This window comes from Echiichthys vipera, assembly GCF_963691815.1.
Source record: "Echiichthys vipera genome assembly, chromosome: 5".
Lineage (NCBI taxonomy): Eukaryota > Metazoa > Chordata > Actinopteri > Perciformes > Trachinidae > Echiichthys > Echiichthys vipera.
Window position 1 is genome coordinate 7857353 of NC_139830.1, and position 288358 is coordinate 8145710.

Below are 288358 nucleotides of genomic sequence, written 5' to 3' on the forward strand. Positions count from 1 at the left end.
TTTGGTCCAGTGTTCAGAAATAAGGTAAACAACAGGGATCATGTCATGTCATCATGCATTCTAGTAACATAACTTTTTTCCTGAATAGCATCTAAAATCTGGGTTAACATAAATCGGGGCTCTCCCTTTTGGTACAAAAAAATGCTGAATCTAAAAAAGGTACATGGACAAGGGTGACAGGAAAAAAACAAGCATTCCTTCAGCAACACCTTTAAGTATAAAAAGACATTCCCAAAATGCAACAGGGCAAACAAGCTGAATTTAACAAGAAACATGAAGCAAGACAGTGGTCCTGTTATTCAGAGGCCAATTATTTTGTTCCCGATCAGAAAGTCAGACCTCCTGCTTATAGCCTGTCCAGAATGAGAGCGAACAAAGACAGACACAATGGAGGCAAACAGCCAGTCCTGCAGCTCAGGAGGTGGCTGCTCTAAAAACACACTCTGAAAAACTGACACATGATGTTTTAATTTACTTTCCCCTGGAGGATCATTACTGTTTCATCTTATCTGTTTGACCACACTGAGAGGCCAAACATGGGCTCAATAGATTAAGAGAGACATCTAGTAAAACCGTTATATTAGTTTCCTTCTGCAGCAGTCAGAGTTTATGAATCATTCCCTTATCCAGCTGATGAACTATAATAGTATACTGTATAGTTTATAGTGCAAAAGGCGACCTTCTCTGTTTCTGAGAGTGTAAGATGAAATTGAATTTAGTTATTGTTCACATAAGCTGAGGCTCTTAGAGGCCACTCAGTTGTTCCATCAAAGTCATATGCTGCCTAAAGGTCATCTCGTAATCTGACACACACACACACGCGCGCACGCACACACGCACACACGCACGCACAGTAGTAATGACAAAGGGTATGTTGGATATTGTGATTTAAATTATGATTGAATTGATGAATTTTGTCGGTGACTTCAGCTCTGGTATAAAGAGAATGACATCATTCATTTAGAGTAATGCTCTTAATTGCTGCTGTGATGTGAATATCCATTGGGATTACACAGCTTCCATTAATATCCACTGCTCTATTCCAAGAATCTGTAGCATGATATATTATTTAATTACTGCAGCAATTTGACGGATTAATTTAACTGTTACCCTGTCCAGAAATTCACTATCGATTACAACAGTTGATGAATGAAACGTGTTTGACTTAATGAAAGATTCAGTAGAAATCCACTGAAAAGGTGCTTGATTCAGTTGCATCCTGATCTTGGAAAGAGGGAAAACCAGGTAGGGTGAAGAGTGATGCACACACACACAGCAGACTTCCAAACATTTAACTGACATTTTCTTTTTAAATTCAAGCAGTTAACAGCTCAAGAAAATATCTTACATTTGACACATTCATTTTGTTACTTTTTGAATTGAGCAGTCATTGAGCACCACAGCTCACTGAGGCTTCAGCTCGAGCAATGGAATGAGAGCACAATGGATATTCTTAATCAAATCAACATAGCAGGATGGTCAGGGCAGCGGCCATTATTCTATGTACTGCTGGTTGCTATTGCAAAGAAATGTGACTGTTGTAGCGGGCTAACACTCACACTTACAATGCAGTTTGACCATAACCTGTCATAAAATCTTCTTTACAATCATCCTGAGAAAAGAGACAAGATGAAGAGCTCCAGAGAGATCCATCACTGCATTATTTCACAGTGCATCATGTCACTATTGTCACTAATACATGTATACAGGGACATACAATTGTAGCACTAATGCTGTACAGAAATGAATTGAAAACATTCCTATAAGACAAGAGACTTATATTAAACGAGTCAAACATTTATTGAGTCAATGTCTCACGGACACAGAACATTATTAACACAAGTCTACGTTGATGCATTGTTTTTCCTGAAGAGGGGCTGATTCCACAAGACACACAAGTTATTTTCAACTCCTCACTCACTGGCAAACGCAGTGATTTGATCATGCGTGTCATCATGCACAACAGTGAAGAGAAACCTAGCTTCCACTGAGAATAGGTTCCTTCATCTCTCTGTTTGCCTCCCTCTCAGGGATTGTTTCATTCTCTTTTATATTTTCTCTGAGGTTTAATTATCATGAAACTAATGTAATATTGTATCTGTATCTTCTTCATTTATCCTGCATGCTGATTGATGTAGCTGTTAATCTGCCCTGTAATCTCAGCGTTTAGCTAGGAGCTCAGTTCACACTCAGACATTCAGCAGTTCAGCATGATGCTAATTCAAGATAAACAGCTGATGGTCTTCATGTTACTGAGTCACAGGGGAAGACATTACGTATCCAAAGAGATTCATCAAAATGCGAGTTACGTTTTGGTTATTGTACATTGACACAGTAAGAGGGATACGCTGAAATAATATGGAGGAGGAGAAAGCAGAAACAATGGATTTGGAAACACTTCAACACATTCAGAGACATTCTGCACAAAAGGACATGAATGCATAAAAAAACAAAATCACGTGGCCCACAGCCCAGCTCTTATCTGAGGAGCTGCTGATTATAAATGGACCATCAAAGCTGAAGAGAGGAGCCAAGTGGAGCAGCATTTCACACTGCAGTGTACACTCAAGAGGCTGATAGCAGACCTCTCTAGGTTTGTTTCTTCTTCTCCTGTGGAGTAACAGGCACACTGTGGCTGCCCTTGCTAAGAACTTTAAATGGAAATACTGCATGTATGAATTGATTGATGTTTGTGAGCAATAGTTTAGCATACACTGCAGCACAGCCTGAGTCTTCTTTAAAATCTGAGTTCAAAACTTGTCCCCCTTACAAGCAGAACTGCACTGTGTGTTGTTCAAACAGATTTAGTCACTGGGGGGATTTCAATGAGTAGATGTTTTAACGAATGCAGTGTCTACATGTTATCCAGTCACATCACTAATTATATTTATTCAAACTATTCTCTGTGCTTTCCCCATCAGAACAACTACCAAACTGCTCACTTTATCACAAAAATGACACATTCTGTATTTATCTGGAAAAGTGCAAGGCTTGCAGAACAGGAACAACTGGCAGCCGAAGACCTTTAAGGAATCTGCGGGAACGTACAACTAAGAAGAAAGAAACTCACAATGTTCAAAAAAAACAAAACACTGAGAAAACACTTTCTCCAATGCTTTTCATGCTCAGCATTTTTTATTGGCTTCGGTCACTGTGGCCCAAATCAGTGTTCATTTAGACCTATTTATAACCACAAGTCACTAACGTAATGCACTAGAATAGTACACATGTAACAGGTATATTTATCTAGGTGGAATTTTTGACAAAACGAAACATGCATGCACTCCTTTTCCATGCATTTAAGAAATGTGAAATATATCATTGTTAAATATAAAGCGGTGTTGTTTAGTTTTGAGGTATTCTATGCACTCATAACAAATTTTTCTTTCATGTCGTAAAACCTTTTTTGAAATCCTCTTTTTTTCTCCAATAAATCACTGAAAATTCCTGTGAGCTCAGGTATTTGTTAATATACAGTATATGCAACCAGTGTATTTTCATTGCTCAACTCAGCCTGGTTATTATCAACAGTAAAGATGGATTATAAATAAAATACTCTCCAATTACCAAAGTAATTTGATAGGTTGCTGCAGGAACTGGTCCTACCATAAGAAATGTTTGGATGGAATTAAAAAAGTATATCCCTAAACTGTTTACCTTGGTCTACCCTACCAGCTTTAGTTTGAAGGCACTTGCGGACACTCCACTATGGTTTTCTCCAAATAATGCATTGTCATAACAAAATCACATTATTTAAATGTCTTCATAAATATGTATTGGTGAGGTGTTAGGGAGGCCAGCACAGTTCCACTCCCGTGTTCCTGTTTGTGGAAATTATACTAAACAACAGTTGAATAACAAGTATTTTCTGAAAATGAAGGACATTGAAGTCTCCAAGGACAAACCAGCATCCAGTAAGTTTAGCAAATTCAGTTACATTCAAAACTTAAATATGTAAGTTATAAAAAGTCAATGAGGACTTTTTGTTTCACACAAGGCATGAACTGCGGTCTCCTGGATGAAAGTCCTGTGTTTGTTTGACACATCCATTCACCCTCATCTCCTCCCTACAAAGACTGTTTTGCTCTTCATACTATGTGACCTGACGTCCTCCTTTGTACCAGTCATAATAACCATGACTCATAGAGGTCATTGCCACTATCAATAAGATACTTTTTGGGGGAGTGCAGTCTGAAATCAATATAAAAAAGGCGTATGAATGTGTATGCTCAGCGCAAATCAAATTCATTCAATTCATTCATCTTCAACCGCTTGTCCCTGTCGGGGTCGCGGGGGGCTGGAGCCGATCCCAGCTGACATCGGGCGTGAGGCAGGGAACACCCTGGACAGGACGCCAGTCTATCGCAGGGCACATAGAGACGCACAGAGACAGACAATGATTCACACCTACGTGCAGTTTAGAGTCATCAATTAACCAAACACGTGCATGTCTTTGGACTGTGGGAGGAGAACGGAGAACCCGGAGAAAACCCACTCTGGCTCTGAATAAATAATAGAAGTTTGTTCTCTTCATCTCAACTGTTAGTGTGCACAAACTGACGACTGCTATTTCGAAAAATGTTTTACTGTGAGGTGCATCTCCTTATGTGGTAGCCAGCTGGACAAAGACTGACATTGAACTTAAATATAGAGGATTTAAAATAAAGATTTTATTGCTGATCCCAGATAAGAACTGTGGCGTGTGGCTTCATTGAATCAATGCATGAACTAAGCACTTACAGTTAAGAGAGCCGCACTGAACATTATAATTTCAGACATCAGATCATCTTCTCATTTTTGTCTATTTACCAAAGCTGTTTACTGTTTCACTAAAAATATAAGTGCAGGGTGCATGACATCATGCCATTATTAAAAGTGGAGTCAGTGAAAGTGTTACCTCCTGGAAGGCTCCAAGAGTGAAATGATGTACTGACTGAAAGGGATACACTTGTATCCATACAGAAACAGCTTGATGTCCTGATTAAGAGGAATCTACTTCTGTAGAAATGTGTCTTTGTTGCTGTCTGAGTCACTCAGTCGGCCAGAAAAAAACTATAAAATGAGAAGAAGAAAAAACAAAGTGCCAAGGACGTAGAACCCTGCTGGAGGTTCAGCATTTTTATTTTGTTTTTCTACATTTCCACCTTCCTCCTGTTAAATATTCATTAAAACCGCTGAGAATCCGATAAGAAAATAGCTTCCAATTACTGTAAACCCTACCAGAGGATGGTGATCATATTAAAGGTATCATGTAGCTGGAAATTTAAAAGGGCAAAGCCTGGATATATGTTTCTGAAGAAGTTGTACAAGTCTTGTCAATGGGAGTTTGTTAGTGTTCAGAGTAACACAATCCAAGTCAAATCAAGGCTTCGCAACATTAAAAACTAAGAGTAAACCAGTTTTCTCACACACACACACACACACACACACACACACACACACACACACACACACACACACACACACACACACACACACACACACACACACACACACACACACACACACACACACACACACACACACACACACACACACACACACACACACACACACACACACACACACACACACACACACACACACACACACACACACACACACACACACACACACACACACACACACACACACGTAACATTCAGGACTGACACTGTCTGTGTCAGTCCTGAATGTTACCTTTGGGACAGATAATGGCTCTTGCTCCCTCACTGTTCCCATCCTGGCCTATCCTGCTGCGCCAGGCTGCTCTGTGTCCTTTGCCATGTCTAGAGGCTGTTACTGCCAGTTGGTTGCATCAGTGGTGGAAATCTTTATCCTAGCCAGCTGAGTAACCTCTGGGCAGTGTGTGTATCTGGCAGTGGATTGTGTCATGTTCCTGTCTCTCCTGCCCCCTGCCTGTTGTGTCTCTCTTAACCTCTTTGTGGGTCACATCCACTCCTGGAGCCTCTCTTGACACTGTCAGCATGACACATGACATCAACGCAACAGACCCTGATGCCATAAAAGTTGTGAAGAGTGAGCCCTGAATCAGTGTGTCTACAGACCTGTCACTGTGTCTAATGTTGGCTTCAATCCACTGCAGTTAGTGACAACTGCAGCAGACTGAGAGGAAATATTCACTCTATATATTTATATAATATTCACTATACCACACAAAGAAAAAGGCAATAGCAAAAACCACAAAACACAGTTTCCTTTAACACACAAGGGTTAAGTATCATATTGGGACATATTGTAGAATTAAATGTGATGTGATGTGTTGAAATGTTAAAAAAAATCCCCTGTAGAGAATAAAATATAGCAAAAATTAGGTTACAAAAACCCATGCTACAGGCTACAGTGATCTAAAACTGAACCAGGAACAGTGCAGTGTTTGGTGTTTGTGTGTCAAATCCCTTCATCTCCTCCCACCTCCCATTCCCCATGTGTAAAGAATATAGATCGATGGCTACAGTAAATTGCATAGGTAGGAGTTGATGGTATTCGCAGGTCTTATGGGTAGCCACAATGTTCTGTCTCAGATAAGCATCAAACAGCAGAGATAAGTGTGCATGGCCAGCCCTCTGACATTATCTCTGTTAGGATGCTCCAGGATGTCCGTCAACTGGAGCATCCTAACAGAGATAATGTCGATAACTGGTGACAAGTGTGTGTTTTGGATTCACATTGATGTTACAATGCTGGCGTAAACTGTACTAGACTGGACCCACAGGCAAATGAGGAAACTGACTTTTAATCTCCCCATCACTCAGACCTGTCCACTTCAGGTGTTATTGTTTCCTTACGTCATCTATGTCATGATTAGGACAGAATTTAAGAACTAATAGACAGTGCAATTGGAGTGACTTGTCACTGGTAATATTCAAATCTGAGTCTAACTGCTGCTTAACATATTCAGTCTTTAAAACTGCCGATAGGAACATTTAAAGCTTCTCATCAGCTTCATGATTAGCTGTCGCAGAAATCAATAGGCAGTTCAAAACATACTGATTTATGCAGGACGCTCATCTTGACCGATACATAATATAAGGGCAAATGTATCAGTTTGATAAGTACCATGATAATCAACTGAGTACAAAACATAACTCTTTGGCAAAAATTGCTAAAAACCAAACTCCAACAAACGAAAGTGCTGCAGTCAATTAGTCGGCTGTGGTTGGACGTCAACCTTTTTATAACGAATTGTTGCTTTGATCAATTATTTGGTGACAATGTGGTGGGAGGGGGAGAAAGGATAGGAGTCACTGTCAAAACAAGACATTTTAAATATAAAACTCAAAGTAAAAACCTACTGCAGCAAAATAGATAAAAACTATTAAATGACTGTGGTGCAGCACCACGGACAGCTTCTCACATCACACAAGGAAAAGTTGCTTTAAGTGTGCACAGTTTTTAAGAAGCACCAAGAGGCTGTTCGGCTTTTATGACAAACAAATAAATGATGATATAAATGTTTTTTTTTTTTTTAAGTTAATCAAATGTTGATGGACTAATCAATTGACAAACTCATTAGTTTCAGCTCTACTCACATGATAATGAACGAATGCTGGGGCAGTGATACATTTATGCCTGGAAGACAGGGTATGGACACCTTATCATTGTCGAACTTAATGCACTAAGAAACACACACACTTCCAGGCAAATGTCATTTTGATTCGACTGAAATTCAGGAAATGCGTGATGTGTTTCTTTGCTGAATTACCATATAAATAACTTCCATTGCTTATCAGACTTTGTTTAAATAGCCTACGGTCAGAACAAGAAATAGATAATTTAATGTTTACTTTAGTCTGACTATAAGATACCAGAAAGCAGCCAAAAAATAAAGCATACAAAATCAAATAAATGTTTAACTTAACAATAACAATATCAGTGCAATAATGTACATTGCAATCTGTAACAATGAGGAATTACAAGATGAAACAACTGACAAGCTGTGAAATGGCACAAACACAAGCAGCCTATAGAGCCACACAGACACTGGAGAACTCTAACAGTATCACATGTTGTCTTCTGGTCTGGTCAGGTGCAGCAAGGGGTTATCTGGGCAGATACAGCATCAGGAGTGTATCAAAAGTTCTGCAGTATATTAGTGTCCAACTTTTGCATTTCACCGACGTGACCTGCCAAGCAATGATTCTCAATGTATTCAAACAGGTCTTGAGGAATCCCTGCTTTGCTCTGAAATACCGGCTGATTCTCCATTTGCTCACTATATTCTGCAGAAATGTGTTGCTACCGAAAAGGTGGAATAGGTCCTTACTTTATTGAAAGTAGACTGGAAGTATGTTAAATCTTGCCCAGTAAGAGTCGGCTTGTGACAGTGTCCCATTAAATGTCTAATATACAGCTGTGGGCCCGGAACAAAGGAGTTACGAGTCAGTACAATATCATGATTTAAAAATCGGACTGCTGTGTAGCTCTCAATGTGTCTGACACAAGGAACACGGAGCAGGAAAGGCATGAGAAAGAAAATCTAAAAGAGATATTTAACACTGTACCCTGCTTTTGACCCCAGAAAATAACACTTTAAGTTCAACGTGAAGCAAACACATTTATACAGATATAAAGACACACAGAATGTCTCATTCCCACTCTACTAAACTGTAGGTGTGATGAGTCTCTTTGGTAAATTACCATATAAATAACTGGCTCTGCTTATCAAGGTTCATTTTAAAAAGCCTGTGGTGAGAACCGAAGAGGGAAGGTGAAGGAAAGCTTTTGTTAGAGGGTGGCACTAAAATCTATTTCCCTTTATCTCATTAGACAACCTCTCTTTCTTTATCTGTCTTTGTCCCTCTGTCCTTCTCTCATAGAAACTCTAAATGCAAGAAAAAAGTCCAGGAGTGGGTCAGTGTTTTCTTCCATTTAGCTAAAGACCCTCAGCTCTGCTCTGAAGAGTCAGAGGTTGAAGTAACGGCAGGCGGAACTTTTTAATGTTAACGAGTATAAACTACATAGAAATATATTTTAATAAGAACGATCTATCCTTGAGAATATATCAAAAGAACACAACTCTACATGTTAAATGCAGCCAACATTTAGAGTCCTAGTGTTCATATAGTCTTCCTTTTAACAGAACAAGGATGCAACATGAGGTCCCATTCAATCCTCCTTGGCACACAACATACTAATGAAAGAAAACGCATCCTACGGTTGGGAACTGCATACTAAATTAAGGGCTCCATACTGCTCCACACACACACACAACTCTACCATCCCTTTCATCTGATTAATGTCAAGATGTAAACTCCACAATGAGCATTTTTAGTTGTAGTTAAAACAAAAAGAACACTTAAAGCTTCAGTCGGCAAGTCTGACAGATCGAGTTGACTCAGTCAAATCTGACCCTCTCCCACTACCATCGAGCTACTCCGCTCCCTCCCGTTGAGTGCTCGTCAGTGTCTGTGCACCAGTGTCCTGTGGAGACAACCGTCTCTTCTCTCATCAATAAACAGCATCAAGTACACGCTACACGGAGGTAGGTTGGCTAACTTACTCGACTCAATAGATAACAACTGCTAATGTCATTTAGCGTATGCCTAGCTTGGAGGCGTGTGCATGTAATATTGTAACATGCACAAGGAGGGAGGGGGGGTATGTGGCGTGTGCACGAACTATGCCTGCCAGTTAGCTCTCACACAGTCCTGCGCTGAGTCGACAGGACGATGCGGGCGTGGTGGATTTTTGCAAAACAAACAACAGGCTCTAGATGCACGTAGAGGCCCTTTTTTTTCTAAAACCGGATGATTTATGATGATTTATGTGGAGCATAGTCTCGGTTTCAATGAAAATGATCAAACAAATGTTGCAGACTGCAACTTTAAGTACTGACTGACACCAATATGTACTTCACTTACAATTTAATATGAGGCAGATTGGCATCGTTCCACATGAGCAGACTCAATGCTGCAGGTCTTTCTCATATGGAGATGTTGGCCTACAGCGTTGGTCCTGCTGCAATTTATCTCTACTGCTCTGTGAGCAACTGCTCCACTAAGACTTATTCTTCTCTTTTCACAGGTTTACAGCTACAGAACAGCTGCCAAAGTGTTTTATGGGTTCTTATCAGACACCCCCTTGGAGCAGGAGTCACACCACATCCCTCTGATCTGATGCAGTTTGCCCACAGAAGCTCAACACATGTATGTGATGAGCCTCAGTGCTGAGACACTACTCTCACACATAGATGAGATATGATATTACCTAGAGGCGGAATACTGCAATATTTGTACAAATAATAAAGCATTTTAGGGGCTGTTGGTTGTGCAGGAAGAAGAGCAAGCAGTCTATCAAAATATTATGTGGAGGAACTGCTTTTAACATACATCATTATATTATGATATATAAATGTGCCAATGAATACATGGAGGACATGCTGGTGCATATAATCTGGAGTTGAGTGCAGTTTTCTAAAAGCCAATGGAGTGCATCGGGATGAGCAGCTTGGAACTCCCAGCAAGCTGACACATCTTGCTCCAGCACTGAATCAAGGTGATTTATGTGTAAAGAGATTTCATATTCCCCTTAATCTTATTTGCTCTCTGAATATATTTTTGAAGTGCCTTGCATACCATTTTGATCTATGAACTGTGCTCTATGAAACAGATTGATTTGGTTGGCTTGAATTTCAAACTGGAGTGTGGATGAAAAGGGGTTGAGCAGAGGAGAAAAGATGAAGAGGAGAAGAAGGAGGAGGAGGAGGAGGAGGAGGAGGAGGAGGAGCTTTGCAGCGGATGATGTGATGCACCTGAAGCAAATTAGGCATCATCTCCGTCAAAATTTATATGCACGAAAACGCTTTGGTCTCAATGATCCTCTCTGTAAAGTCATTATTGTGCCCCGCTTCCATTTAAATATTAATCCCATCATCTTTGAATATTGGTATATTGGCAAATGAATAAACCTTTGCATCCCAGACCATTCAACATTTACTTGCAGTCATTAGATTAGATTAGTCCAAAACCCATTCACTATAAAGCCACATGCTCACTGAGCCATGGAGGCTCAATGGACTGAGCTGAGACAGCAATGATTTATAGTCGCAAGTTCAGCATAACGTTAGTGTGAGTAGAAAGACTGTTCCATTAGCAAACTGACAAAGGCAGCAAAGCTGTTATTTTCATTAAGATTAGATGGGGTTATTTATTCACGGTAATATGAGAACAGCATGAAAAACAACAATAACTTAAGAGAATAATAAAGTTTATATATATATATAAGACATCTATATGTATATATGGACAGGCCGACATAGATAAAGCAGTCTCTTTTTGTTGCCACCTGTGGACTGTGGACTATGTGCTTTCACTTTTGGCTCCAAAGCCATTGTAATCCATGGTGCATGGAGGGAAACCTAATGAGGAGACTGTGACATACACACACACACACACACACAAATATGGAGCATAACAGTCAGCACAATGGTGATGCTTACAAAGCCAGGAGAACCAGCTACAGGGGGAGGTACAGTGACATGTGTGAGGGGAGAAACCTCCTATTAACTTTCATTACCAGAAGAATCTGTAGAATCAGCTTCGCCCTAAACCCTCTTTCTGATTGGGTTGCATTTGAAGTACCTTTGATGGTGGTTGGTGGAAAACAACATCCAGAAAGAAGAGGACAACAAGACTAGAGCAACAATGTCTGCAGCGTATAAGAAGAAGGAAACAGAGTGTGACTGTGAGGGAGTGATTATTTTAAATCTCAAAGGCCTCCATCTTGTTGTAACCATGTGTGATCCCTGCAAGAAAGTCTGCCCGTATGTCTTAGCAATGTGGAGCATTTGGCTGAAGAGGAGCAAAACTTTAGTTTCCAATAACTGGGATTATCAGTGCCACACAAATCTATTTGCGGTGTTGTTTTGTGTGATGGGATGCTGCTGTGTCAAATATAGTTTCAATCAATTTGATTTGATGCTTTGTATACATTCATTCATCTTCAACCGCTTGTCCCTGTCAGGGTCGTGGGGGGCTGGAGCCGATCCCAGCAGACATTGGGCGTTAGGCGGGGTCCACCCTGGACAGGACGCCAGTCTATCACAGGGCACATAGAGACAAACAGAGACGGACAACCATTCACACCTATGGGCCACGTAGAGTCATCAATTAACACGTGCATGTCTTTGGACTGTGGGAGGAAACCGGAGAACCCGGAGAAAAACCCATGCACCAGGAACCCTCTCGCTGTGAGGCAACAGTGTTAACCACCACACCACCGTGAAGCCGCTTTGTATACAGTACAGAGGTATATATCAAAGAAAAATGAAACATTTTTGCTGACATAGTTTTTGTTTGCAGTTTGATGAAATGAAAATCAGCAGGAACTCACTTTTACAGCATAGACAACATCAGTGTTATGGTTTCCTTTAAAGTGGAAATAAAGAAAAGAAGTCCATTTGTTAAAAACTATGTCTGAGGGCCGGAACTTCATTACTGAAAATCATCTTAATTTGATGTATTCATTTAATGAACGTAATATACAGCACACTGTGTGTCTGCACAGATGATTATTAAGGTCCCACCACGAGCTCACAGTGTGGACATTACATCTTTGGTGGACACATGCCATGAAGAAAATGTGACAGTACCAATTACATGAATGGAAAACAGAAAGTCTCTTTGCATTGCTTTTCCATTTCAGACTGAAACTAAATGAAAACTCAGTACAGTAAGTCTACTTTACTGACTAGCCAACTAGTTTACCACAATCATCATTATCATCAAGGCCTCAGCATCTCGGCGAAAAACATCCTGTGATAGATTCAACACAAGGCACTATTTAGAGTTGCAATCCGTAAGAATTAAGATAGTTGTTTCTACCGGCCACTTTGAGTACAAGTGAACACAGCATAACCAGTCCCAACAGTGACAAGCTCCACCTGCGCAGACCAACAGCTGCTGACTAACGTATACAGCGTCACTAACCTTGTGGGCATTTGCATTTCGGGAGGGCACAAACACTGAGAATGCAATACTTGGCAAAAAGGCAAGTAGAACCAATCCCCATTGTTTTAACCCACTCTTTGATAGATAGTAATTTAAAAGACAATTAAATAGATGAAAATCTTATGGATTACAGCTTTATCTTTGGTGACTTCTGCCACACTGAGGCCGAGCAGCACGTGCAGATGTTAGACAGACACGGAGCTCTGCTCACTAAAATGCCAACACAGCAGACTTGTATTTGGCACTTGCATATATCTTGAGTATGGCACTTAAATGCGCTAAATGAGTTTTGTTTTTTGATAGATATTACTGTATGCAATTTAAGCAATAAAAGATTTTATCATTAGTTTACGTTAAGAGACTTTCTTTTATTTTCTGTTTTGTGTATTTGCTGTTTAATTAAGCAAAAGTATTTCTTGCCGAATAATCTGTGAAATGCTTGATAACTAAAATCATCGATAGCTACAGTTATTCGACAGCTGTGTTTATTCCAATTTCAAAATGTCTCCTTTGATTAATTCATTATGGTTTCATCTTCAAAGTAAGGAAGAAGTAAACAAGTTTTAGTCGTTAGTGAAAGCACAAAAGCACAAAAATGCAGACAAAGGTGTAACTGAATGTGTTTAAGATAAAATGTCACTGAGTTAAGGTCACTGAAATAAAAGCTGTAAAACAGAACAGCACTTCAGAATAAAAATTGCACTGAAACCCAGTGCGAAGTTGAAATGAGATAAAATAATATGTTCATGTAGATGAAAGACATAGCATTATCTAAATGCAGGTCACACTCATAACGTGTGCATTCAATCAGCATAATAATCCTGCGAGTACTTCACATGCTGAACCGCTCCACACGGCTCTCTTTATCTCTGCCTTCAGTGGGTGAGCTCAATGAGATCCAACTGTAAACACACTGAAAGACTAGACCCACAGTCATTGCTCTACTCACTCATCTCATGAACAGTACATTTATCATCTATGTTTCTGAGACAACTGTTCCTACTAAAGATTTGTATGACAACTCATCAGAGAAGACCATATAGACCTGGAAACCTAAGTTAAGATCTTCATCTTCAACCGCTTGTCCCTGTCGGGGTCGCGGGGGGCTGGAGCCGATCCCAGCTGACCACGGGCGTGAGGCGGGGTACACCCTGGACAGGACGCCAGTCTATCGCAGGACACATGAGGCGCACAGAGACAGACAACCATTCACACCTACAGGCAATTTTAGAGTCATCAATTAAACATTAACTATATTGCAAGTTGCCTTCTTTATGGATTACCATATTAATACATTCCTGCTGCACACTTCACAACTGATCCCTGATACTCTCTGTATTTACTGAACATTTCCTTTATCTTATTGCTAAAATGATTGCATAAGACCTTTTACATAAAGCTTAATGAGACGTTATAACTTTCAACAAAAGGTTTTCCGTTGCTGCTTCCCGCAGTCAGTTATCTGCCAGCTCACAACAAAACCCACATGTACATGGACAGCAGGGGAGCCGGCCGCCTGTGGAAACTACAAAATACATTTTGCTTGATAAGAAAAACTGTAGCAAATTGAGCAGATTTGGATCTCTGATGATCAAAATCGCAGCACCACTTTCATCTTTATCTGTTCCCTAAACTACATTTGAGCTTCTAAACCTGCGTAGTGTTTTCTGTTAGCCTGGCTGAGAGATGTACCTTATCTAAACAGGAACTTTGTGTGTCTTGTTATTATATGACACAGAAGTCAAATCATCCCATAAATGCTTTTGGATCGACTGATTCAATACAGGGGGTTGAAATAAGATAAAAGTTTCACAGGAAACAGGAAAATACTTCATCCCCTTGTCTTTATATTCCTCATTACGGTATACGTATATCTCTCACACTGTGAAGGTAATCTACAAAGTAGATATTAATGAAAATTACATTGCACAATTTCTCCTAATAAGTCAAATGTAACAATCATGGGAGTCTGTGGTACCCTGAAGAACAGGCACATATGAGGATCAGTGCATTCAGGCGGCTTTATGAGGAGTATAGTTCCAGTAAGCTAAATAAAAGGAGCTTGAGCTTGGCTTCAGTTGCTCAACAGATGCATATTTTAAAGAGTTAGGGTTTGGGCAATATTGAAATTATCCTAATAACCAATTCCTTTAAGAAAAACAATGATATTATGATATAAATATGCTACATAACTGAATGGTGTTGTTAAAGTTGGACACATGAGGACTATTATCATGGCCAACCAATATTGTCTTGAAAGATTATCTCCTCATATCGCCCAAGGCTAATCTGAGTCTTAGTGAAAAATAAAACAGGCCCACCTCACAGACATCTTTATATTGTCACAGGCTCTCTGAGGTTGAGGTTGAACCCCTGACAGCTAAAAGATGTTAGACTCAGTGAAGCGCAACCTATACAGCACTTCACCTGTTTAAAGCTGCAGCCAGAGAAAGGAAGACAAGGACACGTTGATCCTCCACCTTGGGACGTAAAAAATGAAACTGGCCATCAAATATCACTTAGCTCCTCACCTCAGAGGAACCTAGTGGATTAAATACATGCCTGTCTGACCTCTGACAAATACTGATACTGTTATGATATCTCAGTGTGTATTTATTGTCCTGAATCATATTTTTTTGCCCAATCCAGGGACGATCAATACAACTGGTGTTGGTTTATTCATATTAAGAGCTCTTTATTAGCGGTGTGTGTGTGCGTGCGTGCGTGCGTGCGTGCTTGCGTGCTTGCGTGCGTGTGCTGCAGAAGTAGCTGCTGAATCTCAGTTGTGATGAGGCTCTGAGAGACATAATCTCAAGCAATTATCCTCTCATCATCGTGGATGGATTTTCCCCATAATGAGACACATCACATTCTTAATGACTGCAGTCACCTGATGCAAAGATGACTGTGTGGTGATTTGATGGAAGTCTCACGGTCTAGAACTTTTTGTAATTACCAAGATCAGCATGGCCGAGAACTCAGTCAGATGAGAAATGTTGCAAATTTGCACATGTTAGGCAGTTATTTCTACCGTATGAAACACTGCAAAGTATTACTAAGTTAAAAAAGCTAAAGTTTCAGCTTTGAAAAGAAATGTCCCAAAGACACATTAAAATTCAGGACAGGAAACAAACTCTACATGAGCTGAATAAAGAGAAGATATGTGGGTGAGTAAAGAAGAGAGAGCGGGGTAAAGAGAGTTACTGTAACAGTGGAGGGAGACGGGTGATTTCTCATCGTCTGCTCTGTGACAAAACAATAGTGGTGTCCCAGTTAATTCCACAATGATACACTTAGTCATTGTCTTCAATCCCTTATTCATATTCAGGACACTGAAGTGTTCATTTGGAACAAGACAGTGAAATAGATTAATTTACAGAACAGACAACAGTAGAAGAACGCTGGAGACCATCATTTACTAATTACAAATGTAAAAGTAACACAGTATTCTCTCTTTCCATCCTTTGCCCTTATACTGTCTCCCACACTATGCCCCTCTCTCCCTCTCTGCCCCTTCCCATCTGGCACTTCAGACCATCCAGGCTGCATGCCAGCATCAGAACAGTGTTAAAGTGAATATAATTTGCTTGGTCAGGCTGTACACTGTTCTACGTAGTGGGTTCCTGTGGGAGACAGAAGAAGCTAATTGATTCAACCCTCAGCTCCCTGAGATGGGCCAAATCAGCTCCATTAGTACAGTCATGGTTGGGATGAAAAGAGATCTTTGAGGCCAGACAATGTAATTGGAAGAAGAAGATATTCAGTCTAGACTCAATAAGTCTAATAACAAAACAATTACTTGATTTTCTAGTTTTTTTCCTAAGGTAAATATATTGTGCTCTTTAACATATCCAGTCTACATCAGAGTCTGCTGTTGTGCAGAGTCACTGGTGCTTTTGGTGATCATGGTCTTTGAGCAGAGTAGCTGTTGGTTACCAGTATTTAAAAGCAGTCAGTAAGGTAAAACTTCAGCCGTAGTGTCCATGGCCAGTAGATGATTGGCACTTGACCAGCTTCAGTTAGCATCTCCAGCAACACAAAGCTGGCTGACCAGCAGCATATGGCAAAAACTAAAATGTCACTTTAGACCATCAAATATCAAGCAGCCAGCCTCCAAAGCTCTCTCCTTTACAGGAGAGGGGCTGCTGTTGCCTACTTAAAACGGTACTCACACAAAATGCAACAGATTATTGTCTGGCTGTCACTGTCACATTTTCACTTTATCTTTCTTAAGAACTCTGAGTGCCCTTACAAAACAAATGCAGACTTCAGTTGGACAGGCTGTGTCGCTCCTCCAGCCCTCCCACATAAGTGTGCAAATGAGTGCATCTCCACCTTGCTGAGCACCTGCAGTTTGTTTCACACAGGTCATTTTGACATTTCAAGCACGCACAAAAAAAAAAGCAGAAACAATATCCGAGATGTGCAACAGACAGAACTCAAAGAGCCAGGCATCATTAGCACGAGCCTGGTGAACCACCTAGGCACTAACAGGCAATCACCACTGGCACACATAATCCCCAAAGACTCCAAACTGCGCCACTACACATAAACTCTGATGCATATTTAATTGTACTGGTGATTACAATAGAAATAAACGAAACAGCAGAGTCTTGCCTTGAAATCCGAAGAGGAAAGCGACGCCGGGGATCCAAACGCTGTAAATCCAGAAGTAATGCATGTTGTCCTTTAATCAGGTCCCGCGTTCCTCCAGACGAACCTCGGTCACCTGACGGGGGATCGGCGTCCACGGGGAATATCTTGACCACGAAGGGGAAAAGAGGTGTCCTCAGGAAGTAATGCCTCAAAAGTGACACAGCTTCGGAGCAGCAGCCGACACGAGCCGCACAAGTGCTGGAGAACCAAACCCTGGACTTGCTCGGTCAGGCTGCTGTGCGCTGGGCCGTCACAGCTTGGCCTGCGCTGCCATCTAGCGCTTCCAGAGAAAAGGAGAACGGGCACAGGGGCAGAACTCAAGCTGCCGTTCATTATTAGCTGAGCTCAATGAGCCACTACACACATTATAGCAGTCTGTTGTCTCAGTAGGCTTTTCAGGAGCGTGTCTTGAATAAATCAAGGTTAATTGAGGTTGCCATGGAGATATCTTTCATGAAGCTGAATAATAGTGTACTAGTATGTACATAAAGTTGATAGCAGCAGTCTCCCTAGAAGTCAAAATATATTACCATAAATTTATTACCATATATATATTTATATATATGATAAATTATGCATTATCTTAATTAATTTAATTATGGACGACCAGGCTATTGGATGATTACTTAATTTGTATTGACATAAAAAAGATCATATGGATTACATCATTCATATAATTAAATGATGCATTGTTATTTATTAACATATGTCAAGCCTTGTAGATCAAGTCATTTGTCCTGGTTTGTTCTGAAAATTGAAATGTTTTGCATAACCCATGTTCAACATTTGGAAAAGGCCTCCATAATCAAATATTCATTAATGACGGCCAAATGATTTGTGACCCATAAATATTTAAAGTTGTTCAACAATGTTTACCATTTTGTGAGACAGTTTGGAGGGGTTGTCTAGACAACTTGTCAAGCACCAAAACAGCTTTCTCTGCTTCTCGCCAGTGATCTCTTGGGCTGAACATTGTAGATAGCAGCTCTACCATTGTCATGTACATGTTCAGCTCATGTAGAGGGATTATTTCATCACACCAAGGTTGGCATTAAATGTGTGGTGGTCCCACTGTTTTGGAGGTAGGAAGTCATTGACCCAAGGCACTGTGCCTCATTATCCATTCATGGAACATTCACATTAAAGTGAATCCTGTCAAATGTTAGGAATCCAATCAAGCATTTGTGAGCTTTTTCCAGGAGCTATCTATCTATGTCTATCCGCACTGTGTAGGTGTTTTTATGTTCTCATCCATTGATGGTAAGAAAGTCAAAGATTTTTTAAGGAAAAAATTCCAATTAATGTCTGCTGCAAGCTTACAAGCCAGATCAACATGACCTTGCTTTTACAAAGTAGAAATGTTGAAAGGTAATTACAAGAAGAAAGGAACATATTTTGACACACTTTGTACTTGAATCTCAGCTTCTGTCCCATGAGAAAGTACTTTCCGTAGGCTTTGGAACCTTAGCTTGTATAATCATCTTCTGAGTGATATCAAAGAAGGTCTTGAGGCATCTTCTCTGCCTCTTTCAACAACTCCACCATGAGGGACATTAATTTAAATCTGAGAATGAAGCAGGAATAAAGAAAACCTGAGAAAGAGAAATCATGGTTCAAGAGGCATGGTTTCCACATGTAATTTGACATTTGAATAAAGCGGAGTTCTCTAAAATATCTTCAAGTTTTTTCTTGTAATTTCAGTGATCTTCTGCTGCCATGTCATTGTCTATGCAGCTGAGGGACCCTGGAGCAAAACACTGCTACTGTATCAGCTGCAAGGGAGCTTTTGTGTAATTATGAGCTGTGACATTTCCAATATATTTTTCAGGGGCTTTGATCTGAATTTTACTATAGGCATCTGGAGTCTTTTTTTTGTAGACACAGCGATGGACACCTAAATTGGGGATAGAATTGATCATCACCTCAGGGGAATTACTGCAATCACTGTCTCTGCGGAGTCGAGGGATCTGCCTATGTTTGGTCCCAGAAGCTAATTATAAGTAATTTGTCAACTGGCGACAGCATTTTCTTTCGGTTTTAGTAAGGAAGACAAACACTCAGTCCCAAGCACAGAAATCGTTACATATTGTATGAGTTCTCCTGACCTCTTCTCTTGCTGAGAGGCAGTTCTGGCCTTATGGACCCACTTGCATTGCACTTTAACTCTGTTTGGATGTAATACAAGATTTCCCTGCAGAATAACTGTACTCACTTTCAATGACAGGGTGAGGACATGAAGCTGGGAGGATGGATGGATTTGGTGCTTCACAGATTTGACTGGCAGCGTGTCAATGTTTTGCTGCAGTATCTCTGCATTTTCATGAGTTTTGGACACCAATATGTTTCACTTGGAAAGGCACAAGTCTACGTATATTTGCATATAACACCCATTCCACTTTTTTTTGTGTTGGGGTGTCTCTTTCTTAGCTTACGGAGAATGCATTGTGGTTAAGAGATGGCAGAACATGGCAGTGAAATATATTTCCTAAGTGACAAACAGTTAATAATGCAGAGAGCATAAGAGAATGGCACAACACTTCTCCAAGAACACAGTGTACAGTCAAGCTGAACATTTGCCATCATTCAGTGTGCAAATGTTGGCGACTTATGAATTATTCAGCACAGATAAGGGCTGTGTCACTCTGCTGTGAGTAATATAACCAGCTGTAATAAAGGCAACTGTTGAGTTAGGGATTGTTTATGCATATACGTAAACTTTCTTTAATTATTTTATTCTCTTGCCTATTTTGTAGCAGATGCATGAAAAATCTTTGTACACAGTCTCACTATGGTATGCTATAGAAGCTATCATGTAGAACAACCCATCAAAATGCATTACTCTCTGTTAGGGTAATACAAAAGAGACAGAGGGAGTATATGCTCATGTTGTCAAACCTGCAACAACCACAGACCAGACAAATTACATCTAAATATCTCATTTAGCATACAAACTGCATGTTTTATACATTATTCATGACACTAACACCATTCTGTTTCTCTCTCTGTGTTTGTGTATACGCATGTGCATGCTATCTTTAAAGGACAGCAATAAAGAGGAAACATATGTCTCAAAGCAGGGCTTGTGTAACAACAAACTCTAAACCCATTTCATCCAGGCTGGATCCTTACTCTCACTTTTATGCCTCTTTTATTCACTGTTAACAATAAACAAAGATGCATTGTGACCGCGCGGTAACCTCGAGAAATTGAAGACTAGAAATGATTTCTTGGTGTGAAAAATATTTTTTTTACAAACCTATTAAGGATTAAGAAAGTAGTTATGCAGTTAACATGGTGAATTTTTCAGTCCATGTAATTTCACGATTGCCTACAAATCAAACCTTTTTGAGATATTTAATTGGTGAAGGAAATATTGCCTTATTGCTTTTTGTCAACAGGTAGAATGTGTAAAAAGTGCAATAGTGTGCATAAGTATTTTGTGTCAGTCCAAATTAATTATTATTCTTTGTGCATTTGCCACTTAGGTGAACTCCACTGAGATTTCTTTTTGTTGCTTATTCAGGGGGATGAAGCCAGTGTGTGAAGGCAATTGACATGCAGAACATCAAAATCTAAATATACTGTATAATGCATTAAGGTTGCTGCTAATTCAACACCAGTCATTGGATAGTGAATAGACAGCAACTGATACTCAGTACTGTTACACATCTGTTTAAATGCCAAGGGAAGTGATTTTCTACACCCTCCAGTTCAGCACCATGGATAGAGACAGTGCAGTGGCAGAGCTAAGCTCTCAGCTGCAGAGAACGCATCACAGTATGTTTTCTACCAGTATTAGCAGTTCATCAGTGTACACATTTATCCCCTCATGCTGATATATGATGTAGTCTCCAGGACATTTTAAAATGAAATAGGATTTTTTTTAAGAGTTACAGGATGTTAGGCAACACATTAATCATGTGTTTCTTTTTCTCCCTTGTTCTTCTATCGTCTTTTTTCCTTACTCCAACCTTTTCATTCATACAATCATTCATCTTCAACCGCTTGTCCCTGTCGGGGTCGCGGGGGGCTGGAGCCGAATCCAGCTGACATCGGGCGTGAGGCGGGGTACACCCTGGACAGGACGCCAGTCTATTGCAGGGCACATAGAGACACACAGAGACAGACAACCATTCACACCTACGGGCAATTTTTGGAGTCATCAATGAACCTAACATGTGCATGTCTTTTGCATTGTGGGAGGAAAACCGGAGAACCCGGGGAAAACCCACGCCCACCCACATGCAAACGCCACACAGAAAGGCCCCAGCCGGGATGCGAACCTGGAACCTTCTTGCTGTGAGGCGACAGTGCTAGCAACAACACCACCGCCTCCAACCTTTTCATCCTTTTCGAAACAGTCCCCTTGAATTGATTGTGTGTTATATTAACCCCAGAAAAGGGAAAGTCCTAAGTTGTATCTAGCAGACTATAGAGAGACTTTTTCAGCCATGCTGGACTCTTCGTTAGGTCACGTCCATTATTCCAAACTGGTGGCCATGCATTCTTCATACCCACAAAACCTTAAAGTGGTGTTATTTTGGGGGGATCTCAATCTTTCAAATAATGGCAATTTAAAAGTGAAAAGGATCATGTATAGTGATGAACCTTTTCACTTTAGTTGTGCATGATCCTGCGATGGGCCATGCAGTTCTCGGTGGGCAGGCACAAGTAACCCTAACACCTACGGCAGCTTTACTGTTATGGTTCACTCTCGCCGATCTCATAGATGCTGCATCCAATGAAAACCTTCTAAACCCACTATACATTACCTGCTAAGCACGCAATATAAGACCCAGTAAGTGAATAGCTGGGGAACATGATGGGGGATTAGGCACTTAAAAGAGACCTAAATTTCCCATGGGTATCTAGAAACAACTTAAAATTAATGGCAATGTTTCTTCCCAATTGCTGGGTGTGTAAATAAGCAACTGTTTGCTAACAAGTTCATCATATCAATTCAAAAGGTGAGGATAAATCAGTCCTGTTGCTGTAGCCCCTGAGTGGCTAAGTTTAGAACATAATGTCTGAAGTTCAGGAAATCAAAGAGGACTGGATACCTGTTGAAAGTTGGTCTCTTCTCCTCTACTCTCTATTATCAGTAATGCGATGAAAGCATTGTCTAGTTCCAGTCAAACATTTAACAGGTGGAGCAATTTTTACTGCATCAAATTCCAGCCAAATTCTGTTGGTTAATAACCGAAACCATTATTGCATATTCATGACAATCTGGCTTTCTACCACTTCCTCATCTCTTTACAAGGATAACAGTCAATTCATTCAAGTCCAGTCTACTGAGCAGGTAATGCCTGTCAGCTACCCTTCAATAAATAGTTTCACAGCGTCAAAAAGAAGAAAAGCCCAGGTTGAACTGCTGCATTCCCTGTTCACTCAGGCAACCAACACCTCCCTCTGGGATATGGAATCTCTGCATTCATGTCATGTTGATGCCCAGACCATATGCCGTCTCACACTCTGGCTCCCTATTTTCCATGTTTATGTGTGTTCAGTGTTTATTCAACAGGCTCACTAGTTCCAGAGAGCTTCTCTCCTCTCCTCTCCTCATTATGTGATCGACTATGTCACCTGCCACCTGCCAGCACAGCTGCCCTGCATTTGTTTGTCAATGCTCTCAGTACGGGAAGGTTTTTGTGGCACTTGGATGGTCTGAGATGCCAAAGTTGTCAGCTATTCTCTGCCCAGTTGTTCTCTTGACTGCCCGGGACTCTATTTGTAAAGCACATCAGATTAACTCCAGGGAATCATACTGAAATTGTTAAAATTGTCAAGCAAATTTTAGGTAAACTTTTAAAACTTTTGCAAAAAAGCTGTTTTGGAGGGAATAAACTAGGCTACATGGTAGGTTCATCAGAAGAAGAAGCTATAGGCTATGCAAATAATCTATCTCTTTCCATGGTAAAGAGTAGAAGAAGTGGAGGTTGCTAAGCAAGAAGCAACAAGACAAGTTGCCTTGGTCATCTTACAGTCCATGAGAGAAAAATGGAGAAAGGTCTCCAAGAATTTAGTTCAGTGGGGAAGTTTTGATTGTTCTTTTATGTCAGCTAGAATTGCTCATGTTCCATGATGTTCGGAGACAATGAAACGTTATGGGAATATCTGAGAAGAATCTGACAGCGTAAACAACTAATCATTTGAGTTACATGTTTGCTACCTCAAAACTTATTCCATCTCATTTAGCGCATCAACTTTTTTTCAACAATTGCAAAAACCAAATCAAGCAAGCATCTAGAAGGTTTTTAGAAGTTTTTATGAAGCTTCCACCATTAACTAAGAAAGACGACTTGGGAAGTATGACTCCAATCTGACTAATTACAACATGTATAACACATTTACTAATAAAGATTGTAGAATTAGCAAGATTTATTTGCAGTTCTAAGTAAAGTATTGGAACCTTGTTCTCAAAGAGAGGACTTGTATCCATGGAATTGGATGGACAACTAAATACTAATCCAAACAAGAACAGGTTGATAGTAAGTGTATAAAAATGAAGAGATTAAAGAATGATGAAGAAAAATACAAATACTCCCCTCTGTAGAGTGTCTGTATTCAGATGAAGTCAAAGAAGCACTAAAAAGACTTGAGTAGCCTGGAAGGAGGCGAATGAAAGAATAAGAGCTGCCTTTCCATCAGATGAGAGCAGCTGGAGGGAAATCAAGGCAGCTGATGGAGCTTAAAAACACACCAGGATGTATTTGTAAATCAGTATATTTTTTCTACCCTGTGCCAGTATACGAAGGACGGAAAGCTCCGGACCAGACTGCAGCGGCTCACTGCTCGGGTCCCAGCTGATGAGTCGACAGCCCCTGGGGCAGCAGATGCTAGAGCTCACCTTCCGCTTCCTGGGAGTCAACACCGCAACTCCGCTGCTAGAGGCAGAGTTTCCGTTTGACTGACTGATACTTACCTTTGAATCAGAAACTAAACAGTGTAGCATGAAAGCATAATGGAATCATAGATTATTATATTTATATATCTACAGTATCTGGTGGAATTAGCAAACTAGCTAGCTGAGAAGCTGGCACCTAGCCAGCCACTCTTGTCACAGCAATCTACCAATCACAGCCCAATAACGCTGTGTTGAGACTTGCGTCATAAGGAAGTGGGCGTGGTTTAATATAAACTGGGTTGGACGAATGATCCACGCGGCCGAGCACATCACTAGTATGAATATTTTCGCTGGTGAGTATTTTGCATTTTTGTGTTGTTTATTTGTCATTGCATTTGCAGACTTCAGTCCAAGGCAACGAAAGATAATGACAACGAATGAAACAACTGAAAACTGTTTTCTTTGGCTAGTCGCTACCAGTCAAGTGAATCTCAGCCGAGGGGAGCTGCAGATCTACAGATTAAATTATCTGTACGAGTGACCTTTTACTTTGTCACATTGTTTTCACATTGTCAGATGTAATAATATATTGTTGTTAGAAGAATATCAACCGATTTAAGTTGAAGCTTAAGAGAGAAAATACTTGGATATAGAAGGCAACAGACTGCTGATTGTTCAAAATGTTGTATGTACATTGTCTCTTCTGAACATTTTGCTTTGGAATAAACATACTGTCATTCCCTTGTTTAAAAAAATTTAATAATTATAAATCCTGATTAATATACAGTCATTGCTTCAGTCTGATTTTCAATGATACACTGTCACAATCAAGTATGTATTACTTATCTCACCTTCAATTCTAGTACCAGACAGACAAAGGACTATATTCAACAGTAGAACGCTATCTTGTCTTACTGTCAAACATGTGAAGTGTTAAATTGTTTGATGTTTATCACACTTTTTTTCTGTTCCTACTTCTGAGGACAAATGCAATATGGCTGCGAGTACACTGATAAGGTGGCAAAGAGAGGCGAAAGAGAAGATAAACATAGACGGAAAAGGCTAGAAAAGGATTGAGAACGGACACAGAAGGGGAGAGTGAATAGACCCTGCGAGCAACAAGGAAAGTGATTATGTGACAGGTGGCAAGGCCTTGACATAAGGCTTAAATTTGATTCCATCATGCCATTGCAATATCCTCCCTCAAATGCAATCATCCCTTTCTCTTTCTCTCAGGAGGTAACATGTAGTGAAAGAAAAGACTGAGGCTCCACCACTTCAACACTTATAAAGCGGATGAGATGGAGGCAGGAATGATCCCCCACTTCCTTTCAAATGTCTCCCAAAAAGTGTTTCATTAAAAAGCTCTTACTGTTCCAAGAGGGGATTTTCTCTCACACTTCATGGAGCTTTAAGTGTCTTACAGGAACACCAATGCCATCATACAAAATATAATATTTCTTTATGAATGGCCCTGTTTGAGGTATAATACTGTATTTTTCTTTATCCTGTGGATGCCCACCAGAACACTGATGTCAGCAGGTCGTGTTAAGATATGTTTCATAATTCTGGAGATGCATTGAGACTGGTCACCTCTTATGTAAAGTTAAGTCATTTGGGAGAAGAATCAAGAAGAATCAGACAATAAGAGAGGTTTAAACAAGTACAATCTATTCCAGTAACCCAATTATGAAAGTGAACACACCTGAAATTTCCCTTATGATCAGTGCATTGTTATATTGCATACACACAACATAACATAACTCTAGATTCTTGTCTTAAAGGCATTCACATTGTGCCCCATCTTCTCTGCATTGGTTTTATTGACTACAAAACCACAACGTCACACCAAAGCTTCGAGAATAAAATCACTTAAGGTAAATTAATTCTTGGTGTTTGACTCTAAAGTCATTTCATCTTATCACTCTCCACTTTACTATTTAATGTCAACAGTTAAATGCATATATTTTTGGCTTCAACGAGTTCATAAAAATCTAATTTATGAAATGGAAGTTCCATCTATTCTCCATCGCCAGGTTTATGTATAATACAGATACAAAACTCTAAATACCAGCTCCTTCCACGGCCAGAGTTTGGAATGAGACTTCAGTTTTCCCTCTCCTTCCAATGTTGTGCAGTATAACACACACCCACAGACATACACACAAAATGCCTTAATCCTTAGCGCTGTCGCTTTTTTGTATAGTGCCTCAAGCTAAGGCAGAAGCGGAGCACAGAACATCTTGAGAATTAGTGTTTGAATTTCAGTGTGCATGTGAGCATATACAGGCTATTTTGTCGCACATCCCACTTACAGCATGCACGATGTGCCTCCTGTTTGCAAATAAGTATTTAACATTCATACATTAACAAAACAAACACGAAAGCATGGAAATACAATAGGCAGATAACCATGTTAGGATATGAATGCTAAGGAGAATGTTTAATCTGTATGTAAAGTCACTTCACACATTGAGCTGGGTAAGAATCAAACACATGCAAAGTTATTTTTTAAATTGTTTTAAGGTGGGAAAAAAAATAATTGCAGGGCGGGACAGAAAAAAAGAAACAGTTAAGGACTTTAATGAAAGCTTGCAACTAATCCAATACAAACGTATGAATTGGATTATAATGTGTTATACCAGAGATAAAGTTCACAAATATGACAGTATACCTGTATGTCATGGTTGGTGAGTGTGAGGCAACTGGGAAAGATCCTAAATGCAGCCAAAGCAGGCAGACTGGTAGACTTATTGTCAAAGTTTATATTATTATATTTAGAAATATTTAAGTTTACAGACGTGTGCAGGAATCATGGCACAGGCAGGGGCCAAACAGGAAGACAAACCCAGAGGGCAAGGATCAGGAATAGGTTCATGCTGGGGTTTGGGTTCAGTTGGCTAGAAAGCAAAGGCATGAACAACATAGTGCTTAGGCGAACTGGGAATGAGTGGAAAAGGGCTGGATAAATATCTGTGTGGCTGAAAAAGTCATTAGACTGGGACTGAAGGGAAAGGGGATACTGACTTCATTCTCTGCTCAGGACACTATTACTCCACTTTATATTTATATGGAAAATATGTATGTAATAATACTCTGAATGGTGAGTAAAGCTGCTTTAAAGCAAACTTTCTTCTTTTAGCAAATGTGTGCGTTTACATGCACATCAGTTACCTGGAAATGGTCTTTTCCTGGTCAAGGGAATAACCGGATTATTGAAGTTCTCCAACCCCCATACATACATGAAAGGGGGTTGAATGGGAAAATGCTGAGAGTAACTCGACCTCCTATACAGTAGGTGGCGCTCCCCCAACATACAGCTGGTCGGAATATAGTTTTGTTTTGCGGTCCACCTTTGTCAATATCACAAGCGGACAACTTTTGGACAGAATCACAACAGAAACGGGTCTTCTTGGTAGTGATGTTACATGTAATAGCGAAGTCCTCCCTCGGTTTAAGGTGTAGGTGTAGGTAACACTCTATTATTGATGTTTTTTTTAACATTGTTTGTGGCGCCGTTGTTTCCTGATCTATTCGATTTCCGGGTCAAAGCCACTGCCGCAGAGTGGGGAGGGGGAATTATAACCCCCGGAGCATGTGCAGACCGGACATCCTATATTACTCCGGGTAAGATGTTTACATGCACGAATACCTGGTTACTAAAGGAGTTATCTAGTTCTTTAAACCGGGGTATGAAAACTTCAATTTTACCCAGGATACGATGTTAACATGATTTTTGAGAAACAAGAGTAAGCGCTTAACCTGAATATAATCAGGTTTTTAAATGCATGTCAGGTGCCCTTGAGAAGTCAGCACACAAACTAACAGCAGCACAGAATTAGATGTCAGAGGTTATAAATTCTCATTTAATTCATGCCACTTTGGTTTTTTGTCTCTTTCCTCTGACTGCATGTATATCACATAATTTATTTTAATTCCATTTACAATGTGCGTCATCTTATTGGTGACTTTTTCATTGGAAATTGACATTCAGTTAGGTGTCGCTGCGATATCTCCAAGAGTTAGTTTTTTATCCAACCCTATAATCTTGATCAAACATACAATTGTTTTTTCTGAGCCATTCTCTTCCTCTAAACTCTGAACCTTTCCATCACTGTGCTGAATCTGTTTTCATCACCTTATTTTTCTCTTTCCCATTCTCCATTAATTCTCTCCCAGATGGAGTGCTTTGACCTCTGACTGAGGGGGTTAACAACCTCTATAGAACTTCTGCAACTCTATCAGACTCAAGAACAACATTGCCCCCAAAGAAACTGCTGCTTCCTTTCCCCTTTTGTTCCGTTCTGTTCTTATCCATGTCTTCTAGCTTACAATTGTATCCATTGTGTAAATACAATTCCTTTCACTTTTTGCTCTGATGGATTTTGTAAATAAAATACAACTACCCTCTTTCTTTTCCATTTTTCCTTCGTTCCTTTATTGAAATTTGTTTAAACTGCTTAAAAAACAATGAAAATCTGCAAGCGGACTTGCAATTGAGCTGAGATTAATGTTCACAGTATATTATCACTCATAATGAGACCATGTTTTCCATGTGCATGCAAGTTTAGTGGCTGTGTGGAAGCATTCAAAAATGTAAAAACTATGGGGCACTTTGTGAACTGCCTGTCTATTCTAAAATTGTGTGGTTATGGCCTAACCATACTGCAGTTATAGTACAGCAGCTATTCAAGAGGAGTGCAGTCAGAAGCCAAGTACAACTGGAGACAAGAGTTTTGAGAAGTTTTGCTATCATGGCAAAGCAAAAAAAAACAAACACTGCTGCCAAAAGGACAAGCAAACCGTTTTTTGGTAGAGTCAGACTAGGGAGGCGAGGTTGAATCAAAGCAACTATGAAATACTGAATGGGCATATTTATGTGAATGAGATGAGGCCAGTGATAAAAAACGTGAAGTCGGTCATTGGAACTAAGTGGTACAGTAGCACCTAGGACAGCATGATCAGTATCTTGGAGAGTGGTGATTGCCATGTTGTCATGACATGACATGTTTTGGACATAAAAGAATAAGCAGTTGTCAAATTGGGTCAGTGACTCATTTGATGGCCTTATTTGGCAAAGGTTTTGGCACCCCAGTGCAAATTAATATATGGAGGTTAAATATGATGAATTGACTCCTCAGTTGGATTGGCTGTGGTTGTTTCATGCACATATGTTGGATATTACTGTGTTCAGCTCTCACTTTCATCACTGCATACATATATCTATGCAATACCATATTGTTGGCAATGTTGCTGATGCTTTAAATACATTTCCTTTATTCATTTATTTAGGCTCCTTTAGTGAACATATGAAAGGTACTAGCATCAACACAACAATGTGATCACGTCGGGCACAAATTAAACACATCATACAGGAGCTCATTGTTTATGTTTTCAGACAGAGGCACAAAGGTCTGAAAGAGACGGAAAGAAAGGCAGCGTGCCAGTTCCACAGTTAAGGGCTATTAAGAGATGGCTTGGCTTCTCTATAGACAACACTAGAGAGGAGAGAACATTTTAGATAGGGCCAGGTAATGGATGTCTAAAGTGATTTCTCAGAAACAGCAGTGTGCATTCAGCCTGCAAACTAGAGGGGCTGGATTGGCCGTATTTGGCTCCATAGTTGGCTACCTCTCTGCCCTGCTGAGAAATGGGTTTTCTCTTCTCTCTCTCTCTCTCTCTCTCTCTCTCTCTCTCTCTCTCTCTCTCTCTCTCTCTCTCTCTCTCTCTCTCTCTCTCTCTCTCTCTCTCTCACTCTGTCTGTCTGTCTTTCACTGTGTTCAATCAACATGAATAGGCACTCAGACATTCTGATATCACTTTCTGTGCCCATCTAAATGCATAACTCCTACCTGCTACTTAAGGTACCCATCAAGAGTCCATTAAGGCTTTTTAGGCTGTATTTGCACCAATTTTGAAAACCTTTATACGATAAGAAATGTGTTCTCATTTCAAAGCATGGAACATGATTTTGTATACGGATGCTCAACTATTGATTGTACTATTTTCCACAGAAACTTGAGGGCAGCATCTGTATCATCGGTCAAAAGGCCTTGATTGTAAAAGTGTGAATGTAAAAGTGTGTATGGAGGCAGCAATTTACAAATTATATTATCAAAATGAATGAGCAAGAAACAGACAAATAGGGAAAAAATGTTTCATGCAAATAGGAGTTACATAGTGTTACATTTGCTCTTGCAGCATTACCTGCTTCACCCTTTACTTCCCATACTGTGTCTACCTACATACCTGCTGCCACATCTCTCTCTCTCTCTCTTTCTCTCTCTCGCTCTGTCTGAGTCTGTACTTGGATTCACCTGTTCAGCCCAATGTAACAGTACAATCTAATGCTTCCCCCCTCCCCCGCCTGCAGTCCTGTGTGCTCTGAATCTGGCCTCTGTCTCCTATCCATCATGTCAGTCCTGGATTCCTGCCCTGGACCCCTGCCCAGAACTCTCCTTGCTCCCTCTGTTCTCCAGCCATGGCTTTGCTAACAGCCCAAGGCTCAGGTCCAAAATTTCCCATGCCTTTCAATAAATGTATTTTTTTCCTCATCCCTGTTCCCTTTCCTGGATCTGCACCTTGCTTCACAAAGTCTGAAGCTTCCTTTACTGTTAAATATATTTGCTTTTGGTTCTGAGCTTTTGTGGCCACCATTAAGCACATGGCAGCATTTTGACACTTCAGTTAGTTAACTAAAGGCTTTCTGCTGCAGTCAGCCTTAGCAGGGGGTAAACATGTTTTGTCTTAACTTGGCCATCCGTAAGACATCTGTCAGAGTTACAGAAGACCGAGAAATGTAACATGGAAATGACAGGTTGTTTATGGCAGCACGTTTCAAAAGGAATTGAAAGACACTGAAACGAAACAAGCAATAAAGTAAACTGTAATTTTCAATGTCTAACAAAATATGTTGTAACAGTGGACTAAGTTGGGATTTAAATGTATTATCAAGTTGTTTTGTCTGCTTTTACAGTATCTTACAGTGACTTCTTGCTAAGTACAAACCCTTAACTTTAGCGACCTACCTAGTAGCCACCCACATGTGTAATGGAGCACACTGTATTAAGAGGGGTAAAGAGTGCAAGTGATATTATAATGGGAGATTTATTTAATCCATCTTTATTCAGCTTCAGAAATAATATAACCCACAGCTCTACTGTGAAAACACACAGTGTGTGTTTGCGTCAACAAACACACAAACCCACAGACCAAGCTGAAGGCATCGTGTCAAGGTAATGAGCACAAGCATCCATTGCCCTTTTTGATCCTGCCTTTCTAAAGTTCACTCCTGTTGATTCTCACAGTTGAAGGTTAGAGGAAGAATAAAGGAATACTGATGGGAATCAAGATGAGAAATGAAACCACCATTAAGATTGCATTAAGATACGTTGTCTGTTAACTGCAAGTTATTTCCCCTCAGTTCAAATTCATTTAGATAAGTCCATTAACACTTCAACCACCACCATAAGATACCTTTGTGTATTCTAATGACGGTTCAGAATGTACTGTCTTGAACTCCTTGAAATTGAATAGAACAACATATTTCTGTCCTGGCTGCAATGACTGTATAAACACTGCCCCCAAGTGGTTGCTTAAAGGACAGCAGTTTCTGATCAATACTATCCAGATATTTCAGATTACCATTGCAGGAAGGTTGAAATGATATACCCATAAATAAATCAGCCAAATATACAATAGACACACCAATAGAGCAATACCATGCTCACATAAAAATACAAACTAAAACAAACTGAATAATTTGGAGCTTTAACGCAGTGCAAGAGATAATGCATGTTACCCCAAAATGCATGAGATATCACTATAACATGGCATACATGCAGTACACTTAGTCAATGTGCAGTAACAGGCATAGATAGTTATCGTTTATGCACACTAGCATGTACATCTTAAATCTCTATATTTACTGGGAAGTCATTTCATTATTGCAGTATTACACACTCTGTCTCGGGAATAGAAACCACAAAAGCATGAAGAAAATAACCCACTTGCAAATTCTTCATATTGTTCTGTACAGCTCTCATCTTTGTGGTTGTCTTAACAGCCTGCAGGTGCACCGACGGCTCAATGAATGGGTTCCATAGAAAGTTTGCTGAGCAAAGCCTGAAATGTGTTATTCATATCCTCCCGAAATCTACTGTACAGGAACCAATTTATGCAGAATCTGTACACATTATACTTGAATGTAGCTAAGATACAGCAGTGTTTCTGTTGATAATCCACTTCAAAACCTATAAAACTCCTATGACCATGTTTCCTCTTCTTTTTGAATATTGCTGTTCATTATTGAGTAATGCCAATGTTATCTGAAAAACATTAAGCAGGCAGGGAAATTGTACTGGAAGGCAAAAAAAAAAAACACACACGCACAAATAAATGAGCTGGAAGCCGATTAGAATGTATTAACAATATTTTATTCACTACAAGTGTTATTTTTCCTATTTCTTCTCAACCCAACAATAAGAACAAGATGTATTTTTATACATATTTACAGATTGGTTTTACTATTGGCAATATATCACATGTAATTATTGATCTATATGCACAACCCATAAACCACCGTATGTACCACACGCCAACCTATGGCCAGGGTAGAAGATGAGCTGCTTCTTTAATCTGGGTTAAATTCTCAGTAGTTTTCTACTGATTGTGCTCTCTTTCCTCCATTGCTCCTGCAAACAGAGGGCAGCATTAGTGAAATAATCTCAGTGTAGCTTTTCCAGCCTGAAATTTCCTCTGGGAAGAATGAAGCCAGAGATGTTTGAAGAAAGGTTATTCTTTAATGCTGTCAGCCAGTGCTCAGGGCAGGGACACTGGGTGAGATGAGTGAAATCTACACAGACAGAAGACTTCATTCTGAAAACACTGTCAAACAAAAAGGAAGAGGGGTGTTTTTAAAAATGAATGTGTGTGTGCTGCAGGTGGATTTAACCAAAGTACTGAAGCCAAACAGTAGCTGTGGTCGGACCGAGGCCAAGTGTACAAAGATGAATTTGTGATTGATCTGGACTGGTACATATTGTAGTAACTGATGGTTGTCACAAAATGTATTAAGTACAAGCCATTTATTACATGACTTCCAGGCAAAATAATAAATGCATGATTATTGTTTGAACCATGTCTGTGTAAACGGCAGGTCTAGATTACTGACAAACTGTGATGGGAAACCAGCAGGTCTATTTTGAGACTCCATCAATGTGGAACGATATCAATAACACAAAAGTGCATCTACTGCACTTGACAAGTACTGTATGTAGTGCTCATATTAACCAAATATTTGTTGAGCTTAAAGAGCATTTTATTTATTCATGTTTCCAGCCTAACATAGCTCATACCACTCTACAGTGGCTTTAAACTCTGCCATTTTTGTATTTATTTTCTCATTAAATTGACTGTAGTTGAGTCCATTTAAGACAACTGCATGAAGACATACATAAATTGAATAGTCCCCACATTAAAAAAAAAGTTAGTGCAGTCATTTGGAGTAAAAAAAAACAACTAAACAAACATGAATGAAAAAAAATATGTCAACCATAGAGAATGAGATTATATATGTTAAACCCAGAGCACTTGTTTTGTAATGTTAGCACATACATTTGTCTCAATAAAACTTTAAATGCCAAAACAGCACATATAATGGAAACTCATATCGGACGCAAAGAGGAATTGCTTTGACGAATAAAACACACTTCCCAATACTGCATGTAACACACAGATAATTGCTGTATCAAATATTGCATCATAGCTACAAAATATTAATAGTATTGTGCATTCATGTAAAGCACAATAAGAAATGAGGATTGCTAAATTTGGGAACACTTTGACAGTAAACAGACAGGTGAGATTTGGTTAGAATATAAATACAGCCGGTCAGAAACAGTGATGCTTTCCACCATATGTGTCTACGATTTATAGTTAAACATATGGCCAAATCATACTGTGTTTACCTCAGACCTTGCAGTGAAATGGCAATACTTAGAAAATGAAAACATATCCCTTCATTGAAACCAATAACACTGATTATTAAACCCAGTTTGTTGTCTCATGTAACAAAGAACTGTTTTAAAATTAAGACACAAGTTGTAGAATATGTATCAGTCAGACATGTAATGTATGTTCTTTGATTCACAATCTAGCCTACTGTTGTAGTTACAATATGTACAGTAGAAAAACATAGGTGTTAGCCTTTGTCAAGGGGAAGAAAAACAAAATCTCCTTTAAATCTATATTTGTTTCTTTATAAAGCATTTATGAAATAAGATATCCTCTTATCAACCTCTTCTCAAAGCAGCAGTGATGTGACATGAACCAGGTTAGGACAACAGCGAGGAAGAACACAGCAACAAAGACTTTAACAATCTGCAGGTTCAAGTGTAAATCAAGGGGACAGTAGCTTTCAGGTGTGAAAATCCAGTGTGTGTGCCATCTTCAAATATCACCAGTATTTTGAATGTGCAGAAGAGTTTTGATATAATTTGTATAGTTAAAGCATGTCATTAAAAAGGCTGAGTTATTGTTCATAAGAGAGTAGTTTTGATATAAAATTGCTCTGGAAAGTGCGAAAATGTAATTACAATGTTTGCATTCAACTAGGTAAATATGCAATGTATTGCACCCAATAAAACCCCTCTCCCTTAGCTTCTAAGGCCTTTTCCCCAACATCATTCCATTCTTATACTTTCATCTTTAAGGTTACTCCCAACAGATGTTTGAACATTCACTTTTTCAATGCATAATCCTCTTCACCACTGTCATTACTGTCAATCAAAAGAACAACAGTGAAAAGAAATTATTAGAAATATTATGGACTTCATTTGCTTCCCTAAATCAAGAGACACATGCATTTAAGTGGGAATCCGAGCTCACTTCTGTCTGACCATGCAGTATGGACACACTGAGATGAAAATGTCTTGTGTTGCTTTGAAAAACACAATCATCACAATGATCCAGCCCTGAAAAAGATCTGGGAATCCAGGTTATGTAGGAAAAAGTGGTTGAAAAATGTTTCCCACCACACCAACCGGGAAAATCCCTCCAATAAGGGGATGCTGAGATTCCATGCAGTGCTTGGCTACAAAAGGAATTGGCATTAAATGAACTCTGCACTGTAAAATCCCAGTTTGTTTTGAGACAAAGAGGTCAAGACATAGAGAAAGACACAGTTGTAATGGGCAGCGGGCTGCTTCAGCCCATTTTCAGTCTATTTTTCATCAGTGGGTTTAAAACGTCAGAACCAAAAACTCATTTAGTCTTGTTTTCAAAGCTAACAGTTTTCCAAATGAGATTTCACACCAGCGAGCCAGCTCTGCTCTGGGCGGGCACCATGACAGGCACTGCTCCCATCCGCTCCAGCGTGGCCTGACTCACTGCGTAGGAGTGTGTGTGCTGCCCGTGTGCCGAGGTCACCACTGGTTTGAGGCTCACAGAGCCGTTGCTGCGCACCATGGCGGGAGGAGACGGGGCAGAGTTTGTGGTTACCACCAGAGTCTTGGGTGGCGGGAGCGTGTGGCTGCCATTGGCAAACGAAGATGTTGTCGCCGTTGTGGGCTGCACATGGCGGGACAGAGGAGCTGAGCCTGGTGCTGTGACCACTGTACTGTGACCATGTCCTGCATTCTGAGCCTGTCCGTGTCCATGTGCACCCTGAGCAGCAGTGGAGAAGGTCTGGCGAGTGTCTCCATTGTAGCGTGTATAGGAGTTGGTGTCATAGTTGGGTTTGGGGTTGTGCCAGTAGCGGCTGTTGTAGGTGTTGGTAGACGTCAGTGTGTCGTTCTCTGAGGATGAGGCGTCTGCATGGAAAGCCTTCACTGATGATGACCTCTTGGGAGGAAGATCATCTTCTCTGTTCAGAAAATATAAGTGGAAATTGTGAAGATGTCAGTGATATTAAGAATGATGGCGGTAACGTAGCCAATTAGTTAACCTTGAAATATTTAGTGCAAAATCCTCTATTGGCACATTAAAAATTAAAAGAGTCCTTTATGCAGTCGAGGAGCAATACACTGAGAATCTTAGTACTACTTATCTATTCAGCTTTGCACTTGGATGTTTCTGGACTGCTAAATATACAGCGGGTTGTTAAAGTAACTGGAACACCTGTGCAAATAATGCAATCGCAACACAGGTGCCAAGTCTACATTACAAGTTCTTGTTGTCTGTTTAATACTTGCTCATAAAAATAATGTTATTTTTTATGCAGAGTAGTTTTTGTTAGATGAGTTTGGCTCCAGATAAAATTTGAGTGAGATAAAAGATACTCATTGGGATTTGCTGTTAGAAAAGCAGAGTGCAGGGTTTCAGTTGAGCTCCAAATGAGGCAGATGTTATCACAATCGGCCAAAACCTCAGATATATGAACAATGATACAACTTCCAAATGATTCATGGACTGATTTAAGGGAGAAATTGCAGCCCATTTAATCATCTGACATAGCTTCACAGACTGTTTGAACAGACAAATTAGCTTTTGATGATGGAAACATTTGCTGTCAGGAGATAAAACTAAGCTGAATTCCCCTAACTTTAAATCCAATTAACTGGTCCGGGTTTCTTTGGGCTGAATCTTTGTGATTGCCGTGCTGACATGCTAATCTACAGTTCTACAGTAGGAAATGTAAAGCTGCTGCTTTATCTTATTGCCTTTTGAATTACAGCAGAGGGGCCACAAATATAGTCTCCACCCTGCCAGTCTGGAATACATAGCAAGCAATCCCTTTTTTGAGACACTATATCCAATACATCCATTAATATTTTGTTGTCTATATGCACAGGAGACTACAACAGCGTCACCAAATCAAAGCCCTACCTGATCTCATTGGGGATCTCCTCCTCGTCGTATTTGTTTTTGTTCTTCCAGTAGAAAAGTGTGACCACCACTAACAGGGAACAGATGATGACAGCTAGAACTCCTGTAGCGATGGTGCCTGCTATCAGACCAACACTCTGAGGCTGGGCTGCAAGACAGAGAGACAGGAGGAGAAAGTTTCACCATAGTTTGCCAAAAAGAAATCTCAGTGAAGTTCAGTCTTAAGTCATCCAGGATCGACCTAAGCTGAAGAGAGAGCTGGATGGGCTGCAGAAAACTAACCAGCAAATAGAGTCACTTTCAAAGAATTTCGATTATGGCAGACACACACAGCAAACAAATCTTTTTGGGGATATATAACTCTAACTGTTAAAGGTCCCATATTTTAAAAAAGTAAGAATCCCTTGATTATAAAGCAGGTCGAGTCGGTATAATTATTGTGAAAGCATGAAAACAATCAAATCGCAGAGAAATGCACACAAGCCATATTCAGAAACTGCCTTTAAACAAGCTGTCAGGAGTTTTGTACGGTTATGATGTGACAACTATACATGAGAGGGGGGCTTATAGAGACAGGCACTAAGACTGAGCTTTTTCAGACAGGTGTATATTAGACGGACAGTAATAGAAAAACTGTGTTTATGAACATTAAAGTATGTAAACATGTTTCAGTAGAAAGCCAAACACAAATATGAACGTGAAAATGGGCATAATATATCCCATACAATTTCAGAACCGAAGGGATACACATATACCTAGCTATATAGCTGCACTGTATATCCTATGGTATGGGAAAGAAAGAAACAGAGAAATCCAGCATGGACTTTATGTATTCATTGTTCAAATAATACTCTAATAATAGAAACAGCAATGAAACCAAACAGTTTTTAAGAACACAGTCTTTCTGAGCATTTACATCTGCACCGTGTTGCAATGACTAAAACCCACTGTCACTGACAGTCAGACTCAGCACTCTGCTGTCTGCCTTTATTTTCTGACAGTGTCATCCTGTCAAACACTGTCAGATGAAAAAAGCCTATGTAAACATGTTACAGTCCTTCCTGTCAAGCTATCCAAACTGTCTGACCCCGTATATGACGAACAAAATCTGTATCTTTTTTTTATCAAATCGGTCCAGTTATAGGGGGAACTGTCATCTGCAAAATGTTCTGCTCTTGTCCTTTGTTTAGTTGTGTAGTTTGTTTGCCTGTGTTTCTGTCTGTGTCACTCAGGGAGAATTCTTCTAAATTTACTCCACATGTCAGAATTGGAGTGAGATGAGGCTTTAATTTCTATAAATGTGCATCCCAAAACACAGCCAGCTATATTTATATATGACAAGAACAGTGCCACGTGGATCCAGCGGTAAAGGAGCAATGCGTTTGAGAGTACTTACGTGCTATGACCTGCAAGTTGAGCAGACAAGTGCTCTTGCCAATAACATTGCTGGAGGTACACTGGTAGAGTCCTGAGGTACTGGTGCTGATGTTTCTCAGTGTTACAGTGCCCTGCATCTGGTCTGATGGATACACACAGAGCCAAATAGCAAATAAAGTGGCATCAAAAATACATGTCGACGCTTATGACGCAATGCACAAAAAAGTATTTTCACAAAGAGTTAATTTAAAAATCTGATACTAAGCATGTTTATAGTTTAACAATACATCAAACTGAACACTTCTACTATCTACCAATAGAGGGTGATATTTAGCTTTAATACAAGATACAAGGTGTGCATGAGAAGTATATACTGTGCAGTCAAAAAGTAAGGCAGATTCCTTTCATTCACAAATGATAAATGGGTTGAGTTTAGAATCATAGAGCTGTACACTACTGGATTCATGACAAAGGCCGCAGCATTTCCTGGATATCTGAGTTTTAGAGAGTGAGCCAGATTCGAACATGATCTCACGATCATGAGACAATGACATGACAGATGTCACAGCTGTCTGTGTCAAAACACACAAAGGGACGCTGACAAATCCTCATTTCAATATGAATTAAATGCAAACAGAAGAAGAAGGCAGAGTGAAACATTTTGAATGTTTGCGCTAAGATTTTCAATACAATATTAATAACTTGGTCTTGATATGGATTTCCTCATATTGCTTGAGTTGTAATATCTCAATAAACTCTCTCTAATGGTCAATATTAATTATTCATTTAATTTCCTGAATCAGGGTTTAGAGAAAATAATGCAAACAGCATAAGTGTAAGTGTAGTTAATGATAGACTCTATTGGTTAGTTTAATGTCATAACAGCTTTTTCCTAACCCATTTAAAGGCTTTTCCCACCCAAACGATTAAAGACTACTGTTGTGGAAATCTGCCATCTGCATTTAATGTTACATTTTGTAGCCTTCCACTGATCAGTAGTGTACAGACAAAGACAGTGACTGGTGATGAAGATTCTTTGATTGCGTAATGGGCACAGAAGAAAGGAGAGTCTACTACACCAGTGCTCTCTGATGCTGAAAACCAAGTGCAACTCCAATGAACCTGCTCTGGTTATTCTAAGACCTGGCTGGGTGTTAAAGTCACCGCTTAGGCCATTGTGATTGCACTAGCCCAGTAAACAAGAAAAAAGAAGTGTGCGTCAGAGTTGGTATTCAGCATGAGAATGAGGAAGAACATAACACCACAAATCATCTGGGTTAATAACATTCCTGACACACTCATTCACAAAATCACATGGTTTGAATCCCTCAATCCATTCATCATCACCCCTCAGCAGGATCAGTGGGGGCGGGCAGTAGTTTAGGTCTGGCACATAACAGGTGGCGATGATGATGGGATTGTTGCTGAGTCTGAGCTCCGCTATGTGTGAGAGATTTACCAGCAAAGGTGGGGCAAAAGGGAACTCCGACGGCCAGCTTGTTTGTAATACCTTGCATGGCGTTGTGCGGCAGCTTGGGTAGTGCGTCCAGCTTCTCCCAGGAGTAGGATGGTGTGGGAATGCCTTCATCTGAGCTGCAGATCAGCATTATGTCACTGCCTACATCCAGCGTGCCCTGGATTCGGCATGCTGGCAGTGAGGGGGGCACTAGCAGATGGAGATAGTGGGTGGTGGAAGCATGTTAGCCACTTTACAAAGCAAATCTAATGTTTTCCCTATTGCAGAGGAAATTTCATATTCAAAAAAAGCTGAAGACTAATTAATCCGACAGTGCTTGCATGCTTCTTTATTTCATATAGTTCTGTTATTCTGGATACTTACAAACTGAAAATAAAGTGTCAACCTCCTTCCAAGTTAAGGGCAAAAGCAAGAAAGTTTCAAACAACGAAATACTTGATAGTAGATATAGATAGAATATTCTGTGGTGACATGCGATTATTTACCCAGCACGGTGAGTCCAATGACGCCGATGTTGCGCCCTCCTCTGTCTGGGAGGTTGTTGACCAGGCACTGGTAGGTCCCAGTGTCGGAAAGCTGGGTGTTGTTGATGAAAATGGAGGCACTTGTACTTGGCATGGTTGCCACAAAGCCCACACGGCCATTGAGGTGGTTGGCGAGGCTAAAAACCTGGCCTCCCTGGTAAATTATAACCTATTTGGGATGTCATGGGGAGGGGATGGACAAGAGACAGAGAAGGTAATAGATGTAGAAAAGAGCAGAGTTGAAGTGAATTGGTAGATAGAAAAGTAAATGTGAAAGGGTGGAAAGCAGAGATCAGAGAAATAAATGAAGGGGAAAAGAAAATAGAAATAAAAATTGGGTATCAACAATCCAGAGAACAAAATCTGCTTCTGTTGTTCTATGAAGTATAGCAGATGATGCCAGTATATATTGTATTGTATAATCATAAGAACTAAACACTTTTTGTCACTGTGAGGATCGGGATACTTCATGAATGTGATTCTTGGACATGTACTCTAGTGGCCTGTTACATATATCTCTCACTAGAGGGAGACCTAGTTCTACTATGAGGCTTGACAGAGTTTGACAGTGGACAGAGTAGGTTCAGGAGTGAGCAGACTTTTATGTTCTAAGAAACAAACAGACAGACAGAGAAAAACATTTTATTTGTAAGTGGTTGTTTCTAGCTCAGTGGGTAGATTCCATGGTAAGGAGTACATACTAAAAATACGCTTACATGGTACTATAAGGCTCTTCAGATAAAAGCATCCACTAAATGCTATGCATAATTGAAAACATTTGAACTTGGACACATAAACTGCAATCTGACGAAGTCCTCTACACACGGAATCAGATCCCGTAACCTCTGAGAATAATCACTATGAGAACACAACCTTTGGGTTGAGGTAAGCTTGTCTCAGGTCCAAATTAAAGAGTGATGAAGGATCAGTTTGTTCAAAAGCTTCCTGCAGGCCTCAAACTTGTGACTGAACAGCTCGTTTGTGAGGCAGAGCCGCATGCAAAACAGCTCTCACCCCTCAGCTGGACCCACACAAAAGATGAAGAGGACACATGCAAACACATGGTATGGCGCGCGCACACGGGCATGCGCGCGCGCGCACACACACACACACACACACACACACACACACACACACACACACACACACACACACACACACACACACACACACACACACACACACACACACACACACACACACACACACACACACACACACACACACACACACACACACACACACACACACACACACACACACACACACACACACACACACACAGAGAGCGGAATCAGAGGGGCTATTCACTTTGGTGAAAAGAGCCCTCATTGAACTGTTCAAAGACCCAGGGAAACAACCAGCACCAGTGTGAGTGTGTGTGTGTGTGCATGCATGTGTGCGTGCGTGCGTGCGTGCGTGCGTGTGTGTGTGAGAAAGAGAGAATGATAGTTCTGATGAAAATGCAGGAGTGTGTATGTGACTCTGTCGTCCACCGGTTGTAAATTGCACGGCTGCAATTTCCTGAGTGCAGTACGCTCGCTTTGTCCTCTTATGTGCAGATGAATAAGCAGTTCCTCAGCTGTGATGAGACCCTGCATCTTATGTGTGTGTGTGTGGGTGTGTGTTTCAGTGTATATTCATATACTCATGGGGAGTGTATCAGTTTGAGCTGTCTGCAAGTGTGTGATTGTTCTGCCACAGAGTGTTTTTTAGTCTAATAACTGGGTGGTCTGTCCACTTTTTTCCCTATAAATCATTTTTCCTGTTATGTGTGTCTGTCGTTGTTTCCTTCTCTAACAGATGGCACCTGTATGACCTGGCTCTACACTCCTGATGACCTAACAATATAATCTGCATGCTCAATGAAAGTGATCCAATCAATCGGCCTTACAAACACTGTGCGTGCGCGTTTGTGGGTGTGAATGAGGGAGTGCAGGATTAAAGCGGGCCCAAACCTGTGGTGCATCTTATAGTTCCTGTCCCTGCAGTTTTTCTCTGTGGGTTTTAGTTTGACGTTGTTTTTTTTTGTTAAAAGCAACAAAAATGAATGAATCAGCAATACGGTTTGTCAAAAAACTGCACACAACTGTGTATTCTGTGACTATTTTCCAGCTTACAACATTTTCCACCTATTTTCTTGATGTTATGTCGCTGTCATACTGTGCTGAATCCATCCTATGTGTGTGTATAAATCACCTCATCCTCTCGCATGACCTGGTTGGCTTTGTTGCTGTGCGCAGGGAGAAAAGAGGTCATGGCTGGGACTCAAATGGCGGACGGCCCTAAGAACTCCAGCTGGACTCACTGGACATCCCGCTGCTGGCCCAGCGGTAAACCTCTACTACATAATTTCCCTCCCAAAACCCTACACACATACACTGCAGGCATTCACTCACTACATCCCATTCTCCTGCTCTACATCCAGCCTGTAAGTGTGAGCCACAAGTGGATGCACACAGTAAACCTTCATATATTATCTGGCACTGTGTCTCACAACCATAGCCTACTTCTGGCTGACACTGGAGGACCCTGTTGGCCCCAGAGATAAGGGACACTGCCATCCCCTCAATAAAGCCTGAATAAACCTCTAAAGCCCCGCAGCGTCCCGTCAATTTACTGACTGTAAGCTGCTACTGTTATCTCTTTCTATCCTCTGAGACATGGTCCGAACAATATGGGCCTAGATCCATGCCACAGTCTCTTCAAACTGCTGCTTATGCATGATTTAGCCCATAAAAGACATAATGTGTATACACTTAACTTTTTTGACAGTCATTTTCTAAAGCATACAGTACTGAAAGTATATGGAATGATCAGCCAGTTGCTTTGTTTCTATTTTCTTTGTGTAGTATTCAAGAACACAACAAATGGGTCTTTAGTTTTTGAAGTTATGTTTTAGTTACTATTGCTTAAAAGTGCTGATTTTAAAAAAGTGTGTAGCCCAGCTGAGCATCATGCCTCAATGGGCTTTTCATTCCTACATTAGCAACAAATTCCAACCAAACAAACTGTTATAGAACTTAAGGGGTAAACATTTTGGATTAAGACATAAATAAACTACAAGGGCACTGGGAGAGCACCGGCTTCCGTCAAGCCCATGCCCTATCTTGCATGTTGATGAAAGTGTTTGGTTCTTTAGCGGCCCATGCTACGCCTTTCCACCAAACCAACACACAAAAGAAAACGAACCAAAAACATAACTCTTTGGCAGAGGAAATGTCAGTGATATGTGTCCTTCAAATAAAGGTACAGGTCCAAGCAAGAATATACTCAAGTGTCCTGAAGAAATACACTTTAAACCCTGTTTAAATTATTGTCGCTGACTCTGCATACTGGTGTCCCTGGAGGTAGGCAAGCAAATAAAAAAACAATTTCATCTGCACGGATCAATAAAAGATATTACATTAGTGTATATGAGACTGCTGAGTGTATGAGTTAGATTATTATCTCTCCTCAGCCTCTCCAAAGGGACAGTGCGAGGGTCCCTGATCCCCTCCAGTAGGACCCACAGGAACAGTCTGAGAGCACATTGACGCAGAACTAAGCCCTTGGTTGGCACGCTACATGATGCTGATATACATGATAAAATATTGATCAACTAGTCAGTTAGTTGGTTTGGATTAATTCATATTCAAATCCCAGGGACCATAATCTGGCTGTTGAGTCAAAAGAAACTTTATTCTCGACTTCTCAGAGACCCCAGATATGTGGGATGTGTTTTAAATGTGCAAAAAGTTTTCAACATGAGCAAAAATGTTACTGAAACACAAACAAGTCATTACAGTCAAGGACTTTATAAATAACTTAAAATGAAACATGTATCATTGATGTGAACAGGTGCTACATGCACATTTAAAGAGGTTACTTCCTCAAACAGACAGAAAGGAGGACGGAGTAAATCATGCCTACATGTGTAACTCGGAAGGAATAACATTAAGGAAGAAATGTTTATCTACAGGAGAATTGATACTTCGAAAGCAACATGCCTTTGCAGGGGTGTCAAAGTGATCCAGTAAAGGGCCGCTGTGGCTGCAGGTTTTCATTCCAACCAAGCAAGAACACACTGATCCAACAAATCAACTGTGTGAAGACAATTCAGGTGATTGCATGACTCAAGTCAGGTCTGTTTTGCTTGGTTGGAATGAAAACCTGCAGTCACAGCGGCCCTTTACTGGATCACTCTGACACTCCTGCCTTAGAGCCTTACTGCATTACATCCCATTGTATTTTTACATATTGCCATAATTGTTACCTGCCGCCTGAATATTGAGTATCCTTTTACATGTTGAAAAGATGTGCCCTGTGCAGAAATTGTTTAGGTAGGATTGGAAGGAGACGACAAGGAGAGAAAAAAATACACATTTTCAGGTCATATGAATGCAGCTTTTATTTGATCTATCCCCTGGCAGATTGTTAGGTTCAAATAAGGATCAGAATTTGATCATCTAAAATACTGTGACAGATGTTCTCAATTACAGATTAACATCATTTCTGCACCACAGATTCTCTGTGACCTCAATTTCACCAGAGCCTCATTTCACCGAAAGTGCACAATTTTCACGGAATTTCAAAAATCAACACCGCCCCCTTTCCAGGAATTGAATAAAAACATACATTAAGCAGACTGAAATCCTTTAGAAATCGACTAAAATCAGGTACTGACATTATAAAGCTGTCAGGCTCACCACATCAAAGAAAGCTCTCCTAAAACTGCAAAATCAGTTTCAGGAATTAGTCTCACAGGTGTGAGAGGAGCGTTAACTTGGATCTTTTATTAGAGCATAAATAACATAAATATCCAGCAGTTTAGAGAGGATAAACAACGGCTCAGAAACATAAAACCATTGTCTACTTGTGTGCGTGTGTGTATTTATCTGGATTATCTCACACCTAGCGGCCAGAGGAAAGAGGTCAGGACGTTTGATCACAACAACGGAATGATAGGCAGATTACATGCACAGACATTTCATGAACACACATCGCACCCAAACACGCATGAGCTGCATGTCTACACGTTGTCATCTGGAGCTCAGCTTGTCAGGTACCCACTGTAAACAGTTTACTACGACCACAACAGGGCGGAAGTTTAGACAGATTCTAGTTTGATTGTTCCGGGCGTACAGCGTTCATATGAGACAGCTGTTAGCAGATTTCACACTACGCTTCCGTGTAGGTCCATTACTTCACTGATAAACCACAGTATTATATTCAGTCACTGATTACTTACAAGATAAGCCAAGTTTCAGTTTCACCTCTCCGTCTGTCCATATGCACGCTCCCTCTCTCTTGATTGCTGTAGGACGTGTGCAAACTTCCTACTGTACATCTCTCTTCTGTCTTTTTTCCTTGAGTTGATTATCATTAATATAGTGTACTTTACTCATTTTCCCCTTGGGCAGACCTTGGCCTGTGTCCAACCCTGGCTTTGACGAGAGTTGTGAAGGTGGGTTGACAGACATGTGTTGACCCATTTAGACCCCTGACATTGTTTTAACAGTCACGGAGCAACATTAGCATTAATTGGAATCATGTGTCTGTCTTTCTTTAGTTGCTACTGTAAATGTTCCACTACAGTCTCACCAGCTAGTCACTCAATCTGTGTCTCTGGCTGCTTGTTGCTGAGAAGGCAGTGTACAGTGGGTTATTAGAGTGTTTTCACTTAAAAAACGTTATGTTACGTTACGTTACGTTACGTTACGACAGCCGTGAGAGTCAACCAAACCAGTGAAAGAAAAATACGGGCTAAAAGATGCATTAAAACTCGGAGCTGAGGCGAACCTCAGAGTCCTGTGACTGAAATTGGTCCACTGCATAAAATTATTGATTGTAGATTTAAAAACAGGAGGAAAGAATTAGTTTTGTCTTTGCTCAATAATAATAACAATTATATGTCCTTTGTATTGAAGGTGAATGAATGAATGTATTAAGACTCCAGATTCACCAGACTGGCAAGCTTTCTCCACTCATAAACATAATAAATGGAGCTCACACTTGATTCACTAAGTTATATAGCCTATAATGTGGAGTCAACCATGTAGGCTTAAGGCTGTAAACCACAGGGTGAAGCATTTAACAACATGGCAAGTCAAAGCATCAAGCAAATATATTAAACAGGATTAATCTGGGCTCAAGTTTGCAAAGTCAGAGAAGCCAGCACATCTTGTGCTGTTGCCCTCTAACAGTGCTAAATAAGTTGCATTGTCTCTTGTTATCTGAACATGGTATTCAAATTTGAGCCGAGAGAGCTAAAGTGCTAACCCAGGTTGTTAGGGTGTGCAAGTGTACAGAATTCTGTTCAGTAATTCTTAATGGCTTTTAGCATCAACTGTAATCATTCATGACATTCTCTTCCTCTAAAATGACCTTGCACTTGTGCTGTCGCCCCACGCAGCACTTTATTCCATCACTCACTTTTTAGACAGCTCACCAAATTCATATGCACAACCTGATTGCAAAACTGTAGTTCACATAGTAATTGCTCCGTCTTGTGTGGGACTGCATGTGCGTCACTGTATATATAAATTTAAGGTTCAATTTGTAACAGTGCACACTTTAAAGCATGTGTGCATCACTGTGCTTGTACCCAATGATCCAAGGTACAAAGTACATTGAAAGGGTATGTCACATGTGATACTACACAGTGTGAAGCTATAGCGTGAGAATGTTATGCAGCCTTCTACATGTATCAGCTCCCGTCATCACTGGCCTGGCATCTAAAAGTCACATGCATTCAACCACGAATAAGTGCCTATACATGTTTATGTTACTTTTAATAAGCCCTTATCCACAGGTGTGCACATCAGAGCATCACTCTGTGATGTGTGCTTTTATGGATGTATAGAAACATGCATGCCATTTTTCACACTCCTATTGTGAACTGCGCCTGTATGTGTGAAGCCAGTAAATATATATAAGCTCTGCATGTGGATCTGCACTGCATTTGGACCAGCAGTCTGTATAATGCAAGTTTGTGTGTGTGCCGGTGTTTGTGTGTGTGGTGAGAACAGCTGCGATATAGAGCCTGTCGTGGGCGTGAGGTAATTAGTGCAGAAGATGATTGTATTATTTGGACGGCCGACCAGCATCGGGGTTCAAAGTGAAGGGAGGCAGGTGAGCTTGTACGGCCTGCAGCTGCATGTTAAACAACTCAAATGGAATCACAGAAGCCCCGCAAGGGGAGAGGAAAAGTGAGAGTGAGAGAGCGAAAGAGAGCGCGCAAGAGAGAGACGGAGAGAGGTAGAGAGCGAGAGAGATGGAGAGAGATAGAGAGTGAGAGAGACGGAGAGAGAGAAAGAGAGAGAGAGAGAGAGAGAGAGAGAGAGAGAGAGAGAGAGAGAGAGAGAGAGAGAGAGAGAGAGAGACGGAGAAAAGGGAAGGTGAGAGAAAAAACAAAGAAAATGAGAATAGCAAGCCAGGAAGGGATAATGGTGAGAAGCCAGTGGGACAAAATTAAGGCCAATAAGACAAAACTGAAGTGATTTCATGTGGGAATTTTACTGCTGCCAATGTTCCCAAACAAATACAAAACAGTAAAATGAGCTTTAGGGTGCGCTTTGCCGTACAGTTGATGCATTGTTAAAAAGGAAGAGCTACATGCTATCCTGCAGGCAACACTTAGAAAGTGGCAGAGTTATCTAGACTATGGACACACCTTAAGCGTACACCTACATCTACATCTATATTATTCTTACACAGCCATCTATCATCTATCCTAGAGCTTATATACTGTAACTAATATCCTAAAGGTGCGTTCAGATGCACCGGAAAGAGACATGTTGTATATTTGTGTTGTTCGCAAAATTGACAGTATTGACTGTATATATTTTGCCCTGTATATTCGGCATACATATGCAAATATATATATATATATATATATATATATATGAGGAGCTCTTTTCCAAAACACTATAAATCCATTTTAATAGTTTTCAGGAAAATTACATTTTTTTTCCTAGACCCACACATTTGGCAAATTTATCTTGTCAAAATGTTTTATGGCTCAGTCTGAACGTGTTGAACGGACGGACAAAACAAAAAACTCTCCCGCTTCAGAGCGCCGCCATGTTGGATCGCATAGAATGCTCCCTGAATTCTGATTGGTCGAGAGGACGTATCGCATTTAGGCTAAAAATAGGTTTGCCGCTGGTCGCAGTTTGGAAAGGAACTGCATCTTGCGGACCATTTTAAACAAGGAAATATAGAGATTTGGCATGAAACATCGATGAAGCAGTGAAAAGGTTCTGTTTACAGCAAAGTGGCATGACAAACTAATTTTTTTTAAATTTGGCTTTTATCTCGTTTTGGAAAAGAGCTCTTCATATACAGTACAACGCTATCTTTGATTTTCTTTGATGACCATCACTGTGAGTGAGAACCATCATGTAGCTGTGCTGAATGTCCCTCAAGCCCCCAAAAATGATCTTTCTGTGGATGCATTGTGAATATTTCTTAATTCTCAAGTATTTCAATTCTCTTTGCGCTGTATCTGAGCACACCTTTGTACAGATCAAGTCTTGTGTACCTGCTTTGACTGTAAGGTTGGTGTTGGGAAGCAGTACAGATTTCCACATGATGCGTATGGAGCAAGGTTGCATTAGAAGACATTAGTTACAGTACATGCATCTCAGTAAACTCCTCAAACAGTGCATTGCAGCTCTGTTTACCGCCTCTAACTGTTTAACATTTACATACATTTATAGTTACAGTAAATAAGAACCAAATTGATTTGAGAAACTCTGTCTGCTGGGTCCAAATATAAAAAATATGTGTTGCAACAGTCCTTTAGTCCAACACTGATTTTGAACGCTTCTTTGCTGAAGGTCAAGGAAATGCTGTGTCACTGTGATTGAGTGGGTGCATCAGTGATGTACACTGTACCTGTTCTGGCTGGTTGGCATTGGACAGTGGTATCACCATCCAGATGATGTTGAGGTTGTTGAGGGCAGCGCTGGTGGTGAAGGAGCAAGGTAGGACGGCTGCTTGGCCGCGGGCCACTTGGATACTGCTCTGGGACACCGTCACATCAAGCGCCCGCACACACACTGCAGGAGGAAGGAGACATTGATCAGTGTTTTGACACACACTAGATAAACACATACAGCACTGCAGCATTAACGAGTAAAACAAGAAAACAGAGAGCAAAGCAAACACCTGAAAGAAGCAAATAGAACTCCCACAACAACAGATGCATCTGAAAATGGAAAATGGAAAGTTTTTAAGGTCGGAGATAGAGAAAGAGAAAGAAAAGTCAGATACATAGAAAGATGAGGGGATGTCTACAAATACAAGTAATAATGAGCAGAACCTCTGCCGTGTAGATGTAAATGTACAATATTTTAAAAAGCAAAAAGTCATGTTTAATCTCAGTGCGCCTTACTGCCTTTTCATCTTTACAGTAAAGCAAACATGATTTCTGAACCAAGCTCCTCTTTTGAAATGCTTTAAGCAACTAAACAAACATCTAGACCACACTGTGAAGGATCACATGAAATATGTAATAGTTAAATGGGGAAACACGATAGGCTGTCTCTTGAGTTATTCATTTCCTAAAACAACTTGCTTCTCGCTGCTTTCATGGGAACACAGTCTGTATCAATACACACTAAATGAACATGACAAGTGGGGATAGTAATGGTTTTTTGGATGCTATTTGCTGCTTCCTGTGTACATGCAGCATACTAAGCAACTATGATAGCTTGTTGTCTTGTGAAACAAAGGTCTATCCTCTCAAACTAAGAAATTGAGGAGCCGGTTTCCACATCTGTCAGCTGCAACAGACCTAGAGAGACAAATATGTACATGCAGCGTCCTATTTCTAGACGAGCTAAAGACATTAAAGCCTAAATTAAGTTAGATCTTCCCCACAAGCATGTATCCCTGTCCAAAAACCCCAATGGGAAGTAATCTTATCTAAGCATGGTGAAGAGGAAGATGGCACTGATATGATTACAGATAATTGATCATGTCCTGTGAATCGTCCTTGTTAGTGATAATGTAAGATGATGATCTTGCCATAAGCCAAAAGTAGAAACCACCAGCATGTCATTTGTGTGTTACGTAGGAGTCAAGCCAGATGTCAAGTGCGAGCAATGATCACCTCACACAGGAAAATATACATGTCACAACCAACCATACATCCAGTTATTTTTATTATTTCTAGGTCTCAAAAAACACAGTAAGCCATCTGCTAAGCATTTTAGGATTTAAGTGTAATTTCTGCCGTATTTGGGTTTTGAATATCACCATCATATTCTAGCTGACAGACTGCCTGTTGCTCCCGCTCTGTCTGTCCGAAACTTGCAGACTTCCTACGCGTCCCTTCTGCTGGCAGACACCACACACCCTGCAGGCTCACTGCTGGCACGAGTAAGATAGGCAGCGCTCAAACTGCTCCGCTCAGTTATGGTTCATAAGAGATATATTCATGAAAAGACTTTCCATAAATTATGCAGCAATTTCACTTAAAGACATTATATTCCACTGGAATGTCAATATGCACTGTAACTCAATTGCTTAAATAATAAGACTGTACATGAAGCAGTGCAACAGCTTCCTCAGCGTGTATGTCACAATGCAGCTAATGAGCTGCCATCAACCCTTATGACATCTGCGATCAAAGGCCATCATTATAAATATAATGCATAACAAAGTCTTAGGTCACCACTCTAATCTGATCTTCTTATATCCTCTTTAGACAATGTTCATTTTGTGCAAACAATCAACCTATGTTCTTATTGGAGGATTAAAGGCAAAAGGGAAGTTCACACAAAAGGTTACGACCATAACGAGATGTGCGATCTACTGGCAGCATGGGATCAGTGTAGGCATTTATTCTCATGGCCACATAGATAATAAATGTGCTGGATTTAGGGAGGAAGAAGGACAGAGGGAGATTGAAGAAAAGAAAGAAAGAAGAAAATGAATGAAAGAGGAGGTCCTAGAGGAATGGAGACTGAAGCAGCATCTTATTATCCCTAAGCCTCCTCCAAGGCAGCGGTCTCTCAAGCCCACAACAGCTGGAGGGCTCATTTCAAAACACTGGATTAGGGAACCTCTGCGCACAGGGCCTGTAAGCTCCCACGACCAGAGAAGAAACACACATACTTACACACTCTCAAAACCACAAACATATGCACACATACCATACATACACTGTTCACATGTACACAAACGCCCTCCGACACAGACACACATTAAATACCACCCACTGCCATGCATACATATTAAAAAAAATATCAGTGTGTGTCATAAGTGACATGTACGGCAGCCCTTTGGGGACACATCTAAGAGACAGAGATAGGAATGGCTCGACAGCTCACCAACTAAACTACAAAGTTACTTGGCATTGCCTCATTCTTGCACACACTTCTGCCTAAGCTTTATGCCAGCTCTTCAGGACTTCTGTTGGAGCATGTCTGGTAGACAACTGCTCTTGGAGAACGCATACTGTAAGGGCTTTGATATGTGAGGGGTGAATGGTAAGCGGTTCATTGTCAAATATGGCCACCCTGATAAAAAAAAAAAAAAAAATGCATTCATTACAGTATGATGCATTTTGTGCTATTGTGGTACTACAAAAAATACAACTGTGCTGCAGAGGCTCTTCTCTTATTTGTGCTTTTCTTGCATGTTTCTTTGCTATTCTTGCCCAGGGCTGAGTGCAGCACAGAGTCCTGCAGTCGTCTTCATGTCTCCAGGCTGGTGTGCATATGTGATATAAATGAGCTGTCCATCTTGTGAGGTCTAACCATCCAAGACTCTTCATTTCTCTCTCGACAGACAACTTGTTCCCTCCTGCTCTTTCTGCAAGCCCTGAGCTGCCCTGAGGCACAGCTCAGCAGGACACAGACCAGCCTGGCTGACAGAAAAAAACAAAAACATGCCTGATGCTGACCATCCACTGCCCACAGTTATGTTTACCTGTAAAAGATGAGTGCTGCATTGTGACCTTTTTTAGGCCATTCATTCATTCTATTCTGACGAAAAGTAGTTTTGATTCAGTTCGGTCAACTGCCCTCTGACTAGAATGAGAAATGATTTAAATAAAAAATATATATATTGACGACAGCAGCTCCCTAAATGCAGATGAACAAAATTACTACTTCACAGTTGACTCAGTTTGCAAAATGCACATATTTGTCAATTGATCAGTTTATCTGTGAGCTGCAAACATTCACGTAAAGGAGCGGTGTCATGATGACATTGCCTGTCTCTCATAAACAAAGCTAAGGAAGGCATGCATTTGCTAATCTGCACAGGTAAATTGAAGGCTTTGTGCAAGTTTACCCTCTTATAAACAGTAATCTATCATCTCACGTTGTGAATTACACCTGCGATAGATGGACCATGTGGATCCTAATAAAATCTATTATTCTACACATTGAAAAAAGTAGATTTTTATAATTCTGTTGGCTTCTGATGTCATTTTTGTCAAAAGGCTTTGTACCTTAATGTTTTGTATAGAGTAAAAAGGACAAAGAGAATGAGGAAGGAAGAAACAAAGGACAAACTATTGAGGATTTAGAGAAGAGCAACAAGAAAGCACAATAGAAGAGAGGGACAGAAGTCAGACAGAGGTACAGAGAGGAGGAATAAATGAAAGAGAGAAAGAGGAGTGAAATAGAGGAGAATAGGAGGAAAAGAGGGAGGGTTACGTTGTACCCAGAGAGGTCTAATTGATAAAGTCACCCCAGGCAGCGCTAGCAGTGCTGGTGAAGTGAAGGAGAGAACGAACAACGTGGCTCTGTTAAAACAGCCCTCTTTCCTCATTCAGGAGCCAAGTGTCAAAACTGCTGTTGATTAATGCATGAGAAAACCATACACCTCAGAGAGCATGGAACTCCTGTGTGTGTGCTGCATGTGTGTGTGTGTGTGCTTAGTCAAACTAAGGTGCAGCTTTGATGGGATGGAGAACAAATGCAGGGTGAATAAAACACCTTCACGCTCTTACTCACTCAAACACACCTGCTTGGCAAGTAATTTGCATCCTGTGTTTTTATTCATGTGGCTCTTTTATTCATAGGCTTTACTTTTATTTCAGTTTCAAACAGATGCCCCTGATGCTGTGATGATCCTCTGGCACAGCTTCAGTGGGAGGGCACGAACACACACACACACACACACACACACACACACACACACACACACACACACACACACACACACACACACACACACACACACACACACACACACACACACACACACACACACACACACACACACACACACACACACACACACACACACACACACACACACACACACGTTTATGTGAGATGATTGATGATGGTGCTAAAAGTCTGACTAAAGAAAGGCAACACAGCAATAGACATGTAAAGGTGTCAAATATAATGTTTTTCTTTGACACTTAAGTATGTTCCTCTTTTCAGGCAACAGTGAATGACTGAATTCTCCAACTTCAACCTCAAATTTTCCGTGACATACCAATAGTATTCACATTTTTAAACCACAAAGCAACATTAATTTCGCAGTCCTCGTGCGTGATAGCCACCTTTTGTCAGCTGCGTTTTCTCCGAGCGTGAGACCTCTTAAGAAGTGAGAGGAGAACAGTAAGAGGCAGCAATGAGAGATCGAGCATAAAATCATGTATCTCCTGCTTCAGGCATGACAGTTGGCAGCTCTGATCACATTTCATGTTTAATCTGCATCCTTTAAGAATTTCTCCTTAGACTCAAACGCCATTTGCAATTGCCTTGGTGATTTAACCTCCACACAAAAAGTGAATATACTGCATGGACTGAAAAAAAAAAAAAGCAAAAGTATGAAATTAAACACAAGCATGAACACATCCACACAAGGATTCATGTGCACCAACACCTGTGCCCACACACAAACAAAGCTCTGTGTCCCGTTCTCTTGCAGTAGACCCAGGGGCTTCGTGATGAGTTGTGTTCATGTATGGCGGACCCTGTGATGTTGCCCCTGCCCGTGAGGCACCAGGGCGAACCAACAAGCGAGCAAAGACATCCGCATGAAACTCAGGTGGTATAGCTGTGTACCCAGCTGCTCGGTGGAAACTCATCAAGCACCATGCTCAAAGCACTGCTGAGGGTAAGAAAAGTCACAAACCAATTTAGTTTCCATCCTGAAAGGGTATTTATTTACTGTATACTGCTTGAACAACTCTTTGTCGGCTTCAATGACAGAAAAATTATATACATATTTTATTTACTTTCTGAATAGTTTGGCAAGTTTTAACATTTGAAAAGACTAATGGTTTAGAAATTTAGTTTTTTCATTTTCTTGCTGAGAATGAAGCCAGCCAATATGTGAATGCGTAAAGACTGGAAACTGTGGGGTGGCTAGTAAAGTCGCCAGCCTGGTTCTCCCCAAAGGTGAAAAAAATCTGTCAACCAGTGGCCATTGCTCTAAGACTGCAAGGGAAGCTCAACTTCCCCTAAAATGTCACAAAAAAGGTGGTGAAATATGTACTGCTGTGTGTACATTTGATGGACTTAATACACACTAGAAAGCCTTCATCTTTTGTTCAGAATCAGCTTCATATCCCAGGTAACCAGCGCAACTTCCTTCTCATTCAGTGCCACAGCTCTTTACAGAGTCAAAAGCTCAGCTTCGACTGACTACAATGGGGAAGTGTAGAGCTGTTCCACTGCAGCGAAACTAAGCGGTCATTGGATAAATGTTGGGCTTAGTCCCCCTAGACGGACACTCAGCTTCTCTAGGGGTTTATGGGACAGTGGGCTAGCCAAGACCCTCTGCTTCTGCATGATGATTGAATTAGCTGTCTGAGGCAGAATCCTTTTTTGATTGACAGCTAAATGAGCGAATCAGCAATCTTGAACAATAAACATCCAGCGGAGCAAAAAGCCTGTGAATGTTCTCATTTCTCTAGGTCATTGTTATCCCCAAAACAATTTCAGTCAAAAGCAACTGGACTTCGTTATTTGTCTAGCTAGACGCTTCACCTTTCATCCAAGAGGCTTCATCAGTTCATGTACGCATCTGACCAGGCTGGGACTGGTCCAACTATCTGGTGTAGACATACAGGTATTTAACCTTTGACAAGGCCGATGATCTCACTGGAACCCTTTGTGCTCCAAGTGCCAACGACTGTCGTTGGAGTGATAGTCGTTGGTGGGAAGTAGGTTTCAACTTCTTTAGTGCTCTATTGGGTCATAACGACAAGTTGTTGGAGTCACAGGAGGCCATTTGTGAAAAGCTGTTCTTTGAGGTTAGATTGTTGTATCTCCTGGGAAGCGATGAAAGGGCTGCATTGTAAATTGGAAATAAGTGGTGTCTCAGACCATCTCCTCTGTTTAGCGATGGTTTCTCTTCTTTTACATAGATAGCTTCTTTTACTCCTCTTTCAAACCACCTGTCCCCTCTGTCCAGAATGTGGACATTGTTTTGATCAAAGGAGTGGGCTTTCTCCTCTAGATGTAAGAGTCCAGGCCTGAAGAGTTAGCTCTCCTGTGTTGGGCCATGCGTTCATGCAGTGGTTGTTATTGTTTCTCCAATGTGGAGATCTTTGCATTCCTCGTTGCATTGGACAACATAAACCATATTGTGTTTGTGGGTGTGTCTGTTCTTGGTATGTACTAGTCTCTGTCTGAGTGTGTTACTGGGTTTGAAATACACAGGGATGCAGTGTTTGTTGAAGATCCTACTTAGTATCTCTGATACCCCAGCCACATACGGGATGACTATGTTGTTTCTCTTGTTTTCTTTTTCTTTTTCAATGACTTGGCTTTTCTTTCTTTTTTTAGCTAGGTTAACTAGCAGCTGGATGTAGCTTCATTATCAATGTAGAGACATTTGTGAGTCGTATCAATCTTCTCAACAAATGAACGGCAAGCACGTAAACGTATTTTCCAAAATGCCAATCTATTCCTTTGAGCTTCTGATGCAAACTATGCTGCCATTCTATCGGCCAAGCTCTTGATATCACATGGATTCTTATTTGTAATATTTTCAGTAACTATTTAAACTTTATCTGTTAGCAATCAACCTAATACTTTATATTTAGATAGGGCTGTAAGAGGATGTGTCACATCTGAGTAAACAAACTGAGCCTTTAGGACAGGCCTGTTTATAACCATAGTCCATAGGGACCACATCATGAAAGGTCCTCATTCATATTTAACAAAGAGGCAAATGTTGGTCCTATCTACTGTGTACAGAACACACAAATCGTGCTTACAACAGAACTGCATGAACTAAAGCTGAAAAAAACTCTTCAGCTTTTTACTGCATGCACTGTCCTAGTTCAAAGATTGTGTATATTTTATTAAAACTGCACAATTAGAATAGACTACAGTAAATGCAAAATGATGATGTGTATGCAGGAAGTTGGTACAGGAATTAGTATAGTAGGCTACTTCCTCAATTAAATTATCTGATTGTGAAATTGTTCTCTCTTATTTGTGAACATTAACACTTGGGTGAGGGATTTTGGTGGGTCACGGGAAACTCAGATGATCTGCCAGAGGTTTTGCTCACATGACTTTACCCTTTAATCCCTCCTTTCCTTCCTTTCCTTTCCACTCCTCTTGTCTCCTTCATGTCTCCCTTTCCTGTCAATCCGGCAAACCCCCACCCAATGAAAGAGCCTTAAAAATCTCTTGCTCATCCTGCCCCTCATCCCCTGCCCCGCCCCTCTTAGTTGACCTATTAGCCACAACAGCCAACTCCCTAACAGGGCTTGCTGACTAGCCTACATAGCTTAATACTGTCCTCTAAACTGTACTGAGTCTGACTAGCCTGGCTTACTGTGCTCCTAATGTGTTACTACTATAAACAAAAGACCCCATGGCCCACATACAAGCTATAGCATGTTGTCACACTATTTAGTTTACAACCCCAAGAGTCACATCGGTTCAATCATTTTTTAGCTTAAACACAACTAGATTATTCTGGAATGCATTAGACATATGTAACTTTTACAGTATAGCAAATGTGATTTGCTCTCATTGAAAGACTGTCAAAAAATAAATTTAGTTTTGACTTGTAATAATTACTCACCTCAAATGCTAAACACTTGTACAAATAAGCATATATAACATGAGTAGCAGAATGTCCCCACTTTTGACTCCTAAGAAGGTGTGTTTGAGACTTGAAGCTGAGTACTGTATGTTAATGTGTGTTTATCTGGAATGAGTCTACCACCCTTTGCTAATTTTTGAAACAATCAAAAGACTGATTGCAATTGCAAACTTAATGACAGAAAGTTATTGTGAACTGGTGATCAACCAAACTAGTGTGCCCGGCTGTGTGCAATGAGCGAGCAGAAGGTTAAAGTAGGCCACTGCCCTCGTGCACAGATAAGCCTGGGCATTGGAAGACTACTGCTAAAGCAGCAAACAGATGGCTCTGCACATGCAGCCCTGGACACACACACACACACACACACAAACACAATGTCCGAAAAAAAACAAAAAACGTACCAACTTCAGCAGAGTTCACTAATCACAAAGATACAGCTCCAATCAAAAACATCACTCCCCTGCTTGCTCATACAGCATAACGAAAAGCACAAAAAAACATGCCGTTTCTGAAATTGCCAGCACATGTTGCTCGGTATGTTGTTTCAAATGACAGCTGAGGAACCAGACCTGGATTTCCCCCAAACAAACAGACTCTTTTCCACCTCACAGCCTTTCATACCCTCTCTGTGTGTAGTAACTCCATTCCCTGTCAGACTTGCATGTTTGGCAAACCTGTCACAGTGTCTGCACGTAAATCTAACATCCTGGCAAGCATACTGAGCTGCCAGTAAGATGACATGATTGGCAAGAGGTTGTGTTTTGCTATTTGGCAGCTGCAGTCCTCCAGTCCGTTTAAAGTGGGTGACAACATCCTGGTCCTACCAAAGATGTCCGAATGAAGACATGTCTCCATGTCTATAAGTAGTATAGAGGTAGAAGTTAGCAGGACAACAGATCTTAATTAGCACTGCCAAGATGAAAATACCTTTAGTTCACTTGGACACACTACACAATCACTGTTAATATTGCATGAATTTTATCAGGTATTTTACCCTTAAATAAATCAAAGAAACCACCCACACAACTACTACAAAAGTATTATCTTACATTTTTCTATTCAGTGAAACCAATGGGCCCTGAAACTGTTGTGTTGTGAAAAGGCAGCAGTGTTTCCCTTTCTGTACTACACATCAGCAGGTAAGACTAGTCCACTGACACTCTCTCCACTGTCTGCACGACACAGGTTAAAGCGAATACAGTCTAAGCTCTTCAGTCAACCAGCCAGAGCCTCACAGTGCCAGCCAACAGATAATACTAGAGGACTATTCCTGGAGCCAGCATTTAGCCTAAGGTAACCTTGTCTGTTGCACTTAAGTTAGTAATTGGCTTGTAGGCAGAGCTTGCTCTCTTACTTCATTATCTTACTCCTCTTTGTTATTTTCTTTGGTTCTTTTCCTACTCCTTCTGCCAGCTTTGATCTGCCCAGCACTGTATTTTTGCTCTTTCTTCCTCTACTTCACTACAGTAGCTCTTGTACAAAAACAGTGATTTTAAGCCCACCAACACTGGCCGGGCCTCCTGGGAACAGCCGCTCTTCTGCAGGTGATTTGGTCAGTGCAGTTCTCCAGCAATAAAGGCCCGTAATGATTTATCATCCATTTGAGTCCCTGTGTGGCTCACCTTCAGGATGAACCCCTGCACAACTCTGTGCCACTGATGTGTATTATCGGAGGAAAGCAGCAGAGTGAGGCTTGAAGGTGCAGCTGAGGCTGTGGGGGTGCAAAGTCCTGTACCACAAACGATTTCATATATTGTACGGTTCAATTTAAGAATCAATTGTTTTATTGCTTAAGTGAGACTAATGTCGGGCTTGGGAAGCTGAGGGTCAGAGGAGTGTGGAATGACATCTGGAAAGGACAAAGTTCTTGTCCTGGGCAGTGCTGAGGAGCCCTTGAGCAAGACACAAAACCTTAAAACTGCTCCAGATTTTGCGTATCATGGTTGATATATTAAAAGTAACAATAGTAATGATATATGATGCATCTTCATTTCTTAATAACTACAAAGTCTAGAAAAATACAGACTACTGGAGTATAAAAGCTAAACCTTTACGATCATTGTTGTTATTGTCACTGAAAATGATACTCTTTGAACATCGTGCTCCACACTGGTCTTTCAGCCTTCATACTTTAACTGAACTAAGAACATCACAGGACTGTGGACCTGAGACAACACAAGCTGCATTTGAGATGAAATACATTGAAAAAGGAAGAAAGGAAGGACAATCTCATGGGTATCTCCTATACACCTCTTTAATTGCCTGAGCCAGATCTCAACACACACTTTATCTGTTACAAGCTATTTATTAGAACTTCAGTGTAGTTGAAAAATGATCTTTATCTGTCATACTTGATAAAGCTTTGATTTTTTTTTTGATTTTTTCTTTTTTTAGGAGGATCGGATTAGTGGAATTTGGGAAATTCTCTTGTACCAACATTGTATTTCAGCCTGTTAGCATGCCATCTGTCAACAGACACCAGATATTAATGCATCTCTAAAGCCATAGTGCAAGCAGAGGCAGCTTCTCAAATGGTGTCCTTCATGACCAGTCTTTCTCTCTTTCTTCGCATTGCTGTTTTCTGACCTTCCTCCGTTCCTAATGATTAAGTAAAAACAAAAACTAAGACATAAAATCTATTCTTACACACTCCATATGATCAGTCTTGTCAAACATGCACTACATTTACCCGAGGACTGCACTTCACCAGCTGTCTCTCTCACACACACACACACACACACACACACACACACACACACACACACACACACACACACACACACACACACACACACACACACACACACACACACACACACACACACACACACACACACACACACACACACACACACACACACACACACACACACACACACACACACACACACACTTACTTCCTGAACTTTCCAGTGTGTCATAAAGGTTTGCGATCTCCTTGTGGACAGCTGCTCTCTCACTCCACCATGACATATGATCAGCAAAATAATGTTGTTATTTAGAGAAGATATAACAAAACATATTGATTACCTTCAAAAAACTGTTTTAAACTAATTTAATTTCAACCCTGTCTCATTTGGTGACACCATTTACAGATCAGCGCAGTAATTATTGATTAATTGTTTAGTTTATACACTATATATATATTATATATAACAGACATTTCCAGTTACACTCTTGAAGAATACTGCACTGATGCATGATGCATAAGTGTAATACACACAAGCAAAGTGAGAACGTATATTTAATAACACAACTAAGCATTTCCAATAATAGCAAACCTCCACCTCCTATTAAATGTATAACTCTATTGATAGCCTTTGTTACAGGAAAAAAATATCTCAGTATAAGATGTCACGTCAGAGCTGTCCCAAATGGAAATACTCATCTACGAACATCAAACATCCATCAATCATAATTATAATACAAGTACTGGCACAATCACTGCCTCAGTCTTGTTTTTGATTTCTATCTCAACCAGTTCTGATCTTCTACTAATTGGATGTGAATAATACGCTTTAGTACATTTGAAACACTAATTTGGGGGAAAACTCAAAGAAACTGCTTCTGTGCTGGGAGTTTTGGCTATTTTTGCCCGAACCCTTTGATATGTGCTTGTGCCTAGGTGTTGACCAGAATGGTTGATGCTTTTGCTTTCTAACTAATTCTGCTTTTGGATGTTTGATGTAGGTCAAACGCAGACTCAGCAAACACTGGGAGCCAGCCTATATTCTCATTCTGCACACTGGTGAAATTTACATCCCGATTCATTCAGAGGAAACTTTACTGTAACACACACACACACACACACACACACACACACACACACACACACACACACACACACACACACACACACACACACACACACACACACACACACACACACACACACACACACACACACACACACACACACACACACACACACACACACACACCTCCATCATTCTTCTACTATTCAGCAAAAAACAGCTCTAGAAAAAAACCCAATGCAAACATGCTGAGTCGGTGCTCTTCAGGCAATGGCTCTTTCCCAGACAGCAAAGGAAACAAGAAGTCAAAAACACCAAAGTTTTCTTGCACTCTTATCACCAAACTATTTGAGCTGCTGACCTACCTTCAGTACACTCATGCATAAAAACTTATCTGACATTCTGTAATCCTGAAACTTAACTTTTGTGACAAACGGGCTATTCTGCTGGCCTGCAAGCATCACAAAATTAAGGTTTCTTGCAGCACGCTGTGTTAAAAAATCATCACATTGTACAAACGTTTTTATGCCATTTGAGTGTGTTTGTACATATTCGGTTGAATACTTATATGTTGCCAAATATGTATTAAATTAAGGTCAGAAACACAGCACATATACTGATTAAAGATAACTGAATGATAAAGGGAGATACTCATTGACTTTAATTTAATTTAAATTGCCATTAAGAACTGCAGGAGGTTGCTCAGTGGGTTTTATCACTCCTGCATCCAGCGTGGCTGCACTTTGGGAGTTAGATAATGCTGTTGTCAGTCAATGACCTCTTCCTCGGAAACAGGCGCTGCGTAAGCCTCCGCGTGTGTGTCTGAGTTTATATGTGTGTGTGTGTGTGTGTGTGTGTGTGTGTGTGTGTGTGCGTGCATGTGCGCTTGATGGAGCAGAGTCCCAATGCAGAGCACATCTGCTCCGGACGCCCCTGGCACTGCCATATGGCTGGCAAACACGCCTCCTATTCCTCCTCCACAAAGATAGAGTTTGCAATGAAAAGAAAAAATGGGTGAAAATAAGTGTGTGTGCATGATGAGAAAGGGCGTGTGAGAGACAGCACGAGGGAAGGAAGGCAGAAGAGAGTAACAGCTGATGAGTGAGGAGCCGCACGTGCTGTCCATTAGGCTCGGCGGACAGATCTGCTTCACCTCCAAATGCACTAATGTTTTAAACACCCTAACGTGACTACATTCTTCTCTCCACACCAGGCCCAGGTCAAATACTCATTACATAACTGCCTACATCTTAGTCAGTCTTAACTACAGTAGTTTCCTCCTCGGGGTAAATCAGAGGAGAAATGAATAGGTGTTACAATTTATTTTGAGATGGTGAGTGCAGTGAATTTTATCTGTCTCTCAGCGAGACACTGCATGTGTAGGGAGGTTTGTGTGGGTGATGGCTCCAGAAGCACAGGACTTTCACCTAGGGGAGCAGGGTTTGGTTCCTGGATGGTGGCCGTTCGTGTCATGGATGCAATAAACCAAACTTTGGCCTTTTTTCTAATCTTAATCAAGTGGTTTTCATGCCTAACCGTAACCGTTACCTTTTGTTTGCTAAAATCGGTCATGTAAGTTTTTTATGGCCCATTACTGTCACAACAATTTTCCGGCCCGGCAGCTTTTAGTGGCTGATTTATGGTGCACAGGCATATTTTTCCGTGCAGTGTTTTACGAATTTCTGTGCATAACTTTTCGTAAGAGCCTGTCCATGAGAATACGTTGACAGTGTAGGTTAAACACTGTAGCTCCTAAGCATCAACACATCTCTGTGTCTTGTCGACACAGAATCGGAGTGTGCTACTCTATGGCTTTGGAACCAGACACAGCATGCTCTGCTGAGCCCAGGTTGCAAAATTTATGCAAATATATTTATTCCGCATTTTTTTATGGTATCAACATCGCCTTTATGGTTGTGGAGAAAAATAGACTTGAAGCACAATTAAATGCATCAGGCTGCGTTTATTTTCAAAGAGAGACACGAGCCTGCATGGAGCAGGTACTGACATCTGAACAGATTAAAATGAGAGTGTTTCTGTTGCGTGAGACATGCAAGTGAAAAGCACATCTGATACCCTTGCAGTCCAGACACCGGGTTACAGGGCCTTTGACAATTGTGGCTTTGTGGTGGTTATAATTGATTCCAGTTGCCATTGAAGAAAAAAGTATCCAAACAGAAACTTCTCATCACTGCTTCAGTTCTGAAATAAATGACTAAAGTCCTGCATTCTGTCACAATTATCAACTCTTGTGCGAATGAAGAGTTCATTTTGTGCATCTTAGAGCATGCATTACATCGTTCCATCTTGCTCCTCGCTTACAGGTAAAAAGAAGCAGCCGGTGACTCCATCTGCATCAAAGAGGGACACATGGCTACACCTTTCGTTTGCCAAGGGAGTAAGCAACCTAGGCAAGTAGAATTATGGAGGAAATATTAGTTGGTAAGATGTGTGTCCATACTGTAAGCTTCACTACTACTTGCAACTACCATCCCCCATTTCCTCAGAAGCACATGTGATTCATGCATATCAAACATACTGAAGTTTAGGCCTCATTTATATCTGACATGTGAATCTTTTTGAGCATGATGTACAGTATCAGAGGAACCAGGCATTGCTTTATGCTCTCCATCTGCTTCAGCTCCCTCCTTTTCTTTCCATCTTTCTGTTCTTCATCCCCTCCTCTTCTCACTTTTCCTCTGCTGCCTAGGGCTTTTCAAGAAGGCTGAGTTAATATGAGGAAATCAATACCTTCACCGCATTGGCTGTCAAGGGGCAGGTCAGAGACTTGGTGGTGGGGATGGGGGGAGGGGGTGACAGGGTGGAGGTGTGTGCTTTTGTGTGGGAGGGAGGGGGGGATATGTTGCTCGATAAACGCAAGCCCATTGATCTTTTCTGCACGTCTTTGTGTGTGTGAGCGTCCACTGAGAATCCTCAGGGCCTAACTGACAGGCGGTTGGCTGGTTGTAGGCCTCAAAGGCCGACTAAATGTGTGTGTGTGTGTGTGTGTGTCCATGTTGGTGTGTAACTGTGGTTGTGTTAGTCATGTATACAACCTATATGAGAGCCTTATCATATTACCAGCAGTGAAGGGAGGCGTATTCAGGTCTTTGTTAAATTAACAATACAGTGTAAAATACTACAGTACAGATATGTTTCGTCTATGTCAATGCCTCCCATACTTGTCTGTAGGATGTAGGTATGTAAGTTAAAAGGAAGCAAAGACGGACAAAGATGACATTTGTAGGCATTGTGTGGATTGATGCCTGAATGTGTACAACATCACCATAGTCCAGCACACACACATATGGCCGATACAAGTCTCTTTTTGGCTTCAAAGGAAAAGCAATACTTGTTTCTAAAATAGAAACCCAATTTCAGCCTCAGTTTTTTTTGTTTGTTTTTTTAACCAGTTGCTTGAGTCATCAATTACTATTCCTAGATACTTGTACTGAGATACAGACTTAGTCTCAGAGCCCAGTAATGTGGTGATAGTTGGTGGCTTTGATTTTGCATCAAAGTTTTGTTTTTTCTGCATTAAAAACAAGTTCTGACTCACACAAGGTAAGTTGTACAGCAAGTTATAGCTGACATTCTGGTTCCGTGTATATACAGACCAGTATTTATTACAATGTCATCAGCATAAAAGTTTACATTTGCACTGAAAACATTTTGTTTATATATAATGAATAGTATAGGTCCGACTACCTATACCTGGGGCATGCCCTTTGAGCTGGAATTAAAAACTTCTGCCCGCACACACTGAGATCTGTATCAAAGATCATTTTCAAACCAACAGTTTGCTCTGACAGTCCTTTACGAATAAGTATCTGTTTCATGAATGAATGATTTACTATATCAGAGGCCTTAGACAGGTCAATAATAAGAGCTGCACATTAATGCTTGTTAACTATAGATTTGATAAAGTAATCTATGACTTTCAAGATGCTGTAGTTGTGCTGTTTTTGTTTTTTTTACCAAAACCCAATTGAAAATCGCTGAAAGAATTTGATGGTCTGGCTTTTTTTTAGTTGCAACAATGCATGCATTGTGCTGCTGTCTGAAATGCAGCCAGTCGAAGTCAAGACTATTTCTCCTGGCTTTTGCCCATGCCTCATTCTGCTCATGAAGAAAGTTAGCTAATTCTGAAGTGAACCATGCATTGTTTCGGCCTTTCACTCTGTACAGAATGGTGCTTGTCTGTGTCATAGTATCTCCTACAGCTGTCAGTTACAATAATGTAGTGGAACATAATTAGGGTAAAGGACTGCATTCATATATGCCGTATGCAGTATATGCTTTTAACAATGCTAGCACATAACAATACACCATGCTGCCCTGACCATTGTTACGACCTGTGGGCAGAAGGTTTGGGGACTGAACCAATAACCCTTGGATTTGGGAACAATTCGCTCTACCACCAGAGCAACAGAAACCTGTCCTGAAAAAAGTACAAAATGTAGTAAAAATTAAATAAATAAGTACTTGAGCAAAGTACACAAATCTTAAATATAAGTAAACTCAAGTATACCGTACCTGAGTAAATGTACTTAGATTTCAACTCTGTATATTACTACTGCACATTTAAGATAAGTAAAGATCATCTGGCACCCACAGCTGCATCTGAGACTAAAGCCCATTACCGTTTTTCCTACCTGTCAGGTCTTCCAAATACAATACAGATGTGTTTGCTAAAGTCCGGCCCTTGGAGGCTTACAGTTATGTAGTTCTATTCAGGGGCTAGATATGGGAGCCATTGTACATTATCCTTCTATGATCCTTCTTACACTCTCTCCACCTCTGACTCTCTAGCTCTGTCACTCAAACTATATACCGTCTATGAAGCAAAATCCATATGAGCTGGACAGCAAGACCGCAGTATTATTAATGGAGCTTAACATCCATCTAAGGGGGTTTAAAATGGTGAAGGATTGATGTGTTAGCCTTAATGTTTCACTCAAAGCGCAGAGAAAAAGTGTTGTCACAGAAAGAAACTGACAGCTGGCTCAATATTTCTGAATGTGTGGTGGTTAAAATGACACAGTAGGTAGGGTGTGGCACATTTGGCTAACAAGACTTTCACAAGGAGGGCCAGGTTACTTACAATTTTTGTATGAACCTGCTATGATTCATTCATTGATACATCAGATTTACAGCGGGGTCCCGGAGAGTTAATAACATGCACGCTGTCCTCTTTCTTTAAGAGTCTTTGTTTGAGCCTATCTTTTCTCATGTGCACGCACGCACGCACGCACGCACGCACGCACACACATCTCGATAATCAGTTGAGCTATTCACTGCTTGGGGCTACACACAGAATGAACACATTCATCACATAATTACTGTGGAGGCAGTCACACACTTCATCAGTCTATTCCTGTCTCAAAGAGCCCAGAAGAGAACAGTGAGTGCATGCGATTTCCAAAAGATATGAGATTCTTATACCTCTATCCAAGGAGAGTCAAAAGAGAGGAGCAGGATTTACAAAACATCAAAGTGACATCTTGACTGCTTCACATGTCTACGCCCAGGCCGTATAGTTGAAAGAGGAGGATTCAACGAAGGCGGATGCTCGCATCATCGGAGAGGCTGATAAATCTTTAAGAACGTCTTCCATCCTAAGAAATATCTTCAATAATATAACTGTCGTCCTCACAAGGGAAGTTAAGTGGTAATTCAGAGAGGCATCAGTTTGAAATCAGAAGGACTGAGCAAACCGTAAAGGCAATGTTGTCTGTAAGGGATATGATGATATAAGGGGAGAGATATAAAAGGTGAAGCCTTAATGTCGGGTGATGTATGATGCTGGGGTTGAACGGGCCGAATGTTCACATTGGGAGGATATTGGAAATCAATGGTGGTCCAAAAGACGTGGAATGGTAAATGTGGCCATGTTAGACCTCTGAACATGAAGGAGGCTGGAGCTGCCTAGTAAAACACAGTGATTAGTGTGAAAGGGGTCAAGTGCGGATGTTGGCAAATATAAATTGTAGCTCTATAGGATATTAAATGGGTCTAACGTGGACTGAGAAGGGGATAAATGTATGGATCTAATTATTGTGACCTAGAGTTTATTCTTTTTTTAACCTTTACTTAACTCACTTCTGGTTTTGACATTGTGTTTTTAAATATTTTGTACTTTTATGTTAACAAGGAACTATGTCTTTCATCTGTGTCTTACATCTTATCATTGTTGCATGTTCTGTGAAAACCATGCAACTCCCAAACGTGATTCCCCCCTTTTGGCAAAACTCTAAACACACATTTGGCACTGTGATGCACCTGTTGTAAAATGGTGAACAATGGCAGCAGAAGCTGATCAAAACTACAACAAAGTTGACATTGTTTTAACACAACTCTAAATTGTTCACACTTGTTGCTGGGATGGGATAAACCACTTGAATGAAATATAAGCCAGTGATTTTTTATGTTGACAGTGACACCATAGACTGTATGGATGGCATCCGAGAGCCAGAAGGAAAAGTACTGTATGTTTAAGAGGTGTTGGATGAGGAGAAAGAAGAGGAAGATGAGGAACAGTAATTTCAAATAAAACTTGAGCAACTGTGATAGACCATATTCTTGTTCATGGAATAACAATGAGGGACGCAGGACAAAGAGCAGCAGTGGAAGATCTATGACCAAAACCCCTTTACCAGGGTAAATCTCCTGCATGCAATGGACTTCACAAAAAAAAAAAATACTTTTTCCACATCCCTTGACAGACGACGGGAGAGAAACCCTCTGGTGTGCCAGATCAAGCCTTGACAAGACTCCACACTTACAGTATGTCACCTGAGCTGCGGTGACATATGCAAGTTAAAGATCTGACTTTGTATTGACAGTTTTGAGAAATGGGTGGAAGGTTTCAAGAAACGTGTCTTAACAATTGTGGAAAAACTGTAAGAAGTTAGATAACATCCTGCTTATCTGAACAAATCTGAATCACCAAATTTGTCTTTCACTGGACAGTGACTATGTTAATATTCTAATTCCAGTTATTAGTATTTGATAACTAAGGTGGGAAAATAGGGAAGGATTTGTGACAACGACATGAGGAGGAGAGGAAAGGAATTTTGTGGTTACTTTTTTTTATATACGAAAATGAACCTTGCAATACAAGGTTCCCCACTTACACTACATTAATGAAAACAGAGGGTCTCCCTACTGCAGGGGAAAAAATGTAACCTGGACTTGACCTGTACTAACACCCACGCTTAAATTGTTTATAATATCTGTCGTTGAGTTTGGTTTGTCAAAAATAATATAAGCCTATGAAAATTAAAAAGAAAAAAAAGAAAAATGAGATGCAGATAGGTGTGAAAAAGATGTGCCTCCAATTTATTTTTTTTAATCTATGGCACCTCCACATTGTGGGTCACTACTCCACCTGTAACATGACTTATTCAGAGACCTGCCATGATTGAGCAGATCCACACATCCACACATTTTTCCCTGTAACTACAGTTGTATTATTCTGATCTTAATGTTTTCTTTCAATCTTACAGCTTTTCTTGATGACTTCTTTTTCTCATATCTGTTAAATTATACATTTCCCTTCATAGTAAAATTCTACTGTGAAAAGATGTATGCTGCGTTGTCCATTAAGAGCCATAATGACACAAATGGCTCCACTGGTCAAGAGTAAAAATTACAAACAAGACATTAAGACATTTATTGATCAAATCATTGACTAAACCCACTGAGTGAATATGTAATTTCATTATGTACCGCAGCTGTTAATGAGAAAGTAATAGCTCCATACTGTTGAAGCGCTTTGTTGTTTTTCTCTCTCTGTCTGCGGACGGCTCAGACATCAGGGGGTAGCGCGGGTGGCATCGCTGTGTGAAATTTTGCACTGGGCCAATGAAAGCTTTTCCATCACAGCATAATTTACATTCAAATTAATTCCATCAAAAGCAAGGCTGAATGTTCAATGAGCGGAGAGTGGGGCTAGCTGTCATCTCACTCTCCTCTTGGGAAAGGGAGCGAAGGAGAGGAAGAGAGAGAAGAGGGTGATGCAGTGAAAGAAAGGTAAGTTGATGTGAGAGTTAGAGAGGGAGAACGGCATCTGATTTTAGCATTTGAATGAAATAATTGGAATAAAGAAGCCTATGAATGAACAAAGAACGATTCCTTTGGAGAGACTCTGTTCTAAAAATGAAACAATGCAAAGAATTTTCACGGCATATGATTAATCCATCGTTCATTGATCACTGTTATTATGCCTGAAACAGAACAATCATCACTATTGATCCGTTTAAATCAATATCAGAGCTTTAAATTCAACCAGTGCTGCTGCTGCCACGCACGCGCACACGCACACACACACACACACACACACACACAGCTTTGGGCAGGAGCAGCCCAACAGCCTGCCTGCAGTGGCATAATTGCATAGCATGTCAAAAACACTAATAAATAAATCAGTGATTACTTCCCTTTGTGAAGTGCTGCAGCCCCATTATTGAATATTCATGTAGGTAAATACATTCATGCAAGCTTCTCTCCTGGGTTTTACAGTTTTCTTTTTTTTTTGTAGTTTTAAGGCCATCTCCTCTCTCACTGCGGGGGGGGGGGGGGGGGGGGCACAACAGAAATGCTTTGAAATTACATGGGTGCTCTTTATGTTTGTTGTGTGTTTATGCATCATACATGTGCATATTTTAAATGCTCTTGCCGTATCATGTTTGCCCTCAGACTTCTTCTGAATGCATGAAAATCACTGGATATTACTTTGCGGATCTGATTTGATTTATTGGGTTCTCCATTAGCTGGGGCCCTTGCCACAGCTTTTCTACCTGGAGTCCAGACAAAACCTGTGCATCTAGACATTGCGTTGCATAATTACATTAAACCACAATCACCATAACAAAATATTGATAACAGAAATCCTAAAAATATTAACAAAAAACAACAACAGTCAAAAACTTAACAAAATGACAAAATGAATGATAGACATAAACATATATAAATAAACATGACATGTATCTATGATGGTCAGACCAAACCCTTCACGATCAATTGTATACAGAAATTCAAAGCTAGATTGCTATTGACAGAGGATTATTGATTCTTGATCCCCTGAGGCTCATATCCATGTAGCGTGACATACACACTGTCATTTCCGAGTCCATTGTTTGCGATATCTCATTGGCAATATCTCAAAGGACAAAATAATACCACCTTTTTGACCTGCTCGTCTCTATTATCTCTTAATGTTTAATTATCTCTTCCCACAGCACTAACACTCTCCACACTTGCAGCTCCGCTCTCCCACTCTCCTCTAATATCTTGATTGCGTGAGAATGTTTGCTCCATCTCTTAGTCATTCCTCTTTCTCTGATTTCAACGTTTGTATAAGCATGTCCAAGTTTAAAGCATGAGAGAAACTACACATGCACATCTACATGCATGCCACACACACACACACACACACACACACACACACACACACACACACACACACACACACACACACACACACACACACACACACACACACACACACACACACACACACACACACACACACACACACACACACACACACAAATATGCACATACACTATTGACGGCAACTTAGCCTGCGTGATTACTGTGACTCTAAGCTGCTTAGGGGTTCTGTCCCATCTGGCTCTGGTGTTTGCGGCATCATTCGACCCCCCTACCCCACCCCACAAGCTACACACATCGCCCCTTTCCCCCATCCTCCTCCCGTTTCATCTACTGTCATCCACTCTCCCCATACACCGACACACATACACAAAGACTCATACACACAGAGGGAGAACAGAGGCGGAGCAAAAGGGATGATAATCCTGCGTAATCTGGGTTTACCAACTATTAGGGCTCTGCAGTGTTTTCTTACGTAATCTAATCATCCGTAGAAACGTGCAGTCATCCACCGCAATGAGCTTGTGTGTCTCAGTGTGTTCAAAAGTGGAAGCCGGAAGGGATGCCTCCTGGTGCCACCTGGTCCATGTGGGAGGGAGGAAACACACACACAAACACACACACACAGACACAAACACACACGCACACCCAAGCCAAAGTTTCACAAACAAAGATACAGATTATAGCGTAATCTATAGTGTATCATAAATGCAGGTTAGGGCTCACATGTTCGTAATACACATGTGGCAGTGCATGCCATACCCCTTACCAAAGAGAGAGGAGAAAGAGGGTTAATTTGGCCCGAAAAGTCTGTAATTTAAAGTTTAGTGCCACATCAGAGGGCGTTCAGACTCCAGCTGCTCTAATAAACATCCTGCCTTCCAGTGATGGAGGGAGCACACACACATGAAAACACAGCGAACACAACAAACAAACAGAAGTTTCGACCTCAACTTAACAGTATCTGCAGACTTGGCCCTATCAGAGTACACGGATGTGGAAGACATTATCCATTGCGATGGAAGATGTGCTTTTATGGGTCCTGTTATAACTGATAGATCTCTGTGAGCACTGAACCTTTTGTGACCTTTTCACATCTTGCATCATTCACATTAATGGATTTAAATATGGAGAGAGCTTTTTTAATGTGATTTTGTTTTATTATTGATGAGACACAAATTGATATGTTAAAATTAACTCCACTAACATATAACTTATCAAGATTAAAATGTCACGCAAGTGTTGTAGCCTTAAGTTAAATACCTTCAGAGAAAATGAGCTGTGCTACACACTCGTACACCAAGAAAAGCTTTGAGAGATACAATAAATATTGTATGTGTAATCTCATTTATATAAGTCAATTTTATGTTGCACTATGCTCTGCAGCACACGCAGAAGATATGGGGTGAAACAGATTGAGAGGACAATATATAGTTTCATGCTGCAGCCTGACAACATATGGATAAAAGGGATTAAGTTGATACATATACTGAATCATGCAACACCGATCTGGGGCAGCGCACATGGCCTCTGAGGATATCTAGGGATGATACAGAGAGCAAGGGACAAATCCTCACAATACTTTTTGTCTGTTGCAGAAAACATCACCTCATTGCATTTCACACAGATGATCCGGAGAGGATTTCTTTTTTTTTTTCTACATCATGACTAAGAGAATAAGAAAATAAATACAAGGGTCACCACTAGTTCCTCTCAAAGAGAATATGAGAGTGACTTTGGCAGTGAAAGTGAAACATTTGCGTGCACTTGCAGCAATGTCACTTCTCAGTCAGCGTGCTCATAATACATAGCATTCCGCCTAGAGTTAGAGCTTTCTACACTTTTACTCTAAAAACCACAAGAGGATTTCCCAACATGACTATCACAGATTCTATTTCAGTGTGAGATGTCCCTTTTACGTTCTCTGTCTGCCTCACTGGCTATGCTGGCTTGCCTTTTCTACCAATCTCTGCCCGACACATCTTTCTCTCTCTCTCTCACATACACACATACACATACAAAGGACATACACAAGCAACAGGAACCACCTTACATACTCTAAAACAACTTCCATTCGCCTTTTGAAAAGAACTGCTGACCTGATAGGGGTGTTAATGACTCAGCTAGGGGTCCAATCAGTATTACTTCACTCTTTCATGCGTGACCGCAATGGTTCACCAGTCGGGGGCAAAATCGAAAATCACACATTTGATTTTTTTTTGTTGTTGCTTTAAGCTCGCGAATGGAATTTTTTCTCTTTCCACCAGTCAGAGGGGGGTTAAAAGTTAAGTAGAGGAGTTGAGGTAGGTATAAAACTAGATGTGGCCCTTCTAGTTCTGAGGGGCAGGGACTTAAACTGGCATCCTAAATTTGGGGTTTGTCTGCTAATTTGTCGGTCTGCATGTCGGACTAACCCGGGCATTTGTGCTCTATTCATATGGTGTGAAAAATTCACATTGTATTAACATTGTAAAATATGGCATGCCTTGGCAAATGTCTGCTCTCTCATAGTGCCCTTCATTGTATTTTCACTTCAATGGATACTTTCAACTTTAATATACTTTTAGTAGTTTATATGTAGAAGAAAATAAATAAATACGAATATATATATATATATGCCCTGTGATAGACAGATCTTGGACATGATCGAGTTGAGTTCATTCACATTCCCACATGTAATAATTTCTAGGTATCACGCCTTACATTCTGTCTTACATCAGCATTTTTATTATTGTCCCTAGCAGTGGTCCCTGCAGAGAACAGTCTGAGTCCCTGTATTTAACATTTCCTGGAAAATTTAATTCTAATGATTTAAAATACATTTTGAAAACGAAAATAAAGGAGAAAAATGAGATTGCATCCTACTAGTTGTGCAGACTTGAGAAAAAGAGGCAGAGGAAATGTGGGGGTAAAAAAGTGAATTAGTGGCAAAGAGATTGGGAGAGTGATGCAGCACCCATCATGCTCAGAGAGGCTCACAATATGAATGATTCATGCATTCATCTTTAACGATATTTGAAGAACCTTCGATTTCTCAAATGGAACCATCCACACCCCCCACTTCTGCAGAAATGAAAATGTATTAGGTTGGTATTTCTTATGAGGGGAGAGAGCATAGTGTATCTTGTCACATCCATATTTTAATATATGTTTAATTCACACTCTTTTTTTTCCCCGACACATATTGCACAGGGCACTGGCAGAGCTATAAGCTAATTTGACTAGCTAACCTTGTAATGAATAATGAAGAAAATGTCATATGGAGGACTTGATGGAAATATTTGCATAGACTCATCTGGATAAGATCATATTAGATTAAAGAGTGAACGAAAATGATAGTGGGGGGTTGCTGGATGACTTTTAAACCTGGGGTATGCAGTCTATTTTGGGTGTTGTTTGGCAAAAATAATAATGGCCCAATAATTGGCCTATAATAATCTTCCTCAACATTGTATTTCTAATAATCTAAGAGAAAACGAAACGTCTGCACCTCTTAATTCTGTTTTTAAGCGTTAAAATATAGCCTTTGAGGGGAGACTTTGTTCGATCACAAGTCATTTCAAAGACAGGACATTCCTATTGGCTTAGGACAAAAAGAGTAAAGGGAGAGGTTCAATGTCTGGTAATTTTTACTTACTGGAGCTTTAATAGCAGTGATAATATATTGTCATTAAACAAAGAACAGGATTCATTGTTGAAGGAAGACACAGGCTGGCAAAGGCACTGTCTATGCTGGCTATTGTACTGCATAGCCATCATACAGTAGGCTAAGTGAGACAATGGGAATGAAACCGGGACAGTACGTGTTTTGAGGGCCAACATTATCATCATTCATTACTCTCAGAGAAAGAATAAAGAAATCTTGCCTAAGATACTCCACTCTGTGGGAACCTTCAGTACAATATACAGATAGTTGACGTACATACTGTACAGTGTTTTGTGCTTTTTTATACTGAATGCTGTAAAGGGTGCATCTCTGCCCTGCTATTCTCTCATTTCTATTCACACTGGTCCCATGTGGGGACTGCGCCCATAATGAAGTTGTGATTACTTAGCTGTCTGCGTGCTAAACGAAGAACTAATGAGAAAACCAATCAATGTGGGTACTATGTGGCATCCTTCACCTGTGAAATACAGACTTGCGAGGGATGACAGTGATGCAGGGGAAATCTACTATCTTGGAGCGTGCTGTTGCTCCCGTTGCTGCCACCACGATCAATTTAATGGGCCTCCATATGGCGCTGCAGAATCAATGAAGGATCATTGCGGATTCCTCTCAGCACTTAATGTTGGTGGGGAGCAGGAGAGTCTAAATTTATACTGGAATTCCACTGAGACGTCTAAGGAGAAATGATGACTATATATGTACAATAACGTTGCCACCCCTTCCTCCTAAAGCACTTTAAGGGAGGGTCACAGAGAGAAAAAAGGCAATGGCTACGGTGGAGTTTTTGACCCACATATCTACCACAGAACTGTCACAGGCTGGAAAATGAATGGGTGACCTTGGTTGAAACTCGTACCCACATCTTGTCTTGGGGATAGTCCTAGAAAGACAGTGTTAGCTTTGGGCCCAGCCAAGGAGATGAAGGGAGGGATGGGGGTACTGAGGAGGAGGAGGAAGGAGGGGAGGGCGCAATGCTTAAGAGACAAGGTAATTTTATCCCCCCCTGCAGCATGTTATGTTTATTCGATGGCAATTAGAGTTTCTGTGGCTGGCATTTTCTTGCAAAGAGCATAGCTGGATAATGATACACTCAGGTAATCAGCATGCTAAGATGAAGCACATGAAGCTAAATGCAAGTGCTAAGTGAGAAATTTGACTCAAGACAGCAGTCCACACTATGCAGATATGATAAAAGTGGCTGTCTGTTGTCGCACCACTTTGAACGCAGATATGACATTGTGCCCATAATGTAATCTAAATGTAAAGGATCATGGGAAATGATGTTGGGTATAATGAGAAGAAGAAGAGCTTGCCCTTTTTATATTATGCATACACTAATGTGAACCAAGGTATAATACAGTTACAATATTACAGCAGGGAAACATCATCTAACAATGTTAAGCACATGCAGCAATTGTGAGTATTATCTCTTAATACCCTGCTGTCTCTGATAGAAAACAGCATAAAAGAGAAAAGTATTCTCTTATCTGGAGCTCGTCCTCTAGGAACTCCTCACTCCTTATAGTGGTGTGCTCAGACTTTTTGCTTAGATCGACAAGAAAAGAAGTTTTGTTGGTTGTCCTGTATCGTTTAATAAAGACGGGATTGCCTCAGGGGGGATAGGCAAGTTTAGAATATCAATTAGTATCAACTAATTCTCTGAAAATCTGCTCGGGGTGATGGAGATTTTTTTTCCTTCATAAAAAGTACAAGCTGCACTAAGATAAAAGGCATATATGGGGGATGGGAGGCACGACGAGATACAGTACAGTATCTTTCTTGCTTAACTTGAGCTAATGTCTAAGGGCTAACTGAGGTCTTTATTTGTTACAGTATAGAAAAGAAGCACCTTCATGGGTTGCGTTCATGACATTGTGCATTTTCATCATGAAAAAGTTCAAATGTCATGAACCTCAGAAGCCATAAGTGGGTTAAACAGAGAATACACATTAGATTTAATTCCTTAAAACATAGAGACCATTTGGCTTATTCCGCACTCCTTAGAAAAGTAAATGACAACCAAAACAAAAAGACACCTAGACAAGGGTGTACCTTTACCAACCTGAGTGTCTGGGGAAGCAGTTGGCTATTGTGTAACTAAAAACAGAAATGTGTAAGAAAAGCAGGGACTACTGAAGCCAAATAATAGGACACCCGTATCACAGTGTGTGAGAGTTTTTTCACATCTGACAGCAAATCAAAAACCCCTTTCCCATTGGACAAAAAAAAACCCCACATTTAACCCACACCCATTAATATCTGCTGTTTGTCTTTAGAAAGAAAAGTTACAATTGTTATTCATTCCCAAGACAAATGACTCGGCAATAGTTACAGGTATTAGTCGGCCCAGCTCCGAACGGCAGTAATGGAAACATGACAACCTGTTTAACACGCACATTTTTGCCCTTTTTACGACTCTTGTCATCTCAGACACAAATTCCATCCGTCTCTGTACAAGCAGCTCTTAAACATTGAGAGCTTTCTTGTGCTTACAAATCCTTTTTTCCAGTGCGTTTGTGACATGGACTGTGACACACCAGGAAAAAAAAAATATGAAAGAAATACTTGTCTACTGTCAATGGGAAAGTCATCTATTGCCTATTTTTATCAGGTTTTTCTGTGTTTAAAAAACCTGGATATACATACATTTGGGAGAAAAGGGGTACCTGTATCTAAGGGCATGCTTATGCTTTCTATTACAGCAGCTTTAGCATTCTAAACTGAAGCAGTCCCAACAGACTGTTGGAAAGTTAGAGATATCCAAAGACAGCTCCTTTAACTCAATTAACATCGAAGACAGAGAGGCCTTACATAGTGCTGGAGAGAGGGAGACATTTGCCCCGGGGACGGAGACAGGGGGATGATCAGCACATGATGCAGCCCTGTTTGACAAGGTTACGGCTTATAAACTCAGAGATACACACACACTCACAAGTGCACACAAAAATATAAAGATACACACATTATTGGGTTAGCAGACACAGCAGTCTAGACAATAACTCTGACATGGAAAATGTACACTCTCCAGATGAGCAGTATGTGTTCAAACAACACTGTTTTGAGCCGAATAGGTCATAATTTAAAAACAGAAATATATAAAAGGTACATTTTCACTTTTTATTAAAAAAGACAGAGCACTTTCTTATTCAGGCTGCACAAGGCTCAGCCCTTGTTTGGAGTTATTTTAACACTAGATTCTCTAAAGAAATAAAAGAGCAGGGCATTATCATTTTGGATGAAAACAGAAGCCTGTAAAATAAAAAGTGTCAGGTCCGTTTCTCTATTCCCCATGTAATGTCTCTGGTGGGACATAACGACTCTAAAACAGAGTAACCAAATAGGAGAGAGTGAGAGAGACAGAGGATTTTGTAAACACAATTACCATCTGAATCTAGAAAAAAATGACAGTCAGTCCCACTTTGCAGTTATCTCTCCATCACACACTCAGTTTCACACATGAAGACCAGAGAGGCTGCATGTGTTAAGCAGCCATAAGCCTACCCAAGGATCGTTTTCAACCCAGTGGAGGTTTAAATCATACAAAGCTTCCAACACATCCAAGGATAGCTCACAAGAAGGATCATAAACACCTTTGGTTTGATAACACAGGGTCAGATTCAAGGCCAAGTATGGAGGCATGAGAGGTCTGCCCAGAGACAAGCCCTTGGACACTGTAAGAATATACAGGGTGTGAGGGCTATCGTTTCCAAGCTATTTTGCCGTGTTACATTTACCTCAGAAGTTGGAGGTCAAAACTGGGAATGACGCCACACCCGAGTCGTCTGCGTTCAAGTCAGAAAACATTTATATTTGACAGGGTGTGGAGATTCTAGGCAGGTTAGCTACCGTTAACAATACCAGTTGATAATGCATGATGTAGTATTTTGTTCACAGACAGCTTCATGACATATGAGAGAGAACAAACAGTGTATTACAGCTTGAATCACTGTTGATGCTGGGTGCAGCCAAGTTGAATTGTGAGGTCGGGGAAGCTAGTTTGGACTTTTTTCTGACCAGTAGCCGACGCTCAATAACTGATCATTAACTGTTAATCGGCACCAGACGAGCAGGCAACTGAGTCCAATAGAGTTCACCTGTCTGGGAGGCTCAGACATACTTTTTGCATCAGGACAGCTGCCGACTTGTATCCGTTGTACAGCCACGATGTTGCATGCATTGTTGTGGAGCTGTCCTGAAACCTGTACAAGTCCGCAGCTGTAGGCAGAACGTTGTCCGAGCCTGTGTGGAATGGCCGTCATAACCCGCCAGTGATTGCTAGTGATTTATGTATTAATGTTTTGTAACTGTATAGGTATTAATCAAATGTCAAAATTCACATCGATGGTTAACGGTTAGTTATCAACACCTCTTGTCGAGGTTGTGAGCGGTTCAAAGCTGCTGGAATGCATCATTATATACTAGCAATAGGAGCATGTAGGAGAAAAACAGGCCAGTGGTTGTTAGTCTTTATAGTTGCGTTATTTCAATGAGGAATATGATGACTGCACTTCCCCAACATGGGCTGTTTACATGTTAAGATTGTGCCCCTTGAACTTTATTGTTCCAATCCTTCAATATTTAATCATTAATCAACTTAAACCAAAAAAAAAAGTTTTCTTCCACCTGAATATAACTGTTCAAACACAAATTTCAAGTAAGCTGAAATTGCTGGAATCAAAGCACATTCATTGGGCAGCTAATCTAGAGAGGCCAGAGAGTTTAGATGAGAGGATCTACTGTAGGAGTCTGGTTGAGTCTTTGTATATAGAGTTGGTGTAATTTCCATCCAATCCTTGAGATTTCACACTCACTCCTGTGAAAAATCACACTTAAAGGGGCTCCAGTAAGCAGGGGCTTAATTGGCTGTGACGTGACATGCATAAAATCACCTAATTCTCTATTTAAAACACACAGCACATAAAAACACACACACATAAAATGTATTCACACAAACACACAGCCAACCACAAATACCGATTATACAAAATTACTGTATGCACACACACACACACACACACACACACATGCTGGGAGACCAAATCGGATCTATTCATCTATATGCAGCGAGAAATGCAGTTAAGGCATTCGCAAATCATGCAGCTCACACCTATCACAGCTTGGAAAGAAGAGAAAGAATGAGAGACAGAGAAAGAGAGATTGTGTGTGTGTGTGTGTGTGTGTGTGTGTGTGTGTGTGTGTGTGTGTGTGTGTAAACTCGGTGGAACAGTAATGAGCAGGTCAACTTCTGTCATAAATCACATTGAACACATAGCACAAAGAAAACATGTTTGGCCCACAACATGAATACATTATAAAGGCTATTATCCTCTTACCATTGTGAGCAGCTCTGAACATTTGCAGTATGTGGAGTTGTTTACATGTATGCACAGATGCTTAACCTGTAAGATATTCACACAGTGTACAGTAAAGCCCTCATCAATCGTCAGTAACCCTGACTGCTCGTTAAACTTTCTGAAGCTTGAATAACGCTGATTTATTGCAGTCCCCTTTGATTGATTGCATTGAAGTGCTCTCGTGTTTCAGCATAAGCTACAGTATGATTGCAATGGAAATAGATTCCGACTTACAGCACGGTTAGTAACAACTAAAGACTATATATTCAGTGTAATCCAGCTGGTAATTACATACTTGTAATGTTCTGTGGATTTAGGACTAGTATGGAAGCTATTTATGTATTCACGGTTCACTCTAAGCTGATTAACGAGCGCGGTGATCGCTGGTGAAGACTAATTATTTTGGCCCGTTAGTTCCTTCAGCTCGTTAGGCATGCTCACAAGGAATGTGTCCTCTGGTGTTGATGTTTTGCATATTAAAAGGACATTTATAAAACATGTTGACTTCATTACTGTAAAAGAAAAAAAATGGGAGGTCTTTAAATTGTACTTGATTGTATTTGATTATCTACAGTATGTGTTATGCAAAATGCGCCTGGTGAAATGAGCCTTAAGGATGCAATTAGTAAATCATGCAGGATGCATGTCTCAAAGTAATGGCGTGCCAGTGGAAATGCAATTCAAGGGAGCGATAAGCAAGAATGATAAAAGGCGCATTGTTTGGCCCTGTGGCGCAGTAAATCTTTAGAGATATCAGGTAACGGACGCGGTTTACGCTATTAGAGGCTAATTACAGGCGGACCACCAGAGCAGCGAGATATAACGTATAACTGAAGTGATAATAATACACTCCACAATTAGGACGAGAGATCACCTTGACACATAATGGCTGATAAGTGCAATGTCCTGGTAGGGGATACGTGTGTATCACTCAATCTCACAACAAACACTCACTGTCTCTCCACACCTCGGCTAAGTCTGAGACGCAGAATGAGACTTCTCGACACATGAATCCAGCGGTATGTAGAGACGTCTGGGAAACAGTTCTGAATTAGCACAGGGTCTTTGAAAGACAGACAGACCAGGCTCAGTATTTCGACATGACAAAGATGAAATTGTACACTGCTTCTTGGAATAGCCGACTCACTTAGCGGCACCAGCAACTTGATCCCTTCCTCACTTTCTCTGGGGTTAAAGAAGCCTCTCTCTCACCTTCTCTTTCACACAGACACACACACACACACAGTTGGTTTATATGGCCCGGCTTGGTGCGTAAAACTCTGGAAATAACCGATGACAAAATTTCCTCCGCCATGCAAATGCCACAGCTGCTGTTGTGTAAAAATAGCACCGTCGTCTTGAGGTGCCTCACAAGAAATCATTAACTCAGATGTGAGGTGCTGATAGGTGGTAAGACTAAGTGCCATTGGAAATTGAATGGTGAATTATCTGCCGCTGAGTAGGAAAGACTTGCAAAGTAGGGACAAAATCCTGATAAAGCTGGTGTAATGTGGAAACTTTAAGATAAATGCCAAGCAGAGCTTATTTATGACCACATATTTCAGAATGTGTAGTTTCACCTAGCAACCTTTTTTTGATTTCTTGTGACACATGCTCTCATCAATTAAGCAAAACTAAAAATAATAAAAAGCATTTTCATTGAGTTCGAGCCAAATTTAAATGTACAAGGTCAAGAGTTCAACAACCATATATACAGTCTATGTGTAAGGATTTAAAACAGGGATGTCAGTATAAGTTCAGTATTGTCGTAAATCGAACGGTTAAATCGATAGGCCTAATCATAGAATTTACACTATGAAGATATGTTGTAATAATAAATACTGTTTTAATTAATCAGCATCTCAGTTTAATACATTGTACGCCATATTTTAAAAGCAGCCCACAAAATGTTTGAAAATAACGGCCTACTTGCACAGTATATCCATGCAGGCTACTGATATTTATTTGCTTATATTTATTTACCTCTTTCTGTTGAAAAAAATTTTTTTTTGACGGTGGGATAACGCGGATCTCTGTCTCCTCAATTACACCAACAAACCCACGGAAGCACTATCTCCATGAATGCCCTTTTGTGAGCCTGCAAGGTCTGAACAGACGTCTCAAATATGAGGCTGTGAGAGTGCTGTAATTGTGTGATCAGCATGTTGATGGAAGGTTGTGACAGACCCAAGTCATCACTGCTGCATTGTTGCATTTTTTCAGTTTCTAAATATTGTAGTGCTCTTTGTATTTGCGGCAATTTCTCCTCTGCTTAGGAAACTCTTAAAAGTCTCACTCCCTACCCCCCTTTTTCACCTCAGTAGCACTCGGCCTAAGATACTTTGTGAATAACTTTTATCTTTAACAGGATCTAGGTTGGACTGAAAGGGGAAATTCTTAGAAACGTTATGATTTGACACACACACACACACACACACACACACACACACACACACACACACACACACACACACACACACACACACACACACACACACACACACACACACACACACACACACACACACACACACACACACACACACACACACACACACGCGATACTAATAAAAGATAATATGCTGGGAAAGATATTTTTATTTTGGAGGCATCTTATCTTCTAGGAGTCCACACATAGCTGAGTTGTAGTCGATGTTGAAAAGGGTCAGATTAAGAGCTGTTGCCTCAGTTCCGTTCCTGAGAATGATTGTCCCCTCCTCCCCATATTATTTTCATCAGTTGAGCTGCCAGATTTACGCACCACATCCCACACCTTTTGGTATTGGAGCTTCAATTGCTTTAGCATCACACAACTTTGTACAGTTGTCCTGTTGAACAGACTCACATTGTCAAAATTGCAGCAGCAGTGGTCAAGACATCATAAGGGTTATTTTTCCTGACTGCAGAGCCACAGAAAAACCCATTTTCCCTTTTCTTTTAGTGAACCTTCAAAAAAAAATTCTGTAAAGTGTCTTTTTAAAGGAAGGTATCGAAACAAGTATCCATTTCGGAAGCGGTACCAGAGCCAGCCATACTGTTGATCAGTATGAACAATTGAACAGTATGCTTTTTAATGCAGTAAAATGCACATAATAGTTTGTAGTATTTTTAGAGTAGAGTATTTATAACTCTAAGCTGAGCCTTATCAGACCAAATCCTGGTTTTATTTGACATATCTTAAGTGCAGTAAAGACACTAGTAGACATAACAGAGAAACAGGAAGTGAAGGATAATATAGAAATGGTGTATTGTGATGAGGACTCAGTAGGTAGGAGGTGAAACAGGAGATGGCCGCAGAGATGTGGTCAGGTGTGATGTGAGCAGATCAGAGGGCCGAATGACCCACTACAAGAACAACATCACACTGTGCACGGCTGGCAGTAGGCTGCTCAACCAGGTCTACGCAGACACACAGAGTATGACAGAGCCGATGAACAGCTGGGTTAGGTCACAACCTGTAAAGCCACACTGCCAGAACATCCAAAAGGACGGGATAAAACACTGTAAAGCAGAGTATCAAAGTCACACTAAAGGACAGTCCAAACAAAGGGAGGCCGGCAGCAGGCCAGGACTCTTGCTCAGGTGGACAGACATGGGATTGATTTGTACTTATTAGCATGTTATTCTTACTATCATAACAATCATGACTTAATACAGTACAATATAATAGTAAGGTCACAAGGGACACATTGAAAGGTTAGTAAACCCTAGCCGAGGAACAGCTGCCAAAATAAATAAAAACGTGGAATATTGCCATGGACTTCTATGGACCTCCTTAAATTAACATAATTATATCATTAAAGCTAGGATGTTGTATATTGTGTGTATATTTGCATCATATGCCAGTTTAAGTTATAAAATGTTCCACATAGAATAGGGGTAAAATGAGATGAGTTGGGTTTACTGTACACGATGCACTAATGTTTATACTGCCCAATATGTGAAATCTTACAAACTGTTCAGTATAACATACAGTAAAATTGACAGCCCATAATCTAAATGCATTCTGCAAAATCCAAATACTTAATCAACATTGGGAATCAAAATCCAAAACCCTTTTCAGTCAGTTTTAGTTTTTAATTATGCAAAACAGATCCAAAATATTCTGAAAACAACCTCGTCCGCATTAAAATTCAATTACAGACATGCCTGATTAGTTAACCAATTACTCGTGACAAGCAGAGTCGACTTGCTTTCACCAACACATGAAATAGTGCGTGCAGTCAGTTTGAACCTCCTGTTTCTTCCTCCAGGCATCAAAAAACAACCCAAAGAAAGAGTGAAAGAGTGGTGAAATAAAAATATATAAACTTCATTGTTTATCTAACCTACCTTTGAAGTTGGTGCTTTATAATAATATACACTGCAACTGGGATTTTTATTCATGCATGGACCAAAAATGCTTGGCACTGAAGACTAGTTAAAAGCATTATTCACACGTCATTTCTGTTGTGTTGGGAGACGAAGCAAGGGACGGGCTACAAATAGACTCTAGCACCTGCTAGCTGTGAGACTAAAACTAAACGCATACAAAGTGATGACAACTCTCGGTTTAAAGTGCAAACGTTACAGCCTACGAGACTGTGCTCCGGATATATGGATTCAGGTGAAACCCAAGATGCAGATGCTGCAGCTGAGGAAGCTTGATCATCAGGTGTGACTTCCTTTGATGAAATTTCTTAACTGAAAAAAACAATATCACCCAGTCTGCATACAGGAGGTGTGTTTGCATATCTATGATTTTGTACTTTCGGTGCCACATTTCCGCGTATGTAAAGCTTCGTCTGCAAAGCAAAAGTGCACGAGAAATTGGCTGTAATGTTATTCGTCATCTTTAAATGAATACATTAATCAAGAAGAATTTAAGCGGTCTCACAGCCGAACAATAGAAGATGCCAATCTTTCTGAAGGGAGAGTTGAGTGTTTCTTTCATACTGCGAACTGGCGAGGTTACTCAGAGCCATTTAGCCAACAAGAGAACAAGCACTGCAAGCCAAGCAGAAGAACTGCCTGGAGCAAGAGAGACGACTGTCTGTAAGTGTGGGTTTATGTCTGTGTACATGTGTGTGATGTGTTTGTTGTGTAGCCCACTGACACCGCAGCATTGCTCTCTTTATGTATTTATCTAGAGTTCTGTGAGTGAGCAAACGTGGTATGAAAGGCCTGTGATGTGACAGACATTAACCTCAGACAGCACTGTACCAGAACTGTATATTAGTGATGCAGTTATAGTGGGGATGGGGGATATTTAGGACTCAATCGTAAGTTCTCCACCCTTGTCAAGTGATGTGTGAGGAGAAACTGGTGCATGAGTTGATGCTGAGCTGGCACTGACAAAAACAAAAGGTTCCCATATTCATCTCTTCCTCCATCCATCCAACCATCAATCCATCTGTCTATCTCTCTCTCTCTCTGTCCTCAGCTGTTTTTTTTGTAAACTTCAGACACTTTCATCAAAACACAGATGGTCCACACACACACACACACACACACACACACACACACACACACACACACACACACACACACACACACACACACACACACACACACACACACACACACACACACACACACACACACACACACACACACACACACACACACACACAGGAACAAAGCTCATTTTTGATCAGAAGTGAGGACATATGAGAAAAGGATAGCATCTATATAGACTTAGGAGGCGATTTCAATGGAAACAAAGTGAGGTGTCACTTGTCTCACACATGTCCTCACTTCCCAGAAAGGACCTCACTTTGTTGGTTAAAAACTACAGGCGGTCCTCACAATGTAGCAAGTACACAAAAAAACACACAAACACACACACACACACACACTTCTGCAGAAAAGTACGAAAGAGTTCAACGTCAGAGTTTAATGGGAGAATTTTATGGAAAAAGGTCAGTATTCTGAAAATAAAGTCAAGTCAGAGACTTTTAATCTCAGAATTCTGACCTCTATATCAAAATTCTGAATTTGAACTCAGACTTTTGACTTTAAACATATAATTTTGACTTTAAAAGACCTTGAACTCAGAATAAAAAAAAATGCTTAAGACGTAGCCCAAGTCTATGTCACAGCCATGAATAAACCAGAAATGAGCACTTTATACACTGTTTGTTTGGAACAATCCCTCTGATGTAGTTTAAAACCTGCACAACATAGTTTGGTTTCAGTGTAAACTTGGGCATTTTGTGTCAGACTCTGCATGGTCCCCCTAATGTAATATCTTCATTAATCTGGACTGACACAGGCCATCTGTAGCTGACATCAGGAAATCACTGCTCGCGTGGCGTCTGTGTGTCTGCGTTAGTCTGTGTCACAGAAATGCTGCAGGGGGGAAGGAAGCACCAACGGCTCTTTTTATTTTCTCCCTTGATGAAAAAAAATGAATAAAATCAACATGAGAGCAATTTGCATTCGAACCAGGGAAGCGTCGTGGTCCAACTCTCTCAGGAGGTATTTTAATTCCCTCCTCGGGGAGCCAATAATTGCGACGTCTTCACCCATAAATATGTCCAGATTTTTAATCTGGCCAGTTTACCTTATAGGAGTTTCTGCAAAATTAAAGTAAAAAATGAGTACTCTGAGTAATCAACAGTATTTTGTATTATTTACCAAAGGAACTCACATGAATCTGTTTAATATATACATAATGAGGACAAGCCATAACAGGGGGAGCATCTGCAGTACAGGATGTTTATATGATCTTTTGTTTGCCAAAATGAAACTACTGCTGTTAATAAAACTGTTTGTTTGTCTTTATTATCTCCATGCTATATACACTGGAGATCAAAATTACAGAAAAAAGTAATAATACGTAAAATCACCATCTTTCTCTACCTGTGACAACCTATATCTGCTATATCCATTACCGCTACATAGGAAGAATGTGATGGCAGTGGAGGAGCAGTCTATATTCTCTTCATCCTCCCGTTGTGCTTCTCTCATAACACTGCACAAGGGCAGCCTCATTACTATTGAGGGCTGATAAATGGCAGACTTCACCCTCCTCTGTGCTTCCCTTTCATAAACTGGTGGTACTGAACACTCCCCACTGAGCCTGCTGGGTCAATCTCATACCATCGCAGTACATTCAGCCTGCTTGCTTCATTTCAGTGCGGGAAGCGTTATGAGATTGTAAATTGCTTCGTCTGTGTTTGAGTGAGACAACGTGATGCAAGCAATCATGTGCTGTAACAGGAGTAACATTTGTTTCTCTGCTCTCTACTCCAATACACACAAGGGCCATAAACTTCAGCTTGTGATTAATTAAATTAAATTTGATTGTCTGTCTATACCATCTTGAATGAAATAAGACTCAGTGCAGTCCAGGTTAAGTGAGCCAGCTCTCTGTTAAGCTGCTATCATAACCTCCTGCACCCACTTGGATGAGCTCATTACATTTGAGAGCTGACTAATCAAGACAGTATAAATCATCTGTATCGTTACAATGACATAAAAAGCTGCTCCTCACAAGTATCTTGATGAAAGGAGATGTCCCTTGTGAAAGTATAAATTAAAAACAAGGTTGTATATGCCTAGTAGAGCAAAGTCTACAGTTAAAGGGGTGGACGGTGGTACAGTGGTTAGAGCAGTCACCCCATGTAAAGAGGCTGAAGGTCCTCGAGGCAGCGGCTGCAGGTTCAACCCCAACCTCCGGCCCTTTGTTGCATGTCTCCCTCTTTCACCCCATTTCCTGTCTGTCCTATATAATAAAGGCTTTAAAAACTGTAAAAAAAAATTATATTAAAAACGTCTACAGTAAAAGGACAGACCTGCTTTATAGTAGTGTACAGGCACAAATATACACTCCTCACACTTGTCTACATCAGTCCTTTTCTCTCACCCGTCATTGTTCTGCTCTACACGAAATTGAAAAGATTTAATAGAGGGATTCCTGAGCTTTCTTTTAGTTGTCAACACGTAGGTTAGGCGAGAGAATCCCTTTGAACAAAGCATGTCATGCATGTTTCAAATATCACCAAGTTTAGTGTACTGAAATGTCCAAAGAAGAAGTGACAGGGATTTTACTTAACATAAGAGTTTGACATTTTGGGAAAATGCTGAATTTTGAATACAAATTTTAGTCACTCTCTCGCAGGGAGTTGGATGAGAACATTCATACCACTCATGTCTGTATAGTAAATATAAAGCGTTTGGCTACTTTATAGAAACCTAAATAAAAGTTATTTAAACCATCCATCATTATCTGACTAGGTGTTTTCCAGTCTATGGTTGCATTTCATTACTCATTCAACATTCCCTCCTTGCCTTCCCCTCGGCACAAGCCCTCGGGGGATTCCCCCGTCTGCTGTCTGAAAAACTGAAGGGAACTTGGTCTGATCTACCCTCGGAGGGCTGAGAGAGCGGGTGAACAACGATGGTCACTCCAGAGGTGGATAAGAAAACACAACCATGGTATGTCCAGTAATGCAGTAAAACTATGGGTGCTGACCACAGAAGAAGATGAATACATTGAATAAATAAATTTAGTCTAGTTAGTAAAATAGTTTGAGAAAACCTCGTCGTCAGCTGGATTTGCACGTATTTACTTAGATTGTTGCACTGTTCAGTCATGTTGATTTCTTTATTTTCCAAATTATTTGTAAACTCATGGGGGAAAAAGGCTGGTTTTGCAAGATATTATAAACTTATAGCAATAATTATGATCATAATACAGAGCGCCTTTAGTCTGTGGCATGCGGCCACCTGCAGCCACATGGGCTCCCTCCTCATTGGGAACAATTGAAAAAACATGTCAGTGCTCAAAAAAACTCGCTTTGTGGACCCAGGACCTAAGATAGGTTGTTCACTGCAACATAAGGTCAAACTGCACACAGACATATGAAATCTTCTGACCTTGGGTGGGAGGAAAAAAAATTCCAGCCCGTTGGAACCAATCAATTTCTTCAAGGACCGTAGAAATAATATTTCCAGCGGGTAAAGGAAACATAATTCATATTGTTACTCCAGCTCTCTCATGTACAGAGCCTAGCAACTGCACATTTCTGAGCAGTGAGGTATCTATGTGTTTGAATTTCCAGCCAGGATCGACTCTTTCTGAGGTGCCGCGAACCATCTTGGGTTTCACTCAAGTCTGAGCTGTGTCTTTACACGCCAAATACTAATAGAGTTTACATCAAAGATTTCCCTCCCACTGTGACAGCCGAGTAGATAGATACACTCACACTCTACCACTCTCCCCCGTGCCTCCCTGTTCTCAACCTTCTGCCCTTTCCTCCTCCTTTTTCTCCTTTCCTCCTCTCTCCACTTCCCACCTCCAGCAGTGTTGGTAGCAGGGTAGAGTGTCACCTTGCTCAGCGCCCAGTGGCCTGTGGCTAGATGATGATTTATAGCTGAGGAAAGAGGGGGTTTGGGAGATGAAGTTGGTGGATGGCTGGGTTTAAAATCACTTGTGGCGGTGTATGAAAGCCATGATGAATGAATGTAGTCTCTGAATGTCAATCAAAATGATCTTCCTCCAGCCGGGAGTAGGTTTTAGATCCATCCAGAAGCTCTGGGCAGCTTTTTCTTCTTAAAATGATCTCGCTTTTTTTTTTTTTTTAATCCCTGTGTATTAGCATGAAGATGCAGAAGGTCTTTAGCTCACTCTCCTAAAAAAGCATAAAAAAGCCTGAAGATGCCCTGAAGATTGATTTTTTTTTAAAGCACCAGATCAGTTGGTAGTCTTTTGTAAGGTATAAATTGTGCAGTTTATTCACACTTTAAAGAGACCAGCTCAGACTAGTCTGGTAAACTCTAATGCATCTTTTTTTAATGCCTTTCAAGACACTGTGTATACGTCGTTTTTTTTCCCTCTTATATTATATGCTGTATTTCTTTGTAGGCTTCCATTAGCTATTCACTCGGTGTAAAATACAAGCAACGCCTCTTTTCCATTCCTGCACCAGTAAATCTGTGGTTGACCTTGTAGTGTATTGAAGAAAAGCCTTGAACGCGCATTAATCTGAATTACTTACACCTGGCTACTTCGTATCTCTTCAACCAGGTCAAGTCTAGCTTTATCTGCTATCCTGGATTACTTAATTTTGCTTTTGTGAAATAGCCTTCAGGACATCTCACATTCCTGCAATGGTAATGTACTTACTCATTTAAATGCATTTTTGCCGATATATTAGGGAGAGCCAGGGGTAGTTTTTATGTTTAGTATGCTAATATACATTTATTCTACATGCATAAAATTATGAAAATCAATGGCAGCAGGAACCCCTGTGATGTGTGGCTCTCAGTAAGGAGCCACTCCCTACGGCTCACTGAATAAGTGAGTTCTACACAGCATATAAAACAGCATGTGTCTCCTGGACAAGTATTCACAGTAAAGAAGTTTTTCAATTTTATGTTACACTAAAAAGTATCACTCTGAAGACACCTTATAGTGTGGTCTAACATTTAAGTATTTCCTCTAAACCTAAGCAGAACACATTTTGTCTGAGATATCAATAGTGTATATGAGTTTACATTTTTTCACATGATCCTTTTTTTGGAATAATATGAATCCGTCAGTACTCCATATGTATTTGAACCACAACAACATGAGTGAGCTTCTTGTAATGGCCAAAACCGCCCAGCGACCATTTGTCTGTACTGTATGCATAGTGTATGAGTCATACAACACAAAGTCACACAGACAGATTGTGCTTTGCTCTCCATTCGAGTCCATTCATATGTCAGTGATATCACAGCTACATATTTTTGGTCTGCCATCTCCCAGTGAACATATTGTCCATGGTGCAAAACTGGAAATCTGTTGATCGAGGTTCCAAAAGGACATTTGTTTCTCCGTCATTGCTAGACATCCAATCAGGAAAATGGCACCAGCATTGTTCTTGAGGGGTAAGTGTGGTGATATTAATTGTTTTCATTCTCAATAATTCCCAGGAAAACAATAAATTGATACTTCTATGTAGCCAAAGCCTGATTTATCTGACTCCTCTGTGCTATGGAGCTCCATTCTTATCCAATTAAAAAACACATCAATGAGTCACACTGTTGCACTGTCTGACATGTTCCTTCATTACCATAAACACACTAGTTTATTTTTAATAAATGCCACATACACCTTCCTGATGCCGTAAATATTTCCTTGAAAATCAACCCGCTGCTGAAAATAGTCCCCAACAAATGCATGTTGTTCCTGTTTGAGTAATATTCCCTAAAAAAAGTGTCCAACATGTTTTAGGACATCATTTGTTTATTTCTTTAGATTAGACTTTATAATTGTGCGCCACTGTGACAAAAATTTATAATTATGACTTTGTGTAACTTAAAAACAGTCAGCCTTGTGTTCTGATATTCTGCTGTAAACGTCATGCCAGCTTCTGTTTAAACTCTACAGAACCTGACCTTCCAGGCACTCTTCCTGACGGGAGCCGTTTGTGCAGGCATCTCAAAGAAAGCCAAGGAAATGATTTGGAAATAAACTCACATGGATAAAGACGATCTTATTGTCTCTTCATTTTTCGTCGTTTGATCCTCATTGACTGATCTCCCACAACACCACGTGTAAGGATTCAAGTCTTTTGTAGGAAATAATGGGTTTGAAGCTGTGTGTGACAGTTTAGAGGCTCAAAGAAGTCCATTGTATTGACAGACAAATTAATACACTGTTGGGTTTTGGTGTTTTTATGTAATTTATTGAAAATAAAAATACACCAGCCATATCCTTTAAAAGTAGGTATGTATTATAATGCTCCAGCAAATAGCCCATGCTGTTTTATAGGGGGACCTTGTGATGTTTGAATGTCATATTTGTTTCTCTATAGCACTTCACTAACCTATAATGTACTTCACAGCATCAGTCCATACTGTTGGCTGAGTTCAACTTGTATGAACCCCATGGGATTGGTTCTGGATAGACTGAATCTCCACTATCAATTTGTTTTCACAATTTCCTCTCACAATTGGTTCACAAATATGGTGAGAAATTGTGATGAGGCAATTTGCAGTTAAGGCTGGAGCCTGGAAAAAGCTATATCAGTTAATATTTTTTTTATATACTGTGTTTGCCACCCTCTCCATCAGGCTTTTTCAAAGCTACAACTGGCCCAGTTCCCTGCGTGAGGCGACAATAGCGTCACCACGCAGTAATGAATCAAATTAAGTGGAATGTCAGCTAGGCTAACGGAGCTCTCCTTCTCCTCTCAGCATGAAAAGGAATAGCTTCATGACTCCAATTTGTCTACCCTGCCCTCGCTGGCACATATTTTTGTGTTTCATCTAAAAAAATAAAAAAATAAATGAAAAAATGATGCTACTGGCAAAGACGTGAGAAGAAGAAGACAGGGAAATTCAATTGGAAATGTAAAATCTTTATTCATGTCTAGAGTCAGAGGTAGAGCTAAGGGGTTGACTTGTGTAGAGCTGGGCCTTACCTTTGGGTTTGATGTAATATATGCAATATCATAAATTATACCCCAAGGGGGTGGAGGGGCTGTACTTCTAACTCTCTTTCTTTCCCTCTCTGCTGCCTCTCTCCTGTGAAGATTAAAGTATGTAAAGGTGATACTGTGTGAAGGGAGAGTGATTCGTTACAGTGACAGAAAAAGGAGAACGACACAGCAATATGCTGATGATATGCTGATGAGCAAGACAGATGATGAAAGTGTACGAGAAGATAGAGAAAGAGAGGGAGGAATATTTTTGAATGAATAAATATACGGTGAGGATTGTATACAAGTGTGTAAGAGACTAATGTGCCTTTGGTATTCTGAAAAACAAAAGGTTTTACATTTAAAACAGCTGACTGTACTTAAGCCTCTGGGTGCATTGTTTAACCTTTAGCAGAATTTTCTTTTTTACAGTAAGTGTACCACATGTTTTCCCTGCGAGAGTTTGATAGATAGATGGTTCATCCAATCACCTGTCAGGTATGTTTTGAAAGCACATGCACAATTAGTTTCCAACAATGCCTCCTCAGATGGTTCTGTGTAACAAACCATTTGAAGGGTTAGATTACACTTCCTTCCGCACAGAATCAAAATTGATACCATTGTTTAATATTGTCCGCCCTTTTTTGTGTTGATGTCATTGATTATACCAACTTATCTTGGCTGACTTAATCTACATAGCAAGGGCTGCATTCACTACACTTAACAAAGGAACCCATTTGTTTTGGTTTAAGAAGAGCTTTATATCTTTAAATACTATGAAATAGTGCTTGTTTGGTTTTGTCCAAAATGACGATTTACCTTGATGATGTATGGTTAACAAAACATCTCAAATGTGTTTTTGTCAGTGTTAAAAAACCATATTGCTGCAGGTGTTTTTTTTCATATTGTGATGGGTTTTTTTATTTTTTTTTATTTTGTGCATTTAATATCTTTGCATTGTTATTAATTGAAACTTAAATACCATACAGGCATACACATACTTTGCTTTGAAAGTGTGGGAGATTTGTCTTTTCCACAAAAAAACATTTTTTAACTAATTCAAAATTAATAAAATTACACCTCCCTCAGAGAAAAATCCTATAACCATGAATATGCTGTTTTTTTCTGTCACAGAAAGCTTGCATATGAAGCATACTAGCAATGATACAATATACTAAATACTCACAATACATACAAGTATATTAATGCAATTGAGGTAAGAAGAGAACAGCTGTCTTTTGTAATTCAAATGCTCAACCTTCTAAGCAGATGCTAAATCCTGGATAAAAAAATCTTTGTTAATCTTAATCTAAGAGTGAGGTGGTATAGTGAGAGAGCAAAGAAGAGTGAGAAAGACAGAAAAAAGCAACAGAGTGAGATTATCCGTAGCCTTTCACTGTGGTTCTAATCCATACTTTACAATATTGTCACCCAGAGCAAGGAGAGCATAAATCTGCCGTATGACACAGTCTATAGGAACACTTAGCAGACAAATGAACAGGAGGGAAGAGAGGATATTACACTGTAGACCATGGTAATCTGTCTCTTTCTCAATAGATAAGTATGTTACTATGCTTCCATGGGTAACAAAGTGTAACAAACATGCATGAGCACACGTACCACTATTCTACTGCACCATAAAGCAAATGTGACTATTCTTCAATTGTGTGCGAAAATGAATGTCCTTTCAAGCTAAAATGATGCTAATTGACTTTCTTTTTGACTGGTTGAGCTGATAAGATCATGTCGTGTTTTTTAATTGAAGACAAAGAACTGTGGTTTAATATTGCAACAACAATTCCATTCCATTGAAAAGGCCATCTGCAATCAACCTCTCTGTGAAGCTTTGAATGTGTTCAGCCCCCTGCTATCACATCCTCACAGTTAGGCGCGATTACCATTTACGAAAACACGCGGAAACCAATGATTTTCGAGAGCGCTGTGACGAGAGAGAGGGTCTATTTGCATCGCCAGTCGCAAACCAAAAAGGTGTATCCAATGTCTTGGGGGCGTAGGGGATGATGAATAAGAGAAGCGGCATAAGACTGGCTCTATTTATAGCAGGTAATCTGTCATCTGATTTTTGTCATCTACCTTCCCTTCGTTTTTGCTTTGAGGAAAGAGGGATTGATGTTCCGAAGATCAGAAGGAAGTAAGCAGTGAATCTTGGAGAAAAGAGAATAGGGGAGATTGTCAAGATTGTGTGTGTGTGTTTGTGTGTGTGTGTGTGTGTGTGTGTGTGTGTGTGTGTGTGTGTGTGTGTGTGTGTGTGTGTGTGTGTGTGTGTGTGTGTGTTTTGGGAGGAGGAAGGAGGGAGCCTGTGCTGAGGGACTGATGACTGCCGTTTTATAGAGACCCAGTTGCAGTTGGCCAAAGTCCAATTTGAACAGTTCAAATCTTACAGCTACAAAAAAAAAGTTAAACTATACATCTAACACTTTAGTTTCAAAAGAGTTCTGCTGATTCCCATCCTACACTGCAAAAAAATAAGTTCCTGTCGACCGGCAACACCACTGCTGCCTGGAGTCAGATATTTCTAAAGTGGATATTGTTTGAACGTCCTGTCAGATCTGAAAGGTTGGATTCCCTGGCAGAGGGATCAGATGTTCACAAGCATGCGCGCACACACACGGGCACACACACACACACACACACACGAAAACACGAAAACACTCCTTATCAAGCACTCTTTGATAAGGTTCACTTTGTGGTCACTTCAAAGCAGTAATGTGGTTAAAGAAGGAGCAAATAGATGGGGCGGGGGGGGGGGGGGGCTATAGTGAAGAGAATGAAACAGGTGGAAGAGTGGGTAAACTTAAAGCAACAGAGATTCCTCAAAAAGACAAAATGAAAAGAGGGAAATCATTTGCATGGAGCATGTAGCATGACACACAACGAAAAAGGCGCAATTACAAGTTGCACTGAAGATGTCCATGCTCGCACACACATCACAGCAGGGGATATGAATCTGGAACATTGGTGAGAGGTTTGGGAATCGTAACTCTTTGTTCCAACTAAAGCAGCAACTTTTTGCTTTGAGAGAATCTTCCTGCTCTCAATCCAGAAACTCTCTGATGAGTAGCTACTGGATGGTAAAGCCTGCAGGCAGGCATGCACTTATACATAGGGGAGAGGGGGGGATCATTAGAATAACTTGTAGACAGTTAGCTAGCTAGCTCCATCTAGAAACACTTTCTATGAATTATTCACCAAGGTGTAAATAAAATATATCCAGTGGCCTTCACCTTAAAAAATATAGTAACAAGATAACTGCCATGCTGAGTAATGAGTTCTCTAGCAGATTAGTTCAGATATGACATAGAAGCAGATATGTGATGTAAAAAAAGACTGTACCTTAAAATTCAGTTATTCACATTGATATTCAAGGAGTGGGCTGTGTTGCATGCTTTAAAACAGAATGTTTCATTTATATAGCTGTCTTTGATATGGCAGTAAAATTTGCCATCTCTCCAAAACTGCAGGAAAATCATCATTGTAATGATGTTCAGAAGTTCTATTATCGACAAACAATAACTGGGAAACACTTATCCAGGGGTGCTGCTCCGCAGGCGCATTACTGTCCTTCAATTGTCCCAGAATAACAAATGATAGCAGAAACTTTATTACTTTTCTCTTGTAGTCAAGCAGCAATATTTTCTGCATAATGCATGAGCCTTACAGCATGGCCCAAATCCTCCCCAAAAGTCATAATGAATGAGGTGGCTAGCTATGTGTGTGCGTGTGTGACAGTAGGTGGCAAAGACAAGAAATACCCAGTCAAGAGAAGATGAATAGTCCATACTGTAGGTCTGTTCCACATGTCCCACTGGTGCTACAGTGTGAACAATACAGTCGTCAACCTGTGTGCCAAAACTACAATACAGTCTGAGCAGAAATCAATATGTGCTCCAGCCTGCTGCTCCTGTGATTATGACAATCACTCCAGGTGGTTTGAGTATGGATCATGTTGCTCCGCTTGCTCAAGGGCGCTGCTTCTGGCACACAAAAACCTTTTTATTTCTAAAAGGTCAATCAATAAGAAAGGCTCATTTCCCCTGGCCACCCTTGCATTTCTGAAATTATGCAATAATCGGTCTTGAATAGCTCTAATGGGATTGTGAAACTCCCTCAGCACTTGCTGTGCGGTAGCAGACCATGTAATCCTGCAATTCAAATTTGAAAGTGAGGGAAAAAATGGTTACAGCTCTTTTGGAGCTTTACATTACCCATCTTTCACATGACTCATCGGATCCAAAAACAACCTTTTCTCCATTTCATGGAACATATAGAGCTTCCATTCTAGCCTGGAAACCAGACAAATCTGCAAGCTCATGTTTCATTTGCTCGGGCAGATACGTCTAGACCCTCTCCCGTTTAGACAGGTTTCCAACCGGCCAGGCCCTGGGCAGACCAATCACAACCGTTTATCTCGGGTGGGGCGCGTTTAAGACGATTTAAAAAGAGTCTGCAACTGTATAACTTATTTCTCACCTGAAATGTTTATAGAAACACATTTAGTCACGGTTTAACTTGTAACTAGAGAAAGTTTGTGACCAAACAGCTAATTTTTCCTGCTTGAAAATGGACCACTGCCCCAACCTGCATGTGTCGCCCAGCGTTATGTCATTTTGTTGTTCTGCTTGGTTGTAGGTCTATCCAATTGCATCCAGAGGCATTTTAGTCTGAGTATGTTGATAAAAAACTATAAGTCCTCAGACTAATACAAATTAGTGGATTGATCTGCTGATTCCAGGCTACTGCTATAACAAGATATTGAAGTATCTTATAGAGTTAGCCAGACAGATGTCAGACAATATTCTCAATCCTTTAGAGTTTTATTTCAAGACCCTGTTTTCATATCTTTGAACTTCTCTTGGTGTCCAAATGCCAAGGTTGAGGAAATTAAAAGACATTTCCTGGTTGAGCCCTCAGAGACAGACATCTAAGGACAGCTGCTCTCCCTGTTCCCTCTCTTTCCCTTTTCGCCTTCCTCTGTCAATCAAAGACAAACTTTTAACTCTCATCTTCCAGCCCCACCTCTCCCAACACACCATATTTCCTCCCCATCTGTTGTCTGTCCTCATAAAGCACTCTTTACTCCTTCCACACACAACTTACAATAAATAATGGTTCCATTGATGCAAATGGGTCAAGTGTATACGTATAGTGTCAGTAGCTAGGCAGGCAGCCTGGGTGTGCGTGAGAGAGAGAGAGAGAGAGAGAGAGGAGTTTCCTCTTAGCTCCTATTACTCTGACACAACACTTTCTAAATTAGCCGCCTGACCAGTAACCACTGCCTGAGCCCCAGGGCCTGACCTCAACCTTACGCACAATATCTCCCTCACTTTACACACACCTCAGGTTGGAGCTCAAAAGATCTCCACTTGAAAATGGAACACCCTTAAACAAATCCTCATCAGCTGAAAATGATCCAAAGTTATTTCTTTCTATAGTAATAAAATTCTACTGTTGTTCCATTTTATACTGGGCAGAAGAAAACACGACTGTAGCTTAAAAAAATGTAAAATTTATAAACAATACAGAACAGATTTTGAGATTGAACAGACAGTAGGATAGCACCACATTCACTGACCTTGGTAAAAACAAGCACTTGGCTGTTTGGCTGTCACTTTGTCATGGCCTATATAATGGTAAGTCAATACCAAATTGCCGCTACCCTTTGATCCCAACCCACAACTTATATCCTGCACGTCTCAGCTGTTTGAAGGTGAGATGATTAATGATAGGACTGTCGGAGGTAATGAGCAGTGGGACTTTAACTATGCCCTTTTTCTTCCGTTCCTGTGGCTGGCATCTGCCCACCTTATAGATGTAGTGATAAGTCATCCTATCTGTGGCTGGAGGGCAGAGAGCGCTAACATATATTATATTCTTGGCACATCATGAGAGAATAGAATCGAATCTAACAATCGTAAGGAAAAAAATGTCTTTAAAAACCATTTTTGAAACGTTTGATCCTCAGAATTCTGACTTTAATCTGACTTCTGACTTCATGCACTGAATTTAATTAAAATACTTTGAACTCACAATTTGTTCATGTGGCCCTAATCCTCTTCCGTGAGTACTGGACAGACGCACATAAGAACCATATCAATATTCTGATGTAACTATAAAATGAATGTGTATTTCCCAAAATGTCGTTGAATTCCTTTAAGGGCCCTACTTGTCGATGAAATCAGATTAATGCATAGCTTTTTCCTGTACGTAGAAGAAAATATTGTATTATATTACAGAATATTAAAGACTATACGATATCTATTATAAGTGTGTGTAAATATTGTTATGAGGAGCTCTCGAATAGTGCCAACTATGAGGACAGTCAGTGCAAGGACAGGTTAATTGAAATTGGACATCTGATCACATTGGCATGCACTGCTAATTCCACGTGGTGTTTGTTTCAACTTTAAACTTTAATAGGATTAGGATAGCATAAAATACATTCAAAAGAATTGCCAAATTAACTTTACAATGAGGTAAGAAAGGGTTACTTTAAGGGGAGATTTCATGTCACACTGCTGCCATAGCCCTCTTTTAGCACATTAGTAAGCTGCATGGAAAGGTGTTAGCGTGTCTCGTGTCATTCCTGATACTGCACAGCCCTGACCTCTGTCTGTCTCATAAACAGAGGCTTTGGAAACTGCGTGTATGTTTGTATGCGTAGGTGAGTTTTGGAGGGTCAGAAAGAGTATGAGAGGGAGTGAAAGTGAGAGAGTTATGAGATGAGTGACAGACAGTCTGGAGAGGGTCATCCTGTGGCATTTTATCCTTCAGCGCACAATGCTGCACCGTGACGCTGACTGTACTCACTGTAGCACCGATTTCCCAAGATACATCATGTCAGAAATAAGCTGCGTTACTCCACAAAGCTGAGTCTGAGATGTTTGATGACGAAACAAAGCAGTCAGCATTCAGAAGCAGGAGCATGTACTTGTGAGATTCACTGGTGTGTCAATATGCAAAAAAATATTAATAAAATAATTAATAATAAAAAACATTTTCCAATACTGGTATACATATATTTTTGCCTACTGTTACCTTAGTGTATATCAGTCATATTGGACATATACATGGTAATGGGAGGTCAAACTGTAGCTGTCATCTTCTGATGTATTCTCCTTTATTATTTCTCAAACTAATTCCCATCTTCGACTCCTGAGCTCAACAAAGATGGATTACATATCTCCTATTTGAGATTGTCAGACAACAATGGCTGATTGTACCAATACTGAACACGACACACTGCAGACCTCCTCTAGTAATCCAGCAAATTACCGTCCTCGCTTAAATCACACAGAGTAGTGTGATTATAGCCGTGTTTCCGTTCAATTGTTAAGCAAATTTTACGCTTACACTTTTGAAATGTCGCAAAAATAGAAAAGCAAATTAGGCGCTTTCCCATCAACTGGTTTTAAGTGAATAAACCAGGCTACGGCATAGTTTTGTCAGAAGTCTGTGCTCTCGGCTTCACATGGCAGTAATCTGCCAGTAAACAAGAAGAAGAGATCAATAACTGGAAACAAAACAAGTCACCTTGGCAACCTAACTCATGGGCAAGAAAAAAATTAAGATGTCTTCAGGAATTTCGTTAAATTGGGAAGGTTTTTTGTTCTTTCATGTCGGGTTGAATTGGTCATGTTTCATGCTGTCCAGAAAATAACACACATTATAGGAATACCAAGAGATACACCAACAGTAGAGAAAGTGCATCATTTATGTGAGTTCAATGTTTGCTACATCAGAACTTATTTGTCAAAGGTGTTTCCATATCCCATTTAGCGCATCAGCTGTTTTTTCCCCAAAGGCTAAAACCAACGTATGAGTGTAAAACGTATGTGCACAATTAAAGAAGTTTTATTGAATTTTGCCATTTCATCATTGCCAGTCCTAGTCGTCATTCAAAACCTTTTAGGGTGGATACGTAACACTGGAGACCCCAGTTTAAAATATAATCTCTTACAGTGCTTTTATCCATCATAATTTCACCTCGTTTCATAAGACAAATCCTTTAAATCTCTGCTGGAAACTAAATTCTACAAACTTGCATTTCTGCTGTAGGTGTTCACTTCCGCCCCTTTGATGTTTCTCTTTTTTCACCCCTTTTTGGATCCATCTCAGCAGCCCTTTATCCCTCCGTTCCTGCAATCCGCTCCCTCTCCACTCTCACTCATCTCAACTTCACCAACCCTCCATTGTCCTCAGATCATACTATGTGAACTCTCATTACAGGGGTGGTAACAGACTCTTCAGCACGAAGATCCTCTTTATTATCCGTCAAATGTGGACTACATCTCTAAGCTGATTAGCTGGAGCTGTCTTTTCAGCATTTCAATTAGGATCACTTTGAAGAGTCAAGCAGATAGCATGCATTACATTCATTACTGACATTCTTAGAGTGCTACACAAGGTTTCGAAGACAAGTAATCCAAGAAACATAGTGCAGCAGTGAGGATACAGAAGAATGACATCATGGCAAATTTTAATATTGGACAAAAGTAGCTATTTACAGCAATCCAAAGCAATTTACATGAACTGAGAGGCATGCAGTTTTAGCACAAATTGCCCAGCTGGCATCCATACTACGGTCACACACTGAACACACACAGAGAGAGAGAGAGAGAGAGAGAGAGAGAGAGAGAGAGAGAGAGAGAGAGAGAGAGAGAGAGAGAGAGAGAGAGAGAGAGAGAGAGAGAGAGAGAGAGAGAGAGAGAGAGAAAGACAAGTGTTTTCGGGCGCATCATCCCTACCATTAATAAAATTATTATAAATTAGCTAAGAGGACACATGTAGCCTCAAAATCCAAACCGTTTTAAAACAAGATAATGTCCTTGTTAGGTTTAGCTGTGGTTGAAGTTGTCTTTATTTGCTTTTATATAACTGTCCGCTCTAAGGACTGTAAAACTGTAACAACTAATATATTTCCGTCTGGGGGGCATAAAAGAGGGGCTTACGTCCGGAGAGGCTTGCACTTTAGCTGCCACTTTAAAAGCTGCACACCGGGCTGTGTGCACCTACATACTTAATCTCACTGTTCGACTATCTCTGTTCATGTCATTTCAGATGAGCTTGTGGAGGAAATGCCCCACATAGGGGACCTTATGTCCTGGGAAGAATAAGAGAGAAGGAAGCGGGAGAGGCGGAAATTGAGGGAGAAGAGCGGGTGGATGTTGTGTGACTCCCAGTGCTAATGGATTTAGGTCAGATGACGAAGATATGATCTCCTCGGTGCTGTGTGTGTGTATATGTATCTGTGTATGCATGTGCGTGTGTCATGTGCATGTACTCGTGCTTTGGGGAGAGCGGTTCATATGCATTGTTTGTACATATTACTAAAAGTAATGAACTGTCAATTAAGTTTATGTTACGATACATTTTATCAATATAGTATTTGTTCCAGGAATAGTTATCTGTATTCATCATTTTGACATAGTCACACATGTGGTGGTAGTAAGTAACTTAGGGGTCCAAGGAACCTCTGCCTACAGAGGTGAATGGAACCCAAAACAGAGGACTTTTCCTTGGGGGGGCAGGTGTTCACGTCCCAGAGGTGTTTGTGTTCTGGAAGTATTAAGAGATTAGATGTCTAACCATAACCATCACCATTTGTTGAATAAACTTAACTGGTTATGTCACGCTAGTTTTAGTGCCTAGACCTAAATGTCACCTTTTGCTGCCTAAACTTCTTATCAGCGTTTCACGGCGTTAAATCGAAATTCATATTTTGCATGATGTGAATCATATGAATTGTTGTTCATATTTTTTATGAGATATCATGCATACCTATTAATGAGAATATGTTGTGTGGGTACATAAATATTTTTACAGAGTCACATTGTGGGGCCTCGTGGGACAAAATGCAAATCCACATAATGACTTGGTTTAATTCAAGACTGCATCTATAAGGCTCAGGTTATCTTCTCATCTAGGTAAGGAATGTTTCTAGTTCGGGTTAGAGTAAGTCACCAGGGAATAAAGGTCAATGTAATGTTATCGAAAGTGAGGGGACGTGACTGTGTGTGTATTTGTGTGTGTGTGTGTGTGTGTGTATGTGCGTGCGCAGTGCATGGTTTTGTGACGTCATTAGCAGTCGAGCCAAAATGTGATGATCTCGAGGGTATTATCAGTATCTGTTTAAGGTATCCGGCTTTATCAAATACCCACTTGACACAGGAGTCACCACCGTGTTTTATCATTCTGTCTCTCTCTGACTATTTCTCTCTCTCTCACACACACACACACACTAATCCATTCAGTCATTGTTAATCCAGCTGTGTGCTGGTACAGAGATGTGCTGTACATGTACAAGTGTGGATGTCATACCTGTCTGTAATTTGGTTTGCTTATGTTGTCATTGCTGCTGCTTCGAGCCATTAAGGGTCACACACAGTACATCAGAATCCATCAAGGAGAATAAAACTTGTACTCTACCCTTCCCATTATGCACACTATAAGTCTCTCTATGGCGATCATTGTCTTAAATGCGCGCTGAGTGAAGTGCTGCTGTCATGTTCTCGGTTGTATGTTGTTGACAAAGAGCTCGGGCCGCACTTAGAGCTTCAATTTGAGGGAGGATGGCAGAGGAAATACGGGATAAGTCATACACACTTGAGGATTTCTGCAGTAGCCGTGTACCATTTGCCAGAGAACAACAGCAGCAGAGCAGTGAGTCAAGTGCTTTTTCCCAGGGCGCCTTTGTGGTACTTGTACAGGAGGATGAAAGCCATATTTCAAATGAGATTTTCAAAATAAGCAGATTTTTTTTTTTTTACAGTTGTGATTTCAGTCACAAGCTTCTTTTGCTAACCCCTAAACTACGGCTGTTGATCTCACAGATTCAGATCACAAAATAACTGTACAATGACTGGATTAAAAATGGTATTATGGAATAAAATGATGTCATCAACGTTTCATCCTGTCTGATTTCACAGGTATAGAGGAAGTTCTCAAAGACAGTGCCTCTGATCAACAGTTGCCTATTTAATTTATTTCTATGTAAATGTCATCCTCAGTTATAAACCGCTACAGTAGATTTGTAATGTATACACCACTGTCAGATGTGTGTTACCACTGAACCAACGGACATCTGACATTTGATTGGTGTTTGATAACTATATAAACTGGGAAGATGCTCAATTATATGACACAATGACACATATTACAGAAATGATGTGCCAATCCCATCACTGAATGGCTCCATTCTTAAGTGGCTTGAAAGTCACTCTACTTGAAATACTGAAGAAAAGAGTGGTCTGGGATTGCCTCCACAGAGCTCAAAACCCAATATGTGAAATAATGACACTTTTCCACAGCCTCGTGTACTAGCATGCCCAGTGACCAGACCAACTATCACAACAAATATCAGAGGAACTCAGCTTACAAGACTGCATTAACTGCTTAGAACGCCATTACTCCATTATCTTTAGATAGAAAATAGTCGCTGATATATCAGTGTTCTGAATATTGAGTACAGTGTCTTTATATTTCTCTCAACTAAGTGTAATGTATCATTTGGTTTTCAAAAACTTATGTTAGGATGGCATTTTACAGCTCATGAAGCTGCATTCACTTCCTGTTTACAAAGCTGATTGCCTTTGATTGGATGATGCTAAAGATGTTTCCATCGCAACAGATTTAGACATTACTAGGTTCAAACTAGCTAGTATTACTATGAACTTAGGAAGGACGTAAGCATTTTACAAAAGGCTGGTGAAACCTAAGGAGCTGTTGCGCTTGAAAAAATGCACATACGTTCCTAGTGCACTGGATTTTTAGGACTTTCAAATTAGAAACCAGAGGGTAGTCTGTGTTCATGAAACCCAGATTAGGATTTGACAGCCTGTGAAGAGTGGTGTGTGTGTGTGTGTGTGTGTGTGTGTGTGTGTGTGTGTGTGTGTGTGTGTGTGTGTGTGTGTGTGTGTGTGTGTGTGTGTGTGTGTGTGTGTGTGTGTGTGTGTGTGTGTGTGTGTGTGTGTGTGTGTGTGTGTGTGTGGACAGAGAGGGGGATAAACACTGAAGAGTAGCGCGTGTCGAGACATCCAGAGATTTAAAACAAGGACGGGCGAAAATCTAATTTTAAAAAGGAGGAGGAAAAGTGGACGGGACAAAGAAAATCAAGGCCAATGAGAAAGAGGGAGAATTCAGATGGAGATTGAGGAGAAGGGAAGTGATGGGATATTAGAAAAGAGGCATCAAAATTGGTTGATGACAAAGATCCAGCTGCAAGAGATCACTGTAAAAAAAAAAATATGGAGGAACCCATAAGAGGAAATGCAATAGGTAATAGAGTGACAGATAGAGGGAGAGATGCTGAGCACTAAAACGTAGTAGAGGAGACAGCAGATGGTGGGGATTATTCTGGACTAAAATACTCTGGGATCTACAGAGGGAAGGCCGCAGACATAAACCGTTACAGACTCCATCTGCCAGAAATAGATCAAAAAGAGCTGTAGGTCCACTGTCGGCATAATGATCAAATGCTGCCTAGGTGGCAAAACCCAAAATGGCTACAACTGTCATCCTGTACAACCCAATAAATACTTTGTCAAATCTCAGGAAGGATCAAATGCTGATATATTATCTTGTGTTTTTACAAATCACTCAGGAGAGACATCCTATTGAGTCATTAACTAAACACACAGTACATGCAAAAATACAAACAGCATGGGACATTTTAAGACACTTACATCAACTTACAATTGAGCTAAGCAGGCATAACCATCTCTCTTTAGGCATTTGTGTTGAGACATATTAGCTATTAACACGTACTAGTTGCATTCTTTTTTGCAGCAGCCCCTAATCCACATTTTATGTTCACCATGATTAGGATAACAGGCTGTGCTAACTATGTGTGCATGTGTGAGTGTGCGGTGAAAACTGGTCCACAAAATCTCCCCAGTAATGCCTCAATAACCACCGACAGACAACCTGAACACACATAATTGCAGATACAGCCAAATGCCTGCCAATCAAACCATCCCGTCTCCCTGCACATACAGAGAAAAGGGGAGAAGAGAGAAAGCACAAAGTAAATTTAAGACTTATTTTACCTTTCCCCGTGTGTAGGTCAAACCTTGAACCTGCAACAAAAAAAAAGAAGAAAACAATTAATGTTCTGTTCTGAGCAAACATAAGCAAGGCTGAGCAGATGATACAGTGTGCTGCTTCACTGATGAAGCAATTTAAACAAAAATCAACAACATTAGCCATTCTTGGTAGGCAGACAGAACCCTCACCATGCCCGGTTCCTGTCTGCAGCGCTCCTCAATACTCCTCTATAATTGCCTATTGAGCCATGTCACTCGAGGCTTGTACTTTATGTTCCTGCTATAGCAAGTAATTGTTAGTAGTCTCAGCATTATTGTTAGCATGTCAAACATATTGACTTATTTTATGTATAAAAGCGAGAGAGAGAGAGGGGTGTGTGTGTGTGTGTGTAAACTTGAAGAGCTGTCTTTGTGAGGACCAATGTTAGAATTTTGAGGACATTTTAGCTGGTCCTCACTTTTTCAAAGACCTGTCAGGGGGATAAAACTTGGTTTTAAGGTTCAGGTCTGAATTAGGTTAAGATTTGGGTAGGACTAAGAATTAGGTTTAGGCATTTAGTTGTGATGGTTAAAGTTGTCGTAAGGGTCAAGGGCAGGGGTGGGCAATTCCGGTTCTGGAGAGCCACTGTCCTGCATGTTTAAAGACCACCTAGGGAATGCATTATAGCACTGAATGTCCTCGCAAAGATAGGTGTTTAAGAATGTGTTTGTATGTGTTTTATCGACTCATTATCTACCCTGACAGGGGACAGTTAATTAAATCCTCCCCTGGCACCAATCATCAAGTAATTATTGTGCACGGGTGCATATCCACCAAAAAAAAAGACATCCACATGTTCAAAATACATCATGTGTGCATATGCATTCATTATGAAAGACATAAATACTTACACAAAGGCATTTATTGTAAACCAGAACCACCAAATCAGACATCTTTCCATCACAATCAGCTGCTTTCAGCTGGATATGCCTCCATTGACTTGCATCTGACAGGCCGCCAATATCATCTTTACTGCCATCGTCATTACAATTGGCAGCAATCAACCTTTTTGACTTCTGCTTGTATGCACCAGTGTCGTAGTAGCAAACAGTGCTTTGTAAATTTCACTGGTACAGTACTGAAGAATAAAGTCTGCTGAAGGGATTACCGTGACGGCACATTGGATACATTGTTACTGTGCGAAATATGATTATTTCAGGTACATGCTAAGATGTTTGGTAATGCTCAATGGTCAGAGGACATAAAAAGAAAATACTTTTGCATCTTCATTTTCATACATAATAAATAATGGATTCATGGGGATTTTTCAACGGATGTTTTATACCCCTTCCGGTGCCAAACTATGCCCACCAATGCTGCCAATAGTAAAATCCCCAAAAGAACATTTTCTCCCCAATTCCCTGAGGAACTCTAACCTCAATTAGTGGTTTCCATCTGAAGCTGATGCACTGGAACCAACCAACGTATGTCTGCTGGATCTAGACCCGTTGTCTAGTTGGTTTTACATGTGCAACAGATGCCCGCTACATCTGCTGCCTGATAACAGGATCTGCTCTGTGGGATCCTCCAGCGCTGGCTGTAGACTGATCAGGAACATTTTGCTAAGCTACAGTGAGTGTTTGAGATTATTACCTCCCCTGAAAGTGCTTTGAATGCCATCATCAATGATAAAAGCTTTTTTGCCGGGAAGAACCACTTTTAAAAAAAAAACATAGATTTAGCTCTAGTATATTTCTTCTTTCCTAAATAACAGCTCTCGAGAGCTTCCATGCAAAACACTGCTTCATTGTCATGCACTGTAGTTCCATTTACAGAATCACGAAAATAGGAGACAGTGGCAGTTACAATCTGTCCTCTGCTGAAAACCTTTGATTCTCAGGCTGAACAGAGTCTGACTACAAGAGCCTGGGAAACAACGGGAGCCGCTGTGACATACAAAAGGCTTTACACAAACACACACACACACACCTACATGCTTCTGCTGTTCATATGCAAGTTCTTGTCTGGGTTTTCATCCCAAAAAAAACAAAACATAGCTGTCAACCGGTCTTTTCACTGGCGGATGCTGATATCAGACAACAGGGACTTCGATATATATAAAAAACGATTTTGTTGTGTTTTTTTGCATCTGATAAAATGCAATTTAATAACAAGAAGAAATGACACTAAATTGCTGAACTTAAGTCAGAAAAACACACACATGAATGATCACCCTTATTTTCAACATGAGCTGGCTGTGCAGGCAGAGGTGTGAGGCTGACACTTTGATCCTTTTTTAATGCTGACGGAACTGTGAAGGCCTTCACACCACATTCAACTAAAGTGTTCTGCACTTGGAGATGGAGGGAGGTGATTATTTCATCAGTTGTTAAGCAGCAGTGCCTCACCACCCTCATTCAGATAGGTCTGCCAGCTGGAACACAGCCTCATTGGGAAATGGGGAGAGTGTGCAGAAATGACAGTGGTTTAAAATCAGGGCTGCACATGCTTTTATTTTACTGGTTCACACAACAATCTCAAATGACCTGGGTGGAACAGAAGTGCAGGACTGGTTTCATATGCCTCTCCGATGAATATATGAGCAATAAGTGACCATCAATGCTTAAAGTAATGAATGACAAATAATATTTTATAGAGGGACTGGCAGCCAAGAACAAAAGAGGTAAAATAAACATTCACCATATGAGCAACAGGCAATATATGTGATTGCCAGTAAGCTTCCCTTTAAAACAGTGTGACTAGTCACTGCGTGAGTCTACCTTGAGCAGGTTGAATTTAATCTCAACCTCTGAGGCACTTAACACATAATTTCAAACCATTACCCAAGCTCAACAATTGGCGGTGGCTGCCAAGCACCTTCAAGGGAATGTAGGTTTCCATGGCGACCAAACCACCCTAGCTGTAGACCCCCCCCCCACCGGCACAAATAAAAATGGCAAAAGCCAATTGAAGGGCACATATCATGAACCTCTCTGTAATTGTCTCTTGTGTACTGTCTCGGCCTTCTTTCACTGCCTGACATGACTATTTGTGTTAATCTAGACCTCTTTGTTCTCTTTGTTTGCAACTGCTAGTAATTGCTCATTTGCAGTTTCTTGGCAGTTTCCCTCGGACTCTGGAGGCGTTCGTGGGAATAAATGTATGTTGTAAAGAAAGTTTGGGAATAAAAAAGCTAAATCAGGAGGATCAATGTTCAGAGTCGATAGATGGAACCTAACTCAAGCAATAAAAGCAGTTTTGATAGTGGTTGTACGTGACCTTTTTAGATCTACGGTAATCAATAGGCTTTTGAACCATAGACAATGGATCAAATGACTGTGTATGTGAACAGGGTCACTCGTAGATGAACCCAGTCCTCCTCAGTAGCCTTTACAGAGCATTTTAGCTTCTTTCAGTTCATTGTGTCTGTTTTTCAGCCACAACACAGCCGGCCATAGATTTCAGCAAAGAAAAAGGTTAGATAAACCCACTGTACACTACTTGCTCAATACCAATCAGCAGACAAATACTTAGTTGGTAAACATAGTGAACCCCATGCTGCAGACAGCTATTAAATGGAGTTTTAGACTTAAAGTCACCTGGTGGCCAGATACACAAATCTAAATGACTGATTATGTTGCTCTTATGTCTGCTGCTGGATGTGTGCATAAGCCACTGTTTGCTAAAAGGTTTGCCATGCATCAACTTAAATGGTGCTTATAACATTATTAATAAAATATCATTCTATTTCTATATTCCTCCTCATTTTTCCCTCCTCTTCCTCTGTAGCATGATATTCACAGGGATTTATTGAAAAGTAAACTTACGGAGTAAAACCAGGAAGGTAGTCCAAACAGGGAAACAAATCAAAAAGAAAACGCTCATGCAGTGTTTCAAAACAGGCATGTAACATGTTTCCAGTCTCAGATGACAGAGTTACAGAAAGCAGGTATGAGCCTGTGTATATAGTGAGTGGCTGATGAGGAAATGAGCAGCAGGTGGGGGGGTGGGCGGTGCGAGGCAACTGCAGAGCTAATGAGGAAAGTGGTAACAGGTGTGTAGATGGGCGGAGAAGTCAGGTTATGGGGAAAGGATGGAAAGTCTGAGGGCATCTGGTGGATGAATGGAAAATGGCAATGAAAGATTCTGGGGAATAGTTAATGTGGCTGAAAAAGAGGGACAGTTAGCATATCCTTGATTCCTTTCCTCACCTCCTCTCCTTGCATCTTAGTCCCACCTGAGATGAGGAGAGAGGAGTCACGGCAACAGACATTTAATAAAATGAAACATCTGTGCTTCAGAGCTGTCATTCAAAGGCGTTGTCAATTATTTATGGCTTGTGGCACAGCTGCCATGGTATACATATTCCAGCTGCCTGCCATGCTTCTTTTATGCGTTTTGGGTGCCGAAAAGACTTCCACAAGTGCATCCTCCTTTATAGCTCCTCTGGCAAGCTTCCTCTCTTCCCCGCTTCTCTCTCAACGAGATGCATTTTAGGAATTGAGGCATCCTTCAAGATGACGTGCTGAGATGGATTTCCGGGTCAGCGGCGGGAGGAGGTACAAAACAGAAACATGAAAAGAGCCTGTAAGCACCCTGACGTCAATAACACAAATCACTCTGGGCAGGCCTGAGGATGCTATTTGAGCAGTGAAAACAAGAGTTTGAAGATTTTACTGCTAAATACGTAAATGCTGTAAGAAGTGAAATATCTTTAACTTGTTGCAGTGAATCAAAGGGTAAGTCCTACAATAGAGAAAAAGGTAAAGATTACTAAATTATACCCGGTTATTATCAGAATCACTTATATACAGACAGAAATGACTCTTGTTTCACTCGCCTGCCTCATTCACAGTATTTCTTGGAGAACAAGGGAAGGAAGGAAACTGCTCAGTGAATGCAGCTTCAAGGAAAACAAAGATGTGTCTCCCAGAGGTAAACCTACGCTCAGCTCTCCGGCTACTCTGTTCTGCCAGATGATGGTTACCATGTAGCGAGCAGCAATGATGGAGATAACATGCCCAAACTAACTCCCTCAGGAGGTGGAGCGTTCCCTAAAACAATGCATCTTTAAAAACAAATCCTTGGCATACATTCACACGTGATTTCATGACCCACAGTGTTCACACCTGATTCTCTCCCCTCCTGAGTCTTAATCAAGTTGTTTATTTTAGAAAGGCTTTATTAGTTTGTTTTCTTTGATTGTGTAGGTGCAAATGCCTCTGAGTGAGTGTGTGTAGCCCATTCATGTGTGTGTGTATCAAGCATAAAGAGACACACGCTGTCCTTGATAGTGCTCCAAACTAATTTAAAGACAAGTTACAAAAACCCCCCATGACTTCATCACTGCTAATTCTTTCACCATCAGCTCTCGTTATTGGCAATGCAGGTAATTACAGTGCAGGCTGCAGCAGAGAGGGTGTTGAAAGATGTTTTATTTTATGGAGAATGATTTGTTTGTTTTACGTTGCAGCTTGCTAGACCCTTGGGCCCTAACCTACATAACAGCATAAAGACTATTAATCATTGATGATCAGACCTTTTAATATTGCTCATATAAAATGTATCTGCACGTGAATGAAACAAACAAAGAGTTTTGTTTCACGTGGTGTGGTAAAATTATTACCTGAAGAGTATATGGCCTTTCCGACATGTATTTACAGCACTGTAATTTGTTGAAATGTGGTGTTATTCGGTAATTTTGAATGTGTCATTGATAACAGGAAAGTAATTCATTAAATTAAATCCTTGACACTGAAAATCTAGTAATATTTTTTGTTATGTTATGGCAATATGTCTGCCAAAGACATCAAAGAAACGTTTAAAATATGGGAGACGATGTGTTCAAATGTCTCATTTAAAAAGTAATGAGCCACTGCATAACTCAAGACCCTTACAAATCTCACATCTAAGGCAAATGCAGAATAATCATATTATCCAGACGTTCTTTATTACTGAGGAGAGATATGTCTCCAGAGGTCAATTAACCCGATGTGTGAACTGAGAACTCTTGCTGTCCAATAAGCCAAGTTAATTAAGACACACTCACACAGGGCTACACATATATGAACGCACAGTTAAGCGACGATTACAGACAAATGAACAGCAAAAGGCCAACTTAGCAAATACAATGACACCAAAACACCAACATGGCACAACTCACACTCATTTAAACACACTTATACTCACACATACTGTACATATTACCAAGCAGACTGCTGTCCCTTAATTACAAGATATGTTTTAATTGGAAAAAGTGTGAAGGAAATAAGAGCAGTTAGAGTGGCTCAGTCTGGCACGGATACGTTACGACTACTGGAGCCAACTTAGTGGATTCACATATGCTTTTATCAAAAGTCATTTTACAGTCAATTTGTACACGGAGGCAGCCAGATTATTTTTATATGCTCTCTCAATCAGGCCTCCATTACATGTCAGAAACCAAATAAGGTGTTTCTTTCTGCAAAGTAGGTGTAATTTTCCTCAATTTGACTCATAGACCAAAATAAACCAAGAAACAAGAAGAAAATCACAGGACAGAAAACACTTGTACTGTGAAACTGACGGCTAAATTGTTATTTTAGAAATCACTCCCAAAGTGATCTGGAAATGTGTTTCTCTCCTTTTGTGTATCGGACAATATGTAAAAGGACACGCGCTTTATTTGCATTCTTGCCAAGAGTTAGATGAGAAGATTGCTATCACTCTAATGTCTATATATAAGTAGTTTCTGGCAGCAGCTGGTTAGCTTTCGCTTAGCATTAAGAGTGGCCACAGGGGGACACAGCTAGCCTGGCTTTGTACAAAGGTAAGAAAAAAATGTCTGTCTACCCGCACTTCTAAAGCTCACTAATTAACACATTATATGTTTTTGTTTAATCTCTACAAAAACAGAAGCATAAAAATGACATGTGGTGGATTTATGGGCAGTTATGTGCCTGACTATTTCATAGGCTGGCACAGTCGCCTCCGGGAGACTTGCCACCACTGTGCAGGTGCCAGGCAATCACCTGAGACTCCAGTCATTGTAGGTTGTTTTAAATTAAGCCCTGTTTGGGGAAATGTATGCTTTTATATATTTTAGAGGTGTTTTCAAACTGTATTTTTCAGTTTAACAAGAGAAAAGACTTCAAGGATGAGGACTTACTAGTTGGTTTGACAAATCGAATTAATTAATTTCCCCACCTCCAATAAAGAGCAGCTATCAGCCACTTCCCTAAGCTTTTCTGACCATCCAGTTCTCAGCAAGAAAGGCACTAAGCATATTCCCCAGGTTGTCAAACAATTCCTTAAATTGGACGAGAAGCAGTTACATTAAACAATATTTGTTTTTAAAAATATGTTAACTGTTGGTCTTGTTTGCTTCTCTTATATTAGCCAGGTCTCTCTTTTCAAAAAGAGTCCGGATCTCGATTGATCTTTGGAAATGATAAATATCTTAGAAAAAAAATTCAAACACCTGACTCCAAGCTAATTCTGTGTTTTGTTCTTTATTATCTGCGTTGGAAATTCTTTGTAGGGCTCTAACCTTTAAAAGCCCACTCCAGACACTCAGTTCACCTCCACCGCAGACAGTAATAGGGTGGTCTTCATAATACATGAGGATTTAGCCCACAGTGGAGCCATTTTCTGGGTAACTGCATCAGTCTAGGATATGCTCATCCACACAGCATCCGTGGGTGTTATTCATCTACCCATTTATATATAATAAGTGTGTGTGAGCTGCATGCAATCTCTCACAGATGCGAGTCAAAGCATCTCAGTGTTGCTTGCACAAGCTTAAAAGCACATCATGCATGAACATGCATATGAGACCCCTCCTCCCACACATATACTGTATATGCAGACATATACCTGCCCTAACACAAACCTGCACATAGACTTTTTCAACACTTCAGGTTTGCATCTGCACAGAAAGTTGTGCTGTTGGGGCCTTTGGCTATTCGGGCATTTAAATTGGTCCCAGTGAGATGTGAAAGCTCAGACCACTGGGCTGACCTCGAACTCTACGCCTGTGTATCAAAGAATTAGTCTCTGTCAGCCAGGTCAATACCCCCAACAGCAGCTAGAGACCCAGCTCCGATGTAGGGAGACTGTTAGAGTATTAGTCTGCCGATAATGACGATGGCAAAGGCCATCTTCTTGGTGGTTCTCCTCAAAGCGCAAAGAGTTGATTTTCAGTTAAGTTTTCCTTCAGTTGGTTGTTCAAATATCTAGGGATTTGATAAAGGAGAACAGAATCAGGTCATCTGTTTTTATGATGAGTAGTTTGGCTATCACTTGATACAAGATGGATTTCCACTTTTGGAGGCAGTTAAGTCAAAATTTCAAGAAAATCTACTGTTATTTACTTTTTCTTTAAGATATCTAAATAAAGATATAAATAGTTGATGATCAATGGTTTATGGTAATCAGATTCGCAGCCTTATCTCTTGGACACACAGGTGAAGAGAGAAGCAGAGCTGTGGTGATCCTGGGGTAAAGAAGATATCTTTGAGGAACTCTTGAAACAAAAAAACCTCTGGACTGTTGGGCTGTCTTGGTTGACACACCTCCTCATCATCAGGTGGATGTCTGGGACAGTGCCTGCAGAATGGCAGACCAGGCTGGTGGTTCGCTATTTTTTTTAAAAGGGGGAGTGCTCCAACTATCCAAGCTACACTGCAGAGCGTGCCTGGGAAAGTTGATACGATAAGTATCCTGGAGTGAAGGCTCTGACCTGCGGTTGAACTTCAGATCCAAGGAGCGGCACGGTTGTGTACTCGACGAGTGTTTTGTGGAGGGTACTGCAGGAGTAAGGGGTATCAGGGCCCTTGCTGTGCGCCATCCGGTTCTATTATAAATGGAGTGAGAACTCTGTCAGTATTCTCTGCAGGATGTCAAACACATATTCATGGGTGTTGGGCTCTGCCAGAGTTGTCCCTTGTCACAGAGACCTCAGAATTGCTTCTGTGCCCATTGCAGAAGATGTGGTTCTGTTGGATTCATGAGACCGTGACCTCTAGCATGCACTGGGGCAGTATGCAGTCGGGTGTGAAGTGCCGAAGATGAAAGCTAGCACCTCCAAGCCTGGGCCCATGGCTCTCTACTGAAAAACGGCATGTATTGCTCCCTCCGGGTTGGAAGAGAGTAAGATCGTCAGTAGGATTGGTGTGTAATGTGGAGCTGAAAAAGTTTGCTGGGGACTGGACTGTCTTGTTTAGTCTGCTGCCACCACACCTTAGCCTAATAAACAGAAAATGGATGTCTGGACCAAACTGGTAATAAATGCAGAGCTGTTTACTGTACTATAAGACGTTTCTATATCTAAATCCAGTCCCTAACAAGCCCTCCATCAGTCATTAATTGTTTCTGAATGGAGTCTTCCCATCTCATTCCCACAAACTGATTCCTCGCCGGCTGCTGAGATACCAGTGCAGATGGACTGAATCAGGATGAGGCCAACAGCAGTGTCTGTGGAGCTAAACTCCTGGTAAATTGTGCCAGCGCAGAACCGCACCGTGTTGGGGCCTGGCCGCTGTGGCGCTTGAGTCCTGGCAGAGAGAACAGGGCCCCTCTTGTTTGGCAGAGCCATGTTGACAGGAAACATAATGCATTCACATGATAATGAGCCAGTGAATAAATGTCCCTCGCACTGCACCGCTTTCACCCCTTTACACACAGTACACGTCTTTACACAGATAGGGGGCAAAACACACGCACAAATCTACTGTACGCTGACACAAACACACACACATAGTCACACATACATGCGCGCTCAATCACAAACCCCTCAGTGTCTGGTTGCAGAGCGGCCTGATTGCTGGTCTCATCACCAAGGAGACCGGCACTAAGCGGGCGCCTGGCAGAGACAGACTGGCATTTAGCATTTAGGACCCCACAAAGCTTTCAGACAGAGTATACAGGCCTTTTTCAATGAAGAGAGAGGGGCACAGAGAGAGATTAGTCACACGGACACATGCAGAGAAATGGAGAAAAGAGGGGGGAATGAAATACTGTTTGACAGTCACATTAAAGAGCAGAATGATGAAGAGAAAGCGATAGAGTGAAAGATGGGAAGCAGAGAGCAGGATAGCAGCAAAAAGAAGAGGAATGGAAATGAATACATAATTGTGGCTACAAGGCAGAAAGGCAGGCAGGGAGAGAGAGAAATTAGATTTTCTTCTCTGTTTTATATTGACAAGTGCTTTACAGCACTGAATAACCACTGAGAGTGATGTGTCTAACTAACAAACGCCTCTGAGTGTTAAGAGGCGCATGTGTGATTTAATCTGACGTCACAAACGAGGGAAGCTATTAATACTCATGCCCACCTGAGTCTCCACCAGGCTAGAGAGGGAAAATTCAGTGCAAATGAACTGTAAAAACAAAGTTATTTTTTTCAAATTCATTCACAACTCCCCATGTTGGGAATAAAGAAAGGAAATGAAAAGCAGGGGAAATCAAGCATTTGTCACGAGCCCTCTGCCCTCGGAACCGAAAGCGGAATATCGAGGGATGGCACAGAGCAAACAAGTGTTAAATGGTTTACGTTTTATTTTTTTAACCCTGCGTTTCCCCTCCTCTTCATTTACTTTCCAGCGTATTATAGGTTTTCCTTCTATTATCACCTCGCTCTTGTTTGGTCCCAGTAAGCACAACATTCAGCGACGGTGTCCTTGAGAACAGATAGCAGAAGAGGAGGAGAATGTGTGACATCCAGGTACCAGGCTTTATCTCAGCACTGTAAATCCATCTAGTAAGACAGACAAGCTTTCTCCTAAGCTTAACCAAAGTGCTTTTGTTGCCCAAACACGCACATTTGAACAATCACCATCAACCCAGACCACCTACGTATGACTTCTGTGCAGCACAAGAACATAGCACTTGATTCACTTCATCTCCCTCGAAACATAACTGGCAAAATAAATTATTGTTATGTTAATGTAATTTCTATGAGACAGAGTGGACTGGTATTCGGGCTGAAGACTTCAGGCTGAAGACCAGTCCACTTCACCCATCCTGCGGCCCTTCATGCCCTCCCTCACTCTCAGGTCTCAGCCTCAGACTAACTGTTAAACAAGGTGTGAAATCTGCTGGTGTGGCTGGTTTGCTCTCTCTGCTTCACTCTCACCTCTACATTTACAGTCAGCTGGTCTCCAGTTATTCTCCCACTCGTGTTCCTTAAGAGTTTATCTCATATCCCACCACCCCCAGCCTCTCAGTGTCTGTGATGCTTTGATAACAAGCTATGAAATACTGTATCACATATGCCCTATCTCATTTGCACGGCCAACTTGCAGCATTAATTTTTCATTCTAATTCAAACAAGGATTCATTAAAATTGGAGTCTTTTTTTTCCTCCCCGCTGTGCATGGCGGTGGTGCACAGAGTGGCTACTTCAGCTGTTCCGTGGAACCTGTATTCATGAGCTTTTATCAAAGCAGTGTTTTATTATAACAATGGTTAATAGCGTCTCATGTGGCTATGCAGGCACACTGATGGCAGTCTCAGTGGGCCCTCCTTTTGTGGACCACCTCACTTTAACAGAGTAATGTTTTTTTTTCCATTGTGCTTTAATATACGACAAACATGTCTACATCTCTCTTCACCCAGTGGTACATTAATAAAAACGAGCAACATCTCTCGCCATCTCCCACCCACTCTCAAAGCATTACGTCACCCTATTCTGCTTAATAACAATGCACAATAGAGGAAGAGCCACACACTCAACTCTGGCCATTTGAGACCCAAATTCCAATGGGGAAATCATCCTCTAAATACGGAGAAATCGTTTTGGAACGGCAGTGTGTCCCATGTTAATAAAGCCACCTGCAGCTGAGTACAACAATGGAGTCACTGATTATCTTGTGTCATGGTTAAAACACTGCGTTTCATCTCAGAGCTTTAATTACGGGAAAATGTCAACCGTTTACAGGCCAGAGAAGATGGATCACTTGATATTCTGCCATTGATTATGAGAAATGCTTATGAAGAGTTGGACTAAGACTCACAGGTCCCCATGAGAATATTCTCTGTCTCTGCTCCTCGACTGAGCTCGCTCTTTTCTTCAATTCCCACCCTGCCGTTTCTATCTATATCAACATTATATGGTGCAGTTCTATAATTTCAGTGCTTTCTGCCATCCTTACTGGCATCACATCACTATGGAACAATGTCAGTGAACTGTAATTGCACATCATTGTTGCTTTGCCATAATTACAGTTGTGATAGTGCACAGGGAGAAAATGACTTAATAGTCTCTGGGTAATTGCCCCAATTGACTACAAGGTAGCTAATTGCATTGTTTGACGTTGTGTGGATGTGTACATCTCTGCATATGTGAATGTGTGTATGTGCGTACACGTGTGTGTGCATACATGTGGGGCAATGAGAGCAGTTGACAATAAACAAATAGCCACAGGAGAGTCTATCTGTGGGAACAGCGGGACAATAGCATACCATCACCCTTTTCAGCCACCTTCATCTCTGTGAATATTCTGGCACAGCACACACATTCACACTTCAATTCACTTTAGGAATCTATTTAAAATCGACTCTAATTATTTTGATTATGTTCTTGTATGTACTTATGATTAACGAGTTATTGCCTTTTATGTTCTGAATACCTGGACAGAAAAATCCCTACTCAATTAACTGATTTTTTCTTCAAGAGTAGACTTTTTTAATCATTTAAACCACCACTAAAAATAATGTCATAGTGCTAAGATAATTCTAATAAAGGCGGCAAATGATTTAAAGCTTTGTTAAGTTTCCAAATGTTCTTGATTTTTTTATTAATTTTCTTCACTTACAATTGTTGATACCTCACTAAGGATTAAAGTTTTACTCCATAAGATTTGCATCTATTTAATTGGCTTTTAAGTGACTATCTATAAAAGAGTGAGCTAAAACAATGGTATTGATCATGACCCACTAATGAAAGCACCCTGGCGACATTCCCGGGCTAGATGTAAATAAGCCGCTATGTTAGTGATGCTGCTGTCAGCCCAGATTGTCACTAATGGCTATGCTTCATTCACTTGTAATCAGAAATCTGGAACTTCTGAGTCAAGCTTGTGATAATGGGAGAAGTGTAATATGAACATGTGTGTGTGGGCGGATTTAAGAGGGTAGCATATAGGTGACAGACTGGAAGTAGAGAGGTGAATGTGTGTCAGTAAAATTTACAAAAGAACAAAAAATAAAAAATGTAAAAAAATGTCAAAACACATAGTGACCGTGAACATGACCAGATGGAGGGCTCTGAACAGAACAGAACAGGCTTGACTGCAGTTACATCTTACCGCCACAGAGGCCGCTAGAAACAAGACATCACAAATCTTGTGGACTACAACTTTAAAACATGGGTATGTCGCAAGGTTAATTCCTTGGCACGTTGATGTTCTCTGTTTACATGTTACGTGTCGGTGAAGTTACAAAAATGGTATCCACAATCATGACTTTAACTGCTTTGCGAATGACACCCAAATCTGCATTCCTTGAAAAGACAAAAAAAAAAAGGTTCTGCTTTGATGGAGATGATGGCACCAAATGAGAATTTAAGTGTTTCATCAACATTTATTTATTTCCCTGCCATATTTTCCAGGCTACTGATATCAAAAACCTTCAGCTCATACAAAACGCAGTTTTAAGAGTGTTGGTGATTTGGTCACACTGCACAGATTCTGACCTCCCTCCACTGGCGCCCAGTTTGAGCTGATCTGATTTCAAATACTGCAGCTTCTGCTAGCATATAAATAGAAAACAAGCTCACACAGTCATATTTATCTGATCTCACCATCCCTTATGTACCCTGTCACACCGTTCCGATAACAGGGTGCTGGCTGGCAAACTGTCACTGACAATCAAGAGGAAATTAGCAAGCAGCGGAGCCTTTCCTACCGAGCTACATATCTTAAGAGCTGCGGTTCCCTCGGGAAGATAAACCTGAGTAAATCTTTAAATCCAATCCACAGTTTATCTTTGGAAAGACACACTCTCTTCTTTCACTTTAATTTAGGGAGACGTTCACAGAGATCAGCTTTCCAGAACCAAGTCCAACCAAGAGTTGCCTTTTTTGTTGCTGCATCATCACACTCACTTCTTGTCTGCTGTGTGTATGCATTAAACATGTCTGCTTAAAGTGTGTTTGTCTCTCTGCTTGTCCATACACTATCCTACACAATGTTGTATGTGAAAAAAGACAAGTAAATAGATGAATACAGAGGTTTGCATGGTGTAAACTACATTTAAGGGTGGATCGACTATGCTAACGTCCAACCTTTGCGTATCTACATATGTTTGCACGCAAGGTCTTGCTCTTGTTTCACTGAACTGATCAAATAAAGCCAAAGCTATCCATAATCTATAAGCCAGGGTCACAGACCAAATGACAGACGTAATCTGTGACAAAGCCCATCTTAACAGATGATTTGGGCCTTGGCTCAATAGTTTACACATTGTTCCATATTCCCAAATCACCTCTTAGTGGACAAGCTGGGTACGGATCAGCAGCCATGACTGATCAGGCGAGGCAAGTGCAAGTCACAGCCTCCGCAGAAGAAAAAGATGTCAAAAGGGAAAAGGAAACTGCATTATAATGCCATAAATCAAATGTTTAATTTATGAACCCAATCTCTGCTGAAAGAACCCACCAGCACACTCACTCTCTCTTATACTAGAGGTCAAGAGATTACACCCAAATAGCCTATTTCTCTTGACACTTTATGCTAATGCTAAGGTGAATCATTTAAATGTTCCATAATACAAACACTGTACATTAATATTAATTATTTCATAAATATTCATTTATTTAGCCATTCATTCACCGATTTAGACCGTCACAGTAATGTTAGAGGTACATTCAAATAAGAAACAAATTAAGGATTCCTCAGGCTTCATCTCGGTCCCAAGTGAGTGTACAACAGCTGTATCAGTCAGCCCAGTCATTGTCACTTGAAGTATGCTCATTAGCACTCTGTCAGGGTGTTGGAATGAAGTGTATACCTTTAAAAACGAGATGTTTACCATATTTAAGGGTGTCATAACATAGTCAGTGTATTTCTCCAAAGTTGGTTTCCTGAATAAAGTGCCCTCAGCCCTCAGCCCTCCCCCCCCGTCGTTGTCATGTGGGACAAACATTCTATTATTGTGTTACGCTTATTTAAAGCTCCTCCAATAGCTGGCATCTACTTAAAAGGCTTTTTGTAGGATAGTGGACAAACAGGACAAAAACACACACACACACACACAATAGTGTCAGTGGGGTCTGTGACGATACTACCTTCTGGAATTATCAGTTTGGTCTGGGCAATATCTTTGCGATATGAATGCATGTGGGAGGGTGGGGTCAAGGTTCTTTGTGTGTGTACATCCATTCCCTAATGTGTGTGTGTTTATGTGGATGTGAATTCTGGCCTTTCATATTCTGGCAAAACTATCTAGGGGTCGAGTGGATTTGGAAATGGAGCACATTCAAAAAACAAAGCAGTTTGCAGCTTGCTGGACAGTGTTTCCCTGCCCCCACCACCAGTCTCCAGGCTGTCAGGGAGGGCAAGCAGATAAGGCTGTAGAGGCATGGATTAAGGGTTGAAGGGGCACAGCAGCATATGGTGCCCCCTGATATCAATACCCCTTACAGTATATAGTTGTCAGACTAACACTGCCTACACAGTCGCCTCAAGAAGTAGGTCTAATAGGATGCAAGAAAACAGTGCTCATTTTCTCTTTTTTATTTAGCCATTAGAGTTTAGAGTAAGCAGTCAACAGGTTTTAGTGGCTATACGGCCATCAAGATAAACCAACATGTGAAATATAGGTAGAGCTGTTGCCAAACCATGTTTTCCTTCCAGATTCTACCTAGTTTATGTATCAGCCAGTACAAAGTACAGATCTGATAAAAAATATAAATAGATTTAGTATCCTTTTAAACAGAATATATTTAGTATACTTTTTTAAAGCTTTTATAATGGCTGTATACTACTAACCCTATTTGAATGTGATATGATCTATGTCATTGTTCTATGTCCTGGCTCAGGTAATACATACAGAGAATGAATGACACAGGTTTAATTATCATCTATTTTGAGTCAGTCATAACAGAAAAAGAATATAAACAAAGAACATAAATGGAGGGCTTAATTACGTGGTATCGGATCGATGCATAGACTTGTTTAACAGCATTTTTAGGCAGTGTCGGACAGGAAAGTAATTGAAAACTGTGAGTAATTGTTTGAAAGGTTTTAAGGTCTGTGGACTGTGGACTGTCCTCATTCACTGTTCATATATACTGTATCTATAAACCTATATTCATTTAAGTATTTATCACTGTAGAAATTAGAGATATATGTTTTGTTTAAAATGTAAAAACCTAGGACTTTCAAGCGAGGGACTGGTGTTTGTGTCCTGGAAGAAATAAGCCAGACCATGACCTTTTTTCTAATCTTGACCAATTCACTTTAACCATCACAGTCCTATACCTGTCACTGTTTTGCAGCCTTAAGTAGAACGTCATATTTCATAAAATATCTTGAAAATTGTAACGCATATGTTTTCATACGATATCAAACGAACACATTGATGAGAATACATTGGTCTATGTGTGTGCATGAGTATGCCTGTTACATTAATCTGCCAGTGCACCTGAATGTGTGTATGGGCAACTATGGTCCCCAGTTTGTCAGAGACCCACCTGTGCCCCCTCCTGTTCTATTGGATACAACAATGTTAAGGTGAAGTCTGCTGTAACAATGCACAGATGGGATCTCTCTGTCTCCCTCTCTCTCTCAGTTCAATTCAGTTGAATTCAAATGAGCTTTATTAGCATGACCATGCCAAAGCATTCAGTACAATGATAATTATATTGAACAGTTATGATAATTACATTGAACAAGTAAAAAATATGAAATACGTGAGAAAAATGTCCAAGAATACAAATACATACATACATATAATAAAATATAAATATGTAGTGGAAATATAGTAAAATAAATAGATAATAACAATAATAACAATAATTATAATAATAATAAAGGAGTAGAAAGTATAATTAAACATGGACAATAAATAAATCATAGGATATAAAATGGATTAAGAATAGTTGTACAAAAAATAATAATTAATTAATTAATTAATTAATGGGTTGAGGCCTGGTTTAGATGGGTGACTTTACTCTCTCATGTTGTGGCAGGTGAAGAAGAAACTGTCCTGCTATGATGCAGCTAACTATTTTGAGAATTTAGTTTTCTGGTAAGTTATTAAAATGTTGTTGTTTTTTGCCTAATAGGGGGAAGAACCGTTGGCGAACAGGTTCAAATTTTGGACACTGCATGAGGAAGTGGCTTTCTGTCTCCACAGCAGCTCCTCCGCACTGCTGGCACAGCCGCTGCGCTATAGGCAGCCATGTTTTCCTGTAGCGGCCTGGCCAGGCTGCGAGCACTCTGTCTTTACTTTGTTAACATCACTCACTCAAGGTAGGGTGCCAAAGTGTTTAGGGCCAGATAATAACATTGCATTTTGCTCTGTGTGCATGTTTTGGTCTTCCAATTTTGTTTTTGAGTGGTTATAATTTGGTTGACTCTAACTGATGTGTTCTCAGGCTGGTCCTGAGGCAGAACCAAGGTAGAACCTGAGAACCTGAGTGAGGCGACTCGTCTCTCTCTCTCTCTCTCTCTCTCTCTCTCTCTCTCTCTCTCTCTCTCTCTCTCTCTCTCTCTCTCTCTCTCTCTCTCTCTCTCTCTCTCTCTCTCTCTCTCTCTCTCTCTCTCTCTCTCTCTCTCTCTCTCTCTCTCTCTCTCTCTCTCTCTCTCTCTCTCTCTCTCTCTTTCATTGTGTGCTATAACACGCCATTCTTCTTGGCTGTTCACATGCATCAGATTTGACATGCTCATTCGTTGTCTGCAAGGATAGAACAAGCGCAGACCACTTTTCAGTCTCATCCTCATCCCTGGAAAGTAATTTGTGTGTCGACAGAGTGTGTAGGAGGACAGAGCAAAAGGCAGACAGAGAGAAAATATAGAGTGTGTGAGAGGGAGGCACTGAGGGATCTAGAGAGTGGCAAAAACGGAGACAGTGAAAGAAAGTGAAATCGGAAAAACAGAGTGATGTAAAGGGAAGCAAAACACAAATACAAGGGTGCAATGAGGTTGAGAGAAACAGAGAAGCGTAGATGGATATAGGTCAAGATAAAGAGAGAAAGTGAAGTTGGACACCTAAGAGAGAGCGCGGGTAGGAGAACAGCCCTAGTGAGCAAATATTGCTTTGGGGCGCTGTACAAGAGGAACAAATAATGAAACTATGGAGCGCTAACACACAACATTTCCAACAGGAAGGGACATAGGCAGTTCACACACATCTTCTCCTACAGGGGTATCTCATTTCGGTGTCATGCTGACCGGACAGTAACACCGTAGTGATTTATATACAGGACCTCCAACCCATAAAAAAACAGAGCTCACTTGTGGTGCCGACCCCACATTAAGAGCAGTAGCCTTTGTGGGGTTAACTCAGCCTCACACACAAATACAGTTGGCTTTATTGGAACTTTTTAATGTCCAGACATTTGACTTTGAAAGTAAAATTTAATTAGTGTGTACATAAATACTGTACTATATGTTCTTCGGCTCTGGCCAACATTATCAAACTAATATGAAAATACATTTTTAACATCTCTTTGGCACCCTGATGCCTTCTGAAATGGGTTTCTTATTAATACATTTTCAGAGTAGAGACACTGAACTAGATTAAAAGAGCAAAAGCACAAATAAACCAGCAGTGTTTTACCCCCACATCCAGTCTATGAATTACCTATGGCTGTGAAAAGCTCTGGGTATATTTAATGCAGGAGAATCTGTCCCCTTTTTCACTTTGTTCCCCTCTATTCTCTTCACTTTGCAGTATTTTGCATTTTCACTCCATAAGCAGATGTGTATGGGATGCCAGGCAGAGGGGTTTAAAGTTCAGTTCATCTGCTCACCCTGAGCACAAAGATAAAGGATTCCAAAAAAAATAACATGCTGCTGTCAGAGGGATAAAAACAAGATTAACAATAGTAAACACAATATACAGTATGTACAGCAAAAATAAGCGTTTTAATCCTTACTAGTTCTCCATCTTTTTTGAAACCACATCATGTCATGTGTTTCTGTGGGTGCTCTCAATCAGGCACCCGACAGTAGAGGAGTAGCCATTACAGACAACCTACCATGTGCAACAGTGGGCAAATTACACTGTTACACTCATCTAGAATATGAAATTACGCATTGTGTATTTTTAGAGCCTCCGCAATCATCTGGTCAAGACAACTCAATGGACCACTTCAAGAGCAACGCACAGGATCTGCATTATCTCTCAGTGTGACACCAGCCAGCTCAGCCGCTGGGTTCATCAAGTGCTGTAAGGTCATTTAGTCGTTGTGTGGATCAATTAACAATCAATTTCAAATTAGTGATGCAAGGCCACAGAACTCCAGGGACTACAGCAGCTACAGCTATAGTCCCTGCTTCAGATCTCTCGTGTCAGGAGACTCTGACCTAAAACCACCCATCCTTCCTTTACGCCTGCTGTAAATGCAGCTCCACCTACCATACCTAATGTAGCTATCTGTCTTCATAGACTGCTCACCTCCTCTGAAGGAACACTGCAATATTTGGTTTTGCATTGTGCCAAACACTGTAGTGCTGTGTAATTTGTTCAAATGAGAAATGTAACACTCGCATCATCATCATCATCATAGTTTCTAATCATCCAATTTGACACACCTGGTGGGGGCCAAATAACTACAATAATTTGCACACTTGGTATGCACACACTGCGTTCCCTCAAAATGAATAAGATTTATCAGAGTTTTCTTTATATGTGGGTATACTTGTGTTATTTTGGACACTGGCTATTTAAACATGCTTCTAATAGCCTCATCAACACAGAGATTCTGCAATACTTCTGTTAAGATGATCCGCCGTTACGCCAGCTTTTCTGTTTTACACTGAACCAAATAATGGAGGCATAATGTGCGATTTTATATAGCATGACAGCATTCCCAAAAGCTAAACAGGTCCACCCCTTCTGATCCACCGTTCTGGCTGATTGACTACAGAAGTAACTTGAGAACATGATTTCATTATGTCAAAGAATAGATCAGCAATTCAAGGGAACTAATTTAATGTGAAGTAATTTAAGAGTAGGAACCTTAGTGTATTACTAATTTTTATATCCAAACAGTTTGACTGACCAAGTCAAATGGCTGTCCACACGCTATGCATAAAAAAGAACAGCTGAACAGACCACAGTGAGTTTCCTTTCATCCTAACGCTGAGCTCACTGGAGAGCATGAATCTGCCTAATGAACCTAAAAGACAAAGTGACTGTCTGGAACCTGAAGATCTGTAACTGGTTGATCAAACTGATGAGGGCATTACAGTCCGAGGGAAACCTTGATCCTTTGGGATCTGTTGTAATTTATTTACCTGGGGAATATGAGGTCCCCCCCACACACACACACACACACTCACACACACACACACACACACACACACACTCACACACACACACAAACACACACACACACGTATGGGAATAATGTGTGCACAGAAGCACTTCCTCCTCCATTGATTTGTGCTCATAAAGGCCTACAATGATAAACACAGCAACTATTCTTGGTAATACCAGGGATCAACTTAACAACCCTCTGGCTGACACTGATTGAGAGCGGCAATATATCACACGCACAAAGAAGTGAATGGTATGGGAGGAATTTTGTAAAATATAAGTCAATTAACATGGATTGTTGCAAACATCGAAGTGAGCAGTTGCCCTAAAGATAGCATAGCACTATGTTTTATCAATATTCGTGAGGATAAATAAACTTGAAAAAAAAAGATCTTTAGTCAAGCGCAAAAATAAGTGCAGCTTTTTGAAGGTCTTGTGCAAGAGTCTGCAAAGAAACAATAATTATTCTGTTCTGTGGAAAACCCCAATTTGCGTCTGTAGATTAGGGTGCTGACTCGCACTCATGACTTTGTCCGGATTCATGGTATTAATGAGACTTTTTTCCACTCTCTTTCTTTCTTCTGAGCCTTTGGAGCAATCCCTGGAAGAAAGCAACTCTTAAACAGTAATGTGCCATGTAAGTAGTCAGTAAACTAAAATATATCAACATTTCCCAAAAATAATTTCCTTATGCAACACTCATTAAAACTCTAGTATGGCCGCCTTAATATTATATCTGAATGTACCAAATATCTCCTGAGTAACTGACGTGATGGAGGAGTCCTGTCAGCAAAGGTCCTGTCAAACCTCAAGAGCCAGCGAAGCAAAACTGCTCATTTCAGGGAGAGGAGCTTCAGGGTGCCACGACAGGAGGAAGACGCTTTCTTTAAATATGTATAAGCAAAGGGCTCCTCACACACACACACACACACACACACACACACACACACACACTCAAAAGGAAACTTAAGTTAAAGGTGTCTCATCCAAATGGTACAATCTGTCACAGTATTTTACGTTATATAAAGCATATAGATTCACTAATGTTTGTGGTTTTGTCATAGATTTTTTCTTTCGGCTTTCAGAATTACACCTGTCCCTCTGCACCAAACATACAGAACAACGTTGCATGATTGAAGTGATTCATTTTCCATGCTTGAGTTATAAAGTGAAGGTGTTTCCTTCTGCATGCTCTTTGCTAGCATCAACTTTCACAAAAGTGATCACACTTACGGCAATGATCTTGGGGCTCAAGCATACCGTGCTACAACTCTGTGTGTTACTGCCACACAGGCTGGCATTCAAACTGGGTTCGCTAATGAAATGTCTTACGTGTCATAAAAATGAAAGTTTAAATGTTTCATTCGCACAATTTCTCTGCACAGATATTGCAGCAGTGCTTTCACTGAGAAGCAAAGTGTTTGCCACTTTAAGTGTTATAGATGACCAACCTGAACCAAGTTGAACAAGTGTACTGCCTCCAGATCAGCTTCTGTTTCCCAACATCTTTTTTTAAATCATCTAACCCAAATGCAGTTAAAAACACAACTGATCACATTGCACCAACAGCATCGCCCTGCTCCCTACACGCTCATGAATCAATCATGATTCCCTCATTTGCCACTCTGATTAAAGGTACAACCACTTCCAAAACCTCAAAGCCCCAGACCTCTGTGAACTGACCACATCAGATGTTTGCCCCAGATGCTTGGCCAACTGCCGTGCAGCAGGGCAGCCAGTGGACTCTTTGGGGCCTAGTTTAATGTGTGCTTAAGAGACCGTGGGACCGGGTGAATGCTGCGCTCCCTTCCTCCAAATATCTGCCCATCATTTATTCATTCACACTCCCAGGATGCCGGCTGCCGCCATCATCTGAGGACCCTGTAGTCTGAAGTTCTGTGCGCCTCTGTTGCTCAAACGTACACACGCATATGCACGCACGCACATGCACTTTACAAGCGGTCCCAGAGGTCTTTTAATTTTTTGAGAGGCTATTTTTAGTGAGAAAAATAATCGAGGTGGAAAGTTCCATCTGTCCAACACTCTTGTTCCAGCTGCTCCTTTTTAGCAGCAGGCGGAACGAGGAGGGAAAAAAAACGTTACTTATCAGACAAAACTGACACAGACGGGATTTTCTGTCCTTTGCATTCTGCATCAGCAGGATGTTTAGATCGAGAGGCTTGTTCTGAGTTGGATGCTGGATGTATTCCATGTTTTCTTAACTGCAATATCACCTACGGTTAAAATCACCACTTTTACACTTTTTTTCAATCTGTTCATAACTCTTGTTCTACTGTTTCTCTCTTGTCTCTAATTATCTTTGGCTACCTTCAAATCTTGAAGAGAGTTTTTTTTTTTTAAGTAGCTTTAAGTGGCAATAGAAATGCATCGATAAAAATGTGGTTTTGGTGATTTGCAGATGCGATATTGGACCTGCTATACATTATAATAAAGTTATTGATTGTAGTTTAGCCCAGCTTTTACCTCAACAGCTTTTGCCCGGTGTTATTCATATCTGAATGACCACTTGACTGAAGTTAAATCAGTAAACTGAGCAAAGAAGACCAAGAAACAGACCAGGCTTGTTATATAATTTTATACCGGTACTTTTAGCAGATCCTCAAAGGTTAACAAGCTCCCACAGAAAGTGGAGAAGGGTGCTGCTTTGAGTTCAGCTTTGATGCAGACATGAATGCCCTGAATGTCAATGAGCTTAAGAAACACTGTTGTCTTTTTTATTTATGCTTGAGAGCTCCTCCTCTTCACTGGACTCTTCATTTCAAACATACAGGACAGTGGCATGGAAGCCTGGAGGCGAACCCAAAAATTTCACTGTATTTAAATTTGAAATGTTCTATAGGATCTATTATGCAAACAACCAAAACAAGTTCAGAGCCACCACCTCGGCTTGAATTTAATTTGCTGAATTGATTGGTCCTCCAGATCGGTCCCTGCTACACCCTTGAGGGTTGTTCTGGGTGAATCATTAAATCGGGGGCATCATGAACAGAGCTGCTCTGTGTGGGTATCGCCATGGGGGTTTGTTGTGACAACAGCTGAACCAATCTGTTTATTAGCATAGAGCCTCTACTGTTTATTCTTCCAACTTTTACAAACTTTCCTCAAATGTTTTAAGCACTGCAGATCTGAGCGGCCTGACTTTTAGTCACTGTGTAGCTGTAAAATGCCTTTCTCTAATTGAGAGGAAAGAATGCAATATTTATGTGTGACTGGGGAGGCTGAAGAAGGACCTGACATGTCCTCTAACCAACGCTTACAAACTTGGCCGTGGCTGAGGCCTGTCCAAGTCACTTGTGAATTTTACCTTCTCCTGTCATAGCGGCTCAGAGTTTTCTGCTTTTCAGAACTTTCCTCTTTTCAGATCTTTTTAACTGTCAAGTGCAGACGCACACTTGGTGGCATGCACACTGCATTCAAGCCACAAAACACGCTTGTTCGAAAGATATCAGAACATGCGAGATAAAAGTGAAACTAGCCAGCCCTCATTGTGTGAAAACCCCAAACAACCCTGTGTCCGCTAACATAATGAACAGATCGGATCAATCTTGTGACAATGTCTGACATGCAAAAAGTGGAGGTCAGTACATACAGCCAAAACAAGCAACCGCAATCAATAGTGACTTTGCTGCATCAGAATGTATTTATAGAAACACTGGCAGCTCCCCGCCAAGATGCAAAAGGAGAGAAGAAAAACGGTCCAGCGAATGCAGCTTCTTCCTGAACAAGCTGGCCTGTTAATAGAGCTGCTGACATACTGAGCAGTTTGTTCTTTCTAAAAACTCGTTTTCTTTTAATTGGATGGACATGTGAATCACATGAGATCACATGAGGGGGAAAATAAAGAGTGACTAGAATCCACAATTATTTGTTTCTTAGAAAAAGGCTCGGACTGGACGAATCAAATAGTCTTGTGTGCATGTGTGTGTGTGTGTTTGTGTGTGTGTGTGTGTGTGTGTGTGCGTGTGTGTGTGTGTGTTACCCTGAGTAAAGCGGACAAGACGCCATACATCTACTTACTCCAGAGGTATACAGCTAAACAAGGGAGCAGCAGAGTGAAACACCTGGGCAATCACGACCGAATTCGATCTCACACAATTGTTCTGTCGAAATTGACATGTCAGGCCGGTGTGTGTGTGTCTATGTGTCTCTGTCTGTGTGTGTGTGTGTGCGCCTGCATGGTTCAGTGGAAATGCTTTTGGTCCCCTGACATGAGCCTCTAGGCAGACTTGGTCGACATTGTCTAGCATTTTTCTGCTCTGCTTTGCTATTTCTTCATAAAGATGTGTACACTGTGCGTATTAATGTTTGATTAAGCTTTAACAGTCTCATAATGCATGCAAAACTGTTTTGTTAATTTCCCTACATCATATTTGAATGAAAACATTTCTACTTTTTTAGTTTTAATTGTTTGTGTAAATTTAGTTCTATTTTGAAAAAACTCTTTCCCTCAATTACAGGAAACATCTTTATGAATTTATAAAGCCTTAAACAACAAATATCTCAGACAAATTTTAAGTCTCATTTTCAATATTCAATGGATGTAATATTATAAAAGAGGATCCAACATAAACTTACCAACATAAACATATATATATATATATATATATATATATATATATATGACAAACACCCACTCACTCCCAAAGCTATGTGGTTGGATTAACGCTCTTATAAAATAAAGTCAACAAACTTACTAAGTGCCACACACACACACACACACACACACACACACACACACACACACACACACACAGACACACAGACACACACACACTTCCCAAAGGATAATTATATGAGAATATGGAGATTTCCCTGTGGGGTTTCTATCTCCTGGACTGCCTGCATGGTCACCATGCTTCTCGTGGATCGGGCGGGTACCAGCGCAACCCTCCACCCTCCACCGTCTGCTCACTGTTTCAAAACACAGACTCTCTGAGCCGCGTTTTAATGTGTACCGGTAGTGGTAAAACATTTTAAACCATATGTTGTGTAAGACATATCAGGCACGGCAGGGCGCATTATGGATAAGATGTGCACAATCAAAAGTGTTTTTTGGGAGAGATAGCATGGCGGCTCTAGGGAGGGAAAAATCATCCTAAATCGGTGCTTTAGTTTTTCTGGAAGTGCCGGGGATTTGTCTGCCTGATCCAAACATACAGTATTAGAGGAGGGGGGGATCAAATGGATGTGGCACGCGCTCTTGGATACGGCACAATTTAATTCCAGATACATCTGTTTTTCTTTTTGCAGTAGACTACTGATGCAGATGTATGTCATGACGATTTGTACACGCGATAGAAAATATGCAAACCTTTGGGAATATTTCCCTATAACTTATTATTATTATTATTATTGTTGTTGTTGCTGTTATTATAGGATCGTGCTTGTAGTGGAGGGTAGGTGCACAAGTTTCCAAGTGTCACACAACTTACCCTCCATGCAGAAAATGAACATCCAGGCTATCCATAGGTCCGAGTTATGAAACTTCACCATGGTTCGTAACTGTTCAGGTGCTGATTCTCAGTTTTAGCCCAGTGCCTTCTTCTTGGTGAAGTCTCCGCTCCGCTCACAGTTCCCTTGAAGAAAAGTAACTGTTCCTCCTAATGACAGGTGACATGAAAGCAGCCCGAGGTTTTTCTTTACGCAGCGCACACCAGCAACATTTCCCAGAAACTACGTGAAATGGTCACAGAGAGCATTTCTATCCAACGGGCGCTCGCCTCTCCTCCGGGCGCTTTTTACCCCTCCTCTGCTCCCGTTCTTTGGTAGCTGCTGGCCACTCCAAGTCTATATTCTTTCCTCGACCTCCAGTCAGTTTACGTACGCTTGGGGAAAGTCACTGTCCACCTGCTGGTAGACAAAAATGTGCACTGAAAGTGATTTACAAACAGATCAGAAACTGGCACTTTTCCTGTCCGCTTGGTGAGTTTCTCCAACGCGTCTTGTTGCGCTCCATGGTTTCTCGTCTGCTCTGCTGTGGCTGAGCGGACCCGGTAGAGAAACCCACAGCATTGGAGACAATAAGATTTCCTATTGCTCCTTTTCAAAATAAGACGGCCGTGATTGTTTGTCACGAGGTAGCAAAAGGACAGAAGCGCCTCCTCTCCAAGGAGACACCACACTTTTGAATCCACTCCACCACAGACTGGGAGACTGTATCCAGTAAATAGGCCTACAGTCAGCGGGACTGCCAGACACACACCACCACTCAGAGTGCTCTTATTTTGTAGGTGAAATCCACCTGTATTTCCTGTTTTAGTCTGAGTGTGTCTGTGCAGCCTGACGGCGCTCAGCAGCGGATGATTGAGAGATGAGCTCCAGCCCGGCTGTTGCTGGGAGACCGCTGACGCCAGACGAGAGAAAGAGACATGCGTGCCCTCCTGCGGCGCGATCACAGTACGACGGATAGAAAGGAAGAGAATACGATTGGATAGAATAGAATAGAATAGAATAGAATAGGACACAATATGATACAATATGATACAATAGGATACAATAAGAAACGTAGTTCTAGTAGAATTAGATATAATCGAATATATTAAGATGGGAGTGAAATCAGAATACAATAGAATGATATTAGAATACAACATAATTAGATAGAACATACTGAGATGACTGGAATAGAATGGAATTAGACCAATAGATGAAGATAGAATAGAATAGAATAGAATAGAATTAGATTGGAAAAAGAGTAAGATAGAATAGAATAGAATAGAATTAGATGGAAAAAGAGTAAGATAGAATAGAATAGAATAGAATTAGATGGAACAAGAGAAAGATAGAATAGAATAGAATAGAATTAGATGGAAAAAGATGAAGATAGAATAGCACAGAATAGAATTAGATGGAAAAAGATGAAGATAGAATAGAATAGAATAGAATTAGATGGAAAAAGATGAAGATAGAATAGAATAGAATAGAATTAGATGGAAAAAGATGAAGATAGAATAGAATAGAATTAGATGGAAAAAGATGAAGATAGAATAGAATAGAATAGAATTAAATGGAAAAAGAGTAAGATAGGATAGAATAGAATAGAATGGGTACTTTTGACAGTGACCATGTACATACTCATAGATAAGTGTCACTTTGAACAGAGTTAAATATCTAATCAATAATGTAATAAAACAAGGCTGCAAAGTTTTGCTGTGTAAAAAAAGAGATTTTTATGTTCTGTACTCTTGATGCAACTGTTCATCAGCCTCTTTGATTGTTGTTGCTGTACCGGCCCATAGAGTAATGTTCCTCATTTGTAATGTAAATACCACCGCATGTGTCACTGCAACACAGAATTCAGGTGAGTGTTTCAGTTTGTCAAACATCAGAGGCGACCAGAAAAAAAACGACACAGCACACACAACACAGAGTGCAGATAAACTGTTTAGAAAGTGGCATCTCTTTGTGTGTAAAAGACAGTAAAATTACTTTTTAATCTCAATGAATCAAAGCATTTTGTGTCGTTTTGTAGCAGAACTGTGACTGTAGGCTAGAGGAAGGAGCAAGTCAGGAGACTGTATCAAAGCACCAGTGTTCAGGCCTCTGATGACTCCGATCCACTGATCACACTTAGCTCGTCTCAGCACTAAATAGCTGCTAATATCTTTTCTACCTCACTGTATGTTCGGAGCACAGTACGTTAGCCAAGAAAAGAGTATTTTTTCAACTTTGTTACCTAATATTCTCTTCAGATTTTGAGAAAGAGCAAATCAGAGGCAAATATATGACGGGGGCAGTGACCTCCATATCCATTCATCTATCCCCCCATTCTTTCTCCTGCCCTGAAGCTGTTGGCAGTCATTCAGACTTTTAGCTAATTTCACATCCTGTCTCTCACTCACTTTCTCTTTGTGCCTGAACTTTAAACTTTTCTCACATGCACCCTCAGCTGAGCTCGATCGCTGAAAGGCCATACAACCTTATTGCGTTCATGCAAGCTGCATCGAGAGGGAAAACAACATCATGTGCACCGGGTCTGATCTGAAAAGATTAAAACGACATACAGAAGCAAAGTGTGAGACAAAACATGATGATTACTGGGATTTTATTTGATGCAAAACTCCTTTTTTGGGACTTTTTAGTACACAATGCACAATTCATCTTGAATTTGTGCATTGCTGTTTGATTTCGTCTTTTACTAATGAGATTCTGTTTAAGGCTGCAACCAACGACTACTTTCACTATCATTTTCAGCTGCTTTTGGGTTTGCGAAGTGCTTCGATCCATTGCTTGGTTTATAAAATGTCAGCAAAACAATGTCCATGACAGTCTCAAATGGCATGTTATGTCTGACCAACGGTCAAAAACCCAAATATACCCATTTCATTATCTCATAAAGAAAAGTTACTTATGCTGAAAGCAGAAAATAATTGGCATTTTTTTGTAGAAAATTAACTTAAATTATTATAAATATCAAAATGTTGTGGCTGCACACTTTGTTTTTAGTATTTTATAGCAATTGTATTGCCGGTGCCGGTGCCGCTGGTTACACATGTGCTGGTGGTTACACATGTCTGATGTCCTCAATTGCACTTTAACTTGGACTGAGGTGTGCTGCTGTTTCAATTGACCAGAAGCTATGGACAAATGCAACTGACACAAGTGTACAACATGTACAGTTATAAGTATGTAAAAAGGATGGAAAAAATATGCTATTCTGAAAACAGACACACTCTGTTGGCCCAAATGAAACCTCATACATAAAGAGAAGAGGTTGCTGTAAATCATCCACTGATTTTGCCCTTCAATATTCCCTAAAATGAAATAAAGGTTTAAACATGATGGATGGCTGGAATCGTGTTTCTTCTGCAGCCCCAGAAAGATGCACGCTTGATTTATTATTGATTCCTTTCTGAAACATCTCCCTTTTTTTCTTTTTTCTGCACTCCCATAAAAGATTCAACAGACCTGAAGGAGACCCTCAGTGCTTAATTTTGTAATTCTCTCGTCTCGACTGCTCGGAGTTCGCAACAACTTGAATATTGATGTCAGGTAAACGGGCGAGCCTTTGTTTGGTTCCGCATCGTGTATTTTGAAGTTGTTAGACCCGTTGCTGAGAGGCTTGCTGAACAGTTGTACCTGAACCCACACACACTGCAGTGCAGAAAATAACTACATAATATTTTCTCCAGTACTGCAATCGAATGCAATTTGAAAGTACTTGTTCTATACTTGAGTATTTCCATTTTGCACTGGATTATACCCCTACATCAATTACACTGCAATAGAATTTTGTACTTTTTACTCAATTCCATTTATTTGTTATTAAGAGGATACAGATCATATTTTATGTAATATCATCAAATATGATGCATGTTTAGATATTTTCCGTGCCTTTATATGACTTTATAGTTGTGTGTGTGTGTGTGTCTTCCACCTCTGGTCCCTTGAAGCCTGGTCAAATGAAGCACTCTACAACAGTTTTCAGTCCAAAAGAGCTGTTTAACAATCTGACACATATCCATTTGAAGTGAAGTGACTACATTAAATATTACATATTATGTATACCTTTTCAGAAGAGGAACTATTTCAGTGACAAACAACAGCATTGTTCTCTTAAAGTCTTGACAATAAAACTGCTTTCCTCTCCTTGGACTTTAAACTTTTATTGAACCTTAAAAAAAAAAAAAAGAGAGATTGCACTGCCACCCTGTGGTGAAGATTATACACTATACTTGACAGTAGAACTTTTGCACTATGTTGTCAGACCAGTGACTTAATGAATCAGCAGAATATTTTACATGAGACCAACGTGTTTCCGTGACCCCAATTAAAGGACAGGAAGATCTAGATTTCAATAGACAAGATCCTGAGAGACTAATATATCGGTCCAGTCCTCCGGGAAGCATCACTCCTGAAATGACAAAAGGGACAATGCTGTTACTGCAGGAAGGATACATGATTTATTAAAGAGCATTCTTAAGTGCTATTCCCTCTGTTTTTTTGAATGTGAATCTTTGTGGCAGCAGCATGAGCCGTGACAAGCACAAAAAGGACGTTTACGTTTTTTTAGCAGGGATGTTATAGAGTCTAGTCAGGTAGTGACTGCAGTGAGTTCAAGGTTCAAGGTATCTTTATTTAATCTTACTGGATGGGTTGATTCGCCTTTGCTTAGCATATCCATCTGGGAACTCGGAGATCTTTTGGGAAGGGGCGAAAATACTCGTTGCTGATTGGATAAACCATCTGTCTATCACTTACATAAGGCAAAGTCAACCAATCAGATCAACAAAGTGTATGAGTTCTAACAGCGTTGAGGCAAAGCTAAGATAGTAAACAACATGTAGGTAAAGGATATTTGCCGTTTGTGTGAACGCAAATTTACTGATAAGAGGCACAATTTCAGGTGCCCGGTCAATATTCCTACAGAAGGATCCAAGAGAAAAAGGCGTTAGCGAGCGGCGTGCTCAATAGCTGCGCTCATCTCGTACGGGGAAGCTGCCATGTTGTTTATGTTGAATAGTCGCTTCTCATTTCATCAAGTTTAAATCCACCTCAAAAACAACGCTGATTGGTTCGGTCGCTTGGCAAACTTCTCCAAATTTTCTCCCCCGCACGTTACCAGACTGATCTGCGAGTAAAATACAATGAAGCCCGCGCAAGATCAGGATGGGCTCATGAGGCTAATCTTTATTATCCTAGAGGGGCAATTTGGTGTACAGGCATCAGTAAAAGAGACACAGCAAACAACACATAACAAACATGAAAAAATAGAAAAACAACAACACAAAACAACAAAGAGATAAATTCATGTGGTTGTTGACCAGACTGATTGCAGCGGGCATGAGGGATTTTTTTAAGTCTGTTCACTTTGCTTTTGATGTTCTGTTTCCCGTCAACAAAGCAACAAAGTGAAAATGAATTTAGCCCGAAGGTGTTGAATAAATAGACGTTAACAAGATAAATATTAGTCTGCAGATCGTGAAGGTTTGCCCGCAACAACAGTATGAGTTACGTGTCACATCTGATTAAAACCGGTGCTGCTGGTCGGACAGGTTTTGGATGTTCCATAAATGCACCAACGAGCCAATCACTCAGCTGCCAACCTTTGGAATGAGGTGACAACGATATTACCAGCTGAGCTGCATTTTATCGCATTGTGCTGTTAAAAGTCTTGAGAACTACAAATAGAAATGGGAACACTTTCACAAACTGAGCACGGATAGGTAATACAATGAAACAGCAAGGCCCAGTTCACTACAGTAATGCTATTTTATATCAGAAACAGAGTTAGCAAGATATTTCCAAAAGAAAAAAACTGCAGCATTGGGCTTACCTCATCACTGCTGGAGGAGGAAGAAGATGAGGATGAAGATGAGGATGAGCCTGATTTTCTTCCCTCCTTATGTTCCTTGTGCTTTTTGTCTTTCTTCTTGTGGTCTTTATCATCTCCGTGCTTTGACTTGTGAGACTTGTCCTTATCATGAGACTTGTCCTTATCATGAGACTTGTCCTTATCATGAGACTTGTCCTTGCTGTGTCCCTAAAAAATGGCAACGGGTGGATTTTAATAAATCATTGTTTTGGTTTAGTCTTAATGATTAATCAGAATTCATCAATGAAGAGTAAGTCTTATGTTGGCTGCAGCAGTGCATCGTGCCAAAGAGCTGGCAGCAAAAGGGCACAGATGACACAAATATACCAGATAAGCAACTTATTGGCCTTGCTGTCAAAACAACAGCTAAAATCACAAGTAGATTCAAACTACACTTATGATGAGCATCTTTGATAAATAGCTCCTACCTTGTCCTTATCCTTATCCTTATCCTTATTCTTACGGCTCCAGGGCCAGGAAATCTCATCCTGGTGGGCCTCCGTCTTCGTCACCACCTCTTCACCCCCACCTAAAGCTGCACGAATGCAAAAGAAACACATGGTAAACATGTATCAGGTTAGAATAAATGTGATATAAAAATGTGAATTGTCACCAAGAATCTTTGTAGACAAAAGCATAAACAACTTGCATCCCTAGAACGTCTCTGTTTACACATTTGAATTTAGTTTCTAAAGGATACATTGGATATAATCGACAGGTAAAAACCTGTGTTGCTCTTCAATTCTAGTTACCAAGAAAAAATGCTATTATAGTCAACAGAGCCAAACACTAACATTCAATATATTTCCCGAAAATACAGCCAACGTAAATTTGAGCCTACCTGACGACAGGTCCATGGTGACTCCTGTGCGCTTTTCCAAAGTGAACACAGACTCTCACACATGATTCCTGGATTAGCCACACCTAAACCACACCCCCACCTACCACTCCCTATGGGTTATTACCAGCCGTCACAGTGATGCTGGTAATATTTTCACCTTGTGAGAGAGCGAGAGCGAGAGTGTGTGTGTGTCATCATGGTTCCCTCTACCGACTGTAGAGGGAACTGAAGAGGAGAGTATTTTACTAGGTGTTTAAATATCTGTTGGTCTGTCTGTGCACACATTTGGTATTCAGAAATCGTCACGAAACATTACAGTTGTGTAGTTCACATCTAAATCAAGGCCAAGTTTGAAAATGGGTGTGGTCCGAGCAAGGCCCCCCCAGTCACCAAACTTAGAGTTTATTTCACCTACTTTATATGATGATCATATTTATTCACAATAAATCCCCATTGTACAAAATAATTATTTATTTGTTGAGATAATCCTAAAAGTACATATAAAAAATATATTTAAAATGTGGAAAGAAGACAGATTAAAGGGTTGCTACTTTAGAAACAAGACAAATTTCACATTGTTCTAGAAAAACGTGTTGATTTCTATTGAAACAGGTGGGTCTCAGTGCAATGGCAGGGTTTTCACATTTCTGCAGTGTTTGCACCATGCACAATATAGTCTCAGAGAACTATCTCCACAGCACTTTATCTCATCTCATCTCTCATCTCATCTCATCTTCATCCACTTATCCGGGGTCGGGTCGCGAGGGCAGCAGCTTTAGCAGGGGACCCCAAACTTCCCTTTCCCGGGCCACATTAACCAGCTCTAAGTGGGGGATCCTGAGGCGTTCCCAGGCCAGTGTGGAGATATAATCGCTCCACCTAGTCCTGGGTCTTCCCCGAGGCCTCCTCCCAGGTGGACGCGCCTGGAACACCTCCCTAGGGAGGCCCCCAGGGTTCATCCTTACTAGATGCCCGAACCACCTCAACTGGCTCCTTTCAACGCTAAGGAGCAGCGACTCTACTCTGAGTTCCTCACGGATGGCTGAACTTCTCACCCTATCTCTAAGGGAGACTCCATTCACCCTCCTGAGAAAACCCATTTCGGCCGCTTGTACCCGCGACCTCGTTCTTTCGGTCATGACCCAGCTTTCATGACCATAGGTGAGGGTAAGAACAAAGATTGGTAGAGCAACTGCAACACCGCCCCCACTGCTCCAATTCTCCGGCCAAACTCACGCTCCATCCTCCCCTCACTCGTGAACATGATCCCGAGGTACTTGAACTCCTTCACTTGGGGTATGCAAAATGTAACTCAGTCAATCAGGAGTTGAAAAATACTATATATCTCTCTGAAAAGTGGTGGGGTATTAACAGTTGCTGTAAAGTAGCACAATATGGAGACACAGGCACCACCAAACTGCACTTACGGTATGTAGTACCTTTTTATAAGTAACATAGTGTTATTGTTGTTGCTGGGGATAACAGGGTAAGCCTAGAGGGAAGGGTGTGACTCAATAGTTATAGATAATAGTTAACAGTACATACTTTCTAACAAAGAAGACTCATGTTAGAGAATGTGGGGCAGCTTGAATGACTTGTCATGGGATTTTCACCGTTTGTTGTTACAGTTAAGATGAAGGAATGATGTGCTGTCACCTGAGGACAAAGCTGTTGACTTTGTGCAGCACAACATTTACAACTTTTCTGAATCAAAGACGGTTGTGTTTTTGAGGGAAAGTGAAAGTGTCACATAAAGCACAAGGAAAACTGAAAAGTCAAGGCAGAACAAAAACAAAGTGTGAGACAAAACATGGCCTGCAGCTATCGGACACTACATGTTTGAGGTTCTGTTTAATGCAAGACCTTTTATTTTATAGCATATGTTGCTTTTGTTTTTCAGTTTGGGTTACACACTATCTTGACTTTGTTAAGGGCTACAAATTATTTTCATTGTTATTTAAGCTGCTTTTATTAGTAGTGTCTTGGTTAATCAATGTATTATTTGTTTAATAAAATGTCAGAAAACAGGAACAAAATCCCAGTTTCCAATCTTCTAATTGTCTGCTGTACGTTTTGTGTGTTTGATGCAGTTCAACTTGAACCAACACACAGTATCCACTGCAGTAATGTCCCTGCATACACTTTTACAAGGACATACTGTAACACAGAAGTGTTGACAAATTTGACTATTATGAGTACTGAGTACAGTTAAGAGGTACCACTTCTTTGCACTGTTTTATGCTTTTATGTCACTAAATTTTCAACGGGAAAACTGTATTTTTTTACAACATTTACAGTGCCTTTAGAAAATCATGATACACTTTTGAAATAGTCACTTTTTTTGCTTTACAGCCTGAAATAATACATACACACTTCCAGCGTGATTTAAACATTTTGCCTTACAACATTCAAGTGATTTTTTTTAACAAAATTTCTGAAAATTAATAAAACATGAAAAACTAAAATAGCAGGGTTTTAAAGGTGATCAGTCCCCATATTTAATACTTTGTGGAGGCACCTTTCGCTTTAATTACAGCCATCAGACTGGATATGTCTCTAGCAGCTTTGTGCACCTAGATTGGGAAATATTTTCCCATTCTTCTTTGCAGAACTGTGGTGAGTGGTGTTGGACTGCACTCTTCAAGTCCATCCACAGATGTTCTGTAGGATTCAGGTCAGGGATCTGCTGTGTTTGGTTTCTGCCAAACATAGCGCTTGGAGTTCAGCCACCAAAAAGTTAGTTTGGTCTCATCTGACCAAATGCCACATGGCATCAGAATCTCTGACATTTTTCAGAAGAGGCTTCTTTCCTGCCACCCTGCCATACACGTAGAGCTCGTGAAATTGTTGTCACATGCACAGGTCGACCAATCTCTGCCATTAAGACTTGTAACTCCTTCAAGGTCAAGAAGGGCCATGGGTGGAGCCATACGCCTTCTACTTCTAGACAATACTCTGAACGGTACTCAGAGGGATAGTTAAAGCCTTTGAAATCTTTTCATATCCTTCTCCTAACTTGTGCCTATCCTAAAGGAACCGCTGATTTTATTCTGAAGTAATCAAAAACACCACAGTTGATGCCAGGTGGAGGCCAATTATTGGGGCGGTAGTAGCACAGTTCATAGATAAATGGAGAGTGGACTGGTGGTGCCAGTTCATCTCCTGGACACTTCCGAGGTGCTGTTGAGCATGGTACCGAACCACCGGACCTGTTTGTACATGCGCATATTTGTGTGTGTGTAACCTGTATAATGATAACAGAGTGAAAATGTAATTTCCCTTGGGGGATTAATAAAGGAATTCTTCTTTTATTATTTATGTATTATCATTTCAGGCTGTAGAACAAAAAAGTAACTATTTCAAAATGGTATCATGACTTTCTATAGGCACTGTAAATGATACAGGTACTTTGCAGATTAAGATTTCAAACACAAACAGTGGATCTGATAAAATATGATGCATTTCTGCAGCAGTTTCCTCTCAACATCATTGAAATGCTGCTTATAGATGAATGCATCAGTAGAACAGTGTTATATAACACTGAAGAGGATAATTCAGCATCATCGGTAGCATACCTTTTGATACTTTAAGTACTTTTTGCTGATGGTACTAAAAACTTTAAATGCAGAGCTCTTACATGCAAGTATATTTTACACTGTGGTATTTCTACTTTTATGAAAGTAAAGAATGTAAATACTTCCAACTCTGGTCCATTGAAGCCTGCTGACAGTGTCAACTCTGTAGCACCGTGCAGATATTAAACAATCACTGAGGACCAAGGTTTTCAATTTTCGATAGTTTCAGTCTAAAACAATTATTTAACTATTTGACACATATCCATTTGCAAAGAATCTTTTTTGTTTTGTTTACATTTGTATCAACTTCAAATAAATGACACTGCCACCTTGTGGTGAAGAATATTCACTTTACTTGACAGAAAAACTGTTGCATGTTATTGTCAGAACATTTACATTTAGGACAGGAAGAAAAAGGTCAAACTATTGTGTCATTTTATCAATAGACAAGATCCTGAGAGACTAATAGATCAGTCCAGTCCTCCAGGAAGCATCAATCCTGAAATGACAAAAGGGACAATGCTGTTACTGCAGGACGGATACATGATTTATTAAAGAGCATTCTTAAATGCCACTCCCTCTGTATCTTTAATGTGAATCATGGCAGCAGCTGTAATGAGCACAAAGACAACTTTCATTCATGGATCAGTCAGGTCACGATTGCAGCGTGTTGTTTGTGGCAATAAGACAACTTTTTTCTTTTGCAACTCCCCTATCTGACCGGTTTCTCTTCTCTCAGCTTGATTCGTTTGCTTTAGTCGTATGCATGGAAAAACGTAAATGTGACCAACATCATTTTCCTCTGAATGACGCTGCAACAAATTGAAAAGAATTTACCCCAAAGGTGATGAGGTAGTAGAAGGTTGGCTACAGGTTAACAAGCTTAAAGTTAAACTGCAGATCTGGAGAGTTTTCATTTGACAAAAGTGTGAGCTAAAAACCGCACGCATACAGGTGTGGTGTGTGTCGCATCTGATCATAACTTTCACTGCTGATTAAACCTGTTGTGCATGTTCAGTTGAAGCTGCTGGTGAACCCAGGGGCTCCCGATAGAGATTGATTTGTGGTGTATTAGCTCCAATGAAGTAATTACCCTCACTCACAAGTCTTGAAAACTACAAACTACAATTGCAACTCGTTAACACTTTCAGAAAATTAGCGTTGATGGGTATGTAAAAAAAATATTTCACAAGAGTAAATCTGTTTTATATCAAAAATGTAAAAAGCCACAGATCTGTATAAATGAACTGCAGCATCGGGCCTACCTCCTCACTGCTGGATGAAGATGAGCCTGAATCGCCTGATTTCCCCTCCTTCTTGTCCTTATGCTTCTTTTCCTTCTTGTGGTCTTTGTCCTTTGACTTTTCCTTGCCCTTTTTCTTATCGCCGTCCTTTCCGTGTTTCTAAAAAATAAAAAATGGCAAACGTTGGTTTTAATAAAGCATCGGGTTGGTGTTGTCTTTGACTCCAGTAATCAGAATGCATCCATTTAGAGCAAGAACTGTGTTGGCTGCAGAGCACTGTGCAGAAGAGCTGGCAGGGACAGATTTTCCGCGGAAGCAATATTTAAATTATCCTCTGAATGACGCTGCCACAGATTGAAAGGAATTTAGCCCACAGGTGATGAGATAGTAGAAGTTTTAGAAGATCTGCAGATCTGGAGAGTTTAAGCTAAAAACAGCACGCACACAGGTGGGTGTAAATACCACATACCACACTCATGAAACATATATGATAGAATATACACATACAAAGATCTTACCTTATCCTTCTTATCTTTACAACCGGTTCAGGTAAGGATGAAAAGGTGGTGGTGTATCAGGTTAGAATAAGTGTGATATATAACGTATCATCAACAAGAATCAGACAGACAAAAGCACAGCAGGGGTACAGTTATCTACAGCTACATCGTGCATCTTTCTAAAACATTAATTAAGCCCTGAGGTGCAAAATCTCCACTAAAATGCCTTCGATTCCAATTATCAAGACTTTTCAAACAGAGACAATTATTAACATTCAAGGTATTCATCTTAATAGACACAACGGGAATTTGAACCTACCTTTGCCATCCATTTTGACTCCTGTTTGTTGCACTTTCTCAAACAACTGAGGGACTTTCACACAGACTGCTTAAATACACCTAAACCACGCCACTGAGCCTAACCACACCTCTCAACCACCACTCCCTCTGCATCAACACGCTATTTTATTTATAGACATTTCATTTACCAAAAGAGAGCTCCTTTAATGTTCTTGGGACGAAAGGCTGAACCTGGGGAGAAGGGTGTGACTATCAAAGTTATAATTATGTGCAACTGACAAGGACAACTGATGTTAGGGAATGTTGAATGACTTGTACATCATGTCATACGTTTACCACTGTTTGTTGTTGTACCTGAGGGAGCTCTCTGTTGTCAGGAGTCTGTGATCATGCAGCACATGTACAACTTTAATCTATACTGAATCAGAGTGTGTTTTTGAGAAAGCGTTGATAAGCATGAACAATGGTACCCAACAGTTCAACAAGCCAGAACAGTTATGCAACATCTGCATTTAACTTTAAAACTAAAACAGAGGTTGATATGTATTAATAGTATTAGATATTAGTAGTACACAAACAACTTTACCTTTCAGAAGGTTCAGACTCACTGACTGAAATGTGTTTTAAAACAATACACTGTAAAAAAAATTAACCTTAGTCACAAATTGAGTTACCACATATCAAAATGTAATTTTAGTTGTCAGCTGGGATCGGCTCCAGCCCCCCGACAGGGATAAGCTGTTGAAGATGAATGAATGAATGAACATATTACTGACCTTTTTATGTGATTCCAGAAAGGAGGATGAACCATGACGATGGTTACATGTGGCTCCTATCCCTTCATTCGCCTACTTCTGGTCAAATAAAATACTACATAATGCCATCAAATCTGATGGCAGGGCAGTGGATATTGAGTGTCGTTTCTGGGTCCAAAAGACGTAAAAATTTAAGATATTTTACTGTATTTTGGAAGATTTCTTTTTCATTTTGTAGCATATGTTGCAGTTGTTTTTCATTTTTATTAGCATGCATTTGTAGCACTGTTGTACTATGTACAGCCAAGTAGAGCCCCATTGTTTTCATTGTCCTTTACACTGTTTTTTAGTTTTAAAGGAATCAAGGTCACAGTCAGTTACATCTTTGAATTGCATGTTGTGTATGTTTTAATGTTTTATTTAAGGATCCCCATGAGCTTATGCCACAGCAGTTTGCTAATCTTCCATGGGGTTCAAGTGCAATTCTGAGGTAAGCCTTTTCATTATAGATGACTTTATACCTCACTTCAGAGGGAAACCTTGTTCTACTCCTTTACATTCATCTGACAATGACACTTTATGAAAACAGTTCATTTATTTATTTAATTTCTAAGAATAACTTAATCAATTTTGTTTTGCATTTTCAACAAAATGTATTGAAATCAATTACAATGACAAACAACACTGTGGGTTTTGTATTCTTAGATATAGATCGTGACATTAAATCTGCTTTAATCTGCTTGGAATTTTAACTATGACCTTAAAATAGATCACAGTCCCATCTTCGGGAGAAAAAAAAGCACAGTCAACAGGAGAACTTTGGTATTTTGTTGTCAGAACATTTACTTCAAGGAATCAGCAGATGAGTTTACACAAGACTGGCATGCTTCAGAGACATCGATGAAAGGACAGGAGGAAAAGTTGGTACTACTGCGACCTCTTAACCACACACACACGTCATTTTGTCGAGATCGTAAGAGAAGTCTAGTCCTCCAGGAAGCGTCACTCCTGAAATGACAAAAAGGATAATGCTGTTACCGCAGAACGGGCATATACTGAGGATTACAGGGGCAACGTACAGTGCGATTCTTCCCAATTTACAGTGTAATGATCTATACTTATGGTGTATGTACTGATACATACATGTAGGTGCAGAAACAAATTGTTTAGCTTGTGGTTTTGGCTTGCATTAGGTCTGCTCAGCCTTGACTAACAGTTGAAATTGCTTGAAGTTAGTTTACTGTTGCAGGTTTGAACGTCATAAATATATAGCGTGTTTCATATTTTTATTTTTGAATGTATACAGTGACTCACGTTTTTAATGACTGCAGCGTTCATGACAGTTACACCACGTCAGGACATACACATCTTTCCCACCTGCCTCGGCTATTAGATGAACACTCCTTGGTTTCAGTTCAGCTTTATTTACTGAAGCCTACAACCTCAGGCATCCAAAGTCAACATACTGTATACTGCATATTGTTTGTTTCTGACAATACGTCTGTTTTTTTCAAAGTAAAGAACCCATGTTATTTAGGAACAATGTAGTTTGCCTATCCTCGTGTTATTCTAATCAGGACCACTCCATGTATCTGTTAGTAAAAAAAAGTTCCCATCGTTCCCTTCTTCTTCCCTAACCTCACGTCTTGTTCCAATGTACCTATACTGTTCTGATGATACAAATAATTACACTGTAAACTAAAATACACATACACAAGTAGTTAAAGAATCTTGCTACAGCTCCTTCTCTATCTTTAATGTATGAATCTTTGACAGCAGCAAGAGCCGCAACAAGCACAAAAAAGTTGTTCATCTTAGGAGCAGGGATGTTACGAAGTCTAGTCATGACAGATAAAACAATCGCCTGTTCACTTCCACTGAGGCGATTAGTCAACAACAGCTCTTTTATGACTCCCCTGACCGACATGTTCTGAATAAAGTTGCAGCAAAGTAAAAAATATATATATATTATAAATAAATATTATATAGGATAATATATAGGATAGTTGAAGTTTACAAAAAGGAGCTAAAAACTGTGTCCGCAAATCTGGAAGTCAAGTTTTCACTCGACAACACATGATTTTGAATGGAAACAGCGTTCACACAGGTGTGTCACATCTGATTAGAACTAGCACTGCTGGTAAGACCGGCTCCACCTGTCTTGTTCCCTTGTACCTTGTCTCACACACATTGACCTTTGACATGAGGTGTGACAGGTATGTTACCTGTGGAGCTGCATTTTCTTTTCACTTTTTTCACAGGTTTTGAAGACTACAAACTAAGGAAGGCAATATCGTTCTTCTGTGGGTGTTCAGTGTACCAAACATCCAACACAGCAAGGCCTAGTTCACTATTAAAGTGTATTGGTATTTTATGGCACTTACATACATCAAATAAGCCATCGAGAGTTTTTTTTGTGTATCAACTATTAACGGAGAAATCTGGTAGAGTCGCTAACAGCCTGATGTGGCTAACAGTGATTAGCTCGGGGCATTACGGTGAAGGCATTAAAATGGCTTTTTAACCACCTACACTGCTCATGATAACACCAAACCTCTGCAGTAGCATGATAAGTATCCCTTAACATAAAATGAAGCATCAATGGGCTCCTTCCTCTTGGATGATCGCATTTGGTAATTGACTTAAATGGACTACGAGAGGAGCTGGTACCGGGCCAGTAGGTAAATCTTTTTTGATAACCTCCGGGTTTGCCAACTACGTTGTTGGTGCGTTGTTTTATGTGTAGGGACTCTTCCCATGCTACTGCAGAGGTTTGGTGTTACTTTGGGCCTTCACCGTACTGCCCCAAGCTAATCAGTGTTAGCCACGTCCGACTGTTAGCGACTCTCCCGGATTTGTCCGGGTGCTTAAAAAGACCATGGGATAATTTTGCGCCGGAATTACACTTTAACTATTTTATATCAAACATTTAATCAGCAAGGGGCTCTGAAAAGTAAATGCAGCATTGGACCTACCTCATCACTGCTGGAGGATGAAGAAGATGAGGATGAGGAGCCTGATCCCTTTCCCTCCTTCTTCTCCTTATGCTTCTTGTCCTTCTTCTTGTGGCCTTCTCCGTGTTTGTCCTTTTTGTCAGACTTGTGCTTTTTGTCAGACTTGTCCTTTTTGTCAGACTTGTGGTCTTTGTCAGACTTGTGGTCTTTGTCAGACTTGTGGTCTTTGTCAGACTTGTGGTCTTTGTCAGACTTGTTGTCTTTGTCAGACTTGTGTCCCTAAACAAAAAAAAATAATTTGAATGAATTACTGTATTTTTTGAGTGTTAAGGATTGCATTGATATGGGTGGTTTGACAATATACATGGCCAAAACGGTATAAAAATGTCTGTTGTAGATATGTTTATATTTTTCTCTATCACAATTGTGCTCATCTTTCACTCAAGTTCTTAATAAAATGAGAAAATACATGGTACTTTTTTAATTTTTAAAAACTGGAGTCACACATGAGTATACAAAAATATTTCATATAGACTATTTATTGAGAAGACATGTTATATCATATGTCATTATGAGAATGCCCTATATCAGGAGCATCTTGTTGACTTTGCTGAAAAAAAAAAAAGCTAAGATGATTGCTCTCTTAATTATTATAGGCCGATATTGGCCTGAAAAAGACATCTCTGTATCGGTGTACATGTTTTCTGATTTGATATGAGTTTTTTTTTAATGGAACATATAATTCAGAAAACGGTGCTTGGGGTAGAAATGGTGACTTATAGCTTTATTATGTTTATTTAAATGGTCAGCAAGTGACTAATACTGCAAATGCAGTTTTATTTTTCTATTTCAATAATTTCATTTTTCTATGTAAATGTCAGCAATTGCAATTGACTTATACTAACTGTGGTGTTTATTTAGCTATTCACATTTTTTTATTCTATATTTTAGCAGTGTCAGTTTCTATAATTTGTTTAACAACATGAGTACTTTTGCATAATTAGGTCTGCCTGAACTCCTTCTCAGCCACCATATCAGTAGATCTAATCCTCAGTACACCTGGAACATTTGTGCATCTTTGTTTGAATGCACCTACCTTATCCTTATCCTTATCCTTCTTCCAGGGCAAGTTAAACTCATCCTTCTGAGCTTCCCCCTTGCTCACCACATCATCTCCACCTAAAGCTGCACACACGCAAAAGAGGCAGATGGTAAACAGATTTCTGAGAGACAAAAGCAACCTCTGTAGAGACACAATAGGACGACAGATCACAACAAATCAAATCTACTTTGCTGGGGCTGGTCTTTGTGTTGCCTACACACTTGGATTCGGTTCCTAAAGCATCCATTGGAGGATTAATTAAGCCAAAACGCCTGTTGCTATTCCATTCCTGCAATGCTACTGACGTCAGCCAAACATTATTTCATTTCATATCATAATTTCCAGATATTCATCCTGAGTACAGTCAAGGTTTTTTGATATTATATTATTGTATTCTATATTATATTATATATTCCTACCTGATGACAGATCGAAACTCATCGTGACTCCTGCCTGTGTGCTGCTGCTTCCTCAAACAAAGTGCTGCTTTCCTTACTCTCTCACCGACACACGCACGCACACACGCACACACACACACACGCACAAACACACGGACCTGCACCTGGCGCCACACCTAAACCATGTGACCTAAACCACGCCCCCATGGGTTGAACCATTCACTAGTTGAACATTCAACTTGTACTGTCTGCTATTTGTAGCCTATCATTGATTATGGCTGTTATGTGCTCTGTGGGAGTTTACTGTTTGTTTTTTTTTATTAGGAAAGAAAATGATTAGATAAACTTTCAAATGATAAGAATTCAAACAGGAACAGAAATTATTTCCCCCTTACAATTCTCATTAAATGGAAATAAAAGAGCACATGTTCTGTTTTGGATGCTGGGCAGTTTGAAGCAGTAATAGACTGGGTCCGTGTTACTGTAAAGACCATTGTGTGTGTACACACAGCTGCAAGTAATTTGGGTCAGTATTCTGCGAGGTTAACTGCTGCTTATTTTTCTTTTGTGCAGTTAGCAGTTTTTAATTGGAGTCGACAAAGTAAATCAAGGTGGATGAGGTTTTTGCCTGCAAGAGAGTTGCAAGCTTCAAAGCTTTGAATGGACTCTGTTCTCGAGGTGTGGTAATAGAAATATTTTACATCATTGGCGGGCCCATGGTGGAGGGGCCGATGTGATATCTTTTCATGGGGCACAAAATTCCCGGAGGCATTCCTGTGTACCCTACTGTAAATCTATACTTTGCTCATGCTACTTTCAAGTCCAGGTGGAGATTTCAGAGTTAAGAATTATGTACACATTGACAAAGCCCCTACCCAAGCTGTTGAATTGTTATTTTTAAAAGAAGGCCCATCTGTTGTCTCTTCTTTTGTAATCTTCTAAGTCCAGGTCTCCCTCAAAAGATATATTTTAATGTCAAGTGACTTCTTCAATAAATGCTTAATTTGTTTTTTCATTAAATCCATTAAAAATCATTACGCAGAATGACTTGACTCAGTGTTTTAATATTCAACGTAAACGTTTGGTGTAAATAGCATTTTAAAGAAATTATCTCACGGCAAAGATTTGTCACATTATCACAGTTTACTATGTGCAAAATATTGATCTACAAAGTAACTCAGCAATTAAATTAGTTAAGTAAAAAGTGCAATATTTCTCTTTAAAATGTGAAGTAGAAGCACAATGTAATGCACAAGGGAAACACTCAAGTAGGCCTAGACTACCTCAAAATCACTCTTACTGTAGGTCTTAGTGCAGTAGGGTACCTCAGTAAATTTATTTACAGCGTTTACATTAAGTATTCTGTTGGTATGTACTAATGTTAAGGACACTTGCAGACTGTAATCTTATGTGTAACAAACTATTTTAGTAAAACATCTGTTTATTCTAATTTCCCTTTTTCATAAAGATGATTCAGCACAATATGTGCGTGTCTACATGCAAAGCCAGCCAACAGCTAGAGACCATTATGTTAGTTCTCGCTTTGGCTGTGAAGAACCTGAGATGTACCTGAAGGCAGCATAAGAAATGGAAACAAAACAAATAAAATCATACCGTTTTATTTCCGCAAAGCAAGAATTTTGAATTATTTCATGTGAATTGACATTTCCACAAATGTTCATTTTCTAACCAATTCAAATATAAAACATAAAACCATCTTTTTTTCTTGGTATAACTATTTTCCTCACCATCAAAATGCATCTTTACACAGTAACCTCTCGTCATATTTTCCTTACATTAAGAGCGCCATTAGAGCATATCCCATCATCATATTAAACATCCACCAGTGTCATGTAAGCCGTGCTGTTTTAACATCTACTTTGATGTGTGACATCTCATTATTGGTAAGGTTTGGGGCCTCTCAATAGGTCACTCGAGGTGAGGTGGGAGGTGGAACGGGTTGTTCCGTCTCCGTACCTCCTTGGGCTCCCCATCAGGGCCTCCATGGGGCTGGGGGGTCTGCGAATGGCGGCCCTGTCTCCCATACTCAGTGGGGTAGCAGAGATAGAGGGCCTGGAGAAATCTGGTGGATTCAGAGGCTCCAGTTTCGTAACGGTATTTGAGGGCTTGGAGAAATCTGGGGGATTCAGAGGCTCTAGCTTCGTAACTGTATTGGAAGGCTTGGAGAAATCTGATGGATTCAATAGATCCAGCTTCGTAACGGTTTTGGAGGACTTGGAGAAATCTGATGGATACAGTGGATCAGGCTTCGTAGCGGTATTGGAGGGCTTGGAGAAATCTGATGGATACAGTGGATCAGGCTTCGTAACGGGTTTGGAGGGCTTGGAGTAATCTGATGTATTCAGAGGATCCCGCTTCACAACGGGTTTGGAGGGGAGTGTCACATAGGAGACGACAGAAGCACCGCCAGGAGCACTGGCCGGCTTAAAACTGCTGCCACTGGGAGCTGAAAATTCGCCACCACCTGAACCTGAAACTTCAGTTTTTGGCTCGTTGCATTTCTCACGGTCAGCTCCGTCCTGAAATAAAAAACACAAGCAGAGGAAGGACACTGTCAATGAAAAGTCAGGTTAACCGTACAGAAGGTGAATAGTCTGCAAGGAAACATCACGGCAAGGAAATTTGAGCTTGACCCAAGAGTAAAGGCCCGTAATTACTCATAATATTTGATCATTTATATTAAAAGGCAAACCTTTTTCTTTTTTTCAGTTTCACTTCCCGATGAGCCCGAACTCTGCAGGTCAAACAGGAAAAGAGTCAGTCGTTTCCCTTTCACGTAAGACATAATTATGATATTCCCACTGTGTGAGTGATTTACCTTCTTCTTCTTCTTGTCCTTTTTATTTTCCTTGTCACTGCCACTGGAACCTGAGTCCTAGTCAGATATAAAGCATGAAACACTCCGTCATCTATCCTTTGAAAATGAACAGAAAAGTGTTTTTCCTTATCACACACACTAGATTACCTTCTTTTTGTCCTTCTTCTTTTTCTTCTTCTTGTCTTTCTTCTTCTTCTTCTTCTTCTTGTCACCATCACTGCTAGAAGACGAGTCACTGCCAGAGGAAGAGTCCTTGATGGATGCAAATATGGTAATTGTGTTACTGCGTTTTGTTTTTAATTTAAAAAAACACACCCCATGTTAATATCATAGACTGTGGGATATAGCACTTCCAAATATATTAAGCAGGTGGTTACGTTGGACATATACAAAACACTGATTTACCTTTTTCTTGTCTTTCTTTTTCTTCTTCTTCTTGTCCTTCTTCTTCTTCTTCTTTTTCTTCTTATCGTCATCACTAGAAGAATCGCTGGAGGACTCAGAAGAAGAATCCTAGACAGAGGGTGAAATGATGATGCACAGCACTATATTTATGCAGTAGTAATACTCAGTGGTGATGTATCCTCCTGCCCTTATTATTTAATATGTAGCTGTGTCTTCAAACGTTCTTCAGACTATCATATAATCAACCAAAACCCTGGAATGGAAAACAGAGGATGAGACATTCTCACCTTCTTTTTCTTCTTGTCCTTCTTCTTCTTCTTTTTCTTATCTTTCTTTTTCTTCTTCTTCTAAAGTGAAAAAGAGAACATGAACATGATGGACTGTGCTGCCACTCATCTCTGTTAACTTTGTCAATGTGGGTACAGATGAATAAGTGACTAAATAGAACAAACATCATCTTTGTGCGTCTGTTATCTCACCTTGTCATCATCACTATCAGAGGAAGAGGAGGACGAGGAAGCAGAAGAAGAGCTATCATCAGAAGAGCAGGACTTCTGGAAAAATGATATCATTCAGCCAATCACAGAAGAGCATAGTTGTTCATGAAGACTCATTCATTAGACTGTTTATGAGCGTCAGGAGCGTCACGTCAACCCATTAAAACGAATAAATGGGAAACATGTAAGAGATTTCACATGTGATTTACCTTCTTCTTCTTCTTCTTCTTCTTTTTCTTCTTCTTGTCATCTTCACTATCAGATGAGGAAGAGCTGGAATCCTGTGCAGAGAGAGAGAGCCGACGATGACGTAATAACATTAAAGGAAGGTAAGATAATTTTCTGTAAAAAAATCTGTTTTATTTGCTGAAACTGTCATTTTTTCTCGGCAGCACAATGAGACAGACAATCTGTGTAAAAATCATGTTGCTCTAACTGTCTCCCTCTGCTTCTAATGTAATTTGCTTAATTCCACTGCACCTGACCGACAACCTGTTGCTGTATTACGTATTTCTCACATAAAGTGCATTCAGAAAGATATTTAAGTGGTCCGTTTAGCTGGTGGGAGGTTGGTGGGCGGTTGGTGGGCGGTTGGTGGGCGGTGCTCGACTTGATCACAAACTTCTCCTTTTACAGCTTAACTAAAATCTTGTTTTTGAAAACACTAAATGTGAGAAATAGGCAACACAGTTTATTAGATCAACGTTGCCTAGTTTCACAGTTTGATTGGAGTTCAGAGCCGTTATTGACACTGCGTAAGGACTCAGGTTGGTTGTAGTGACAGTTTCAGCAAATCTGAAAAATAAGTTACATTTACAGTACTGCACAACAGTGTAGTAGACACAAACCTTATCCTTCTTCTTCTTTGTCTTCTTCTTTTTCTTCTTCTTCTTCTTTTCCTCTTCACTATCAGATGACGAAGAAGAGGAGGAATCCTGTAAAGAGAGAGAGAGAGAGAGAAAGAGAGAGAGAGATACAGAGAGGATGAAGATTATACTATAACACTATACAGCACAGGTCCAAAAAATGTAAAATATTATTGTGAAGACAAACCTTATCCTTCTTCTTCTTTGTCTTCTTCTTCTTCTTTTTCTTCTTCTTCTTCTTCTTGTCCTCTTCACTATCAGAAGAGGAAGAGCTGGAATCCTGTAAAGAGAGAGAGTGAGAGAGAAGGAGAGAGAGAGAGAGAGAGAGAGAGAGAGAGAGAGAGAGATACGAAGATTATACTATAACACTAAACAGCACAAGTACAAAAAATTTAAAGAATTGTTGTGAAGACAAACCTTATCCTTCTTCTTCTTTGTCTTCTTCTTCTTCTTCTTTTTCTTCTTCTTCTTGTCCTCTTCACTATCAGAGGACGAAGAAGAGGAGGAGGAAGAGCTGGACTCCTGTAAAGAGAGAGAGCCAAGGATGATATGATAACACTAAACAGTGCGTACCAAAAATGTAAAGTGCTGTGAAGACACAACCCTTATCCTTCTTCTTCTTTACCTTCTTCTTCTTCTTTTTCTTCTTCTTCTTCTTCTTATCATCTTCGCTGTCTGAGGAGGAGCTGTCAGATGAAGAAGAGGAGGAGTCCTGTGGATCAAATCAAATAGACATATTCACGTTGACATCTGCAAAGATTATATCTATATTTGAAAAACAAACACACATTCACCCTTGTGTATCACTTATGTATCAGTACACAACCGTATTTATTTGTGTGATGCGATTTGACAACAGCAGATGTAAACACAGCTCTTTGTATACCTTTTCCTTCTTCTTCTTCTTTTTCTTCTTCTTGTCTTTTTTGTCATCATCATCGTCATCACTGTCTGAGCCAGAATCCTGTAGCAAAACACAGAACATGTTGTTTTTTTGTGATCTCGATTGTCCTGTAACATTACTTTATTGTGCAGTAAAAGTTGCATCAGTGCATGGTGGTAATGATGCATTGTAAGTACTGTCAAGCCCATTTAAAAACAGCTCTTCATCATCTTTTTAGCAGCATGTACACATTGTGATCACCTTCTTCTTCTTTTTCTTCTTCAGCTTCTTCTTCTTCTCCTTCTCCTCCCCTCCTTCTCCCTCATCATCACTCAGGTGGCCTGCCTCGATACCATCGGGGAATGCCTTTGCGCCGCCTGCTGGACAGGAAGCACCGTTACAACCAAAACACTTTTTCCAGGCCTCAGACCGATGCTTGATTTGTTAAAGAGCCAGAGCAGAACACATACCGGCCACTGTAGAGGACAGTTTGCATTCGTCTCTTTCTTTAAGTTCTTTCTTGGCCTGTCACGACAAAAGGGAGCGATGTATTTCAGTGCATTTGTGCATATATGTGTGGCATTCATATGGTATATATGTGAGTATTTCACCTTGTCAGCAACTTCGGCCTTCTTTTTATCTTCATCAGCACATGGTCTTGCAAGCCCGCCTTCTGCAGGAAATTACAGAAATAAACAGGTTTCGGTTGCAGTGACGGTTCTGATTTTTATTGCTAGTCTTTTTCAGACTCTTAATAGTGGAAACACTCACCAGCTGCCGACACATAAGTAGCACTGTAGAGCTCATTCGGATCTTCATCCTATGAAAAAGCACAAATTCAATCAAGCTCAGGCTTACTGTAAGTACTGCACTTTTTATCCCCCCATACTGTATACAGAGATGTGTACAGTACATGGACACACAGAACACACGTGTTGACAGATCATTAACAAATCAGTATCTACACAACCGTTCATTAGCTCTGCAGTGGAACGCACATTAGAATATAGCTGATAATATGAGCTGAGGTGTTTTGGCAGCGTGTATAGGTGTGTATCTTATCAAAGCATTCCCGTACAGGCCCTGACAGCTACAGAAGCTGCATACTTATTTTCTCAGAAGGTATGTGCACTGTTGTGCAATCTGGTTGGTCTTTATTACAAACAGAGCACACACTTCTCTACAGTTGTGCATTAAGAAATGGAGAAACGGTTCGTAGTGATGCATAACACAATGACAACTAAGTCTCCTGTATGCATAAAAACAAAAAAGAAATATGACACAGCATTTTTTCAGGAAGTGAAATTCACGTGATAAGCAGCTTCACCACTCACCTGACAACCTACTCGATCATTCAGAGGCTTTTTAAAAAACAAGATGGATTTTTACCTTTTTCTTATCCTTCTTCTTCTTCTTTTTCTTGTCCTTCTTCTTCTTCTTTTTCTTTTCATCTTTATCACTATCAGAAGATGAAGACGAGGATGAAGAGCTGGAATCCTGTGTCAATGTAAAAAAAAGAATCAGGAAATAATCGCTGCACTTTGTACATTAAGAAGAAAGCTCATTCCTTTACCTTTTTCTTATCTTTCTTTTTCTTCTTCTTCTTGTCCTTTTTCTTCTTTTTCTTCTTGTCATCTTCACTGTCAGACGACGATGATGAAGAGCTATCTGAGGAAGAGGAGCTGGAGTCCTTCGAATGCAGAACAAAACAATAAATGAATCAGTTTTTGATGATTTACACAGAAGTAGAAAAGACAGTTCACACTCAATATATTCACACTAGTGTAATTGTACAGTATCAAATACATCATACCTTCTTTTTCTTCTTCTTCTTCTTCTTTTTCTTCTTCTTCTTCTTCTTCTCATCCTCACTGTCGGAGGATGAACTATCAGATGAGGAAGAGGATGAATCCTGGGACAGAGGAAGTACAGTATATAAAAACAGATATTTAATAACACAAAGGTTTAAAAAGTCATATTAATGTGTCATCGTTGGTTACATGTATAATATCAAGCTGCTATAGTATGGGAAATCTGCACATACCTTCTTCTTCTTCTTTTTCTTCTTCTTGTCCTTTTTCTTCTTCTTCTTTTTCTCTTTCTTCTTGTCATCTTCGTCCTCTGATGAGTCGTAATACTGAAAAGGGCAAACATTCTATAATGTCGCGTTTAACAGCAAACAGCATGTTTTAAAATGTAGGTTGTTTGAAGTCTCTCTCACCTGGCTTATCTTCACACCCTCATCACACTGCTGTACCATTTGGCCATCGGAACCTGACAACATTAAATCCATTCAAATGTAAAGCATTTGTTTAATAAATGGGAAAAAAAGAAAAGAACAGTTGCAATAATTGTCAGCTGTGAAAGATCTCTAGAATCAATCAGTTATATTTTACAGAATAAAAAGGGAATCTAAAGGGAATCTAAAGGGATTCACGGTTGACTGAATACTGTTCAATGTAATTATAGCAGCCATCTATGTTTTTAAAAGAAATCTAAATCTGAGTGACGTTTTTTATGAGCTGCTGTAAACACAGATCTTTATAGACATTAGTTTTACTCCTATAAGAATCAACCATATGGGGGATAATAAATATCAGGATGGGCATGTCAAAGTTGAAATGACAACCCAGCTGGTGGCTTACTCTCTTTTGTGCCATGGTATGCTTAAAGTGTCAGTCCATTATGACCAAAGAAATGTGTAAATGGGTGACCTTGGTCTGAACTGAACTTTACATGGTGGAGAGGAGGTCGTGTGGCTCAGGCTCTCGCTGTTTGCTGACACCTGGAAGCTGCCTCACATTCTATATCTCATAATTTTGGATTGTCTCTACTGTAATTGTATAATGTTGGTCTACTTAAGGGTGCCATTTTTTCTGTTTCACTGTTATTAAACAGTGTGATATATCAACATTGAGCTTGCCATCGTCCATCAGAGAGACAGTATGGCGGGTCTGGTTGCATATAATAGGGGCACTTCATCATTTCCAAAACCTCTCTTTTACATTTATTGCTAGTGTGCCAATGGTGGCATGCTCTTCCTGAAGTTAAAGCAGTTTGTTTGAGGAGTTTTTCCTTATTCCAAGCAAGGACAGAAGGAATATCCCCTGAAGCAAAATTGCAATTTGTGATATCGGGCAATTTAAATATAAAGTAAAGTACCAAAGTACCCTTAAGCAAGACCATAGACTATACTGTATATATAAAAGAGAAAGGCACATACAGCAGCAATCTCCGGAGTTGAAAAATGAAGCCTAAACCTGCAGTTCCTCGAATGGCCTCTTGAGACTGGCTCCAAAAGCGAGTCAATCCCCATAAACCGTACGAAAAACAGTTTTGGTGTCTATAGTGAATTTCCCTGTTCATGACAACTACATAGCAAATTTTCATATAACTCACTCGTTTCAATTATATTACAGCTTAAAGTTATATCTAATTAAGTTCATGACGGCTTTGAGTGACAGGTGGGTGGCATAGACTGTAGGCTTTATTCGCCCCACCTTAACTCCATTCACACTCCGCCTCTTTGTCCATTTTTGGATTAGGAGGGAGTTAGGCGGTGTTGGGCTGCCAAGATGGCCGGAGCCACCTGCTCTGAGCTTCATTTATCTTTGAGCTCTTTCTCTTTGTAAAGGAAAATGTATTAGAAACAACTGTAACTGCCTGTATTTAAATATATTGTCAGGGTAATCTAAGAAGAGATTAGAAAATTATATTTTAGGTATAAAACAGCAGCAGACAAGATGCAATAAACTTATTTTAAAGAACCATAGAAAGATTTGGGAATATATGCTTACATGCATACGATATAACACAATATAACTGCATATGATATGCAATATATGCTTTTCGAAGAAGAATGCACTGTGTTCCACTTACCAGATATGATAACACTGTCCCAGACATACTCTTTCTCTCCATCCTTCTTCTTCTCTTTTTTCTTCTTCTTCTTCTTCTTGTCATCCTGCAAGGGCATGTTGATTCTTTCAAAACCGTATGTTGTTCTACAGAGCTTTTAAAACGTCTACTGTATGAGCTCCTGTACGTGTTCCTGTGTGAAGCTTTTTTTGCAAAGTGAGTGTTGTATTTACAGATATACTGTATATACATAAAGATAAGTATTCAAGATCAGAGTTGGGTGTCACCTACTTGTTAGTAGATAAGAATTCTCAATACGGTTAGATAACAAACGTCCACACCTTTCGCAGGACATGTTGGATGCATAAGTATACAGTATATTGTCGTGACTTGCTGTGCTAGTTACAGAAGGTGTTTCACACATTGTCTGTGGGTGTGTTCCTCGCCGGTAAAATACGCCATGCTATCAGATCCAGGACATTAGGGTGGGGTGAAATGCATTCCAGCGTTATGTACTCTTACTCTTACTTTTCTTTTTTGCCCTTTTGTGGAACGCAAACTTTGTTTCTGTCTTTTGTCATAAAAGCTTGCAAGAGCTAAGTCACCTGCTTTTCCGGTGTCTCCTGATTTTCTACCCACGCCAACAGAATAAATTGCGTCATCATGTGATTGCAGTTCCTTGAGGCTAAATGTTAATAAATAACACAAAAAGGTGAAACACTAGTGGGATATATATATTGCTTAGATCTGTCTCAAAAGATGGGACTGTTGATAAAGCGGGCCCGGGGAAGGTTGACGAGCTTATCCCCTAACTTGGCAAAATACGTTAAAGCTCTCTTTTTAGATTTCTAAAATTTGACAGCCATGTCATCCGAAAACATTCTCTCGACAGACTGTGTTGTTCATTTTGACAATATCCTCACCTGAGGCTGCGACATAGTTAGAAAGGACTATCAGTCCCATGTGAGCTGATGCGAAATTGTTTGTGCTCTTGGCTAAGAACTTAATTTTAGCAATGCTGCAGGGAGGACTTTTAAAGGATTTACATAAACAAAACTGCACTGCATAACCGTCACTTCTACAGTCTCTTTAGTGTGTTTGAAGGAAAAAAATATTGGCTCCAACCGAAAGAATACTGAGAGTTGTGCATCAAGAATCTTGCACCTTGCAAAACAATCGTGCAAACATTTCCCTTTCACCTCAGGCAGGTACGTGATGGCAGCAACATGTTAGAGCAAGACACTGTAGAAGTTGCATGGAAGCTATATGTGATCCTTGGGCAGCAACTATGCCATAACTTACCTCACTTTCACTGTCTGAAGAGCTACTGGAGGAAGAAGAAGAGGAGGAGGAGGAGGAAGAAGAAGAGGAAGAAGATGAGGATGAGCTGGAATCCTGTTGAGAAAGAAGCAGGGAAGTTATTACTCTACTGTATTCACGCTGGACAGGTTACTTTATGCATTTCTTTGATGGTGAAAGTGCTAAATGAGAATCTACATAAATGAGTCACTACAAACACACTGGAGCGAGGCTTTGTCTTAAAGAAGGCGGTGCAGCAGAAGGGAGAGGCTCTCCAGGCACTTAGCAACAAACAAATGACCTGGCATAACCCTTTTGCAAAAAACACCCCACACAGAACCACACCTGCTCCGGCTATGCCGTAATGCCAATCATTCAAAAGCGACACATGATATGCATCAGAAACTAATTAATCCCATTCCCAGTTGTCTCCTGTTTGACTGGTCGTTGCTACAGGTGCAGCCCACGTTGTACTGTCAGAAGTCATGATTTCTGCCTCACATGTGTAGCTTACAATACAGGCAACACCCTCTACTATCAACTGCCTGCTTTTAGAGACATAATTTCATCTGCCTAGACACAAGGAGACGGTGAGTTGGTCAGCACTGTCCCCAGCTTAGCCCGTCACTTTCACCAGCAGTACTAGCCAGAGACTTTGCTTGGTTTAAGCATTATAGAGTGAATGAGGCTTGGTTAATGGAGAAGATACATACTTTCTTTTTCTTCTTCTTCTTCAGCTTCTTCTTGTCTTTCTTGCCGATACCCTCATCCTCGCTGTCGGAGGACAGAGAGCTGTCAAATGAGTACAGCTCCTGGTGACGGACAAAGAGAGAAAGTAGAGATTATCTGCTGTGTCTTCATAATCTTTGGGAATCATTTTACAACAGTTGGTGCATTTATATATGTGGCATTTATTTTATTGGTGTCACAACATTATAACTAACTATAACCAATGAATAATTAAGTTTATAATTCTTTAATATTTGGTGGTAAAGTAGAATGGGTCCATGCACGTTTTATTCAAACGGCTGTTTTGTGTTTTTTAGAAAGCCTCTCCTGCTCACCTGTCCATCTCCTGCTCCTGCAGGGTGCCCCGGTTGACTCTTGGTTGCCTCTACCTTGCCCAGGTCTGCGGGCTCTGCTACCTCAGCGAGGGGCTGCAAACCTCCAGGAGGAGCCACCACTGACTGCCGGACACCTGCAGCAGCTGGAACTACAAAGTACAGGGTGACAGGATTACAAATAGACACCGATCACTTTGATCCCTGCCCTTCTTTGTATGGTTATCTGATCCTAAAAAAAATCAGCTGATGCACTATCTACACACTGGATCAGCTGTTGTAGGAACCCACACTTCCTTATTAACCCACTTCCGTAAATGGACAGCCAGAATAACACATAAAGAAGTCAACACACAATATATAAATTCAGTTAAATCAATTAAAACTGTGCCTGCAGATTGATTACTTTTCAATGCTTTTTGCCATGAATCCAGCAAATTGCCAGAGTTCAGAAAAGTGCCACACCCAACCCTCAACAGTAAAAAGAAAGAAGACTAAATCTTAGCTTTGGGTAAATAGTCTATAAAACAGTAACATATCATTCATTTTCTTTCTTCCTGAAATCACTGTTGTCTAAAACAAAAGAGACTAGCCGAAGTTTAACTCAGTCCATATTATTCAAAGTAAAAACTAAATAGATTGTTAAACATATTGTTCAGCAAACCTTTGTGGAGGGTGGACTCCATTTAGGTCCAAGCGTCTCCTCTGTCCAGGGACCCAGGTCTCCTCTGACAGACCCACCTGTGCACTTTTATGACAAAGTGTGTGTACATGGAGCTGGAGAGATTTATAGGTGTGGTAACAGGGAGACTGTCAAGATTCCCAACACCACAGAGACTTCCCTTCACACGTTTCAAATTAAACCACCTTTGAAAGAAAATATTTAACATAACTCCTAAAAAAGAAAATGCACCCACATATTCAACGTGCAAACTCAACGGTTTGCAGTGATCATGTATGTTTTGTGACAAAACAACTGAAATATCCCATGCCTTTATTCCACAGAACATTTTTATACTGTGTGCTTTATTTTGAAAGAAAAGGCGTCTAGCTGTTAAATGTGAGAGTACCGACTTTACTGGATGGTTTACCTGAGCCAACAGGTAATACCTGTTTCACTGCCTGAGCTGACTGACAGGACAGTAGCCTACCTGCACTACAATAAAGTACAAATACCCGAGGTGTAGTGGGTAAAAGTGTTACTATGCTCGACAGGTCGATACACACGAATCAATGACATCTAAATTACCCGCATTTTCCAGGGTGTTGCTCAAAAGCAAAACTGATTGTTTTGAATTGTTTTGGCTGAAGTAATAATATTATCAACATGAATCAACTACAAGAGATAAAAAAAAACACGGATTTAAATCAAAGTATGCTGTTGTGTCGCCTCCCAGAGGATATGGAGTCCAAACCCCAAACCTCAGGATAGGGTTAGCGTTCTATTTCGAGTTTCACTTCCTTCCCAGCTTCCGTAGTTTAACAGTTTAGTAAAGTTACCTAGCAACAGGATTTTATTCTCAAAATAAAGGAATATATATTTATACAAATTTCAATGAAAACGAAAAGAACAACAGACACTGGACCGCGCGTAACATATCATAAGGCATACTTAACTGACATATCACATGTATACAACAGAAACATGAGATAGCAACATAGCTAAAGAACTCGACACGCAAAGACACCACAATTTTATTTTGAAATTCTTCAGGAAACGTTGTCGTACAATAATGTGAATAACTTCACATTTGTATCTTAAAGTTACACCATAACAAGAAGTTAAGGAAGAACGCATCACTTTATATTATCTTTATTCGCGTTAAGTAATAAGTATAATGTAAAACAAGCTAACTTCAGCTTAACTTAGTGACAACGGGCACACTGTGTGGCCGTGGGACCTTTATAACGGCCATTGGCACGTCTCGCCGCTCCTCTGTTATGGGACTTTACTAAAGGAAAGCTTTTGTTTTGGGATAATGAAAGGTCAGTCAGTCGCTGTAGCTACAGGACCAAAGGGAAGCTATGGCAGCGGTCTAAATGTGCGTCTGGTCACAGTTACGGAATGACCATGCCGAGCCAAACAACGTCCCCGCCGCTGACGGTAACTGTGCTGGTCGCGCTGTGGGTCAGTTCGGGTCGGTGCGGTGTCTCACAGTCTTCGGGGCCGGGGTGTGACAATGGAAAGGTAACCTACCATTTAATACTTTTTACTTCTGTTGGTGTGTATGGAAAACTACACATGACTTCAGTCTCAATATATAGTAATAATGATCATTAATGCATCAATAAATACAGGAATAAATACCTAAATGCACAAATAAATAAATGAATAAATGCAGAAATAAATGAACAAATAAATGCATGAACAAATGGGACCTCCTAACTCATTTAAATATGGACACAGAAATACAAAGATAAATAAATTAAGGTGAACAAAAATGTAGAAATAAATGTAATGCATTTATTCATTATTTGATTCATGCATTAATTCATGCATTTATTTTGTTCTGTATATTTCTCTGCATTCATTAATTTGTTCCTGTATTTTTATACATTTATTCATGCATTTTTGTATATATTTTTTCTGCATTTATTAATTTATTCCTGTATTTATTTACACATTTATTCATGCATTTATTTATTCATTGAGACTTAAGTCATGTTTGTTCTCCATAGGTGTGTACGCCTCCCAGTTGTTTAAAGGTATAAGTTATATTCAGTCACTGTCGCTGTTAAAATACACTTAATTGTGTGTGTGTGTGTGTGTGTGTGTGTGTGTGTGTGTGTGTGTGTGTGTGTGTGTGTGTGTGTGTGTGTTTTGATAGCTGTCTTTGGATAGGGACCTGCCAGCGGATGCTGTTTATTGGGACTGCCCAGGTCCTACTTGGCCAGAGTCTACTCAGGTAACTATGGATACGACCATCATCATAATCAGCTTCAAATGGGTGGGGTGTCAGTACACTGATTTCCAGGAAGTTTAAACAATCATGCGGAAGAAATCGTTGTGGTAGATCCTGGCACTGCAGGTAGTTAAAGTCAGCTCTTAAACCTACTTGGTTTGTTCAGGTTGTTTCATCAGTGGTTTATTCATTGTCTCCCTTATCTGCAGAGACTTCCCAGTATTGACACAGTGTATGATCCTGTGGTGAGTAAACACTTTACCAAGCACTTTATTTGAGTTTACACCGACCCTTGACCCTTAAACACTAATGGCTGAAATTGGAGCACATTGGGATAGCACTCAGTGACACATGTAAATTCAAAGTTCACAGATTGAAGTCAACCCAAAGCATCACCTGTTTGATGCTATATTGAAATGTGTTTGTTGCAGCCTTAGTTTACATTTACTAAAAAGCCTTCCTTATCATGTTATTAATGTTAACAACACATGGGTGTTAACCCAAGCAATGAGGCGATCAAATCTAATTTGATCTGATTTCTTTTCACTGCAGCCGGCCAGGCAAATCTGCATGGATAAATCTATTTCCTACAACCACGCCATTCCCAACAGGTAAGTCTGTTTGGATGGATTTATAATACAGATGCTCTCAAGAGGCAGGGAGATGGCCCAACAGAAATATAAAAACACATACATATTGATACAGACACATAACAACACTTTCTTTGTTGTACTTATCCACTCTTGGTGTCTGTGCTTTGTAATACTGAAATAAAGGTGTCAGTGTCATGTATATAAGGGCTGTTGAGGATATTCAGATGTGTGTCTCTATTTGTGTGTGTTATAGTGGAGTATACAGACCGGTAAGGGCAGAGAGTGGAGAGTACTTGTACTGTCCTCCTCAACGGTGGCTCAATAACTTGCACGTAAGTTGCAACATCAAACACGTCTGGGTGTTCTGTCTCCACGCTGCTTAGCAAAGTAAATGAATAGGCATTTGTGTGTATTTTCCCAGCATGGAGCCACTGTCTTGCTCTACCATCCCTGTGCTCCTCTCCGCGAGCGCCTACTTCTGTCTGTCCTGGCCCGCTCCTGTCTGCCAGACTACATCATTACCTCACATCCACAGCTCAATGAACACATGGTGAGACAAACCCTGTATCTCTGTTGTCTAACCCACCAAATGCAGTACGACACAGTAGAATCTACATATTTCTGTTACTTTTTAAGGCTGTATCTTGAAATATTTAACCTTTATGTGTGAAAGATAAGTGTGAAAGATACTTAAAACACCAATGTTTGATGAGCTGTAATATAGGTAGCCATCCATCCCTGTTTCAAGACACTGAGAGCAGAGAGTGATTATATACTCACTGTTCGCTTTGTGTTCAGCCAATAGCCTTGGTGTCATGGGGTCACACCTTGGAGCTGTCCACCGTGGCCTCTTCAGACGTCTGTGATTGGCTGGAGTCCACAGTCTCCAAAAGAAATAAGTTTGGTGGTGTGAGCCAGCGCGGGAAGTACGACCTGCTGTTAACCTGGTTACCCGAGGAGCACCGGCAGCAACATGCGGAGGAACACTTTGCAAAAATGAAGGTTTGGAGACTTGACTGACAAAATAGCTCATTTTGACATTTAAATGCTGCGATAACAGCGGCATACAAGAGTAATTTCAGCAGTCTTGTATGCGTCTCTAAGTAGCTGTTATTGTAAATCCCCAGGAGTCTCTGAGGCGATGCTGTGAGCAGTCCATCTCTTCTCTGCTAAATGGAGCGATGGAGACAGAGCTAGAGTACGGCATGAAGAAGGAAAGCTTGAAACCAGTTGAAGAGGAAGCGAAAGGCAGGCAGATAAGAGCTGCCATCAGAGAGAAACAGGAGAATGAGAACGAGAGAGAAAATAAAATAACACATCGGACCAACACAACCACCATCAGTAGGACAGGGGACACCCAGAACCACAACAGCACGCAACGACCATCAGCAGATTCTCATCCAGGGAACAGGACTCTCTCTGATCCTCAAGGACCCAGGGAAGCTCCCTCTCCGTCTAAGATCCAAAATATAAATCAGGGCCTTACAACCAGGCCCACAGTCAGGGCTCAGAAAAGCCAGCTGACGCTACAGACATCACTACAGAAGCCTAAACATACTGATCTCAAAAAACCCAACCCGTCTGCTGGGTTGGATGTTCCTGCAGATAGTGTGAACAGTGAACATAACAATACCGCCAGGCCTGAAGCCCTGACCATCAGTTCCAAAGATGAAGGGAAACAGAGAGACACAGACTCTGCCAAACACAGCCCAAAAAAGAACGTCTATAAAGAGAAAAACTCTGATAAAGGCAACACAGCACGTGTAACAATGACGGATAATGAAGTAGTAGATGTTAAAGAGAGGGAGTTGAAACATAAGCAAGCGCACGGTGACACACACTCTCACCACAAAAGTGAAACGATTGGCTTTGATTCTGTTTCCAAATCCCAATCGGAGTCTCCTTCGCAGCCACAACACCACCAAAACCCACAGTCAGCCAGTTACCTGCCCAACAACTGCGACGGCTGCAAAGCAGGCGAACACTGTGAATGCAACACGGACTTAGGGGCCTCAGCTGCTGTTGAGAATAAGGGGTTGCTGAGGACCCCCAGGACAGATGAGGCAGTGTGGGCAGCAGCAGCCCTGGGCTTCCTGCTCATTCTCCTGACCCTGTCAGTGCTTCACACACGTCTGTACCGCCACTGGAGGACCCCGCCCAGTCTTTACTGGCACGACCCACAGCAGGACTACGACAGTGTGGCAGGTAGGTGCATCGCCCAGGGTTCAATCAACAGTGAGCTGTTTTAATCCTCTGACCAATCATGTAAACTAATCAGTTATTCCCCTGCCTATATCCTAACTGTGCACAGAGTTTCAATGAAGTCTTTCAAGTAGTTTTCAAGAGATACTGCTAATTAACACACACGGGACCTCAAACACAACCCTTAGGTGGAAGGAACAAGGTACCTTTGTTTATATTCTTGAGATTATTTAACTCAAAATACATGAAAAGAGATTTTCTATTATTGCAACAGTTAAGCGGCTGTGCAAGCCTCCACATGGCTCACACCGACCAGTTCCTTACTCGTCAAATACCAAAGCTTTGTCATGGCCCTCTGCATCCGATACCAACACACAAGGCACTCATGAAATTCTGAACACACACAACACAGAGCGAGAGTGACTTCATGTCAAGTACAGCCCCTGTAACATTGTGTTTATCTGTGTGTGTGTGTGTGTGTGTGTGCGTGTGCGTGTGCGTCCTGTAGATGTGATCCGTAGAAGGCTACGAATTGCCAACAGGAGGCGGAAAAGAAGCAGAAGACAGGAGTGCGTTCTTCTGCCCAGCTCCTCCAGCTCAGATGAACATCCATAGAAAAATGAAGGGAAAGGGGAAATATCCCCCAAGAATGTCTCATTGCATGTAGAGAAGATGAAGACTGGACCACATTTTACGACATGTCAATGAAAATAGACTGCCACTCATGATTAGAGCAGCTTTCCTAATAATGGTACTTTCTATTCGCCCGTATAGCTGCTGAGCATGCGTCTTATCAGTACCTGTAACCTGTGTTGGACCTACAGTATGCTGTATATCTGAAGGAGCTTGACTGGACCACCTCAATCAAAAAAGTTGGATAACCTGAAATACCATGTAGCTGCTCAAGGGTCCCGTGCGGCATTTGGATTTTTTAGATTGGTACTGACAGGTTTAACATTCAGTAGTCCAAAACTCCACTCCCCAAGTCACAAGCATCAAAGAATATTTACAAAAGCGGATATTCATGTAAGCTTACAAAACCCTCATCAGTCATGTGGTTCTGGATCAGTCCTTTGACCCCTCAGGACATCTCTATAAACAGAGTCCAAAGAGAACCCCTCAGGTTGCATATTTTATGTATTTGTATATTTGTCTGATCATACTGGCCTATATAACACACTTTACCTTACTGCTCACTTCAGAATCAATATTAAGTCTCCAGTTCTTCTCTTGTCAAAGTTTCTACCTGAGGATTGTTTTTATAGACAGAATTTAGTTTTTAATAGTTGTATCATGTTGCTTTTACCTGTGAAGGCTTAGTATGTGAATATGCAAGTTGCTGTTCTAAGCAACGCTGTGTGTCATTAAATGGTACGATCGTGTGAACAGCTCGATTTTGAAGAAAGTTTTAAATAGGATTTTCATAGGCAATAAAAATGACTAGACAGAAGGGGTGAGTGTGTAGACTGTGTGAAACAGCTGTGATGGAGGTCCAGATATTTTCGTTATCTCTGAACACAATCAGGAAATGTCAGAATAGGACTACTTATATCCAGACTGATGACTGGATTTTTTAGGCTTTTTTTTTTTTTTTTTTACATTTACGCTTTTGTTAAAAATTCAGTTTGTGGTTTTAATGAATTGTAAGAAAAATATGCACTATCAGAACAATTAACGGTATCTTTGGCATTTCTGCGACCTGACCAACACTGATGTTGGATGATTTATCAGTTCAGCTCTCACTCAAACCTTGAGGTTAGAGCGAAATGTGCATTGTACAGCTGCAGGTACAACACGCCTAATTTGTTTGGAGTATGACTTGTTAATGAATAAAATCATAAAAAAGTGGCTTATTGTCCTCATCTTGGAATAAAAAACAACATAAAGAATCTGCAAACAATGCATTTAAGCAGAAACAATGTAGGTGTATTACGAAAATGATCAGAGCCACGTGAAAAATGTATTTGAGTTCTGATTTCAAAGGCAGAATTCTGACTTAATCTTTGCTCAGAATAAGAACAGCATCCTCTACTTTCTGCCCTTAATACTGAAAAGTTTGGGTGCTCAGGCTTGAAACTGTCAGACACATTAGAGACATAAATACACACACGTTCCCATCAGCACGAACATCCATACAGTTAGAAAAAATGTGCAAATAGATCCAGGACAATTGTCTTGTTTTACTATTTTATTACAAATGTACAGCTTATGAGTTTCCATTACGATTGACTGCTTCTTAAGTCATTGTTTTCTCTACTTTATACAGTTTTTAACGTCTTCTGTTAAAAGATAACTCTCCCGTCACCCATCTCCCAAAGTGTAGAGCTGTGAAGAAACACAGGGACAGCAACAGTACAGGCCACAGTGCACCGCCAATGGCCGAGTATCAGAAGTGTGTTTGTGTGTATAATTCACTGGCTGCAGGTTCAATGTTTGTACTTTGTAGAAGGCTTGGTCCAACTGATAAGTTGAGGGTGTGTGTTCGATGAATCTCGGACATGATGAGGGTGTAGAAAGTGTGTTGGACATCAACTGACAGAAGCATTTAACATTCATACTAGAGGCACCCTACGTAGTGTCTAACTCCGGGAAGGACTAGGCCATGTGCAGTTAAGACCCTCCTCCCGGCATTTTGAGATGACTGTAGTGCTAAGCCGCTGTGCGCTTCAGACCTTTATTGTCGCCGCATTCTGAATCCAACCCTGCAGCCTGCACCGAATGTACTTGAACTAAGACCTTTGGGAGAGTGCAGTACATAATGTAGATCCTACTTCACCCAGCTGGTGTTTGAAAATAGTGCAACTCAGACCTACATCAAACTGTTGTTCTCGCTCTTCACTTCCTGCGGATTCTAGCAGGATCACTAATATGTACAATATAACTACATAAGGGGGTAATACCACATCATAACCATACTCACAAGACTTAAAATATCTACAAGTACATTGGTGCCAAGACTGAAGAGCTGAATGAAGATATGGTGAACAGATCCCGTGGCCTGAAGCTCACGTAGGCCTACAAAGAGACATAAATATCTTGCAGACATAACCCTAACATAAAGCTTAATATAAAATATAGCATGAAAATATATGTTCATATATATGGCTCTATTCTAAAAACTTGGGCAATCATGATTGAAGGGACAATCTTTTCTGCTGGCCCCTTTACGTGTGTGTGTGTAAGTATTTGTGTCATTTCAATAGTCAGTACATCATCAGTGTAACTCAGCCCGTCAAAACGGAGATGACGATAATGTCCAAAGGCATCCAATATCAAACAATGATACATTTCATGGGTCTTCTGGACATGATTTGTTTTGACAGGGAACAGAACAGAGCAAGCCATCCTTCCCTGCAGAGATGTGCGCAACTGTGTGTGCGAGACTGAGGAACACTGACAGTCAGAGACCCCAAGTGGGGAAAAGTGAAACACTAAAACATGAACAAAGTGGACAGAGAAGTGCTGAAGGTGGTCTAGCATCAGTCTCTCAAAGTGTTTGGGGCTAACTACGGTCTAATTGCTTCTTGCTAAAAGGCGACATAAGAAAAAGAAACTGAGATGCAACTGCTGTTTGAAGGATGAGGTCAATGTTTCAGGCAAGTACATTTCATGTGCAGAGGCTTTCTGAGCCCGATAATAGCATATGCCAATGCAAGGACAACCGACTATTAAAGCCACAAACACTTTGAAATAACAGCGACGGAAACATCGGAGAAGGGTCAGAGGTGAATCTAAACTAGAAGAGGACGGTCCTCCTGGCAGTTAGGAAAGATTTTGTTTTTTTAGATTCCATCTGCATCCTTTGTTACAGTAATGACCATATTTGTTCGGCACAGAACAACAAGCTTTAAACCTACAGTAGGCTAAGTGCGCTCTTTTTGAAAAAAAAAATAATAATCTTTGTTCCCAATGCTGTCTCCTATTAGCAGAGTTAAGAGACAGTGAGCTCGAAGTGACAACTTCCTTGACTTGTTTTAGATCAGATCAGCAGGCCGTGACGGAGGATCAATCAGAAAACAGACCGTGGGCTTGATTGTGCTTGCCAGACAGTCTAAAACGTGAGCGCAATAAGTGGCAAACTACACCAAGCACACTTGAGGTGGTTCAATCCATTTCAAATGAGCGTATTTGCTCAAATGAAAATGATGCAACGAGTATCTCTCATCATATTTAGTTTCCAGGTTGTCAGATCTGGTGCTTTCCACAGGACTACTTGAAGCTTAACGGCAACATATCAGTACGTGTATCAACTTAACGTGACCCAAAATGTGTGATCATGCATTCAAATAATGGCTGATGTGTAATACAAGTACCCAGGAGGAACATACTACTTTGAAGCAAGACTGAAAGGGTTAACCCTCATACACAAACTGGACCAAATATCCTGCTTGGCACCGCAAAAGTGAATATAATCTGAGAGGATTCCACAGGCTCTGTTAAATGAGGCAAATTATAACATAATTCAAGCCCAAAAAAAACAACGGAGGATAGATGAAAAGAGCATTTTGATCCATGTCCTGTCATATTGCACCAAGGGGCTTTCGGTCTGACAGAAAATCAAAACCAAATCGAAATCTCCCCCAACACCCTCTCTCCACTTTGGCAACTGTTCAACCCCAGGGCAACAGGACACATCACAACATGAAGAAATCCCTCGACAGTCACCAAGGAAAGGGGTGCTTGAGAAATGTTGAGCACTATTCCACAGGATATGTCTTTTGTGTGTGTGTGTATTTGTGTGTTTGTGTGTGTGTGTGTGTGCATGTTTACTTAAATCCCAGTTGAGCACATATTTTCCACCTGTCTCCCTATTCCACTAAATGAGAATTATATTTGAGACAATAAAATAAACAAACATAAACAGATCAATCAAGATGACAGTAAGTAAAAATATCAATACAAAAAAAAACAATAGGCATGATAAACAACAACAATAAGTCACAATTATTCCAGTGTAAGTGTTTTGTTTGTGTAAGTCAGTCATTGCTGTCCTCGGAGGTGCAGACCAAACCAATCTGCGTATTAAAAAAAAAAGAAAAGAAAAGAAAACGAAGAGAGAGGAAAGAAATGAAAACATGCCAGATCATGCTGTGTACCACCAACAACAGGGGGTGATGTGTTGGAGACAAGTCGGAGCTCCCCTGCAAATGCTAACCCAGGAGGAAGAATCTGAGAGCCTGCGTGGGGTGTGGAGTGGAGCCGGATGGGTCCCAGGGGGTCCTTCTCTGCACCGCAAGCGCATCCTGTCTGGGACGGGATAGGAGACAGAGGGACCTCATGTCTGGTTGGAGAGAGCAAGAGAGAGAGAAAGAGAGGGGCAGAGGAGAGAACGTCCTGACTCCACAGGACGGAGGGTTGGAGATGGAGTATGCCATGGTTGGTCTGTCTACTTCCCTCGTTCGTAGCATCCTCACTCCCCAGTTCAGGTAAACAGGGTGAGGGAGGGGTTACGAGTAACAGCTGAGAATAAATAAAGCGGTAACAACTCCAGATCCAGTTCACTGTACATCTCCACTGTTGTCTTTCACGGATGCTTATCACAGTTTAAGCGGTTTATTATACACATCTGATTCCAACAGTTTACTTAGGTTGCAGCAGGCTGTAGTTCCCATGATAGATCCTTTCACTTGTCCTTCCCTACTTTCACTTGCACACTTCGGTCCTCTGTAGTGTTTCTATTAAACAATCAATTCTCTTTGCTTTCGTCTGATTCCATTTCCATGCATGTTCCATACTTTTCCTTTCTTCGTAGTTCACATCATTTTCAGGATCACCCCCTCTCCCTCATCCTCCCATCTATAGGGTGATCAGGTTTTCCCCTCTGTCTTCCTCTCCAAGAAGCCCCTCCCATCCTTCTTAGTCGTCCCATGCATTGATCTATCCCTCTGCCTCTTCTCTCTCCATCCATCCATACAATTGTCGGGTCACTGTTTCTTCTCACGAGTGGTGATGGTGACCAGTTGCTTGGCAGCCTTGGCGATGTCATAGGCGCACTGGATGACCTGCTGAGTGAGGAGTTGGTAGTCCACCGCGGGGCCCCCCGGCTCTGAGGGTGCCGCCTTACGGCACTCCACCTGCAATCGCGAGGCACTGGAAGCCAACAGGCGAAGAGAGCAGTGAACTGCATCCAACGCCGGGCGCTACAAAGAAATGCAGGAATTCTGAAGTTAAATGTAGTAAATTTGCAGACTTTTTACGACCCTTTCCAGACATTTTAAGGCCGCATTAATTTCTGACCAGGTCGTGTCAAACTTCAACAGTTATTATAGCTTAACACACGTGCGTAAAGGGACCTTCAAGTAACGTTTTCAAGCAGTAGTTAGTAGGTGGTCAGAAAGCAGCGGTCAGTGAGCAGCAAGCACGCCAGCGGTAGTTTTACTTAAATTCCGTCAATTCCAGCAGGATTCCATAAAATACACGACACAGCCACACAATGATTACATTCATGCAAACTTTATCTAAAGCCTCTTTGGCTATATTGAGAAAAAAACTAATTGAACACCTTGCAAAATGGGGTTTAAGACTTTTTAAAGGTCCTTATTATTGCTTAATTCATTAAGAAAGAGAAAAAGAGGCACACAAATTGAGATATAAGACATTAAGTACAAGGAACTTACTTTGGGGAAGAGAGAGGCCATCTCAGTGACAGCAGAGTGGATCTTCTCAGAACATGGAACAAAGCTAAAGAGGAAAGAATTTTTTTTTTCATTTAGTAGCCAATGACAACTAGGCCGCCTGTTACTAAATGCTGGGTCCAATTTACAACCACACCATGTGCGGTGTGCACAAGTTGTGAAACAAGTGACCTCTTTTCTGAACAACATTACATTACAACATAAGCAACTACAATCACCTGGTATAGCTGTTAATAAGTATTTATAAATGGAAACAGAATTTGTGAAAAAATGATTCTGTCGCTAGATGTACCTGCAACTTCTCAATGTGTTATCCAATCACGAGGATCAATTGTCAGCAAGGATATAACTAGTGGTGTGTTTATCATAAGGCAGACAAAATGTTTTTAGGGTCACTGTTATCGATCTCTGGGAAGTCTTACACCTACCTGTCGTGTTTGAACTCCTGAGCGGCCCTGAGCAGCTCCTGGATGTTCTTGGTCACCTGCTCGGTCTTCAGTATGACATCCTCTGTGCAGGGCAAGGTGGGGTCTGGCTCCCCTGCCTCCCCACCTCCTCCCTCCTCAGAATCCCCACGACCTTCCTCCTCACTGCTGCGGCCCATACTGAAACACATACACTGTAATTAACACCTTGGCCTAAATGAACTGGCATTCTCAGAGGACATTAATGAGCATTAGCATCTCAACACAGTGAGTTCAACATCTTAAGAGACTGCCTGTTTATTGCTCATTAACAACCGTTATTGAAGATCATTAACCCTGATAGTAGTGTGTGACCCAAATTTACAGTAAGACATAGTAATTAAAAACAAAAACAGAGCAAATAGAGCCAAGTGTAATATCCCTTTTGAGGACAAACTGTAAAGGTTAACAAAATATTTATATAAAAAAGATGTTTCCACGATCAAATAGATAAAGGGTTTAAAATTACAAATAATGTAATTAAAAAATAACAGCTTTTGACTTCACACCAGAACTCATTTTAGTGTGTGGGTGCTTTAGTGATTTCGAAATTTAAATTGGCTTTGAACATCAAAATACAATACTTCCATATGAAAAGAGGACAAGAAATACTTGGTATCTGTTATCAGCAATGAGTAATACAATTTCCCCCCAAAACTGATAAAACATAACACTCAATCCTTGTGTACACAGTGATTTGCAGCAGGTCTGACCTCAGCGAGAGTTCGTATGTTTGTGTGTTGTCATAGTCGCTGTCAGTGCCACTGCTGTGCTTCTCTGGTTTTTGAACCTGGGGGAGGGAAACAGAGCGACAACACTCTCCATCAGGGCAATTACTACCCAGCTCATCAACTTCCGCTTTGCTCATGAAAATCTCAAGCATATGTTCCCAGGGAATGTGAAGATTTCAAAAAAGAAGTCGACTAAATTGTGTAGATTTTTAAAAGTTGCTTCAAATCATAGGTTTCTGTAATAAAATCAGGCATTGCGGTATTTGTAGGAGACTGATTTTGACAAAATAATGAAAAACTATAATCTCAACCTTCTACTGTAAAAGGAGCACAGGCTCATGAAGGTCTGGAATCGAAAATTGTAAGAGCTCACCATGTATCTGCCCATCTCTGTAGATCCTGACAAATGATGGCCTCCATACGACACTGGACCCCCTGAGCTACCCTTCCGTACCTGTGAAAAGAGAGGAACACAAGGATGGGGAGAGGAAGAGAGAGATGGAAGGATACAGATAAGAGGAGAAAGAGAGATGTGTGGACAAAGACATGGAGAGGGTAATGAAAGGTTGGCAGACAGAGATGGATGAAGAAATAGGAAAAAAAGAGTGTGGGGACAGAGAGAAGAGATGCTTTTATAAACAGGAGAAAAACAAGATGAATGAGCCAGTGAGAGCAGTGGCAGATCAACTCGGCAGCTCACCCATCATCCGATCAAGAAGACTACATGCCTCTAATAGTTATCTAATACTGAAATACAAAGAACACTGTCAACTAAACTAAGTGGAGATGATCAGCTGTTCATCACACAGAACATCTAAAAAGGACTACACACCTACTTTACATTAATGTTGATCTCCATTATTAGAATGCATAATAAGCAGAAGTGGTGCATAGTTGCATGGGAGGGAATCCTACATTTGATGAAATGGCAAACAATGCAATGACAGACAGAATGCTTACATCCAGAGGATGCACGGCTGCACTGCAGTGAGCAAGGGACAGACAGGTGAAGAGACAGACAGACAGAAAGAAAACAGACAAACAGGTAAATCGTTGTGTACGGAGATGGTGAATTAGACACGACTCCATGGAAGGTTGACACTGGTGGTGAGTGGTTGAGTGTCTGTTCACAGTAGCTTCAAAAGGTGTTGCTGTAGATTAAAGACTGCTGAATGCTATAACTAACAGAAACAAAAAACATTATTCAGAGACCAGAAAGGCCCTTCCCTTTGTGTGTGTGTACTCGATAATAGCAATACCTAAATTAAGCAGCTGTCCAGAAGCAGGAAAACTTACTGGGAAATCAAAAAGGGTTGAAAATGTAAAGGTCAAAGGGTAAAGAGCAGGTAAGAGAGCGGAGAAATCTGAGGTTTCGCCACGCAACACATAACACGTTCCCTATTTTCAATCTTTCTCCTGAATGTCACACTAATGCATTTTCCCCTTATGGTGATAAAAATCATAGGTTTCTGGTCTTATTGTTTTTTCGACAAATCAGTGCCACACTTTCACATTTAAATGGGGGCCATGCACAGGTGGACCTTTCAAAGGAAAGGATTGGGAACTGGGATGCAGGGAGAGATAAAGTTGAAGGGAAGTAGAGAGATCAGGATTGGACATCACCCATCAATCAGGACAAAGAGAGCCAATCAGGGCCACCAAAAGGAAGGTGGGAAGTAGAAGGGGCCGAGGGAGTTCTAACTTACGCTCGGTGTGTTGAGGGGCTGCAGGCGGGCTGCCAGGGAGTCCAGGACTGGGGGACCATGGGCCGTGGGGCCGGGGGCTGCCCCTGGCTCGTACATTGAGAATGCCTGGCGGTCCCTTCGGTGGGGATGGGAGTAGGGGGCGACCGAGGAGGGCACCGACAGCCCCGGGGGATCCGCTCCTGTCCCAAACCCACTCAGACCCCCTCCGCCTATTCCTCCTCTCATCCCACTCCCTTGCCAGTGGCCTCCTCCCCCTCCTCCTCCTCCGCCAGGCCCCCCTACCCCATGGCCAGCTGACCCCCCAGCCTGCTGGCCCCCCCGCAGCGAACTGTTCTCTGTCTGCATCCGTGTGATCTACAGGAGAGGAGGAAGGGAGGGATGAGAGGATGGAGGGAGGGACATGGGGAGGTTGAAGGGAAGGGAGGGGATGTCAACTGAATGGTCAAGGACAAGCATCCAAAATCACTGTTACAGTAAAAGGCTCACCGGGCTCATACATGTTAACTCATATCAGTGCTGGGGAGGGAGGGGATATGTATAGTAGTAGAGACACTTTAATAGGTTACATGTCGGGGCAGGGATTAGTTATTGGGAATGGGGTGGAAGGAAACATACCTGTATACAGTATATACATCGATTGTTTTCATGGGTCAATAAAGGCTCACCTGCACTGAGAAACTGTTGACTACCATCTCATTTGACCACGGCATTTGTTTTCTGCAGTGTGTGTGCACATAAATGTTTGCTTGTACAAGTGCATGTTTGCCTCAACACTTCACTAAATCCTCAGACAAAAATAAACACATGAATGAATCATGAGTCACATAAGCTGACACAGGCTGCCGCTAACGAATACAATGAGCTAATGATGATGACTCACAGGAAATCAAATGAAGCGACAATGAACCAAAAATTTGCTTTATAAAGCGAAAACTGTCTAAACTATAAAAGGGCAACTAAAATAAGTCCATGTGGCACCCTCGCTCCACACCAGAATTATGTCTCCTTTAAGGTATTAAGACTCAAAAGCTGTGACCAATACATCTTCCAGAGAACACTGTGGGAACATGACACCCTGTCAGAAAAAAATCTGTTTGCAAAGATATTCAAATATTCACTTGTCTCTCCATCACCCTGGTCTCCTTGTCTGAATCAGCTGTTCCTTCTCAATGACTTGTCAGCTCCTGTCTTTCCTGTACCCTATTGCTCTCCATTAAATACTATAAAATATGAGCTACGTGTTTCTGCTTTCTCTTTTGCTCAGTACTTCTCAATATTCTGCATAAGGTGACCCTCTGAACTTTTGAGTCTGATTTGTCTTTGCCCATCCTTTCACCCAACCCCCCGCATCCAGACTACCTACCTCTTTCTGGAGCCGCCGGAGCTCCTCGCTCAGGTTGTTGTTGACCTTCATCAGCTGCTGCACCTTGGCTTCTGAAGAAGCCAAAGCCTTCTTCACCTCCAGGTACTCCTGCAGGGTGATAGGGCCATCTGACAAGTCTGATGAGTCCATACTCTGGACATACAGACAGAAGGAAACACAGACAGGTGGACAGAAAGGCACGGACAAAATGAGGAAAGTGATATCATGAGACTTGGAAGCTATTCCATCCAGGCTATAAGCCCAATGTGTAACACCTTATTTCTGTAGTGTCTTTACAAATGAATCAAACAAATACATATTGGCTTAGGCTGGTATGTTATATGTATGCATTTTTTTGCAGAGTTAATATGGGAATGTACAACTTAGTGCCGTGTGAGCTGGATAAAACAAAGCTCACAACTGTGAGAAGGAAAAGGGCTGGCCTGCAGCCTGGAGGCCAGTACTACAGCTGATCGCACACATATATAGACAGTAGAGCCTCAGTTCTTGTTCTCAATGCACCGTCTGCCCCCACTTCCTGTGACCCTGGAGCATTCTCAACCCCATTTCTATACCACTCCTTTAAAAGTGAACCATATAAAACATCTGACACTGACTATTCTTCAAAGCTCTTTGTTTACAATTCATCCACTACATCCACATACATTTCCATTTTCATCATATGCTTCCACTTAATTCTACAGATAACACCAAATAAAACTGAATGTAATGCAATTTGATACGAGCACAACAATATAATGACTGCACATATTTCCAGGGTGGTTATGGGAGTGGAACCTCTGACTTGCGGTTTGTCAAGTCCACAAAAAAGAGATAGTTAGCTGTTGTTTACTTTGTTATTTATACCACTCCCACTCTGCAACATTTTCCTCTCTTTCTCTCTTGCTTAAACTCCTCTTCTCCTGCCTCCCACTACACACACACACACACACACTTTCTCTCTCTCTCTCTGAATGAACAATGCCTCTCTGACAAGGACCCAGAATAGCTGATGATGTCACTCAGGAGCTATGTGGCAGCCTTGACTGTGGCCACTCCCTGCAAAGCATGTTGTGGCAAAGCATGCTGGGACAAGCAGTCATAAAGAGTAAACCGTGGAAAAGCTTTGCTAGCAGATACAACTACTTTTCCTATAGTTTATGTGAGAATTGTAGGTAACATCGAGCATGTGTAGAGTAGTAGATTTAAACTTGAATACGATGTTTCTATTGTAGCCATGAACGTGGCAAGATGTAAGTTGGTTTTCCGAAATAAGCAGTGTGTGTGGTGTGTTCAAGTACTATACCTTTGCACGGTTGCTGCGTTGCGTGTTATTGTTGTTCTGGGCGGTTAGCTCGCTGTCTGTGTCTTCGTCAGAGGCTACGCTGTCGTAGTCATGCTGGTCATCATCAATGCCCAGATCCAATGGGTCTGGCAAAGGAAAAAAACAAGAGCATAAAGCAACATATAAGGCAAATACCAGAGAAACACAATACATCAAGAAAAAACAAATAAAAAAGAGTTTCAGCCCTCCTTTCTTTTTTTAACCTTTATTCTGTGAAATTTCACTGAGAGGAAACCTTTCTTTAGCTGGAACACCCTGATCACATTTACACAGTCACACATCCACACCTGGATGTACAAGCACAGTCTGATCTGCTGGCCTCCACTCTCTCTTAGGAATACTCATACTGAAAAGACTGCTGAGTGAATTTTCGTTCCAACTTATTTTACCTCCTATTAGATGCAGAGGAGGCAAGTCAAATTTCTAAACAAATAAAAATATACAGCCCTGTGTGGCACAAATGTAACTCTTAAAAAAATCAATCCAAAATAAATCACTCTTCTCTCCTTCATCACCATGTCGCTGAATTGGAGCATGTTCACCATGTTGCTGCTTGCAAAGATAATTTGCTTCTAAAATGTTTGAACAAATGTTTTAAGCTTCAAAGCTGCACATTGTTGTACAGAGAAAATTCGAGAAAAGTCAATGGACCAACCTATATCTATCCATATCTGTGACTGGGTTAAGTTATATGCTCATGTTTTTTTGCCATTCTTTAAAAAGAAATTTTAGAATCGGCTAATCTGTCTGTCCCTTTCTCCCAGTGTCTCACCAGTAGGACTGCTGAGACCTTTCCCCTGCTGTCTCCTCTTGGCGTCACTGAGGATATCAATGATGAGTGTGGCAAACTCCCGAGCGTTGAAACGGGCCAGCTTCTGGCGGCCCTGAGAGAAGAACGAGTCAGGAGTTAGGACATGGGTTTATTATATACACGCATACACACACACACACCAAAATGTTGAAACGTCTGTGTACAACCCAGATACAATCCAGCCCACAGTCAACGGTTCAATGCCTGTGTGACTACTGTGGTCGATGACCATGTGCTGTGGAAAAATGCAGTCATACTCACTTGCAGCACACACACACACAAGTACACACCATCACAAGTGTGCTCATACATACTCAAATATGAGGAACGAAACATAAACTGTACAATTACGCAAGCATTTTGGCATGCATATAGGAGAATAAAAAGGTCACTTTCCAATGGAGTGCTAACTATTACACAAAGCGATGTGCTATTCAAAAACGCATCACTTTGGCAGATAAAGGGAGGCAAAACATTCAATAGTGTATATTTCTTCTGTATCCCACCATAAATAGTTTGTGTATGCCGGTGTTAAAAGTCAGTGTTTACAGTCATGAGCCACGCAGATGAGGAGAAACTATGTGACATAAGGGATTTCTCTCTCACACACAGAGTGAGGGAAAATGAGGGAGAAAAACCCAGATGGATTACGTCTTTCCTCGTCTTTCACAGCTGAAGAACATCCCCTGTCAATTTCACACTCATTCTCTGCCTTTCCCCAAAACACACTCACACACACACTGTCTAGCTGTCTACGATAGCACTCTGCTCTCTCCTTTCTTTTTTGTTTGCAAGTTCTTTCACAACATTTTCTCAGTTTTCTAATTGCCTTCAGGTTAAAAAGATCTCCAATTTCATTAGTATGTTTAGATTTATTTGCACCAGCTAAAACAACTGCAGCAGTATATGCATGCTACTTGTGCTGCTGATTTGTCTATGAATGAGTGTGTGTAAACGTTTACCTGGTTGCGTGTGGCAGAATACTCAGGATTGACTGGAAGGAAGGGCACTGCACTGCGTTCTGTTACCAGAGTGCTGTGGTTCTGGGTTGTAAGCCACACTGGAGACACAAATATGGAGTGTAAAAAAAGTCTGTGTGTGCGTGGTTTAAACATGGAGCATGGGCAGCCAAACCACCAGTCCATCCACCCACACACACACACACACACACGCATGCAGACATAAACAAAGCACAGTAAAAACCATATAGTAAAACTGAATTTCCACTGTTGTGCTTTGAGCCCTTCCCTTGTGTGTTGAGTAGGTATGTGTCTGTGTATGTGTCTGTATGTCTGTCTGTCTGTCTTTGTATCCTCGCCACTTACCTGTGGTGCTTCTGTCAGAAAGCACAATTTGACTTCTACTGCTACTGAAGGAACGGGAGAGAAGAAACTGAAAAAAAGAGAAGGAGACAGGGCGAGAAAGCCAAGGAGGAGGAGAGAGAGACTCAAGAATCTCTGAGGCACTTCCTCACTCCGTCTCACTCTCTCCTCCTCCCTTACTCACCCCATTTGGCCTTCCTCTTTAAGTCATTTTCCCTTTCTCCTCATTCTGTCCTTCTCTTCATTCTGTCCTTCAAATTCACTGTTTTCTCTTAACATCTTTTTTTCTCTCCCTCCCTTTCTCTTCAACCTTCATGTCAATGATGTCTTGTGGGAGTGTTTTCTATTACTTCCTACATCTAGTTTCCATATAAGGAAAAAGTGCAAACATAAGACAGATATGTCTTCCTCACGGAGGACAGAAGAAGGAAGTGACGCAGGAGGAGAGGAGACTCACCTGCATCGTTTTCTCTGCGATCTACCTCATCATAGACATCCATCGCTAGCTCCTCAAACAGCCGATTGTTGAGCTGTTGCACACACAAACAAATTGATCCCAGATATATTAACAGGTGCATTCGTATAGGCCAACACGTCAGTGTGACATACACTTGTGAAAAACAAGGGACAGAAAACAGACATTAAAGGACCAGTATTTAGGATTTAAAGGGATCTATTCACAGAGATGGAATAGTCATTAGGGTATAATCACCTGAAACTATTAATTGTTCGTTTGCCTAGAATGAGCCCTTCATATCTACATAAGGAGCAGGTCCTCTTTCACAGACTCCGCCATGTTCCACAGTAGCCCAGAACAGACAAACACTTGCTCTGTCATGTTTTTACAATGAATGAAGGCCACCGTAGGTTCTACTACACGCTTGGAAAGAGAGAGTTGAGGTAAGGAGTATTCATTTGGTTGTAATTTCGACTTCAATGCTAGACGCCACTAAATCCTACACACTGCTCCTTTAAAACAACCTGATGTACAGTCATCTGGGCAGCACAATTTGAGATTTTACTAGGCATTTTGTCTGATTTTCAGTCCACCAGTCCATTTTTTCCTAAAACTTGTGTGTCATATTTTGTGACCCAAGTCCCTCAAATGTTGATGACCAAACGTCAGCTCTCAGTTTTTTTATTACCATCCTTCTGTGGGGCTGAACAGATGGCTACAGAGTGGACAAACATTATTTTGGCCAGTAACTGAAAAAAAAACTGGCAGTTACACCAACCAACTTTTTTGCCCATTTTTAACCAAGTACTTATCTTTATACACTTCTTTCAAGGACACAAGAAAACTAACTCAATTACTGTCCAAAGACTACAACTTTGACCATGGCTATTCTAACCCCTGTCTGTAGAATGGTAGTGTGAATGTATTATAAGGCATGATTTAATTCTCATAATTCAACCCAACTCACCGCTTGGAGCTTCTTCTTGGCAGCCTTGGCCAATTCTGAGAGGTCCAGACTAAAAAACACAGAAAATAACAGTATGACAGGCATCACAAAGATACAGCGGAATAAAGAGAAGGAGGCAGAGAGAGAGGGGGAAGACGTGGATATGGAGAAAGGAGCAAGAGGTGAGGAGGTGGGAAGGGGGCGACAGGGAGAAGAGCACATTTAGGCGGGATGTGTAGGGTGTCAGAACGAAAAGACTTGATGTAATGGTGACTGAATAATCCTCAGAGCAACTGGAACAGAGTGCATCTGAATTTGCAAGCTACAGCTAGACACCCTAGCTATGTTTTGCTTTGGACTCAGATGTGACTGTAATGACGGTTTATTTCACAGATATTAAAGAGCTACACATCATAAGTTTTCCTGCATTATCTGAATTTGTATTTGAATATAGTTCACTTATTTCAGGACAAACTTATGGCCACAAAGGACATAGACTAGTGTACATATGGATATGACTAGTGTGATTCTCCTGTGCGTCTAGACGTCTAGACTTTCTTCTTCTCAGAACCAGAGCTAGCTGTAGCTAGCTGCTCTATTTTCTACCTAATAACCTTGTCATTGTGAAACCGCTGAGATAGGCTTATTGTGGTATACAACAGGGGCATCTACAAAGATGGGTTAGCAGAAAGAGGGGATTGGAATGAAGGAAGAGATTCTGGAAAAAAAGGAACAAGGAAAGTAGAGATACCTCTGTGTCGGGCACTTAGGACGAGCTCTGGCTCCACCAAGCGCAGCGAAATGGAGAGAACAGAATACGAGTGAGAAAAAGGAAGAAACAGAGAAAGAGGGGTAGAGAAGCCACATCAAAACAGCTTTAATTGTTATTATCCAAAGGACCCATTTACCAGAACAGAACAGATGCAAGTGGAGTTAGATGGCAGCTCAGAAATACGACTCACTTAAGTAGCAAATAGATTCGGAGGTGCACTTGGTTTGTCTGCATAAACATGTACATTTGTGAGTGACTGGTTTAAGGCACTTCTCCATATTTCTCTGAATCAAGCTGAGGAAAGCCAGCACCCGTCAATTATTTGAAAGAAGCTGAGACATGTACTGCTGAAGTTGATTGATCTCAACCTGACTGTGCACTCCTGCATCTCTCAAATCAAACCTGCAGTTTAGGATTAAAAAAACAAGCACACCTCCAGTATCTAAATCATGACAGGTACCTGTAATAACTATCGACATTTTCTATAAACAGCCAGGTTTCATAGAGATGTCAAAGACGTCCTTTAATTTACTCCTCTTTTTGGGTGGGGTTACATATGCTATGGTGCCACCCTCTGGTCAGAACACTTTACTACATCAGTATCGAGTGAAAAGAAGCAGTCATAGAAGAATGGTAAATCAAGTAGTTGCAAAGTTCAAGTTTACTTCATGCAATCAAACCACACCATGCATACACACATCAAAAATGTAATACAAAAAAAGTAATGCCATGGTCCATACCTGTCTGCCATTTGAGGAATGATATAATGGCCATTCTTGTGATCTGAGGAGAGGGAGAGGGAGAGGGAGGGGGAGAGGAGAGGAGAGGAGAGGAGAGGAGAGGAGAGGAGAGGAGAGGAGAGGAGAGGAGAGGAGAGGAGAGGAGACTCAATAACTGGATAAGAGCTACCACATATGCCGCTAAGGTAAACTACTGTACTTGAGGACATTTGAGGTGCACACAAACTGGTGCAGAGGGTTACCTGGGCGCCGCCCACAAAGGTAGAAGGCTAGTCTGTCTGTCAGTTCGTACTGACATTCTACCAGCCGCTCTGCTAGCTCTATATGGCCCGCCTGCCTGGAACACAGACAAATATTCTATATTCTTATTGTGTTTTTACATTTTTTAACCATGACCTCCTCTAGCAAATTCAATTTGAAGTGTAAGTCCACTGTTTTGTACCTTGCGTAGTCCATAGGTGTGCGTCCGTTTATGTCAGGTGCTCCGGGGTCTGCACCGTAGACCACGAGCAGCTCAGCCTGCAGTATCTGGCCTGCCTTGGCTGCCACATGGAGCGGGGTAGTGCCTTTCTCCTGGAGTTAGACACATAAACAGAGTTAGGACAAGAAGCCTGGCATAAAGGGAGCAATTGAACAGCATGGCTGATTGCAAGATGGAGTGAGTCAGCTAGAAGATTTTTTTCCTGACCGGGTGGAAGAAGTTGGCCTGAGCACCGAGGGACAGGAGCCGAAGACACGTCTCTAAACTCCCCGTCCGCACACTTGAGTGAAGTTGCTAATGAAGGAAATAAAGGCGAGAGGAGGAGAGAGAAACAGAGAGTGCAGGGGGTGGAAAGATTATACCTCAAGAAGAGACAGAAACGGGAAGAATACCCTTATTAGCCCAGTGGAGCTCTACAGCATTAGAGATCATTATTACATCCTGCTATTTCATTCAGATCACTTACAGGTTTGTATTAGTGTGTGTTTGTGTGCGTGCGTACACATGCACATGTACGGTTTTATGTGAGGTCTCCCACTGATCATCTATAAATAAAACATCCTTTGTGCTTACACATGCAGTTCAGGCGTATAGGTTAATTACGCTGAAATTATCAACCTCTCTTCTGTGAAATACTGAGCCCTCACCTTACTGAGGTCCTTGGTAGTGACGCCATCATCATCGCGGCAGGGCATCTTGTGCACAAAGGCCAGCATCTGGTATTTGGCTCTAATGAACTCTGACTTTGTGGGACTGCATCCGAGGATAATGTGAGATGGTTAAGGAGGAGAAGAAGAAGTACTTTATTAATCCCTCTTGGTGAAATTAAATATCCATAGGCTCAACATGCACACACGGGACGTAATGACATGCATTATTTGTTGTGGGGAGATGTCAGAGCAGTTCAGGGTAAGGTGCCTTGCTCAAAGGCACCTCGGCAGTGCCAACACTCTGGGCTTGAAGCTTCCACTACTAGCTACTGCTGTCACACAAAATTACATCCTCAAAAATACCCAGGTTGCTTTGTCATTTAAAGTATTTTCTATTAATTTTAAGATTCTTTTTTTATAAATAAATTTTTTTCAAGCAGCTGATATTTGATTTTGCCTGAAAAGCACTTCATGCTCTTATTTCACTTTCCTCCTTCTCTTTTTGAGTCTGTGAAAATCCGACTCTCTAGTTAAATAGTTAAATAAAAAGTTTGAAGTTTAAAGAAGTGGACACCTTAACAAGACTGCCGTTTCTCAGCTAGACATCTTACTTTAATGAGCCAGAACTAATGGCTTACTACAGGTTTCCCACTTGTTTTACAGATACATTAACACAATATACAGTTTATTTTAAGAGACTGTGCATCACGTGCTCCCAGACAATAGTGAAATGACACATCAAGGGAAATTAATTTCCTGCAGGTCTAATTTCTGATCTCATGACACTCCCATAACTCCACTTCAGCCTAAAAGAAAAACTAAAAACCTTATCCTGTATTTAGAAATACAAAAAAACACCGTGATAACAGGACAATAACCATTAGGAAGGTTATCCATGACTAAAAGAAAACTGTTTAGGGGGCATTAAGGAATGACTGGGTGCAATTGCTCTCCCCTACTGCAAATACCAATTATGTCCTTAAAGGTTGTAGGACACTGATGTGCAGCCGGGACAAAAGTTTCCCAGCAAAGGTGACTGGTGGGAGATTTGCACTAATTATGTCCTGTGTGTTTTGAGCCTGTAGGGAGTATACTTACTGGACTTTGTCCTGGGGGTTGGGTTTCCTGCGACCGCTCTGTACCTGAGCGGGGTCCAGGAGACTGTGTTCCCATATGGAGTTGGCCCCGTTGCTGGCCAAGGTCTGAACCATCTGAAATAACACACACCGGCAGTGACTCGGTGATAATTTGCCAGAACACAAAGAAATTATAGGAATTTTCTGGTGAGTAAAGTGAAGTTACAGCCTAAACGCAATATTATATTGCAATGTTTTAAATGTATTGCTTTTATTACCAAAACGCTCAAAAGTATGTACAAATAGATGGATCTGCAAAGAATCTCAAAAATAAATAGAAAAAACAAACTTTTTTTAAACAAACACAGATGGAAACCCTTTGGGAATGGATTAGCATCTTGAGTGTTAAGTCAGATCTCAGTATTTGTCCACACTTTCTGTGGCAGCTTTCTGGGCAACAGGTAATAAATTTAGCTTAATTTCCCTTTGCTTAACTCATCATTTCTCAGCCTTACCTGCAGTAGTGCGGGAGGCCATCCGCTGTGTCTCAGATGCTTGACTATGGAGATATGGCGGCCTAAGCTGCGGTGGACTGAACAACATTCATCACAGATCAGGACCCCTCGGTTGATACTGGTCCAGCCCGGGTCTAAGAGGCACAGAGAAATAGATTAATGTATCACAAGCCTTATAAACATGCTGTGTGGGATGGTAAGACTATTCAGCATTGTAAAAAAAAAAAAAAAACTTTCACTACAAGAGTCACTTTAATCAAGGCTGCGTTAATAATAAAATAAATGCCTCAATATTACCCCCAAGAAGACATGTGCTTCCTAAACTGCCACCCTGACCAGCCACCATTCAAGGTCAAGACAAAAACAGGCTCAGTTAATCATTTTTTTCAGTTACTAACTTGCATTGAGAAGGGTTTTATGAATATGGAAACACCGAAAAACGGGTATAAAGATAGGCAAAAGCATAATAAAGCTTAAGTACAGTCATATGTCTGCCTGACTGCCACCAAAACTATAATAAGGAACGTGCATTGACATGGATACGTACATATAGTATATTGTGCATTAATAGGGGATTAACAACTATGTAATTAATCAAACAGCTGTTTAACAAGACAATTACAATCCTTTACAGTATCGAAAGGATTCCCAATATGATTATATATGGACCAACACTGAGAATGCACTCACACTGTCCATCCGTACCGTGCCCCGTGCTTTAGGGTACTTGCCAAGGGCCCAGGCCCGTTTGTACTCACACTACCTGGGCCTCGACGCAAATGCTTCTTGCCTGCCTATACGTCATCACGCCACATAATGGAAAGCAGTGCGTCTTGTCCAACTGTTTTAGGATATTTTCATCTGACCAGATCTGCAGTAAACACTCCACCTCCGCATCACACCAACGTGAACCTTTTGCCGCCATTGTTTTAAATGTCTGCACATGGTCCATCCTTCTTTTTTCTATGTCCTTGTGCTCGTACATGTGCAAATTTGCTTTACAAAAGCCCACCTCTCCCAAACGGGCTGTGGTCGGCAAGTGTACCGCGCCTAGGCACTCACACTGGTTAAACGAACTAGACTTTAGCCGCGAAACGTGCTTGGACACGGTACGGGTGGACAGTGTGAGTGTGCCCTAAATTATCAGCCCTCCTGAGCTGTGTTATCTGAAGTTGGAAGATGGCACCACACGAAAAATTTCCACACAAGGACATATCAATAAAATGTGCATGCTTCTACATGCATACACAGACCAAGTAAACTTTTATAATAGCGCTTTTATCCAGGGCGTTTCATAATCCTAATTCACCCATTCACACACCAATGGCGGCAAGCGACAGTAATGACAATTTGACGCATGGATAGGGATCGAACCAGTGGACAACACAGTCTAGCTCCTGAGACACAACCGCTCTGTCAGTCATTAGCAGCTTGGTATAAAACCAGTGGTGCCTCACAGGCTGCACCAAATGTCAGATCTACTAGTTTTCGACACAAGTCTGACATTTGGTAATTGTTTGAGACTGTTCGGTGTGGTCCTGCATTGGTTTACATAAATCTGGGGCTGACATCAGTTTTCTACCTAAACTATCAGAATAGATAAGTGAATGGGGTGAGGATGGAAGGTGAAGCAGCTACGGCCAAAGTCAGTCTACTGACACAGCAGACTTGTCAAAGAATCTGGGTCATGTGTATGCCCTCAGGACCCTGATGTGATGAGTAGCTCACGACTAATACAGTATGTAATATCAAAACAAATATATGCACACTTACATGCACATGATGCATTCACAGACACACACACAAACATCTACTTTCTGTATTAGTCACACTCAGGACCGGGATAAAGCTGTCAGGGCTTAAGGTATTAATGGAGCGCAAACAGTCCATCATCAGATGAACTGCCATGCTGTAAGTCTTTTTGCCTACAAAAAAGTGGCAGCAAATGCAAAATGGCTTTAATAAGAGCCATAGCCTAGTTTAGAACAGTAGCCCGTAGGCTTTAAAGGCTGGACTGCAGCAATTTAATTCCTTAATCTGTGTAATAAATATAAAAAAACTCCCACAGGCTATGCTATCTGCCTGGCTCGCTGGATCAATGAGGCTACGCCATTAAGCTATTAGACCTGAATAGACTATTGGCAGTGGGTATTGGCCAAATCTGCAGCACAACATAATTTAGCCTAAAGTTGGCCTAATTCATCAATAAAGCATTCACATTTGTTTTTATACATGTCACTTAAGCCTGCATAAAAACATGTATTACACCGAGTATTAATGGTGAATGCTAGCCTGACATTTAAAGTATGGAAAAGTCTTGCTGAAATAAACACTGTAACTGTTGCTTGCATTTACGTAATACGACTGGTAACTTGTCTCTGAACTAAAACTAATCCCAGGTTAGTTCATATTTCACACCGGAGCATTCTCACAGCTCTAAATAACTATTCCAGGAGAAACATGTAGGTGCACTTGCTTGCAAACTTTTTTTTTTATTATTATTATTATTATTTCCACTAACTGTTGTTTTTATAGAACTCAACCAAACACTGGTCACCACACCAACAGTAACACGAGACGAGTAACACAATTAAAACAAATTGGATGCCACTGTCAAACTGCTCTAAGAGCTTGCACAAGAGCCCCAGTTTCTTCTAACAAAAAAACGTTTTCTATCATGACAACATGATTCATTGTTGCTATAAACTGTGCAGAATGCCACGGCGTGACATTAAAGCCTCCTCAGGCTTGGCTTGGACTGGGACTATCAGTTGTCCTTTGTAGCCATGCCATTGAGTTATCTCCTAGTATGACACAAAGCTGGGTAGTAGGGAGGTGGCCTGTCACCAGTGGCGAGGTCAGCATTTTGCAGAACCCACTGCATGTGTGTGCATGTCGTCATTAGGAGGGGCTGCATGCAAAGAGCGGTAGTGGAGGAAATGTACAGCTAGGAAGAGGTATGCGACGAGACAATTACCTTACAACAAATGCAAATATTTTCCTTTTTACAAACAGGATTCGTTTTTCAGGGACATCACACATTAATCACACTGTTAATTGCTATGGCATTCAAGGAAACAAGTTCACATGGGGTTGGTTAGTATTGCTCAGATGACTGAGCAGGAAATGCAACTGAGGGGGTCGGAGGACCAACAGCAGGAGGGTAAGTGTATGGTAATAGCAGGGAAAAGGTCCAGGTCATAAAGCAGAAGCAAATTGCAGCCAGAAAGATTTTTGAACACAGAGCAGTAGGGCCCTAAAGCTTATGACAGTTTTGCACACACACAGACTGCTATCAAGGGGAGCAGCTGTGAAGAGGGCAGCTGTTATAATGCATGTACACATGAATGAATTCAAGCGAGACACACACACACACACACAAAAATAATGAAGTACTGAAAGCTAGGCATGAGGGCATGTAAGGCTACATAAGGTAGAGTCAAGGGACAGAATAGCAAGGTTGATTTGGCATTTCCTCTACGGTACCTCACTTTAAGACAAACACAGATGAGGTAAAGGTTAGCTTCGAACACAAATGCTCATTGCAGTGGTCGTACCTAGGTCATAGGTAGGTACCTAGGTCATACACAACTATATGGATAACGCATTCCATTAGATGTATATTATTTTCATGTATATTATTTTCAACTTGAATCAGTTCAGGTGCCATTTCACCCCCCTGGGCACTGCCAGCCATTGAGCGAGACACTGAACCCCAAAACTACTACCAAAAAATAGCAAAGTTTTGTTTCCCACCTGCTGAACTAATACAGGCATGTTTTTTTCCTAAACTGTGGAGATAAGGATGTGGTAAAATTAAAGAGTATAATATACAGAAACCTTGACTAGAGTGGGTCAAGTCTTCCAGGGTTTTTAACAGTCTTCGGTAACTAGAAATAACTGTCAGGGGCAATTATTTAGTTTCCTGTACATTGCACATATTGTGTAGTGTGTCCTTTACATTGCACATTCTCGATATATTTTATGATTCCTATTATTTACTTTTGCACTATTTAAAGTTAATGTAATGTATATATTACTTTTGTGCGTATTGCACCTTGGGTCATGTCTATATGTCTTGCACATATTCTACAAATTGACAATAAGATGACTTGACTTGACTTGAATTGAGTGGCTAGTAGTTGACGCGTTAGCTGAGTCTGCTTTAGCAATAACTTGCCGTTTAGCAAAAGTTAGCTCGACTAGCTAACGTTGTAGCTAAACTAGCAACTTTGGCAAAGGTACAGTCTCGGAAACGCCACAGGCAAAAGCTCTAACGATAACATAACAGTTTGGAAATATAATAATGACATTATTATAGGTCAGTACACTGGCTGTACGCTAAATGTTTAATAATAGCCCGCAACGCAGTGAGTCAAAATCTGGCTGCTCGTTAGCAAAGGCTAAGCTAACCCATTAAGAAGTCTGTCCCCGGTCAGGAAAATCAAAACAAACGTCTCTTCAAAGCAGGAAGAGCGACATTAAATGTGACACTCTGCAGCAAACTATCTGATAGTTATCGCATATGGCCTTTGTCAAATAAATACACATATCGAAGCTGCTCAATTAACGCTGAGATTGATTTTCCCCGTTGTGATAACGCCTATTTTTCACTGTTTATTTTGGGCCTAAGCGACGCTTGGAAGCCCCGGCCGCTTTCCTGCTCTGTGGACCCGCTTACAGTAACAGCAGCTTCGGCCCTGCTGTCCCACCATGTCGCCCTCCCGACCGTATTGTTCCGGTAATAGTGGTAGATTTTTCATTTATTTTCCTCCAGCCTACCTGGCGCACTGCAGTCGGCGCAGACTTCGGTCCTTTGTAGCTTTCTTGACATCTCGAAAGTCGCTGAAATCTGAGAGGTGGACGTTGGCGATGATGTGGTTGTTCGCCCTCTCTCCCCCCGAAGCTACCGACCGACGTCTGCCGTCAACCGATGCGGCCCCTGAATCCCCGGAAGCCGGGTGGTGTGCTCTGTTTTCCCCGGCCAGCTGAGAGTTGAATTTCCCGTTTTGTTCCTGCGGTCTCTTCTTCGCCCGCCACGTCCACTACTAAACTCAAGTGTTGATCCAAGTTATGCGAACACAGTTATCAATCTGGTTTGTTTGTTTGAACATCATATCGGATATTTTAGTAAAATCTGTTCGCTGCATTGGCTGCAAGTCACCGAGAGACGGCAGCTCTATACCTGTCAATTTCCGCACACACACCCAACATCCCTGCAGACTACCTATGGAAGGGCAGGGAGGGGTGAGGGGGCAAAAATAGCACAATCCCGTCATAAATTAAAGGTTAGATGGATTTCACGCAGATCAAAGGAGAGTGAGACAGAAAAAACAACATACATACATATATATATATAAATGTAAACATAGCTATGATGAAATACTTATTATTAGACTGGTGGTAAAAAAAAAGACTTAACATCATTCATATGCAGTATATATATATTGGTTTCTCTCTCTCTATATATATATATATATAGAGAGAGAGAGGGGGGGAGAGAGAGAGAGAGAGAGAGAGAGGGAGAGAGAGAGAGAGAGAGAGAGAGAGAAATACCTACATTATTAAATCTATATAAGGACTGGTTCAGTATTATTTAACACAGTTTAGGCAGAATAGCAACAGGTGAAAGACAGTAGTTAGAAGAGATTATTATAGAAACATGTATTTCAATTCTGAGAATAAAGTCCTGTTAATTTAGAATCCTGCACTTGAATTGGACCTCTAGATTATAGACTTTTGATATGGGAATCCGTTGCTAGGCAACAGCCTTGGTCCTCGTTAACTTCCTGTCCGCTGATGTCATTCACATTCACTGCAGCAGGAATCAAACTTGGACACATTTAAAATGTTTATGTTTACAGCTTTGAAAAGGTCTATAGGCAGAATTCTGTCTTTATTCTCAGAGTTCCGACTTTAAATTAGAACTCACATATATACATAATACATATTCCTTTAACACAACGTGTATTTACATTACGTTACATTTTTTCTCATTTATACATTTTTAATTATAAATATAGATTTAGTAGATATTAGATAAATAAAATATTTTAACAGAAATATGTGGAACATTGTTATGTTGCATTAGCCCATCATTATTTCTGCTGTTGTTATCTCATTTTCATTAATTGTCATGCTGTCATGGCCCGTAGTTAAACACAAAAAATAAAACAACACAACAGACAAAAAGAAAGCCGAAAAATTAAAAAACACCAAAATGGGACATTGACAGTCCAAGACAAATTACAGTTTAAACAAACCCAACTCTAAACAGCACGTAACACACACAAGGTGTTATGCATAAAACTTAGCCGTGACATAGTCCTAGATTAAAAACACTGAAGAAGTAAAGGGTTTGATTCAAAGTCTAAATGACTATAAACACTAAAGGAGAAAATGATTTGATCAGACTTTAAATCAAATCATTTAAACTGTGATTTGGTTCATAGCCATATATGTTGCAGTCTGTGTGTTTTATTTTTCTACCTCCACATTATCATAGCCTATCTTAAGGGGGTTATGCTTCTTTCCTTTTAAACATTTATACATGGTTTTTGCGATTCCTTTTTCACGAGGCATATGTTTGATCCCAGCATCCCTGGCAGCGGATTGGCCGAGTGTGTGCACATTTCATTGCAGCTTGTCAACGCATCTTTCTCAGTCACCGCCGGATGGGAGGAGAGGAGGAGGATATATGTGTTAGAGTAGGCAGGGGAGAAAGAGAGAGGGAGGCAAGAGGTGGAGGGACGGGTGGCTAAGAGATGAAGGTGTAAGCTCATCTACGGAGACAATCAACCGAGGGGGTTCCTTTCCATCAGTTATTCCCACTGGGCTTTGCTGTTTCTTTTTAAGCGGAGCAAGCGGGGGATCATTCACAGTTTCTGACGCGTAAGGCTGCCCCTGTACGCCGCTGGGCATCACCGCCGCTAAAGGATGATAGGTTTGATTATATAGCTTAACATTAATAACAAAGTATCCCTACAATCCGCAGTGAAGAAAGAGGAGTGGGCAAAATATGATCCGAGGATGATTTCTGCTAAGAAAACTCCGGAGAAGAGTCGCTATCCTATCCACTATTTGGTGTGGCACAACAAACACCGACAGCTGGAGAAAGAGCTGACAACGAACGAGCAGGTGAGACGGTGAAGAGCGTTCATGAAACACACATTTCCTCACAGACATAGGCCCGTGTCTTTATTCTAAGCGTGTATATGGGCGTGTGGGTATATATTCAGTAGGCGGTGGCGTGGATGCTGCACATGGAGCACCTCATCCAAGTGGTCAGTAATAGCGCAGCTAATTGATATCTGTGGGGTGGAGGGGGACACTTGTAGACCATATCACCAGCCTTGCATTGCTTTTTGCCAATCATTTTGAAATCACATTCAGTGACAAAACACACTTTATATGTTAAGGATATGTAACCTATTGTTTACTGCATAGGGGCTTAACATGTGCATTTTCCCAGTTATTTTATTATGCATGGGAAGTTGTAACTGGAGTGTGTGTGTGTGTGTGTGTGTGTGTGTGAGAGAGAGAGAGAGAGAGAGTCTGTGTTTCTCAGAGTCAGAGGTGCTTCATGCCTGAGTGTAAGCTCAGCATTATTGCGTGCTCTACTCAAAACTGTATAGGCTCTCTACCTTCCCACCAGCACCTAAACCATTTGTGAGTGGGTGAGACAATGCAGATACTGAACATGTGGGCGAACGATTGCCCACCAACACAATGAATAAAGTAATGGAATCATTCAGGTATTATATTAGGTTTCCAGAGAATATGTTTGTCATAGACAAAAGCATGGAAAATGATTTTCACCCACTGGTAAAATTGCAGTACTTCAGCTTAGAGCGCGGAGCTTGATAAGATGATAAGAATTACAATATGGTGTGTGTTTTTGAGAGTGTCTTTTTTGCTTTGCCATTATATAAGAGGGATAGCTCAGCAGGATAGCAACTAAACAGATTTCTTAGTGCATGCATCATGCATCATGCATCATGCAGCAGTCTCAAGACATCCCACTTCCACACACATGTACGCACAGTGCATGCACACTCTTATCCCCTTGTGGTTACAAAATCATAACCCTGCAGGTTTTTTTCTTTACACCAAATTGACCAGCAACTGCCCCAAAGGCAGCTATCAATTGGTCTACCGCAATCCCTACATTTAAAGTAAAGGAGAGGCTAGTGACATTTATCATTTAATTACTGACCCCACTGTCATTCAATTTTCAGGAACCCTTGTATCTATGAATATTTTATGATGCAAATGTTATTGCTCCTTTGCTGTGCATCTGGACCCAGATCATATCTGATCTTTTTTATAAACTAAGCCAACAGGCTTCCTCATAGTTTTCTTTCCTGTGTAAGAAAAAACACAAATCTGTTGTAAAAACACATCTCAAGTACCAAAGTGTTCAGAATTCCCCCAAAAATATTTATAATTACACGTTGATCCTTAGTAAATCAGCACGATACGTTGCCTTCCTCTGTTCTTGTGTAGCATAATGACTCATTTTATTGTTATTCGCAGTGTCTGGCTCTACCAACCACCATGGCAAACAGATGTCGATATATTCTGCAATGTTGTTCACCCCAGAAGAAACATAGAAATCTATTAAATATTTAAACCTATGTTTACCCACACCCTCTATCTCAATTAATCCCCTGACTTCTTAACTATATTGGATTCCATAGGCTCCATATTTGTATTACTTTAAAGCTGCAACAAGAAGCACGATCAAAATAGAAAAGAAGGAGAAAAGCAGGGAATAGGATTTTTTCCCCCATTATTCACAACAACTATTAGTCCTCGCTCTTTTCAACACAGCTCTAGAGGCTCTCTCTTAGACCTTCAATCTCAGTTATCAGCGATCTGTGTTTGACGGTAGATCAGAGCAAGTTGTGAGGAGACAGGTAGTAAGAAACTACTGAAAACGGGAACTTCACTCCTTTCTTCTCTTGTTCCCCTATGATTGTTGGTGAACTTCTGCTTAGCCTCTTCTATAACCTTAACTATTCAAACTACCACTCTATCTTTTGCTCTCTTGATTATTGTGTGTTGTTTCTATGTACTTGTGTGTGGGTGTATGCATGTCAATATGCACCATGGTTTTGCATGCGTTGTACAGTGCTTTGTACAGTGTACAGTGTTTGCCTAGTCAAACATTTTCAATCCTACACAAACTTATATAAGCTACTAATATAAAATTAGTACAATGTCAGCATCACATCCTGGAACTCATTTGACATTCACTTTAAGTCATTAGGTGGATGTTGAATGAACATGAATCTGGTAACCTGAATGTGTAGTGCTGATTAAAGTAGGACAGCACACACACACATCATCATGCTCCGACCCTGAGCGTCAGTCAAACACACATACATACATATGTGATGCTGATGACAGGTGTCAAGAAGCGTTCTGGATAAGTGTGGGACTCCCATGACTGGTCGATTCAACACCATAATTACCACAAAATTATTATTTTTTTAGCTGCAGGCAAGTGCTGGAAGTTGAATGTTAACTGTAATAAAATGTAAAATGCAAATCTCTCTGCAGCTGCTAAAATGTCCACTCTTCAGTTCTTCAATGTAACTTTGCCAAGTATGCCCAAGCCCGAGTTGGCCCGCCTGCCATGCATAACCAGGACACTGTATCACAGGCATTGACTTTAGCCTCTTTTTACACATGCACTGCAAACCTGAAATTATCTAGACATTAACAGGTGAGGCTGCATGTGAGAACGCAAATATCTGATTTAGTCTATACGGGCATCAAACGGAGTTTACCCTGCCTGTTCCCTACAAAGACAAGCAAGCTCATGGGTGAGGGGCTATTGCAGTATGAGGGTACGGATATATAACACCTCTGAGCCGGCAACAGAGGTAATCACAGACATGCAACAGTGCCGAGCCGACGTCTGTGTGAATGCAAAAGCCGGCAGGGCGGAACGACACACAGTAGTGGTGCGCGAGTCGACCCTCAGACAGGTCATAAAGAGACAAAGCAGCGTTCAAAGTAGCCTTAGTTATTAATGAATTGTCCACCATCTCTCTGTTATTCTCTCTACTAACAGTTTTGTTAGTATAATGTACAAAGCTGATATTTGGGGTTTTAGGGTTTTGAATAGACACCGACGACTCTTTTGCTTCAAGAATGCTGACACACCTGGAGCGGCATTATGTCGCTTGTACTTGGTCTGTGTGAATAACCAAAAAGCCTGCATTCCTTCATTGCGGCGCTGTTGCAGAATCTCTGACCCTTAGTGACTGAATGAGACATTATGCGTCAGAGGAAAACAAACCACTGACAGTGAAGGGGACGGGTGATTTACATAAAGACGCTAATGAAAATGTCTAACTGGAGAGACAACAAGATTCAGGAGCATCTGTTTGTAAGGACCAACACCATAACCATCAGACAAATTCAAAGAACAGCAAGAGAAACGGTTTGTGACCCAATTACAAACTGGCTCTAAAACCCTCTACCTCTCTCCTGAACCAAGTAATGGATGGAGTACTTCCAGTTAGTGAGAGAATGTCTGAAACGGAGAATCTCTGGTTGTGCTGCATGTATGAAAGAGAAACTCCTATTAACCATGTGGTTTCATTGTCCATATTCTATTTGCATGATATGTGTAAATTTGACTAGTCTGGTTTGTTACCAATAGATGCAACTACCGCTATTCGCCATAGGTGCCGCCAAAGAAAACCAAACAGAGATTTGTAACTTTTAGATTAGAGGGACCTTGAGGATGTGCTCTGCTCCTGATGTTACATGATTGAATTATTGCTGCTGACTAATAATTGGAGATACTGAGATGGACACAATTGAGAGATGGACACAAAGTCTCACTTAATACGTGTTTCGTATGATTGTGTCGATGCATACATGCTGTACTAAGATACAGCTCTGGCAGATTAAATCCAGTTAATGCATTTACCTTGATTGTTTATAACTGTTTACATTTTTTTCTAGTTGATAAAATGAAGTTTTACGCTCAGCATACTGAATTTGCTGTGTTTTCCAGATTTCTATCACATAATTCTTAACAGAAAATGACTGGGTGAGTATATACGAAGAACAAGAATAGTACAAATACATTTGTATAATATTATCACAATACAGTGCATTGTTATAGTCCCTATGATATCACAGGATAGGCATTATGTCACATTATGGACATGCTGCAATAGCCCAAACAACAAAGACAGCATTGTGCAGATATAGCGTATTAATGGTTGGTCCCTGATGAATTCAGCATCTGCTATAGAAGAAGAGTATATCTCTGACCTCTACTTTATGCCACAGTAAAATAAAGGCGATCTAATAGCCGTCTCCATATCAGAGCTTTTAAAGCCTGCCAAGTCTTTGGTGAAATGATGAGACTCGTTTCATTTCACCTTGTGTGTGCATCAAATATCCGGCACTGTTTCTGATCACACTCTTATTTCCTTCCAGCAAAACAATGCAATGAATGGCTGGTTGATTAAGTTGTTTTTTTAAAATGCCTGTTTCCAACACTTGTGAGACTGTACGGCGATATGGAGAGAGACCGCTTGCCCAATCTTCCATAAGCAGCATGTAGCAGATTGTATGAGTGAGTGAGTATATGGGGAAGAAATGCTGCCACAGCAGGCTTCAGTGGAATAATTGGTACATCAGATATTGATGTTACAACGCAAAGCCAGGGAGAGGAAAGGTTGTGGTTGGAGTGGTTGAATAAATGCCAGGTACACACAGCTGACCACAGAGAGAAGCACAGAGGGAAAACAGAGATGGCAGGAGTTGTAAAATAGACAGAATAACAATCAGTTGGGGGATAAAAGTAAGGATGAAAGGTAATTTTTAGCTGTGTTCACCAGATCCATAAAACAAGGTTAATGTGAAGGAGGAGTCAACATTGACTAACTGAGCTGAGTAGAGGCGCAAACAAGGTGTCGAAGGGAGTGAAGACACAGTAAAGAAGAGGAGAGGAGGTGCGGAGGAAATAATGACTTGACTTTGACCATGAACAGAGTCTGTCTGGGTTGGAAACAGATGTAAAAGCACAGTGTGGTTTGAAGAAAAACAGGGCCATGTAGAGATGAAGGCAGGAAATAACAAAGATCTCTGCTCTTGCTCTCCGTTGCTGTTTCTTGTCCCCTCTGTGACTCTGCCTGACCTCAGCTCTCTTTGTCACTCAGTGCCTGTTTTGGTAACAATGCCCTTGGCAAGGTGCTAATGTTAAATGACCATTATAGAATCTTATGCTGGGTTGCTGCCATGATTGAGCGCAGCCATAGATAAAGGCTCACAGGTTCATTGCATTCACTCTAGGTCTGAATCTTTACCCCAACCATCTGCTATCTATATGCACCCAAGCTTCTTCTTTTCTCTTCTCAGCCTGCATCTCCCTGTTTACTCCAATCGCATCCACCCACTGTATAAAGTTTGCCTTAGCCTCTATCCCCTGGTACCTTATATCAATCAACCCCACCCTTACCCATCTTACTTTCCTCAGTGTAATGAAACCCAAGTCTTAATTGCAGTGCAGCAAAGCCACAAAGACAGGGCTAGGTCGGGGTCAGGTTTAGTTAAGTTGCTGAGAGAGAGAGAGAGAGAGAGAGAGAGAGAGAGAGAGAGAGAGAGGAGAGAGAGAGAGAGAGAGAGAGAGAGGAGAGAGGAGAGAGAGGGGGGGGGGGTGGTACACATTCACAGATGCTGCTGTTCTTGCAGCCTCATTTGCCTGCAACCTCCACTGTGCAGCACTCTACTGATGTGTCAGAGCAGCTGCAACTAAGATGAGTTGTTTTTTTTCAAATTCAGGGCTGTGCTCCTCTTGTGGAAAAGGTTTTCTCATCACGTTAGATTAACACATACTCCTCAAAGGTCACAGTTTTAAATGTGGTCAAAATTGTGAAACATTCACAGTTGGGTTGGGTTTAGGCAACAAAATGACTTGATTAGGTTCAAGAAAAGATCATATTTTGAGTTAAATAAGTACATGTGTTATATACTGTAACTTTAAGTTAGCCTAAGTCAGCGTTGACATATGGTTTCACGCAGGACACAAACACTCTTGCGTGATAATCTACTGGAGGTCGCCTCCACTATAATCCTAAATATGGGTCGCTCCTTGGTCAAACGACCTATGGGGTTGTCTTGTGGGGAGAGGACAGCAGTCCCAATTCAGTATAACCAAGGCACTTGAATTTGTCCAGTTAACAAGTACCATTAAATGAAGACATGCAAGCAAACAAAATCATTTTAAGCCATCATGTGACTCCTGTAATTTGACCAGCACATTGTCTGCCAGTTAAATGCTAAATGTCCCTGAGAAAATTACCCTCTGATTTCATTATCAGCCTGGGCTAAGTGCAAACATCTTTCGCCTGACCGCTGGCTTTACCTGAAATTGCTACATAATTCACACAAACACGATAAAGAAAGTGACAGCTGTGGTGTTTCCCCCCAGAAAGCTACAGCCGATGCATTATGTCATTATGCTCTCAACACCATATGCACTGTCTGCCTCAAACAAAAAGATTTGCTCAACAATCTCTCTCTCTCTCTCTCTCTCCCTCTATCTCTCTCTCTCTCTCTCTCTCTCTCTCTCTCTCTCTCTCTCTCTCTCTCTCTCTCTCACTCTCTCTCTCTTTCTGCATGTCTTTCCCCGCATTCTGTTTGCTCACTTTAGATAAACACAAGAGAAACTCTCCCTTTGCTTCTGTTACCATTCTGACAGGTCCATCAGCATCTGTACCGTTTGTACTTTCTTTATCTCTGTCTGCTTATCTATCTGTCAAGATCGGGGGAAGACTGTGAACTGAATTTAGTGCAGTGATACAGAGAAAATACCAAGGATGGAATGGAGGATATTCTAGCATTTTCATTCGGCGATTTGGTGCATGTGGTCTTATTTCTGCGCCTGGGTTTTACAGCACTTTAATGCACCTGCACAAGTGTTGTGTTAAGAGACGATGTGAGAGGTTTTTGTTACTCTTCTGTGGGGTTATCATCACCTGTGCTTCTACTCAGTGTCAACTATGACGCAAGTCCTTTCCTGTCCTGTCCTGTCATATCTGAAGCAGTGCCACATTGAAAATGGATCAGGGTCTCATGGCAGAGTAGCGTTTGTCAAAGTCTCCTCTGCATGTAGAATCACAGAGGCGAGAAGGGGGGCAGCAGGAGGAAAAGTTATTTTTATACTCCTCCCTCCCATAGCCACCCTCTGCTCTCGTGTGCCCCATGCACAAACATTTTGGGAAAGCTGCTGTATGTGTATATGCACAGTTTTGTGTGTGTGCATTTGTGTGTGTGTGTGTGTGTCGTGTTTGTATGAAAGATTGATGTTGGCCTAAGTACCTGCCAAGCCGCATCAGGCCAGGCACACACTGAGAGGGGGAGAGAAAGATGGAGGGAGGGGGAGTGAGAGAAGGAGCAGATGCCACAGATAGAGATGCCTATCAATAATGCAACCTCCGCTGAGCTTTCTATCGAGGGAGGGCAAGATGGGAACGAATGAAACTGAGAAAGGAAAGTAGAGGGAGAGTAGGAGAGAATAAAAGAGTTTAATTATAAGAGATAGATATTGGTTAAGGCGAGAGACAAGAGAAAGGGAAAGGGGCAAAGAGATAGAAACAAAGTAAAAAGTTAATGGTGCGGAGATGTTAAATAAGTTTTAGAGGAGTAGAGGAAGAATGGAAATAAGATAAATGGAGGGAAGAAAGAGAAAACATAACAATAGAGTGTTTCCATTAAGTCAGTGTATTGTATGCAACACATGCAGAGCTGCCACAGCGAGAAAAGGGATAAATTCGACCCGACCACGGATAAGCGGATGAAGATGAGATGAGATGAGAACTCGTAAATGCAATTCAAAATCTCACTAAGGTAAAAGTAAAGAAATATTAGCATTTAAATGGGCTCAAACCATAAAAAAGTATAAGTGATACATATGCAAAATTACCCCCACCCAATGTTATATAATTGCTCTATATGATGTTGGAATATTTTTATCGATGCGTTTATGTAGGCGGCATTTTAATGTTACTGCAATTTCCCTCCCTGAGATGAAGTAGATTAGAAATATAAAGAGGCCGAAAATGGAAAGTAAAGTAGGCTACCTCAAATTTGAGTAAATGTGCTTAGTTACTTCCACCACAGCTGATGGAGAGACTTTATCCTTTTCGTAAGGAGAGCAGTATCTCAACAAACCAAACAATACCACAGGAATACTGCAACATTACAACTTCATTTCTCAACAAACCAAACAATAGCACAGGAATAATGCAACATTACGACTTCATTTCTTTTAAACAACAGAGCAGGCAAAATGCTTTGTAATGACAATCTCATCCACCACATTCCCACAAAAGCAAACAGCTGTAAAAGGAAAATGACTGATTCATTCACATGGTGACACAGCCATCTGCAGCAGTAGTCGTGTTTCTCTTTACGATGAATTAAGTTTCCTCAAAAAGTAAACTGTGTACACTATATAACCAGGATCAGTTATTGCGTTTCTTGCTGTAGTGGAAAAACTTATTATAATGAGGTATTATGTCCTCATTTTAGCTAAAAACATTTTTCTCCTGGATGTAAGGAAATGTTTTTATTTTTGTCTTAATGACTGGATTACATTTAGCTGACGCTGTTTCGGGGTTTTGGTATTGTGCGTGCCGGCTCACTATCACACTGTCATGAGTTACTGGGACACTTGAATAGAACAGACCCATCGTTAGTGTTATAAGTAACACCTTTCCTACTATGACAGCTAAAATATCTACCGTGCAAAAAGGCTTATGCGATACATCATGTTATAATGTGATTGACCAAGTGCTTGATTTACTGTGTAGTGAACATTAGAAAGACTGTCCTACTACCTTGTTATAAGTCTTTACACTGTCTGTAACTCAATAGTTTTAATCCATCATCCATCCATCATCTTCAACCGCTTGTCCCTGATGGGTTCGCGGGGGGCTGGAGCCGATCCCAGCTGAGATTGGGCGTGAGGCGGAGTACCCCCTGGACAGGACGCCAGTCTATCGCAGGGCACGTAGAGACAGACAGAGCAACAACCATTGACACTCACATTCGCACCTAAGGGCAATTTAGAGTCATCAATAAACCTAACACATGCATGATTTTGGACTGTGGGAGGAAGCCGGAGAACCTAGAGGGAACTCACGCAGACACGGGGAGAAAATGCAAACTTGCACCAGGAACCCTATGGCTGTGAGGCGATGGTGCTAACCACCACTCCACCATGTCGTAAAGTAAATTCACCAACTTGCGATTTAACTCATGAAACTATAAACTGGGCAATTCAAAAAAATCTGTACATAATATCTGTCGCACAAATGTGACCATAGTATGCCCTCCATTGTGTTGTCATTGTGGAGTGAAGAGTGGGCCAAGGAGTGACATAATGTCTCCACAGTAACCACGGAACCACACAAGTCAGACAAAGCCAATGTGTGTGTGTGTGTGTGTGTGTGTGTTTGTGTGTGTGTGTGTGTGTGTGTGTGTAAGAGAGAGAGAGAGAGAGAGAGAGAGAGAGAGAGAGAGAGTACATGACCCATTAGTTGTAAACAACTATTTCCTCCAGAGAGCTACTGTTCTGTTAATGGGGGGAAGGGAACTCACTGTTCTTCATTGTGATTTAGTGTCAACTAGTACGTGTGTGTGCATTGTTCACATGTGAATAAGTATGTCAGTGTGTCTCCAGGTCAGCGTGTAGCGGCGGGAGTACATTCGCCCTGAGTGGGCTTAAGTGGTGCTCCTGTTTGTGTGTATGTGTGTGTGTGTGTGTGTGTGTGACATCCATCGACTGAATAAAATAAATGGACTACCGTTTTGAAGCCTCGAGCTTGGCATTATTGTCATTTTTTTTCCCCAAACTGGACATGCCCATGTTTGGACGGGGGTTAGGGCTGAGTGCTAAGCCAGTGTAGTGAAAATGGCGTTGTGAGTCATCCGTCGGTCTATTGACGGCGGGTGAGTGTGAGCCCTCTAGGTGCAGGTGCCAAGCGTCACCCTCTCCAGGACCAGTCACCACTCATGCCACAAAGCAGCACACCAGCAGCTGCAGGTGGAGGAGATGTGCAGGAAAAAGAGATTAGAGGTCAACGGGGTCACACAGTGGCTCAGTGGTAAACACTGTTGCCTCACAGCAACAAAGTCACACCAAAATTTTCATCCCACCACATGTATAATTGATTGTTTGAGTTACTACGGACTTTGCATCTTCAGATTAATAATTTAAAATGAAATAATTAAATAACCTAGCATGATGTATCATTATAGATTAAGACCTTATTGACCTCTGAAAGGAAATCCACAAGCTACCCACCATTGGTTAAATTCAGCTCCACCTTTACAATCTGCTTCACTGATGTGCACAAAAGATATCAACATTATTCTGAAATGGACCATATGGCATAACGAGTTCATGTTATTTTAATTTGTTAACTTGAGTTAAGATTTTAAATGCAGGACTTTTCTTGAGCTTTATTTAGCATTCACAGCGCAGCTCTGTGAAGTCTGACCACCACTTACCATATTCAATTTATCTATTCCTTTTGATGCAGTCGGACCAAAATGAACCACAGCTAATCACCGAGCCCACAGAGGCTCTTCTTATAGTGCTCAAAGGTGTCATCACAACAAATCCAGTAATGAAGGAGAGCTGGTGATGGAGAGGTTGTTACATCAAGACCATCCCAGATTGGGAACGCCTGGCCCTTTCAAGCTCCAGTGAAAGTGTTTAGAAACTCCTCTGTGAGAACATAAGCAGACAGCAGGTTTATGATGCTCTCAGTCAGGGCGTTCTGACTAAGGTAATTAATAAGGTTAAAAAAAAAAAGGAGTAAATAAGGCCTTTTTGCGAGACATCAACAAACTGACGTGTATTCATCAGCAACTTGTAATGAGCATAATGGATGTAGCAACTAATACCGCCTACTAGTAGTATAATTCATCAGAGAGAGGCCAGGAGGACAGGTGAAATATATTCTCCCTATTCTTGTTTTTTTCAATCATTCTTTTACCAAGACAGGAGCTGCATCAGGTCTAGTTGGGAAGAGGGGGGAAGCAGCTCCAGAAGCTACACTTTGGTGGATTGCTCTGTTGTTTCCCTGTCATCCTGTTTTATACATTTCCTATACTGTGTTTCTGGCAGCCTACACTCTCCCATCTGTCTCCCTCCCTGGTAATCACCTCACTGCAACTCTTTCTTTTCTTCCCCTCCCTCTCTTTCTGTCTCGATCCACCTTACCACATGTTTCTGTTTAGCCTCACCCTTATTAGCATCCCTCTTTCACTCCCCTCCCTCCCTCCCTCCCTCATTCCTCTCCAGCTCCCCTTGTGTAATAATGCCGCGTTTCAGCCGTTAACCCTCAGCGCTTGTATTCAGAGTTATTGAAACCGAGTACAGCTGTAAAATTAGCTTGAACCGATAATCACTGACATTACACGCGACCACTTAAAAAGGGAGCAGTGGCAGCATGAAAGGATAGCTGTGAGACAGCACAAGTGCCATGAAAAAATAAAACTTTAAGAAGAGCAGAGTTGCTCCTTTTTCTTTCTTTCTTTCTTTCTTACATTTCCTTTTCTGTCATCTATTGTTTTACGATCAGCTTTGTTCCAGTCTCTTCTTTCTCCCTTTTTTTTGTGCTAACAACATTAGAAGGGTTTCCTTCCAAAATTTAATTTCCATTTGGACAGGAAGTGTTCTCCGAGGCTCAGCGTTGATATTCAGTTGTGGGTTTTTGCTTGCACAGTCTCTTTCTCTTGTGTTGTTTAAATGATGGGCACCTGAGACTTTTCCTCTTGTGACACTGACAGTTCTTCATATTTGTGCTGCCCAAGCACATGTTGTCTGACAGTGCTTGTGTTACACACACGCACACACACACACGCACACACACACACACACACACACACACACACACACACACACACACACACACACACACACACACACACACACACACACACACACACACACACACACACACACACACACACACACACACACACACACACACACACACACACACACACACACACACACACACACATACACACACACACACACACACACACACACACACACAGCACTAAAATGGCTGTATTTGCATGTTACACCAAGTTTGTTATCAGCAGATGTCAGCAGAGCCAACTGCTCTCCTGCGTTGCTATGATGCTTCCACCGTATATATCCCCAGTCCCCGAGGCTCCCGAGGGACTCCCTCATGTCGTTGTCTCCTTCAGCTTCCCTCTCTGCCTCCTCCCTTCTTAACTCTCTTTCTCCGTCTGTTCTCTTTCCTCACCCCCCCCCCCACACACACACACACATCTTTGTTTGCCGTAGCCGTCACTTGCAACCGCAATATGTGTCTCTTTTCTCTTTCCCTCTTCCTCCATCTTCGCCTGTCTTGTCACATGTTACAGTTGTTGCAATATATTATATTTTTTTTTTTTTTAGCCACATTATTCCTCTGTCTCATTCTCTCTTAATCTTTCTCTACAGGGTTGCTTTTGAAAGAGCCCTGAAGAGCAGAGAGCTGTTAACCAACGAGTGGATAGTTACAAGATAGTACACCCAACAACACGCAGAGACCAGGATATAGTGCTCTTATTGAGTTAGGTTTTTCTAAACACAGAACCTGTGAGTGTCGTTGTGGGTGTAAGTATTTGTACGTATTGTATTTGCATTCATTAGTCAATGTTTGTGTGTATACCGTGTGGGTTTTCCTTATTTCCCTGGCAAAAACCAGGAACAGAAACCCACGGTAACTGATTGATAATGTAACTGCTGAGTCTTTCTGGCTCTGCTTGCAATGTGTGTTGAGTATAACAGTTAACCTGTGTTAGTAGCTGCCAGTCATTTTTTTATTAGGCTATTAAACACTGAGAGCAGTAAACAGTCAAGACAGCTTCCCTCATATTGAGTTGTTAGGTCTAGTCTCAGTCGCTTCAGAAGGGGCTTAAGTTAAAGCAGTGGAGGGGAGGGAAATGTATTAAGGATTTACGGGGTCCAATAAGGGCTCATGCATCTCCTCTGGATTCACCTGCTTAGCCATATTTCTAAATCGCAATATATAAAAAACAACAACTCAAACCCTTACATTGTCCTCCAAATAGTACAGAATTTTCACAGCTTCCTTATGAAAGAGATAGTTGAGGTACTTATCCATGGTCAGATGGCTGTCGCTACGTCTCCAATTTGGAGAAGCAGGCGAAAGGACGGGTGTGGAAGCTAAGCAATGTACTGCGAGTGATGGGGGCAGCAGCTCCAATTATTTTAGCCTAAAAAAAGTTGATATCCGTTTAAATAACTCATCCAGCAGTCTTTTAAAAGTCTACACTAACACCTCTGTAAATACACGTGAAGCACAATAGTTGCAATAGACTGATTCTTTTCAACCTTGGTATTGATTACAAATCAGTAATGCTCTTTAAAGAAGTATTATACAAGCCTTTCTGATTTGATGCCGTGCTTTTCTGCAGAGTTAGATGTGAAGATCGATATCACTTCTCTGTACCCTAAATATGAAGCTACAGCCAGCAGTTAGTTTAGCTTAGAATGAAGACTGAAAGCAGGAGAAACGGCGAGGCTGCCTGGCATGTCAAAAGGTTAAAAAAATAAATCTAGCCGTGACTCGGTTTGTTAAATCTTTGCAAAAATGAGCAGCTGTGGTTTTTACGGGGAGTTGCATGACTTACTTTACAAATCACTGCACCTGGCCTACACTTAATGCTCTTCACCAACTCCCGTCTGGATTATTGCAACGCAATCCTGTCCGGAGTACCGAGCAGAGCGCTGGACAGGCTCCAGTAGGTGCAGAACTCAGCTGCCAGGGTTCTCACCCACACCAAGCCCTGGCAACGCATCACCCCCACCCTCATCGATCTTCACTGGCTCCCGTCAAGGCCTGTATCACCTCTTCACCTACAAATCCCTCATGCCCTTGCCCCCCTGTACCTACTAGAGATTCATAATGCTGTATCTATGGGAAAAAAACTAATATGAACTCTGTTGTTCTAAACATTGCTGGTATTATTTTCTATTCTTGTGCTGAATGTTACTTTGTACAGGTGAACAGACTGTTTCTGTTTTGACTCTTTAAAGTGCATTTCGTGTCTCAAAATTAGACTTAATTCAACTAAAAAGCGTAGTCTGGCACACCCAAATAACCCCCTTTCTGAACCAAAACCGAGGCATTAATAAGTTACTATTTTGGGCATCTACAATGTGTTTGTTTGGACCTTTATGCAGAGCTACAGATGATGAGGCAGCAGGTAAAGTGCAATGGTTTGAAATGTGATAAATACATACATAAACATCAACTGAGAGTCCATGAAAAAAAAGGAAACAGAAGAGGAACTAAAAACAATTGGGGTGCAAAACAATGGATGTAACTAAACACTGGCTTTGGCCGACGATCTGACAACTGAGAAAATGGGACAGTAAAGAGGGAGAGCTGAAACACATCCGGGTGGGGCAGACAATCAGGCGGGAATATGAAACGAGAGACAAGGAGAGTATAGAAAATAAAACAGGAAACACTAATGACTGAAAAAGCTGGAAACAAGGAAAACATACCGGAACATAGCAGAAAAGAACATGACAAAAGTATCCGTAGCTGTCTTCCAAATGTCTTACAAGCCTCCTGCAATGCTTCTTTTCAGTTGAGTATACCAGAGCACTGGTGAGATTGATATGACCGATTACCATGAATGTAACACGGCTGACAAATGAGGTCTTGTTGACATGCTTCTAAATACGAGCTGAGAGCCGAAGTGAAGCCTGAAGCATTAATTATTCTTTTTGTTCATCAGTGTTGCTGTCAGTTATTACACTCAGAAGAAGAAAAAACATGTATTTTTGCTCACTAAATGGCTTTTAGTTATATACTTTGCTGATGGCATGGCCGATCGAGAACTGTGTTCCGTATCTACTTTGTTTTCCCCACCAGGGATTCAAACTGACAACCTTCTCTGAATCCTGTGAAGAATATCAAACAGAAGGCTGTTGTAATCGCTCTGAGCTTGGAGCAGATAGTCCTATATGTGTTTAGCTAAGCCCAGTCCATCCAGCCTAGAAAATATGGGCGATACAGGAGTGTCGCACCAAGCTGTGTTGGAGCGGTGACGGATCAATTAGCACCTGCCACTGCCTCTCTTTCCATCTCTCTGTGGTCATCTTCAAGCTCCTGGATTGTGTTTTTCTTTCTCCCTCCTCTGTCTGAGATAGAAGAGAACTACAGTGATAGACAATTAACCCCAATTTCTTCTCCTCCTGTTTCATTTCTCTCTGTCTGCTCTTGCTCACTCCCCTCTCTCCCTTTTCTTCTCTTCTCTTTTCTTTTTTCTCCACCGCTCGCTTCCAGACTAATTTAGAGACTCTGGACCCCCGTGGTCGGACTCCTCTCCACCTGGCTGTCACGCTGGGACACCTGGACTGTGCCAGAATCCTGCTGCAGCATGGAGCTGACGTTAGCAAGGAGAACCGCAATGGATGGACCGGTGAGCGTGTGTGTGTGTGTGTGTGTGTGTGTGTGTGTGTGTGTGTGTGTGTGTGTGTGTGTGTGTGTGTGTGTGTGTGTGTGTCTGTGTGTGTGTGTGGTTCTAAAAGCATGTGCATTGTTTGCAGTGGTGTAAGGTAGTTATGACAGGCTGTTATGAAGGACCTAAACTAGCTACTGTATATTGTATCGTCTCATCACATTATCAAATAGAGACTTGATTGGACAACCAACATATTATCCAGCAATCATCATTGCATAAAATTATTTATTTCTTGAATATATATTTTTTAAAGTTTATTTATATTTTTCATAGTTAAGAAGTAGCATATAATTTTGTTATAGATACTGCTATTACAGACTATTTTACAAAAAATAAAACCGTGACAGAGATGGGTTTGCCTTTGTTAAGGGCATATATAGCAAATAGCACTTGCCCCACCCCATGGGCCCCAGTACAGCCACTGTTGGCTCTGTTTATATTTATGCCCTTGATTATCAGTTGGTGTGTTGGAGGGTTGGAGTGTGTTCCAAGATAAGGCAGTACAGGCATCATTGTATACAACAATATATCATTGTCATTTTAATTGTTACTATCAATATATTCAAATATATAATCATAAATAGTTTCTCGAGAAATAAAGGAATAAATAAGAAGCAAGTAAGTACAGTTGAACCAGAGCCATGCAGAGACATCTGAAGGGGCAGTCGCTCTAAGTTAAATAGGGGCATAAGGGACTCGACAGTGAGATCTGCATTCTGTGGGACTCCCAAGGTGAGGAAGAGAGAGAGTCAAAGCTTGCTGACTATGCTAACAAGTGGCTCACAGTGACTGACCTGACGCAATGCTCAGCAGACTGGTTACAGAGCCGACTACAGCCAAGGCTGAGGGAGATGCTTCCAGGAGACAAGGCTGCTGCACACAAAGAGCTGCAACCAAAGAAAATAAGGCAACAGATTCAGAAAGGAAGTGTGGGAAAATAAATTGAAGAGCGAATATTAATGGGGGGAGTGACGGATATGGTCATGGCAGGAGTAAGAGTAAGACAAAAAATCTATATAGGTGAGCGCAATATTTCAACAACTGTGCTGCTTGAAGTCAGGATACTGTCCTGATACAGATCCCAGACTCTGTCCATAATTGTTTATATTGAGTTCTATAATTACATAACGTAAAGTCGTCAAAATGGTCGCCCATGACAAAAAGTAAGAAAGACATCCATGACAAAAACTTACAGGTGATAAAACATAAACATTAATGCAACAGCAGGCTAGTATTAATCCAGAAATATCAATTCTCCAAACACTTGATGAATATTATAAATAAAACTTTTAAGACAGGTCAGAACTGCTGTCATCTTGTGTATCAGAGAATGAAACTGTGGAGCTATAACTATCACATGATGATCAAAAAAGGGCGCTTTGGCCTGGAGGGAAAGGCCCACCTCTGCATGTGCTTGCATGGTACCATGTATTGATGTGAAAATGCTACTTGTACCACCTCTGATATAAACAAGTTCTTCAAATGGCATCTGATCATGAATACCCTCCATGAGCGTCCGTCTACTCCTTTACCTATAAGAACATTTGGGCATGTGTGCTTATCTGGAGAGCCATGTCAAGCATGACCTGTCCTCTGCAGGAACCCAGTTGAAGAACCCAATCAAAAATGGTTAGCAAAATGTTATTGATGTGGCTACAGCCCCCTTGGTCACAATGAGAGGACTACAATAATCTATAATGTATGATATATCATACACTGTATTTGCAAAATGGTACCCAACATTTCCCACTGGCTCTATTTTCCAGGGGCTTCTGCCAGACACCTCGTATTTGCTGGCACTGTGCAAATGTAGTGTGGCAATCTGGCAATGGGTGACTAATGGAGCATGAAATCAATTCATTTTTTTAACCTTGAAATGATATTGTCTTATTTAACTGCCCTTTATTGTGACTCCAGTCTCCCAGTCTCATCATTAGGTTGTTTTTTTTTAACCAGTGTAGCGCTGCATGTAACATAAGGTTGTTTTTTTCTTTATGGTGATGAATTAAGCACCGAAAAGTGAACTAACTCTAACTCTGTTAAGTAATCCTCTTTTTTTTTTCTCCTAATCTAATTACTGTGTCGTGTCAGTATTGGTGAAATAGCATATGGCTACATTGGATTCAACTGTTTGTTAGCCCTTTACTCAGAGATTTGCTGTTAAAGAAAGAGAAATTAAATTGTTATATAATTGTTCAAGTGTAGAACAGCCTGTAAGATTAACTGCAATGTGGCGGTCTGCTGAATGAGGGGCGAGCTGCAGTAATTGGTCGCACCAGCTTTTCCTTTGGCCTACTTCAGTTTTGGCAATTCTGCCCCCTTAAATTGCTCACGCACATAAATTTTGGATGAGGTCTGAGTGACTGGCTCCGTTTTACTCTCTGTCTCGCTCACTGTTTTCCAGTTCTTCAGGAGGCGGTGAGTACAAGAGATCCGGAGTTGGTGCGTCTCGTGCTTCGTTACCGTGACTACCAGAGGACTGCCAAGAGGCTGGCAGGCATCCCCGTCTTGCTGGAGCGTCTGCGCCAAGTGGGATTTCACACAAACACACACATGCACGCACATACGTGGATGCACACATGGAAAAAGATACTCCCATGACGACACATAGACACAAACAAGCGTGCATGAAGAAGCACAGACGTTAAAAAAAATGACATACATGACACAAAACACAAAGATACACAAACTACAAAGGCACATCAAGGGGGGTTGTGAGCAGACATGCATTCATCTGAAATGTAAATTAATCTGTTTAGCATTTACATCTTTGTTTGAAGGTATTAATAACTTTGTTTACGGCCCAACAAGGGAAATACACTCAAATGCTATGTCTTCATGTTGCAAAAACCCTCTGTCCCTGGGTAATTTGACTCATTGGTTTCCCCTAAACGGGTACGGAGCGCCACAATTAAAGGAAGAGTAGGAGCAGGGATGAACAAGCTGAGACTGGAGCGCTTGAAGGTTGATGGTTATAATCCTGACAGGGAAGTGTTGAGGTGCAGCGGATCTTGTTGAAGCCGCTGCAGAAGTAGAGCCGCAGGAGAACAGTGGCAGAGATGCAGGGAACTGCCTTCACACAGTCTGTCTCCCTGTGTGTCTGCTCCAGCTGGCTCCCCCGATACACTCACACACACTTACACACTCATACGGTAGACACAACTCCCTCACAATTTAACAATGAGTATTTGCACTCAAGCACACATGCACTTGCAAAACATCCTTTATCTGTTGCTGCACTCTTTCACAACATTCTGCCCTCCATCCCTTCTATTATTAACCCCCACATACACAGCCACTTCTCTGTGCCAGTCCCCCCATCTTTGGAACAGACAATGAAACTGTATCCGTGCAATATATTTTCCTCCAATTTGCTCTCTCTATCTTCCTCTTTATCTATGCCGGATGCTTTCTTATTTGTCTTCCTCTTCCCTGCCTCTTCCCTTTTCTGTCCAGGCCCAGGACTTCTATGTTGAGATGAAATGGGAGTTTACCAGCTGGGGTGAGTCCAGTTTTTTATTCCACTCGATAAAGCAGTCCAGTACCAGCCAGTCATAACTGATCATGTTATTATCTCCCTCTGGGGCTGAAGAGGGTTGTTTCTTCCTGCTGTACTGGACGCTGATGCTCACACACTTTCTTCACAGCAGTATGCATGTGTGGTTTTGGTTTGAGAGCTAAACAGCTACAGCTTTTATTTTTTATCCTAAGAGCTTTGCAAAACCCATTGCGCCATGATGAATCAAGTCACCGGAAAAGAGATCTTCTGCATTCAACTCTGTACATATCCATTAGAAATGGCACCGTTTGATTTAAAGTGCGTCTGTGTTTGCCCATAGTGCCCCTGGTGTCTCGCATCTGCCCCAGCGACACCTACAGAGTCTGGAAGAGTGGTCAGTGTCTCCGCGTTGACACCACCCTGATGGGCTTCGAACAGATGACTTGGCAGAGAGGAAACCGGAGCTTCATTTTCAGAGGACAAGGTCAGAGGTCAAACTCTGTGGGAGTGTTGCATTTAGTATGATTGGGATGCTCTGGATCAGCATATAGGACAGGGTACTGATATCATCTCTCTTGACTTTCCTCACACGTCCATTCGTATGTTGGTGTGTTGCAGCCTCATTAATTTGTATTGTAGTACTTTTCCACTACCAATTTCTTCCCTGTCTCTCTCCTGACTTTAACTAACTTTGCCCTCATTTTTCTCTAACTGTCTGTCACTCTCTTGCCTCTCAGACTCCAGCGCTGAGGTGATGGAGGTCGACCACGACAGGCAGCTGGTGTTCTGCGAGACTTTGTGTGTCTCATCTCTCTCAGCTCTCTCACCTGGCCGGGGAAACGGCGCTGCCTGCAGCAGCAACTCTGCGGGTTTGGGCCTTCTGGGGGCGGTGCACCCCAGTGATGAGCAGGTAGCAGCCAGGCTGTCTGCCCCCGTGGTGACCACTCAGCTGGACACCCGCAACATCGCGTTTGAGAGGTCAGATGCAATACTGAGTAGTGTCTAACTAACTGAATGTTAAGTTAGAGTCTGCTAGTGTAGAAATCTTTTACTAGTGACTCTGACCCAAACACTTTTGAAATTAAAGTAAAAATCCCAGCTATATAATCTAATGCATAGCTGTTCCTGAAAACTAAACCATTGTAGATGGTGTCACATGTCAATTTCCAACACAGCAAATCCAGCAGAAAATCTAAAACATTAAGAATAAACAGCAATATTTCATATTATATCTATCAGAATCCAAGAGCAAGGGCTTCATTCTAGTCTCACCATTTTGCAGCCACGTTTAACAATCATGCAGGAAGAAAAGTACCACAGAAATAGCACCGTAATCATTTTCTCCACCAACAGTAGCCACAGCACAACACAATGTAATTCAGCCATTTTCTGAGTGCTGGATTGTTTTTTTCTTCGGTGGAGAAAATCATCTTTTTGTTGTTGAATTTCTGTCACTCAGTCACCGTTGCTTGCTCCTACGCTACTAGTGGAACAAGTTCAGACACATTCGCTGGTGGCTGTCAAAATGCATTTCACAAAATGTAGGAAAACACTAACAGCAGTGCAGCAGAGCAGCAGCACAGAGGGAGGTGGAGACAACAAAAGAGTCAACACCACATATTACTGATATATATCCACCGCAGAGACAAGGGCACATTTTCCTGCAATGAAAGTGCATTCAACTTTGCTGAGACCATTTGCTGCTTTAGGACTCATCCTGCTGTTATACTATAAGCACTAATTTAGTATTCATTATTTTGATTCTGTTATTTTTATTCCGTTCGGTGTGCATAACACATGGCTAGAGACGACTGATAAAAATACTCCTTATATGCTCATTTACAGTGATGCAGACTAGCACAGTGCCTGAAAAACTCATTATTTTGTAGGTCTTGAGAACACATTATCCACTGTTCCGCAAAGGTTACATCGGCTACCTTCAAGTCATTGTATTTAATCTAACTAGAAATACTCCATTCTTGATATTCTGCATCTTGTGTGAACTCAAATGGCTAAAAAAAATGTAAAAATGTGTTTGGAGTAAGCATGATGTGGAAGCTTCAGGCTGTGTGAATCAGACTAAGCCCACTTGGAAAAAAGAGCTCAACACTGTACTGCAAGTAAAATGCACCAGTGCGCATAGAGATGAAAGGGCAGATAGCAGAACGAAAAGTCGTGGGAGAGGCAGACAAAACGTACTGTAAGCTGACTGAGAGAAGGGTGGAGAAGAGGGCTAGATGAAAACTGGATGAACAGGTGGCTTGTGTGCAGTCAATTTAGAGCTTTTTACAGTTTAGTATCACATAAAGTGACTTCAACGCAGAGATAAAAAAGAAGCAGTAGGAAGGAGGTAGAGGAGTACCGATCAGGGGCATATGGGACAAAAGTCATGCTATTCTGGTCAGGTGGTGACATGAGACTGGTGTGACAGAGGGACAAAATAGTTTTGAAAAGAAAGGGATAGAGGGGAGAGAAGTGTGAAGGAGAATTAAGGAAGAGAGGAAAGGGGAGGAAGGAGAAAAAAGGCATTCTACAGAGAGAAATGAAGGGAGAAGAAGAATGGGACACAAGACTATAAAGGACAAAAGGATGATACAGGCGTCGTTACAGGAGGAGACAATGGTTTTGGAGGCAGGAGAAGAGAGGGGAGAAAAAACGACTGCGGAGAGACGCAGTGATATATAGGTGGATCGTGAAAAGAGAGGCAGCGACAGGAAGTGAACGTTAACAGATAAAAAGTAAGACGCTGGAGAGGGGAACGACAGAGAGAAGTGATAAAGGGAGGTGGTGTTTGGGGGGAGTAATCACCTCCCTGTCAGACTTGTACCTCAGTGTCACCTCTGTGCATTTTCCCTGGTCAGCACTCCTGTCTACATGCCAATAATGTATTTATGATGCTTTAGAGCAAACCACTTTGTCAAGCACCACAGACAGGACATCCACCTCTGGAGTTAATACGTTTTTACCCAGCCATGCACAGGAACTACAGCACTGCAGTTTTGCTGTTTTAGGGCAGGGTCAAGGAGTACAACGTTTATGAGTAATAGAGCTATATACCATTCAAATTCAGACTTTCAGACATAACTTTGTTTGACATTGGATTAGTTGGAGAATAAGACTGAGCTCCATGCCGGTGGCTCTATGAGGCTATACTTGAGCACTCCGGTGCATTTAGCTAAATGCTAATGTCAGCATTCATTCTTATGTTTAGCAGGTCATTTTCACCAGGATCTCCATCTAGCTTTAGCATGTTTGCATTTTCTAATTAGCACAAAACACATGTACAGCTGAGGCTGATGGGAATGCAATTCGTTTTGCAGGTATTTGGTAGTGCCAGCTATTGTTAAAGTTGTAGTCCGTAAGAATAGAGATACGTTGTTTCTAGCGACCTCTCGGGCGGTAAGATGTAATTGCAGGCGCGCCTCTGGGACCTCATCTCCCAGAGTTCCTTTCAAAACCGAACAGTGTCGACTGTGTGACGTCATTAGATTGGCAGCTCTCACCTGCGTGATGCAGCGTGACGCCTTCACATGCTCCACACTGATAGGAGGTCTGAAGAGAGAAGGGGACTGACGTAAAAAGTGTCACTAAATGTGCGTCTCATTTGATTTAAGTGCGTAAAAGTCGCCACAGGCAAAGCAACAAATACAAGCCCTTTCATATCAGGGTCATATACTCAAGCACAATTTTTTAGCTCACTCTTTGATAGGTAGTAACTTAACAGACAGTTAACTAGATGACAATGTTACACACTTCAACTTTAAGGTGGGGGGATTGGGATACATGGTGCTGTCAAGATGGAATGTACAATGTAGCAAGAGTATCATGAAAGTCTTTAGCATCGCCCAGGGGGACCAGATGCTCGTCCAATAAAGCTCCTCTGACCACAGGACGGAAGTGATGGACAAAATTGGATCATGATTATATTGCTCGATGAAATGTCGGAGCATTACCAAAGTTTGGCCACAGCAGTCTCTGACTGACTTTGCCATCAAGCCACACCACTAGCATGGCTAAAAATCCCCCAAAGCCTTTCTCCCGAGACTCTAACACAAGTGAAATATATTTTGAAATACCTGATTTCAATTCAAAGATACCATGATAAATATAAGGGTTAATATGCATCCATAAATACTCATTTTCTGTGGTGTGGCCCTGAAGGATTTCAGTGATGAGAATAGATCATGAAGATGGGATATGCCTCACTAACTCCTGGGCAGACTTCCTAATTGCACAGTGAACTGCTGATCTCAACAGACAACAAACAAGGACAATGGCTGCGATGTCGATGACTGTTTATTATAGAGAAAAAAAACAGGGCCTTTGAAAAATCTAGTGTGTATTTATGATGTCATCTCAGGTACACATCACCTCGTGATCACTGATCTCAACCTTTGTTTGACACAAACAGTTTTCCAACATGGAGAGTATGTTATTGTATATATTTTTATGACATAGTTTGTATGTGATGTACTGTTGCAAACATCGCCGATGGTACAGCATTTTATCATTTTTAATTGTTCTTATTATATTGCCTTTTATGTTTTCCAGGGACCACAGATGTAAGTTTTTAATTGTTTGTATTATATTGCCTTTTATGTTTTCCAGATGTAAATTAGCTGTATTGCTAACTCTGGCCTCAATGGTTATGTTGTGCACGGCCCCTGTTAAATAAACTCAATTAATCAACTAAAAAGCTAATAATAAACTTCATATCTGCAGATTACCTGTGTTGCCTGGAAGTCGAGACCCCAGAGAACTGATGTGTTGAGTCTCTGTTGCAGGAACAAGACGGGTATATTGGGCTGGAGGAGCGAGAAGACGGAGTCGGTGAATGGATATGAAGCCAAGGTAGAGCACAGTCTGTCCACACACTATTGCTCACACTGTCCAGAGAAACCACTGCTGTCAGCGCTCAATCTGATATTTCCTGAAAGTCCACTTCACTTGAACAGTTTAATTTCCAGAAAGAATCACCTAGACCTAACATTCTACATCTTTAAATAAGGACAGATGGGATTCTGAAATGTGATTTATCAGCATGTGAAAGAGCAGATGGCCTTTCAAATTAAGCAAAAAAGTATGTATTGCGCAGACACATGCTTTACCTTACATTTGTTTTCTTGACCCCCTGAAGAGAGTCAGATACCCAGGACCATCTGTCACGGGTTTAAAAGCAGTTCAGTCAGGCTCTAGTAAAATAGTGCAGCTAAAAAAGCATTCATTTACTGCACCATTGACTTCGAGTTACAAACGTTAACAGACAACTCCTGTAGAGCTGCTTTTTTAGCTCTTCCTTCCACTTGTCCGTTGTCCAGTGTAAACTCAGAATCAGCAGCCTGCTTAATTTTTAATCAGTATTTCCTTTCCCTGGTCACTGGTGAGGATTTCCAGTGTTCTGCTATGAACTGTAGTTTGTAGAAGTTGGCCATGACCCAGATTAGGAGTAAAATATGTGGTTTGTACGTTTTTGACAAAAAATACAAGATATACGTTGTTTTCCCTTGACCATGTATGCTGTACAAATTAAGGCACTCTAACATTTCCATGCGCTGAAAAATAAATCAGGACTAGCTGAAGTAAGTATTGCGCCAATTTATGATTTTTGTTTAACCTTCACTTCTATGTCATGATCAATCTTTAACCCTAATGTCCCATCTGGAGTCTTGTAGTCAAGTAGAGGATTGGGGCCTCCTCATCTTTTTTTATACACTATACAGAAAACGAGTTCTCAGTGTTAATGTCAGAAGTCTTAGATTCAAGTCAGAATATCTTTTCACATGTGGCCCTAATTCTCTCAAAGTCCTTTTAAAAATATATTAAGCTGATGACATGTTTCAGATGCACTACAGAAAACATGTTGCTGCTCGGGGTCTCAGAGACCCTGGCTGTAAAACATTGTTCAATACAATGGATTTTCATCAGATCGGCATCAACAGTACCCCTCCCACATTGTATTGCTGTCAGTGGAGTTTTATAATAATTCCCTCAGACTTCCCCGGGGGCTAATTGACCAAAGTTACATCCATATGTAGGATTACATACTGTACATTTCCCAGACTGGGAAGGACTTTTTGCAAATGTACTATTATACATACACTGGTGGGGTTCCAAACAACAAGGAAGTTAAGGCAATGTCAACAAAACACATGAGTTAAGTGTCTCCTCCGCTTTCAGGTGTACGCAGCATCAAATGTGGAGCTGATCACCAGAACCAGAACCGACCATCTGTCCGACCAGAACAAGAACAAGACAAAAGGTAGACCCTTTATTTTTGTCGACCACACTTCAGTTAGACAACGTCACCTCAAGGACCATCAAGGTGTTCATTGTGTGCAGGTGCATCACAGCTGTAGCAGCTGAACGTCTCCATTATCCCCTCAGTGCCATGTCCCACTAAACGAGTCACCGATGAGTAATCCCTCCCACCTGAGCTCGATGAGATCACCCTCAGGCTCTGGCTAACAGCCTGTGACGTCTGCTTTGTGGCTCCAGCTCGTTTTCTGGTTCACATCATGAATCAAACGGGATTAGCAGGCTTCCTTCCCCGGACTGTCGCTGTCAGCAACGATTTACCATCACATGCTCCTCTGAGGGCTCCTCTCTCCCAGGTCACAATCCCCACCTGCACTCTGCTATTATGGAGGGAAGAGTTCTTGGAAGCACTACACTGACTCCTGAATGAGTGATTTACTCCGTTTGCTCTTTCCCTGCACTATCATCATTCTGCCAACACTCTCTGAGTGTTATATGTCCTAAGAAAGGTACTGTATCTTGAGTCAAGCAGCAGCTGTGGATAGATCAGCAGGCCTAAGGTCAAAATGTGAACACTTGTTCTCATAAAGCTCACCACAAAACAAAATGCAGTAAGTTATCTTCAGCAAAAGACTATCGAGCAAAATAACGCCACGGTGCAGATTAATGATCCCGTGCTGCGTCATCTCTTGATAAATAAGCACCAATTGAAGCATCCTTTGAAGCATCCTTTGGACAGCTTGAGTTTGTATATTGTGTAATTTTCTCCGTCTGACTTGTGACTGCTGTGTGTGTCTGAGCAGGTGGGAAGACTCCACTGCAGAACTTCCTCGGGATTGCTGAGCAACACATGGGGCCTAACAACGGGGTAAGTGGACGGATAGTTTAGATGTTCCAACATTAAATTCAAAAGCGTGTTGATTTTCCAGTGTTGTCTTCAAATGAAGGATGACATGTTATGTGTTCAATGGGTCGAGAACATGTCATAAAACCTTCTCTTAACCCAATCCAATAAATTAAAAAACTCTTTTCATCTGAAAGCAGTGATTTTCCCAATCATCATCTACCATATGAGGATCAAAGCAGAGCAACACAAGAAGTCAGGCTCCGACCTGCTCCCAAATATTGATTATGCTTTTTAAATTTGTTTATGCTAGAGAGCCTCTGTGACTCATATGTCCATCCTTCTCCTCTTGCTGTATTCTGTCTTTTCACTTGTTCCCCACACACTGTCACGTTTGCTTTGAGACAAGCCTTTTCTTTAGGTTTTGACATATTCTCTGCTGATATTTGTGAAACTGTAAAGCTGCAATGTTTAAATGTTCTCCAACCCTAAACTCACTGATGAATTTAATGCAACTGACAGGAACATGCAGCAACTTTTTCTCCTCTGTTTAAACAAGTCTTTAGCAGCCTTTAGTCTTTAGCATGCCTTTGACAGGTTTACTGAAGTCATACTTAAATGTCGACAGTGAGCTACTAATTAGAGCAGTGAACCAACGTACGTCTACTGTACAGTAATGATGCAAAATACTGGATTAAGAAAACTGCTTCATCATTTCTTGAATTTTGGCTTTTAAGCAAAGTTTTCTCACTGAACTGTTTAAAATGTCAGTTGGTAAATGGAAAGCCTTGAAATCCCAGTGGGAGGTGAGTGTTTTGTGAGAATAGCCATGGAAGTGAGTTTGAAACGTCTTTTCAACGTAAGCTTTGACTCACTGGTATTGATTGACAATCCTTTTGATGAGCAATTTTTCTTAAGGAAAGCTTTACATTATTTACTTTCTACAGGCCCTGGTGACACAGATGTCCTGTCCTGCGCTCACCAACCCAGCAGCGCTGACGGCTGAGGAATACTTCAACCCCGGCTCGTCACTGACTCAGAGGGACATCGGCCACCCGTGCCAGCTCACCACCAAGACCCAGAGGTGACACAGACAGACAGGAAAACAGACAGGCAGCCATGCATACAGTGGAGTCGCCCTCCAAACTCACCCCGTCAAGTGCCAGAGCTGACAAACTGATGGACGAAAAGTAGACAGGCCCACACACACACACTGGCAGCAGGGTAAAATCAGCCATCCGTGGCAGCTGACTGCCGAGATCCTGAGGGGAGAGATGGATTAATAATAGTGGGAACTATACACACACATATTCGCACAGCTCATGACAAATCATCTTTACTTGATTTCATTATCCTGCCTCTCTCATCCACCTGCCAACCTGCTGTCCAGTCATCTGCTCTAACAGGCTACCGGCCTGTCTGCCATTCTCAGTTGTCAGTCTCATTGTTTCTTTGGCTCTTAATAAAAAGTGAGGGGATATCATGAGAATAAAGTGTTTAGGTTTCAGAGCTGCCTCTCAATGCTGTGGTCATTATCTGACCACTTAAAATATGAGCATTGATTGGCCTCAATTTGAACAGGACTCAGCAGCTTGTGGACGGCCGCTCTTAGCTGATGTAATCACTGTCTTTGTGTACCTCTGGCCAAAGAGCCAATCTCTGGAATGAGGACGTAAATTGCTTCAATTATACTGAAGTCGGGATTGTTTTTCGGTCATTTTCATCAACAAATGTCCTTTGTGTGTGTGTGTGTGTGTGTGTGTGTGTGTGTGTTATGTTTCCAGGTTTAAAGCCAAGTTGTGGTTGTGCGAGTCCCATCCTCTGTCCCTTGCTGAACAAGTGGTGCCTATCATCGATCTCATGGCGATCTCCAACGCCCTGTTCGCTAAGCTGCGTGACTTCATCACTCTGCGTTTGCCGCCTGGCTTCCCTGTCAAGATTGGTGAGTGCCGGGAGAGTGAGGTGGATGGAAGGATGGAGGGAGGGAGGGAGGGGGGTTAAAATGATGGCTGGTGAAGTAATATGGGATGATGGGAAATTAAAATAGATACAAAGATGGATGGAAAGACATAAAGACAGAGGGATACATATTAGCTTACTAAAAAATAAAAGAATTGATGTAAGGACACGCACGGTTAACTGGATGATGAGAGTGATGCAAAGATGCCAACAGAAAAACTTAGTCTTGATCATAAAAGTGTCATCTTCACTGCCTGCAGAGATCCCTCTCTACCACATCCTGAATGCCAGGATCACCTTCAGCAACCTGAACGGCTGCGAGGAGGGGACGGGCGTCAGACCTGACAGTGAAGTGGCGGTGGAGGGGGACGGACAGAGGGACACTCCCAGGACAGACACCCCATCTCCGGGCAGTGACTCCTCCAGCGTCTCCAGCTCCAGTTCCACCAGTAAAAACACACGCCCATATACTTTATAATGTTTCCTTCTGTATTACAGTGCTGTCTCTTCTGACATATTCTTCTTCTTCGGTCTCCACTCAACTGTATTTTCACAAACAAAGCTGTTAAATCAACCTCCACTACCATTTACTGAAGCACCTGGCCCATACTTCAGTCCACAAACAGACTTTTCTGTGCATGATAGAGTAATGAGCAGTATTTATCACTGGCTGCAAGGTAATGTTGTTTGTGTTGTGTATGCGATTATGGCTTACTTTCATCATCCTGTCACTTGATCAGAATCCCAACAGCCACTTATAAAACTGCTGCTATGCAGAGGGTCGATGTAATTTATCATGTGACTAGTCAGAAGGAACCTCTCTGGAAACCCTTGATGTTATCTTGCAGCAACGCTCTAACTTAGAGTTATAGTCCTGTGAAAATACATGCAGTTGAGTAATATAAATATTTTTGCAACGCTAGTATGGAAGGAAAATCACCTAATGCAATTGCCACAATTCTGGCTTTCCCTTCTTTTTACTCAGTAATGCTTTTCCTTTTGCTGCTCTGATCTATTTAACTGTTAGATAACACTACTTCCCTTTGCCTTCTTCCTGTGTGCTGCAGTGTCATGCCGAGCCGGAGACATTCCCCCATGTGTGTTTGAGCCCCCGCCTGGATACTCCATGCTAAGGGGCAGACAGAGAGACAGCATGAGGGATGAGGAGGAGGACCTGCTTCAGTTCGCCATACAGCAGAGTCTGCTGGAGGCTGGCTCCGAATATGACCAGGTGGGCGGACTGTGACACTCCTGAGAGATCCCCCCCTCATTTCCTCACCACCTTACACCCCTGGCCCAATCTTGCATTGCTGCTGGTGTGATCTCATCTCTAGTTAATAGACTATTTTTGTTGACTCGTTTTACAACAAAAACTTCACTAGTCGCTGGTCCATGTGAATAAACAGACAGCATTGTTCTTGTCTTGCAATGTAGAGCTGGTTAGCCCTAGTACAATAAGCATGATAAGAGAAAAATGTGAGATCAGACTGTTGTTTTATGTTTTTCAAACAGTATGTTCCACAACATTACCTGAGAAAAGGCTTTTAGGTGAGATGTTACCAACGTGTTTGTCAATCAACACCGCATGCACACTTCTTTTTACAGCAGCGTGAGGAGGAACCCAAAGCCTGACACACCTGCTAGGCCTAATTACTGTTGCTGAGCTATGATTGGCCAATCATTGTTGAGGTGGGGGGGTCAACTATCTCAACTTTGCTTGTGTGCAATATATTGGCTCTTTCAGTTGCTACAAATTACAGCAGTAAATAAGTCAAGCAAGACCAAGCGAACAGACACACTGAAGTAGTAAAAAGGCGAACATTTTCAAATAAAAACGATCAATACTGAAGCAAAATCAATAAGCAGAATAAATTGCCTGTGAGTTGTAGAGCCCAGACCCATCATATTTCACACTGCCTTGGGATATGTGCTGTTCTGATATCCCAGAGATCCTGGTCCTGATAGTCCTTGGCCTTCTTCCAGAGGTACGGGGAGAGAAGTATAAATAGGCTCTGTGAGACAGGTCAAAGAACATCATCAGTGTTTTCTCAGCTTTGGTACAAAAGGGGAATGAAGAGGAGGCAGAAACAAGGCTGCAGCTGAGGATTTGTGCTCTAGTTTGTACATTCAGCAGCCTGCTGTCCTGAGCTGTTGTACTACTACTTCAAACTGTGATGAAAAGGGTGCCATTTTTAATTACAACTCTAGTTTGGAAGCAGGACTGGTGATAAAAGACCATACTGCTGACACTGCATGTAAAACAAACAGCACTGACAAATCGCCTATCATGTTCTAAAAAAGTTCTAATTTCTCATCGCTCACAGTTGCCTTTCATTTTAAATTGCAGCGTCATGAACATTTATTCAAAATTGAGGCCTGGGAGATTCATTTGTTGTTAGAATTAGGTTGTCAAGTATGTAGAGAGTGTGCACGTCCAACCCCGGTTTGTGCAAAAAGCAGCAAGCAACTAAGGCAAGGCAAGGCAGCTTTATTTGTATAGCACTTTTCATACACAAGGCAGACTCAAAGTGCTTCACAGCACAACATGTCATGAATTCAAATGCATTACAGAAAGACAAAGAGAATAAAAACATAGACAATAATCAAAACAGTGCGGACGTTAAAAGTGCGAAGATTTAGCAGAAAGCTAAGGTGAACATAAAAGTTTTCAGTCTAGTTTTAAAAGTGGTCAGAGTGGGTGAAAGTCTCAAATCTTCAGGAAGTTTATTCCAGCTGTTTGTTGCATAATGACTTACTTTACTCTGCGAACCACGAACAGATTGGTCTCAGAGGATCTTAGTGATCTAGAAGGCTTATGTAGAGGTAGTCTGCATTCAACATGGGTGTTCATCTGATGTGAGTTTTATGCAAGGCTTTTTGTGACTATAGTAATTTCTTGCATTAAAAGTGGTTGCCATGTGGAAGATGGAATCTCATGTCTTGGACTCAGAAAAAAAGAGTCAGAGCTTGCATCACATTATCACAAGACTCTGTCAAAGACATCTCAACTAACCCTCTAGTCTCAATCATTTGAATTGCATAGTGTACTGAAATGAAATTAGGGAGCTGATAGAAGGTAATAACAGGGCCAGATTAACCTTCTAGGGGGCCCCGGGCAAATATAAGCCCCCCCGTCCCCCCACCCCATTATTACTTCTAAAAAATGTACGTTGTGCGTTGTTGTTGTGAAATCATGCAAAACCTCAAACCCTAAATCAGTCATTGTTCAGTACAAATGGTGAATGATGTGCCTTTATAGTGTAGTGTTTTTAACAGGTCCTTAACAATATTAATAGCTGTATCAGAAGGATCGATCTAGTTTACATCCAGTCAGTTCATAATTCATAACAAGCCCGCTGGCTGTCTCTGTGCTGTATGTGAGCGATGCATTAACAGGAAAAACCCTGCAGGGAGGATGCTGTTGTTTCACATGAACACTCCATTCTCTTCTTCTGTCCGTCCACTACCCACTTCCTGTCTTCTCTGACTTCCTGCGCGGCCTCCTCTTTGTGTCTAGGTGACCATCTGGGAGGCGCTGACCAACAGCAAGCCAGGAACGCACCCCCTGCCCTGTGACCCAAGTCGGCTAGAGAGGTCAGACATTTTATCACTTTTCCTTATCCATTTCATTCTCCCTTTTTTTCCATCGTTTTCTCAACACCTCAGTTTTTTTCTTACCTCCCTGTCTGTACTGTAAATCACTGTATACACTCATTCCATATTTTCCTATCCTCCTTCCAAAGTTCAACCCCTCTATTATCAGGAATCAACCCGAAGCATCAGTTGTTAAAGTTGAATGGGACTTTTATCTCCCAAAGAGCTGGAATCCCCTCTAAAAAAACATAAATCTCCATCATTGTCAGGAAAAAGGTGATATTTCCTGCCGTTCCTTCAGCCACATATTGTCTCTGACTTCCTCTCATTCTGTCATGTATTGTTATTCTTCAGTCTTGCACTCTTCCATTGTATACTTTTTCCATCCTGCAGGGCTTTCACTCCATCCCTGACTCACATCCTGTGTTCTTGTCCTCCCCTTCCTTACTGTATTGTCCATCTCCATTATCCATCCTGATATTCTCCTCTCATCCCCTGTGCACTACTTATGTGTGTCTAGAGTGGGGGTGGGGGGACAGGGGAGGGAGAATAGGAGAATTTCCTGCTTTTACAGTTGACAGTTCTGCTGTTGACCTTAGTGTGTTATCTCACGACAGTGTTTTCTCTCTCTGTCCATACACAGACAAACCTGACCCAATCTTGCTACTGCAGAGTTTACTTACACCAATGTTATTATGTCAAGGAGGAAACTGGGGGGGTTGACATTTTGGGATCTGGTATCTAATTCTCAATATATCCATGGTTGAAGCCCAACTGTTGACCAGTGTTGCAAGTTCAACCCATTCACATTCATTGTCAGCTATTTTGAATTTTATACTGACTTCACACAGTCCCAAAAAATAAACTAGTTCAAGTTAAAGCGGCAGTAGGCAAGTCTGGCAGATCGACTCAAATTTTGAATGTTTACAACCCTCACGGCCCTTCCCCACTACCGCCGAGCTCCTCCGCTCGCTCCCACTCGAGTGCTCGTCAGTGCATGTGCACCAGATTCCTGTGAACATGCCTGTGTCTTCTTTCATCGATAAATAGCATGGGGCACACGCTACATGGAGGTAGGCTGGCTAACTTACTAATAGATAGCAACTGCTAGTGTCATGTAGCGTATGCCTAGCTTGAGGCGTGTGCCTGTGATATTGTAACATGAGTGAGGGGGGGATCTGTGGCGTGTGCAAGAACTGTGGACTGCGCTGATTGGACAGGATGATACGGGCGGGGTGGATTTTTGCAAAACAAAAAACAAGTTCCAGGTGCACTTAGAGGTGCGTTTTTTTCTAAACCGGATGATTCGTGTTGTTCTATCGGAGTGCAGTGTCGATTTCAGTTAATATGATCAAACCTCCTTCTTCCCATCCTTCTCCAGCCCTCAATCATTGCCACTGCGCACTTCCCAAACTAAATGCATTACTGAATTGTTGCCGATTTGTTCATAAAACTCCTTCAAATATACAATTTGACAGAATGATCCAATGGCAGAATTGATTCTACCGGGTCCATCACGTGATGCCCTCTGGCCCCCAAAATATTCTTACCATTGACTTGTATGGCAAAAGAGACATCTGTAAATTTGTGGATACACTTTTTCAATGGCTATTTCATTTTCAGATTTGGATCCATTGGGTCTGGTAACAGTTTGAAAGTCTAGAAGAGCTGCACAATTAAATCATATCATCCCCAGTCAATTTAGCCGGCTCGGCCAGCGGAAATCACAGCTGAAGCGATGCTGATCAACTGGGTATTTTTAGACGCAGATGTTGAACTGTTTTGGCTTCATGCACCACTGAGCAGCTTTAGGAAAGAACAGTATGCCAGTATCGTTCAGTGTCTACGTTCTAGCGTCTGCTCTATTCCAACCTGTGTTTCTCCTCCCTCTACCTCCCTCACTATTCCTCACGCCAGGACCCCCCAACACAAGCCCCGCGCCCCTTCCAGCCTCTGCTCCACCCCCTCCAAAAAGCAGCCGACCACCTGCAGCTACAACGAGCAGCTTCGCATCGCCATGGAGATCTCAGCTCGGGAGCAGGAGGAGGCTGAGCTTCGACGGCAGCGGGAGGAGGCGGAGCTACAGCGCATCATCCGGTTGTCACTCATGGAGAAATGAGAGCCGAGTGGCCCAGCGGGGGTCTAAGGGTAAGGGTCTGGACAAAGGAAACATGGGAGAAAAGGGCAGCACAGGCTACTTTAAAAACTAAAAGCACACTCTATAAGGGGCTGGAAATAAACGCCCAAATCATCTTAGTGGTTTCATACGATCAAAGGCCTTCTCCTTTCTCTCCCATAGCCTTTGCCAGACCTTTCCCCATCAAGCCATACATTGGTGATGTGGCTGTCCGGCCTCAGACAGCCAGAGAGGGACATCGGTTTCCTCTTTCTGGTGCCACGTGGTACTTTCTTGACCACTGCCAGTTTACAACCAACAACACATCCAATACAACAAGTTTGATGGGATGCCTCCTTGGATTAGTGATTTCTGTCTGTTTGCAGGTATGCGCGTGTGTGTGTGTGTGTGTGTGTGTGTGTGTGTGTGTGTGTGTTTGTGTGTTTCAAAACCAGCTCTCCGCACAGGGGTCAACAGATCACCTTCTGTCCTGAAAACGTATAGGCCAACTCTCTGCTCCAGCACTTACACACACACACAAGTGTTTTTGCCACTGAGTTGTGTGGTTTAAAGTCTTAACTGTGACTAGAGAGAAAAAAACAACTAAAAAAAACACTTGTGTGGACAGAGCAGTGACAAACCAGGACCAGTGGCGTGGGCGAATACTGTAACTATCTTGGTCAAGTTGAGTTGAATGTCGATAATCTTCTTCAGTTTTTAATGAAAACATTTGGTAATTTTATTTTTAATTTTTTTTTTGATTTGCACAAAATCCAGATGTACTGTATTTAGCTTGTGGCCGGATCACATATATGACTGTTAATGGATGTAGATGACAAGTTTGAGCACAAACTAAACTCAGGCCAGTTCTAGTTTTAGCCTGACGTTAGACTGAAGGAGCACAGATAGGATGAGACTAGATGAACACTTGGTGTACTAACTAACCTGTATGTGACTGTGAATGAGCCTGTGTTATACAAACAATAAAGGGACATGATAGCGGCTTGTAAGTGGATTGTGGAATTGTTACCGAAAGAGGTTTTTCTGTATATTTGGATCCTCTCACCTGAGCGGGATGATTTCTGTATTTCTGTGTAGTCACAATACAGTGTATGTACAATATTTCAGCATGGTCTGCACCTGTGCGAGGTTCATTTTGTCCGACTTAAGTCTAGCCTGGAGGCCTGCAATATCTGAGCAGGCTCTCTATTGGGGAAAGAGTGACCCGCAAGAGTCACTGCAGAGGAAATTGACAGCAATTTCAGGTTTTATTGAACCCCAATAGCTGGTAAAAGATGGTTACACAATGTGACACGCTGAAAGCAAAAGCTAATCTCAGATCACCCCAAAAACAGCGTTCCATTCTTCGAAAGGGAAGTTTCTTCAATCTTGCTCTCTTAAATCTAAGTAACTTCATATTGCAGGGCTCAAGGCTAGACAAACACTGAGGAACATTTTGTTGCAAGGGACGTGGAAGGCTTGTTTTTTTTCCCCCCTTTTTCCTTTGTTATGATTTCTTTGAAAGAAATGTCAAACTTTCACACTCCTTTATCAGCACAAACTGAGGACAACCATCTCTGCCTCCTCTCCAGTTCATAGTAAAGCTTGCCTGGTTGATAAGAAAAAAAATATTCATTTTTTTTTACTTTTTAAAAAATGTCGCATTAAAAGAGATGCAGAAAGATGTTTTTTTTTCATGGTGTGTGCTGGGAAGTTCAGATAATGATTCAAATAAAGGAACATCTTTCGGAGCAGCGTCTATGAGTGGGTTATTTTTCAATCTACTTTTAAATTGCAGCTTTCACATGCTTCAAATCCCCTGACCCCACGCTGGGTTTTAGCTGTGGCTTTTCACTGTAAGTTAGTTTTTTTTTTTCCTGATCCTCTCGAGTGAAGGACAAGGTGACAAAGGCAATTAATTTCTCACAAGACAGGGAAAGCTGCAGCGTCACTCGGCACCAAAGAGGGTTGATCTGTTTTTAGCAGTTTCCACCTCCATCCTCCTCCCTGTGACACGGATTCCCAGCGCCTCATCCTGATCCAAGGGGTTTCTTGCCTGGAGTTATTTTCGGCCTGACACGGAGGAAAAAGGACAGCTTAGAGACTCTAAATCCTCTAAAAAACGTCACTCAGAGCACCGGGCTGCTTTCTGCGCCTTTGGAGAGAATGGGGAAAAGAGAGAATGAAATAATTTGAATCAGCAGTATGCAGCCGCAACTTCTTCACTGCCTGACTCAGCTTGACCTTATGAATAACATCACGGCGGAAGCACTGGCCTGCAGGCGTGTGTGAAGTGAATTTGTAAAGAGCAGCAGACAAAACAAGGTGTGTGTGAGAGCATCAGTATGCAAAGAGGACGTCAAGCTCACTGTAACACCCTCTGTCCCTTTATTCCACACTAAACTAACTGCTGCAAAAAAATTAAGGGAACACTTAATCATCATAGTATAACACACAGAGAACATGTTACAGGAGGGATAGAGTCTGGAGATGCCGAGGTGAACGTTATGCTGCTCCAGCGTGGCCATATTGGCGGTAGGTCATTGATGGTCTCGAGAGGCGCGTCATTGGTCGCACAGACCTCCATGACATAGCCAACAGTACCCTGACTTAAATCAAATTCAGTTATGCATCGGTGCATCCGACGCCGCCAAGTTGTGTGATTTTGAATCCAGCCCTCAGTGGGTTAATGATTTTGGTTTCCATTGACCGCCATTTCCAACATTTCAGTGATGCTAGTTACAGCTTCTGAGTCATTAACACAGCCTTTTACAGATGGATAAGGCCTGTCTTTAAACACCAACCTGGCCAAAAATTCTGTCTCATACTGGGCTGTTAGTGGAGCAGCGGCACATCTCCTGACGTGGGTGTGCTCTGCCTTGAGCAGATGACCTTATTTGAAAATCCGGGGCTTTGCGTCAGACTGCTGAAAAAGTAGAAAAAACTGTCTGAATGGAGGTGTTGACAGCAGTCTGAATCCTGAGCAGAGCTGCTCATGCCAGCTACTCCCACACACATTTACCTTATTATTTGAAAAGGTGGTCATGTGTAGCATTAACATCCGACATTCTAACAATATACAGTATATATATATATATATATATATATATATATATATATATATATATATGACATAAAATCAAGAGAAGCATAATAGGTCCACTTTAAGTTGACACCACCATGCAACAAACACATCAATGAATTATGCAATGATTAAGCTTCATTACACAAAGCAACAAAGTCAGATTTGCAATATTTTTGTTATTAAATCTTCCAGTTTTCCTAAATGACTTGATCTGTTTAACTTAGCATGTCTGTTGCTCTGCAGCCTTCCCATGTGCCTTGTTAGTTACTTTAACAACTGACTGTAAATGAATTTTTGACTGGGGTGGCCCAAGTGGGGGGCCCTGACCTTTGCAGGGGTGGCATGTAGTTTAAGAACGTGCACACACATCGGAATAACATTAAACTATTAATGTTCCAATATTGTAGACCCACCAACATGCTCGTGTTAGGTACATTGATGACTCTAAGTTGCCCGTAGGTGTCAATGGTTGTCTGTCTCTGTGATCTCTATGTGCCCTGTGATAGACTGGCGTCCTGTCCAGGATGTACCCCGCCTGACACCCAATGTCAGCTGGGATCGGCTCCAGCCCCCCCCCGCGACCCCGACAGGGACAAGCGGTTGAAGATGAATGAATGAATGAATGAAGTGAGCTCTGTTGTAAGTCTAGAGTGAAGATGTTTGTTTAAGGCTTCAGGTCTCTAGTTTGTGGGTGTGAAGTTTCATGAGTCTGCAACCATCCTAGAGGTGACAACAGCTCATTTTCTAATAAAGTGCTCTCACTATAATGAAATGGCTACTTTTGGGTCTAACATCATCACACATGAATACAATTGGGCTCGTTGAATCCAAAAGAGTGTCAGCTTTCCAGTCTGACCCAATTTATGCACACCCCAGTGTGCAGCAATATTACAATAAACAATTTAAGAATAGGCCAAAAAACACAGAAAAGCGGCATGCCCCAACCTGTCTGGATCATTATAAAGTGGGGATGTATGTAAAGAGGAGGCTCATGGGTAACCATAGATCGCATTTCGTTCACATATCTTGAAGTCAGAGGTCAAGGAACCCCCTTTGAAAATGGCCCTGCCAGTTTTTGTTTTTGCTTGAGTGTCATTTAGCCTCCTTCCAGACAAGCTAGCATGTGGTGATTAGTACAGATGGATTCCTTAGATCATTTAGTTTCTCATGATACCGATATACGCAACTGACTCTGAAATTGAAGCTAAACCCTGTTACAGCCTCTCAAAGACGAACCCTCGGGACTCTGACTGGGGTGGCCTATGAGAATTCAATCATAAGAGACACGTTATGTAGGTAAACCACCTTAAGTTACCGCTACCTGCAAACGCCATGATCACGATTGTCCAAATAGGTTTGCAACAGGCCTGCCTCAATTAACCGTCATCTACACATACAGTCACAATGTAGGTGTCTGCCACACAGAGTACAAACGGATGAATTACACACATGTAAACAAAGGGGGAAAAATGCTCTTACAGCATTACTTGGAGCCTTACGTGAACATGATTCTCGCATGATGTTATTGCGAGAATCTGGATGTGTGCAGGGTAATATAAGAATGTTCTAATATAAGAAGGGATCAGCTTCTCTCTTGATTCACAGAGACGAGCAAAGAGCATTCAAACACAGACAATTAGAAACCAGAGAACATCATGAGATGGGATCACACCAGCTACGTTGACAAAATCTGTCCACAGATAGAATATAAAAATATGGCAAAATACTCAAAACCACCTCTGTGCTAGTTCCCTCTACATTTTCTTTTTTTTTTAGTCTGGTCTAGTCCTTTAATGTCACTTTCTCGATAAGTGCTGCCATCTGATTTGTGTGCGTGTGTCGCAGCACGAGTCCCGGTGACCTACATCTCAGCATTTAATTACCCACATGAAACAGTAGGTAAAATGTCAGCCTGAAATAAGCTGCGCTGAGCACTGATGGGGATCATTTCCCCCCAGGAGACGGGATTGACTTGTTCAAAGACACTGAGATTTGTAGTTAAAAATGAAAGGCAGAACGTATTTTTGTCAATGATAAGGTTATGAACTTGTTTTGTCACCCTTTAAATGTGGTAGAGTTTGACCAGAGCGGAGGGTTTGGTTGGTTATCTGACCTTAAAGTTACACCTGTCTGTAAAAACACTTTCTCCAAATCGTCTTCTTTCACACTGACTCTCGTGCTGCAAGGCAGGTTTAAACATGTAGTTCTCTATCTGATCAGCAGGCGGCAGTAAAGTACCCGATAAATTTGGTAAAATTTCAGCATCTATAGGTCTTCGTCGCCTTGATTCTTGTCTTCAAATGTGAGATGAAGCACACCTGAACACAAAAAATGCACACAGTCACAGCAGTTAAAACAAACTCACCATATTTATTTACTGCTAAAGCATTGAATAAAAAAAACCCATATCAGCTTTGTCCTGGTTCAATTATAAATCTGAATAAAGACACGTCTGTCCACTTTGAAAACAAAAACACGTCCACTGATATCAGTGCAAAAGAATCCTATCGGGGTAAGAAACGGATTTCAAATGGAAGAAAAATAATCGAAACAGTAAAGTGCATGTTTGGAGAAAAAGCCCCTCTCGTAGTTTTAGAAACTGTGAACAGGCAGCGAGGGTCAAACACTGAAAACAAACGCTTCTTAAAAAAGGGGACACACATAATGGAGTGACTACAGTACGCACTGGTTCAGTCTGAGTTTTGGACATTCATATTCCGTTACTGTAGATACGAACCTGAACTCCGGTTGAGACAGCACATCCAGTGGTTTACATGCAAACGTGTTCGTCATTCGATTCTCACACACTAAACATACATTAGACGTTACAAGAGGTCTCCAGTAAACACATTCGTACACATCATGCAGCGTCGCTCGCACATCTGCATAGCTGCAGTCGTATCTGTTCCAGTCCATTGCACTGAGGTTACATGGTATTGTATAGCACAGTGACAGCTCGCTGCTTTTTCTCGGCGGAGCCTTTGCGAGAACGTCTCGATGAGTGTCCCCTACCCTGCTGACGTGTCGTAGTGACTGCGCCGCTCCCGCTGCCCTCTGGCTCCTCCCTCTCACCTGCGTCATCTTGGGGACAGCGATGAGGGGCGGAAGAGAAGCAGAGGGACTGCAACGAGGATGACTCCTCAAGATCCCTGCCGCCGTGGGACAAACCTGTCTTTTCAACGAAAGTGTTTCGAGCCAACACTTTCTGCTTCTTCCAGGTGTCGTCGGGGTGAGTTTTGGACATGGAGAAAGAGTCCTGGGAGTGTGTTGATGTTGTTCTGGTGTGTGGCCTCAGGTCTAAGTCGCTGAGGTCATTGGCTGACAGCTCCAGACAGTCCAGTTTAGCTAAGGAGGCCGACCTCTTCATGAGAGAAGGGGGGGTGAGGCCCGCCTGGCGGATACGAGCCTCGAGCTCCATGGCTCTGTGCCACATTATCGGCTCCAGGAAACTCTTCCCCCCTTGTCTCTCTCGAAGCCGCTGCCCTATTTCTACGCCCGCAGGGCTCTGTGCAGAACTCGCCTCTTTACAAGGCCCTGGCTCTGTGTCCATAACGTCTCTCAGCCCCTGAGGCTGCTCCAGTTCCTGGTCTTGGTGTTCCGTCGTCTTTAGGCTCACGCCCTCGTGCAAGAAAGCCTGCAGCTCTCTCAGTGTCTGCTGAATCCTCTCCAGCTCCTGGCTGCCATGAGTCAGCCTGCTCTTGGCATCACAGCTGGGGCCACAGCCCCCAGGCCCGCCCTGGGAACTGGGTTCCAGCCTCTCATCTGTGTCTGACTCTTGCATTGTCGCCCCATCCAGAGTCATTTGGTTTGAACAGGCCTGAGACTGGGTCTGCTGGCTTTGGCTGTGGAGCTTTCTTTCTCTTTGGGACTGGCCTGAGGTATCTAGAGATGATTCTTCCAACTGACTAGTAGGGGACAGTGATGATGTCAGCATATGGCTTTCTATGGATGTGGGCACAATGATAGGTATAGCACCAGAGACTTGGCTGATATTTGAGTTAGGGGAGCATGAAGGGTCTGGGAGGTTGTCCGTGCCTGAGGAGTTGAGCTCTGTTTGTGACCCTGTGTGCTTTTCTCCGTCAGCCGTTATCTCTCCCTGAGTGTTCCTTTGTTCTGAGCAGTCCTGAGGGAAGCGAAGGGGAGGGTTTTCATTGCTCAGTAGACACGGGGACAGTCTGACAGGAGGATGTTCAGCGCTGGGGGAATGCAGGGGAGATCGTTGTAACGCAGCTATCTCCAATTCCTGCCTCAGCTTCTGCTCCAGCTGCTCGGTGGCCCGCCGCACCGAGCCTGCCGGCCAATCGCAGGGCAGCATGGAGGGAGACTGCGGGTGTGAAGGTGGAGTCAGAGAGCCGTGCATGACTTCGGAAGTCTCTGCATCCATTTGATGTTCTGGTCGGATGAGCTGAGGGCTTTGAGAGGATGGGGGGAGCGACGAAGAGGAAGAGGAGGAGGAGGGGGTAGGAATGCAGGAGGCAGGGTGGCATATGGCTTCAATCTCTGTGACAATATGGCGGACTGAAACTCCATTGTCATGGTGAGGTTGATGAGTACGGTCAGGGCTGGCTTGGTCAATGCTATCTTCAGACTGTGGAGACACCTGAGAGACAAAAAGAGAGAGCAAGAGACAGACAGAAGATATTAGTCATAGTTTTGAGTTGGCATTTGTAACATCATTTTATAACATTTTAAACTATACATTAGCACCATTGCTTGAATTGAACTGATTAATACATTTGGGGAGACAATATGTGATAAAAATGATGTGGACTGTTCTTTCATTTTCCAGCAGGTGTCACTGTGATTAATACAGATTTAGTGTGACGTGTCATTGGCTCAGTTAATTTGCTGCCCTGCAATTCTTACATATTTATTCTGGTGCAGTCACATTCCAGATTTAGCTCCAGAATAAAAAACTGCTTTCCTTACCTCACAGACACTGCTGCTTATGTCACAGACTCGTGTGTTTGTAGAACCGCATCTCTAGTGGTGAAATTCAACAGTAAAGATTGGCTCAAATATAATCAGTCCAGAATATGAATACAAAATGTGATTTGACAGCTGTATGAACAGACTGGCAAACTGTAGTACAAAGACTGATGCCATTTAGCGCACTCACTGTTGTTACTAGCAAAGACAAAGTGATGAAGCCGAATGATGCTATACCTGACAAGTCCCGTTTCCCTGCTCCTCGTCCACATTATCCTCAGTCTCTCCATGTTCCTCGACTGCCGGAGGTGTCCTTTGTTGTGCCTGCTCAGAGAGTGTCCGGGATCTGCCGTCTTGGGCCAGGCCCAGAAACTTTTCCCTGGCGCTGAAGAAGTCGATGCTGTCTGCACTGTGGTCGGACGACCCGTCGGCCTCGCCCCGGCCGTCCGAGGCGCTGCTTATCTGTAGCTCGCTGGGGTTGTTGTTGTCATCGCTGGCAGCAAGTGGAAGAACCAGGGGGAGGGGAGTGATGTTAGCAGGGCTGGGGGGGCTGTGTTTGTCACTCGTTAAATCTGATAACGATTGGTCTATTGAGTCAGAGTCAGTGGATCCCAGAGTGAGAAGAGAGATTTCTTCAGAGCTGCTTCGCTCGGGCAAATTGAGGGACAGATCTACCGGTTTGTGTTTAGGCACTGAAATGGACAGATGTGTGGGAGGACCCCGGTGAGCTCGCTGAGGTTCAGGGGTAGGGGGTGAGATGTGGAGTGATGGTGGATGGTGGGGTAGAGCAACAGGCACAGTGACAGCCACACTTGCTGAATTATCAAGTCTTTCCTCTGGGACTACAGTGGCTGCTCGGGGGCTGGGGAGGGGGTCTTCACAATCTGATCCGACCTTCTCCTGACCTGGTGAGTCACACACGCTGTTGGAGTCTGTGTGCGAGTCAGAGGTGGTGTTTGATTTGGCAGAGTCTTCAGGTTCAGCGCCAAGTGCTTGCAGCACGGCTACGCCGAGGAAGTGATGCAAGGTGGGGGAGGAAATGTTGTTGTTGTGAGAGTCGGAGCGACCCAGAGAGTGAGAGGAAGCTTTACACATCGACCCTTGGTGATCTGATAGGTCGCTGTCAGAGTGTGAGCGCCATAGCTTATTATGCCTTTGTTTGCTGTGGATACAAAGAAAAACAATAGCTTGTTAGCACCCAACTGCTCCCTAGTGAATGTGCCCATTGTGCAGATGCTTTGATATGAAAGCACACCTGGCCAGCAGGATTCCCTGATACTCCTCAAGCTGTTTCATGAAGGAAGGGTTTGGTTTGGTGACGGCCCGTTTCTCTTTAACGTAGTCAAAGGCAGTATCCAGGTCCCAGCCGTATTCCTTCATGGCGTAGGCGATCACTGTGGAGGCGGAGCGGCTCACGCCCATCTTACAGTGAACCAGACACTTAGCACCAGCTTTTCTACGAGAAACCGAGAAAGACAAGAGAGATATTGTGTTTGTACAAGATTGAGAACCAAAGGAGAACTTAACTTATGTGTGTGTGATTAAGCCTACTTGGCTTTGGTGATGAACTTGTAGGTCTCGTTCCAGTACTCCAGCAGGTTGGTGGCCTCCTCATCATACACTCTGATGTTGTGGTACTCAAACATCCCCGGGAAGAAGTTGTCTATCTCCCTGGTCACGTTGAGGATGTAGTGCACGCTACATAAGAGACAGGGAGAGGCAGGTTGACTTGCTGAACTTTTATGTCAATAAAACTTACTTTTACTAGACTTTTTGATTGACTGTGGAAGTAGAATTTGGAATAAAAAGCCAAGCAAGTGGGTCGTGATTATTCTGTCAAACATCAATTAAATCAGCATAACCAATTCATAGAGTTAAGGTAGATTAAATCAAATCTATGAACCTTTGCTGCAATACTTAAATGAAGCGTAATTGGATTCTCTCATTTCACTGAGAATCAATTAGAAAACATATTTAATAGATGATAGTTTAATAGTCACTCCATTTATTAAAATTCAGGCAGTGATATTAGTGAGTGTGCCTTTGAGTGAGTGTGGTTTATAGTTTCATTGCTGTCTGTTCTTTTACCCGCTGTTCTGCAGCTCCTCCAGGTTAGAGGCGTTCCACTCAGAGCCCTGAAGACATAACACGTCCAGTCAATATCAAAGTGTTCACAAATGTATTCAACACAACAAAAATCAAGAATGAGTCAGAATTTACAAGTTGATGAATTGACTGTTCTCCTATTGAACGTGAACCATGTAATGAATCATGTGAAATGGGTACAGATCTGCTAATATCTTATTTCCGATCCCTTTGGTCAGACAGCAGGTTTATCTTGTCTGAACCAAACTCAGTGGCTAAGAGGACATGGCTCACAGGTTCTTACCAGATAAACGTGTTCAAAGATTTCCGTGGGGCTGTCCATCTGTCCCAGGATGACTATCATCTCGTTGTCTATAAACTCCTTAAACTCCCTCAGGTTACACACCATCTGCATCTCCAGTTCTGTCCGGATCTAGTAAGAGGGTGAAAATTGGCACTCAGGTATCTTAACAAGTATAGCAAATCAAATCAAAGACAAATGCCAAACCTAACTGTAATGTCACCCCGTGCATCTATGTGCATCTTACCTCCTTACAGGTGACGTTCTCCAGGTCTTTCTGCATCATGATCTCTCTGAGGCGCATCTTGATCAGCCTTTCTGTGCGCTCCCTCTCAGTGGGCCTGCACATACGGACACAAACACCTTTATGAAAACACATTTTCTCTTAGCCTAAAAAAAACAAACACTTTCGGACATAAAAATAACCACCTTCACAGTCCCAGCAACGACACTTTCCTTTTTGTTCATTGATTCATTTTCACTTTAGTCTCAATGAGATTACTTGTTCCGCGAGAGAATTGACACTTTGTCTGATTCTCAGAAACTGGAGAGGGAACAGAAAAATCTGAGAGCGTGAACCCACCGGCGATGCACAACAAAGTCCCCTTGTAGAGAACGGCTGTTGTTGTGCCTGGCTCTGTTTTGTAACCACTCTGTTAGGGGACGCATTTAGCCTTTGGACGTCACACTGATGATACCAACAAGTGGCCTAATTACGTCTCCGGAGAGTTTGTCAGTTTGTCTCCTAGATTCCCCTTCTTACGTTGTCTAATTTTCTCTCGTTTTGCTTCTAACTGGATCTTCACGGTAATAGTGTGGGTCAGCAGTCACAAAGAAGGGCAGTGTGCTGGCCACAGGTGTGTGACTGCAAACTTAGAACCACTTATCTGTGTTGAAAACCAGAAACAGGCAGCTTGTTTACCTCATTGCTCAATGTCTTAATGTTCCCAAGCAAGTCCACACAGGGTTAAGTTAAATATAATAATTCCTGCCAACAAATACAGCTTAGTTATCGGCATCCACTAAAACTTTCACCTCACAACAAGCCTCGACTTACCCACAGACAGCCTGAGGGAGCGATGACTGGTCAGGGAAAGAAAACGAACATGACGACACAAAGAACGGCGCTAATGAGTAACTGTAGAATGGAAATTCCAAGTCACTTCCTTGAATCCCTGATAGAGGAGTAACCTACGGGAATGCACAGTTATCCCCATCACTCAAACACGAAAACATGTCAAGATCAAAGCACTTCCTTTTTATCTGAACTTTTTATCCAATGATTGTACTGTACAGGGCCATAAACCGGCCACACCAGTAGGTCATGGGGCTTTGGCGGTCACCCTGCTGATGGTAACAAACAGGGATTTTACATGTTTGGATGTGTGTATCGGAGTTCATAAAGTGTGGGTGACAATCTGACTGATAAGAACTCTTAAATGCAAACAGAGAGAAACTATTTCTGTTTCCAGGCAGACAGTAAACATGGGTGTTTCGTGTTTTTCAAGAGGACCTTGACTTCTCTTCTCTCTTCCCACTTCTCTTTCCTTTCCACCCAGGGGTATCAGGTGCATGCAACAGGAGAATATTTTCCTTAATCTCTCCTAAAGCCCCCATCCTCTACATCCCTCTCTCTGCCTACCACCTGCTCCTGTCCATCCCTATGTTGGTCTACCTATTTGACTGTCTGGTTTCCATTTTTCCAAACGTAAATTGAGCCGGCTGAAGCCTCAGCTATTTTGGACACTGGAGGGTCTCTGAAGTGTGTGTGTGTGTGTGTGTGTAAAAGAGACGCTCCAAATAAGTAGCGAGGCACGTGACTAAGCAGCAGAGAGGGGAATTTCCCTGGTATTAGTAAAGACATAAATCCAGCCGCCTGTGTCATTCCCTGTGCTTTTTATGCTCCCTCGCGGATCTCTTGACAACTCTGTCACAAAAATGCGATGTATGTGTGTATCAGCATGCGCTTATTTGCACACAGTTCAGCATCCGCTATCATGCCTGTATCTGCACTTTTGGTTTTGTTTGTGCCTCTCTGTGTTACTTCTTGTTACCCGGACAGCATGTGACCCCAGCTCCAGAGTCCACTGCTCTGAAGACTGATAGCCTGCAGAATTCTGCTGTAAAGGTGTAGCAACACTGTCTGCACGTGAGAAGAGCTAAGGCAATGTTGTTGTGAAGATTTGACGGAGTACAATACATCCTATTTCAAAACGTAGTCGCATTACCTACTACCTTTCACGTTTAGTTACTTTTTACCAAGGATGTCACAATAGGAGATTTCAATATCACTATTATTGTCAGAGGAAACATCACAGTTTCACGGTTTGCGAGATTATTAATTGTGGAATTTATTATTCGAAACAACGCAATGACAGACTATTATTTTTTTGCACATAAAACATGTTATATTGGAAATAGAGGGTTCAGCACATACTCATAGAACTGGGGTTACATTCAGGTAACTTCTGCATATGCCCGCAAGATTCATAAAAAGGTATACGAGATTCACTTTCACAGGGCAACAATGCAGGGATCAGGACACCATAGATGTTAGCTTCTACAAGTGTGTAACTGCTGTTATGGCAAAATCTGTATAATCCCTACATTTTACATCTTTTTTTGTTTACAATATCTTAATTATTATTAGTAAAAAATAAAAATACAACAACAGTTGGTCAAAAGAAACTATTAGAACAGAATTCAAACAATTTTTCTTGTCACTAAATAGTCTTGTGTATGGATTATATATTCTTTAGTTAATGTATTATAACCTATGCAAAGAAATGCAGTGTAGTTGTGTGTGCCCATTCAACACATTCTTTGATTTAAACATCTTTTAGAGCAGTGTACTCACTCCATAGGAATTTGGCACTACACATCATTGGGGTTATGTGTTACTCATGGCATACAAAATGAAAACCTGTGACTTTCTGTCCAAACAATATTCCAGATATTTCATCATCAGTGTGAACTGCAGTGTGTTTGTGTGTGTGTGTGTGTGTGTGTGTGTGTGTGTGTGTGTGTGAGTGTGTGTATTCATGTGGTCTCTACTCACAGGTCTGTGAAGAGAACGGGTGAATTGGCACGGTGCGACTCGACGTCCTGCATGGCGTTCCACTCATTGACGCAGAACTGGTTAGAGGAGACCCTGCTCTGGTAGTAACTGACCCAGGTCAGGAACAGGCTGCCCGGGTAGTAGTTATGACAGCGGGCCACGTCGCACGCTTTGTGGAGCGACTGGAGGGCTGACCTGAGGCAGACAGGGAGAAGGAAGAGGATTCACACTCAGGGGGGTTGTCTCAAGGGTAAAAAGACAAAAACTATTACAGAGTGAAATTTGGACTGAATAAAACTGTATTCTTCAAATGACAGAGCCAAATAATGAAAATCTGGAGAGGCTATAACAATGGGCAAATGAATCAAGAATTGACAGGTTAAAAGGTAGGGAGGAATTAAATGAGATGCAGAGAAAGTTCAAATTGACACATGAGATACAGTATACAATAATGAGGAAACAACAGAGCTGGGAAGAGGAAAAAGGAATGATTACAGCGATAAAGAGACACAATACAGAGATATAACTGCAGATAAATGAAGGTATCAGGAGATATTGAAGGGAGAGGGAGGTCAGACGAAGAGTAAAATAACAAAGAGACAGAAAATGAGGAACTGATGAAGAGTATGGAAATGAAGAGGGCGCACTGGCATGTGAGACAGCAAAAGATATGAAATGACTGGAAGGCAGAGCGATAATGAGTAAAAAAGGAAGAGCAGAGGGAAGATAAGAAATTATGACAAGATAAAAGGCCGAAGGTCAAGATCGATGGATGGAGTTTTTTTTAGCAAACAACCTTAGTAACTCATAGAGTTGTTGACATAGAGCTTGTTGACATAGAGCTGTCATTTGTCAGAAAAAAATAAATAAAAGTTTGCTTACCACATGGCCTGGACAGAAACTGGCTTGAAAACATGAACCCTGTTCACCGTCGAAACACTGAAACCACTGAGACAATACAGAGAGAAGGATTAGAAATGGGATGCCCAGAAAAAAACTTTATATCCATCTGACAACACCAACAAATCTCCTTACAATAAAACGACTACATAAGAGCCCTCAGAGCAGTCAGTCAGTTGCCCCAGGGGAGCAGTAAGAGGAAGCAGGTAGGTGCGGTGTCTTACCCGTCTCCATCCAAGTGAATCAAAGTGTCACTCCACAGAGGTAGAACCAGACCCACCGAACAGCAGCTGGTAGGGAGATCAAGACGTTTAATAACAGCACAACAAAACGAGGCGCACCAGATTGACGTCATAAAGGCATGTGACCATGACAACATTTAAAAGCAAAACAGTGGAGGAAGTTTGACCTAATCATCGTAGTTTATCCTTCACTTTAATTTTTACTTTGATTGCATAGTATTGTTGCAGTGGAACTGACCTATCAGAGGAGACAAAGTCCATGCCGAGTACAATGCTCTCCTCCGTGTCCTGTCTACCATTGGTGGAGACCACCACCATGTAGCGGGTTACCTGAGGGTAGGCGCTCTCCAGACGCACAGCCTGAGAGAAAAGATAGAGAGGAGACATGAATGGGGATGGGAGTCGATAACTGGTTCACAATTGTCCAATCCACTGGAATCATATGCCTCTGAGCTCATCCATTCCTTTTATCAGTGCCTGCATGTTTATCTCTCTCCTCATGTGTCTACACTGCCGGAAACTTGCAACAAGAGGTCATGAAGGAGAGAAAAGAAAACAGTTAAAAGTGTGGCTTCAAATCATGAAGAAAGATGACAACAGGGGTGCAGCTTTGAATGTAATGGGTGGAAACACCAGCAATATCTTAAAACATCCTTCTACACAACTTGGTTTTAAATTACAGCAATGCCATGTATTTGACACATGCACAAGTGCCACTACTTCTCAAACGAGAACCACCTCTGTTCCCATGGGTACATTTCTATAATATAATAAAATTAGTGCCATACAGGCAGGTTAAGCAGATTATTTCTTTGGCTAAGAAAAATCTAAATGAAACAAATGCTAATATTCTCTTGTTTCATCTCCACTGTGTTTAGACAAGTATAATAAAAACCTGTGTATGCTTCTTTTTTGCCACACAAAAAAATGATCAGTAATCCAACACGGAATTGTTTAATAATCAGACAGATAAGTAGAATAGATAATGGCACCGGTATCAATACAATCTAATCAATTCTCATCCAAGGGGAAGAGAGACAGAGCCAGGTATGTAAATGCAAGTTCTTGCTGGTATACTGCTTTAACAAAGTAGCTGCAGGGACTTTAGAGACGTGGCAAGAATGGCAAGTATTACTCCAAATACATTGAGTACTGTATTTTTTTTTTTTTCATCTTTGCTGGTGAAGATAAAAAAACTTTCCATGGCCAACAATTTGCGAATAAAGGACTGAAACCAGTCCCTCTGCCTGGAGGATAATCTCCCTGGTCACAATGTCACTTTGCTCCTGTGTTTGTGCGTGTGTGTTACTGCGTGTGCGTGCTACTGACCAGTCGGATGGTATCCTCCGGCCGCAGCACAGTGAACATGGTCTGGAGATGTTTCTGGAGGTCACCTGGATGGAAATGATTTAAACATCCTCATTTAGTTTCAGTTGCTTTTGGGCAACACTTTGCATTCTTGGCATTTAAAGGTTGACGTAACACCAAAGATAATGTATCACTGGCCCTGTGGAGAGTTTCCAGTGCATTCACACCGGGGTTCCTTTCACTTTGGCCTACATCCAACCTGATCTCTGAATACATTTGAAGGAAAAAAGTCATTTCTGAAAAACTCTCTCATGCTTTTTATAGTTATCATGTCATTTCACATCACAGACAGACAGCAGCAGATTCTGCTGTTCTGGTTTAAAAAAAAATGTCATGCTTTGTTTTCACTGTCTAAGAGTGTGAAGATGTTTTTAAGTGTGGATTCTTTGGCAAAACATCACTCAAATAATCTGGCCACTGCATTGCATGCAGCAGTGAACTGACTGGCCTGCCTTGTTGTGAAACAGCTTCAGTGAAGTTAACACAAGCTGTTATTGATGATGCTGCAGAGGAATGTCAATGTCAAGTTCTTCTGTGGAATTCATTTCTGAGGCTGGGTGTCGGCACTGGGAGAAGCTGCAGATGTCGTTTGTGTGTACAAGTCTTTACCTGTGTGCTTGTTCCTGCTCTGGCTGATGTGAGGTGCACAGTTGGGCGTGGGGCTGTTCCCCCTGGGAAGGAACAGGGCTGCACCTTTTACGGTAAGGAAACTCTCACTGATACTGGAAGGGAAGAGAAAAGAAAGAGACATGAGTAGAAGCCTCAAACACAGGGACTTCTTCTAAGTCATCTAATCATATTGATCTTTCATGTAACTTATGCAATAAACTTCTTCCACATGCTGACCCCAACTTTACTCTAATAAGCACGAGATGGGGGACAGGGAAAGGGCGAGTGTTGTCATGGGCTTATATCAGTGGCACAATGATCCACTCTGCTGCCCTTTGGTCTACAGGCTCCCCAAATCAGAGCGGACAGACCAGTGCAAGTAAAACAACATCCAAGCCCCAGTTTGAACTCAGAACACAATGTTCTCGTCTCCTCCACACAGCTGGATTACACACACAGACTTACTCACACTAGCAGCTGCCAGTAGGGAGGGATGAGGGGGGATTGTGAGGAGACCCGGGGTCCGAGAGGAAAGACAGAGAAAGTCTCCTCCTCCACAATGTTTGAGCGGAGATAAGAGCATGGCCTGCACACTCCACACCAAAGCAGATGTATCAAACGGGGTTCTGTTCCTCTCTGGAACACTTAATCTTATTAACTGTGACTGAGTTCACTGCATTCAGCAGGAGGACACATAATAAACTGAGGTCAGTGTTTCAACCGGTTTCTTAACAGTGAGTGTGTGTGAGCCCCGCTGGTGTGCTTGCATTTGTGAATGACTAAGTTTTTGTTTAAAATCTCACGATGGCACACTAATCTGAGATACCAATAAAACAGGTTATGACCATGTCAAATGACAGCCATGGGACAAGAAAACAGCACCCTTAATACTGAGCAAGAGGTCTGCCACTTAGACAGCAGACATCTACATTTATGCAGTATGCATAGAGCACAAAAAAGCACTATGCTGGAGAAAACTATGCATGTTAAATGTTTAATCAGGACTTTAAGTAGCACATTCAGCCCAGGGAGGAATGGAATTCATCAGAATAACAGAGACACATTGGGTGTGCAGGTTTGCCAAAATTGAGACAACAAGTCAAGCTGGCAAGAACTTAGCCTGTCTAGGAACAAGAACTTGTGCAGCCACAATCTTGACCATCAGCCAAATTTGGGGGACCTATTATGCTTTCTGTCGTTTCTCACCTGAATGTTTTCATAATGTTTTATACTCATGTTAAAAGACAACAAAGTAACAATGATGAACATGCATTTAGACTCGAGCCCTGTCCACCTTCTGGCTCAGCTGTGCTCAGCTCTGAACGCTAGGATTTAGTTGCTATTAGCGATTTCTTCGAATATCTTGAATTTTATCCATGTAGATGATGCCGGACTTCCCATGCTGCTACACGCTCAGGTCAGTCCCTGCCGTGCCCTCACCTGCCGGCGCGTTCTGCAGTTGGCTCTGTTCACTTCGGTTAGGATTTCTGTAGAAATGTCTCCCAAAAAGTGTTTTTCTCGGTGAGAGGGAAATAAGTTTTTCTTCAGCTCTCCTAAAGACCCAAGCACCAGGCAAAAGTGGGTAGACAGGCTGATTCAGGATCCTAATATGTGAGTTTGATTAACACTTCACACCTGAGTGTTAAAAAGATTACGTTACGTGACCGTATAAGCAAGGCGCTGTGGGGGTGGTGGTGAAAACACACCGTTGCTTAAACTGCAGTCAACCCCCTTAGCGTCTAACTGCTTGGGACAGGAGCAGATTTACTTCTCCCGTTCGCACTTATGAGTGGAGCACCGGTCAGACAGCAGCCTCAGACTCACAGCTGCCCCGGGTACTGTCATCAGTGTGAGCCGGTGTTACCCTCCTGTGGTTTCCCTGTTGTGTTTCTCTAACAGCAGCAGCTGTGCTCAGCCTCTCGTCACATTCACAAATATCTGACCGATGATTTTCAGGCCACATCTCATGTCTACTGTGGCGGATATGCTTGTATAAGTGCACACTACATTACTGCCAAAATACATTTAGGGGAGACCAGGTACAGTTGTAACAGGGGACGGTTGTAACACCATAGATTACTCCAATCAGAAACATACATTCTAACTGTGACATGGACATAAAGCAGACGTGCACATTGAGGTGATATATGTGATGCAGCGATGAATTTCATTTGCTGTGTCTTTGCCAAAAATAAGATAAAAAGGAGCCTTGTTGTCCTGTAATATTTCTCCCATTAACCGACAAAATGAGCGGTTAGAGGTCAACTGCTCTTTGAAGGTCTTCCAGAAGGTAACCAATGTCAATGGAGTGGGCTCAGTGGAACGGGGTGTTTACAGAGACTGCAGAGAGTGCACAGAGGACATTAAGACTTTACCCAAAATCTACATAGTTTATTGGGCCGTGAATCGTGTCAGGCTGCTCCATAGGAGTCATGAATAATAAATTAAGACCAGAAAAGTAGTATAATAGGTGACCTTTAAAGTTAAACAGACTTCTAGAGAAGCCTCTTGTGGTTACAGTTAGAGCATTTCGGCAGTATTTAAAACATTCTGCTGGCTTGAATATGCCCAGTAGTTCCACATTCAATACTTTACACAGAACAAGTTAATTATTAATTATTGAAGAAGTCAAATGTACTAAGTGAAAGTTTAACCTCACTGCAGTCTGTCCACAACAAAAACAAACAAATATTGTGTGTGATATGTCTGTTTCTAAGGTAAAGTGATTCATGGAGTTGGCCAACCTGTTCTGAAGAACCTGTATAAGAGTGGTTTCATAGCCTCCAGGGCCAGAAACGAAGACAAGGAACTAAACACGCAATGGAAGCGATGACATCAAAGCTGCGTCCATCTTTGTTGATATGCTTATTTTGACAGTGAACCGCTATGTTGGATAATCCATCTCTATAGACTCAATGAACTTGACTTTTACAGTTCATCGGGTTCTACAGTACTTTAGTTTCACACTGTCTGCTGTCTGCTATTTAGGCTTCCTGGCATGCCCTTTCCTCTGTAACTTCATCTATCTATCCTTCCAGCAATCCAACTGTCCTTCCTGAGTTTTGCTGAGAGCATGGGTGTAAAGGATCCGGAGACACAGAAAGACAGAGAGACAAAAGCAAAACCGCAGCTTTGTGCTGACCTTATTTCCCATAAGCAGCCCACCCTTGACCCAGCTGCTTCTTCTCGCTCTCCTCTCCGTCGCTTCCTCTTTTCTGCATTTCTCCCAACTTTGTCCCACTTTTAATTTCAGTCACTCTCCTCAAATCCTGCTGTATCATGCTGTATCATCACGGTGCTCCCACACACAGACTCATGCACTGTACTTGGCAATGGCCACGTAAAGCAGTGCTACTGTACAATGTCATCTGTAATATAACACTTGTAGTCTTCCTGAAAATCACCCATGGAAGGCGATGCACGTGCATGCACACCAACACACTTTTACTCTTGCACACAGACACATTGAGAAGGTGGAATCTAAGCCTGATGTTTGGAGAGTTGGGGGGCTATGAATGACTTTCAACCACAGTTCCTAAAAATACTGTAGTCCTTTAAAAGTCTCAGCTATTGATAGACTGCATTCAGAAGAGCACGGCCGGCTTACTGTACAACATTAGCTTCTCTTTGACAGGGCAGCGAAGGCCTGCTGCAGAGGTTTAACACTGGAGCATGTGCTCTCATTATAGGGTCTGGTTTAAGGCTATTTGTATAGACGCATAAAAGGTATGGCTAGGTAGAGACAAAAAATACACACTGATACACACGATCTGAATACATCTCCTTGGGCAGTGGGAAATAATATTATTTTTCAGAATTTTTGACATTTCATTAATAGGGCTGCATTAATGATTTTCTTCATTATCTATTGTGTTCTACATTAATCGATTAATGGGAAATCTGTCAGAAAATAGAGGAAAGTGTCCATCCCTATTTCTCAAAGTCCAAGGTGATGTTTTTTCTACTAATCTACATAATTGAGAGGCTGAAAACAACATTTTCAACATGTACAACATATTTCCAGACTGACAGTGAACCCAATCTGCATTAATGACCGTCATGACGTTAGCACTGCAAACTGATAGAGACTGATGACAACACTAGTCAGTCTGTTGGCGTGTACCCAGATGAACTACATTATGTGTATTGTTAAGCTCATTGTTATGTTCCAAAGCTCTTTAAAATCAGTCCAGCTGATTTTTAGAGAAAACATATATACACGCAAAGGGATAATGCAAGTGAGGAAATGAAAAGAGGGCAATGAGTTTATCTAAATTTGCTTTCACAAAGTATGTGAATGAGGAATGGGCAGTGAAGGATGGGTCAGAGTGTGTAGCAGAGAGTGGGGTGGGTCATCTTTTGGCATTCAGCCATCCCAGGCTTTGGCCAGAAGTGAAGCGGGAGGTACTTGTTAGGGCAACAGTCACAGACACAATCACTATGTAAGGACCACTCCACATAGTGGGCAGATAACTGGGTGCCCCCCCACCTCCAGTCCATGCCCATATTAGTCACTCTCAGGCGGGGAGTGGGATAAATATAGGGCCTGGCTCTATGGAGGGCAGGCCAAAACTAAGGCCTTATGAGTTCAAGATACAGCCCATGGGAAAATCAGGGAGTTAGCTGGTGTATGTGTGTGTGCCTACATGTCCACATTTGCACGTTTGCCCCACGCTGCTGCTCGGAGGCGGAGGAGAGAGAAAAGTCGAGTTTATGGGGCCTTACAAAGTAGAGACCCAAAACAAACTCCTAACCAAGACAGCCTCGATTCAAGTCTGGCCAGGGATCTCTGTTGATCCACTGTTATACAGTCCGGTAATATACAGTCCAATAATAATGCTTAGAAATAATAAAAAATAAGCTCAAGACCCATTACAGTTGCAGAGCAGATTATTGGGCAAAGCTTCAGACACAAAAGGAGGCAGATGGGGGCAGCCAGAGCAGAAGAGGGTCAGCACTGATAAAGAAAAACGGAATACTAGGCCATACTATTTACAACCTATATTTAACTAAGAATTAAGATAAAAACCTTGTTTACAAGTGAGTCATAAAGCCAATAACTGTACTTTAAAACATGGAACTTCCAGGAACCACATCCATTAAGAAACACTATCAGACACCATGAATAGGTCTACTGTGATACACTAGGGAGCTACACAGCTGGTCGGATCTTGTGCCATTTACTGAACCTAATTATACAAACGTAAACCAAGTTATGTAGGTCATTTTACTTTACACACACACACACACACGCACACGCACGCGCACATACACGCACACACACACAAACACGCACACACACACAGCTGCTGAAGTTCCTCACAAAAACACACTTCAGTTTGTCACGTTTTGGTCTTGTCGGTTTTCTTTGAAAAATACGTATGCTTTGCACGTGCAGCGGAAGAGTGGGGTTTACAGGTATTTCTAAAATTGGTGGGATTACAATGGTGTTTTAGATGCCATTTAGCCACAGGTAACACTTAACTCCAATGACAGCTTTGAGGCTTGTAATTACCCATTCAGACCCTGGTTAAACATTCTGACACATGTAGGCGTCCAAAATAAACAGACATATGTACACAAACATTAAACATGTCGACATACATGTACACACAATAGGTGCTATAAATCAAAGGATGCAAAAATCCCCTGCGTTGTGATGATGGCCCCTTGTCCGTCCTGAGCAACACAAAGGAGGGGTGATAAGAACCAATCAACAGGCATCATGCAATGTGGCCAACAAAGCCAGGAAGTCAAAAGATTCCTACATCTGCTGCTATTTACCACACACACGTGCCTGCCAGTACACACTGTGCGCACCCTTCAGTAACATCTTCCCATAACCCTTTCTTATGCAAACTCATGTTTTGAAAAAATACTTCCTTATAGATTGGGTGCAGCCCTAATAAAGACTAAATGTTCAGTTCACTCAATAACCTCACCACACAATCATGTGTAAGACAGCTGCAAAACAAAGCAATCAAGAGACCGGCTGTCCTCGAGTTTCCTGAAAGCCACCACAGAAGGATTAGTGACTGCACGAAAATGTTACAAAACAACATCAAAACACAAACCAACTACAATTAAATACACTGAGTTTGTGGGAAATCGTTTTTTATCCAGTTGCAGTAATTTTCCTTCAAATTTGCTAAGCTTATCTGAGCCGGCTCCACATGAGAGTTTGGAAACACTGCAACAGACTATAGCCTTTGATCTGTCCTGAAGGGCAAACTTGTCTCGACTGCGTGTACAAGTCAACTAAATCCTTCTAAAGCTCACAAGCAAAAAGAAAACCTTTACTTCACTTTGCCTTGATGTCTGCTGACACCGAAGATCACAGATAAGATCAGTGTAAGATACTTTAATGGTAACTCCATTACATCCCAGCAGAGACACTCTCCGCAGAAGTATTAATAAAGAACCTTATATAATATTTATATTTAGTCAACTGTCATGAGGAAAACTAGCCTGGGAACCAGACAAATCGGTCAAGCTCATGTTTCATTTGCTCTGGCAGGTACATCTGGCCCCTTTCCCATTCAGACAGATTTTCAGCAGCTTGAGGTCCGATGGGCCAATAACAACCGTCTATCTCATGGTGGGGCGGGTTTAAGACGCTGACTGACAGAGGAGCGTCGCTGTCCAGTCTGCAGGTCCGTCCAGCACAAGGTACCAGGCTCACTAAGCTCGGATCAAACTATGAATTAAGATTATGTTACTGTAATGCTTATTTCTCCACTCAGCACTCGTTGTTCAATTGCGCTGATTGGTTGAGGGTCTATAGAATTGCATCCATAGGCATTTTGGTCTACACTGATGATGACAACCCTCTGAAAGGTTCCAGACTAATACGCATTTGTGAATTAGTCTGATGATGCCAGGTTACTGGAACACAGGGATAAAAGTAATTGGAGAGGCTTTGTGTTTTAGATCAGAAAATGCTTGCTAAGTGGATGTGGGTCTATGTGTGATGGTGTGTTCACACAAAAGCGAACAATTTTTTTTGAGGGACGATTAAAAAAATCGTCCCAAAGTCACGAAATTCTACGAAAATATGCAAAATCTGTGGGATGTAGTTGAGAAATGTTATTAGTGTTGGGACTCTCCTGCATAGCAGAGCCCTGATCGATTTCAACTCGGGTAGCAGCAGGGATCCAGATGATGCCAGACACCCTCAGATGACGTTATGAACCAAGACACAATAGTTTTTGGTTTTTTGACTCCACAACAGATGCAAAACAGGAACAGTGGTTATCCCATGCACGATATAGTGAGGTGAAATTTTTTAACACAGCATGAAAAATATCTTTTGTAACACTTAACAATATGTTATGATGAGTCGGAGACATTAGCTTTAGTTTGGTTCACCGTTCACATTTTCTACAAAAATATGGAAATTCTTAACATCTTTCTCAGGGCTTGTTTAAGTTATTTTCCCCGAAGGTTTATTTAAAACTTCTTCCGAAAAAAGGGTTTTAACTGCGACTTAATAACAACTATCGCCATCACACCGAGCACTCACAAGTTCAAACAAACAATGTCCCAACCTTGGACAAACAAAAAGGGCGGGACAAAAATGCCCCACAAATACTCTTGATATGGCACCAGGTGACGTATGCTTGTCTCTATTAAGTGTCTGGACCTGTGCAACAGGTAGGATGATTCACACTACATGCAGAGTCATGAAGTCTTGGTAAGATCTCAAAGGACATGAGTAAGATGCTGCTACGTCAACGGGAAATACATTCAACACTGATGTTGCAAAACTTTTTACACATGCTCGGGCTTACTCATAGTGTTGCAATGTCAGATTGGCACCTTATTGGACTACTAAGGATTTCCGAATATGTAGACTCAATGGGAAACATCCACATGTCTGACTATCCACAATAGAACATTTCAATTTAAAATACAGACAGTAAGGTTAAAGTTGATCTCCTCTCTTGACAGTTAAGTTGTGCTCATGTTTAATCCCATGCTGTAATTGTCTTCAGTTTGAATGGAGACCTAGTTGGCCTGTCACTGGAAGTATACATAATTATATAACACAAAGCGAATCTACCAGTATTAAAACTTACAGCTGGTTGATGTGATTTGTTGACACCACCGTGTCGTCGCTGAAGCATGGCACCATCTTGGCCCCGCAGCAGGAGCAGAAGCTGACCGCCGACGAGCTGTCGGATTCGGACACCGCGCCGAGGGTCATGCCGGCGGAGGGGAGCGCGGTCAGAGGGGAGGAGGGTGTCAGGTGTTGCTGGTCCGAGAGAAAAACTTTTACTCCTCTCCCACGGCCATGTGCGCTGACATTTTAATACACCGACTTCCTCGGGTGTTGGTGGTTGCAATACGGTAGGAAATGACGAAATATCCCACGAAATATTCCGCGAAATGTTGCACCTGTTTCCAAATGGTGTTTTTTAGATTTAGTACATTTGGCTCCTGCTCCCGACAGTGACGTCTGGCTGTTCAGGATCCCACAGCAAACCAGAAGCGAGTCCCAAAATGAAGACGTGTCCGTACCATTGTGTAAATATTATTCATCCCCGTTACAGCAGACACTATCCTGTACCATGTACAGTACTGAGACATATGACTTCGGTCAAACTCTCACTAGAGAAGTCATAGGAGGGAGGAGTTGGGAGGCATGCTTTTGGGAAAGCGGGGAGCCAATGAGGACAACGGGGAAGTACGACCGCCCACAACACCAGCCCTTCTGCCCCATCGACACTTGCTGGAGCAGAGCAGTTTGTATACAAAGTGCTGGGAACCGTGCACCACGCACGCACGTACATGTACCCAGTCCCGCAGGTGGTTAGACTGTTTAGGTCTCCTTCTCCTCCTCTTTCTTATCAAGGGTTTTCTTATCAAAAATTCACAGCCTGTAGGGTTTTCTTTAAAAGCTGCACAGTCTTGGTACTGCATTGCACATGGTTGCCCATCCAAGATGGATTATATAATAGGCTTCTGTGGCTCAGACTAGAAAGTAATAGGTTTTAATTATCTTAATAATATGATAACACTGTTAGAATCGACTGCCGTCCAACAGCTAATTGAGTGTACAGAGAGTCCTGGTACAACAGGGTCAATAGGGGACACTAATAAAATAGAGCCAATTAAAGCACATGAGATTTTGATTTGGTAGTGAGATCACTGAGGAGACTTCACTTGTCCCATCTCCACCCTTCTCTCCCTACTCACAGACCTTGTGGTTGAGTTACATAAGGAGAAAGAACAAATGAAAAAATGGGCTGAAGTTATACAGACTGAGTCGCTCTGGCAGCTTGCCTGTAGTATCTGGGAAAATCGGAGCTATACCGGAGTCAGTCTTGTCAAGAAAGTCTGGGGGAGAAACGACCTTTCACATTAAGGTGAACTGTGAGGACAAGCATCAACATGACATGCTGCATGCTGTGAGATAAACATAATGTTTTGCTTCATTTTATGGCCTATTAAATGTTTTATATTCTGCTGGCATGGTGGTGTATGTAAGCGCACCACACTTTGAAAAACACGGCCCTCTCATCATATTCACGCCAGCTTGTGCCAAGAGCCTACGAACAAAACTGAAACATATGAGGCAAATGAACTCTACGCAGTGTAGCTAAGCTTTATTACTATTATGTTTATGTTTATGTTTATGGAAGGCATGCTTGATGTGTGAGGCTGATATCCAGAGCAGAACAGGTATCAGTTTGGCTGACAAATAGGGCACCATTGGCGAATACTGTTATACAACACATCTTTGGCTCAGTCTTCACAAACCTTGCAGCTTGTTGTTGTTCACTGTATTCTGCACATTACGCTTTTGTTCTAAGTCTATGAACATCCCCTGAGCTGTGGGGAAACTTGCTACTGTATATGATCACTGATCTGGTCGGACTTACCATAGTATATGAAGGGCTAGAGTAAGGATGGATCAGAGTAATCATTTCTAGTTATTGCATCTCAACAAATTCACATGCACTGTACCCAATGTGTATGGATGAGGATTAGAGCCACATGTGAAACATTTGAATTCTGAGGTAAAGTCAGAACTCTGAAAATAAAGTCAAAATTCTTAGATTAAAATTGTCAGAATTCTGTAAACAAAATTCTTCTGATTTGTAACTACACTTCTGTGAAATGTAAAAATCCCTGCAGAGCCTTGCCAGACATTCCTGTATTGTTGTGTTTTTCTTTGTCTTTGCTGTTAGTGGTTTTAGACTTTAAAGTCAGAATTCTGACTTTGAACTGAAATACATTTTTCACATCTTTCATAAATGTGGTGGTCAGAACATAGATGGAGTGGTACGTCAAGAGCTTTGCCTTCAAGCTCAGCTCCCTCTTCACCACAACAGTCAAGGACTGCATCACTGCTGACAACACACCAACTTCCTGTCCATCTCACACTCCATTTTACCGTCACTAAAGAACAAGATCCTGAGATTTTTGAAATCTTTCGCTTGGGCTGATAACTCACTCCCACCTCAGAGAGAGCAATCCACAGACTTCCAGCTGAGAACCAGGGCCTCAGACTTGAAGGTACCAACTCTCATTCCAACCTAATTCACAGTGGCTGTCAACACCCCCAGTGCATGCAGCCAAGATATTAGACATAAGACAGATATTTACACATTATACTTTATACAATGCTATTGTAGTTTATATGTTTCTAATAGATGTTTGGGAAACATTTCCTATTCAATATCGATAACAGATGAGATCAGCCCTGAGGGATGTCATAAACTATGTCCCCAACCATGTTCTGCCCCCCAGCTAAACTGATTACATCACATATGAAATAAACACACCTGCACCACTCCCGCCGCACTAAGCTTTACTCTGTCTCCCCTTCCTACAGTATCAACAACTCTTCCGTCACAAGACAACTGTGACCACAAAATCCACACACACTTACACACAGTGGCTCTAGTGCCCTTGTCATGTGGTTCTGTTTAGTGTTGTCAAATTTACCGGCACTCGGTGGGAACTCATTTGTCTGTGGGCTGGTAACATGAGAGTTTGTTATGGTGGTGTTAAGCTGAGACCTGGACAACTTGCACAAAAGTCTTCCGCTACATGCCTTATTGAGAATTGGCAGAACATGCAGGTCAAATGTGCAGTTACAGAGTTAAGTATATTTCCGTGTGTGTGTGTGTGTGTGTGTGTGTGTGTGTGTGTGTGTGTGTGTGTGTGTGTGTGTGTGTGTGTGTGTGTGTGTGTGTGTGTGTGTGTGTGTGTGTGTGTGTGTGTGTGTGTGTGTGTGTGTGTGTGTGTGAGAGCCCTAGTATCCTGCTACCTCCTTGGTCAGTGTATAAAGCCATCTGTTTACCAGATGCTGAGCTGTAGATGGGCTACTGTTAGCCCAAAAAAAACATCTTTCATCTTAAGATCCCCGTCACACTGAATGTAAAGGAGTGTGGCGGAGTTGTATCTGTGGCTAAAAACACCATAACACCATAAACATAAAAATAAGTTTCAAGAGTGAAAACAAAAGCAAAGCAAACGGAAACGCCTTCAGTTCAAATGTTTGCGCACTACTCAGGAGCACTTAACCTTGGAGAAACAGGGAGCACTCTTAACAGCCAGATAAGACGGACAAAGACGAACCTGTTCGCTGAAGTAGTCTGTGTACAAACCAAACATCACCAGGCATGTACTGTACAGCAGCTAGGAAGCAGTAGCTGAAAATATCTTTAAGTTTTTGACTCACTATAGAAGTTATCTTTCCAATGCTGGGTCAAATACTTTGAAAAGGTACATATTTGTGTTGGTAGTATGGTGCTATGAGACACACTTGTTGCATTTTGAAAATAGATATTCCGTGCAGTGCCATTTTTTGTGGTGAATTATTCATTCATCTATTCATTCATCTACAACCGCTTGTCCCTGTCGGGGTCACGGGGGGCTGGAGCCGATCCTAGCTGACATCGGGGGTGAGGCGGGGTACACCCTGGACAGGACGCCAGTCTATCGCAGGGCACATAGAGACGAACAGAGACAGACAACCATACACACCTACGGGCAATTTAGAGTCATCATTGAACCGAACACGTGCATGTCTTTTTGGATTGTGGGAGGAAACCGGAGAACCCGGAGAAAACCCACACAGACACGGGGAGAACATGCAAACTCCACACAGAAAGGCCCCAGCCGGGGCGCAAACCTGGAACCTTCTTGCTGTGAGGCGACAGTGCTAACCACTTCACCACCGTGGTGAATTATGACAACTTTAACTTCATTTGACCATATAACATTTTTGTGCATTACTATACTGTGTAATATTTGTGTCGTATACACAATCTCTCTCTCTTTTCAGCGGTGGGGAACTCATATACTCTATACCCATGTACTGTAGTCGCTAATATAGGACAGGGAGTGTGTTATGTCTGTGTTTAACTGTAGGAAGACAGGATACAGGTGTGGTGTCCAGTGTTGAGTGTAAATGACAGAGGAACACCCTATAAACTTAAAGAGGCATGTCTCCACATGTGGAGATGGTGCTCAAACACAGATGGTGTTCTGTGGCTTGGTGTTCATTACTGTACCTTGCAGTACTTGTTCTTCTAATAGCAGACTCATTAAATTCCGTGTGCATGTGGTTCAGAGGTGATGCACGTGTCAATAACATGCATATGTAACAGCACAGGAAGAAACTCAGTGACTGGAATAAAAGCCAATAAAATAATAACTAACTTTTTTATCATTATCCCAAACAAACAACACACACGATAAAAGAGACCTCAAGATCAGATCAGACACTCCCATGACCTGAACTGCATTCTGTGACAGGAAATGCTCTACGGCAGGGAGACAATGGACAGACGAGGTCAGAAAGAGAACAGTTAAACACTGCCCCTCTTTCTTCTCACAGGCTTTTCTCATCCATAGCCAAGTCATGACCACAGCAAATACAATACACTGACGCACCTCGAAATAAGGTAGCAGTGGTGTTTCTTCATACAGGCACACTGCAAACCAAACAAAGAAAAAAAATAACTGAAAGCAAAGACATTTCAAGTGAGTCATCCCAACAATACTGATGTTTAACAGCATATGTTTCAATCTTTTGATGCTTTAACCATTGACAGCCATGCCACAGTCACATGATATCCCTGCTGTCACAAGGAGGACACGAAGCCCCTATTCTGTTCAGCAGCCAAACCAGAACAAAGTTGAACAACCATTTTCAGACTGATATGGTAGAGAACCAAAACTTTAAATGTTAGTTTCGATAGAAATAAAAGGTCCTTTGACAATGTCCTTGACAGCAAGTGTCAGTCCTGAGCAACAGTGTGTGGCAGAGATTCATTATTGCACTGCAGTAATGTTATACTTCATTGGTGTGGTGCAGGGGGTACAGGAAGCTGTTTGTGTATATCTGTATGAAAGAGAGAAAGACTCAGGAGGAGAGCGAGAAATCAGGACTGAGTAAAAATTTTACTGCACTGCAAAATCCAAAGTTCCCCTCAGTCTCTCTGGCTCCTACACATTGGCCCATGCTGCTACTTGAATCCATATGTAGGGTGGGGAGTTAATTGGACCTCAGCTCTTATGTAACAAGCATTAGGGGTCATTCAGTAAGGCCCTTGGCTGCACCCTGCATGTCTGTTGGTGTGTGTGTGTGTGTGTGTAGATTTGCACTAATGCTGAGCAAATGGCGAGCTATGTAAATGGTAAAACAGGACGATAATGATGTTAGGCGTGTGGGGAATGGGCTATATATGTGTGTGTGTGTGTGTGTGTGTGTGTGTACATCCGTGGGTATGACTTCACCAGCTGCTGCTGCTTTGTAGTATTACCTAACAGATAATTGGGACCACATGTCCTTCCTGGCAATATTGGGGTGTGTTAAAGGCTTGCAGGGGTGATATCATCCAGTTTCAATTTTCACATATGTGTGACATGGCATAAAATATTTTTGTAGTGTGTTCCACTTTTGTTTTAACTCGAGAAATATGTTCTATATTGTGACTCATTTGTAGACGCAATCGGTTCAAGATGCTGCTATCAATGGGCTCAATGATATTATGGCTTTGTTAGCCATACGATATCCTTCTGTGTGAATGAGCTCAGGACTGGAGACTTTGACCCTCCTCATGACCCTAGACCAGTGGGAGCCTGACCACCTTTTTTTTCAGATGCATTTGATTTTGCCAGACTGGTTGCTCAATGGGCTCATGTAGTGTGACATAGTCCAGGACTCTCCAAGTGTTATCTTGGACAAAAGCCAGGAAATAAAGAAAATGACTCAATAAAGAAGTTAAATCCCCTTCTGACAAAGTGGACCGCTGCCACGCTTTGTAGAAACAACGTTCTGAGACAGCACTGTTGCAGACTGGTAGGTTTAAGGGTCTTGCAAGTGTCTGTCATTATCTGTTATCATCTATTATCTCTCTTGTTATGAGTGGGGTTTCTGAAAAACAACTCATTATTCATGCCAAACATTCAGTTTTACCCTTTATCTGATTTACACAGTCTCCTGACAGGACGGCAACATTTCACTCATACCAGTCCTTCAGTCTGCACTGGCCTCACAGAGCAAGGTATGAACAGTCCAGTCAATCTTAGGCTCAGCTGAACCCAGTGGGAGAACAGCTTTCATATTTTACTGCAGTGTATCATCATCTTCTATATTTAACAGTGCAGACAGTAATCAAAAGGTAGATTAAGATTAATTACTGACAACATTAATTAAAAGCTAGACCCAAAAAAAATGAAATGACAAAGCTAGACTGTTTGGATTGCACTTCAAAGCTTAGGGTAGTCCACAAAAGTCCCGTACAAAGTCCATTAACGAAGGGAAAGCTGTATAGACTTTGATGTTCCACTCCCTGTTTAATGATTGTGTTCTACCGTCTCCACAGACAGACTGTAATGCACGGGTGCCCGATCCTGCTCCTGGAGGGCTACTGCCCTGCATGTTTTTTGCAAGTAGGGTGAAACCTAAAACGTGCAGGGCAGTAGCTCTCCAGGAGCAGGATTGGGCACCCCTGCTGTAATGTACGGATAACATTTAAAGTGATAGGAGACTCTGTGTGAGCTTTCAGCGTTTCCATGTTTAAAAGTAAGTGTTTATAGGCATAAACTAAGTCAAACACTCACAAAACCAGAAAACAAATGTTCTCAGCTTGTCCTGTGTGAAGCCTCTGAGTTTCATTCAAATTATGTAAAGGGCCTTGGCCCAGGATACAGCACGATGACAAAGCCACCTGAGTGATCTAAACAAAGGACAATAACAATGGTGACGTCAATGTCTTTTATGATACACACATCATAAGCAAATCATCTACTCCACCACAACCACCAGGTAGAATTATGAAAATGAACCCAGCCTATGACATCAGTGGACTGACCAAATATTGACAAAAGTGTTTACAAAGGCATGATCTGTTTGCAGCATGTAAAACTAAAAAAAAACAGTGTTACCACAATGGTTTATGCCGAGGGAGACAATCCTCAAATATATGAATTACTGTGTATTTCAAGGACAACACACAAAAATGTATACACTAGTACCTAAATTACATGAATTAGCTGTATTGAGACATTTGTCTTTACTAAACAAAGCTTTAATCGCTCTCACATTCTTGTATTTTCTTCTTGAAACTAAGTGTTGTAAGGTGCTTATGGACAGGATAACAAGTAGAAAAGGTACTAAATGACAATGTAAATCTGGTGAATACCTTTTGTAAACCCCTGTGTTAGTATGACAGGAGTTTCAATAGATGCTACTGACTTTCAGTGAACACAATTCCTTTTATTTGTACAGTCTTGGTTGAAGCAAAGACAATAAACTGCTTTTATTCTGACACATATGTTGGCCTTTTTCAATGCAACAGCTTAAAGGAAATGTGGCTCAGTAATTGAAGAAACACTGTAAATCTGATGTGCTGTTTCCCCCTAGTGGCCTAAATTTGAACTGCCAGTTTCTAGTGATGCTATTGAATGGCCGTGTGTGAACCAACAGAGTTATTACAGGGAACTGGAGACAGAGTATGACCAAACAGGAAGTGGTCTCACCTCCTGGGATGGGAGCGTCGGTCATCCTCACCACTGCCCGACTCCTAGAGAGACAGACAGAAAGTTAGAACAAAACATAGAAGTGAATATTCAATACCTGTGTCACTTCATATCAGTTCTGGACTTGCAGCTAACATTTTAGAAAAGGACACACTTTATTGCATTGACCAAAGAGACTTGGGACGCTATCTGCATCACACGCTGAGTCAGACTCAATTAACCTTGCATTAAAAGAGTGTTGGATTGTCTGGCGGCTAGGAGCGGCTGAGTCAAGCCTCTCATCTGTGACTTCAGTTACAAGGCAGGGTCAGCGGGATATTTTAACTGAGACCAGAGATAAGGTTGAAACAGATTGAGTGTCCAGGCCCTCCCTTTTTCCAAAATGCAATCATCCTCCCCCATCGCTGCAACCAGAACAGTTCACCACACAAACACACACACAATTTTAATCCCAGCATGTTTCGGTAATCCCTCACAAAACTCAGGGAACTTTCTCTTTGGCATCAATCTGTCAATCCTGGCTAACACACGCACACGCACACACGCACGCACGCACACATCACACACACACACACACACACACACACACACACACATACATACATACACATGCACACACTCTGAGTATGAGTATGAAGCTACACAGGAATATGCACAAACATGGAACACTGAACAATAATGAAGATGGTCATGCTGGTGCTGATGAATGATGACACATGATGATGGAAGAGGAAGATTAGGTAGAGAGGTCAGGAGGTGCAGAAGCCTGAGAAGTAGTTTTCATCTATTCCTGTGTCCTCTTCCAAAGATGTGATTAGGCCTGGAGAGGCAGCTGGCAGAATGATGCTCTCTGCATCAGCAGCCTAACAGCCAGCCTTCAAGGCAAAATATGGTGACACAAGAGAAATAGGAGTGCATGCATGGACTCACTTCACGCACACACGCACCTTACAAAATGCTTTAGCTCAGCAGATTTCAAAGGCAAATGTGATACCATTATGCCACTACAAAACACACACACACACACGCACGCACGCACGCACACACGCATGCACGCACACACACACACACACACGCACGCACGCACGCACGCACGCACGCACGCACTGTGCTTCCAATATGTGATAACAACATACCATAATAAGCCTGGCCATGGCTGGGAAAAAATGTACAGGCTGATCCCCATGGCTACCGTGCCACTGCACAGATGTGTAGGGAGTGGTCTTACAGCCAATGAGAACAGGGGATTTGGTGTGCTGCTAGGCAGATTACACTACCGCTGTGTGGTGGCTATTCCTCACTGTGCTGAAGGCAAAATGACAGCTGTATTAATTGGTGGGTCAATTATATGAAACCTGCCTTTAATTTGCCAAAGCCCTGATAGAAGGTTTACAAGGCAGCATGCGGGGAAAAGCCCATCACAGATATGCTGAAGTGGCAATGGTATTCCAGCTGTGCCTCTCATGAGTGTTCATCTCTCTTTTTCGGAGCTCATTCCCAGATCTTTCCTACATACACTGCTCTGTTCTGCTGTCGCTTTCCCTCTCCAAGCCCCCTATCCACTCTTTCAGCATCAGACATCTCACAAGAGAGCTCACATGGCTGTTTCCCATCAGAAATGGGTCTCATGACAAGCAGCTGGTAACCTCAGCCTGGGATCCTTTCACTGCCTCAAAGCTACAAACACTCACTGCTGGGTCTCAGAATTATACACTCAGCTTAAATCATAATTTGTGTTTGCCTTTTCTTTGATCCGGCTCATACAAGATTTTAATGGACATGTGTCCAAATGTCTCAAAAAAACATAGTCTAATAATAAGAATTGAATTGCAGTTTCCTCCAGTGACATGTGCAGTCCTAATGATGTTTTTAGGCTATGTCAATAATTCATGTTGTTTTTCTCAAATTACCACGCCATCAGCATAGTTCCAAAACATCTTCCAGGCGTTATATGATTATATATTTTTTTGACCATCTCTCTGCTGGGGATTTTCTTAATCCATTCTCCATGATTTTCATAGCTGTCCCATGTGATTGCCCATCAAACTGGCCTTGATACCTGGAACACAGTCTGCAAAACACTGATGTTATATCGAGCTGCATGTGGATGAACTTCTGTTAAGTTGTGTTAACCAGAGGACAGGATCTTCAACCACGAAACACATCTTTAAAGGGAGCACTCTGACAATGGCCAATTTATCGTAGGTCTGATCTATGGCAGCCACACCATCAGCCTGCCTGGGTCTGTGTCAGGAGCCTGTAAGCCAATAATGAGAAGTCTCAAAGTGTCAGAGGGGATAAGGGGTCTTTCCCACTACGCCCAACAGGGTCTGACAGGTCTGTCACACTAACCTGCTTTCCACACAAAAGCCTCTCCATTCAATGGATGTGGTGCTGACATGATTGCTGATTCGGACAAAGGCGCACAGGGCAGTATATTCCAGGTAGGGATGCACGATAATATCGGCAAGATATCAGTATCGGCCGATATTGACTTAAAAATTAACCATCGAATATCGGATAACACGACAATATAATACACCGATAAATAGACTGCTGCTTCCTTGATTAAATCAGATTAAATGCCTGACGTCATGGGGGATTATGTGTGCAGCACTTCATGTCATCTACGTCAAGAAAGCCATTGTCATAAATGAATATGGCATGTTTTACATTATGTAAGTTTAAATATTTTTATTATTTTGAACAAGGAATGATTAGTTCATAATTTTAAGATTTTTATTGTATGTCTGCATAAGAGGGGCGGCTGTGGTTGGTCGTCCTCCATTCCAGAGATAGGCGGTTCAACCCCCGGCTCCTCTGGTCCGCATGCTGAAGTGTCCTTGGGCAAGGCACTGAACCCAAAAATTGCTGTGCATGGACGTGTGAATGTGGTGTGAATAGGTAGATTAGATTGGATGGTATGTAGGTGTGCACTGCCATCAATGTGAATGGGTGAATGTGACATCTTGTGTAAAGCGCCATGAGTAGTCAGAAGACTAGAAAAGGCGCTTTTTAAGTACAAGTCCATTTACAATCCATTTGCCGGTGGGCCAACACGACTAGAGTATGCATAATGACAATGTGTTAATTCCATACAGAAGAGACTTGATGATCCCTGCAATAAAGAGTGTGTAAATGGGGAGGGTATAGGTATCGGTTATTGGCCAATTGAGCTGTAAAATATCGGCATATCGGATATCTGCGAAAAATCCAATATCGTGCATTCCTAATTCCGGTATTATCACATAAGAAACCTGAACAATAATTAATTTCACTGCAAATTGAAGTTCCTATTAGAATACGTTGTAGTTAGTCTCGTTAGTTAGGTCCTCTGAAATGACTTTCCATGGGGGGAAATGAGTGAGCAAATGAGCTCTAAGTGCTAAAATTATCCAGCTATGTTAAGAGTTATTTTGTCAAAACGTGACACCTTTAGTATGAAACTGAGCCAGTTTCTTTTGCACAGAGCTAAATAACTTGAAAGACAAACGTGTATCCCTCTGCAGGACTGTTACTTTTAAGGTTTCAGTGAGATGCTAACAGCTAAAGTTAGCCACCCATATATGCAGAGCAGTGAAAGCTGGGCTAACGTTAAGTCTCGCCGTGACAGACCAGCGAAACTGAGCCAAAATGTCAAACCAGTTCACGGGTACTTACAGACACAGAGGGGCTGGAGGTGGTGCTCGGTGTCGGCGACCGCTGCACGGTGACCAGCGCCATGCCGACTGCTGCTGCTCAGACCTCGGTCACCTCGGAGAGTGAAGCACCGGGATACCGCACATTATTTTGGACAGGGACTGTTACAGTATGCTGGGTTCCCGGTGTTATTTCTCTGCTCGTTGCTTAGTTGCCCCTGTAGTGGCAAGCGTCACAGAATCAGTACGCATATCCGGTCTTTACCTTTTCAAAATAAAAGTTCGAATTCAGGAAGTGGTGAATGACCTAACACAGGGGTCTCCAACGTTTTTTTTTAGGCCAAGGACCCCCTTAGCTGAAAGAGAGACAAAGCAGGGACCCCCTACTACAAATATTGTATTAAACTGAGTCGCATATTAAATGTGGGCCTTATTATGGTGCATGAAATACTAAGATATTGCAATGATCATTATTAACATATTCATATATTTATACATATGTTCATGTCAAAACATGCATTTGGAAAGCACGTTGAATCCTTCCGTTCAGTTACCTAAGTGGCTAACCCTGCCTATCATCAAATTTCCATCATCCATCATCTCCACACAGGGAAGGACCCCGGCCGGGACCCTCTGGCTGTAAGGCGATAGTGCTAACTAACTAATGTATATTTTCTGACATATTTTTGATTACCAATTAATTACCCATTAACAATTTTGCAGACCCCCTGCAGTAACTCTGAGGACACCCTGGGGGTCATAGGCCCCTTGTTGATACATTGTTAAACAATCTATTTGAGAGTTAATATTTCAATTAGTACTTACATGGCGCCCACATTATTATAAGCTATCTATTTTTCGTTTAATGTATAGGCCTCCTCTGAGTTTATAATTCACGTTGTCTTGTAAAATTGCAATTGTATGCTTTTATTTTGACAAATACAAGTCACAGCTTTCCATAATGTTTTGTCGTGTAGCTTAACACAAAGCTGCCTTGGGTCGGGCGCATGCGCCATAGCGACCAGCTGTCAAACGGGTTTGCAGGCACGCTCCCATTCATGCAAAGGTTACTATACAATTGATCAATTAAACTGAGAATAATACGGATCAATGCTAAACTAGAACTCAAGCTGTAGTGTGTGTGTGTGTGTGTGTGTGTGTGCGTGTGTGTGTGTGTGTGTGTGTGTGTGTGTGTGTGTGTGTGTGCGTGTGTGTGTGTGTGAGTGTGTGTGTGTGTGTGTGTGTGTGGACTGAGGTATTAGATAGGTGACAGCATCATAAATAATGCATCAGTGTGTTTTTTTCTATCCCTACAGGATGTGGCGCAGGAGAAGACTTGACCTTAGAAACATCTCTGTGCTTCCATGTTTTTCATCTACAAACGTCTCCTGGGAGATGGGATTTGTAGGGTGGGGTTGTGAAAGCAGGGGGATGGTGTGTGTGTGTGTGTGTGTGTGTGTGTGTGTGTGGATGATGGTGAAAGTCAGAAGAGGTTCATGAGGTGAAAGATGGGGGGAGATATACAGCACCTCGACACAGCCCATATCTTGAGCCTTGGGTATCGTGATTTAGTGTTGCCACAGAAAAACAGCAAATACCTTTCGCCTGACTTTGCACGGTCACAGCGTTTTATTGGAAGAGCAAATGTTGTGAGTGCTGGGGACAGAGGAAGGTGTGGATGGGTGTTAAGCTCAGGGTCTACACGAGGATAGGAGGCTCATTTTGATTCACTTCATTGCATTATCTGGGTCATTGCCTCCTCCTTCTCCTCTCCCTGTCCTTCTCAATGGGTTCCTTCCCCTCCTCCATCCATTTCGCCCTATTTCCTTTTTATTGAACATCCAATAAGCAACAGAGTGATACGAAACAAAATCAACACTGATTATGGGGGTACTTAGGTGGTGTAGAGAGAAAAACAATGATTGCATTGCACTTGCAAAAGGGTGGAAGATGGAGGGAGGAGGGACAGATAAAATAAAAAAATTAAAGAAAGCACATGCTATAAATGATTGCAAATAAAGGAGCGACAGGATGATTGATGACCCCCAAACCCCCTGCGGTTTGGGTGTAGCCGATTACACCATATGCAGGCGGATTATGTATGAGCATGCAGCTGTGCATACGAATCTACCTCTATTTGTTTTCGATTGTGGGGTGATATCCAGGCTTTACTTAAGTGGAGACAAACTGTATTTATGTGCATGTGTGTGCATAACATTTCAGCAGTAGGTAGAGAGCTCACATTTATCAGAACAGGGGGGATGACAAAAGAGCAGCTGATAAGAGGGTCGTGGAGAGGGTTAAGGGGGAAGAGAGAAAAGACAGATCCTCTGCAGAAAAGTAACCACGACAGGCAGGGAGGGACTGAGAAAGTGAGTGTGTATGGGCTCAAACACGATTAGGATTAGGAGTGGAGGATGATTCTTCTTCAGGGACTTAGTCAACACAGAGACAGCGGTACTAAATACAATCCTACTTGTAATTAAAGCTCTGCAACCCACAAGAGATTGCATCACAGAGCAGTTGTGTGTGTGTGTGTGTGTGTGTGTGTGTGTGTGTGTGTGTGTGTGTGTGTGTGTGTGTGTGTGTGTGTGTGTGTGTGTGTGTGTGTGTGTGACACGTCATTTTATGGTTGTGGTAGAGTGTGGAGATAAAGCAATTAGTTGATTTAATATGCCTTCTTCAGTGTAATGTGAGTAATTATCAAATAGAGGCGCAATGACAAAGAAGTCTTCAAATGTACAACAAGTCTGTAATTCATTCACTCAATTCACATGCTTCACTATTCAGCGATACATCTGTTTAATCATTTTTTTTCCTCCTGTGCTAGTTTTTACCAAAGACACCAGATTAGTGTGAATCGATGGTCCACACCCTCACTCTCCCCCTCTCCATGGAGCTCCAGTCCCCCCAGTGGTCAGCTGTAGTCAAAACCAGCTACTCTGATTCTAATGACAAGGTACTCCTTCGAACCAACAGGGGGGGATATGACCCTGTTAAAAATCAGCTAACGCTGGAGACTGGGGTCTTGATTTAAAATGCTCTTAAATGCATGGAAGATGCTGGTCATTATTACACACATGATGTTCAAATCTTATTTAATTGATTATGTTTTCTGGTTGTTTTTTTTCTGCATCTGTAATTCTTTTGAAACGTCTGTCCCATTAAATAGTTTTTTATATGGCAAGATCTGTAGCTGTGTTTCATAAATCAGGCAAGGTGTTCTTATAGGAATATATGAATGAAATATGCCCTTTAAGCTAGGACAGATATACATATGCACATACATATACATACATATGTACAGAAGAACTTACAGTGCAAGGCAGCATACTTTACTTTATTTTATAAAACAACCACTTTCCTAAGGATAGCCATACGTGCTGGGAATCGTTTCCTGTCTTCCAGCATCCTCTGACCCTCTGACCGTAATCAAATAAAAATAATAAATTACCAAATTGTATGAATCGCCTTCATTTACTTATTTAGTCACGGTATTATTATTATTTAGTGATATTGCAGTTCTGGATCCCTTCTTATTTACTCTCTACACTGCAGACTTCCCGCACACCTCAATTTGTTTTCCACCGGCAGAAATTCTAAGACAAAAATCATCAGCCTCATTAAAGACAGGGATGACAGGGAATTAAAATAACAGACTAGGACTAGGACTAGCTGCAGCTGTGCTCACCGTGCTCTGTCCCTGTTGAGAGGTTCTGTGGGATGCACACTTTTTTACTTGTTAGCAGTTCATAAAACAGAATTCTAAAAGTAGTTGTCGAATGCTAGCCAATGTTACCAGATGGTTACATTTTTGTAGCAGATATATTATCTTAGTTTAACCCACTTTCCACCGCCCAGAAGAAAGCATTTGCATAACAATGGGACAATTCTGGCAGACATTTTGACTTGTCATAGCAAGAAGAGCACAGGTGATGGTAATATTGTTAACGAGGGCTCTGTTCCTATTAGCTGTCCCCGTTAATCACACCAGTGAGTCGGCATGCACATTTTGCACACAGTGTAACAGTTGCATGTGAGAACAAGTAACTGTTACACGCGCGCGCACACACACACACAACACACACACACACACACACACACACACACACACACACACACACAGCATCTGCAATATGATTGTTATAGATACTAAATTCAATAAAAACAAATTCCTGTCAGGACGTAAGAAATGTAAAAAATTGGTATGCTGACCCTCCACAAAGGCCAGGAAGGCCTCTAGTTGAATTTGAGGTAGTCCCCCTTAAAAAAAAAGAAAAGCAAAACCACCCATACTGTATAGAAAAAGTTAAAGCATTTATCCAGCAAATAAAGCATTTCTGCTACTTTCTTTTACAGACGTCGCTTTTTATCTTTGCGTCAGATTTGAACACTGACAGTAATCACCTCTTCTTTGGGTCTCTGAGGTTTTTTTAACATCAACCTTCATCCCTGCTGTAGCTGATCTCTGTCCCATTTGCAGGGTTTTACTGTATCCTGAGTGAGAAAAGAAATGTGGATACTGCTCATCAGTCTGTAGCCAAGAAAGATAACTGAATAGATTTCCCCAAAAGGTCTGCAGGAAACAACTGAAGGCTAATAGAAAACAATGAAAAAAAACCCATACACATATGTATACCCACTCAGTCTCAGTGTTGCTGTTTTCTTGTGCTCTTTATGTGTGCATATGACTTGAATAATAAAGCCAATACATGTCAGTGACTATTAAAGATAATTTCTCTCTCTCTCTGCTCATCTTTTCATCTCCTCACCTGTAATGAGGAGACAACAGATCGAAGACCTCGCAGTCTATATTGGCAACAATTATATGAAGTAAGAAGGCAGAAGAAGCGAGCAATGGAGAAACGAGGGAGAGAAAGTGAGTGTCAGAAAGAGAAGAGGACCTACTCTGCAGAGATAAGATGGTATTCTGCCTTCGTGCAAAATGAGTTTATTAGGGAAGTGAGGGACAGCCATTGCTTGGAATCAAGGTTTCGGTGTGATAAAGGGTGAGAGCGACAGATCGCAGGGGGAAAAAAGAGTTTCATTTCCTGTTCTTCAGAGCAAGCGGCAGTATCAGAGGATCAGCAGAGCGGCTGGGTAGAGGGAAAATGGAGAGACAGGGAGAGGACAGATGGAGCGAGTTAGAGAGGTAAATGCCAGGGTTTTTCTCTCAGAAAGAAAGAGTGACCCTCTGGATCTCTGTCAAAACATATTTATATGGAGAACTGAGGGGAGACAGACAGAAAGAGAGTTGAAAGATATGTCAAACTCAGCTGCTCTCCGGAAAGTGGAAAGTCAAAGTGAGCTTCTGCAGTGAAGTATGAAGGTTTATCACAGTGCAGAAGGCGAACACAAAACCCACGAGGGGCTTTTAAAAAAATGACAGCAACCATAGACATATTTGAGAGAGAGAGAGAGATAAGGCACATACAGTGCATGCATGCACAAACAGAGTCTAGGTTGGCTTGCCCAAATTAATATAGGTAAGAAAAAATACAAAGATATGAGAGCTGGAAGAAAGAGATGAAATGAGCTGAAGGTCTTGATAGACACCTGATAGTGAGAGAGGCTGGCAGCCAGGCAGCTAGGCAGATGCAGAGATGACAGGTACAGCAAAGGTGGAGGGATACGCTGGCTGCGCAGCGCTGTTTAATATAGATCTGCAGCGATAAGGCAAGACAGAGAACACAGGCTATGTCCATCAGTGAGGGGAAGGTAGCTCAGAGGAAATTGCCACAATAAAGCACGCACACACACACACACACACGCGCACACACACACACACACACACACACACACACACACACACACACACACACACACACACACACACACACACACATACACATACACATACACATACACATACACATACACACACACACACATACACCAAGACTCACACATATGGGAGAAACTCCATGGCTAAGCGTGTAGATGCACACATGACCGTGTGCACATTCAGGGAGGTGCAAATAAACCCCAAAAACTTCCAGTCTGAGATTCAGTTCTAACCTGGCAGATAGATGTGCTGGTGTGATGGAAACTACAAACACATAAAGACACTTCTCTAAAACTTTCTTCTCACTCCCGCCTCAGGATATACTGTAGCCTACATATTGTATGACTGCACATCTGGCTACTACTCAGATTGGTGAGCTGAAGATCGTCCCCTCAGCAATACTGAATCAAACGCTCATGCTTTTCCTTTTACCTCATTCTGGTTTGTATGTGTGTGTGAGTGCGTGCATGCGTGTGTGTGTGTGTGTGTGTGTGTGTGTGTGTGCGCATGACCACAAGCCTGTTTGCTGTAGCTGCTGATTGCAGATTTCAGTCGTGGGATTAATCAGTGGTGAAACCGCACATGTGTACACACAGACACAGACACAGTCCCACACACACACACACCCACACACACAGACGCAGACACACTCGGGTTGACAGAAAAACAATGATTGTCATGACAGGTTGGGTCTGGCCGGTGTGTACAAAGGGTGGAGCAACACATGATTTCGGCCCTGCTCAAGCCTTCGATCAGGACGATACTCACCTCATGCCAATGTGTCAGTCTGCTGTAAATTCAGTCTAGTCATAATATAGACAGAGCAGCTCATGATGCAGTCGATTAGAGTGACTAATAGAGTCATTGCTCTCTGCAAACAGTGTTGGTAGTGACACACAGAGCAACCTCACAAGGAGCCACACAGTGCCCACTTACATTGCCACTTGGATAAGAACCTGATCCTGTTGCCACATGTTGGCCACAGTTTTAGAAGCTTTGATCTAGTTGTATTCAAGCATGTTGTGGTAGATTTCAGATCATTCATTCTGCTTGTTATCTGCTTGTTATCAGCCTCGAAGTGCTGGTATTGTTGTCAGCTTGTGAGTCTGTGTGTGCGTGTGTGTGATCTTTGTAAATTGTGGTCCTGGAGACACCTACTGTAGCGGGAACTACTACAGAGGTGGTTTTCAGTGTTTTACCAGATATTTATATTTCTCTCACTGGAATAGCCTCATACAAGAAACAGTTATGCATAGTTACATGTGTGTAGTTAAGGTAAAAATCAAGGTCAAGTTAGAAAATAGATGTGGTCGGGCAAGTGTGCTGCTAGTAAAGGGGTAGAAAATAGGTCAGTAAGGGTAAGGGACCATTGCCCCGCCTTAAGGCCCCTTGCATGGTGGCATGGTTTCTAGGTTCTGTCTTGTTGGCAGAGCAAAGTGTGGTAGGATTAGTTCACCCAAATCACGAAATGCTGTGTCATCTAACCATGCATCATCTAACCTGCTGTTGGAGACTGAAGCCTGGTCTTTAGGTTAGCCTATAACCTCAAATCTGGCAACGTAACAGCCTACACGTGCGTTGCAGAATGTGGCTGTGTGTGTCGTCAGGTGATGCCCTACGTGTACACATGTGTGTGTAACATCTATGGGGCCTGGAAGGCGCCTTTGATCCAGTCATGTGTTCACTGCAGAGGGTAGACCCTGACGGTGCATGGAGAAGAAAGGAACAGAGCCAATCCCTGTTGTTGGAGAGGCGTCAGTAGGGGAAACAAAAGGCCAGGTTGGGATATTGGCAAGAAGGAGAACGATGGACCCATATAGAAGACACACTTGACATTGAATGTAAAGGAAACTAAATGAAATAAGGTAAAAATCAAGGTCAAGTTAGAAAATAGATGTGGTCGGGCAAGTGTGCTGCTAGTAAAGGGGTAGAAAATAGGTCAGTAAGGGTAAGGGACCATTGTCCCGCCTTAAAGCCCCTTCCATGGTGGCATGGTTTCTAGGTTCTGTCTTGTTGGCAGAGCAAAGTGAGGTAGGATTAGTTCACCCAAATCACGTAATGCTGTGTCATCTAACCATGTTGTTGATAGTTTCAGTTTTATTTTGATATATAAAAGACAAAGAATGAAAGACAGAAATAGACACATTTAAGCCACGGGGGAAATCAGACTGATCCTTTAAAGAGAAGCCAGTGATTGCCAAGACTTGGCAAACTGTGGACCTGTTGCAGATACTTCATGACAAGAACTGTCAGTGTGGAAATGCTAAAGATGTTTGCAGGTTATTTGGAGATTTTCTTTTTGGCTGTGAGACATCCTGCTTGTGCATGTCTTGGCTGCAATTCTTTGGAGAATACATTTGAGGAATCCTTATAAAAAAGGTTTGAGTATGTGATGTCTCTATGTAAAATCCAGTCTGAATGGCTCTAGTGGTGATTTTATATGCTATGAGCTGCTGGGCAACAGTTCAGGCCTTGCATGTATGCTTATGCATGTTTTATAGGTGTCCCATCACCTACAGCAAGTTGTAGGACATCTGCTTAAGTGTAAGTATTTTGTTATGTTTAATATGAAAGTTTGTGTTTTCTAGAAGACTGGAGAAGTACAGTATGTTGAGACAATAATCAACTAAGAGATGATAGGTCATTTATTTCCATATATCTTTATTTTATCTGTTATTTCCCATATATTTATATATCTTTATTCTATACAGGTATACTTCTCAATACAGTCTTTTATTGACATACACAGATCTCACGTAAGCTTGAGAGGTACAAGAGAGAGAGGCAAGAGGAAGTTACTTCCTTCGTAAGATGTTTTGGCAGTTAACAAGACAACAGATCACATTACAGACACACACATACATACACACACACACACACACACACACACACACACACAGTTGAAGTACGGTATACACACATCACGGCATGCACACATAAAGGGTCTGAACACGTCCAATCCTTTTTGCACAACCACTCGGCATACGCGTACACACACACACACACACACACACACACACACACACACACACACACACACAGCACTCAGGCCCACACAACAACTAAACACACACACACACACACATCCATGGAGAGAGGAGACAGGTATTCACAGGATAGATTACACCAATACCAGACTGACTAGTAAATACACATGTAGATGTACAGTACTCGCCATATTTTAACTCCAGCTCCTACATACACTCTCAGAAACACACACGCACACAAACACACACACACACACACACACACACACACACACAGGCACATGTGCACACACTTTTTTTTGGTAGAAAGTAAAGAGCAGTAACACTGATTTCCAGACTATGCTATTGATAACGTTAATAGCTCTGATCCATATTTGGTTTCTATTACTGACAGTTATGATACTCAGTATGACAACAGAGTGCAGAATGTCACTGTGGTTTATCAAAGACCATCTGCACTATGTCATGTACCGTCACATGTGATGTTTGTCAAACTGAAGTGTGGCAGGTTAAAATGACAGCAATTGAACATTATAGAATAAATACACACGTTATATTGCAGTTATAGAATGAATACACTTGGTTGGTCTGTTCTCTCTGTCATTCCTTTTTCCACTGGACATTATCATTATTAACAGTCTTTTTTTCATGCGTGCGCACACACACACACACGCGCACACGCACACGTACAGACGCACACACTCACGCACACACACACACACACACACACACACATACACACACTACCAGACAGTGCTTCACAGTGTAGGGGACTCATTGCAAATCCGTCCTTCGTCCAAGATGCCACCAAATAAACACAGGCCGACAGTCAACACAACATAACGACAGCTACAATATTGAAACATCTTCAGAAATATGAACAGAACAGATATTATATATTTGGCTTCAGTAACAGATACCTGAATTTTGCTACACATTGGAATGCATAACTTAACAGCTTAATATGAAAATGCAGCAATAAAGACTGAGAGAGGATTGAAATGTAACTATCTGGCCTTCTCCAACTGATTTCAATGTGTGGTATCTCCAGTTTATTGTCTACATAAACAGAGATCCTATCATACTTTCCATAATTGTATAAAATACTTGTTACAAATGTTATAACCTGAAGAAAGGTCGGCCACTAAATAACTTAGGTGACACTTGTGAGCAGGATGTTGACGCTGAAGGTAGTGAAACACCAGAGAACGCCTACAAAACGTAACCAGCATAAGGAACCAGAGTAAACAAAGCTGAATAAAGCTACTGCAGCCTGGCTCCACCTGACTGCACCAAGAATCCTAGATCTGGGTGTGTGACAGCTAAAAACAAGTGTAGGAGATTTATGTAAAAGAGGCAAAGACGGTGAAAGGTAGCCCCCTTGTCCAGTTGTTTTGCAGTTTGTCCAGAAGAGGGCGCTCTATGTCGCTAGAGTGGCACCTTCTTTTGGTCAGGGTTTGGTCAGACTGCATTGGTGACAATGAAGTTTCTGTGTTGGTCACCGCTGGGCTCTGGAGTGATGCTTTTTAACAAACGCTGTGAATAAAGAGACAGAGACAAACAGAGGGGAAAGTGAACGTCCAATAAACCAATACAAACACTTGTTTGGAACTGTCAAGGATCAAACCACAAAGCAAACCACAATTCTTGTGCCACTAATGTTACTGAAGTTTTGATTGACTTTAGACCTGTTAGAGACTGATGGTGTACCAAATTTCTACAGTGTGCTTATGCATTGTTTCAGTATGAGACCATGTAATGTTCAAACATGCCATTAATCATCATTTTGGTCCATAAAATGTCAAAAAATAGCAGAAAATGCCTGTTGCAATTTCACAGAGATTAAGCTGACATTAGTTGACAAGAATAGTATCCACACCTGAGTTTACTAGAGAGGGAACAGATGTCACATATAACAAACACACACAACCCCAGTCTTGCTACAAAGAGACATTTTGACCTCGCTCGGCCTCATTTGTCCCCGTGAGTTACACTGACACTGTCTTCTTTGACACTCACATGCACACAGGAACACACTGTGTTGACAGTGTGTGTCCGTGCCATTGTGTGCGCTGGCAGCCGTGTCAATATTGGTCAACAGCCAGATATGTCTTTCTACCAGCCTCTTTGATGTCTTCCTACCTTCTGTCAACTCTAACAAAATATACTACAAAGAGCAAATACACACCCACAGGAGAAAGAACTGGAGATCTCTCATCTCAGAGAGCCACAAAAAATAACAAACAGACGTGTCTCTTGAATACATTTTAAAGAGTAGATTCATCAATGATGCTGATTTGGCTACACCGTTTGTCATGCAGGATGCTCCGATGCTAAACTGCTGTTGGAGACTGAAGCCTGGTATTTAGGTTAGCCTATACCCTCAAATCTGGCAACGTAACAGCCTACACGTGCGTTGCAGAATGCGGCTGTGTGTGTCGTCAGGTGATGCCCTACGTGTACGCATGTGTGTGTAACATCTATGGGGCCTGGAAGGCGCCTTTGATCCAGTCATGTGTTCACTGCAGAGGGTAGACCCTGACGGTGCACGGAGAGGAAAGGAACAGAGGCAATCCCTGTTGTTGGAGAGGTATGAGTAGGGGAAACATAAGGCCAGATTGGGATATAGGCAAGAAGGAGAACGATGGACCCATATAGAAGAAACACTTGACATTGAATGGAAAGGAAACTAAATGAAATACTCTACCTGTTTGAATGTTCCCTTGGCATTGAGCAAGTGGTAGACCATATAAGCAGGCACACAGATGAATGAAGACACCCCGATGCAGTAGCCCAGGACCGTGGTCCATGGTGGGAAGTGGTAGTCGAACAACCTGACCTCTGGAGGGAAGGCCAGGAAACTGATGATGATAAACTGCATACGGGAATGGGAAAAAAAAAGGATCGAACCTCAGGATAAATATGACAAAAAACAAACAACTGCTGTATCTGTATGTAGCAATACTGTACACAAGCCTCACCAGCAGAAAGCAGGGGCAGATGGCCACCCAGCAGAGCCTCCAGAAACGACCCGGGTAGAAACCAAGCATTAGCTGGATGTCATTACAGAAACGGTTAGTACCTGGAAAACAAAAACACACACACGCACAATCACTACAAAGTATCAGGAGTGTGCGTCTTTATCTCTTTTCTCTCATGTGTCTTTGACTGAAACTACACAGAGAAAATAGACCAAGAGCCCAAGAGTCACTGTATTGTAATAAATCAGCACCCAAAGTTCCCAGTTTGTGCTCAAAAACAAACGTTAATACAGAATTGTGTCAACCTTCCCCAAACAACTTTTGCTGTCATTCCCAATAAGGTCTCAAATCACCACCATCGCCATTGCTCAAACTTGCCGTAGAACCAGGAAACAGCGATGACTTCGAGCAGGACCACGGTGATGACTGCGGGGCCTGTAGCGTACTCCTCAAACAGCTTCACCACAAACGCTCCTCCCTGACACAGCAGACAAGACAGAAGGGAGGCATTCCCGATAAGCTGTTTACAAACTACTCTTATGCGAGGCTTCATCTGAAAAGCCTAAGACAATGATTGGGGAACTTAGTTCAGGGTTGTAGATGAAAGGATTACTGCTCAGAGACTGTTTTAATCTGATTTCAGCTAATTGTCAACTGTGGTCCATCGCATTACTTAAAACAAAGCAGGGACATTTAAGATATGTTTGACCTACTTTATGGTCTATAATATGTTTGAATAGAAATTTAGAATGTGAGAAATTATGAGCATTAAATTAAGTCTTAAATTAATATTTCTTATTTGTAGCAGATTATCAGAATAAATAAATTGTGGAAAGCCAGGTGGGATAAATTATGGATTAATGATGTTTGCATGATGTTTTTATGTGGTTACAAACTTACATATGTGAGTGTGGAGAGAGCACCGAGGTAGCAGACGCACACCAGGCCGAAGACGAACCGCTCACGTCTCTTAGCCAGGGCGTGCGGGAACTCATCTATCATGGCAGTGATCACCCCCTCCAACCCCGCAAACTGGAGAGAGACGATCCCCAAGGAGGTGAGGGAGACAGAAAAAAGCAGAGAAAAGAACTCATCAGATGATGCAGAATGAAAAAAAAGAGGCAGAAGATTAAGAAAGGAGAAGAAAAAACAAAGCCTCTTATCTGTACATACGCTGAGAGCTTTTAGAATTTAAACGTGATTGCTAATCAGCTGTTTGATCTACCCAATCCAGCACTCTTTTGACAATCCACGGTACACTGATGAAAAACACCCAAAGACGCCATGCGTATCCTCTCCTTCGCACGGTGAAAAAAATTAAAGTTAAGCCGATCCAACATGAGTCCAAGTACAGCGACGTGTTTTGCAGTAATATCCTCAGTCATAAAATCGAGGAGCATAGCAACCCCAATGCTGATTCTACACTGATTATCAGCACCTGATAACTGCCTCGCGGGTCTCTCCAGCTGGCTGCCTCAAAGCAGATAAACACAGGCTTATGGAGACAAGATCACTCCACAACAGTGATATGAAAGTCCTATCACATTGTTTTCACTGACCGTTATCCAAAGAGTACAACAGGCAAACACAAGTCAAACAGAACACAGTATTTGCCTGTATGACAAGGCAAATATGAAACCTCTGTTTCTAGGTTTGAGAGTGCACACAAGAGCCGGGCAACAAAAGAATCAGGTCAATTACAACAAGGAGAGAGGAACATGTGAGGACGCAAACAGCAACAGAACACTCAAATTGGATGTCCTAACTTCTGCATTGAAATGAGTAATCAATAACAAACTTACCGTGCTATCCAGACCCAGCATAATGATCATGAGGAAGAAGATGATGGAAAAGAAAGTAGCAGCAGGCATATTTGCTATGGCTTCTGCATAAATGATAAACAGCAGACTGGGACCTGGAGAGGAGAAAGAAAAGCAGGTCAGAAGAGTTCATCTGAATTCATCCTGACAACTGCATCTTTGTCCAGAAGCACAAATGTGTGCAGTAGGTGTTTCATTCAATGTAATAATGAAACGCATGCTCTGTGCTCACATGGTGTCAAAGCATGCCCCATGTAAAGTTTGGTTAAATTAAATTTAGAATGCATTGGGACTTATGTATTTGGGATGGTGTTGGTGAACTGTTTTTCTACCAGCATTCTTGGCCACATCACCCACATCCTGGTGCCTCATCTCAGCCATGTAGCCCAGCACGGTAAAGATGACAAAGCCAGACAGAAAGCTGGTCAGACAGTTCACAGAGCTGGTGACCAGAGCATCTCTGAGATGGAGAGAGAAGTTTGAGTGGCAGGATGTTAGGGAGTTAAGGAGAACGTATGTGAGAAACATTCATCTTTGAGCCTCTGTAAAGTAAAAAGTTCTATCAAACCACTTAAAGGATTTCTGCAGAACTGAAATATATATTGAAACATGTGTTCAAGAAAAGTTCTCACTTGTAACAGTTGTTGTGAAACGGGTTGTAGCTGGCAAAGGCAAGGAGCACGCCGAACCCCGGACCCAATGAGAAGAAGATCTGAGCTGCTGCATCAATCCATACCTGAGCGAGTGTGTGGGGTTGTGCAAGATGTATGTTAAGAATTTTGTACAAAGACAAAACTGAGAAATCAAAGGCAGCATTTCTAGGTTGCACCAACTGACTTACTGTAGTACTAAGCAGTTTCTCCCAATCAGGTTTGAGATAGAAGACCACACCCCTCCACGCCCCTGGCAGAGTGGCCCCACGGACGAGCAACACCAGGAGGACCAGGTAGGGAAAGGTAGCAGTCACCCAAACTACCTAATGCAGAGAAAGGGAAAACCATTCACTTTTCTGCTGATGGACTCTTATGTGTCGTCAGTCATAACAGCTGATACCTGGTCGTCCTCAACAATGATTCTTTTACTGCCTTTCACTGACCATGTTGATGAATGAGATGACGAGATGATAGGAGAACAACCATCTTGTTCTCTGCCTCTCTGCCTCCATCACTCCCATCCATCCATCCATCCATACACTCTAACTAACATCCCCATTAGCCATGCAGGCGCCCTTTCGGTTACCTTTCCAGACGTCTTGACTCCTTTCCAGATGCTGAAGTAGACGATGGTGAAGATGAAGAGCAGGCAGAGAGCCAGCTGCCAGCTGACAGAGCCCAGCTGGTGCAGACCTGGGGAGAGGTGGACCTGCAAAACCTGGCGACTGGAGGGAGGACATGAGGCAGGAGGGATGTTGCCATTGAGAGGTGAGGAAGAAGAGGGCGCAAAGAGGGAGACAAGGCAATTGCAGTGGTGGGGTGACATAAGAGGAGATAGGTAGGAGATAGAAGGAGACATGAAAATCAACGGACAATGGATGAGAGTAGCGGAAGGAAGAAGGTACAAGGGCGGGAGAAGAATGTGACAGGATAAGAAGTAAGAATAAAAAGATAGAGTGTTTGGAGATTTGTAAAGAAAAGGAAAAGGATAGAGCATGGGAACAGCAACAGTAAGACATAACAAAAACATCAAAATGTCAAAATAAAGGTAAGAAGAAGATGAGAAAAATAAAGGTATGGGGAGGGCAGGGGGGGGGAACAAACAGGTATAAACTCATTCATCTACATTACACACATTAATGAGCAGCAATGAAAGTTCCTCTTAGGGAAATAATAGGGAGACTAGATACTGTAAATGACGTAAGAGAGCCTCGACTGACTTTATCGCAGTTTACAAGCCACAGTGAAAGAAAAACCATTACAGGGCAAAAAAGACGGCGGGTGAAATGAACAGTGAGGTTAACATCTGGTCACAGGTTAAGCACACAGAGCTCCGACGATAAAACAGAGACGTGATTTATGTTGAAAACAGGAAATTCTGGCGCCAGGCTGAGTTGCGGAATTCGTTACTTTAAAACCTATTAGGAAAAGTCAACTACGGATAAACCCGGAATCTGTCTCAGTGGACAGACTCGGGCACGGTCGAGTGAGCAGCTGATAAGTCCCAAAGCAGTCAAGAATAAATTTTTTTTAAAAAAAAGCTCAGGTTTTACATTACAGTAAACCAAATATGCACACCACTGCAGTTAATTACTGCGAGCATGCCAAAGACTGATTCACACTTAGAATAATATAAATAATCAGTTTCAATTTCATGTCAGAAATGTTGTTTTTCAGATAAAAGAGCATATTTTTACCTGGGGGATTCAGGGAATGAAAATGTTAAAATCTTTTTTATATCATCCAATAATCCAAAGACCCACCAGCTTTTTCTCTCTGCTGCCTCTCTCGTCCTGCACCTGTTTCCTTAACTAAAGGGCTAGTTTGCACGTTGTCATGCTAATTCAGAATGAACCGAGATATTCTGATTTGTTGTAAATATCTATTTAAGCACAAATTGTTTGCTAGTCAACAGAAGGGAAAATTAAATCCCACCTTTACAACAAATACAAAATAATTTACTTTTAGCATTGAACCTAATACACAAACATATCGCATGACTTAAAGTGAAATTCCGGCGAAAAAATCATCCCAGGTGTTTTTTGGCGAATACACTCATTAAAGGAGCCATTGAGACATTTTTTTCATGTAAAACTATTTGCAGAGATATCCCGGACAGTCGCTAACAGTTGAATGCAGCTAAAACACTGATTAGCTCGGGGCAGCACGGTGATGGCATTAAAACTGCTTTTTTGACCACTAACATTGCTCATGATAAAATCAAACCTCTGCAGTAACATGATGAGAGTCCTTACACATTAACCGAAGCATCAATGGGCTCCTTCCTTTTGGATCACATTTTGTCATTGACTTGAATGGACTTTACTATGAGAGGAGCTGGTACCGGGGCCAGCAGGTAAGCCTTTCAAAACACTCTCTAACTACATTGTTGGTGCTTCCGTTAATGTGTTAGGACTCTTATCATGCTGCTGCAGAGGTTTGGTGTTATCATGAGCAGTATTAGTGGTTAAAAAAGACATTTTAATGCATTCACCGTGCTGCCCTGAGCAAATCAGTGTTTTAGCTGCATTCAGCCGTAAGCGACTCCGGGATATCCGGTATATCTCCATTAATAGTTGGTACATGAAAAGAATTGTCTCTTTATGGTGTATTTGATGAGTGTATATGCCGAAAAACACCCTGTGATAATTTTATGCCGGAATTTCACTTTAACTGACACCTGTTTATCTGCACATTAATGTTGATATATTATATTCTTCGACTAGTTATAACTATACATTTAGTACATCATTTATGCAGCTTTGGGATACATCAGAAGCACACGTTAAAGCAGGAAGACAATTATCATTCTATTTTGCCATGACACCGAGCCTCCTATCATCCAACCATCATCTTAGCTGAGCTCCAGTTGGCTGCTATTTATAGAGCTCCATCCTCAGAAATCTAATCGACCAAGTCAATGCCAGCGTCTATCAAATAAAGTCTATCAAATAAAGTCTATCAAATGAAGCTGCCTCTCTAAATTCTACGGTTGGTATCTGGTACAAAATCTTCAGCTTTGCGTTTTATGTGTATCTTTAGTTAACTGTCACATTAAAAACACATTGAGTTGCCTTGGTATGAAATGCGCTATATAGATAACGATGCCTTGCCTAAATATCATGTGTGAGGATATGTCGTATTACTCCTGAATCACTCCTGTACTTCTAACCACCTCAGGAGAGATCAGGGATTCTTACTGTTAAATTCTGATAACTAAGCAAGTGAAATTTTGGAGCGAGCGATGGCAGTAAATCTGTCAGGGCACTTAAGCACCAGAACCGACCCCATAATCGCTCACTGGAAGTCATCCTCCCTCCTTCACTTGACGTCTCCCTCCTGTGTAGCTCTCCCCCTACGCCTCTACATCCGACTTACATGCACTTACGTATAGAACTCCTCGGCGGGGGAGGTGGAGGAGTTGGACCACGTCACGTTGTGGTCGCCGGACATGTAACGGTTGCAGTTGGCTGTGTTCCAGCTGTTTGTGCATGTAGTCCAGGGCAGGGTGGGCCGAAATGATGATAGCAGATAGTACAAGGCCCAGGCCATGATGGTGTTGTAGTAGAAGGCTATGTAGAGGGCTATGATGCAGATGGCAAAGCCAATACCTGGTTGAGGGGAAAACATGATTGTTAGCACAAAAATAGCAGTTAACAACAATTAAAACAGGAACTTTCTTGATCACAAACTTCCCATAAAACGTTTTATTGAGAATAAAACAATGATGTGTAGAATGTGGCACCAGTCAGTCACTCAGTCTTGGAGAGACATCAGTGGTGTTTTCAAGCTAATTCAAGTTGCTATTGGGTAAGTGGGTGACATTTCCGAACAACAACAACCAACATACTATCACATTTCTGAGCATCTGGCATTTGGCGTGGAAATGTGACAATTTCCATAACAGAGAGTCAGTACATCCCATTAAATGAACAAGACCCTAGGGATGCTCTTCAAAGGAACTGTACCGAGGGGGACAAGGAGGTTAAATGAGCTGTCTCTCAGCATCTGACTCTGTCCTTCTCCGTATTTTTGTTCTCCTACTGCCAATTTTCCTGCTTGTGAGCGCTGTTCTTCTCATGTTCCTACTTTTCAATCCTTTCCAAGCGATTGCTATTAACTCATTTCTTCATCTGTTCTGTTTTCTCTCCGCTCCTCCTGTTACCTTTGAAGATGGGGCAGATGTGTTTCCAGATGGAGATGCAGCCGCTGCGGTGGAACTGGCCGAGAGCCAGCTCCATGTAGAAGAGAGGGACGCCTCCGAACACCGCCATCAACAGGTAGGGCAGCAAAAAGGCTCCTGGGCAGAGACCATTCGCCAAAGCCATTCGAGGAGCGAGAGAGGGGATTAGGGGTTGGAAACATGGGTTGAGAAGAAAGAAAGAAAGAGTTATGGACGAACGCTAAAAAGTCAATTACACTCATGGGAAATGCTACTCGTTCACACTCCATCTGTAATCTCAGTAGGCCTTTGAATAACTCCCAATCTACAAGAACCAAGAACATTAAAAAGCACTCTGTGAAAATCATTAAGTATTGTAAGTACCCTATGATTTACATAACCATAGTCCATTCAAAGACAACAGCGCATGCTTGCCAAGTTTCATGTAACTCTCCATTTAATGTGGAAACACACAGTAAGAAGGTCATTTTGTTTAAATTCTACGATGACAAATTAAGACTGCGACATTGGCTGCTAGGTAAGGAAAGTGCAAACCGAACATGAACAGTTTGATAACACATCTCTCTTTCTTTCCTTCTCTCTGATTATCAACTTATTTTTTGTGCATTTGTGGGAGGGCTAGTGTGTGTCTCGTGTGGCTTTGTGACACCAAAGCAAAGATAAGGGTTGATTGAGCAGCTGCCTGGGAGACAGGTTATTAAGCAAGGAGAAAGAGACTGAAGGCGTTCTCATAAAAACCACAATTAATACTGTTGCCTCTATCAAGTGTCTCCCAGTCCCCATCTCTACCTCGCTCCGTGAGACACACACAGAGCACAGGAAATTGCAAAGATTTTATTATTGCAAATTCAATAAAAGTGGAAAGGGAGGCCCTGTTTACCGCTAGGTGAGGATAGGGCAGTAACAGAGCGCAGGCAGACCACACAGATGTTGTGAAAACATAAGCTTTTTGTACACTAGATTGTGCAAGAAATGAGCTGAAACCAGTGCTATTCATAAACAAGTATGTTAACTGCGGCACTCTTACAGGTCTACGCCCTTTTTTATTCAGCCGTTTGTTTTGCAGAAATGATGTTCTACCAGATATCTCCATCTACCTCCATCTTCAATGATGGAAAAAGTTACAGGGCAGTGAACTGACTTACTTCAGCTGCTGCATATATTGTGAATTATTACTGACTATTGTGAAGGCACAGTGTACGCTGCAGTGCAGTTCAAACCGTGAAATAGCCTTCTCTACTTTCTTTTTCTTAAAATTCAGTTTATTCTAGCATCTCCTGTACACCGATCTCCACCCCACACCACTCATTATCTTCCTCTTCCCCTTTCAAACAGCTTTTGCCTGCTCACCTCCTCCATTTTGGTAGCAGATGTAAGGGAAGCGCCAGACATTTCCCAGGTCCACAGCGTAGCCGATCACAGAGAGCAAGAAGTCCATCTTCTTGCTCCAGGTTTCTCTTGGCCTCTCCAAGCTGGTTTGTTGGACAACCAGAGTCCTGAGGCCTCCCAGTGGCACTGAGGACCCGGTTCCTCCTCCGGGCGCAGAGGCTGTACCTCCAGAGCAAGCCGCGCTCCCCGGTCCCTCCCTGGGACTTTGCGGGGTGGATGTGGTGAAGCCATTGGACACCTGCTGTCCAGATTCAGAGGTCAGGCTCTTGGGTCCTCTCTCTGCGAGACCATCAGCCAGCATCAGTTTACCATTTTCCTGCTGTGTCCCCTCCTCTTCTGCGCCAACCTCCGCTCTCCCTTTCTCCCTCTCTCCCCCGTTCTCCCCCTTGTCCTTTGTCAACATGCTCGTCAGCATCATATCTTTTGTCTCCATTGGGTCGTGTTGATGTTGGTGTTGGCGAGGCGGTTAGGGGTGGAGAGAGGTTCTCAGTGACGATGAAGGGAATGCTGCTCTGCTGTCTGATATGGCGCCCATGAGGGGAACAGAGGGGTTAGGAGAGCGAGGGACTGGCACAACGATGATGTAGTGACAAATTTGGTAGAAAATGGGACTGTCCTTCTTGGACAGGTAAAGGAAACAAGGAACAGGAGAGACGAGATTAAAAAAATAGAGAATGGGGCCAGAATGAGGGGAGGTGCGTGTATGTGGGAGAGGACTGAAATGTGTAAGAGTCTGTTGAGCAAGAAGGAATAAGAGCAGGCAGCTACGACAGACAGACGAGGGTACACAAGAGGAAAGATGTGTTTGAACAGGATGTGGCCAACAGAAAAGTTACAAGAATCTTGGATCTTCTCCACAAACTGCTCGTCCTCGGAGACACTCAGTGATGGGGCAAACTGCAACACAGAGAGAAAATCCACAGATAAGTCACAGGAAAAGAGCTATTCAGCTCCAAATGACTTGAGTAAACTCATGACAGAATCTACAAGACATAAGCGCCTGAACTACAACAACAAAATACACTACCAGATCTGGTCTTATGTGTTTTACCTACAGTGTTGTGAGTAATTTAACCGCCATAACGTGAGACGAAAAATACATTTGAATGTCCCTAAAAGGAGTACTACAAATTAAGGAGATTGTGCTGGCACATGCTGATTTTCTTGTCCCAATGTTTCTCTTCCTACAGTCTCTCAGTTGCATAACCTGTTTCTTATCTGATCAAAGTCCTATAATGAGGAGACGTTAGATATATAGTCACACGCAACAGCAGCAGTTTTGAAGGAAGGAAACACGAGAGAAGACCTTATAAGGCAGAGAACTAAAGTGGAGATGTTGACACAAAAACAACATAGATTATAAAAGCGTGTATTAAAGATTCAACATGTAGATGGTATAAAAGTCATAGGCTCAACAGGTTTGCACTCATTTTTTTGGTGTGTGTGTGTGTGTGTGTGTGTGTGTGTGTGTGTGTGTGACATTCACTTAGCAGAAAAACAGATTTGTGACAAAAATCTGTATTAATTATTTAAATTAATGGTTTGATAACTAGCTAACTACCTTATATTGAATGTGTATGAGTGCAGTACATTTAGATTTAGACGTAATTTCAACTGCACAAACTACTTCAGGTGTTTTAAATGACTGAATGTATCTGTAAATGGTGTAAGATGAATGCAGCACATGTTTCATTATTTCTTAAATAAATGCAAAATTCGAATTACCTGGTATAACAAATCAAATTGAAACCAAGACTACATGTGAATATTATTATAGTTTTTGCCCATTGTGTGAAGCATGCAAGAGGTAAATGAGATGTGGCAAAATAAAAAAATGTGCTTTAAATCAAATTAAATATTGTACATATTCAGTACAAACTCTTTTACAGCTTCTCCTTTACTTAGTTTTACTTAAATTCGATTTAAACTAAAAGGAAAAATGCTGCTATGTATGGATAAAATATCTTTAACACTGCCAATAAATTACACTTACGGTACAGAATAGTCATTCCTTTTTCGGCAGCACATTCACATATATTCAACACGCGTCCAAAATGCTGTCACAAGACTAATGGGTCAAACTGAGAGAGCCATTTCAAAGTGGATTACATTGTTTATAGTGTTAGCTCGATTAGTAATGAATGCCAGAATGTAGGAAGACTCAATTTACACGGAACGCCATTATCTTAATTAAGAACGAGTGTCCGGCAGTTTTACACGGCACGAAATTCACTCCCCGCGCTCACATCTGACTACCACGCAACCAAGATCCTGTCATGTACCTGGACTCTGGGGAAGAAAAGAAACACTGGCTGACTTCCCATTCAACACAAACATTTTTCTCATACAAACCACGCTTTTTATTTCCTGATGAAAGCAATAAGAAGTTCACAACAACGACTTCATTTCCTTCCGAACCAGCAACTCTGACAAAAGTACAGTACGCTCCTCCTGCTCCTCGGACATACTTTAGGAGCTTAAACTTGATGGGAAACCTGACTGTTTCTCCTTGAAAGTTATCAACTTAACAAAAAAACCAGCAACCTGAGGATGATGTGAAAAGTTAATGCGCTTCAACAAAAAGAAAGTATGCCCGTGAAAAGTGTTATCTTCTTCTCTACTTCACTCACGGTTATCTATAAAGCACAATATGTATCAGCTGTCACAGCGCCTTACAATAGAAAAACAAACAATGGTAAATGGCTAGGTGATATTACTTAATCCGAATGTGTGGACACACTTTATCCCTGTCTGAAAAAATACATAAAGAAGTTACATACATACACATTTTTCCGTTATTCATGTATCAACTCTACAGAGTAATGCTGCGAAGTTAAAGTCATTAGTCATTACCGGATATCAAACATTATAAGTTATTTTTTAACCTTTAGCTTTCCACGGTGACGTCTTTAATAAAGAAAGTTAGATAAAGAAGATTTGAGCAAAGATAAACTGAAAGAGGACGTGCGAGGGAAATACCAATCATCTATAATAAAACAATCCCCATTAAAATGTAGACACGCTTTTGAGCCATCTCTTATCTTATTGAACTCTGCGTTAACTTAAGACAAATCATTAGTTTCTTACGCTGACACTTTTGGGTTAAACACATTGAAATGACCAGCAAAGTGAAGACACAATAGTATTTTAACCTGACTCACATGCATCCCATACGTTACCTTCAGAGATGGTCAATGAGGACAAGTAGAACCTGTGGCGGCTAAAAGATAGAGCAGCAGCAACTTCTACCCAAAACTTCAAGAATCCTGTGGTGTTGCAAAAACTTGCCAGAGAAACAGCGTGCACTAGCACATCAGGACACAGTGTTTGCCCATTGAGCTCTCCAACCTCTCTCATTTCTCTCCCTCTCTCTCTCCCTCCCTTGTTGTCCCTCTCTCCCTGACTTGCAAACCGCACACACTTACACACATGCCGCGTTCAGAGACGCACAGCCACTCAGACATATGCGGGGATGGATGCATGGATGCATGCGCTCAGACAGAGGATGCTGGACAAACATTATGCAAGCACGGACACGCACGCTTTGAAGCTTGGTTTGATACATACAATAACAACAACACAAAGAGAAATAATGAAGTGGAGAGCAGCTCCCACACAGTATGGTCATGGCAGAGCTCTCATTAAAGCATGCACATAATAACACAATCACACACGCACACGCACGCACACACACTGTGGACAGGGGAAGTCCTACTTTTGAATAGCTGTGTGCCAATGTAAGGGCTCTGTGTCAGGGTGATACTAGCTACCGTCTGTTTTGCACGCACACGCACACACACACACACACACACACACACACACACACACACACACACACACACACACACACACACACACACACACACACACACACACACACACACACACACACACACACACACACACACACACACACACACACACACACACACACAGCCTGTAAAGCCCATACATTTTTCCACTTTACTGAGCTCATTAAGCCTTTACATTCCTCTCATTCGTCAATCTTTAGTCCCCTCCTTCCTTTTTCTCTCTTCTACTTTTCAAGTTCTTTGCTGGTGTAATCATACACACCTGCTGCGGAGAGATTAGACTGTTGGTGCTTTGACACCTGTTGCCCATCATTTTTTGAGCCCTGTTGGGCTATATATTATCAAAACAATATATAAAAATGTCTACCATATAGATTTTTCTACATCATGTCTAGCACAATGCAGCCTATCTGTGTTATGGTATTATTTCTGACATTATGACAACACTTTACCTTCTGACCCTTACATGTTATGTTCATTTTGCACTCAAGTTCTTATAAGAATGAGAAACTATTGGTTTTGTTAGTATTCAATTCACAACGGAGTATACAAAAATACCATGTGGTAGTTCATAAACTATTTATTTAATGTACAACCAGAAAACATGTTCTTTTGTCATAATAAATATATTATTACCGAGAAATGAAATCACCTATATGGGGATAGAATATTTTGGCCAAATTGTTTAGCCCTATATTCAAGTGTAAGGTATTTTTTCACATGTATAAAAGGTAAATGGAATTATCTGAAAAAAAGGGCAATTTTTGGTCAATTTACAAGCCGACTGCTGTGTGTTTAAAATGTATTACAAAGCTGTTATGATAAAAGCTAGTTTCTCCTTACTGAACATAATGTCAGACAATTAAGACCGCTGCTGGTGTTATTGTAAGTTCAAGTGTGTGTGACTCCCTGACTCATGTTGCTGACTGCACTCTGCTGTGGTGCTGGGCAGCTCCAGGTCGGACTGCATGTAGCCACTCTTGCCTTTAAATATACTCCCCCAGGTTATTGCTGCAATTTGAGCATTTTTTCCTGCTTAAGTAAAGTTTAAATACATAAGTTGCATACGCTGTACTGTGTCACAACAGTAAAGCGTCTTATTTAATCATTCACTTCACTTTAAAGAAACTTACATAAAACCTATGTAAAAGCAGTCCAAAACTTATACAGGCAGGCACGAGCACAAACATGCAAACACTTTCCCACACATACCCATGTGGCACAGACTATTTTCAGTTGATTTAGAGCAATCTTAAATTGTCATTTATGAAATGCGTAATGAGTAATTAAACTGTATTTCATGCTGGGATTTGAAAGTCTCCACATCATGAAATGTATATCAGCTCGTGAGCATTTGCTTCTGAAATCCCCAAGATATCCCAGAGGGCGCCTGCTCAGTGTATCTTTTACTCTAAAACAACTCCTAAAGCTTTGGGCTCTATGCCAGCTTTTATAACCTAGCTATTTTGAAACACAGACCCACACCCTGTAGTCTGGGTGATAGACGTCAGGAATGGTTGTGTAAAAA

At 41.5% G+C, this 288358-nt stretch overlaps 9 protein-coding genes and 1 long non-coding RNA gene across 14 annotated transcripts; 2 read left to right on the forward strand and 8 right to left on the reverse strand.

The window, feature by feature from the left end:
* Window positions 1-34128: 34128 nt before the first annotated feature.
* igsf11 (immunoglobulin superfamily member 11) lies at window positions 34129-131514 on the reverse strand. The gene is made up of 8 exons (XM_083914649.1): window positions 131209-131514; window positions 105313-105342; window positions 49537-49700; window positions 40618-40825; window positions 40166-40321; window positions 38675-38797; window positions 37279-37426; window positions 34129-36316 (listed from the first exon to the last, which is right to left on the reverse strand). The coding sequence occupies exons 1-8, from the start codon at window positions 131267-131269 to the stop codon at window positions 35761-35763; spliced, it is 1446 nt and encodes a 481-aa protein (XP_083770775.1). The 5' UTR covers window positions 131270-131514; the 3' UTR covers window positions 34129-35760.
* Window positions 131515-135359: 3845 nt separating this feature from the next.
* Window positions 135360-137993, reverse strand: LOC310947729 (uncharacterized protein). Of its 2 annotated transcripts, none has more exons than XM_083914648.1 (4): window positions 137929-137993; window positions 137516-137622; window positions 137049-137237; window positions 135360-135626 (listed from the first exon to the last, which is right to left on the reverse strand). In XM_083914648.1, the coding sequence occupies exons 1-4, from the start codon at window positions 137942-137944 to the stop codon at window positions 135621-135623; spliced, it is 318 nt and encodes a 105-aa protein (XP_083770774.1). In that variant the 5' UTR covers window positions 137945-137993; the 3' UTR covers window positions 135360-135620. The 2 variants fall into 2 exon arrangements, with proteins under 2 accessions (XP_083770774.1, XP_083770773.1); XM_083914647.1 differs by having other exon boundaries at window positions 137049-137255; window positions 137929-137987.
* A 3840-nt stretch (window positions 137994-141833) lies between these two features.
* LOC310947731 lies at window positions 141834-143685 on the reverse strand. Its single transcript, XR_014593223.1, has 4 exons — window positions 143564-143685; window positions 143266-143279; window positions 142769-142906; window positions 141834-142002 (listed from the first exon to the last, which is right to left on the reverse strand). It is a non-coding gene; the product is annotated as an uncharacterized lncRNA (long non-coding RNA).
* A 964-nt stretch (window positions 143686-144649) lies between these two features.
* LOC310947728 (uncharacterized protein) lies at window positions 144650-148894 on the reverse strand. Its single transcript, XM_083914646.1, has 4 exons — window positions 148775-148894; window positions 148350-148438; window positions 147275-147532; window positions 144650-145307 (listed from the first exon to the last, which is right to left on the reverse strand). The coding sequence occupies exons 1-4, from the start codon at window positions 148794-148796 to the stop codon at window positions 145302-145304; spliced, it is 375 nt and encodes a 124-aa protein (XP_083770772.1). The 5' UTR covers window positions 148797-148894; the 3' UTR covers window positions 144650-145301.
* A 1462-nt stretch (window positions 148895-150356) lies between these two features.
* LOC310947724 (uncharacterized protein) lies at window positions 150357-161251 on the reverse strand. 4 transcript variants are annotated; one of them, XM_083914641.1, is made up of 27 exons: window positions 161126-161251; window positions 160465-160613; window positions 160114-160212; window positions 159404-159496; window positions 158123-158207; window positions 156465-156517; window positions 156288-156380; window positions 156057-156155; window positions 155817-155933; window positions 155633-155740; window positions 155015-155063; window positions 154855-154916; window positions 154714-154768; window positions 154505-154620; window positions 154247-154324; window positions 153986-154072; window positions 153778-153882; window positions 153548-153640; window positions 153343-153429; window positions 152704-152775; window positions 152477-152548; window positions 152285-152344; window positions 151998-152105; window positions 151740-151844; window positions 151593-151649; window positions 151467-151508; window positions 150357-151293 (listed from the first exon to the last, which is right to left on the reverse strand). In XM_083914641.1, the coding sequence occupies exons 1-27, from the start codon at window positions 161145-161147 to the stop codon at window positions 150652-150654; spliced, it is 2808 nt and encodes a 935-aa protein (XP_083770767.1). In that variant the 5' UTR covers window positions 161148-161251; the 3' UTR covers window positions 150357-150651. The 4 variants fall into 4 exon arrangements, with proteins under 4 accessions (XP_083770767.1, XP_083770766.1, XP_083770765.1 ...); XM_083914640.1 differs by having other exon boundaries at window positions 152285-152341; window positions 152477-152551; XM_083914639.1 differs by having other exon boundaries at window positions 152477-152551.
* A 1056-nt stretch (window positions 161252-162307) lies between these two features.
* On the forward strand, window positions 162308-167878 carry tp53i13 (tumor protein p53 inducible protein 13). The gene is made up of 9 exons (XM_083914645.1): window positions 162308-162649; window positions 163290-163367; window positions 163574-163609; window positions 163917-163975; window positions 164211-164289; window positions 164379-164507; window positions 164756-164959; window positions 165085-166162; window positions 166668-167878. The coding sequence occupies exons 1-9, from the start codon at window positions 162527-162529 to the stop codon at window positions 166772-166774; spliced, it is 1893 nt and encodes a 630-aa protein (XP_083770771.1). The 5' UTR covers window positions 162308-162526; the 3' UTR covers window positions 166775-167878.
* A 509-nt stretch (window positions 167879-168387) lies between these two features.
* On the reverse strand, window positions 168388-191305 carry git1 (G protein-coupled receptor kinase interacting ArfGAP 1). The gene is made up of 20 exons (XM_083914644.1): window positions 190956-191305; window positions 186174-186307; window positions 185681-185793; window positions 184580-184685; window positions 184140-184226; window positions 183894-184024; window positions 183694-183788; window positions 183452-183494; window positions 181961-182009; window positions 180994-181066; window positions 180177-180274; window positions 179176-179287; window positions 178365-178489; window positions 177059-177211; window positions 175696-176049; window positions 174363-174443; window positions 173972-174048; window positions 173223-173399; window positions 172777-172840; window positions 168388-172299 (listed from the first exon to the last, which is right to left on the reverse strand). The coding sequence occupies exons 1-20, from the start codon at window positions 191005-191007 to the stop codon at window positions 172084-172086; spliced, it is 2340 nt and encodes a 779-aa protein (XP_083770770.1). The 5' UTR covers window positions 191008-191305; the 3' UTR covers window positions 168388-172083.
* A 1897-nt stretch (window positions 191306-193202) lies between these two features.
* ankrd13b (ankyrin repeat domain 13B) lies at window positions 193203-227006 on the forward strand (the record flags this gene model as incomplete). Its single annotated transcript, XM_083914502.1, has 15 exons — window positions 193203-193310; window positions 208559-208694; window positions 211141-211265; window positions 212193-212238; window positions 212576-212719; window positions 212973-213213; window positions 217020-217086; window positions 218413-218494; window positions 219294-219358; window positions 220282-220418; window positions 221119-221276; window positions 221554-221742; window positions 222361-222524; window positions 224811-224887; window positions 226805-227006. 15 exons carry the CDS (start codon window positions 193203-193205, stop codon window positions 227004-227006), a joined length of 1941 nt encoding a protein of 646 aa, XP_083770628.1.
* Window positions 227007-232438: 5432 nt separating this feature from the next.
* On the reverse strand, window positions 232439-252141 carry ssh2a (slingshot protein phosphatase 2a). The gene is made up of 14 exons (XM_083913279.1): window positions 251659-252141; window positions 243581-243693; window positions 242933-242997; window positions 241842-241963; window positions 241586-241651; window positions 241344-241409; window positions 240462-240656; window positions 237651-237744; window positions 237407-237535; window positions 237106-237152; window positions 236569-236715; window positions 236273-236473; window positions 235255-236179; window positions 232439-234688 (listed from the first exon to the last, which is right to left on the reverse strand). The coding sequence occupies exons 1-14, from the start codon at window positions 251784-251786 to the stop codon at window positions 233015-233017; spliced, it is 3972 nt and encodes a 1323-aa protein (XP_083769405.1). The 5' UTR covers window positions 251787-252141; the 3' UTR covers window positions 232439-233014.
* Window positions 252142-273431: 21290 nt separating this feature from the next.
* Window positions 273432-283485, reverse strand: slc6a4a (solute carrier family 6 member 4a). Its single transcript, XM_083913404.1, has 13 exons — window positions 282980-283485; window positions 281612-281746; window positions 280835-281057; window positions 278033-278171; window positions 277635-277769; window positions 277426-277529; window positions 277126-277253; window positions 276776-276888; window positions 275874-276005; window positions 275352-275451; window positions 274974-275074; window positions 274700-274867; window positions 273432-273528 (listed from the first exon to the last, which is right to left on the reverse strand). The coding sequence occupies exons 1-13, from the start codon at window positions 283449-283451 to the stop codon at window positions 273454-273456; spliced, it is 2025 nt and encodes a 674-aa protein (XP_083769530.1). The 5' UTR covers window positions 283452-283485; the 3' UTR covers window positions 273432-273453.
* Window positions 283486-288358: the final 4873 nt, after the last annotated feature.

Coding starts and splice junctions, on each gene's coding strand:
- igsf11 (XM_083914649.1), bottom strand. CDS start 131,269: ATGGTGAAGTTTCATAACTCGGACCTATGGATAGCCTGGATGTTCATT. Junction 38,798..40,165: donor GCCGCACAACGCCATGCAAG/GTATTACAAACA, acceptor TGTATCCATCAG/ACCAGATGCAGGGCACTGTA. Junction 37,427..38,674: donor CAACTTGCAGGTCATAGCAC/GTAAGTACTCTC, acceptor TCTGTCTTGCAG/CCCAGCCTCAGAGTGTTGGT.
- LOC310947729 (XM_083914647.1), bottom strand. Junction 137,256..137,515: donor AGGATAAGGATAAGGACAAG/GTAGGAGCTATT, acceptor GCCATTTTTTAG/GGACACAGCAAGGACAAGTC.
- LOC310947728 (XM_083914646.1), bottom strand. CDS start 148,796: ATGAGTTTCGATCTGTCATCAG. Junction 148,439..148,774: donor GAGTTTCGATCTGTCATCAG/GTAGGAATATAT, acceptor GCGTGTGTGCAG/CTTTAGGTGGAGATGATGTG. Junction 147,533..148,349: donor AGGATAAGGATAAGGATAAG/GTAGGTGCATTC, acceptor TTTTTTGTTTAG/GGACACAAGTCTGACAAAGA.
- LOC310947724 (XM_083914639.1), bottom strand. CDS start 161,147: ATGGAGTCCACCCTCCACAAAG. Junction 152,106..152,284: donor AGGACAAGAAGAAAAAGAAG/GTGAGAATGTCT, acceptor CCCTCTGTCTAG/GATTCTTCTTCTGAGTCCTC. Junction 151,650..151,739: donor AGAAGAAGGACAAAAAGAAG/GTAATCTAGTGT, acceptor ATATCTGACTAG/GACTCAGGTTCCAGTGGCAG.
- tp53i13 (XM_083914645.1), top strand. CDS start 162,527: ATGACCATGCCGAGCCAAACAACGTCCCCGCCGCTGACGGTAACTGTG. Junction 163,368..163,573: donor CTTGGCCAGAGTCTACTCAG/GTAACTATGGAT, acceptor CCTTATCTGCAG/AGACTTCCCAGTATTGACAC. Junction 164,960..165,084: donor AACACTTTGCAAAAATGAAG/GTTTGGAGACTT, acceptor GTAAATCCCCAG/GAGTCTCTGAGGCGATGCTG.
- git1 (XM_083914644.1), bottom strand. CDS start 191,007: ATGTCAAGAAAGCTACAAAGGACCGAAGTCTGCGCCGACTGCAGTGCG. Junction 185,794..186,173: donor GGCCTCCCGCACTACTGCAG/GTAAGGCTGAGA, acceptor GTGTTATTTCAG/ATGGTTCAGACCTTGGCCAG. Junction 174,049..174,362: donor CAGAGATGGGCAGATACATG/GTGAGCTCTTAC, acceptor TCCCTCCCCCAG/GTTCAAAAACCAGAGAAGCA.
- ssh2a (XM_083913279.1), bottom strand. CDS start 251,786: ATGACCCTCGGCGCGGTGTCCGAATCCGACAGCTCGTCGGCGGTCAGC. Junction 242,998..243,580: donor GAGCAGGAACAAGCACACAG/GTAAAGACTTGT, acceptor ATTTCCATCCAG/GTGACCTCCAGAAACATCTC. Junction 237,745..240,461: donor CCCGTTCTCTTCACAGACCT/GTGAGTAGAGAC, acceptor CCGTATGTGCAG/GCCCACTGAGAGGGAGCGCA.
- slc6a4a (XM_083913404.1), bottom strand. CDS start 283,451: ATGGAGACAAAAGATATGATGCTGACGAGCATGTTGACAAAGGACAAG. Junction 281,747..282,979: donor CTGCTACCAAAATGGAGGAG/GTGAGCAGGCAA, acceptor GTCTCTGCCCAG/GAGCCTTTTTGCTGCCCTAC. Junction 281,058..281,611: donor CATCTGCCCCATCTTCAAAG/GTAACAGGAGGA, acceptor CCCCTCAACCAG/GTATTGGCTTTGCCATCTGC.